The 237,504-nt window shown below is 40.0% G+C and overlaps 1 protein-coding gene across 5 annotated transcripts; it reads right to left on the bottom strand.

The window, feature by feature from the left end:
* Positions 1-10,197: 10,197 nt before the first annotated feature.
* RAPGEF4 (Rap guanine nucleotide exchange factor 4) lies at positions 10,198-192,741 on the bottom strand. Of its 5 annotated transcripts, none has more exons than XM_081313438.1 (30): positions 192,673-192,741; positions 161,275-161,417; positions 156,340-156,428; positions 143,944-144,090; positions 94,613-94,685; positions 90,470-90,534; positions 65,553-65,659; positions 60,697-60,818; positions 59,561-59,747; positions 52,795-52,879; positions 51,557-51,617; positions 49,659-49,735; positions 47,842-47,988; positions 46,502-46,620; positions 40,455-40,543; positions 37,011-37,089; positions 33,361-33,511; positions 32,524-32,612; positions 30,758-30,788; positions 30,279-30,357; positions 29,028-29,174; positions 26,735-26,832; positions 21,647-21,772; positions 20,749-20,927; positions 17,109-17,199; positions 15,006-15,056; positions 14,401-14,488; positions 14,063-14,127; positions 10,694-10,748; positions 10,198-10,495 (listed from the first exon to the last, which is right to left on the bottom strand). In XM_081313438.1, exons 1-30 carry the CDS (start codon positions 192,735-192,737, stop codon positions 10,368-10,370), a joined length of 3,033 nt encoding a protein of 1,010 aa, XP_081169564.1. In that variant the 5' UTR covers positions 192,738-192,741; the 3' UTR covers positions 10,198-10,367. The 5 variants fall into 5 exon arrangements, with proteins under 5 accessions (XP_081169564.1, XP_081169562.1, XP_081169563.1 ...); XM_081313436.1 differs by having other exon boundaries at positions 65,553-65,706; positions 90,475-90,534; XM_081313437.1 differs by having other exon boundaries at positions 65,553-65,691; positions 90,475-90,534.
* Between the last annotated feature and the right edge of the window lie 44,763 nt (positions 192,742-237,504).

Here is a 237,504-nt window from a genome sequence, read left to right as displayed (position 1 = left end):
GGACCGAGTAGCAGCAGAGACGGATAGGCCACCACCACCACCATCATCATCATCATCAACAACACACAGGGTTCTCAACGTGGGGGACCTGGTCTGGGCAAGGAACTACGGGGCAGGGCATCCATGGATTCCGGGGACAGTGGTTGAGAAAACTGGACCCCTCTCTTACATCGTGGGGGTGGAGGGGGACAGACACATAAGGCGACACATCGACCAGCTCAGAGGAAGGGTTCCTGAGTGCACCACACACGCCCAACAGGAGAGCCACACCCCAGGGGAGGTCAGCCCAACCGGAAACAACTCAGAACCGGAACCAGAGGAGGAGGGCCTCCTGCAACCAGCTCTGCTCAACCCAGCACACAGGCTTCACAAGCCGGCTGTCCAAGTCCAGGGCCAAGCCACACCCAGACGGTCCACCAGGCCCCACAGAACACCTGCCTATTTAGTGGACTATGTGCGCAAGTGACCTTTCAGTAGTTGAATGGGTATCGGCACATTGTATATAGTTGTGCATGCATACAGTGGTAATGTGGTTCTTCTTTAAATGGGGGAGGGGTGTTATGTATCCAAGTCATCTGCATAGCAACAGCCACCAGGCCTGGACGGTTGGCCTGGACGGTTTTGGCGGGAAACCTAGTTTCGGCGGGAAACCTAGGGCCAACCCCATTGGCTGGTCGCCTACCGGGCTGGGTATTTAAGGAGGCCAGGTAGCCCTTGTTCTGCCAGTACACTACCCTCCCCCAATAAAGAGCTGAACACGTACTCCGGCTGGCATCTCTTCCTTGTGTTGGACCCACAACATTACAGTCACATTTTCCAGTGCTGTTGTAACTTTGAATGGTCACTAAATGAATTGTTTTTAGTCGAGGATTACCTGTATTACAAACTAGATGGTTTTAGAAAAATTAACAGAGCTGGACAGAATCTCATTGCATCCAGACATATAAAAAGAATAATTAGTTCATCGGGCACTTTCAGTTTGTTGTGCTCTAAGTTACAGTATGATAAAATAATTAGAAGTAATCTTTTGTTACTTATTCTGAGGCTTGTAAATCATATCAGGATTACCAGTTCCCAACATCAAGGACATCATCAGTGATTATGATCACTGCTTGATCCCACTTACAGTAGTTCACTCTTGTGCCTCTTTCCTATGGCCATGTACTTTAGATGAAAAATTATCTCAGCAATGTGTGAAGGCAAAACCCAGTTTGAATTAATTTCACTTGAGATTTGCAGTTTGTTTGGTTTGCATGTCTGAAATCAAATCAGCCAGACTTTGGTATCAATTTTGAAGAAATATTGGTGCATGTATGTAGAGAAGTTGCCCAAATTATTTCAACTTCCGGCGCGGGTTAAAGACCCATTTATTCGAACAAGCTGGCCTGGCCTGATGGGGAGTCAGGGTTTTAATGTTTGTATATTTTGATTGTTTTAATTTGGGCAATAATTTAATACTTTTTTTAACTTTTGCACTTTTGTATTTTTATTCATATGCCCTGTTCACCGCCCTGAGTCCTTCGGGAGAAGGGCGGTATAAAAATTCAATAAACTTAAACTTAACTGATTTGGAGGCAAGCAATGATGTAGCAATTTTTTAAACGGACTTGCCAATTTGATTGGGGGAAAGCTGATTCCAATCCAGATGCAATGGAACTGTCTTCAAATGGAATCTCTGAATTAAATATTTGCACACACCCCATTCAACAATAACTTCTAGGAAAATCCAGAGGGCTACAAACAGGGTGTTTGGGTACCACCTGAAGTTCTAGAAGTTTCAGGATTGCTCTTATGTGTATTTCCCCGGTGACAAAATCTAGAGTTTCCTGTAGAACCTTCTACAGGGAGCCCAGCTAGCAGACAAAGATAATTGCTTGTTATTTGCCATCTCATCTGCTAGAGATGCAATTAGATCATGATAATTAAATTGAAATGAATCAGGATAATCTACTGAGGAGTCCAAGAAAATAAGCATGACCCACAACTTACTTATTTTTTCATTGCAATGTGAAAGGCCTAGCTGGCCAGTTTATCAGTAATGTTACCGTATTTTCCGGCGTATAAGACGACTGGGCGTATAAGACGACCCCCCAACTTTTGAGATGATTTTCAAGATTTTTCGTCTTATACGCCGGAAAATCAGCGAGCCCGGGAAGGCACGCCCTCCCCTCTCACTGTGGAGGAAGCAGGGCAGGCTGACGTCTGGCGGGAGCCCGCAGGGCAGTCCTGCGCATGCGTGCACTCCCCGGCTGCTCCTTAGCAGCTGGGGAGTGTGCGCGTGTGCAGGACTTCCCTGCCGGCTCCCATCCGACGCTCTTCCCTCTTGAGGCAGCATCCCCGAGGACTCCTTAGGAGCTGGGGAGGGATGCTGCCTCAAGAGGGAAGAGCATCGGGCGGGAGCCGGCAGGGCAGTCCTGCACACGCGCGCACTCCCCAGCTGCTAAGGAGCAGCCGGGGAGTGCACGCGTGCGCAGGACTGCCCTGCCGGCTCCTGCCGGCTCCTGCCAGATGCCACCCGCTGATTTTCCGGCGTATAAGACGACTGGGCGTATAAGACGACCCCCCAACTTTTGAGGTAATTTTCATGGGTTAAAAAGTCATCTTATACGCCGGAAAATATGGTATTTTATTTGCTGAAGAACATTTTTAAAAGGATGGCAGCCTTGGAGGTTTTCAATCCTGCACTGGCTAATTAATACCTCATAATTAGACTTTTTGTATGTGTGTATTTGAGTCAGCATGGACTCCTAGTAACTGCCTGGGCCAGCAGTTTTCTTGGCAAGGTCACCTGGTTGGCTTTGTGCCTAAGGCAGGACTAGAACTCACCGTTCTTCTGGGTTCTGCCTGATGCTTTTAACCATTGCACCAAACTGGGTCTCAGCTGGAGAATTAGCAATGAAGTCTTTAGCTAGGAAAGAGTTCTTTAGATGGGAACATACGTTACTTGTGTGCTTTGGAGTCCAGTAAGCCAGGTACGAGTCTAGGAGCCCTCCTTACTCCCATTCCTGAGTGAATCCCTAGATCAGTGGTGGCAAACCTATGGCACGCGTGCCTGAAGTGGCACTCAGAGCCCTCTCTGTTGGCACGTGCACCACTGCCACCAGCAGCAGGCAGTGCCACCCGGAGCAGGAGCCCCGCCCAGCACAAAGGAGATGAAGCGGCTGACTAGCAAGCTTGAGTAGAGGTGGTGGAGCAGAGGTCAATTGGTGGACTGGATGAAAAGGGAGGGGGAAGCATTTTACCTGTGTGCATGCGCGCACAGGGCCGCAAGCATGCACACACTGCAAATGGGGCAGGGCGGGGCGTGTGCCTGCATGATACTCACTAGCCCTGCCCCATTCTTGCATGGTGCAGTGCCTTGTGTCTGCCCCCTGCAGTGCGGTGGTGGCCGTTTTTTGTCTTGCAGCATGGCCCCATTTTGCACGCCCCCAGTTTTTGCATGCCGGAGGCAGCACTCAGAGGTGCCTCCCTGCTCCCCCTGAGGACACCACAATGCTGATGTGTCTCTGGCACTTTGTGATAAATAAGTCTGTTTTGGGTTGCGGTTTGGGCACTTGGTCTCTAAAGGTTTTGCTATCACTGCTCTAGATAGGTGCCCTTACATTGTCTTGTGCTCTGAATGCAGAACCATCTTTGGAGGCATCTCGATATCTGGGAGAAAGAGGCAGAGAAAGAAGAATGAGGCTAAGTTTCCCCCCTCCAGGATAATATTGCTGAAAGAAAAAGGAGAATGCAAAAATACTCAGGAGGTCAGGGTTAGAAGAATGCCCATGTTGTGGGGATCCTATTTAGGTGTGAATGCATGGGAAGGTTATTCTTACATAGAAATGTAAGACACACAGGCAGACGCTAAAGCGGGATTTCCATAGGTGGAGTTCTCTACATCTTTTCACCTCAGCTCCAGAATTTGAAATCTGTTACCTGTAATGTTTACCCACAAAGTTGAATCTGGGTGCTGCTGACAAAGTTTCTGATTTATTTATTTTTTAAATAAATAACGCTTTTTAAATCTGGCTATTATTTCTTTTGATAGCTAAGATGGCGACCTTTGATGACCTCTCCTGCTGCTGCCTGCTGAACCTTAATGCTGATCACAGTACAGACCATGGTGGTTATTTGAAAAGGCAGGGTGTAATGCATTTCAGATTAACAGTAGAAGAAAAGCTATTGAGACAGCCAGAGGTTCACTTTACTATGTCCCACACTCTATGCTGCTTTTCTTATTATCAGTTGGGGGGAAAAATGAAATGAGAAAAGGCACATCTTTTAATTTCCTTCCACGATTACCTCTTGATTTGCATTCCGGTCTCCCAGAAGAAATAAGTCTGAATTCAGAAGAAGGCTATTTAAGCTGCATGGTGTTTAAAGATTGCTGGAAGAGGTTAAGGTACCGTATATTATGCAGTTGACCTTACTAAGAAGCTACGTTAACAATTTAGGCTTATAATTTTCTCCAGTTACTTTTTGTTAAAATATTTCTTTTTTCTTTTTCTTCTTTTTTCCATAGCAAAACTCATTATCTGCTCTAGGTACCCCTGCAGGTTAAATGCTTTGATTTTGCTTAACTTGTTTGGCTAGATTTTTAAGTGGCATTAGAAATTATATTAAAAGTTATTTGAGTTGTACAGAATTGCTCTGGCCTTTCCTCTTCCAGCCAAGGGAATTATTTTGTTTTGTCTTTTTATCTATTTTTATTGCAAGAAGCTAGTAGCAGAGCAAATCCTGTTATAGTGAAAGGTGTTTCCCCATGGCCCCCACCCCACCCCACCCCAGGATTCTTTTAAAAAGTCATCTCCAGGTCTCAACTAAAAATCTTATAACCTTAGAACAATCAAAGGTGGGCCATTCGTCTTGAGGTCGGAACTTTCTTTGAGAAAACAGCAAGGCAACAGATACGACCAAGACAAATTTTACAGCAATTAGTATTTTTTGAAAGTATGTGTAGATTGATAAGGGAAGAGAATGAGTTCTTCTTGTACATCAATTGGCAGTTTTCTCTCTTCATCAGTTACTACTGTGCTACTATTTTGTGGCATCAGTTTAAAAAAAATGCTTTATGGCATTCCTAAACTCTTACTAGACTCCCTTTACTGAACATGCAAATTCCATGAAACATTTAAATAGGTTCCTCTATTCTGCTGATCTATTTGGGAAAGCACCCCGGGGAAACTGGTTCCGTGACCCAGCACATTAAAGCAACTTTTCATAATTTCCTTTTGACAAATGAGCTGTGGTTCTCATTACCATCTGGAAAAGCTTGTTTGGGTTGTGATGGAGAGAGTTGCATTCTAAACTTTAAACTGAAGAAGTAATGGAATCCCCAAACGTGTCTTTTCTTTGACGTTGCAGTTGAATTTTTAACTTGAAAATTTCAAAGGGATTCACGAACCTTTAAGCGCCACTGTAATTCTGTACTGTTAGAGGAGTTCTAGTTATTGGATGTGCTTGGGTTATCATGCCAAGGCTGAATTCTGGGATCAGTACGTATAGTAGGAATGTCCGATTGGCTGGTTCAGGAAGAAAGTAATACTTCTCTATGGTCCTGCCCTTTAGTAATTCTTTATTCTAGTTAAATATTCTGGCCCTGTAATGCTATCCAGGCATTTTTTTGATAGTTTGAACCCACCTTGACTGATTTTTTGAGGTCTTTCAGAAACACGATGATAGGGTAGGGTAACTTTTGGCTCCTAAATGTCATAGCAACATTCAATACCATTTCCTATTGCAAGGAGCAAAAAGTATAGCATAGAGCAGGGGTGTCAAACTCAATTTCATTGAGGGCCGCATCAGCATTGCGGTTGCCCTCAGGGGGCCGGGTGGGTGTGGCCTGCTGGGTGGGCGTGGCTAGAGTGCGTATGGCCTACTGGGTGGGCGTGGCCAGCTCTACATCGTTCGCATCAAGGGTGCCTATGGGGGCCTGGGCAGGAGTGGGACAGATCTGAGGGTCTCTGGCAGGAGGAGGGTCTCTGGGCCAGGGCCAAGGCAGTGGGGGCCGTTCCCTCACTGTTTCCAGGATGGCTTCGCGGGCCGCATGAAAACACTTCGCGGGCCGGATCCGGCCCCCGGGCCTTGTGTTTGACATGTCTGGCATAGAGCCTGCTGCAATCATTTTTGTTAAAGGAAACAAACTTGAGCTTCCACTCCTGCCCACTTTTGGAGGGTGACACTTGATATGCCAACGTCAGTCACTGCCTTCAACCTAATGAACATTCAAACTCTGTTCCTTGATGAGCTGCCTGGACTGACAACTGGTGCAGATTTTATATTAGGTTCCTATTGAAGATGAAGTTTGCACTGAGTCAACAGAAATACAAAGTCCAAAGGTCAAATCCACTGACACCATCAGAAAAAAAAAAGGCATTTAGTTAGATAAGATTGCCAGACAAAGAACTGACACTGGATAATTTTATCCTAACAGCCCCAGGGCTAAAGTCTTGTACTCTTTGAATTCCCATAGCACACCCCTCCCCGGCCCCACCTGGCATGCTCATTGACAAGTAAATGGTAAAGCTTCTCTTCCAAATCTTACAGATAGGTAGATTCAGTGCTTTTTTTGTAAAAGAAAAAGGTGCCGGAACTCACACACGTCATACAACCCGCCTTGCCTACCCTACAAAGTTCCATCCAAAAAAGGTGCCGGAACTCCGTTCTGAGCATTCTGTGACAAAAAAAGCCCTGGGTAGATTCACTTTTGAGCAGAGAGTCTTGGAGATAACAAGGCCTTGAGCTATGCAGGCTCTACGTTGATAGCCGGGACCTTGAATTGCACTTGCAAGTTGAAGCGAGAGTTATGAGGAAAAAACTGGAGATCTCAACACTATCCAGACTGTTTCTTGCCTCATCGGTTTTAGCTTCAAAGCAGCCTCACATACAGTGAATTTCAGTAGCTCTACTTTGAGATTACAAGAACCTGAGTAACTATGCTCAATGCTCCCTAGTCCTGGAAGCACTGTAGTTGGTGTACTAGATGGAGTTGTGTCTTCAGGAGAATCTCCAACTTTTTCAAGGGAAGCACAATCCCAACAGAATAAAAAATAGTGTATCTCTGAAGTCAGATGATGTCTCACCCAGTCTATCTAGCTAGGATTCAGTCTAAAACATCTGGACTGTAACTGCTCTAGGCCCTAAGTCGGTTCTTCAAACTTGGCCCTTTTATGACTTGTTGACTTCAACTCCCAGAATTCCTGAGCCAGCATGGCTGGCTCAGGAATCCTGGGAGTTGAAGTCCACAAGCCATAAAAGGGCCAAGTTTGAAGACCCCTGCCCTAAGTCAATACCTTTGCTATATCACCTGTTCTGCCGAGGGTGGGAATATTTAAAAGGATAAAAATAGAAATCAATGATTCCTCGTCTATGATCTCTCCCCAGAGCTTCATATGGATATAAAGTAAAAAGGAAGAAAGAAGCCTCTTTAGCATCCAATTACTGAATAATCATGGACTTTATTGTCTCTACCACCACCACAGACTGGAAGTTACTGCTGTCATTCTATTTTTCTTGTTTCAACTGATTTGTTTTGGTCAGAGGTGTATTTAGAAAATACAGAAAGTAGTCATGGGAAGATATTGTTTAAACAGGACAATTTTGTCTGGACCGACCCCCAAATTCTGTCTTTAATTGCATCCTTATATTTCTCATGCAGATTTATCATTCCTTACTGCCTTATTTCCAGTTGTTTGCATATTGTTTCATTTGCTCCACCTTCTATTGTTAACCAGAATTTCTTTTAATGTGGAATAAGATCTTGATGTCACTTATTTTTTTAAAAAGCCAAGAAGCACACTTAAAATCTGCTTTAAGAGATGAAAATTGTCCCCATCTTCAATAGCAAATGTTGACATGAAACCTAATGAGGATATCAATTGTCGTAAGTGTTAATTTAAGCTGTTTATTTTATCATCAACATCTACCTCCCTTGAGACAATGGGGGGTAGCTTAAGTAGCATGGAGGAAAATACTCTGCTTCAAAAGCAGTATTAGTTTGATAATGTATAAATTCCTGTACACCAGCTGTGCGCCTAGATTATTCATGCAAAGGCAATTAATACCATTAAGGAGGGAACACAGGCATTCTCGGAGATTGCCGGGAAATGTGAAGTGACATTTTTCTTAACCCACGTTTTTTCCCCCCTCAAAGTAAAATGCAAACTGAGCGTTTATTCTTGCGAAGGGCAGCAACAGATGACCCGGTTCTATTGAGCCACGATTTTAACTTGCCATAGGTGGAAATTGTGCATTACCTGTCTTCTCAACGATTTCCTAAAAACACTGGTTGCTTGGTGAAACCCCAACAGCTACATAAAGTTACTCATTTTATTCCAGCCTGAGGGAGTTGTCTACAAATGTGATCTTAAATCTGTCTGAAAAAAAGAAGAAATTGCCTGCCCTTTTCCTTAAAAAAAACCTATCAATAAAAGAAATCTGGCTTTAAAAAAATCATGCACTGGTTTATCTGAAATCAAACTTTGTTCAATCTTTCAGGAACAGTCTACTATTCTTGCTTATATCATCTGATTTTGTTCAAATTTTTTTTTAAAAAATAACATTCCTTTCTAGTGTTCTACTGAATTGTTTGGTAGATTGTGTGCCATCAAATCAGTGTCAGTTCCTAGCAACCATATAGATCAGAGGTCCCCAACCTTTTGGGCACCAGGGACCAGTTTCATGGAGAGAGGTTTTTCCACAGACCGGAGGATGTGGGGTTTTGTGTGCTGCCTGCATCCCGCGGATGGAGCTTTGCTTGTTTGTGCGGACCAGTTGTTGGCATGCCACGACCCGGTACTGGCCCACGGACCGGGCGATGTGGACCCCTGATATAGAATTTCTCCATTTTGATCTATCTCTAACAGATCCAAAGGTGCATTCATTGTCACTGTAACTGACTCTATCCACCTTGGTACCAATCTTCTCTTTCCTTCTACCGTTCACAGAATCAGAGCCTCCTCCAGAGAGCTGTTGGCCACATTGGATAATGTGTCGAAATTGAATAATTGGAGCTGGTCATTTGTGCCTCAAGTGAGAACGTTGAATCTCCCTTTAGATTTGTATTCTAAGTAAATTGGGCAGCCTAAGATATAAACTAAATCAAATCCAGTTAGTTTCTACAGTAACAGCTCAGGCCTGAATTTTGTGGTCAGTGAAAGTACTTACTACTAATAGCAAAGTCCAATGGCAAAAGATAGTATCCATGACAACAAATCAAAAAGGATTAAGATAAAAGTGGCACGTGTCCCCTTAAATAAAGAAGCGACGTATTTTATTTGGCAATTATATTTAATTAGTGCATTTTATTTACATAAATCATAAACCATCTCCTTTTAGCATGAAATACAGACCAAGTATAAACAGAAACCTGTACTTCAATTACATGCTAAATAAAATAGATAAAATATTTTTATGGGACAATGCCTAACACATAAAGAAATAAATTAACACTTGCATATACTGCCTGTTGAAAAGTGCAAAATGATTCCTGAAAATTAGAAGATATTTTGTAAAGTTTAGTCTAGAAATACCACTTAAAACAGCCAGCTGTACAGCTGATTTTAAAGATTTCCTATATCCAGGAAAATATTAGCTTGAACAATTGTGCAGATTGTGCTCTGTTTGAGTTGGTATCTTCCCACCTGCCTTTAATTCTGTTTTCCAAAACCTCATTACTTTGTTCTGACAATGGGTAAAATCCTGAATGGCAATTAAAAAGAACTAAAACAACAACGACAACAATATAATGAAATCTACATGTTAGATACCAATGTATTAAGGACTCGGCCAGTCTTAGGGCTTCAGAGGTGGCCATAATGCTCTACTGCTGTAAGGCAAGTGTGGTTAGAGTTGACTTTTAAAAAATATACTTCTCTTGCAGGGAAAAAAGGCTTTTAACTATTCTCTGAATATGAAAAACATGGTAGGATGTTACTATATTTTTTTTCTGCTACTGATAATTTTTGCTACTGAAACCATGTAAGCTGAACAGGCAAATCCATTGGGCATTTAATTTTGTAGTGGACATTTAATTTCTTCTATTAGCAAAGGAATCCATCCATACTTTTTTTTCTTAAATACAGTACTCATCTCACCAGCTTTTGGAATTTTCTCCATTTTTAAATAACATTTTATTATGTACAAAACTTTTTACATGAATGTAGAGTGAACAATCTTGGCAACCTCTCAGCTACCGATCATGTTCTCTTCAACAACCAAACATATCTATTGTTTCCTGGGTGGTAGGAACATTGTGCATTAATGGCCAAAGATCTTAGAATTCATTGTTGCTTCTCTCTGCAGTGGCAGTGCAGTACCAAAAAGAGGGTTGTTCTTAGGAAGGACCTTGTGTTGGAGAAAGAGGGAGGTATAATCCCCAACACTTAAGTACGCCGTGGCTCAAGACGGTGTGACATCTGTGATAAAGTCCTCTGGTTATCGATCACATTGAACTGACGGACATAACCCCGGAGATCCTGATGGTTCTTATTTGCTTGAGACGCATCAGGATCTGATGAAACATGAATGAAGAACTATTGGTATGCTTAGTCCAAGTCAAACTTAAACAATTCATTACAAAGAATCTTCAAAAAGCTGATTTCAGTGGCATTTGATTTTACTTCTACTTTCTGTTCATTATTTCCAATCTATGACATTATACACTGATGAACAATTGTCATTATGACAACACAAACATTGCAATACTTACTGAAAGGCAGGCTCCGACAAAATCTCACTTTCTTAATAGTATTTGAAATCATGCGCTGAAAATAGAGGGGGGGAAAAATCACCAAAGAAAGAAAATTTAAGCACCAATTCTATACATCCTGGATTCCTAAACTTGAGCTCTTTGACACCAATATGTCTGTGGACATTTCCACTGTTGTCTATCATACTCTTTGCTTCACTTGATACCTACCCAGAAGAAAAATCCCAAAGATTAAACTAGGGATAAGGGATAAGAAATTTTGGGGGACAATAAGCATGCACAAAGCCATTTCATATTTTGTCTTCCGATATAACAATTTTGAAATTAGTCCAATTTCCCAAGGTAACTATTTTAAAAGCACGTACTACATCTTTTCAAAAGTCCATATACCCATTACCAGCTCCTTTGCTTGATAAGGAAGACATTATTCAGGACAGATATCATTAATCTAAGCTTTCTCTAAATGGTTTAGTTCTTTATGTGCTATTCTCTTAATGTGGGAGTCCATTAATCATGTGGAACCCTTCTTGAATGCATAGATACTGTATGTAATATCCTTTTCTTCCTTGTTCTCTTCATTCTAAATTCAAATTAGCATGCTCTGAATGCTGATAAAAGTCTATTTCTAGGAATATTTTAAAAATCCTTTGGATGGACCAAAGCAAGTTCATTTTATCCAGCATTGATCCTATAATGATAGACAGACCAATGTTTCTGGGAATTCATAGGTATGAAAACAATGGTTTTTGCTCTGGCCAAAACATCTGATGGCTAAGAGAAAAGACAATATAGTGTTCCCTTATATTCCATGAGCTGATCAGGTTGACCTACTTGTAATGAGACAATTCCTTTCAAAGCTCAGGAAGGGACTAATTTAAGAGCACTCCACAAGTCATACAATACTCATACTTTCTTGCTAACAGCCTCTGCCATCCTTGATTTCTGCTAGCCCAATATGCAGTATATCCTATGCCATCAAAGCAAAATGGGATCCTATCTTCCATATCTTCAGTAAAATGCTTTCTTTATGTGGTTTTCAATACTGAATAGGTTTCTTATTCCCATGTTAACCTGAGGCAGTTCTGAAAATGATGCTGAATTCAAGTAAACATAAGAACAAACTTCTTATAGCACCTACTGAGTTAGATCTAGATTTAGTCTTCCTTGGGATAAGTCCATTTAAATCAATGGAATTTAAGTTTATTGTCATTTCACTTGTCTTCCCCCTCAGTTGAGTTACCTTTAATATCAAGGAAGAATTTTGATAATTCCTTCGTCTCAGTAAAGCAACTCAAGCAAATGTTAAGAAAGCCAAATTCACATATCTGTTGCACACCGTAACAAGGATAAGGGAAACCTCTCAGCTCTATTTTAATTATAAGGCTGTTTCTGAAACAGTAATTTGATGATGCAGGGGTAGTTCTTGATATTGATTTGTACTGAAATGATAGTGGGTCTTATTATATGTCATGCATATAAGGGACAAGATAATAATAATGGAGGCGTTTCTGAAAGAGCAGCCAAGTTCTTCAACTGTACAACATTGTATACCCACCTAAAATGAATTTACTTTTTATGCACTGTGTTTTGGAAGTTGTATGAGGGAAAACAAAGTAAAAAGAAGATCTGGATTCCTCCAAAACAGAACAGAACAGATAGATAAAGCCATGGAGACTCTGGCTTTGCTCCTCCTCCAATCATCTCCTACATGTAGTAGTCCCACAACCACAGATCCAATCCAAGTCCTCTACAGCCTAAAATCATGGCAAGAGGCCAACCACATTATCTGCTAATCCGTTCCTGGACCAGGCTTCAATATTGTTATAAATATTCATACACATACAAAAACTACTGTTTAAGTCACACTTTTTGCATAATCTTTATGTTCCAAAAATGAAAGCATGCTTTCCCCTTCTTTTCCCCCTGTAAGGATCACTCTGTGAGTTCCTTTTGTTCAGATCCATAAAGCCTGAAAACTAATATGCACCCATTTGCTAATCCTCATTTCACATCTCACAGGTGAAGGGCCCCAGTTAATAGGAGAAACAGCAGTTGATAGCACCGTTCTGAATTGTCAGTTGGATGAATTTCTGCGGTAAAAACACCTTGGGATGGCTTGTGGCTTTTTTGTGGCTTGTGCATGGAGTATGGCACAGTTTTTGGGGAAGCCCTGAACCTCTAGAGACAAACTGTGTCAGCTGGGGAGCAATTTGGGGCACATTTGTGCCCCTTTTCTGTCCCTCAAGATGTCCACCACTGTTCCAGCCATTTCTAGACGGGTCATCTCTCCTTTCATCTCTGCTGCTGCCTAGGGATATCTGGATTTCCCAGTCCATGGAAGCGGCACAAATTTTAATTGCATTTATTTTCCCACTGGGTCAGAAAGATTTGTTGGTGTGCTTTCACATATCTGTTAAGAATCACAACACCGAGGACTCCTCTTTTCTGCCTTGAAACTGTATATGTAAATGTAGTTCCTCCTGCAGTGTCTGCCCTTGACAGACACGGTCTTAAGTTAAAGAAACCTCACAGTATTTAATCATTTGATCAATGGAAAACAACTTTATGATGTAAGTGGGGTAGAGTCTCCCAATATACAAGCACACGACAGATGCAACACAATGCACAGGGCTTTGATACAAGAAACACTACAATGTAGAGGGCATCAGGTTTTGACATAAGAAATACTACAAGACATTGCATAAAATTCTAACCATAACCATCAACAGCAATGCAGTAAATCTGTGCCTGAATCTTCCCAGACTATAACGGCGAAGATGAAAATTATTTTATGCAATACTTTCTATCCACAGAATTTGCCATATAGGCTATTTTCAAAAATTCTGTTATCAACATTCAGTGAGATCAAGGATGTGTTTTATGTCTTGATTTTTTTTTAAAAATAGTAATAGCTGAGCCACTTCAGCATTATGAAGTGGCACAGCCTTGAAAACCTGCTGCTTTTGAAAAAAGATGGAACCTACAAAACTGGTTAAACCTTGGACCCAAATTGATGACAGAGGAAAATTAAGAGTGATGCATAATCATGTAAGGGAAATTGCCACGGCTTCATTCATTCAATGAACGAAGCTAACCTGCAACAGGAAATGAAATGTCAAAAAGACATTATTCTGGATCCATTGAGCTAAAATTACTGGTTGATTGATAATGAGAAAGTTTTCTTATTAATGGGATCTTTTGCAACTTTGAATTAATTTATCATCTGATGGCTTCCTGCTCCAATGGCTGCCTGCTAAGACTCTTTTTCCACAGCAATAGAAACCCACATTCCAAAATCAAAGCTATTATTTTTCCCTGATAAGGATGTCACTCATCAAAACATTTGCTTTGGGAATGCGCATTACCTACCATTTTTTCAAAGTTCACCAGATTGTCAATAAAGGTCTTGTTGCCTTCATATGTGAATGTCATGTCTGCAACATAAAACAATCCATATAAGCAGTAGAAATTTTATTTAAGGAATATGTATCAGTTTTTGACCCTAATACATTTACCTGAAGTATTTTCTTGTAAAAAAACCAACCGTAATGTTTAATATATTTTGAGAAGCCCTGTTTGCTAAATAAGTTAATATTGAAATGAAATATATTTTAAAGATATTTTCCCATCTTTATTAGACAAGATCACACGTCTAATTTTAAATATCTCATTTTAAAATTTATCTTCCCCCCCCTTTAGCTCATTACCTTTGATGAGTAAAGGCATAAAGGGAATAATAGGCGGTTCCAATTTAGCAACTGTGAGTCTGTAGGCCCTATGGTTTCTTGAAGGGTCCTAAAAAAACGAAAAGAAAAGAAAAAAGAAAGAGGTATTGTCAAATTCAAATATATGTAAATTACAGCCACTTTTATTTTGAAAGGAGGATTAGTATCTGAAGTACATTTTTTTTAAAAGCTAACCATCTATCTGTAACAAAAGTTACCCTGTGGTTTTATAAGGTAACATGCTTAATTTTTTTTTCTTCTTTGTGCATTTGCTGATTCATCTCTATAAGCTATAAAACTAGGATTCTGTAAAATTGGTGCATGAACAAATTTAAAGTTGGGCTAGTTTTTAGATTTCCCAGATCGACTGTAAGTAGGACAGACATTTTCTCAGAACAGTTTCCCTGAGAGTGTAATTTATTAGTCATATATGCTTGTTTTATCAGCACTGTAAGGGGATCATAAATTCTTTAAAGTCACACAAGGACACATAAAATGTAGAAAGCAGAGGGATTTAGAACTGAGTCCGGAAATAAAATGTATCCAGGATGTGCCATGCATAGAATTAAATCACGATTGCTATTTACCATTAAGCTTTCAAACTCTGCATAGATCTTCTTGAACTTGCTTGGAAGTTTCTGCCAAGTAAAAACAAAGAAACACCCGTATGGAATCCTGTATCAAATTTAGATTGCTTGATTTCCTGAAAGCACAAGGACAGTTCAGTTGCTGGTTCATATGGCCTATACCAAAGAGACAGCATGCCGTCCACCAGGCCCTGTTGTAGGTGAGGAGAGTGATTGTGCTCATCTTCACACGAAGGGGCAGAGTGTCTTGTTCCTAGTTCTCTAACACGTCTGAGAAGGCAGAAAATCTTGTTCTTCCACCGCTCATTTACAACAAAGCAGCAGTGAAAAATACAGCAAGTTTCCTAGCAACCAGATTATAAATAGAGAACTATGAAGCTTGGAGCAGATTTAGTTGCAGACCCCAAAATACCCTGGGAAATAGAGAGCTCTTTGCTCCTTGGTTCACAGAAGTTAAGCAGCCGCAAAGGAAACGAAATTCCAATCTGGATTTCCCATCAGTCATCTCAGGAAAGAGCTGGTCCCGTTTTTTAACCACATCCCCACATACAATAATCTTGCAACATCATTCACAGCTCTTTGTAACGTTTAAAGGCCTACTGTTTACCAAGTGCACGGTTCCCAGCGATACTGCATAGTGCAAGTCTATCACATAATACTCAGATTGATGCTACTACATAAATGGTGTCACTTTCCAAGAATGAGTTCTACAGTAATGCGGAGGACCAACTTGCAATCGTGCTTGAAACCACCAGGCTAGAAATCATGAGTGTGTGAATAATAATCCTGCCTTAAATCAGAGAGGTGACTTTGGGCCAGGCACTCTCTTTTAGCCCTAAGAAGGAGGAAGGGCAAAACATTTCTGAAGCAGGAGAATGCTACCACGAAAACTGCAGGGACATGTCCTGACAGTCACCAGGAGTCAAGACTGACTCAAAGGCATTAAAAAAAACAAACCAGCCATATAACACACCCACACTCACGCCCCATACTGACAGAGCAGTCCTGAACAGCTTTCCAGCTACTTCTCTTGTTGGTTGGTTATTTGTGATTAAGAAAACAGGTGGGAAGAAGTCGTAGGAAAATAAGAAAGGTTACCACTAAATGGCACTGTCAGTTCAAATGCTCGTCCGATGTAATCGTTGAGGGAGGATGAACAAGTAAACTCTCACGTGGAAGCATGCAGGTTAAGGAAAGGTAGGTAAAGGAATGCCTGCAGGTTTTACTCCGCTAGCCATAGCCGACTTTAGGGGTCGGTGCTCATCTCTGTTTCTTTAAGCCTTCGAGCCAGCACTGTCCCAAGACATTTCCACGGTCACGGGGCCAGCATGAGATCACACCACAGTGCAATGCATATGGTGAAACACAGAATACTGTTACCTTCCCACCGAAGTGGTACCTATTTATCTACTTGCATTTACATGCTTTTGAACTGCAAGGTTAGAAGGAGCCGGCAAGTTAGCCATGCTATAAATAAATGCCTAAGCTTAATTAAGCTCACTGAGAGGAGTTGGAACTAACTTTTAGCGAGTCATGCAGAGAACAGGAAGAACCCCGCCTAAGGGAAAAAAAAGGGAATTTAGATTTATTTTTATAAGGGGCAGTCCTCTGCCTGGCCTCACGGAAATTTGTTTTTGATACTGAGGGGCGTAGCAAAGGTCGCCAGTGATGTGGGAGAAAAAAAATCCAATGTCCAACATGTAAAAAGTCACTGGATTTGAGATCTGAATAGGCAAGAATGGTTTTGATTTTTCCCTACTGAAACATCAGGACGTATAGTTAGGGTCCTTACACAAAAGGGATCTGTAGGAAAAAAAATCAGTCATGACAAATGGCATTCATTTGGATAGGTGGGAAGAGAAGAAAAGAATCATTTTGTTGCTGCTTACAACTGAAAACTAGATATCTTGAATGATCCACTGAAAATACCCAGAGATCCACAACTAGGCTTAAACGTACTGTATCTTTCTTCTCTCTAACACCATAAGTATATAAGCACCTATTGGGTCCTGTCAGCCTAGTCTCCTTTGCTATTCTAAAGAAACAGCAACACACAAGTCAGATGAAGAAATCAAAATCAAGTCCTGGAAGAACTGCACTCACCTCCCAGGTCATTGTAAGGCGACTCACTGCAACGTTGCTTAGTCCCATAATCAAAGCAAAGAAAGAATTCAAGTTTTTATATTCCTTACAGCTGGAAGAAAGGAAGGCCACAATTTGAGAAAAGGGAAAAAAAATCGGACATGGAAAAAGATAAGAAGAAGCCTTATTTCTGTACTGTAAATGGGTTTGATTTTGAACTGGGTTCTTCTACCCTGAACTTAATAACATACATAAATAAACATACTTGAACTCGGTCTGAGAATATAAAATGTTTTTGTTATTGCAACAATAAATAGCTGCAGTGGCAAGTTTATTAATTTAATTTAATTTAATTTTAATTTAATTTAATAACATTTATATACCGCCCTTCTCCCTGAGGACTCAGGGCGGTTCACAGGGCAGAATAAAATAGCGAATACAAACATTAAAATAAGATTAAACAAATTGCCCTAGTTAAAAACAATATAAATACAACACTAAAAACCCCCAGAAAAGTTAAAAAACGAAAAATAAAATAACCCCAACACTCCCCCTCAGGCTAGGCCGGCTTGTACAAACAGAAATGTCTTGAGATCGCGACGAAAGGAGCGAAGATCGGGCGCCATCCGGAGCTCAACCGGTAGCTGATTCCACAGCTCCGGAGCGCCCACAGAGAAGGATCTCCCCCTGGGGGCCACCAATCGGCATAAATTAGGTTACAATTCCAAGCATATTTACACAGAAGCAAAGGCCATTTGGAATGGCCAAAAAAAACTATTTAAATTAGGCCCTTAAATTTAAATTAAGCAAGTTCCTTCAATTAAATAACCAGCAATCCTGAACTAAGAAAGGTTTAATATGTGCTAGCGATGCAAACACATTTTTTAAATTTGTATTCTAATGATTTAATCATTCTCTTTCAGTCAGTAATGATCGTTCTGTTATATTATCAAAACTCAGTCTAGAACTATAATCACACAGATTATCATTTGGGAAAATATGTTTTCAATTAAGGATATTTAGACAATGCCCTAATATGAACCTTACTTTTTAGGTATGGGGCCCGTTTCCCCTTGCCTTCATCCAAACAGGGATGGGCAATCTGTTGTACACCATGCTTAGCAGCACAATTTTTTTCTACTGTTGCACTTAATAAAGGTGGAAATGGATGCAGGAAGATTTGGGAGTCAAACATTCCTCTTTCTGCCTTAAACCAATCTCCACCCTCCCCAAACATTTGAACATTTGCTGCCAAATCTGGACAAGTTCGGAAAATGTTTATGGGTGGAAATAAAAATAGTTTGCCTCCAGCGGGGTGTGTCCTGCTACTATTTTCATCCTCAAAAATCCAGAGAAGCCCAATAATGGACTTTAAAAAAATAAATAAAAATCACCCCTTGGATGCTGCCCTCCTTCCAGGACCCTCAACCACGTGCAGGCCCATCCTATCATCCCCCTCCAACCTCTTCCAGTTTGTGCCACATGACTCCAAGAAAAACCCCCACACCCCAAGCTCCTCTCGCTCGATGCTTAAGCACCTAGGCAGAGAGCGAATAGGTTTCCACAGTGGGTTGCCTGTTCTCCCTCATCTTCAGCGAAGCCGCCTCAGCACTGTTGGACTGCATTTAGCACAATAGGTCAGAATGACACTTCCCCGGGGCATCTTGTTAGCACATTAGATGCTAGATTCCATTGGCTTTGAGTCTAATCCTGCAGGGCTCTTCTTAACATCCCGAAGTGCCCAATCCTGTATTTTACTTGCTCCTTCTTGCTCATTGGACACTACTGCTTCTCTAAGCTTAAGATATTACATTTATCACACTAAACACGTAATAAAAAAATAACTTTTACGACTTTAATATGAACAATGCAGGCAAAAAAGAAGGGGTTTGCCAGTGTACTTTGTCACCCGCCCTGAGTCCTTCGGGAATAGGGCGGTATATAAATTCAACCAAAAAATAATAAATAAACCTAATGAGCAAATGATGTGGGCCTTGAATATGTTACCGTGCTTTATGAAAGAAGACAATCTTGCAGCGGTGCAATTTACGAAGGTGCAATCTGACCAGGGGTTGGCATCTAGACAAACTAGATTGGGCCAAATCAGCTTGCCTGAGTGGTACAATCTAGTACTGGAGAAGCTGAAATGGAGGTGAAGAAGCTGGGAAGGAGCCTATGGCTATCTCTCCCCACATTTAGGTAGGAGAGGGGCCGAAATGGCAGCCAATCAACTTTGACCTTGGCTTTCTCTTCATTCATCCCCCCCCCCGCAAAAGAACCTAGGACAGGGATAGGCACCCTCGGCTCTTTTATGACTCATGGACTTCAACTCCCAGAATTCCTGAGTCAGCTGACTCAGGAATTCTGGGAGTTGAAGTCCATGAGTCATAAAAGAGACGAGGTTGCCTACTCCTGACCTAGGAGCTGACCCAGAACTCTAGGCATGCATTTGCGAATGGAGGAACCTCTGGGGGCAGAAGAGTATTTGAGCTACACAATTTACCAAGGCAAAACTATTAAAATCATGGAAGCAAACAGAAAGTTGAATTCCAAGACACCAATACCGATAGACTAACTAGCTGATTGTCTCGATAATAATGTATTTTCTATTATATTTTCTTATTAAAAATGCACTGATACATCAGCAGATGGAAGTTGTACAAATGGTTCAGTTGTATAACATTTTCTCCTTTTTTGCAGCTACCGGTAATTATTAAGAAAAGGAATTTGGTTTTTTCTTCTTTTCTGTATACGCTACTGCCCTCTACTGGATATAATATAGAACAAAAAAAGATTAAGATGTATGTAGTAAAAAAAGATTATATATTTTGTTTCTATTGTGCTAACTCCCCAAGCTGAGAAGGACTAAGAACATCCTCTGGCATGTTGGATATGTATTCATTATGTATAGATCTGAACAGAATTGAGTGCCAGCCTGCCGTAGTTGCTATCATTAGCAATACATGAGCCAGTGAAACTAATGTCCAAATGAGAATTTAGAAACTTGCCTTTTGTGATTTACTTAAACCACTGTTAATCTAAATTTAAAAGGACGTGTGCCACTATATACATTCCACACATTCCAGTTATTAGGATAATTAAGGCCAAGCTAATGACTAGTGCAGTGTTTCTCAACCTTTGCAACTTTAAAGGTGTGTGAGCGCCTCAACTCCCAGACTTCCATTTCCATGCCTGATAAATTCTGGGAGCTGAAGTCCACGCATCTTAAAGTTGCAAAGATTGAGAAACACTGTACCAGTTCAACCTTCCTCATTCCAATACCTCCAGATGTGTTCTCCCAGTCATCAATCCAATGAGATCTGTAGCCCAATTCATCTAGAAGGTACAAGGTTGTTCACAGTGTTCTAGAACACTTAGGTATGTAAAATTGAGGCACTGAGTTGTGCAAAACATCTGTGTAATAATTAGTGTTCTGGGCAAATCCATCCTAACCTCAAACCAGTTCACAGGTTAACTTAAACACAGGAAGACATTTTCAGTCCCGTAGATTTAGCTTAATAGCTTTATACAAAAAAATAATAATCCATGCTTGCCAAATTTATAGTGCTCTGATGCGCTTTCTATGGTGAAGGCTCTACTGTCATCAGTGGGAGAGAGTTACCAGGCCCACTGCAATCTACTGGAGTTGGAGTCTACTCACTGGGCTGCTATTTTAATAAATTTCTTCAAGAGTTGAACACGCTTGCTGAGCTGGGAGCAAAGGCAAATCTCTGTCACGACCCAGAACTGGATTTCATTAAATCTTCGTAAAAATAAATCGAGATTGGCAGTTGTCTTTTTAAAATGGTGCCGTCCAAATGTATGGTAAACCAGTTCCAGCTAGAAAACAGAAGGCAAGGGGAAAATGGAAGTCATTAAAAAATAAATAAAAACTCTTTAAACTCTTCCCTCTGGAAGGTTTTGGTTCCTTCCTTCTTGATTTGAAATAAATAGGGTTTACCATTATGAGTGAACTGGACAAACCTTGATTAGCAAAAGCCCAGAACTGTATTCAAACCATGATTTGAAGACATACTTCAAAACCATTGGCAAATTAAGGTGTGGATGGTGTTTTGGTTTACATTAACCACTGATATGGAGGTTAAAAGAAACTATAGTTATTTCATACTGTGCAAAGTGAAGCTTCTGCTCTAAAATACAGGTTTGCTTGTAGTTTTCAGTCTTTATTCCCTCACCTCACATTCTCAATGAAGACAGATATTTTATAAAGAGCAGCACTTGTTCCTCCTCTATAATATAAGGTAATGTGTGACTATTGTTCAAATAAAGTATAATTCCATAAACATGCAGCATAGTATAAGATCTGCTTCTTCCCTATACATGATTTTTATGATTAACAGGGCACGAAGTCAATTAAATTGCATGATAAATGATTTGCATATAGTTCACTTCTGGTTGTTCCCAAAGATTTGTCCCCCCCCCCCTCCCGGCAGTTTAATAATTGGCAGAAAATGTACAGATCTTTATTCTATCTATCGTATCACATTTTGATGTAAATGTAGAAAGTTTAAAAGCTTATAGACATTCATTCTTTTTACCTCATGAACACAGTTGAAAAGTTCCCATTCAAAAATGGTCATTTGGTATGCTAGATCTTTAGAGCTCATGAGTTCAAAAGTTCCCATCGTCCCTGTCGATGGGCCTTCTTGTTCCTGTAGTGGTACCTAGGAGAAGTAAGAATATAATCCTAAGAACTAGAGAATTTTGGTGTTTGTTGGAATTCATGCTCTTTTGAGATTCCCAATTTAGCATGTGGTCAAAACACAGAAGAACTGAAATGCAAGACTTTCTTCAGAGAAAATATTTTTTTTTCCAAACGTGGCAGAAAAAGCAAGATTATACTACAACACAAAAATGCACAGCATTTTCATACATGAGTAAGAAATCTCTTTCTATCTGTTACCTAAGTTTAAAACTATATTTAAAACAAATTACCTAATGGAAGCATTATAGAAAGCATTGCCAGTGCTTATGGGAATAAAATATAAATCAATACCTTCCGCTCAGCTTTTAAACCATTAGACTGAATTAGGAATGCCACTTCAGCCTCAATTCCCTCTTTAATATAGGAAAAATATTGCTCACTGCTATTGCAAGGATTATGGAGCCCCATGTATGAAAAATTAAAAACATGCTAAAATTTGTCTTTCATTTCCTCCCAGATCTTCCTGCTCTGCAAATATGGCTTCTATTTTTCTATGTCATTCTCAGCACTTGTTGAAACATTTTCTTTTGTGGATGTCTTGAAGCAGGAGGTGTTCTCCCCCCACACTTTCTGCCTTTTTTATTTCTCTGTTGCTCCGCTATCTTACTAGCTGCTTTTGATTCTTAATTTGAAAAGATTCCCTTGGGGTTTAACAGAAACATGGGAAGCCAAGGACTGCTGGAGAAAGATGATTATATAGAATGAAAAAAGGAGGCAGATCACATGGATTCTCAGCTCCTTTGTAATTAAGCCAAATGTAAGAATCAACATCTTGCCCTTGAAAATATTTCCAAAATGATCTTACCCATCGGAAAAAGGAAAGAAAAAGCAGTTTCTTGATAAATATTAGCAAAGAGGAAATGCAGATGAAATGTTTGCTGTTGTGGTCTGCAAGCCTTTTTGGTCTATAAAAGACTGCACACATACTAAATATTCCTACTGAGGTGCTCTCTGAGCTTGCTTGTTTTCTTGCAGATGTTTCATTACCCAAACTAGGTAACATCATCAGTGCTAGTAAGGAGTGCAGTTTGCTGTCAGTTTGCATTTTAGTGGCTTGCCCTCTCAGTGTTGGGGGGTGGGGGGAGTCTTAAAGGTTCTTGGGCTGTTTACTGTTGGCTTCTTTGGCAATTTCTTGATTGGGGTCTTGTTTACTTGATTGTTGGTCTGATGGTTAATCTATGCTGATCTCGGTGCTGAATGGTGGTGGTGGAGAGGTGCTTGGGTCTTTTTATTCCCTTTTTTGGCTGGTCGATTGTCTCTCTTGCATAGTCTGTAGATGTTGTTAATGTCTATGTGTCTATTGATATTTATTTATTGAACTTATATACCGCCCTTCTCCAGTAGGAAGAATTGGTCAGAGTTGGCCAGGCTTCTAGAAATTCCCTGGTGTTTTGGGACTTGGCTTGGTCTAGGATTGTCACATTTTCCTAATTGAAACTATGGTTAAGCCTGTCTACATCCTGTGAACATAAGTGAGCCTTGGTGGAGCAGTGGGCTAATGCCTCCTTAAGTAACACCAGCTGCCTGCAATTAGTGCAGGTTCGAGTCCCACCAGGCTCAAGGTTGACTCAGCCTTCCATCCTTCCGAGGTAGGTAAAATGAGGACCCAGATTGTTGGGGGCAATAAGCTGACTTTGTAAAAATGCCGCTTGGGGCCCCCCGAAAGCCCTAATAAGCAGGCATATACATAGAATGAAGGCTATTGCTAAGCACATTGATTTGTGCTTCTTAGATTGTAAGCCGCCCTGAGTCTTCGGAGAAGGGCGGGATATAAATGGGATAAAAAAAAAAGAGTTTTCATCATGTCTTCTGACTGTTGGTGTTCGTGGATGCATTCTGCCACTCCTCTGCCTGTTTGACCTACACAGCAGTTGTTGCAGTCATTATATTGTATACTGTAGATGACTCCTGTTTTTTTCTTCTGAGGTTGCTGGCTCTCTGGGTTTACTTAGGACATTTTGAAGAGCTTTAGTTGGCTTGTGTGTTATGCTGACTCCATGTGGCTGTAGTAGTCGGTTGGTGATTTCTGAAATATTCTTGATGTATGGCAGTGTAATTCTTTTTAGGGTTTATGTTGGTCGTGTTGCATTGGGTTGAGTGTTCAGGGACTTTCTGATAAAGTTGCCTGGGTATCCATTTTGTTGGAATATGTTGTATAGGTTTCCTTTTTTCCTATTGCTTAATATTGCTATTGCTTAACAATAGCAACAGCTGACGAGAAGCAGAATTTCTGATTCTTTTTGGCTTGTGAATTGCATACAGTCACATGACAGCAGTTTACTTATAAGTACAGTCACCATATTTCTTGGAAAAAGAAAGAACAACCTGAAAAAGCGGCAAATCTGAGCAAGCTTCATAAGTAAAAATAAATAAAAATATAAAACAAGGACAGGTTTTTAAAATAAAGGACCTTCTTTTATAATAAAGACATACGGTCGCTATACTTATAAGGGATTTCTGAGGGGAAAGGAAGGAAGATGGAACAGTTGGTATTTTGGAGTTTTTCATGTTTCTGTGATTACCATGAATATAAGATTGAACAAGTCTTAAAAGAGTCATTTATTCCTGACATTTTAGTTACAGTAGTTTCAAAATATGGGGGCTTATAAGAAGTTTTACTTTTCTGGGATTATATTTCTTCCAGATTAACTTTCCTTTTGAAACTGAGTATAAAAATGGTACTGTACTCTTATCATTTTCACTTTTGTTTTAATAGTTTCACTTAATTCCTAGACGCAGTCTACATTTCTAGTTTCTTTTTATTCCACCAGAGGGCAGTGCAATCCATCCACATTTGGTTTCCCCCCACCACCTTCTTCATGTTACCTTAAACTAGTATTGAAAAATGGGCTGTTCCTATGGTGCTGCTCAGCAGAAACAATTTTAGAATATATTTGGAAGAATGCAATCGAACACTAGCCCAGATCTTCTGTGGTTTTCCTTGCTTACAGGCAGAGATGAGGCACTAGAGCTGAAAGCTGCCTTCTCATACAGGTAGTCCTTGTTTAGTGACTGTCTTATTTAGCAACTGTTCGCAGTTATGATGGTGGATGAAAAAGTAACTTTATGAACAATCCTTGCATTTTATAGGTCTGTAAAACAGAGGAGAGCTGAAACAGGATAATAAGCACAGCTGCAGTTTCACTTAGTGGCCTCTTTGTTTAACAACTGATTTGCCAGTTCCAGTTATGGTCACTATGCAGGGATTACCTTTACTATCTTTGCAGTGCCTGCTTTCAGCAGGACTGCTCAAAGCAAATGGTCCAATGAAGGTCCAAAAAAGTCCAATTTAGTCTATGTTTAAAAGAAGGCATTTTTTAGACTATGTCTAAAAGAAGGGACGCGGTGGCTCAGTGGGTTAGGACGCTGAACTTGTCGATCAGAAGGTCAGCAGTTTGGCGGGTCGAATCCCGAGTGCCACATAACAGAATGAGTGCCTGTTATTCGTCCCAGCTTCTGCCAACCTAGCAGTTCGAAAGCACGTAAAAATGCAAGTAGAAAAATAGGGACCACTACGGTGGGAAGGTAACAGCGTTCCGTGCGCCTTTGGCGTCTAGTCATGCCGGCCACATGACCACGGAGACGTCCTCGGACAAGTGCTGGCTCTTCGGCTTTGAAACAGAGATGAGCACCGGCCCCTAGAGTCGGAAACGACTAGCACGCATGTGCAGGGGAACCTTTACCTTTACCTAAAAGTAGGCAGACTTAATCATAGAAAATAAAAACTCTAGTTATTAATACCAATTATTCCTTCTAGACTGAAAAACCTCTATGAATACACTCATGCTTGGTTATCCTTAAACTATAGTCATATCTGCTCAGAAGATTTCTCTTTTTAAAAAAAAAAAACAACCCACAGTACTTAGGTTGTCTTCTGCTCACCCCAAAATCCTTAAATGCTGATGGAAGATAACATACACACCTCAAAACTCTCCTTAGTAATATCAACATCTTTTATTATCATAGGGAGCTGAGGTATTTGCAATGTGCAAATATTTACATTTTTGCTTTTATTTTAAAGTATTTGGATTTAGAAAAACTCATTGCCTTTTAAGCAGTGGCAAAACTTCTATTTTACAGTTACTTATGAAAGACATCAGCTTGTAAGGTGACTCATTAAAAGTAAAAGAAGAACCAGTATTGAAACTTGGACCCATAAAATTTCTGCTGACATAGATTGGCAATGAGAATGAACTTGAAGAACCACAAAATATATTTTAAAAATCTACATCTACAAAAATGGAACCCAGTGGAAGATGGTAGAATTACTTTACTGGGAAGTTCTTGTAAACGTTTTCTCAAATGTGGCCAACTTTGGTAAATATGTCCTGTGGTACTATTTCAAAATATTTATTGTATTCCTAGAGTTTATTAGACTCCAGCCCATACGGTACTGCTCAAGTCATAACGCATATATATTTTTACAGTGCATTTTTTGTAAAAAAAAAAAAAAGGTGCCAGAACTCACACGTCATACCCTACAAGGTTCCATCCAAAAAAGGTGCCGGAACTCCGTTCTGGGCATTGTATGAGGAAAAAAAGCCCTGCATTTTTACAATAATTATATGACCAAAATAATTTTTATATAATAAATATAAAATTATATATCAGTCATATTTTCCGCCCTTATCAAATCAAATCAGTCTTTAGTGTAAGACAATAACTAGCCACATTCTGTTCCCATGTATTCATAGAAAATAGGTTTGGATAGCTAGTATGAGTCAGTAAATATTTATAATCTACTTAATAGTTTTAAATCCGCTCTTCTTTTGCACAGATAGTTTCTTCAGAGGCTGAAATGATATTTTATTGCAAAGCTATAGCAGAATTTGCAGAATAAGAGATCTTATTTAGGGTATAGGTAACTTGAAAGAATTGTCTCTCATCTGAGAAGTGTTTGGAACTGAGCAAAGATACATACCAGTGAGTCAAACTGGTCACGAGGACAAGCAAAGAGGCGTCCATTAACACTGAGTGTCGTAAACACTGAAACATCCTGAGGTTTGAGAACCACCTTCTCTGTAAAAAATGAAAAGCAGAAGAAAATTAAACTAGCAGGTATGTTATTAGGACATTACAGAATGGATTTCTCTCCTCTGAAATCAAGTCTTTGTGTAAACAAGTGTGCAATCTAATATCATGAACAGACTGAATATGGACTGACCGACATGACAAACTATTATACTCTTAGCAAGTTTGGTACATTAAGTATCTCGGATGCAGAGCTGGTTCCCATTCAGGTTTTTTTTTATAAGTCTGTTGTTTATATTCACGATATCAAATTAATAAAAACTCTTTGCTTGGGAAAAGTAGGTAAGCCATTCCAGTTTTGGTTCCATCTGCTCATCACAGTCTAGAACTTCTTCAAGGACAACCCAGAATTGCTTAGTGAACTCTAACATTATTCTGGAAGAACTCTAATCCTCAGACATCCTCCATTTCAAGTATTTATTTTTTATTTTATTTTTTAATTAAGTTATGGGCAAGCCCCCATATGCTTCCATAAAACACCTGAAGCACCATCAAAGCCATCCCTGAACATTTCACATTTTATCCCCCAAGATAAAAGTAGCATCTAACACTTTACAATTTATAATGCAGGAAACTTGGTGTTTAACATTGGCTAAATGATGTAATCGCCACTACGTATAAAAGAAGGTGATTAGGTTATCCTAGAAAGTTGTAAAGTTCTCAAGTCACAGTGTAAGTACGTCAGGGGTTTTGAGCAGGGATGCTCAAAAAAGGTCAAGAGGGTAGCGCCATAACCATGCAGTTGAAGTCATTCCTCTTTTCTATATATGTCACAAGGAACATGAAAATGCCAGGCCTTCAACTCTGTGGTTGTGGCTGAGATTTTTGATGCCCTCTGTCCTGTTACCTTGAGAAAGTACAGGGAGTCTTCGATTTATGACTGTTCATTTAGTGATCTTTCAAAGTTACAACAGCACTGTTTTCTGTCTGATAATGCCCATGTTATTTTACAGACATACCACTGGTGCTTATTATATATAGAAGATCCATTCTAGCCAAAAAGGAAATGTGAATAACAAGTCCCTGAATCAGCATACTTTATGCTTGCACCAAAGAGCCAGTTTGGTGCAGTGCTTAAGGCAGCAGGTTAAAAAACAGGTGATGGGGAGTTCTAGTGCTACCTTCATCATGAAGCCACCTAGCTGATTTTGGGACAGTCCCTCACTATCAACCCTAGAAGGCAGAAGCAAACTACTTCTGAAAATCTTACCAAGAAAACTACAGGGCCTAGCTCAGGCAGTTGTCAAGAGTCAACACTGATTTGAAGGCATAAAACAAAAAGAAAAAAATGCATCAAATTCTGTTAATATGTTGCACATGTGTAGAATACATGCGCGCGCAACACACACACACACAAACTCTCTTCCCAAACTGAACTGATATAAAATCTTTTATCACAGATAACAAGATCTGATGTGCATTTTGCAAATTTAAATTCACAAATCAGGGATAAGAAAACCACAGGTACAAGGGTCATCTGTATCCCTTCGAATCTGGAGAAGAGCTCAAATTATAAAAAGAAACTTAATTGTGTCCTAAATGTAGAGCCTTTAGCAGATTCCCATTTTAAAGACTGTATTACAGCACCATGGATGGAAAGAATTTTAATAGGGAAAGAGAATCACTAATGTAGCAGAAGACTAACGTAATATATAATTGATGGCAGGTGGCATCATCTGCTATCTGACTCTTAACAGAACACAAAAAAGCTAATCAGGGTCAGATTTGGTTAAAACGTGAATGGGAGACATTGGAAATCCTGTGGTTGCAGGCAAATTGGATAGCTGGAAAATCATCATGTGACAATAAAACGGTCAGCCTTTTCTTTAACGCTAAGGAGTCTGCCTGGATGTTGAGGAGTTAGCTCCTCAACAAAGTCTTTATCTTTTATTTAACAGATATCACTTTAAGGTTGCTAAAGATTCTTTCATATTTTCTATACCTATTTCGACAAGAGTAATGCAGCAAATGCAATTCAGGCCTTAAAAAGAACAAATGTATATTTGATATATATATCAAATATATCAGTTTTTAAGGCCAGCCTTTCCCTGGTGCCTTCAGAGATAATGGAGAGCAATTCCTGTTATTTTCAATCTGACAAAATATTGGGGAAATCAATATATTCATTTCACCATAATTTGGCACTTCAGGATATATTCAGGCAAGTTATTCAAATGCCTCACCTCCTGATGAACTCATCTTGACCAATATCAAGCCATCTCCAGAGCCCAGTTTGTCGGCTACTGCGCAGAGAACTTCTTTAACAGATGAGAAAACTGGAATGCGGATGGTGGTGTATGTGTGATCCACACAGCATACCTTGAATAAAACTTGAGACAAAAATAACAACATTATGAAAGAGCCCCTTAAAACCTGCCTTTTCCTGTGGCGCAAGGTACTGTTATGATACAGAATCATTGTATAATAATGGCTCTCTCATTAAGAATAACAGAGTTGGAAGGGACCTTGGAGGTCTTCTAGTCCAACCCCCTGCTGAGGCAGGAAACCTTATATCATTTCAGACAAATTGGTTGTCCAATCTCTTCTTAAAAACCTCCACAACTTCTGGAGGCAAGTCATTCCACCGATTAATTATTCTAACTGTTGGGAAATTTCTCATTAGTTCTAGGACTAATATATAAATTAGAATTCATACCTTAGTTCTAATATCTTTAGGTATTATATCCAAGCTAGCAGCGACAGTTCTTGAGAATAATGGATAGTAGGCCAAAATGCTCGCCTCGGGCTTACGCATATTTCCTCTTCCCCCTTAACATGATTAATTTGTTTCTGTCTTTGTGTGGATAGAAGGATGTCCACAGGAAAGGAGGGTAGTTATTAACTGAGTCATGATACAATCATGCAAGTGACATAAATTACGCAACTGACCTAATTCAAGTCATTAGCATGACTAATGACATCATGTGACATCATTATGGCTTCAACTGTAGGCCTGTCTTAAAGGCCCTAAGTTCTTAAGAGAGTGGGGGAAAAACAACCATTACAGAATTCCAACAGTCACATGATCAAAATTTGGAAGTTGGACAATCAGCATATATTGGCAACCGTTGTTGTTGTTAGGGGGGGGGGTGTCATGTGATTGCCATTTGCAATCTTCCCAGCCGGTTTGTGACAAGCAAAGTCAATGGGGGTGGAGTGGGGGTGGAAGCCAGATTCGCCGAACAACTTGCATGTTTCACTTAACAGCCAGCAAAAAAAGGATGTGAAATCTGGGTGGGACCCCACTTAACAACCACCTCGATTAGCAATGGAAATTCTGCTCCCAATTGTGGTCGTGAGCCAAGGACTACCTTTACATTACAACCAGGCGGAGAAGTTACTGAACCTGTCAAGTAATTATTTCAGTGTGTGGACCAATCCTGCTTTGTTTTCTTTCGGCACTGAAAGTCGTGTGGTCCAGTGCACCGACTTACTTTCATCACTTCCCCTGATGGGCTGACGTTTTTGTGTTCTTTCATCACTCATGTTAAAGTGCTGCAAAAGGACTTTGTGCTAGGGGAGGAAAAAAAACAACCCTTCATAATCACAGATACAAGAGAAAAGCAAATTCTCTAATTTATGATCTACTATTAAGGCAGCAGAATTTAGAAGAGAAAAAAAACCCTGCAAAGTTAATTGTATATTTTGAAAATATTTCATGGTACCCATCTGATATTATGACTTCGGAGACCTAAATCTGTAAATTTTTAACTATATAGCATCTTAACAACTGAATACAAAGCCATTTCTTGACTGCAGGTAAATGTCTTACCTAAAGCTTATATGATACGGATACACGCAGGAGAATTAATCAGAGAAATATGGTAGTAAGTACCATGGAAACATGGTAGTAAGTAACATAAAATATTTGTAAATAACTTATTTTCGTGGCATACATATCCAAAATATTTACCTTTTTCTGAGGTCCTTTAGCTTCTTCTGATCTATCAAATGCAAATGAAACATTATTCAGTGTTTTTTGTTAGGTACTGTATGCTAAACTAATCAACAAAAATACAAATACATACGAAGAGTTTTTTTAAATAAATTTATATTTTAGAGATTTTATACCATAAATATTTTTAGACTCCTAAGCAATACAGAATTGAGCTTTTGATTCTGTAAGCTAATCCTAGATTGGAAATGTCTAGGTAACCATATTTATTAGACTTAAGTTGGTTTTATTATTCCTACACAGCTTGTTCATTCATGAATGTACCAAGTAGTTTCCATAGTTAAAGCAAAAGGTTAACAAATATGGCAAATTAACCCTATTCCTAATATAAATACAATAAGTCCACTAAAAACAAAAGTACATGATATATGCTGTTGCATTGCTTGTAACGGTGAATTTCCAGGAAATTGGCTTTCAGGGAATTGAAGATCATGAACCAGGGGTTTTTTGAAACAAAATGTTTATCACTCAACATTTATAGTACCCGAAACCACTGGGACAGATCATGCTTTGATATTCTGATGATAGTTTACATGACCATCCTGGCTGGGCCTCTTGAATAATAGAATAACAGAGTTGGAAGGGACCTTGGAGGTCTTCTAGTCCAACCCCCTGTGCAGGCAGGAGACCCTGTATCATTCTGGACAAAAGGCTGTACAATCTCTTCTTAAAAGCCTCCAGTGATGGATCACCCACAACTTCTGGAAGAAAGCCATTCCACTGGTTTATTATTCTCACTGTCAGAAAATTTCTCCTTAGTTCTAGGGAACTTGATTAGTTTTCATCCATTGCTTCTTGTCCTGCCTTCAGGTGCTTTGGAGAATAGGCTGACCCAGTGCCTAGAGTCTATGAGGAATCGGACGGGTCAAAACAAGCTCAGGTTAGATCCTTGCACAATGAAGTTGCTTTTTTGCTTGATTCTAATTCCAGCACCGATTTTGGATAGGGTCACGCTCACCTACGCCACAAACAGGTAAGGTCCATGGTTGGAGTGCCTTTTGCACAGCTTCAGCTGATGCATCCATTTTTTGTACCCCCGACAACAGGAACTCTGCCCTCATCAACTCATGGCTAGACTACTGCACTGCACTCTAAATGAAGCTGCCCTTGAAAACAACCAAAAGCTTCAACTGTGGCATATGCATTTTTATAAAAAAAAATACTAGCCAAATTTTTTGCTGAAGACTGGTCTGAAAATGATAATGTTTTAGATCTAACACTAGGTGTGCTGTTACATCAGCCATAAGGCACTATGCAGTGCATATTGTGCTGCCACCATGTGGTTGTTTGGGGTACTACATTATGTAAATTTGGGGAACTACAACATTATGTTAATTTGTTCAGCCAACCCCCTCCCATTTGTGATGTACTTCCTCCTTCTCCTTAAACTCTGTTCTATCACTTCCCACCATTGCATGGGCCAATCTACACCAGGCAGGAACATTACTGTCTTTTGACCTTGAAATACCGTCCATTTCTTCATCTACCACACCTTGTCTGCTGTAATCTTCTCTACATGCAAATAAAGGTCCTTCTGGATGATTAAAAGGTAATTTCATGAGTTCTGCTATCTGGCAAAGGCTGTTAACAGTGATAGTATCCGCTTATACAGGCCAGGCACAGGGGTCTCAGCAAGGGGATAAATCATTAAACAACAGTCAGAGTCAGAATACTAGGCATTGGCAGAGATCAGTTTGGAACAATGAGCTCGATCTGATACTTACATTTGTTTCATAGTTTTCTCTAGCTCTGGGAGTTGTTCTTTGAGTGCTGTAATTACCCTTGCATCATCCGATACAGATACGTAAAACTCCTGTTAAATGATTAAAAACACTCTTCAAATGGCATAAAAAGGCCAGCTGATTTGACAAAATCTGTATCATATCTATGCTGATTTCAAACAAGGAAAAACAGCCAAGAATGTATCTTTATGAGCAGTATCACTAAAAATAGCATGTTATGGATACTTTCTGTACATAATAAATAGTATTATTTATGACAATTTACTGCAAATATTTAGATGTGGATAAACCCTCGATCTTCTCCCCAAGAGTAATATATTTCTCCCACTGCCATACTGAAAATTGTAGTCTGCTTTCGGTTGCATTTTAATTTATTTTAGAATCCTTTCATCTTTTACTATCTATCTCAACTGCTGTTTTTCCTTAAAAGAAATGTAGTACTCCAATCCAGTTTTAATTATCAAATAAAAGAAAAATAATGCATTACCAGCAATAATAGCTTTTCAAATGTTTTCATCATTTGATGCTCAAAAGAAAAATTGAGATGTTTGCCATGCCAAGTGGCACAGTGAGATGACAATCTCAGATATCATATAAAAGTGAATTCCATTATTCTTACAAATTTTAAGCTTAACTAATGAATCATTCCCCCAAAATGATGTGCAAGAAGAGACAGTCACATTTTTCCATCAAAACCTGAAATGTCACCAGGAGTTTTTTTTTGTTATATCCTTGGAAGACTGAAAACAGGCTTTGCCCATGTTACAATAAATACTCTCAGTGTAAAGAGACAACACTTGTTGTAATAATGCGCCTTACCTCCAGAAATGCCACTGCTGCTTCCTCTTCTGGCAGAACATCACCATAAAAAGCAGCCCATAGTAGAACTAAACGAACAACTCGCCTTTTATTATTCAGTGCATAGTCCAGTTTTTCTTGCTCTGTGCCTTGAGAAGGCTGAGCATGGTAAGTGCCAGGATGTCAAGGCAAACAGTCATTTTGCCATTCCCCATCACCCCCACTCACTCTGAATTCCCTATCATTTCCTCAAAACTGTGGGCTTTCTGGAAATTGACTTTCTTGGCCATTAGGCGATACAGCAGCCAGGCCAGCAGGGTTTTCAAGTTCAAAATTGTACTTTGTGTATTTCCAGTTTAAAAGATTTTCGTGACACTTGTTCACTTGACATGAGTAGCAGGAAAAGAAGGCACAAGTGAATCCAAAGGATTTCCCAATAAAACAGGACAGGTCAAGAGTTTGGGTTAAACGTGAACATAGTGGATTTTTTTTTGCACTGTGAAAGAAATGGAGCATATAGTTTTCCTGTACATTAATATAAATTTGGTCATGGTCAAATTCTTGGAAAGTGAAACATCAGGGGATGGGGATAATAGTTGCACTTTTATCTTAAGGCGAAGATGGATATAGACATAACAAGAAAAACATGCTAAGATACTACATTTCCTTAGCTCTGTATTATTATACAACCCTTTTCTAAAATCCCATTCTAACAGTAGTAGTGCTTGTGATTTGCACCATTTGAACCGAACATAAAGTTTCTGAATCAGCAAAGAAAACAGCTAACTTCTGTTGATCCAGCAGAAGTTTTTTTTCTATCACAAATGTCACTCTAATGGACCTTGTTAGATCCATTAGCCAGTTTAGTGAATGGAATACTGCACTACTGAGATTAAGTTCATTGATTCATTGCCAATCCATCCACTTGATCCTAGATGCTTTTACCACAGCAGTTCACTCCAATCCCACTTCTTTTTTAAGAGTTATTCCGTTCGTTTTAGCATTTCTCTTTCATCCTCCCTCATCCTCTTTCTCTCTTCCTAAGATGAACCAATGCTTTATTTAAATTGTGCTTACTTTTTCTTCTTTTGCATTTTACAGTTTCAATTTATCTATTTTTTAAATATAGACAGAATGTGTTGTTGGCAGAGATTATTTTGTGTTTTACTTTGTATTACCATTCTGTATTTTCACAGCAATAAAAGGATTCTGTTTGTGGAGGGCACAGTTTGTTTAACATACCGCACTTTTGTGATTTGCTTCCTGCCATCGCATGAAAGCATGTGAGGGCACTTAAATTTCTGTGGGTAAGGCAAACCAGAACTGTTCTTAGATGGTATGTGGAGTGAAGCAGGCCAAAGGCCTGATCTGGTGGTAGTAGGATGGGATTTTGAATACTGCTGCTTTATTTGCTGCTTTCTCTCAGGGAAGTAAATCTTTCCAAGACAGGCAAGCAGTATTCTTTTCAATTAACATAATATAATCCATTTTGTGCTATGTAGCTCTCTTCCTTGCAGAAAGCCAGCTAGTGCATCTTTCCACAAAGACTTATTCTGCCTCCACCCCCTCTTCATGAAATCGTTATTTCCATTTAATTATCTAACCATCAACCAAGCATCCGGCATAACCAAATGGAAGACTAAGTAATAACCCAGGATTCAATTTTCTTAACTTCTAAAACTCTACATATTCCTACTTTGTTAGGATACATAGGGATAGTTACAGTCGGACAGCTTAGACAGCAACAGATATTTACAGAACAAGACCACAAGGTGAAACTAATAGCCCAGATTATCCTCTTCAAATGACAGTTCTGTCAAGGAAGAGGACGTGATGAAGGCAATTCTTAAAATAAATTGTTCTGAAGGCTTTTATAGTGCAGTCTCTGATATAAGTGAAAAACTTTTAAGTTCCTCACTAGAAAATATTCTATCTTTTCTCCTCAAGATACAGCCATGTGTACATGAAATAATTAAGGGAGTGATTTTTGAAAACACTGAATTCTTCACACAGCCACTATTTCCTTGCAGTTAAAACGAAAGTTTGACAGCTGGGATTTGGAGCATTTAATGTAATCTGAAAAATACTGAATCGAGATCTGAAGCTGACAACTTGTTTTATAGTAGCAGAACCCAGGGAAAAGGTTTGACAATGCAGGCCCTGGTCCCTATAGCCTTTCAAAAATCAAACAACATTTTACTGAGTTTCTCCTGCCTTCCCATGCCGCTTCTTTCCGGGCAAGCCCTGTAATTATTCAATATCCTTTTACCTGCTGATTAAGTGACTCACCACAGGCACTAACCATTTCTTTTCCATTTTTCCATTGCTCATGTACTTATTTTTAATTCTCCTAATAATTCCTCCCATGCAAATTCTATCGTAGGAAAAGGTGGAGCCTTCCCTTCGTAAATTTCATGCTGCATATCTATCAGAATAACAGTGTTATGTATAAATAATATTCTAGAGAGGCTATAATTTCTAAGGTATTAATCAACAATGATGTTGTGACTGAATACTGATTTCATATTTTGAGCTTTAAGAACTGTTACTAACTATGCAGTCTGTTCTGCCCTCTGTATAATTACTGATTTATTTCCTTTTAGATGCTTAAACTCAACCTCAGTGTTCATTTTGGGAGAAGGGAAATACAGAGATTTATGTAAAATATTAATAAGACAGCAGTGATAATAATACTCAGCACTTTCGTGCAAGTATACAAATCTTCACAGCTATCTGAATGCTCTGATCCCTATTAATGACTCTATAAAGAGGGTCAAGATTTCCTGTCATTTTAATTGCAAACTCAGTTGGGGAGAACTAATAGAAATGAAGTTAAAATAACAGATATTTATTTTTTGGCAGAAAAAGGATTTTATTCCTGTGAAATATACTGTATATAATGAGTTGGAATGCACTTAAATAGGATCCTTCATTTTGCTTATGAACATTTATCCATTTTAAAAAAAATATTATTTGCTTATTATTTATGTGTTGGCCTTTGGCTGTAATAATGAATTGAATTCAATTGAATTTGCTTATTATGGTTGCAGAACAGTGCCCAGTACAAGTTCACTTATAAATTATACATGCTGAAATAAAAATTTGATAATATTTAATAATATACCTGTATTATTTTAAATGATAAAAATTTGACTTTCCAGTAGAGAAAACTGATACACTGGATTAGGGTTAAGAGTTGGAGGAGAAGCCAAGAATAACAATAAGATATTCCAAAATGGTTTGAAGAATCCTTGGGATTACAAGATAGTTCCTGATTATGACCATTTGTTTAATAACCATTCAAAATTACAAATGAAGGAAATATACGTGTCCCAAGATAATGTTGTAGGATCCAATCTGGGTCAGTCACTGGGCCCAGGGGTTTAGTCTTCCAAACTATTGAATTCATATTAAAGCCCATTATCAGGGAACTTCTCTGTCACCAGAATGTCTGTCCTGGTGAGAGAACACATTCTCTCCCTCACACATTCTGTTGACAGAGAACTGCCCTGAGAACGGGCTTCAGCATGAATCCAAAAGCTTGGAAGACTAAACCTCTGGTCCCGGTGATCAACCCAGATTGGCTCCCTCATTCAAAGTTAGGATGATGCTGAAAAAAATGACTTAGTGTGCTGGTATGTCTGTGGTGTGTATAACTTAAAAAAGGATATTGAGCCATCAGAGCTGGACAGAGTTGACTATTTGGCATGAATACACAATGCATTGTAACAAAATCATTCACACCGGCATCTGTGAAAATAAAACCAAGAGCAGAAGCAAGATAAATTAGAACAGCACAAAACAACAGACATACTTTCCAGTAATTGGGATATTATATAATATCAAAAACCGAGACACTATAAAGGTAGGACCTTGTGGCCTTCGCTTTTGGCTGGAGATCTTATGTTCAGATGTGTCAGAATGCCTCTGTTGGAATCAAGAAAAGCACAGGAATGGCATTCAAAGCTGCAAAGATGGAAGGAGAACTAGTGGAAACCCAGAAGTGCTTTAATTGCACTTTATAAAGTTTTATCATGCAAGTTGTACATGCAGACTTTAATTATCATTTTCAATTGATATTACACGAAAGCATCTGGATTGCATGACCTTCAATACTCATCCATTAAAAATTACAAAAGCATATACGTTACTTTAAGCATTTTTTTTAAAAAATGAATGCTACCACTGAAATCCTGTTTTCCATGAACAGGGAATAAACCACTCTGAACACACTGAGGCTTCATTCCATGCAAATTAATTTCCATAGCAAGACAAAAATTTGAAATGTGCCACTGCTCACAGTATCACTCCCTTGGGGATTTTAGCCTTCTTCTTATGTTTTTAGAACAATTTTCTAATCTTTTTGATGATTCAGAATTCGCAAATGTGTGGGCAGTGCCAGAATAACAAGTCTGATTATCACAGGTTGGAACCCAACATCCTGCAAAATTTTTATTTATGAGTAGCAGTAAAGGAACAAATTATGAAGAAAATGTAAGCCATGAAAAGATAATTAATTAGCATGATTTATACAGATGTAAGGTAGAACTGGATAACTGCGTATTCTCACTTTCTTAAATGTAGAAGTTATTTCTTATTTAATAGGAGATTAAAATGCTTTCCAGAGAAAACTAGAACCTTAGTTTTTGAACAAATAATGTTAACAAATTTCCTAAAAACGCATGGTTTTAAGGCAAATAAGTCAGGGGTCCCCAACCTGACAGGTTGGCCAGTGCGCGCTTGTGTGCGCATTCACCCCTATTGCCGGCAATGGCAAAACTGCCCCGATATGTTGTGTGATGTCACGTGACGTTACAAGTTTGACGTGTCTGATTTAGACCCTTATCCTGTGATTTATCAGAACAGCAAACATATATCAGGAGCTAACCCTCCTACCATTGGAATTTTTCTCATCTCACGTTTTGCTTATAACAAATCTAGTGGGGCGAGTCTCTAATTCACTTCACCATACTGGACAGGTTTTCCTCATTCCTGAGAAGGCAAATTGATTCTGATGTGGCACCTTGTGCACTCTTGCTAAAATTGCCACCTGGCCCAGATAAAACCTTAATCAAACTTAAACAAAAGGTTTGAAATTTGGACCTACCAAAATGCACACAGACACAGACGCACAGGTGAGAAACCCTGGCTCTTCCTGGTCAAGAAATTACAATCTTTCTTCTGCAAGACCTAAGCTAGACAATCACTATAAAAGTTGCAAAGTTTCTAGCAACAGCTATGGTTTACAGAAACGAGCTGATATTCTTTTCTTGTCATTCCTTGCTTGAGAATTTATTTTTCTGTATTTTAAATTTTTGTACTCATGTTTTATTGGTCTGGGTCGACTATAAATAATAAATCAGAGTATTTTCACTGGATGTGTCTTGCAGCAAATAAATGGCAATGATATTTCCAGTTTTTATTCTGATTTACTAACTTGGATGAAATCCCGCAGAAGTGATATTCTAACCTCCCAAACAATTTACAAGGCCAAAGATATTTAATTAATGCTAAAGATATAGGGTATTTACCTCTATAATCATGAACAGAAAGGCTCTTGAGTGAAGTTCATATATTTTAACTTAAAGTGTTAAAATTATATCAGATGACTCTGTTAAATTTTCCAAATATATTTAATCAGAACTGTTAAACAAATGGGTGGGCAGGCTACGTAAGTTACTGGTTATATTACTACCATATAAAGCCAAAGAATATAAGCAAATATTTTAGAACTGATATCAAGGTTATTTGCTATTTTTCTTTTGCTTTGACATATTTTCAAATCTTACCCTTATGTTTACCAAAGACATATTTTTAAATGACATAGTTATATATTGTATCTTATGAATTTGAATAATTGCTAAGAGTCATGAATGTGGCAGGTACATATTGTATATATAGTGGCAGAAGGATGTGGAATAACTGAATTTATAGGCTAACCATAGGAAGTAGTAATGCAGTCCAAAGCTGAGACTGAAATGTTACATATTTCAACCTAAGAATTAAACCCTGAGTTTCAGATACCTAATTTTATTTAAAAACAATTATTGTACATTTAAAATATTCTCTTTGAATACAATTGACGCAAATAAAAATGCTATGAGATCTTACGCCTTCTCATAAATAACAATGTACAGGTAGTCCTCAACTTACAGCAGTTCATTTAGTGACTGTTCAAAGTTACAACAAATAAAGTTTCATTAAAGTGTCAAAAAGTGACATGTAACTGTTTTTCAGAGTTATGACCTTTATAGCAATCCCCATGATCATGTGATCAAAATTCAGGTGCTTGACTACAGGTTCATATTTAGGATCTTTGCTGTGTCCCAGGGTCATGTGTTCACCTTTTGCGACCTTCTGACAAGCAAAGTCAATGAGGAAGCCAGATTCACTTAACAACCGGGTTACTAACTTATCAACTGCAGTGATTCACTTAACAACTGTGGCAAGAAAAGTCTTGAAGTGGGGCAAAACTCACTTAACAAATGTCTCACTGAACAACATAAATATTGAGTTCAGTTGTGGTCATAAATCAAGGACTACCTGTATAGAATGTATGCCAAATTCAGTGGGTCTTAGACAACGCACCGTTCCCTTTACTGCAATGCATTCTTTTAGATTGTTTTCCTCTCTTTTTTTTAAAGTTACCTTATTACAAAAGGAGGAACTGTTATAACTTACTGGATGTTTGTATCCTTACATAAGAGAAATATTATGATTGATATTTCAAATAACTTTCTCATAAATGAAATACCACTCTGACTTTAGGGGGGATGGGAGATAAGGGACTATGACAAATAATTTCAAAAATAGTTCCATTGGAAAGTTTTTAAAAATATAAAATAAACCCCAAACATATCAAAAAGTTATTTGAACCTTTCTATTAAATAATTCCAAGCAATCCCAGTGCCGAGCTTTTATAGCATAAGTATAAATACAACAATTATATAGGGTATGGATATCAACTTTACTCAAAGGTCTGTACAGAACTTGAATAAAGTGAATTCCACTTGAATACATGCAAGAACTTAATTTAAGTATGTAGGACTGCAGATTTTATTTCTTAGATAAATTTTATATGAAGTTACAAATAAAGTTTTATTAAACTGGCCTACCAATTCCTTCATTTAGCGTTGATTCTAGTCGCATCGTTTCTAGAAAGTGTTCTAAAATCTTTTCTGGAGTTCCCGACATTACAATATATCTGAGCAAGGGAAAAAAAAGAGAAACAAATTTGTCTCTGCATCACCCAAAGAAAAAATGTCGTTGGAACTCTTTATGAACGTAGTAATTAACATGACTACTGTAAGACAATAATGTTAAAAAGCCAGAACTAAAACAATTTAAAGTCACATGCTGGAAAAGAACTTAGCCTGATATTTTCAGATATAGGGTGAACTCACTACATACGTGATGTGCCAAATGCTGGGAAAATCGGGAGATTCATTTCATTTCATTTCATTTTATTAAATTTATATGCCACCCTTCTCCCTGAGGACTCAAGGCGGCTCACAACAATAAAAATTAAAAAACATAGAGTAAAAATTTAAAAGAGAATTAAACAATAATACAAAATAATACAAAACAATTTAACCCAGTAAAAGCCTAATTAAAAATCGTAGTCAGTCCAGGCCCGCTTGTTGGAACAACCAGGTCTTCAGGTCACGGGGGAAGGACCGAAGGTCAGGGGCCGTCCGCAGCTCCGGAGGCAACTCATTCCAGAGGGTCGACGCACCCACAGAGAAGGCTCTCCCCCTGGGGGTCGCCAGCCGGCATTGCCTGGCCGACAGAACCCTGAGAAGGCCGACTCTGTGAGAGAGAACCGGGCGATGGGAGGTTGACAATGGCAGTAGGTGGTCTCAGGCAGTTCAAACGAGTATAAAGATTTATTGCAAGCTTAAGCTCTCTACAAGATTCTGACCTACTAATGGTCTAGTGAAATTAGTGGGAGATAAGAGACGCATTCAAGGTGGGCTAGACTTAGGTCTCTTACAGGTGCACAGAGACTCCTGACTAATGATGCATTTGACCCCTCCCTCAGGTTCAGCCTGTTCATCTACTACAGGTGGCATTTCATAGATGAAGAAGGGGGACAGACTCTAGCAAGAACACATTTTCAGCCACGAGCCACTTCTTGAACAACTACATTGCTTAATTTTATTAGCTCTTTTTCAGATTCAACACAAATATATTCAGAGATAAAAAGCCAATGAATCCAGATTATTACAAAAGAGATAAAGTGAAAGGGAGGAAAAAAGTTAAGCTGTCACAATTTCAGTGTGATGCTGAGGAAGGTAAGATTGATGAGATACAACCAGTGGTGGGATTCAAATATGTGAACAACTGATTGTCTGTATGGATGCTGCTTCCAGAAGTCCATTCTGGGCATGGGCAACAAAAAATTAGCTACCGGTTCTGCCGAAGTGGTACGAACCAGCTGAATCCCACCACTGGATACAACAAATAAGCATCTGTCATCAGAAAGTTCTAAAAAGTTCTATATTAACAACACTACACTAGACAATGTAAGTCATGGGTCAATTGGGATGTGAAACAGTTATTCTTCTAAGCATATTAAATTCAACACTCTTTTGTTCAAGCTTTCAAATGCTCAAGGGCAGCTACATTCAGAGTGTACTGCAGGGAGTCCAAAAGAGAACTGGCTAACGTGTGAGTGACTATGACTAAAGATTAAATTCAAAGTTACTTAGGCTAAGAAGAAATATAGCATTTTCTGTGAACATAACATATTCTTATGACAAGTTGATTCCAATTCGAAGACCCATGTGCAATAGTTTACACACACGCACACAGCCCCACACATGTGAAACTGGAATGCTAATAAACTTTAATCGAAGTATGAATATCAGGAACCATGGACAACATATCATAAATCACCAAATGAGAGCATGCGATTACAAATTCTATCCATATCAGTAAATCCGTCCTAATTTTAAAAACTGTGTAATATCCTTGTAGTTGGCAAATAGAAACCTAATTTAACATATTTCGAAGGAAAATATGTTAGCATACTGTATATTGCAAATTGAAATGAAAATTCAACTTTTAAGATTGTTTCATTATAGAATTATTTTCCATAATTGTTGGGATTTATATTTCTGCCTCGAACTCAAATTTCTTTTGTCCAATTACTTTCTCATTTGCAGTTCATCCTCCTGTTCCTTAAGAATGTTTTTACAGTCGATTTTAGCTTTATTCAGTTTCAGGTTTTTTTTTAATTACCTCTTAAATTTCATCATCAATTATGGTTAAGGTCTTCTTTTTGCTGATCTGTAAATTTTATAAGGAATGTTTTATTCTGATATTCTCCCATTTCTTCCATATGAGATTCTGGTAGACACATAATCTGGAATAATATTTAAGAACTTGCTCCATCAACTGATTCCTTGTAGAAGTGTTTATTTCCACCCCAATCCTGTTCTTTTCACAACTGATAGGTCAATTTACCTGATTTATTGCTTTTTAAATAGTATTTATGTTTAATAAAATTCAACTTCTTGTAAGTCTTGCTTACTTCAATTAAATTTAGTACGTTTCATATTGATTTTATCTTTTCTTCCAAATCCTAAACTGTTTATACCTCGATTCCAGTTGTTTCAGATCACTCAACCATATATCCTTCTGATTTTGCAAGGTTTTATTTCTGTTTGATGCCAGAGAGATAAAACAACCTCTCAGAAATCTTGCAAAGAGATAAAGGTTAAATTGATTTGGCAAAAGCTTTTTAGTTCCAGATAACCCTGCAGTTTAATATCCTCTTGTAATAACAAAAGTTCATTCAATCTCTACCTTTTTGACCAATAGCTTCCTCTATTTAGTTTTATAATTATTGGATTATGTGCTATATAACTAGAAGCTGTGGCTTCATGTCTATAAGCTTGGGTAACAATGAGTCAGAAATCCAGCACATGGGTCACCGCCGCACTGCAAGGCACAAAAATGGCGGCGGCTGCACCACACGGTGCAAAAATGGGCACTGTCGTGCCATGGGGGTGCAAAAACGGGCCGCCACCATGCTGCAAACTGCAAAAACAGCCACTGCCGCACCAGGGGGTGCAGAAACAAGGTACTGTGTCACACAAGAATGGGGCAGGGCTAGTGAGTATCATGCAGATGCTAGCCCCACCCCATTTGCAGTGCACGCATGCTCGTGGCCCTGTGCGCACATGCACGCACGCATGCGGGTACAATGCTTCCCCCTCCCTTTTCCTCCAGTCCACCTACTGAGTGACCTCTGCCTTAAGAGGTCTAAATCCAGTCCCCCCCACTCCCGAACTCCCTTGGCTCAAATCTGGTGTCAATTTGCCTTGATCATTAATAGATCAGATTCTTGCATATATGTAAACTCACAGTGCTTTTGAACTCTATCTTGGTTCCTGATTTCTTATGCCTGATAGTTCCATAATATTATGGATCTTCTTCATCTGTGATTTAATTTTCTAGAATCCACTGTAAAATTACAGGGGTAGCTACTTCACATATAGGCACTTCATTATTTCCTACCTGTCCAAAGACATAACTGTTGACTGAGATTTTCTCACCCCAAATTTTAAAGTAGTTTCCTTTCTTTTTGTTCCAACACTGTGTCTTCAGTTGTTATGCAAATTTTACAAGTATATCTCATGGCAATTTTCCCTTTCATGTTTCCCAAGATTTTATTCTGGAGATTTCCTGAATTTCATCCAGATGCAGATGTCTTTAAGTCTTAAGTAGGTTTTCCATTTCTCTTCATATACTTTTCTCTACTGAAATATTCAAGTATACCTCAAGTTATTTTAATGCAGTTCTGTTTCTGCTAGTTCTAATTTAATTTAACTCTTGTTCAGTTCTTTTTGATGGAAGTTCTGAACTGAAAATAGTTCCAGATGTCCTGTTTGCCATTCTTTTTTTCTCGATGTCTATGGAGATGCTTAGTCAACCAGGTCATGATTGTCTCAAAGGTGCCTGTCCAGTTGCCTTTTGAAAAAGCACCTTTGAGACAATTACAGAGCCTTGGTGGAGCAGTGGGCTAATGCCTCCTTAAGTAACACCAGCTGCCTGCAATTAGTGCAGGTTCGCATCCCACCAGGCTCAAGGTTGACTCAGCCTTCCATCCTTCCGAGGTAGGTAAAATGAGGACCCAGATTGTTGGGGGCAATTAGCTGACTTTGTAATAATGGGGTGTGTGTGTGAAAGCCCTAATAAGCAGGTATATACATAGAATGAAGGCTACTGCTAAGCTTGTAAGCTGCCCTGAGTCTTTGGAGAAGGGCGGGATATAAATGGAATTTAAAAAAAAATTATCTCCTTATTCTAATGCTGTACTTGACTTGTTAATTTGTCAACTCTGTCACTAAATATCAACTTTCATGCTCATTATGTCTCTTGAGTTCAATTTTGCTTCCGTATCTTGTTGTCTTTACTGAGTAATTTAGAATGATGATATTCCATTGTACACAATTCCAATAAAAAATATTTAAACTGAGGAAAAGAAACAGAAGAATCAGCTGGGCTACTTCTAGTTTGGTTTCTTCTCTATTTCTGCTAATTTTTGCTTATTTTGTATTCAGAATTTCAATTCATTAAACTGAACCATGGCAGATTATAACATTAAGACTAAGATATCAAATAAAAGAAAATTCAATAATCGTTGATAACACGATACTGTGTAAAAATGATCGTTACTACCTATGAGAGTGAATTACATAAGTAAGTGACTTAAGTATATTCAGCTGTAATTCATATTGAACACTCAAGTCATATATTAGAAATTTGCTTTCCTGGTTCTATAGAGAAATGGCACAGGAGCTAATGGGGAGATGTCCTAGTTCAGTGTTTTGTCCCCACATGCAGGATCTAATCTAGAGAAGAGTTTTAAGGAAGTGTGAAATCCCAGTCAAAAAGACCAGAAGGGGCAAATTAGAGCATATCTGAAAGATAAGCTATCTTCAAAAGCCTATCTGATATGGCAAGGGAAAGTTAGGAGATGACAGGCTGAGCCTGAGGGAGGGGTCAAATGCATCATCAGTCTCAAATCCCTTCTTAACCACAAGAGATCTAAGTCTAGCCCACCTTGAATTTCACTGACTCTTTATCTACTGCCAATTTGCTTTGACCGTTAGTAGTTAGTAGTTATCAGAGCATGCACAGTCTTATTGTGCTGAGATAATCCAGGAGTAAACACAGTAAACAGTGGTTTGTATTAAATGGTGGTTTATCTTACACTATCTTCAATATCATACATACACGTGCTAATACAGCAGGATCCAACAAACCACAATTACAGTAGGAAACGGAAGAGAGAGAACACATCAGCAGAGCCTTCCCTTTATACAAATGCTCTTAAAGAGACACAAACCCTGCTGAGTCATTCTCATCATTACATTATATCTTACATCTTATTTTACATAAGCTGGCTAACTGTTAAATCAATACCTTGACAGTAATAGTTCAGATTCTTGTAGAGATGTCTATGGAGATTCTCAGTCATCCAGGTCATGGTTGTTCCAAAGATCCTTTTTCAAAAGGCAACTGGATTTTGTTCAGCTTTTGAAAAAGCACCTTTGGGACATTCTTGTAGAGAGCATGAGCTTGCAATAAATCTTTATATTCATTTTAAACTATTTGGACTTCCTACACTTGACAGGAAACTGGGTAAGAGAGAAGCTGACCAAAGGGAAAATAAAGCAGCAGTTGAATGGTATCACACATATAAGTCACGATGAAAAGAATGTAGGACATAGAGCAAGAGAGAGCAAGTTTGTGGCCCAAGTAGACGTACCAAGCACAAACAAGAATAATAATGACCTAACAACTTGGCTAGAGATAGGGACATATAAAGTAACATTAGAAATAAAAATTCAATAGCTAAAATCGTTATAATAACTTTCCTTATGGTTTGTGAAGTGTTGGTTTTTTTAAAAAAAAAAGCTGCAATGTTTGAGAACTGCATAGAATGCCTGTGGAAAATTAAGGCCCTCAACTAGCACGCTTGGGCAACGACAAATCACGCCTTCTATATGGCAAGGGAACAGCTGATTATTTCTTTTGAAATGTGGCACAGTTCCTTTCTTCACAGAGAGCGGGCATGATGCAAATTGAGTAAAATCATTTGGAATTATTAAACATAATGTGATGTTGACAATCAAGAATGAAAACATACTTGTGCTGAAGAGGCTGTGCGTTTCCTTGATTAAAAGGCCTGTTTCCTGCTGGGACCTTCTCTAACACCAGGACATCTTGGTCATGTTCCTTCAATCTTACTGTGTTTGCTTCAACATCCTGAAAAAGGATTTAAACTGTCAACATGGTAGGAGTTAAAGAGTACATTTGGATTGGATCCTAATACTAATTCTCTAAAGGCTAGATCCAGCAGATTTTATAGGAAGAAGAGAAACATTTACCCCTTCCCCTTCAGCCCTCTCCACCATTCTATTATTTGCTGACAGTTTGGAGATGGGCAGTCCCTAAATTAAACTAAATAAAATAAATGAATAAATACATCAACTCCACTTTCCACAGTGGAAAACCCAGATTTTGACACTGGAATAGAGCTGTAAAGGGAAAGATGAACTGATGAAAAATCCTATGCCTGAAATGTTCCTAATAACTATTTTAAAATCAGCTTCACTTAGCCTATAAGTAGTAACACCTCTAGCTGACCTGGCTGATTTCTGAAGCTAAGCAGGAGTAAGTAGCTACATGAGGATTCACTTGGGAATTCCAAGTGAACTTAAAACTGGGAAACTGAAAAACCATTCTGGGGGAAGAAAATTGAAACCTATTGCTAAAAAAACCCAACCTGTGTGGCTAAAGTTCATCTTAAGGTTATTTTTATCTTTTATGTTAGTTGCAATACAGGTAGTCCTCGTCGTACGACCCACAATTGAACCCAAAATTTCTGCTGCTAAGTGAGACAGCCGTTAAGTGAATTTTGCTCCATTTTAGGACTTTCCTACCACGGTTGTTAAGTGAAGCACTACAGTTTTTAAGTTAGTAAAATGGTTGTTAAGTGAATCTGGTTTCCTCATTGGCTTTGCTTGTCAGAAGGTCGTAAAAGGTGACCGCATGACCTCGGGACATTACAACGGTCATAAATATGAGTCAGTTGCCAAGCGTCTAAATTTTGATCGGGTGACCATGGGGATACTGCAACGGTCATGTGAAAAATGGTATAATCACTTTTTTCAAGGCTCTTGTAACTTTGAACTGTCACTAAACGAACTGTTGTAAGTGGAGGACTACCTGTAGTAGTTTGCTCTCAGGATCAATTCACTCGTGATCAAACATAAACATGATGTCATTGCAACATTCAGTAGAGCTCCACACTGAGAGAGATGACACCAAAAGCTTCTAGACCACATGGTTTCTGCCATGCGTAAATAAATGCAAGAAACCTCAACATGCAAAGAATTGGGAAAAATGGTACTTAATATTTTTAGCATTCAAAAGCAATCCCTTTTGGGGGTATAAATGAAAGAAGGTTATTTTCTGCACACTTACCCGGAGTATCCTATTAAAGTCTTCTTTATCTACTCTCAAGAAGTGGCAGTTTTCTTCCCGTAAAACAATGGAAGCTGCTCTGGGAGCATCATTCACTAATGCTAATTTGCCAAAATCATCACCTTCATGTAGAGTACACACCACACCCTAAATTTGACAACAGAAATAACAAAAATACATTTGCAAGGAAAAAAAAGCCCGTAATTTTCAGCTTACTCTATTGACACTTCATATACACACAATGGATTTCTACCCCAAATACTGTAACAAATTCATCTGGCATAAAATTATCAGTCAATATAGTGGCAGGGAACAAAGCACAGCAGCTGGGCATTATGAATGCTGGAGAGGAAAGGGCAAAGAAAAAATGGAGTTTGTCCTCTGAAACTGGGTTCAGAAATGGACAGGTTTCTAGCTCTATGAATGAAGCCAAGTTTGCGTTTTTCTTTCTTTCTTTGTAAAGTTTGTCTCTCTTGTCCTTATCTTCAAGCTTCAGTGAGTCCCAATTCATAGATCATGTCTTTCAGAAAATATATTTTACTTCAGTTCTTCTGATCCATTTTAAAAGACTTGCAATCAGGAGGGTTTATAATGGACAAGTAATAACATACAATTGTATTATATGATTACAAAATATATTTTTCTTCTAAATGGAAGCCAAAAACGTTGTCCATTTATCATATGAAGTAACAGGCCATTTAGATGGGATGGGATCTGAACCTGAAAAGACACCCGTCTGCCCTTCCCTGGCCAAAATTCAGTGCTCTTTCTTCTGGCTAGCATGGACTCTCAAGGGGTCATTTACATAATCTGATACTCATTATTTTAGCTGGAGATGCCAGAACGTGATTCAAGCTACCGCATGCAAAGCATGTGCTCTACCAATTCAAGTAAAATTTCTCATGTCTATATCCAGGGGCCATTTGTGGACAGACTATGGGAGACTATGTGAGCAGGGTCTACTTGTGCAAAAATGGAAGAATCACGGCTATTGTGGAAGAGGCAGCAGCTGCAAACCCAGGCTTTGTTTTCATACCACATTAAAGGTAAAAGTAAAGGTTCCCCCGCACATGCGTGCTAGTCGTTTCCGACTCTAGGGGCCGGTGCTCATCTCCGTTTCAAAGCCGAAGAGCCAGCGCTTGTCCAAGGATGTCTCCGTGGTCATGTGGCTGGCATGACTAGACGCCAAAGGCGCACAGAACGCTGTTACCTTCCCACCGTAGTGGTCTCTATTTTTCTACTGGCATTTTTACGTGCTTTCGAACTGCTAGGTTGGCAGAAGCTGGGACGAGTAACAGGTGCTCACTCTGTTATGCAGCACTCAGGATTCAACCCACCAAACTGCCGACCTTCTGATCGACAAGCTCAGCGTCCTAACCCACTGAGCCACCGCGTCCCTGTTCATACCACATTAGATATTAGTTAATCTATTTGTATTTAGGTATGGTTTAAATGGCAATTTTCAATAAAAGTTAGAAACTCCCCCTTTTTTTCTTGAATCAGGATCTATAAAGACGCCATAGGTTGCACCCAATGGTAGTGAAGTCACGTGACACTAGAAGTTCACTTTAGAACGCAATTTTCACTGGCTTCCTCGTATCACTGTAGCCTTGCAGGATTCACAAGAACAATATAGTACATTGAGGGAGGAATTGGTGAAAACCCCGTGACTTGTACAAGTCAAATTGTTTTTCACTAGTACAAACCCACCAATGGAGTCTTAGCCTATTGCTTCCACACAACTGAAAGGAGACAGCTCCTAGGGAAAACACATGTAGGAAATAAAAAAACTTTTAAGAAATTGTACAGGACAGTACCTTTCCATAAATTACTACATTGACTGAACCCTTCAGAATAATATACCAAGATGTCCCTTCTTCTCCCTGATTAAATACTGAGAAAGAAAGAAAAAGTAGTTAGAGCAGGGCAACTTTTAACTGTACAAGATCTTGCAAACTCCAATTATTGGATAATTGTCATTACTGTGGCTGGATGTTTAGGCACCTGAAGCAATCTGTATCTCATTGTTCCTCCAGGAAAGATATATGGTGCCTAAGGATAGTCATGCTATTTTGTTATTGGTAGTAAAACCACAGCTACCTTTTTTTTACTCATTAGTAAAAATGCAATGGAAATAAATCAAATAACTGACAATTTCCTGCCTCTCCATGACATCCGGAATCAGTTGGCTTGAAGGGAGGATGTCTCTCTGCCGAACACTGACTTGGCTTTGGCCTTTTCAATTCAACTATCTTGCAAGAGACAACCATTTCATTCAAAAATTTAGAATCAAAAGTCCGGTGTGAACTATATGAAAGGAACTTTCTGTTGTTGCTTTTAACAATTATGGTAGAACTAATATCTCATCTAAAGCTCAACTTAATAAGTAGCAACATGAGATTGCAGAGTTCTGAGACTGAAAACAGACAAATCTATTTGACTGTGAGTAAAATCACATTTTAATGTTTTTACACATGACAAAATTTATTGCAAGAAAGCCAGCAGTGTTTCTTTAGCAACCTTATAACTATAGCAATTAGCTTTTTTTTTGTCTTATAAGAAATGATTATTCTTTTTCATTAACACTTGTCAGAGCTAATGTTGGCTGCCTTTCTTCTTCATGATTCAAGGCCTACCAAAGGCCTTGGAAATCTGAATGCCTAATTATGCATGGTGGGCCCAGCAGTGCTGTTGTTTGTAGCTGAACGGATGTGTTCCAAGTTTAGGCAATCTGAGTTCTAAGTCCTTGTGCAACGGCACTTAAAGCTCAAATTAATGACTGGTATCCCTTTGACTTCTTCCAGGTATTTGCAACCTCTATTTGTAAATCACAGTATTTTGCAATCTTTTCTAATTCATCTTCTACATTACTATCTCTTGGAATGGCTACAAAATGAACCAAACATGATTCTTTGCAATGGCGGTAATGTCTGGTGGGCACTGAGCAGTCAGAATTTCAGAATCCCATTAAAGTTTTGCTTTGTCATTTTTCAACGATTTTATCCGCGGTTTTGTATTGCCACTCATTCTTTTTTTACAATGAACCTGTATTTTTTTTCATCCATCCCAATGCAATATGGGATGAAGATGGGCAGTTCTTAAATATGACAACATAAATAAATAAAAATATCTTTGATCATGCCTTTCTATGCTAATCTGTCTATGGGATTTTATTATACGGTCAACAGTCTCATTCTCCCTTCCAGGACAATTGGCATTCTTTAGCCAAAATGGTTGTGTTGTGTTTTCTATTTTTGCCTTGTTGGCTTTGTATGTGGTGCATGTTTTATGAGGCAGCACAAAGCATCCCTTCTGCTATATTCTGACATCATCATCACCATTGTCATCAACACCAATCAAGTTCAGTTTCACATGATAATCAAGTCAACTGTCTCCAGATTCCACAACTATATTCTGCTGTAAGTGTAACCTTAAACAAATTTATTTCGCTCAATTATCTGTCAAATTTATTTGAGAGATCATTGCAGCTTACTGCCAAATAAGTAGAATTACAAAATGCATAAAGTTATGAAAATTAGATGTTATACTCCAATCCCCTTAGGGCTAATCATTGCCCAGACTAAAATCCAAGTTTCAGATTCTCCAATTTCCTCCTAATAGAAATAGCCCAGTACGTTTTGTGCACTTATGTTCTTAATATAATTTGCTCAATTGCAGATAAGTCTAAAACAACCATAAAAAAAGATTTACTTACAAACTGTCCCTGCTTTGGGATGTGATTCAAACACCAGAACACCTGCTAGTTCTCGTTTTACCTTGAAGAAATGCACATAAGCATTACATATAAATTTTGATATTCTTGAACAGCATGGGGACGGGGGTGGGAAGAGAGGAAAGAAAGGGAAGAAGCACCAAAAAATTTCAAAAGATGATAGGCAAAAATCTCATGTCTCCTGAAATCAGCAAAAATCTTAAAAGAGTCCTCAAGACATAAATTCATAATGTAAAGCTCCTCCCACAGACAAGGCTAGAATTCCATGAAAAGGAAATACATTCATTCATATAATCCATAATATATGCCACCTTATTCACATGCTAGACAATCTTTCTTTATTGTTTAGAGACTATGGCAGCCATACCACACAGTTGACAAGCTTTGAGCAGGTGCGGGAGAGAGAGAGAGAACAAAATCTATATCCAGTTATATTTCAAATAATTCATGTTCTTTTGCAATGCTGCCTCCTAAGAAGACTAGTCTTGAGCTATCATTTCTCACTCTTCCTGAAGAAAGCTGTATGTTTTACATTCTTTGCATTCCTGCTATCTTGTGTAATGTTTCCCACAAGTCAGACTGGAGTCTACCTGCCACCAACAGGACTCTGACTCTTCACTATATTTATTGTGGACTGTAAAGAGAAAATTATACAGAATGCACAAGAGTCTGAAAAAAAAATCCTAGATTGACTAATGTTTGATGGTAGTAATCTATGGTAAAGCATTGGTACCATCATATATCTGAACAGCAGACATAATCACTTGTATAAATGAATAATATAAGGGCACAAAATACTCATATTCAATGAGTATCATGAACGTCTGTGTTCTAGCATCTCTAACATGTGAGAAAGAGCAGTGAATAGATTGAGCCTGTTCACTGTTTCTTCCCTGTCCAAAACAGCCATGGAACATCTGCATGTATTGGCTGATAATACTGGGCAGAATAGGACAAACATGTATGTATCTTGCTTTAGGGAGGAAAGTTCCCGCCCCCCAGATTTCAATATAACAAACAATAACCCTTTCCAAATTGTCATCTCTATTTATCTGTATGGAGTTTACACTTTTATAGCCATCTTACAGAAGCAGAAGGCAGAGGAGAGATTGGGGTGTTACTGTACGCAGCCTGTATTTATAAATAGCTAGGCACTAATCAGCCTTAGACTGACTGCCCGTCTGTTTGCCTTAAGGTAATAAAATATTTTAAAAACTTACTGTTGTTGAAAGATGAGATAAAGCTTTAATGTGCAAAAGTTCTTCATAAATAATTTCGAGATCATCCACAGTCCTCTGACCAGGTCTATTATAGAAGATAAATACACATCCATTATGTTACATCACAAATGGTCTGATTTTCAAGCATATTGTTGGTTCAAGAAATTACATAAAGGATCTCAACTCAAAGAGCTACCATCTACAATATTCTGCAGTCTACTGTAGTACCAACAGGGGAGCTTGCTTTGGGCCTTGTCAATTAACAGAGACCCAGGAGGTCTCTGTCACTGCCCTATCCCTTTGGAACAGCCTCCCCAACTCTCCACCCCCCCAGTGCTATAGGTCTCCAAGTGCCCAGCTTCAAACAACTTCAAAAAAACCTTATTTTTCCCTAGTCCTTGGGATAGGACAGGGCTTTTCAAACCTGACCCTTTTATGATTTCTGGACTTCAACTCCCAGAAGGTGGAGGTGGAGTTGCTTTCTCTATAAGAAATAACTACATCTCTACAGAAATAGAGCACAACGATGATGAAAACTGTAAACTTGAATGCATTTGGGTCAATATAAAAGGGAGAAAAAATGACATTGCCATAGGTATATACTGTAGGCCACCCAACCAAACAGAGGAAATAGATGAACTTTTTTGCTAGTCAGCTAACTAAGGTATGTAGGAAGCACATCACAATAGTAATGGGAGACTTTAACTATCCTGACATAAACTGGGAGACAAACTCTGCACCAAGTGGAAAATCAAACAGATTCCTGACAAACCTAGCAGACAACTTTGTCACCCAAAAAGTAGAGAAGGGAACTAGGGGATTAGCCATTTTGGATCTAATTCTCACTAACAGAGATGAAATGATAGAAGGAGTTGAAGCCACAGGAACCTTGGGCGGAAGTGATCATGCAATATTGGAATTCAACATTATGGAACATTATTCAACATTATGGAAGCACAAGCAATAGAATACAGTCAAACTAGAGTCTTGGACTTTAAGAGAGCTAATTTCAATAAACGTAGAGAGAGCTTGGGAAGGATTCCATGGATGAGAATTCTCAAGGGGAAAATAACTCAAGAAGCTTGGGAAATTTTGAAAAGTGAGATAATAAAAGCCCAGTCTAGCACAATACCAACAAAGAGGAAAAATAACAACTCTCAAAAGAAACCAGCCTGACTGCATAAAGAACTCTCTGATAAATTGAAAGATAAAAAGGGCAAGTATAAAAAGTGGAAAGAAGGGCACATAACTAAGTCAGAATATCAGCAAATAGCCCGAGCCTGCAAAGACGAAGTGAGGAAAGCTAGGGCTCAAAATGAACTAAGGCTTGCGACCAAAGTCAAAAATAACAAAAAAAGCTTCTTTCAACATGTAAAAAACAAGAAAAAAGTGAAGGAAATGATTGGTCCATTAGTGGGGGAAAGTGGCAAGAAGGTGACAAGCAACAGGGAGAAAGCAGAACTCCTTAACTCATTTTTTCCATCTGTCTTTACACAAAGGGAAAAAACAGACCAACCTATCAAAAATAGTGCCATAAAAAACAGAATAAAAACACAAGTTAAGATAGGCAAGAAAATGGTAAGTGAGCACCTGTCCAGCCTAGACGAGTTCAAATCACCAGGCCCAGATGGATTACACCCCAAGGTTCTCAAGGAATTGGCAGATGTGATCTCAGAACCACTGAACTATATCTTTCAAAGATCCTGGAGCACTGGGGAACTACCAGAGGACTGGAAAAGAGCTGATGTAGTTCCCATCTTCAAAAAAGGGGAAAAAATGGATCCAGGAAATTACAGACCTATCAGCCTGACCTCAATACCTGGGAAGATTCTGGAAAATATATCAAACAACGAGTCAGCGAGCATCTAGAGGCAAATAAAATCATTACTAAAAGCCAACATGGGTTTGTCAAAAACAGATCATGCCAGACAAATCTTATTGCATTCTTTGACCAAGTGACAAAATTAGTGGACCAGAGGAATGCTGTGGATGTAATTTACTTGGACTTCAGTTAGGCATTTGATAAAGTAGATCACAACCTACTACTTGATAAGATAGAAAAATGTGGGTTAGACAGCATCACCACCAGATGGATTCGTAGCTGGCTGACCAGCCATACTTAGCGTGTGGTCCTCAATGGAACTGCATCAACATGGAGGGAAGTGTGTAGTGGGATGCCCCAGGGCTCTGTTCTGGGCCCAGTGCTCTTCAACATCTTCATCAACGATTTGGATGAGGGGATAGATGGGGAACTCATCAAATCTGCAGACGACACCAAGCTGGCAGGAATAGCCAACACTCCAGAAGACAGGCTTAAGATACAGGAGGATCTGGACAGACTTGAACACTGGGCGCTATCTAACAAAATGAAATTCAATGGTGAAAAAAGTAAGGTTCTACATTTAGGCAAAAAAACCCCAAATGTACAGGTATAGTATAGGGGGTACCTTGCTCAATAGTAGTAACTATGAGAGGGATCTCGGAGTCCTAGTGGACAATCACTTAAATATGAGCCAGCAGTGTGCTGCAGCTGCCAAAAAAGCCAACACAGTGTTATGGTGCATTAACAGAGGGATAGAATCAAGATCACGTGAAGTATTAATACCACTTTACAATGCCTTTGGTAAGGCCACACTTGTAATACTGCATCCAGTTTTGGTCACCACGATGTAAAAAAGATGTTCAGACTCTGGAAAGAGTACGGAGAAGAGTAACAAAGATGATTAGGGGACTGGAGGCTAAAACATATAAGGAACGGCTGCTGGAATTGGGTATGTGTAGTTTAACGAAGAGAAGAGTGAGGGGTGACATGATAGCAGTGTTCCAATATCTCAGGGGCTGCCACAAAGAAGAGGGAGTCAAGCTATTCTCCAAAGCGCCCCAAGGCAGGACAAGAAGCAACGGATGGAAACTAATCAAGGAGAGAAGCAACCTAGAACTAAGGAGAAACTTCCTGACAGTTAGAACAATTAACCAGTGGAACAACCTGCCACCAGATGCTGTGAATGCTCCAACACTGGAAGTTTTGAAGAAGAGACTGGACAGCCATTTGTCTGAAATGGTATAGGGTTTCCTGCCTGAGGAGGGGGTTGGACTAGATGACCTCCAAGGTCCCTTCCAACTTTACTTAATCAAATTATGATTATGAATTCCTCAGCCAGGCATGCTTGGCTGAGGAATTCTGGGAGCTGAAGTCCACAAGTCATAAAAGGACCAAGTTTGAAGACCCCTGGGATAGGATGTTTCAGATTACCCCCTTTTAATTGGGCCCAAGCATGTTGAATGTTGTTCCCTCAGATGACTGTTCCTTTGAACTTTGTGAAGCTGCACAGAGTCATTTTGCAGCTGGGCTGCCTAGGAATTTGATAAATAAAAACATTCAGTCTGAAAATTCAGGGTTTCACAGCACAGCTGATTTCTATTGCTGTCTCATGTCGACGCTGCTTCATTTACTATGAGGACTGACACACAGTCATCTGGTAAACAGTAGAAACAGGTACAAACAGTAGAACATGTGGTTTCCCTCCTTTGTTCTTCCCTGCAGTTTCCTATCCTTCTAACTGGATCTGAGAGTTCCCTAATTTTTCAAAGTAAATTCCAGGAGTACATGGAAGCAATTCTCGTAGCAGAAAAGCTAAATGGATTCCCAGTTAGTATTTATCTATTTGTATCTTTAACGTCCAGAAAATAGTAAAATAACCAGTTAATGTGTTTTGTTACCATTCCCTCCCCCTTTTCTATAGGACATTTTTCCGACATCTGTCGTGAATAATTGCTTTTAATTAAATTGAATGTATTTCAAATTCATTACTGATCAATTATACTTCATCTGATTGGGTAGCAACCCTAACAATAAGTAAAGCATTATTTTCGTGACCCTGCTAGTAGCAGACTGAGCATCTATCAGACGTGAGTTAGCCAAGAAAGATTAGTTCCCATTCTCACTGAAGTTGAGAATAAAATAGTCTTAACATCTTCCAGTTTTGAAAGAGATGCAGGAGTCCATTCATCCTATGGACATAGGAAAAGAAAGTCTTTTCTAGAGTAAAAAAAATCTAGAAAAAAATTAATATGAACCAGACCCAATCCCGCTTCACTTTCACATCCAAATAAGACCATCCAGGCCCAGCAACCTGCTAAGATAGAAAAGATCTCCAAAGAATGCCAAGACTGTATGCCAAACTAGAAAATTAAAAAACAAAAAAATCTGAGAAGAAGGCAGGGACAAACTTTGTCCAGGGAATTGATAACAAAGCCATGATAACAAAGGTCATCATGGAAGAGAGCAAAGATTGCAGGAAACTAAAGATGTTCATCTGCTAAACGCTCAGCCAGGCAGAAAGGAAGCATCAAGCAGGGAATTAGCCTTGAACTGTTATGCAGCTACAAAGAGATCCAGGACTGATCCCCTCACCCCAAGCTCCACGGAACCCTTATCTATCTTTCCCAAGGAAAGGCTACCTGTCCTGGGGAGATTCCTGTATTATAAGCAGAATATAATAAAGTACTTAGCTTGAACTCCACACATGTGTATCTGGTTGTTTGCCCCCTGACAATCTTAGGAAGAAGGCCATGGCCAAACCATTTCTGAAAAATGATGCCAGGAAATAGCACAGACCTGTGTATGTAGTCACTAGGAATCAGGGTTGACTCAAAGGATGTAACACGCCCATTCACAATCAGACTTCACACCAGACACAACTTACAGTTATGGTGACACTGTGTTTCAGAATAGAATCCTCTCTGCTGAGCAGCTTTTCAGGGTCACAGAATTTAAAAAGCTCCTTCCTTCATATGCTGCTTGGCAGATTATCTGTCTGTCTGTCTATCTATCTATCTATCTATCTATCTATCTATCTATCTATCTATCTCTATCCATCAATCAATCAATCAATCAATCAATCAATCAATCATAGATGATCAGGTTAACAGGGATAAGCAACCTTGGCTCTTTTATGACTCGTGGACTTCAACTCCCAGAATTCCTGAGCCAGCCATGCTGAGGGGAAAGGGAGAATTTCCAAGCTGAGCCATGCTGGCTCAGGAATTCTGGGAGTTGAAGTCCATGAGTCATAAAAGAGCCAAGGTTGCCTACCCCTGGATTAGGAGAAAGTAGTGCTGCTCTCTAAAATCTAGGAGTGACTTGTTGCATGTCCTCTATCCTTTCACACAGTTCTCTTGAGGTAGCCATCTTGTCATTCATACAATGGACACTCCTTCCGCCAAAATAATCTGAATCAGATCCATAACTCCCACCTAAGTGTGTGCCAATGGGAAGGGGAGGTGAAGACATGATGTCAAGATATCATCATGCAAAAGCCATGAGTTATGTATTTGTTATCAGGCATTGGGATGTAAGTACGAAATGGCAAGATTTGTGTGATGACATCAACATGCGCGTGTTGTTATTTTGGCATACTGTGGTTTGGCATGAATGCCACTGCTAGAGAATGACTATTCGTAATTTAAGAACAAACAAACTGCTACAGGTACCGTTACATTCTAGCTTGGCTTAGAAAATAATATGGGTAGCAATCAAGGTAGAAGCCACCATCATACAACAACTGCCTATTTCAATAACAATTTCCAATAAATGCCTTATTTGATTTATATTTCTAACACGTTCCAGTGAACCAACATTTTTGCTAAACAACTAAATCAAATGCTAAAAATCAAATATTAAAAAATTAGTATTGGTTGTCACTTTTGAATCACACAATAATTTTTAAAATAGAAGTCACATATTTCAAATAGTTTTTCAGTGCATGTAACAGATTTATATTTCTTAACACATACATCATTAGAAACAAGCAGCTTTGTAGCACCTTTTTTTTTAAAAAAAAAGCTAATTTTATATTTAGAGCAATGTATGTATTTTGATAAAAAGGAGGGGGCACCCCTACCAATAGCAACTACGGTCTGCCAATTTTCTCCTTGCCGTTTTATTCTGGTTTTTTTTTAACACCACAGACATTCTTTCATCATTTGACAGTTAAAATGTTGCAATGAAATAAATAAAGAATTTTTAAAGTTCCCTGTCAAAACAAGTGACACATTTTGCAAGTGAGTTTCAAGTTCGAAACAATAGGAAGCACCTTTTAAAGCAGCAGTGCCATTATACGCTCAAATGCTCAAAATAATCTTTTCAGCATTTTTTTAAAAAAAAATTAAAAAAAACATTATTTCTTTCTTGGTAATTATATGAATTTTGCAACCTCTTGAAGAACTGTAAGCCAAAGGCAGCAGCTGTGGTAATTTACAAGCAGAGGATATTTTTCAAATCAACCCAGAGCCAATATCCTACACTTCCTGTGAACTTTAATAATAGGATCGTGATAAGTGGGATAAGTATCTGGACTACTCCATAGACTGAAAATCAGTGCTAACTTGGTGGAAAACTTTTTGCACCTGGAAAGTTATTAGTCAATGAAGATTAGCCTAGACTCTTTCTGCCTAAAAATAATTTTTCACCCAGAGAATGCTTTGAATAGCAGAAATTTTCACCCCTTGACTATAGGGCATGTTAAGAGGTAGAGCATAATTATAGGTTCTGGGTAATCAAGCCCATCAAAATACCGGATGCAGTTTAGGTCTTTTGCTTTATTCTATCAAAAAATAAAACATATCTGAGTTATCATTTCAATTAGGTTTTTGTGCACTGGTTCCTATAGCTAAATACTGAAACTGCACATGCCCTGCCAAGTATATATACGGGTGAAAGATTTAAACCAGGGTCTCAAAAACAATAATTTATTAACCATCTTACGGCTTCCTAAGAATCATCCTCATGTGAGCATCGGGTCCAATCTGAGCAAGCAGGAGGATGGTGTCTTGTAACTCTTCATCACATTCCTTCTTTTCTTCCTCAGTTGGCATCACCGGGGCATCTTCATGCTCATCATCCAAAAATCGATAAAATAAATATTTATCCTGGAAGTATTGCTCTTGGTCCACTGAAAGCAGCCATAGGATATATAAAAAAAATGATGGTAGAAGGCTTTACATCAGCAACACAGAATCATACAGAGCTGCAGTTCTCAGCAGGCAAAGGCAGGGCTCTCCATGGAAGTCCAGCCAGTTGCCAGAAGACTGCTGGACTTCTCATAGATCTCTGCCAAATATGGCTTGCCTGTGCCAGAAGAGAATGTCAGTGCTGGTGATTCAATACATTAACAGACAACGTGCTCGCTACTTTTGTGTTGGATACATCCGTCATGAAATATCTATGACTCTTCCTTGTATCTGACTCCACCACACCTCCACTATGTGAGCTTTAAGTATCTCTCTTCTAGTGCAATATTTTTCGGTTAAATGACTAGATTGCTGACATGCTATTTGGATGAAAGAACTTTTTTTGTTTGTTTGTTTAATCTTAATTTTAAATTCAGTATCCACACCAACCAAATTTCTACAGAAAAGTTTTCACGTTTCAAATAGGATTTACAAACAAGCGTGTGGCCTCTTCGCAGAAGTTTTAGAAGAGCCATTATTATTTTTTTTGCAATCTGGCACTGTTCAGTACTTTTTAAAAATCCAGTTTGGGTGTCTGAAGGCTCTCTGAGAATTTGATCTGAGGTAGAAGTGGCTCTGCGGTGGAACCACCAGGTGAAGGGGAGGAGGCCCTGCTAGGAGGAGTAAAAAGACACTCCATCTTAGGGTCCATTTAGAGGAGGAAGCATCTTAGATCTCACTATTGGTCCCACCTTTAACGTGCTTGTCCTTTACTGACAGCGATTCCCCTAGGAACAAACTGCATCTCTGTACACTGAAATAATTATATCTCTCAAGCATCATAATTTAAAGTATAGCTTATGAACTTCAATAGATTTCCATTGCCTCCTTTTAGAATTACTCTACTAAGGAACGTACGTTCTGGATTTCCCATTTCTAAGTTCCTCTTACCATGATTGAGAACACCTTCCTCCAGCAATACTTGCCACATGCCCACAGCCTGGGTCCGTAAATGAACACAGGAACTCTGCTGCATTATCCAGTCTACGAGTTCTGTTCCTACACAGCATTGTCTAAAAGATGAGAACAATATCAGTAGTTTTAGGCACAAAATATTTAGTTAACTTTGTTGTTGTTGTTGCTGCTGTTGTTGATAGATTTATACACTGACTTTCCTTCAAGAGTGCCAGGCAGAAATGGATGAAACCTACTACAGGTAGTCCCCAACTTAATGAATGTTCAAAAGTTACAATAGAGCCCCCCCAAAAAAAAAATTCTGACAGCTGCCCCCTTCATGGTCACGTGACCACATTTGGGGCACTCAGCAATCAGCCCACATTTACGGCTGTTTGCAGCATCCCCTTGCCACATGATTGCAATTTATGAGCTGTAGTAGCCCAGTGGTTAGAAGGCAGTACTGCAGGCTACTTCTGCTGACTGCTGGCTGCCAGCAGTTCAGTAGTTTGATTCTCACCAGCTCAAGGTTGACTCAGCCTTCCATCCTTCCGCGGTCAGTAAAATGAGGACCCAGATTGTTGAGGGCAATATGCTGGTGCTGTAAACCACTCAGAGAGTGCACTGCGAAGTGGTATATAAGTCTAAATGCTATTGCTAATGCTGTTATGACATTTTTGCCAAAACCCAGAATTTACTTTTTGTTTTGGGCAAAAACAACCCATAGCGAACAACGGGTTTGCTTTATGACCATTGTGTTCACTTAAAAACCGCTGCAAAAAAAGTAATAAAATTGGGTTGGTCACATGATAATCCATTTTACAACCACCACAATTTATGATTTAATGTGCAGATTCTATTATGGTCATCGATTGGGGATTACCTGTATGAATTGAGTTCATCCTATGCTTACAGATTTCTATTTTCCCAGAAGAGTGACTACCTGCCACTCAGTTTTTCTTCTTAGCTCCTAGTAAGGTTTTCACATAGCCCTGTTTAATAGAATAAGACTGTGATTTATTTCCTATCTGGGAAAAGGCTTTGGTGCTGTTTTGCTGAAATGTTCCCTTTGCAGGGTTCATTGAACAGTTCATATAGCTTGCAACACATACCACAGTCTTATCCTATTAAACCCTGATAGGGTTTCTTCTGCTATGCAGATTTCGCATCATAATAAACAAAATGTATTTAGATTTCTGAACCTGTTTGCTACAAATTTTAAACATTAATCTTCCATGCAGTCACCCCACAGCAGTCTGAGGAGGAGACTGTCTTTCAAACTATTGAACAAATATACATAAATACATGCAGATAAATGCATGGACAATAGATATATGAAGATGCTAGAAACTAATTTGCCTCTCATTTTTATGAAAGGATAGGTGGAATGATGTTTGCTAAGAGTATCCAGTTTCATACTAGACACAGCAATACGTATAGGGTCCTGCAGTACGCTAAAATCAAAATCTCAACATAGGTGTGTAGTCTTGGGTTTAACTTCTTGACCTTCTCTTGACATTTTTTTCAAATGAACGGAAATTTGGGCAATTAGATTATGGCCTTGAGATCGGAAGGCACCTGCACAAAGACGAACTAATGGTTCTGACTGGGCTTAAAACTGTTGGTTTCAATCTTATCAACTTCATTCCTTGCACAAGAAGCACTAGAAACACTTAAGACAGTGCATTCAGTGACTGGATAGCTTGAAGCCAAAAAGATGACCAGTGATTGGCTGGCATTCTCTGCCTTTTGCCGTGAGAATACTAGATTGAACAATGATTGCTCAATGATCTCTATAAGTTCCAGACTCGGAAACATACAGTTAGTTCTTGCTTAACATCTGGACTGGGAACTCTGTCCCTAAGCGATAAACTACCAGTATATCCTCTTTTCTCCCCATTTTGTTCTCCTTTTCAATTGTCCTTGTCTTCTTTGGCCAGTTTAGAACATTTAAAATTGGCAGACAATGATCATGTGAAGAAATTGTAAGCTGTTATAAAAGCACACTGTGAATAACAAAGCAATAGAAAGTTTTGTATAGGTCTCAGTGTATTCCTGGCTGCAGGAATCCACGATGCCATGGCCTGACCTCAAAAGCCCTCCTGAGGATTAAGAAAGAGGATTGGAAAAGCCCGAAACAGATCCTGTGCTGATAGGTAGCAGCAATCTAAGATCAATATCTGTCTCACCACTTCTGCCCTGGGCCCAACAGATCCTGCCTAGATTAGGAGCCTTCTGAGAACACTATATATCTGTCAAGAAGAATATTTTTTTTATAATTTTAAACAATAGCAGTTATTCCTTCAGGATGAGGGCTACAGCTGATTTTTGAATGATGTGCCAAAGATGGGAGCCTAAACAGTGGAGGCACCAGCATCCAGGAGTGAGGATAAAAAAGGGCACGTCCTGGCAGTGTAATTAAAGCCCACCCCTTTGTGAATGCAGCTTCAATGCAGATAAAAAGGCGGGGGGGGGGGAGCTTCAATTATGCCACCAGAATCACTGTCTTGCCTTTTTTTGACCACTACCACCTACATCCCCTGGATACCAGTGAGTGGATTTGTCCAAGGGTGGGGGGGAAATACATTTGTTTTTATTTTAACTTAAAAGTTTTTAAAAGTCATTGAGAAGTTTAAGGAGATGCATTAATAACTTGGGCGAGGGGAACTTCACTTGGCCTTGGTTGGGCAGTGAAGTTTGGATTTAAAACATAAATGACAACCATGACATATGTTACAGATAGATTAGAATATCTTGTTAATGTTCTAAACTCTTTTCAGAAAAATGTAACACAAAAATTTGGTTAATATAGCTTTTAAGGAATAACACGTTTTCTATTTATAAACTTCCGTTGTTCCAGGAAACTAGAGGTTTTGTTTACTTAAACCAAACCTGACACAGTTTCAAAAGGATTGTGATTCATTGCTACGTATAGGGAAAGCAACCTTATTTAACAATGCAAATATAATCATCTTGTTTCTCAGACAATAGCCTCATCACATGCAATCTACCATTTCAGTGAGAGAGACAAAGAAAAAAGGAATATGTTGACATTGCTGAAATGACATGGAAGCTGAAGCCCTGTACTTCAATTTGTGCAAACATACCTCCAAGAATTAAAAATAAGACTGAATGCTTCCTACAAGCTTTGCTACAGCTGGTCCTTGACTTCTGACCGCACTGGGATTGGAACTTCCATGACTAATCAATGCAACTGTTAAGTGAATCACTGTGGCCTTGCCTGATTTAATGATCATTTTTGCCGTGGCTGTTAAGGAAATAATGTCCTCATTAAGCAAGCCTGGCTTCTTCCATTAGCTTTATTTGTTGAAACCCTCCTGGGAAGATTGTAAATCATAAGCATATGACTGCAGAATCCCTGTGAGAACCAGTCTTTTTTTTCCCCCCAGTACTATCGTAACTTTGAACAGTCACTAAACAAATAATTGTAAATAAAGAATTATCTGTAACCTCCTGGAGGAACATTGAAAGACATTTGTCCAGCAGCTTATGTTACAGCCATTAATTGGGAAATAAAGGTGATGGTTATTTATTTTTAAATTTGGACAACGTTTTAGAGAGAGAATGTGACAGATATATTGCATGAGCTTATAAAAACGAAGAACAGGCATACAACATCCAATGCTTGAGGACCAGTCGTTTCCAGTCTGCTACTCTGATGATAGTTCACATGTTGAATTAAATGTTGGTTAAACAAAATCCAGACTCTGTACCTTGATTCTAATTTAAAAAAAAACCTCTGACAATTAATAACTCCTAAAATATATACTTAAAATAAAAATATAAAATAAAGGGAACACTTAACAACACAATGTACTGTATTTAATAGTAGGATGTCTTATTTTGTGTTCCCTTTATTTTTTTGAGCAGTATATTTACTCTCCAAAGTAGAAAAAGGAACCCAAATAATATTTAATTCAGTTTTTCAGTGCTCTGAGGAAGTCACTAGTCTTAGTAGAAGAAAGGATAGAAATCTGTGTTTAATTCTTATTCTGCCAAAAATAAACTTGTTTTAGCAAGGCACTGCTGCCACCAGCAGGATCCATAAAAGAATGATGTTAAATATGCATAGTTGCTCAAATACACAACAGACAGTAGAAATATTGCCTGTTGCACATTTAATATGTACAATACACGTATTTTACATTGCAGGGGAACAGAAGAAGGGGACGACAGAGAATGAGGTGGCTGGACCGAGTCACTGAAGCAGTAGGCGTGAGCTTAAATGGACTCCAGAAGATGGTAGAGGACAGGAAGGCCTGGAGGAACGTTGTCCACGGGGTCACGATGGGTCGGACATGACTTTGCAACTAACAACAACAACAACTATATGGAAATATATACAAAATACTGACAATGCAATTCTACATTATGTCTATTCAGAAGTAAGCCCACAAATGTTAAAATGACTCTCAATAACAACTGGGGAACTGGTATCCTTCCATATATTGTTAGACATTAGATCCTATTATCCCCAGCCATTAGCAATTCTGGCTAATTAGGATTATAGTTTGAGACTAAGTTTGAAGAGAAAGGCCCAATTTAACAATTGTCTGCTCAGTTTAAGGAAAGTAGACACAGGCGGCATTTTAGACAACCACAGTCTTCTTTGACTCAAGTTGCCTGAATGATGTTTGTACCATTAAATCTTCAAATAGTCCAGAATTCAATGTGCTGTTAAGCCACAGGTTTCAAATGGCTAAAACATGCCTGAGATCTACAATACTGCCAATAATTCCAATATTTGCAAACTTGAAATGACCCAAAATTAATATTAAAAATCACAAGATGATACTCAAGCAAATATGAATATCGTATTTCACTCAAGATACCTGTAGGTCTTCAGGTGGTATTTCCGGTCTCTTATCATGTGAGGAGCACGGGAGAGGATAGTATTCCGTAATACCTTTCCAGCTCGGAGGATTTTTTCTGATGGTACCTGAAGGATGAGGAAGATAGAAGGCAGTAAAGCTATTTCACATTCTCCTGAAAAACATTAACAACTCTTTCACTCTTACATAGGAGAAACCTAGCACTTGACAAAACCAAGAAACATATGAAATATAAACTTCATTACCATAAAAGTATACGTTTTAATAAGGAACAACTAAATCCACACCTAGAAATTTCCATGCACCTGGAGTGTAGATCTCTATACTGTACTACAGGGGTCCCCACCTGTGGCCTGTGGCCCACTACCAGGCCGTGGCCTGCTGGCCACTGGGCTGTCGGACAGGCTGGCCAGTGTGCGCACGTGTGCATGCACACACCCCACTCATGCTAGCACCGCAGCTGCGGAGCGTGAAAATGGGACACCGCACTGTGAGGTGCAAATACAGGCCATTGCCACACCTCAGGGTGTGAAAATGGGCCACCGCCATGCCTTGGGCCATGAAAACGGGATGCCGTTGTGCTGCGGGGTGCAGAAACGGGACGACACACCATGGGGCATGAAAACGGGATGCCGCACCATGCAAAAATAGGGGAGGGCTAGCTAGTATCACAGGGGCGTAAAATGCTGCCCCCTCCCTTTCCCGGCAGTCCGCCAACCGAGAAAGGTTGGTGACCTCTGCTGTACTAGATATTCATCTGCAGGCTGGCATTTCCATAAAATGATTACACTTCCCAGTTTCCATCAAGAGCATAAATATTTAAATGAATGAAGCCACTCTGGGTGGCAGTTCTGAGAATTGCCATGCCTGGAATAAAATGCTGGAACAGAGACTTTTTCCCACCCACTTTCACCAACTATGTTGTTGCTTTAGAGCAACTTCCACCAAAGCCACTCAGATGTAACTTCAGTCCAACACATGCCGAATGACATGAAGTTTTGGAAGTCTGTTTTAAACACAGTTTGAAGTTTCTCCTCCACTACTCATATTAGAAATTTAACCTGACTCTAAGCATGCTGGGATGTGCTACAGCAAAGTTCCAGGGCATTATTTTCTGTCTACGCAGTAGCTGTCCAATTATATAAATGCAAACTATAAAGTGTCCTTTAAGTCAGGTTTGTCTTCTGATGAGTTCATTGGCTTGTTCATGAATTTTGCTTGGTAGCAATACATGAATGAATTGCCATTACTTTCTTCTGTGATGTTTTTTGGCTTCCCAATCTAGACTACAGCTTTGGAATTTCCTATTGTCTCCCATCCAAGTATTTACCAGCACAGACCCTGCTTAACTTTCCAAGATCAGCCGAAGCCATCTAGGTTAGTCTAACTTTCAATCAAAACATTTTCATTTTTAATGTCGTCTCCCATTCTTAAAAGTATCAAGTCCTATCTGACAAATGCATGGGGCTCTATAACTATGAAGAAAACAAGGCTGAATAAATCTGGCTTTCCCAAGGAATGTAACAGACAGAAAAGAACCACCACAGTTCTCTATTTGCAACTTATGGTAATTTCAAATGACTTTGAAAATATAGCTGTTAATGCAAGTAGCATGATATCTACATATTCTGCCAAATAATTAATAGGCAATACGGGGGGGGGGGGAATACATACATATATGTCCTAGGTGCATATGCAATCTGTATCAGCATTTATATACTGCAATGGCATTATTTTTGGTAAAACCAATGATAAAACAACATAATGATCAATTTAAACAATGCAATAATTTCTAAATTATTTAGAAATCTTACAGTAAACATCTTTGTTACGTTAGCACTGATAATATCTGCTGATTAGAGAATCACATTACAAATTATCTCAATTTTTCAAGGCTTTTTGCATAAGCAATTCCTTATTGTCCCTGAAATGGATTTAGATGGCCAAAGGGAGATACGCTGGTCAGCAGAAAATCAAAGAAACAAAAGCACCACTGATGGAAGAGCGCAAACATGCATGTGACATTTTAAAGAACATAGTATTCTAAAAGCAAACAAGTTGGAATCTTAAATGTTATAAAGCAAATTCTTAACTGTGGTAAGACATATATATGACAATCCAGAATAATTAGGCACTATGTTGAGATAAAATCAGGAAGAAATATATATGACTGTGTTAAGGTTAAAGGTAAAGGTAAAGGTTCCCCCGCACATGCGTGCTAGTCGTTTCCGACTCTAGGGGCCGGTGCTCATCTCCGTTTCAAAGCTAAAGAGCCAGCGCTTGTCCGAGGACATCTCCGTGGTCATGTGGCCGGCATGACTAGACGCCAAAGGCGCATGGAACGCTGTTACCTTCCCACCGTAGTGGTCCCTATTTTTCTACTTGCATTTTTACGTGCTTTCGAACTGCTACGTTTGACTGTGTTAAAATGAGATAATAAGATGCTCACACACCAAAACCAAAACTGTGCTAATAGCAAATCCTTCTGTAACTGGACATTCACCTCCTGCAAATCATGAGTTGAAAATAATGTCTTCTTGGGTCAATTTTGCACATCTTGTACAACAGTCCTATAAAACTGTTTGTGAATAATTCTCTTCTCACTACATAAATAGTCCATCTTTTTTTTTAATTATTTCCATAGCCAACTCCCTTTCTGACAGATTCAATCAATTTCAAAAGGTCTTAGAAAAAAAATCAGAGTTCATTGGTCTGATTTCTGGTGCCATACCAAAATAATTACTCTGATTATGAAACCTAGAATCATCACGCTGGGTATAAAAATAAAAAAAATCCAGAGGCTAGGGTTTTACACATAATACAATTAAAAAAACAGATGCAAGAGTTATATCAATAATTTGGAATTTCTGTTTCTGATTATATAGTACAGCGTCCGTTTTCATGATTTCTTTGGTTGGTTTTAATTTGACTTGTTTTTCATCTATTTTTAGGTAGTTTGGGTAGTTTGAGGCATTAATAAGCTAGAACAGAAATTGTTTCACATTTCAGTAGAATAATTTTGAAAAGTAGAAAGACATGACTAGTTGTACAAATTATTTAATATTTGTTTAGCCTTCAATTTCAGACTTTTTTAAAAAAAACAAAAAACAGAAATATCTCAGTATTTAGAATTGGCAAAAAACGTATTTGCAGTCAACTGAGAGCATAATGTCAATTCACACAAATAATAAGCATAGCAATATAAGGTGCACATGTTAGAATACCTTCTCACATTCCCTTCCCATCTTTTCAAAGGTACCTGATTTTAGGTATTCACTTTCAAAGAAGCAGTGGGTACATATATTCATTCAGATTCCACCGTTTCTCAGAGAGTTCAAGGAGCTTACTAGGTGCCTTCCCTTCCCCAATTTCAACTGATATAGTGAGGGAAGTTGGACTGAGAATGAATGAATGGCCTAAACGAGCTCTGCGCTCTGTGCTCGAGGGGACTAACTAAGTCACTACACTATTATACATTGCTTCTGATTTTTTTAAGAGGACAAGTTCAGAAAATGGTACAAGAGATTTATTTGCCACAGTGGCTGCTGGCCTGTGGTTTCCTTTAGAGTTCCATCTTGCTTTTAAGCCTCATGATCTTAACCCCGTGGTGGTGAACCTATGGCACGCGTGCCACAGGTGGCACGCAGAGCCCTCTCTGTGGGCACGGGCACCATCACCCCTTCAAGCTGGGTTTTATAAAACCTTTTCGCTTTAGGCCTCCACCACCGTGTGCAAAAAAAAGGTTCAATCAATCAATCAATTCCAACTTCTTGCGGGAAAAAAAAGATCTCGCAAAGTTGGAATTGATTGATTGAACTTTTTAGTCCCACCTAGTCTGCCGTTACCACCACAGCCATGCCCACCCAATGGGCCACGCCCACCCAATGGGCCACACCCACCCAACGGGCCACGCCCACCAGGCACCCGACGATATATAAGTGGGTTTTGGGTTGCAGTTTGGGCACTCAGTCTCTAAAAGGTTTACCATCACTGTCTTAATCTGTACATGGAGAGTTTTCTGCTGTCTTCAGGATTGATTACAGCCATGGAATAGATGTGGGCAAAGAGTCCTCAGAATTGAAGCATAATTCAAAGAGGGCAGAGATGCTCCTAGTTAACTAAATCATGGAACAAGGACTTAACCAATAATAATAATAATAATAATAATAATAATAATAATAATAATAATAATAATAATAATAATAATAATAATAATAATAAAAAAGTTGGAAGGGACCTTGGAGGTCATCTAGTCCAACCCCCTGCTCAGGCAGGAAACCTTATACCATTTCAGGCAAATGGCTGTCCAGTCTCTTCTTAAAAACCTCCAGTGTTGGAGCATTCACCACCTCTGGAGGCAGGTTGTTCCACTGGTTAATTGTTCTAACTGTCAGGAAGTTTCTCCTTAGTTCTATGTTGCTTCTCTCCTTGACTAGTTTCCATCCGTTGCTCACTATGTTAGGTGAGATTACACAACCTTTGAAGACTCAGGTTTAGAGAGAGGATACCCTCCAGGATCCAACCCTGAACCTGTATCCTAAGGCTTCAACATTACTCAGGAATGAATCCGTGTAGCAAAGGCTACTCCAGCTGCCATTCCTATGCCAGGAGATACCAAACCTGGTCACGGGGATATATACCTTATCTTCATTCCATTTAATTTAATACAATGTGCTCTATGGAGATCTCTATTCCAGAAATATTGGGAAATTTAAGGTAGTGTCTATGGAGATTCTCAGTCATCCAGGTCATGGTTGTCCCCAAGGTTGTTTTTTCCAAGAGGCAGCTAGACTTTCTTGTTTTTCTTTGAAGACGTTTCACTTCTCATCCAAGAAGCTTCATCCAAGCTCTGACTGGATGGTGAAGAATGGGAGGATTTATATTCCTTGCAGACAGCTGGTCATTTGCATTCTTTCGGAGAGTCGTTGAGGCCACTTGGGGGTTTCTCTGTGTCCTCAGGGTCACCTGAGTAGTGCAAATAAGGACTGTGCTGTGGAGCTGTGCTTTCTGCAGGATGGTTTCTGCCCTGTGTCCCTTCACTGTTGAACACAGGCACAGGCTGTTGGGGATGAGTCTGTGTTGTCTGCATCTCAAACTGAAGCGCAAACGGTTTCTGTAGTCTGCAATTTTTCTGGAAATCCATTCATACAGTCTGCGCCCGTGTTCCAAGAAATTCCAAGAAGGCTGGGAATAAACAGAACTGACCAGGGTTCACAATCTTTTTTAATAAGCCATCAAAGCACTCTGATGGATGGCAATACAACAAGTTTAATAAAAACAACTATGATTTCATGAATGAGATGGGGGCACTTGAATGATAAAATCTTCCCATGAAAGCACTCCTAATAATTTTATCTGTATTTTATTGTTACGTGTCCAGCATATGATGCTTAGCAAAATTACAGAATGTAAAAAAAAACCCCACTGATGACAATTTAATCCAATATCCAGGAGTTCCTTAGGAACTCAGGCAAAAATAGCACACTGCATTAATTTAAGAAGAGCAAATTAAATATTATTTCTATTTTAGTGACCTCAGTTAATTCAGGTTGCTATTGAAAAAAAAGTCTTTTTAACATTTCATAGTGCAATAGTTAAAGCCAATGTAACTCAAAGCACAATGTCAGAAGCACATTATTTAGCATTTTGCAGTGGGCTGCTTCAAACTATAAGTGTCTTTCCAGAAACACACACATCGCCCTGCCACAAAATGACCAAGCCATTACCAAAATGATACATTACTGCCGATGTCAGTAGTAATTCTTTGCCAAGAAAAAGAAAAGGAATGTGAACCAGAATAGGGTCTGCACACAAACACACGCTGAACAACCGGAACGCAACTAATGATGCCTCATTTTCTTGTCATTTTTGTGCTCTTCCAACTAGCGCCAAACAGGTGCTTTAACTGCTTTGCATGAATCGAATAAATTGCTTCAAAAGGCAAAACTAGCATGCGTATAGTATAGTTCAATCTAAGGCTGCCATTGCCATGGTCATTCTCAGTCGGAAGAAAGAAATTGCTTGCCATAAATGTTTTAATCTAAGTAAAAGAGGTGAATTGGCAACCTCTTTAGCTGGAATAAAGCATTCCTATTTAAATAATTTTGATGTAAGAAAATCAAGAAGGGAGGGGAAACTGAAGGGAAAATATCTTTGCCATAGTCAGACACAAAATAATGTGCTTGGCTCAGAGTGCTATTTCTGATGTCTTGCTCATTCTGTGCAACAGATTTCTTGAAGTGACTCAGCAGGCTCTCTCTCTCTCTCTCTCTCTCTCTCTCACACACACACACACACACACACACACACACACACACACACACACACTCCCTCTCATTCTCTCTCTCTCTCTCTCACACACACACACACACACTCCCTCCCTCATTCTCTCTCTCTCTCTCTCTCTCTCTCACACACACACACACACACACACACTCCCTCCCTCTCATTCTCTCTCTCTCTCTCTCTCTCTCACACACACACACACACACACATACACACTCCCTCCCTCCCTCCCTCTCATTCTCTCTCTCTCTCAGAGAAATAAAGGTGTTTGGAGATTGCATTTGATTTTCAGGTTGTTATTCCATTGACCTTTGTAGGAAAGAAAGAAAGCTTGGTGGGTCTTTCTTAATTTATTCCTCGAGAGACCATCATGCGACAGAGGCAGTTAAAAAATAGTTAAAAGGATATTTGGGAGAATTTTAGAGAATACTTACACTGCACAGGCTGCTTGCTAAAGTCATAACTGGCTTTCCATCAAAATTGTTAAGCTGTAAATCTTTACACGGATAAATAGAGCAAGTGGCAAGAACCTTGTCTTAAGAAGGTTATCTATCTATCCTTTCTTTATATTTAAATTAACTTGATAATATAATGACCCAGCCCTAAACCATCTCCAAGGGCTTTAGAGGCAAACAACTTGCTTAACAGCAGCTTAAATGTGTAATAAATCATGTGTTTTTATATAACTGTTCAATATTTTTATACTACAGTGCAAACAATGGGATAATTCTCTGCAGGAGGCTTGGAAATGTAATTTTTACAGCTCAGGATTACCAATTCTAAATTGTTCCTGACTGGAAAATCTTTCTAAAGTGGAGAATGAGTAAACTAAATTACAAAGATATTAAACATCCGCTCCGAACAGATACAATATCAGTATCATTTTTTCTTTATCAATTCCTTTCTCTTTAAATTCCGACCACATTGGCACCATCATTCTCTTTCCTAAATAAAGAAAGGCTTCCAGAGTATACTTTTACCAATTATTCCATTAGCTTCATGTTATATTTTCATACTATAACACCAATGTTTAGAATTATTTGAAAGACAGGTATTCACAATGCCTGTAATACACATTTACATTTTAAAAGAAGTCTTTCAAAACTGAATCATTGTAAGATTCATAGGCATGTTTCAAATATAGATGCCAAATGCATCAATTGCATGAAGAACTGAACATTGAAAAAAGCAATATTCCATTTTACTGTCATTATTTTTCTACCCTGAAAATATCCAATTGCAAAAACTAAGAGAACACGCACCTACTGATTATAATATATGAGAACAAGAGGATAATATCCTTTTTTATTACACTTTTTGTGATCCATCTGATGGGATCTTTTTTGTGGTTTTGCATTCTGTCTCTTGTATATTAGTATACAAGTCACCACTTAATAACCACCCTAGTCATCTCAAAAGAAAATCATATGTACAATTCATCCTAAATTGCCATTTCCGTTTTGATATCTCTTGTTCTGCAAATCAGATTTCTTAAAACATGGCATGTCACACTTAAAAGTAAATAATAGAGCCTTCTGGGGCAAGTATGGAGAACTGATGACTATGGCAAAGACTAAGGAACCAATGAGTAGATCACTTCCTTGGAACCTCTTCAGTAGGGATTGAATAGGACAGGGGTAGGCAACCTTGGCTCTTTTATGACTCGTGGACTTCAAATCCCAGAATTCCTGAGCCAGCACAGCTCAGGAATTCTGGGAGTTGAAGTTCACGAGTCATAAAAGAGCCAAAGTTGCCTACCCCTGGAATAGGAGGTCTCTCACTTGTGCTTTGAATGGCTGCTCCTCATGAGGAGACTACAGGTATCACTTTTCAATGGGTTTGAGATGCAGGAGATGATGACAGATTTGCAAAACTCATTTTCTAATTACTTTCAGACATATTCTAAACCTGTTAGAAACTTTAGGATAGGTTTGAAAAGTCTTCATTGAGTGAATTTATGTGCAACTTGAATAAAAAAAACCAATAATTACGAGCTTAAGAACTTATAGAACTTGAAATAAGCAGCAAGAAAACTAAATAGGTTTTTGTCTAAGAAAGATATAAATAAAGAGTCCAGATAAATTTGGAATATTGACTTTTAGCCTAAGGTTTTGGAATTAACTATAAAAAACAACCTTGTGGGGAAAAAGACTAGTCTGGTTATCCTGATAATTGCAAATTAAAACAAAAGATGACTTTAGCCTGATAAAAAAATAATCTAAAAACATTGTTACAACAAATAAACTCCTGAATCTACACCAGCTTTCTCTATTTCTCTAGCCTTTCCTGGAATAAAATAACTTGCCAATTGTCTAGAGGTAAGAGCAGAGCTGGCCTGTAGAGAATCTATGGCAATAGATATTTTGCTGGGCAAAAACTTAAGAACAAATCATCAAAGTTATTTTGCTAGCATGTTCAGCTCTCCCTTGTTTTCAACATCCCTAAGCAGAATCTGAACAAATTCTTGAGATGCTGTACAAATAATCAATTTTTTTTTAATCCCATTTATATCCCGCCCTTCTCCGAAGACTCAGGGCGGCTTACAATCTAAGAAGCACAAATCAATGTGCTTAGCGATAGCCTTCATTCTATGTATATGCCTGCTTATTAGGGCTTTCGGGGGCCCCCCCAAGCGGCATTTTTACAAAGTCAGCTTAATTGCCCCCAACAATCTGGGTCCTCATTTTACCTACCTCGGAAGGATGGAAGGCTGAGTCAACCTTGAGCCTGGTGGGACTCGAACCTGCACTAATTGCAGGCAGCTGGTGTTACTTAGGGAGGCATTAGCCCACTGCTCCACCAAGCTTCCTGCCTCCTTTGGATAAGTGGACATAACATTCCAGCAAATTTCAGTCAGATTCACAACTAAAGTTCCCATATTCGAAAGCAGGTAAAGCTTTTTTATACCAGAGACAGACATTAATAGCTGGAGAGCCAAAGAAACACAGAGAAGAAGTAGAAGCAGAAAAAAAACAACACCTGGATTTCTAGTTTTTACAATGCTGTCCAGCCACCTGGTTTCTTGTTCAGCATTCTGTGGATAAAATCATCCCAGGCTCAGAGGACTACATATAGAAAACATAATACACCCCTAGAGCAGTATAAACTCATATTTTCCAATGTTTAAGACAGCAATCAAGTCTACAACGTCTCTAATCAGAAAGTAGTAATTCAAAAAAACATGTGTCTTGAAAGAGAACTTTATTTCTGAAAGATCTGAAAATGCTTTACGAACAATCTTACTTCTTTTAGTATGTAAGATATTGATTCTGCCCAGGTGGTCTAATGCGTTTGGTAGGTTTTTGGAATGCTACAAAACTTGTTTCTAAAGCTAAAATTGGGGAAACATCCATACTATGTACAATATTTAAGGGAAAAGACAGCACCCAGCATTTTGGGGTAGCCACTAGCTTCCAGGCCATCATTTTCTGGTGTTAAGGATTTTTCTCCAATATATCACAGCAATTCTGCACTGGATACTACTGCTACTGCATAAGTTTATAATTGACAGATGGAATACAGCCTCATCAATCAAGACCAATTCAAACTCCAGAATTAGATCAGTTTCTGATTCTTCTTGTAAACTAATTGTAATTCTCAAATGAAGATACTGAGAACTACCTTCACTCCTAAACCACAGGGTACCATGTTTACTTATTTATTAGTTGCTTAATAAATTTATATGGCTGTCCATCCGTTATATATGACTCTGGGTAGTTAACATTTAGAACAAAATAAAATCTGAATAAAAGCACAACCAATGATTAAAAACAAAAACATTACACAGCATAAAATAGTAACCAAGAATAATTGAACACCTCACAGTCAATATAACCAAATGAAATGGGCTGACTCACACTATCACGGCTCCATGCTTGATTGCAAAGTGAAGTTTTAATATTTTGTGAAAGGTCATCAAGGTTGGGGCAAGTCTGATCTCCGAGGGGACAATATTCCAAGGAGCAGGGACCACAGTAGAAAAGATCCTCCTCCTAGTTCTCTTTAGATGGTACTCTTTTGCCAATGGGAACTGGAGGATGCATTTCCTACCTGATTTCATAGGACAGGTGGATATCACTAAGTCTTACTAATTTTGAATCAAAGCCTATTGTTCCCTGACCAGATCACTACGGCCTCCAGACACCGAGATAGAACATCCAGTGCATCACTCAGACAGCCCATATTGTATTGGAATATATGAATGACCTTGGTGAAAGAGAGGAGGAGATGCTCCAGGAGATCAAACTTGGAAAAGACCTGCACGAATGGATCAAATAGTTAAAAGTGGAGGCAGGAGCACCACAGAACTGCAGGCTGCCAGAAAGTGATCTGACCATGACAGAGGAGAAACAGAGACACCCCACCCGTAATTCTAGATCATGCTACCACTGCTGTGACACAAAAACCTGGCCAGGCAAGTGACCACTATTACGCACTATGCACTATTATGCACCATGACCTGGGGCAAGCCCATGGCTGTCATAATGGCCGTGAACTATCTCAGACCCCACACCGAGAAGGTAACTTAAGACCTTTCCCAAGACCTCTGCCAGCTCAGCCTTGCAGTCCAGGATCTTGAATAGGGATGTTCCTATACAGCAGAGGGGCTGATACAGTAGCTATAATCCCAACTGATTCCTAGAGCCCAAATAGGAACTTGCACCCAGCAGTCCCAGCAGTCTGTGGAGCAGGACCTATGAAGGCAACCCAAGTATCTCAGATGGCAATCGCTACACTTCCACCCCAGGCCTTGGCTCATGACACACCTGAAATCTGTCTGGGCATATCTCCATAATGGACATACCCTTCCAAGCCAGACAGATCTCAATAATATTATAGCCCTCTCATCCATGGTCAGATATAGATGAGGATGGATTTATTACAAACTGGCCTGGCATTCAATAGGAACAATTCAAAACCTGGGTCCTTGAAGTTCTGCTGACCAGGACACAGAGATGAGATCAGTGAGCTGGGAGAGATCACAGGCACCATATACCAAGAAACAACATAGAAAATCATGTTGCTGAGATTTTTTCCAATCGTAACTGTATTTTATCTGTTATTGTATCTTAACACTTTTTAAAAATTATTTTAATAGCTACTGTTGTTAATGTAATGCTATGAATCAACCACAGGATTCTGCTAACTAATTAAAAAAATCCCCATAATTTAAAAATCACAGCACCCAAGAGTCCCCCCCCCAATTTTTTTTTGAGGGGGGGAGGTTGTTAGCTAAATATTCTGAAGGAAGAAAAGTATTGTAAAAATGAAAAAAGATTCAGTGACAAACGTAGCACTCCAAAAGATCAACAATCGTATTTCTAATGCAAGCAGAATTCAGAACTTACTTACCAATTGTAGCCTAATTGGATTTTGGGTGCTATTTTGGCTTTCAGATGAGAGTAATTTCAGTACAGTATTTTCATATGTGTTATGTATTGCTGGAGGAAATAAGAATATCTTGAATCTTCTCAATATCCCAGCTAATATAGGTTTTTAAAAAATTCAGTTGCTTTAGTTTACACCAGTGTGTCCTAACGTTGAAACTCTGCATTAAACTATAAATCTGAATTACCTTAAGTCACCACACGTACTGGATATGTTCATGAAAGAATGATACAAATGGCAATGCAAAGTGTTCCACAAACTCAGGTTGCATAACAGCTTGAATACAACCAACATGTTTCAGTACTTCAACTTATATAAGAGAACTGACAAAGTGATGATCTGAACATAATGTCAAGACAAAGCAATCACACAAAGCTGTCTGGCACATACTTTTCCACTCACTGCTCCTCAGAGTGACATACTCTTTTATTCTTCCTTATACAATGTGATTCAGTCCCAGGCACTCAAGATATTTCTAATATATTTTAGTGATAATAGGTAGTTTTTGATTTACAGTCACAATTGGGACCAGAACTTCTGTTATTAAGTGAGGCAGTTGTTAAGTGAATTGCATCCAATTTTACAACTTTTTGTTGCTGTTGTTAAGCATATCACCATAGTTGTTCAGTGAATCACATGTTATTAAGTGAATTTGCCTTCCTCCATCCATTGACTTTCTTGTCAGAAGCTGGTTAGGAAAGTCAGAAATGGTGATCATATGGCCCCAAGACACGCAACCATCATAAATACATGTCAGTTACCAAGTGTCCAAATTGTGATTATGTGTCCATAAGGAGGCTGTGACAGTCCTAAGTGCAAGGACCAATTATAAGTCATTTTTCAGTGCCTCTGTAACTTTGGGCAGTCACTAAATGAATGGCTGCCACCAATGCATACTCAATCTGATGGCAGCAAAAGACACATAAAACAATGAATCCCATGAAATTAAAACTAGATCAAACCAAGTTATATATGAAATATATGTAATCAACACCTACATAAATGAAATGTAAAAAATCATAAAGATAAAACTGGAAAACATTTAAAAAAATTCACAGGGAGGGATGCAAAACATCTATTTGATATGGGTAGAGATATGCAGAGAAAAAGCAGAACGCAATTCCTGTTCACTCACAGTTCAGTGACCTCCATGGGAAACAAGGGATAGAATGAAGAAAACAACATTGCAACACATGGCCCACCTTTTCTGTACTTGTGTCATGATATCACACCCACCTACAGGAAGGGTGGAACTTGCAATAGGTTCTTGTCTATCAAGACAAGAATGTTCAGGTCTTTCATGCAGCCACAAGAGCAGTGGTGGGATTCAGCAGGTTTGTACCGGTTCAGTAGAACCGATAGCTAATTTTTTATAGACTTCAGCGAACCAGCTGAAGCCTTAGCCCTTTTTCACAAGGCCCAGAACAGACCACCAGAAGTGTGTGGACACCATTCCGGAAGTCCATTCTGGGCCTCGGAGGCCCAGACCCAGAACAGACTTCCGGAAGCGGCATCCGTGCAGAGAACCAGTTGTTCAGGTATATAAATCCTACCGCTGCGCAAGAGATCATCAAAGCATATGATATAACTCCTCCAGACCCTTAAGAGTCAAATAATGCTCCCTTGAAACAGTAAGCTAGGATCTGGTGAACCTTGGCTCAGTGAAGCACACAATCTTTTCTCTCTTGCTTGACTTCTTTGACTAAGCAAAACAGAAATTGTTTTGCTAAGCATATCATCTGAATCCTGCCCTTTGGCTGTTAAACTCTTGAGCAAGTTAATAAGCTGTAACCCAAGATCAACCTCTGGTTTCCAAAATTTGGTTTGTTGGAAAGGAACAAGTCAGAGTTCAAGATTCGGAAGACTCTCTATACAATTTCTGGTTTGTTTAGCCAAATGGAAGAGCTAAATGGAAGCCAAAGAAAAATGCACAATAGCAGAGTTCTTCTCTATGAAAACACAGCTACAAAGTGATATAATCTGAGAATTACTCATCTCTTTCCATTTCTCTTCCTCGAAAGGCTGACAAAGAATATGCTATTAATATTACTTATGCATCATATCTGGATGGTATCAGGACGTAGAGTATTGTTAGTTTCCTTACATTCAGTTGGAAGATCTCTTAAGTCATTGGAAAAATCCAGAACTGAAATTTGGCCCGATCTTTCTATTTAGTGGCCTACCAATAATCAAAATAGAAATCAGTAAGCCATTGTGGGCTTTTAAAAACCATTGTATGCTTTCCTCTGAAAACACTGGAATTAAGGAAGAGACCATCCAAAAATAGTTTCTTCTGATAAACAAGAAAAAAATTGCTGGCTCAAACATGTAATGCAGTCTAATTAAAAATATTTGTAACATCCTGTTTCATGCATTCCTGAGAGTTGGTATGCTGGACCTTTTCTCCACCCTATTTTTCAAATACTGATCTGCAAGTGCATCCTGACACAAAATGAAAACATCAATTTTGAAAAATAATAAAATGTTTTTTGATGCTGATCAAAATGATATGTGTGAGTTCCGGCACCTTTTTCTTTTACAAAAAAAGCACTGAATAAAGTGCTAGCATTACATCCTTTTCTCACTGCTGTGGTTATGCTGTATATTATAAATTAAACAATTCCAGATTTTCACAATTCCAGATGTGCTACATCACAATTTTGATCAATTTATCTAGCTTTGCTAGCTGCTGTTGATGGTAGTTGTAACTCCCCCCCCCATATACACCTATAATATATACATTATACACAAAATTTCACACATATGCACGTCCACAAACACACACACACACACACACACACTCTGCTGGACCAGGGTGGAATGGGCTAAAAATAATGATTATTTTGGCTGAAAATGATATGGTCACCTTCCAGGTAATTCCTAAACATACTTCTTCAAAAGGCAATTGGTCTTGCTTTGTTTTTCCTTGCAGACATTTTGCTTCTCATCCAAGAAGCTTCTTCAGTTCAGACTGAATGGTCGAAAATGAAAAGAGAGCAGTCAGTGATTGGTATCCAACTGATATGAGCTCTTAGACTAGGTTTGTTAGGCAGCATAGCGCTCATAAGATTGTCCACATATCCCCCTCCCTGAAAAGGTGATGTTCGATCGCTAATGATAGATGAACCATATATGATCTAGTACTAAACATAATGGCTGTGTCTATCTGAGATATCTTAACAAGGATAACACTGGTTGCACACTGCTTCCTGATAGTCAAGTAGTATCTAAAACTACAGAAAGAGAAATATCTTTGATATAATTTTTACTATTTTTATTATTATTATTATTATTATTATTATTATTATTATTATTATTATTATTATTATTATTATTATCATCATCATCATCACTATTATTATTTTTATTTTTATTCAGAAGTGACTTTAGGAGTTCTTAAACAATTTCAATTACTACTTCAATTGTTTGACAACCACTTTGTCAACCATTTTTCTAAAAACCCATCATTATGGTTAGTTCTATGTTTAGTCCCACTTAAAATACATCAATAGAATTCATTGAATTACTGTTTCACTGAGTTAACTTTGAATGAAGTCTTCTAGATTAGACCCACCATAGTGTGGACAAATACCTAAAAGCTGGTTAACAATGGGAAGGAAAACTTGATGCGGATGCAGTGGGATCCAACTGTTTCACACCTTACAGTTTAATCTTCATGCTGAGTGGACTAGATCAGTGGTATGGGTACCACCTGTGGTACAATGGCACCTGGCAGGTGGTACGCGACCATCCTAGAAAAGTGGTAGCGGGGGGGGGGAATGAGCTGAACCAGTGGCAGCACCGTACAAGCCTGAGCGAGAGACAGCTGGAGCTGCAGGGCTGTCAGGGCTCAGCAGAAGCGCCAGGATCAACACCACTTTTCAGCTGATCGGCGCTTCTTCAGGGCTCAGCGGAAGCACCAGGATCAGCGCCAGGCTCCAGCTGGAACTCGGCGCTGATCCTGGCACTTCTGCTGAGCCCAGAAGAAGCGCTGATCAACTGGAATATTGCAGCATCCCCAGGGTCTTGTGATTTACATTCAGATGCTTGGCAACTGATTCATATTTATGATGGTCACAGTGTCCCAGGGTCATGTGAAGTGACCAAAACCTGCTGCAACCACCCAGCAGACGGGGGAAAATAAAAACCAAACACCCCCATCCCACCCCCGCTGCCAATCCTCAACAGAAATGCTCGCAAGGAAAACCTCAGACAGGAGGAAGAGCGCTGCCGGGCGGGCAGGCAGGTGACTTACTCGGCTGTGGCTTGGGGGCCACTTTTTTCAGTGCCATTGTAACTTTGAACTATCACTAAGCAAACTGTTGTAAGTCAAGGACTACCTGTACTTCATCACAGTCAGCCAGATGTTCAGACTGGATTTGGCATTTTTGTCTACCTATCGAGTCCTTACCAACGACCTGGGATAGGCAGATGTGGATGTTTGATGGTATTACAGATATCGTTGCAGGATGGAAGCAGTTCCTAGTAAGGCCGCCTTTTGCAACTGACTAATGCCGAATTTCTCAATGCCAATGGTGTTCAAGTGATGCTCCAGTTGTTTTGGGATTGCACCCAAGGTGCCTATTACTATTGGTACTACCCTTGCTTGCCTGTGCCACAGTCTTTCTATTATTATTATTATTATTATTATTATTATTATTATTATTATTATTATTATTATTATTATTATTATTATTATTATTATTATTATTATTATTTGGTCCAGCTTGAAAAGCGAAACCTTATATCATATATTTTGTGAGCCATAAACTGGAGAATATATTTAGTATATTTCATCTGTTTTACTAGTGACACAAACTCTAACTATTTGTTATCCTTTCCCAGAAAACAGAGAATCTAAAAACTGAAAAGAAAATTATTTTGGCTTTCCAATATGCCATTGTATCTCTAATCAGCATTGAAGCACAGTCAGTGATAGCTAAATACCCCCAATGTTAACCTTGGCATGGAAGAATATGGCCTGGGATGTACTCCAATTCCATTCAGTCAGCACAGCAAAGCTCCCTCTACAATGCATTCAGCATTTTGAGAAAGGAAGATATTCTCCAGCAATAAAATTTGAAAGCTGACCAATTGACTGTAAGGGAGAGAAGGCTGCATGTGATCTTTTATTACCAAATCTCACTGGGGTTTTGTATGCTTTAAAGAAAGTAAATCTCCCGGAAATTCCCTACTTTCAATTTATGGCTAAGAAAGGTAAGAAGGGACATATTTGGCTGGCTAGCTATTTATTTATTATTTACCTACAGTTGCAAGAAAAGTATGTGAACCCTTTGGGATTACGTGGAGTTTTGCATGAATTGGCCATAAAATGCGCTCTAAACGTCATGTAAGTCCCAACAATAGAAAAACACAGTCTGCTTAAAATAATACTACACAAACATTAGCTGTTGTCATGTTTTAATTGAACGTAAGATGGAAACATTCACAGTGCAGGGTGGAAAAAGTATGTGAACCTTTGGACTTAATAACTGGTTGACCCTCCTTTGGCAAAAATAACCTCAACCAAACGTTTCCTGTAGTTGCAGATCAGACCTGCACAACGATCTGGAGTAATTTTGGACTCCTCTGCACAAAACTGTTTCAGTGTGGCAATATTCTTGGGATGTCTGGTGTGAATCGCTTTCTTAAGGTCATGCCACAGCATTTCAATCGGGTTGAGGTCAGGACTCAGACTGGGCCACTCCAGAAGGCGTATTCTGTTCTGTTGAAGCCATTGTTTTGTTGAATTACTTGTATGCTTTGGGTCATTGTCCTGTTGCATCACCCATCCTCTGCGGAGCTTCAGTTGGCGGACAGATGGTCGTACGTTTTCCTGCAAAATGTCCTGATAAACTCTGGAATTCATTTTCCCATCAATGACAACAATCCGTCCAGGCCCTGAGGCAGCAAAGCAGCCCCAAACCATGATGCTCCCTCTGCCATGTTTTACAGTGGGAATGAGTTTTTGATGTTGGTGTGCTGTGCCTTTTTTTCTCCACACATAGTGTTGTGTGTTTTTCCCAAACAACTCAATTTTGGTTTCATCTGTCCACAGTATATTTTGCCAGTAGTGCTGTGGAACATCCAGGTGCTCTTTTGCAAACTTCAAACGTGCTGCAATATTTTTTTTGGACAGCAATGGCTTCCTCCGTGGTGTCCTCCCATGTACTCCATTCTTGTTTAATGTTTTCCTTATTGTAGATGTGTCAACAAAAATGTTAGCATGTGCCAGAGATTTCTGTAGGTCTTTAGCTGACACTCTAGGATTCTTCTTTACCTCATTAAGCATTATGCGCTGTGCTCTTGCAGTCATTTTTACAGGACGACCACGCCTAGGGAGAGTAGCAACAGTGCTAAACTTTCTCCATTTGTAGACAGTCTGTCTTACCGTGGACACATGAACATCAAGGCTTTTGGAGATACTTTTGTAACCCTTTCCAGCTTCATGCAAGTCAACAATTCTTGATCGTAGGTCTTTTCTGCGAGGCATGGTTCACATCAGACAGTGCTTCTTGAGACCAGTAAACGCAAAACAGGTGTGTGTTTTTAAAGGGCAGGACAGCTGTCAGCAACACATCCAATATCATCATACTGATTGGAGTCAAGGTTGGCTCACTCCTGGCTCCACTTAGCTCTTGGAGAAGTCATTAGGCTAGGGGTTCACATGCTTTTTCCACCCTGCACTGTGAATGTTTCCATCTTATGTTTAATTAAAACATGACAAACATGACTCCAGATCGTTGTGCAGGTCTGATCTGCAACTACAGGAAACGTTTGGTTGAGGTTATTGCTGCCAAAGGAGGGTCAACCAGTTATTAAGTCCAAAGGTTCACATACTTTTTCCACCCTGCACTGTGAATGTTTCCATCTTACGTTCAATTAAAACATGACAACAGCTAATGTTTGTGTAGTATTATTTTAAGCAGACTGTGTTTTTCTATTGTTGTGACTTACATGACGTTTAGAGCGCATTTTATGGCCAATTCATGCAAAACTCCACGTAATCCCAAAGGGTTCACATACTTTTTCTTGCAACTGTACTTACTTACTTACTTATAGCCGTGGTGGCGCAGTGGTTATAATGCGGTATTGCAGGCTAATTCTGCTGACTGCCAACTGCCAGCAGTTTGGCAGTTCGGTCCTAACCAGCTGAAGGTTGACTCAGCCTTCCATCTTTCCGAGGTGGGCAAAATGAGGACCCGGATTGTTGGGGGAAATAGGCTGACTCTGTAAACTGCTTAGAGGGGGCTGTAAAGCACTGTGAAGCGGTATATAAGGCTAAGTGCTATTGCTATTATTTGTTTATTTATTTGTTTATTTTCAGTTTTTAAATTAGTTTATCAAAATATAAAATACAAAAATATAAGGAAAAATGAAAATAAAGATAAATAGGGGAAGAAAAAGGGAAAGAGAAAAATGTAGGGTGGTGGGGGGAAATCATTGATTTCTGATTCCTCTTGCAGCAGTACAAAAAGGTAACCTCTCTTTTTTTTCTTTCGTATAATATATACCGTATTTTCCGGCGTATAAGACGACTGGGCGTATAAGATGACCCCCTACATTTCCTGTTAAATTATAGGGTTTGGGCTATACTCGCCGTATAAGACTACCCCTCTTCCAACGCACACCAAATAAAAATTAAAAAACATCAGATTTGATTTTAATATGGTAATTTTAATTCAAATGCTTATGACATGCAGGTACTTAGTAGGAAAACTGTCGTTTATAAACATAAGGCTGTTTGTCATCAAACATGTAAACATAAAACAGTGCAAGTGGATTAAACTATAATAATAATAATAATAATAATAATAATAATAATAATAATAATAATAATAAGTTGGAAGGGACCTTGGAGGTCATCTAGTCCAATCCCCTGCTAAGGCAGGAAACCCTATACCATTTCAGACAAATGGCTGTCCAGTCTCTTCTTAAAAACTTCCAGTGTTGGAGCATTCACCACTTCTGGAGGCAGGTTGTTCCAGTGGTTAATTGTTCTAACTGTCAGGAAGTTTCTCCTTAGTTCTAGGTTGGTTCTCTCCTTGACTAGTTTCCATCCATTGCTTCTTGTCCTGCTTTCAGGTGCTTTGGAGAATAGCTTGGCTCCCTCTTCTTTGTGGCAGCCCCTGAGATATTGGATCACTGCTATCATGTCACCCCTCACCCTTCTCTTCGTTAAAGTACACATACCCAATTCCAGCAACCATTTCCTATTTTCCTAATTCACTTTTTTACTTTTCCTAATTCACTCTAAAGCTTTCCCTGCGCAGAGCCTTAAGTAACACCAGCTGCCTGCAATTAGTGCAGGTTCTCATCCCACCAGGCTCAAGGTTGAGTCAGCCTTCCATCCTTCCGAGGTAGGTAAAATGAGGACTCAGATTGTTGGGAGCAATAAGCTGACTTCGTAATAATGCTGCTTGTGGGGGGGGGGTGAAAGCTCTAATAAGCAGGCATATACATAGAATGAAGGCTATTGCTAAGCACATTGATTTGTGCTTTAAATTGTAAGCCGCCCTGAGTCTTCGGAGAAGGGCGGGATATAAATGGGATTAAAAAAAAAAGACCAAATGGGAGATCCGCTCCAGGTTTTCCAGCTAGCCCGCCCAGTTCCTGAGTCAAATGTGTCCTTAGAGCTAAGCAGCTGCTCTGGCTACAGCATTCCCCACCTGCCTTTCAAGTTGCTCTTGCATTCCCCACCTGCCTACAGCTGCTCTTCAACTTTAGAAGGAAAGACGCCCAGACCCCAGCCTGTAAAAAATCACAGACTGCAGCTTCTACTCCAATTGGTCCCGCTTTCCCTGCGCAGACTAAATGGAAGATCCGCTCCAGGTTTTCCAGCCAGCCCTGTCCCTAAAGTTTCAGCACCCAGCGTATAAGACGACCCCTGACTTTTGAGAAGATTTTCATGGGTTAAAAAGTTGTCTTATACGCCGGAAACTACGGTACTAGCTATTTCTATAATACCAAACCTATCTAATCAGCAAAACCTAAAATCAAAGTATCATTTTTTCCACCCGAAGCACAAAGTCCAAACATGGTTTCCAAGTAGAAACAAGTGATTTATTTGTTTTATTTATTTTATTTACTTACTTATTAACTTATTTATTTAATTATTTTATGTGGCACTATTACTCAGCTTTCTGCCTCCAGTGCATTCATAGCTTCATCACCTTTCATCCTTTCAATAGCCCCACCTAAGGTCATCTTATCTAAATTTTTTATTGTCACTATCTTATGTATGATATCCTATATTCTATTGATTTTTTTAAAAGAATTATTCAATAACACTTCACAAACTTCCCTGTTTATGCTAGAAAAGCATTGGCTTCTTTTTATGTTGAAGAGTAATTCAATGTAAAATAAATCCATACAGTGAACAGGAGTTCGCTGTTGTCTTTTTCTAAAAGGATGTAATAAAAATATACTTGCAATGCAATTCCAAGGGAAAAAAGTCACAATTTCAATAGAATTTATTCTGAAGTAAGTTTAGTTTCCCCCCCCTCCCCGCTCTTGATCTATACTGTAATCAAATTTAGGATGCTACAATTTTCCTAAGGAACCTCACATCCTGGATTTAAAGAAATATTTGGGGGCCCTGATCTTTTTTCCTGTGTTATAACAATGGAAATTGCTAACAAAGTGTCACATGTTAATCCCACCCAGGAGTGTTTATTTTCATGCAGGATGAGCGTAGGGCGGGAAGTACATTCTAAGACAGAAGGAAAAGCAAGGAGATGCAACAACGCTAGCAAAGATATTAAAGATTTAAAAGATGTTTTAAAACGATCAGTCTGTCTAGGCTGGGAAACAGAAGAGACAGGAAACAGTGGATTTGAATATGAAGGAAAAAGTTTGTGTGTGTATTTATATTTAATGGAACAGTTATTGTCCCTTGATTATCTTGTGCCTAAACCATTCCTTCTTGAGATTTGTTAATTCTTTAATCCTAGGAAATAAAAATAGATGCACTAAGAAAAAGCTCTTTACGTATAAATAAAAATAAATCCAGTTTTATTGGGCTGTTTTCTAATTTCAGTTTTAATAAGAAGTCATGTCTTTCTACAGGAAAGAGCAGATTTAATAATCAAGTAATATCCCAAGGGGATAAAATATTTTGGATCTTTGTTTACAACTTTTGAGGAAGGGAAGGGAAGGATCTAAATAGATGTGTTTTGCCAGGGAAAGGCTTAACAGGGGTAGGCAACCTTGGCTCCTTTTTGACTCGTGGACTTCAACTCCCAGAATTCCTGAGCCAGGCATGCTGAGGAATTCTGGGAGTTGAAGTCCGTGAGTCATAAAAGAGCCAAGGTTGCCTACCCCTGGCTTAACACATAAATTTCCACCTAGAGCGGCAAAACATTATGCTACCAAAAATTCATCACTTTATCTTTAAATTCTGAAGGCTAGAAATTAGGGTCCATGTGATGAAGACATTTATTTATTTATTCATTCATTCATTTATTCATACAGACAGACAATTTAGCAGCTGCCTGGCTCAAAAAGATTCTGGGTAGCTTACAGTACAATAAAAGAAAGCAAAATAATTAGTGCCTCAGAGAGAAATATATTAACCCTCCCCTTCAAAAAAATATCCATCCAGCAGAAGCTCGGTGTTTATTCTAACCAGAACCTGGGATAATAGCTAGATCTTTAATAGCATCCTAAAAAATCATCAGGGTGGAAAGCTCTCTGGATCTTTTGAAAAATATTATTCTAGAGGCAGGGACTCCACTGAAGAACAAAACATATAGACCTAATACTGGCTCAGTTACACATGTCTTTCAATCAAAAACCAAAAGTGAAACATTGTTCTCAGGATGGATACCATACAGATTTCCATGTTCACTGCACTTCAGTACTGGTTATTGATTAATTTAGAATTCCATGATTTATTTTTTTTTAAAAAAGATGAAATTACTCCAGAAAATGTTTGCAAATGTTTGGTTATGTTTTTTGGATTTTTTTTTTCTCCCCTTAAATCCCGTGTAGATATTTTCTGGAATGGCCTCGCTGTTTATTACCGTCCTTACATCAGGGTTTTTCAAATGGTGTTCAATGGAAAACTAGGATTCCATTATTAGAACATGGGAGAGAGGAAATGTGAAAGAGAAGCTTCACTTAAACCGAGCCATTTTTCTATCACTAGAGCCTGGCCAGATGATCAGAGTTTCCGGGATTTTTTTTAAAAAACAAAAAGTTCCACAGTTGAAACAGGTTTTAAACCCCCAGCTCGGCTCGGCTTCCACCAACATTTCCAATTTCTATCCAGTACCCAGTGTGGCATTCTGTTTATTTGACCGTTTGATGAAGGTCTAAGCTCACAAAGATTCTGAACAATGTGGATACATTATCACTGGAGTGGTATGGAACGAGCCTCACCAGCCGAGCTGGTCCAAGGAATATAAACCGAATCTTAAAAGTGCAAACCTAATTTGAAATATTGGGCTGCCTGAGCTGAAAGGCATGTTGGCCTCTTGCCCCTGTTCTACACATAAAAGACATCAATTGATTTAAGAAGCACGATGGCTCGTTAGGACACTGGATAGGAGGTTAGCAAGCCTGTGTTCGAAACCTGAGTGCTGCGATGGGGCAGGGTTGAGCTCCTGTCCCACCGAGGACATGAAAGGAGCCCCCAAATGGGCATCCCCTGGGCAATGGTGATGTCACCGGCTAATCCTGTCAACCTGGAACCACCTTGTTGCTTCTGACACGAGTGCTATGCTGTCAACTGAGTTTTACTTTAATATTGGTACAAGAAAAGTACCCACAACTGTAATGTATTGGGCTTTGTCTTGTTAAGGGAACACCACGTGGGTTAACTGCTGGAAGGTTGTTTAAGCAGGGAAGCTGGCTAACGGCTCCCAGCTCCTCAGACAATCCATCTCCAGCGCCGCCATTGGCTGCCTCTAAGACGGCAATAGGCTGCTTTAAACCTATTGGCCACCGCCTAGACGCCAGGGTATAAATTGCTGCATTCGCAGCCCTGTTTCTCAGTTCAGATCCTGCAAGCAATAAACAATGATCTTTGCTGAACCCACTCGCCTCGTCTCGCCATTGAAGCAACGAACCCAGTACACAACAACAACCATACCGGAGGACAAAGATCAGTTTAATGAAGCAGCACAATTTTTCTTCCAGTATCAATTTTTCTTCCTTGCCATCGATTGTCTGATGTGATCATTATCTTAGGTAAAGGTAAAGGTTCCCCCGCACATGCGTGCTAGTCGTTTCCAACTCTAGGGGCTGGTGCTCATCTCCGTTTCGATCATTATCTTACTCTGTCTCTAATAAGAGGGCTGGATCTCTATAGATATGCGTTGTGCAGAGCTCTGTTGCTGTTGTTTTTAATACAAGAGGGATTACCGGTAGGTATTGAGGCATGCAGAATGTATGCTCATTAGTTTCTGAAACTTTGAATTTAACTAAACATGAATCAATTTATATTTTCTATCTGCAGTATCTTATTACCACAGAGTAAGGAAGTGGCTTATCCTGTCAAAATTAATCATCACTGGTTTAGTTGTATTTTTCCAATCAATGGTATACAAACAGAATGCTTCTACAAGTTCAATCTCAGAAATGAGTATTTTCCTCTTAGGTCTATTTTTATTCTCCACATTAATCATAGTGACACTGGTATTTCCTGTGTTTTGATGTATTTATTCTGCCATGGGTGAAAATGTGTAGACCTTTGCCTTACTAAAATATACACATTTTTTACAAATATCAGTGTATGCATTTCTATGCTTTGACTGCAGGTAGTCCTCAACTTACGATCAGAACTGAGCCCAACATTTCTGGTGCTAAGTGAGACATTTGTTAAGTGAATTTTGCCCCAATTTTATGACCTTTCTTGCCACATTTGTTTTTGAATCACTTCAGCTGTTAATTTAGTAACAGTTGTTAAGTGAATCCGGCTTCCCCATTGACTTTACTTGTCAGAAGGTCGCAAAAGATGATCACTTGACCCAGGACACTGCAGTTGTCACAACTATGAGTCAGTTGCCAAGCAGCTGAATTTTGATTTCACAACCATGGGAATGCCGCAATGACATAAGTGTGGAAAATGGTCATAAGTCACTCTTTTCGGTGTTGTTGTAACTTCAAACAGTCGCTAAACAATGTGTTGTAAGTCGAGGACTACCTGTATTGCTTTCTCAAGAAATTAATTTAGTTATATGCATGGTGATGCCTGGTGCTTCTTCTCCTCCCCCCAAAACAAAATGAACAAAATTATTTACCTTACTGCTGTTCTTAGAGATTGAACAGAGGCTACTATTAGACATATTCTCCTTGTCAGGCATCCCTGTGAAAATAGGGAATATATTAAGATTTATTGCTTATGGATTAACAATGGACAATGTGAAATTTGAGCGGGCCACGAACAAGAAGTATATATCGGAGGTGGTGACCCTTTGAGAGCTGTATGCAACGAAATTTCATTTTGATGTATGCCGATTGGTATACATTCAAAGTGACAATAAAGTTATCATCATCAATTCCTACTCTGTTTGAGAGTATCTTTTCACTAATACCGTGAACCTTAATTAAGCATAACATTGTCATCATAGTATAAATTGTTTACTGAGGCTAAGGATCCTGTCCAACTGCTCCAGAAGTTGAAATACACAGGGGTGTCAAACTCAATTTCATTGAGGGCCGCATCAGCACTGCGGTTGCCCTCAGGGGGCCGGGTGGGTGTGGCCAGGGTGGGCGTGGCCTACTGGGTGGGTGTGGCTAGAGTGCGTATGGCCTACTGGGTGGGCGTGGCCAGCTCTACATCGTTCGCATCAAAGGTGCCTATGGGGGCCTGGGCAGGAGTGGGGCAGATCTGAGGGTCTCTGGCAGACGGAGGGTCTCTGGGCCAGGGCCAAGGCAGTGGGGGCCGTTCCCTCACTGTTTCCAGGATGGCTTCGCGGGCCACATGAAACCACTTTGCGGGCCGCATCCGGCCCTCGGGCCTTGTGTTTGACATGTCTGAAATACAGCATATCCTTCAGCTTTTTACTTTTTCAAGGGGAAAAAAACAGGAAATGTTTCAAATAAACTTTATTAAATCATTTAAAATCCCCATGGCCACTGAACAAATGGTTGAGGAACACAGTGATTGATATCTGATGCTGGCTTTTTTAAAAAAAGCAACGGAACAAGATTGATACAGACTTCAGGAAAAAAACAACAACAAATTAACGGGAGTGGTTGGGACTAGATTAAATATTTTTAAAACAAAGAGAAAGCTTGTAAAAGCAGCTTGCTTCTTTCTTAAGCCTATGGAAAGATATTTCTTAAGCCTATACAAACATCTTATTCTTGAACGATAAAAGTAAATATGAAGTCTCCTTTGAGCTAATCTTTCTTTGAGTCACTTCATATCCATTTCTGTGTATTTTCTTGGCAACAGGACGGGTAATTTGGAACTGTCTTCCTGTGAGATGCTTTTTCAATTTGCCAATTTAGATTACAATTCTGGTATTTCCCAGAAGTCTCCCATTCAACTAGATGCAGGAATTCTTTTATTAAATTTAAAAAATTGATCACGTCTGGCAGCAGGATAATATTTCCCCAATAATATTCAGTAGGTGCTTGTAGCAATTGTAAAAAAGAATACTGTAATGAGTCACAATGGACGTTCTATCTGATATCCCACACAATACTGAAGAAAGCCCACTGAATCCTTCTGAGGTAACAAATGATACCTTTTTGTGGTCGTAGGCTCTTCAATGGTGCCAACCTGCCCAAGATTATTTATTTCAATGAGAGGCAAGAAAAGCCTGATGTTTTGCCTAACCTTTTATATCCTGGAACTCTACCAGATGCTTGTCTGAATACTGCCTACAAGGCTACTGATTTGGCTGAAGTGATGATCAGGCTCCTTATTCCTTTTAACCGTACACATTTATACACATAAATAAGAATTAGATTCTTATTTTTCTCTGGGTGAGAAAAATAAAGAAATAAAGGAAGAAAGTGTGAGGAACTCAATCTTAAGTCTCTTAAGTCTCCACATGGAGGCGTCTTTATTCCTGTGTAAAGACTGGATGAGGCATTTGCAGTACGTTACATATGCTGTATATGTTGCAACATAAGACATACTTGCAATTTAAGACCTTTAGCCAAGTACCGTAAGTTATCACTGTGATGTTTTGGGGTGAGAGAGTAAACCCTGAAGAATTTCCTTCTTCCCATTCACCAACTTTTGAATCCTTGCAAAGGGATGATTTTCCTTAAGCACCAGTGGAGAAACACAAAATATAAGTTGACTGACCATGGCTATATGTTCAGGTCTGAACCTACCCTAGGAGGATAATGGACAGAAAGAATCATTACTTCTCTTTTACTATATTGGAAAGGGTGTTATCTGGTAACCCTGTTTAGGGTAGCCTATTCACTTTTAAGGAAAGGGCCACAAGTAGATCCCATGTCTGGTTACTTTGACTAGTTAGTCTAATATTTTGTTATTCAACTTCACCAAAGTCTTGGGTATTCCTGACTAGGGTCCATGTGGTAAAGCCTGGGGGTCACAATGTTATGGTGGTTCTACTCTTTCCTTAGAGGGGGTAGGGAAGAGACATCAGTCAAGCAGTTGCTCATTTGTAGGGTGCTACAGAGTTTAGTGCTTTCTCCCCCTGCTGTTTAACACTTAAACAAAAATGCTGGGGGGAGGATAACCATTGGTTCAGGATGTGGTATCATACGTATTGATGGTGTCCAACTATATATCATTATCCCAAGCCACTTGGGAGATGCTGTCAAGAGGCTGTGAGGGATGGGACAAAACAAATTGAAGACGAATTCAAGCAAGTTAGAGCTATGATTTGATTGCTGAGGTACACAGACAACGTTGTCTTTGGAATGGGATGGCACTACTCTGAGGGAGGAGGCCTGTGATTTGAGACTCTCTTGGACTCATGAGGTGGAGGCCCGGGGGACACTTTGCTCCATTCTAGCTGAAGCAATAGATAGAGCATCAGGGTCAGTTCTGAAGACCCTTAATTGATCCAGAACACATGGCCTTGTTGTTGTCAATGCAACAACCTGCCAACATAAGCATGTAACATCTGTACTTCAGGCCATGCATTGTTTCTCTATGAGCTTCCAATTGAAATTTAAAGTGCTACGTTGACCTTTAAAGCCCTCCATGGTTTGGCACCAGAGTACATGCAGGAATGTCTTTTTGTCCCATGGGCCAACTGAGACACTCTGGATGAACTCGCTCATGGTTCCCCAATTTTGTGAGGTAGAGAGATAGAGGGTTATAAAGGTACATTTTCTGTGGGTATACCCATACCTTGGAACAATCTCTCTTAGAAATTTGGTTTGCTCCTGTTCTATTGCTTTCAAGGTATCAGGTTTCAATTTCAAGGTAGTAGAAACTAAGTTATTTGTACAGTCCTGGGGGTAATACCTAACTGGACTGGATGGAATAATTGTGAGATTATGTAGTGAATATAATGAATTATTTTGATATGATTACTATTATTATTATTATTGATATGTTCTGTTAAAAATAGTTTTAGGTCTGATCTATCTGATAGGGCTAACATCAAGCTTGCATATCTAAATGTGCTTCTCTTCCTCTCTCTCTTTTTCTTCATGTTAATTAGAAAGTAGGAGGAACTAAGTTGCTTTTGTGAATCATTTTTTTTGATCCAAGATTAAGCCTTATTTATCTGATCATTGCCTTGGCAACTGATCTTCTGTCTGTCCTTCAAGGCCATTCTCTACACTCACTATAGATTGTTTTAAATTATTTTTATATTCTTTTACCATGAATGTTTTATTACATTATTGATGCATATGAACCATTGAGAGACTTTTTGATGGCAGTGAAGTACAAATAAAATCAATAAATAAACAAAGAAAATATCAAGGCTTTGTACTGCTGAAATGAAGTAGTAAATACTGTTTACTCCTAATAACTGGTATCCAAGATATATTCAATATCCAGTTAGCCAACTTCTTTCTACAAAAACCTACAAACATTCCTCTCCCTCCCTGACAAGAACAATTATTATTAATTTTTAATTGTTATTGATTAAATTAAGTAATTTGTTGCCTTTTCATGACACCTCAGAAGAGCTGCCTTATGGTAGGATTGCCTTGATCAATGATCCTCTTCATAAAAATGGTTATCATGGGTATGACTGATTTTCAAAGCTTTTGGCATGAATGATGATAATTTATTATGAATGGAACTGATTATCTATCTATCAATCTATCCATCCATCCATCTATTATCTACCCAGTTTCACCATAATTAACAGAGCTTATTATATATAAGACTAGCTGAGTAAAATCCTTTTCCTTTACCTTTATTGTCAAATATTGTCACTGGAATGGATGACACAAATAGATTTTTATGTTTGCGTTTCTTGTGTACTTACTATCATTGTTGGAGCCAGTTTCCATAGCACCATAAGGAGGAGCCAGAAGTCCAGACATATACTGTCGATATTTCTGGGGGAGAAAATACATGATAATATCATTTTGATTGAAATATTTACAGCCATATGTTAATTTTTTTTAAAAAAACTAATTTCTAGAGTTACACAATATGTTCATGTGCTCTTTCCCTTTTTCACTCTAAGTTCATTGGGGAAAAAAACCACAGATATTAAACCCTCAGGTAAAATAACAGTGTATATAAAGATGTTCACAAAAGATCACTTAAAATTAATCATAAGTTTGGTGATATCCAGATTATTAAGATTTGATGAAGTTATCTAGAACATTGTAGCTATCTCACCTACTAGATGTTGGTTCTTATGTTGGCCTAGTTGAGGGGTAGGCAACCTCGGCTCTTTTATGACTCATGGACTTCCAGAATTCCTGAGTCAGCATAGCCCAGTTGAATGACCTGCCATTTATGCTATTCTGCAGAGAGTTTAAAGCACTTTTTCCTTCTCTCTCTTGAAATCAACCCAGTTAACTACAATGCATCTAGTCCAGGTTTGCACTAGTCTGTATATTAAGTACGGCATATCTAACAGAATGATTTTTTAAAAAATATCTGTATTAACCTAGACTTTATCATACCACAAATATCCATGGCACCCCAATTCAGATCATATCTTTCTAACTCTAGAAGTATTATATTACTCAGCAGTATCCACTCTTTCATCTAAATCAAACAGCAAGCTGCAAAATTCCATCTCAAATCCAACTCTCCACTTTCATTTGCATTTTGTTAACATCTTTTATTTAACTTGTGGTTTTTTTTAATTCTGCCACACAAATCTAGATGTATCCTTTCGCCCCCCCCCGCCTTTAAAAGATGCATCAGTTTTCATCCAAAACAAAAACATTATTTTAGACAACATATTTTTTCATGAAAATCCTCCCTACCTTATCAGTTTAAACCATTGCTTTATTAAGCCTTATACCATGGCTTCGGAAATTTCTGATGTTATGATTTCATGCCTACAAACCATGATGAATTAGTGGTATAGAAATGAAATAAATAATAATGATTAATCAGTTAAGAGAATCAGGGCCAGACATTCTTCACTTTCTGCCTTTGTACCCCTCCAAAGCTACCACCACCATTTTAAATCACTGAAAATAATATCGATTTCATTCAATTTATTTTAAATGCAAATAAAATGAATTTAAATTAAATTACTCTCATGGCTCCAACTATCTGTTGGAGTGCAGTCCCCAAGAGGTCTCTCCAAGGCTAAATCTAGACTTCTTTTTTTGGGGGGGGGGGAAGTAGATCACTGATTTAAATGATAGATGTCGTAACCATTTCCTTCAAAGATTCTGCCAATCTTTATTCCCCTTTGATATAGTGCTGAAGAAGTAGGACTAGTGGAGAAAGACCAAGAATGTGAGATGTACACTAGTCAAAAATCCGGAATCTGATAGCATCTTTTCAAACTAACAAACTAATATCAAAGGCCCAAGCTCTCATGAACTGAAATAAGGAAAACTGTTTTAGTTTGAGAAGATGCTGTTAGATTCCTTATGACAGGGGTCTTCAAACTTGGCCCTTTTATGACTTGTTGGTTTCAAATCCCTGAATTCCTCAGCCAGGCTGAGGAATTCTGGGAGTTGCCCAAGTCCACAAGTCATAAAAGGGCCAAGTTTGAAGACCCCTGCCTTATGATTTCAATTCAAATAAGAACAAACTATAGTTTAATTGTTAAGCCAGACTGTAGTAAGGAATGGTTAAAATGGCTGCAGCATACTTCATTGGTTGATTTGATGTGCAATAGCCACCCACTCCAAAAGACTCTTCTAAATTTCAGTCAATATTTAATACATTTAATACTTAATACATTTAATACATATATTTAATGATTAGTTTCTGCCTTTAATGCTCATGAGTAAGGAATTAGGGAACTCCCCAAAGCAGGAGTGTGAGGCAGCTTTGGGAAAGAATGAGAATATTCCATTGACACAGGCAGTTGATCAGCTGGCTTGCACTGGCTTCCAACAACGTTAATGTTATTATTGTTACCTACAATCCATAATTCCCAAATGATTTTTAAAAGGTACCACTTCAAAAGATCACATTGTTTGAAAAGAATTACAGTTTGTTTCCAATGAAAATATTATTTTTTAACAATTCTTTCAATTTTATTCTAATACGCCAACCTGAGTTTGATCTGATAATATTTATGCATGCTCTGTTATCTCTTGCTATAACGCTAATGTATAATAGAAAAGAACCCTCCACGCTGAGATATTGAAACAGTCCTGCTGATTAACACTTTGCATATTTATAAAGGTGATTTTCAAACACGGCACTTATGCCAAACTGTCGATCACCAAGAACACATGCATTATACTCAGCCCCTAAAAAGGTGTAAATCTGGCATGGCGGCAGGTATTAAAGCCACAGCCAAGAACCCGTCACTTTCATTTCAAATATAAATATAAACCCCACTTACAGCCTGAATAATAGAGAACATCACTGAATTGTTTTAAAAAGAGCTCTAACTGTTTATTTATTTTTTAAAACGCAGCATGTATATTTCTTTATTACCTTTAGACTCCGCCTTTTCTCTGAAGCTTTTTTTAGTTGCAGTCCCTGCCCTTTGGAATGACCTCTCTCTGCTCCTGGACCCTGTTAGCTTTTGGGAAAGCTTTAAAAATTTGGCTTTTCCCTGGGCATTGGGCTGGGAAAATAGATGAGCCAGTCTTCTGGAAGGTCAATAGTCATCTCTACCATTGGTGGGCCCTGCTTGCCTCTTGCTGCTTTGTTAGCTTATGGATTTCATTTTTTGTTGCTGATATTGTATGATTTTTATTTGTAATATTGCTTGTTGGGTTTATGTAATGTATGCCACCCAGAGTCTGGCTATAAATCTTCCAAATAAATCAATAAACTTCGCTGATGATGACGATGATGATTTAAGAAACTTGTATGCTACCCAAGTCCCACAACTCTGGCAGATACCACAGTCTGTTCTCATTTTATCCCAACAATTGGAACTGGACTAAGAGAGAGAGAGACACACACACACATACAGAGACACAGAGAATGATCCTCAGAGCTCTACAGTGGAATAGCCATTAAGCTAACCTGAGAAAGGAAAACAATGGTGAGATATTTTTTTTCACAACTCAATACACCACCAACTAAAAATAATAATAATGATGATAGTAATGTTAAATGTGTATTCACCAACCTGCATTGTTGTTATGTGTGCTGCTAATGTCAAATTGGTATGACATAAGCACAGGGTGAAGAAATCATGATGGCCATCCTTTCTGTTCTTTTGTTAAACATGAGCATTCTTCTGACTAGCCCAAATTTAATGAACCATTTTGGAATTTTGAATAAGCTGAACAACAATGCTGCTCCTAGTTAAAAACTGTCCTTCAATCTCTGGGCAAAATGGACTTAAACCTAGGTACTTTGGTCCTAGCCTAACATCTTAACTCTGAGCCACAATGACCCTCTAACCAAAGATGTAAATCTCCTATTCAGTTTTTCTGTTGAAAAAGCTGCCTGGCTCCATGCATCAGCTTCCAGATCGTGCCCTGGGCTGGCTCACTTTCTGCAACATCAACTAATGCTTTTGCAGAGTTCCAGCCTGGAAGAAAGGTTACTGAAGGATTTTTATCAATACATTTATTGCTTACTGCAACTTTCAGAAGAAGCAACTTATAGTATATCTGCATTAATAAAATATTATGTTCCAAGATCTGTAAAAGACTTACTGATACTATTCTAATTTAAAATACTGTCTGCTCAGTATGTCAAGAGTAATTAGTAAGCACTTCTCCAAGGCTTGTTCAGATAGGATGTGGGATGGGGGCTGAAAGGAATAGACACAATAAACGCACCATCCATGTATGGGGAGATGATTGTCAACTGAATGTGATAAAAAGATCTGCCTTCTGGACTGAATCGATGGTAAAGCCTAAACTGGCGTTGCAACACAAACACTGTTGTACTGTAGAAACTACTCACTTAATTTTTTTTCAAAAGGTAGCAAATTTGATTTGTCAACTCTCCATTAAAAAAAATCCTCTATAATAAGCAGCTTAGTGGATATTTATTAATACCAATTTTAATGCAAAATAAATTCCATATCTTATTTTCTGAAGCTTTCATGTGGAGGATAATAGCAAAAATATTAAGCTACTAAATCTTAAAAGTAATGAAATGAATATGAATTAGGGCAAACGTAATGATGGAGGAGGAGGAGGAGGAAGAAAAATAGCTGCCGTCACGCAGTACTGAAAATCCAGTTGTTAAATTCTGTTTTTTTATCTTATTTCACTGTATTTTGTTGTTCATTTTGTTGTTATAATGTTTATATTAATGCATCTTCCCATAATAATAGAAGCAGGCATAAATGATTAGCAGATTATATATAGAGAAGGGGGAGGTCTCTAGATAAATTACATCTTGTCTTTTAGGAAGACATTAAAAGCCTTTGCTTCTGCTTCTGATTATAACTTCCCTGAGTCAAAGTTAATCTTAACTATGATAACTTTTACTGACATCAAATTCAAGTTGCAGTCATTAAATTTGACTAATTTAAACTTTCAACAAACCACATAGTTTAAACAACCAGATAAATTGCTATTTTGGGTTGATACGATTCAGCAAAAGCCAGTTTGGAGTAGCAGTTAAGGCATCATAGTAGAAATCATAAGTCCTAGTCTAGCAATGTGGAAGATAAGGAGATTGTTGAGGACAATATGCAAAAGAATGTTTCTACATTGTGAGAGTGCTGTAAAGATGTATGGGGCAGTATATAAGCCTAAATGCTAATGCTATACATTCAAGAAAATGCTACTCTTTACACAAAGCATAATATCAGTTCTTCCTTAAGGTCTTTTTTTTAAATCATCCTTTATGCTGTACAAGGGACGCGGTGGCTCAGTGGGTTAGGACGCTGAGCTTGTCGATCAGAAGGTCGGCAGTTTGGCGGGTCGAATCCCGAGTGCCGTGTAACAGAGTGAGCACCTGTTACTCGTCCCAGCTTCTGCCAACCTAGCAGTTCGAAAGCACGTAAAAATGCAAGTAGAAAAATAGGAACCACTACGGTAGGAAGGTAACAGCGTTCCGTGCGCCTTTGGCGTCTAGTCATGCCGGCCACATGACCAGGGAGACGTCCTCTGACAAGCGCTGGCTCTTCGGCTTTGAAACGGAGATGAGCACCGGCCCCTAGAGTCGGAAACGACTAGCACACATGTGCAGGGGAACCTTTACCTTTACCTTATGCTGTAGACTATTTTCCTAATGACCAGGTTCCTCTTTCTGAAATTATTATGTCCTCATAATTTGCAATGAACAGTATCTACAGCAGGGGTCCCCAAACCCTGGTCCGTGGACCGGCACCTGTCCATGGCATGCCAAAAACCAGTCCGCGCAAACAAGCAAAGCCCAATCCGCAGAATGCAGGCAGCACATGAACTCACGCCCCCTCCGGTCTACGAACAAACCTCTCTCCATGGAACCAGTCCCTGGTGCCCAAAAGGTTAGGGGCCTCTGATCTACAGTGCTTCTTACGACGCTCAGCTGCCAAAAGAGATTTGCTATGAGTATTGGTGAATACATTTACAGATACTATCCAGCTAGCTGGGGGCGGTTTTGAGACAAAAAACAAAAAAGAGTTCCAAAAATTATTTTCTTACTATCTGTACAAGTTTATTTTTTAATACATATAAAGATTAGAGGTTCCCTGATCATTTCCTGATGTGTATGCAGGTTTCTTTTAGGAGTTTCCTTCAGTCAGAGTTATGATCACAGACCAGAAAGTTTGATACAGCCTTACACAAATGAGAGTTGCACCAAGAACTATATAGCAGTCAGATAATACAGGTAGTCCTCAACTTGCAAACACAATTGAGCCCAAAATTTATGTTATGTGAGAAATTTGTGAAGTGAGATTTGCCCCCATTTTACGAATTTTCTTGCCACATTTGTTAAGTGAATCACTGCAGTTGTTAAATTAGTAACAAGGTCGTTAAGTGAATCTGGTTTCTCCATTGGCTTTGCTTGTCAGAAAGTTGCAAAAGGTGATCAAATGACTCTGGGACACTACAACTGTCATAAATGCGAGCCAGTTGTCAAGCATCCGAATGTAAATCACGTGACCCTGGGGAAGCTGCAACGGTTGCACGTGTGAAAAACGCTCATAGTTACTTTTTTCAATGCTGTTGTAATTTTGAATGGTCATTAAGCGAACTGTTGTAAGTCGATGACTAATTCATAGAGAAAACCTATCTATTTGGTTGCTAAGGGTCACTTGATGGCACATAATCAATCAATCATCCTATCACTTGAACACCTACAGCTATGTGCTATCTTGTGCAAAATAAACAACAGCATCCACCGAGGGGTGGGGAATACCACCAGTTTCCAAGACCACAAAAAACAATGGTGGATCTTCACTCAGCTACCCATTTTTGTGGCCCCTGAAACTCTCCCAAAATGTGCCACTGAAATTCAATAGCATATTTCTGATAAGGAGCTTTTCCTTACCTTGAAAGACTTCCACGAGTCTGTATGAAAAAATACTACAAAGAACAAAATGCAATAGAATAACAAGAGATAACAAGAAGAATACATAATGTGAATACTTCCTGAAATGAGCCATCATCTTTGTATATATAGACAATGGGCTATATCCGTGGTGGTGAACCTATGGCACGGGTGCCACAGGTGGCACACAGAGCCCTCTCTGTGGGCACACGCGCCGTCGCCCGAGTCCTAGGCCTTCAGCTGGGTTTTATAAAACCTTTTCGCTTTAGGCCTCCGTCACCATGTGCAAAAAAAAAAAGGTTCAATCAATCAATTTCAACTTCTCGCGGGGAAAGAAAAGATCTCACAAAGTTGGAATTGATTGATTGAACTTTTTAGTCCCACCCAGTTTGCTGTTACCACCGCAGCCATGCCCACCTAATGGGCCACGCCCACCCAATTGGCCACACCCACCCGGCACCCAATGATACATAAGTGGGTTTTGGGTCACAGTTTGGGCACTCAGTCTCTAAAAGGTTTGCCATCACTGGGCTATATATACTTTGGGCTATATATACTTTGCTCAACTCGGTGCTACGAAAAACGTGAAATATGTTACAACAACTTTTCCAATAGTTTTTTCCAGGTTAAATCTTTGTTTTTTTTCTCAACCCCACTATGTCTTTTCATAGAATCTTTTCCTTACTCCAGTGCTATGTGGATTAAAGAACCCAAATGTGAAATCAAGACAGTGTTAGCTACAGATTAGGAAGTCCAAGGAACTGTTTTTCTAGCTTGTTGTGAATGCCTAATCATCATATTGGAAGAAATGATGCTATCATTTATTGAAATCATAGTCCCAATTATGTCATAAACAGCTCATCTTGGAACAAGCTTCTCCAGGCTTTAGAAACTCAGATGAGACCTATGAATAGACATTTGAGAGAATTTTGATGGGAGAGGTTTAATCCAGTGCAAAACAGTGATAAATTTGATAAGATTTTATCAAAGGTAAATGTACTCCCATTTCCCATGGTAATCACTATGGGAAAATCCAAATACAAGTGACCAATATTTAGCTTGACTTTTCTATGTTGTTTTTAGTGTACTTGGGGAGGGGGAATCATTCACCGAGTACAGAACCTCAACTGGCACCCAACTACCAATCACAAAAAAACCCCACAATAATTCATGCTTTGTTCAATGAAATTATGCCAAATAAGAGAGTCTTTCCCAAGGAGATACATTTGCTAACAGAACAGTGCAGGTTTTATAAAAGCATCTCCAAGGGAATTAATGAACGAATAATAAGAAAACAACAAATTCTTTTGTATAGTTCTGCTTCATTTACTTTATGGCTGAAATCAGTCGTGTAGTCCTCTAGCTCAAAATTCAGGAAGAATTTCACTCAGTTTCCTAGAGGTGTCTACTCAGGAGCTGCATTTAATAGCTGGGCAAAATTAATACTCAGAGGAGAATAAAACAAGAGAGAAATGGTAGATATTGGGAAAAGAGAGCCATCTGTATTATTTGAATTTTTTTTTTCATTTCTATGTTAAGACTGATTCATTCCAATTCAAATTGATTGTAAAATCCAAGCCTTATTCTTTAGGATCTGAATTTTTATATGCAAGTAAAGTTAGAAAAATGTACTATTAAAACCACATTGGGAAGTTGTTGTCCTTTGTTTTATCATATGAATTATGATAAACGATCTAAGCGACTATCCTGAAAACTAGCTCAAAATCTCAGAAGTCAAGCTGAGCTCTTTCTGCTTCTCCATTATCTCGGTTGTAGAGATTCTGCAATCATAAAATAGCAGGAAATTGTGGGGATAATATATAAACAGCAGGACAATATTCCTCTGATGCTTCTTCAAGTTGTAACAGTTGCAAAACTGTTTGGCATGTTGTTGACATATACAGAGAGCCGAGTCGCCCGGTTAGACCCTCTGTTTAGGCATGCACAAGTATAAATATGTGTGAGGGTTGCTTATAGGTTGCTCGGACCTTGCATTAAATAATGAAAATATTACAAGAGGCAGCATTTTTGCACACAGAGAGTATTTCATAGCATTTTCTTTGCATAATAAAGGATATAGCCTTAATCAGAATTAAGAGAATCACCAATGACAAAAGTGCTCCTTTCGATAGCCCCTTTTTTGGTTTACTCAGTATCTCAACCATTAACTAATCAACACTAATATGTTGTAGCATTAACTTATATCTGGATTTTTTTTATGAACAGACTACAGAAAAATAATAAATTGAACAAAACTGTAAAGAAGTATCAAGAATTCTTGCTGCCATTATGTTTGACCTGTATTGTTTTAAGTCTGTGGAAAGAAGCTGATCGACTTGAAAGAAGATGATGAAGGAGATTATCTATCATAAGACTCAATGTTATAAAAAAATAGCTTGTCGCCCTTTCAGACAGTTAAAAATGAGAGATACACCACATGTAGTGGAATCATGAGTATTACCTAGTGTAGCAGCCCCCCCCCCAACCTTTTGGGCACCAGGGACTGGTTCCGTGGAGAGATGCTTTCCCACAGACCAGAGGGGGCGTGGTTTTGCATGCTGCCTGTATCCCACGTATGGGACATAGTTTGTTTGCGTGGTCTGGTTTCTGGCAATGCTGTAGCCTGGTGCCGGTCCATGGACCGGGGGTTGGGGACCCCTGATCTAGTGGATCCACCAGGTTTGTGCAAATGGATTGTTAATTTTTTGCAAGTCTTCTTTGGCTTCTTCCTGAGGAACATCACAAAGGATCCTGGAGCTGCATATGCCCACCTACAAGTTAAGCAATGTGCCTCCTACGCTGTTTTTTACAGAAGGATAATTCATGGCAAGCCAGTGCTCTGTATTACTTGGAGTAATTGTGCTTTATCAGCTTGTTAGGGAGGTTGCAGTTCGATTAGATATTGTGGGGAAAACTAAGCACTATTGCCGGTCTTCTCTGCTTGAGGTTGCGAAGAATGAGAAGGGGAGTGGACTGACTTTGTTTAATGATGCATGCAAGTGCAAATTTCAGCAAAACATGAGAGAGGGGGAGAAGAGAGTAGCAACCAGTTGTTGCCTAGTTTATATAATACTTCTGTATTAGGCAGAAGCAGACTGAGGCCAGTTGCTTTACCAAAAATCGTTGCACTCCTCCAGATGAGAACATCAGACAACCCCCTAAATTTGTTAATTTATATTCTGCCATTCCCTCTTTCAATTTTCCCCTAATGAAACAGATTGGAGAAAAAAAGATAAGTGGCTCAAAGTCACCCAGTGCAGGAGGATGGACTTGATTTTAGGTCTTCCTTACCATTTCATCACATTGCTCTCGCTCTCTGCCGAAGTGCTAATTAATACATAAAGACTGTGAGCACAGGTGTAGAGGATCCAGTATTTTACTACTAGACATACATTATTGTTTGTTATAAAATATTGTTATGGGATTGCAAATACATTCATTATAATTCCATTATACCATTAAAGAGGAAGAATGTTTGCGGAGCCTTGCCAAAAGGTCTCTACACATAGGTCTACTTTAATGTACCGGTAGTTTAACATGACTTACCCCCATAGCTCCTACCCCCATACATGGGTAAAATATTATAATTTGAATCATTTAAATCCTTAAAACATTGGTCTTAAAGGTAAAGGTAAAGGTTCCCCCGCACATGCGTGCTAGTCGTTTCCAACTCTAGGGGCCGGTGCTCATCTCCGTTTCAAAGCCGAAGAGCCAGCGCTTGTCCGAGGACGACTCCGTGGTCATGTGGCCGGCATGACTAGACGCCAAAGGCTCACGGAGCACTGTTACCTTCCCACCGTAGTGGTCCCTATTTTTCTACTTGCATTTTTACGTGCTTTCGAACTGCTAGGTTGGCAGAAGCTAGGACGAGTAACAGGCGCTCACTCTGCTACGCGCTACGCGGCACTCAGGATTCGACCCGCCAAACTGCCGATCTTCTGATCGACAAGCTCAGCGTCCTAACCCACTGAGTCACCGCGTCCCTAAAACATTGCTCTTACTAGGACTCAAATCATGCTAAATTTCTTTTAAAAGTAGAGTACTTGCCTTCAGATTATTACTTATTAAACAAACGTAAAGAACTCTAGCCTGCAACTCCTATTCCCATAATTTAAATTAAATTTATCTGGAAGAAAACTGAATCTCTAACCCATTCTCTTTGAAACCGCTGACAAATCCTGAATTCATCAGGCCTTGTGTTGTTCTCACATGATACTTCTCAAAAAAAGCTGTTTGCCAAAAGAACCCGGGATGCCTTTTTAATATTTTATCAGTTCTTTTGATTGCTAATCCCTCAAAGAGAACCCAGTTTCCGTTATGATTAAATTCAAGACAAAGACCCTTCCTTTTGTTAACTTTCTGTCAAAAGAATAATTTCATTCTATTCCAGAATCTTAAAAGCAACTGGTAAACACGAATAGAAATTGTAGATTTTGAAACAGATGAAGTATCAATCATCTAAGTATTAAACATGCTCAAATTCCAGTCATTTTGAGAAAGTCTGGAAGTTTACCCTTCTGCGTGCTACTTTTTTTTAACAGCAAATTGACTCAAATGGCTGAAAACAAATGGTAATTTTTCCAAGTCAGTCTCCCCAATGGACCACAGGCAGAATTTTACACTACCTGACAAAGCCTCTGTTACAGCAATAACACAACCAGTGCTGGCAGGAAATGGAATTTATCCTGGCACTGCATCCCATCCATGTGTCAACTGCCTCATTCTGGGAGGCCATTCTGTCTTAAAAATCCATTTTTTTCCTGCCTGCTTTCAAGACAGTTCTTTAGGGCAATTTTGGCTTCCTTTCCCGAGTACAATATGTTTCAGTGTGGCAGCCCTATCGGTTTGATTTATGACATTAGGAAGGGAAAGTGCATGATATTTAGAGAAGCAGAGGAAAAAGATTGAGCGGGATGATCTTTCTAGTCTTATCTGGAAGCAGCAAAGCATGAAGAAGAAGATGGAGGAGGAGGAGATTATTTTATAGACCCAAAGTTAATAAGCAACTAGGTTGCATACTGACAAAAAGGAAGACGTACTGAAATGAATGGGGCTTAAATTAGTGAAATTTGGATTATTTCAATGAGTCTGAAATCTGACAGGATTTTGATTCAATCCATTATCTCTTTTTAGCCTTGTTATTTCCAAACACATTTAGAAGTCATCTGCAAATGAAGTATCTGATGCAATAGGGCAGAAAATGAGAATAGTTTTCTTTCATGGTATATTATGTAACTCCTCATATGGATCACCCTTCCATCACCTTCTGATAAGGCAATCTTGTTACTCATGACAATCTGTTAAGATATTTTCAGATAAGCAGGTGGTCCACAGCAGTAAGGGAAGCTGTAAATATGTTAAGGAAAATGTGAAAAGTATATTTAAAACCGAATAGTGTGACAGTTCAACAAATTATATTTTAAATGTTGTGAAGAGGAAAATGAACAATAACTAACAGAATGGCAACATTAGTTTTGATTAATCCAGCTGCATGTGTTGAGGACATAATATTTTGTTCTACAGAGAGATTATGATGGTCTTCAACTTAGTAAGTATAAAATAATCAATTTCTTAAATTTTTGCCATCTCCATACAGATGAAAAACAATAGATTAAAAATGATAGAATTAGAACTTTGTTCTCATAAAGGTAAAGTAAAGGTAAAGGTTCCCCCGCACATGCGTGCTAGTCATTTCCAACTCTAGGGGCCGGGGCTGATCTCCGTTTCGAAGCCAAAGAGCCAGCGCTTGTCCGAGGACGTCTCCGTGGTCATGTGGCCGGCATGACTAGACGCCAAAGGCGCACGGAGCACTGTTACCATCCCACCGTAGTGGTCCCTATTTTTCTACTTGCATTTTTACGTGCTTTCGAACTGCTAGGTTGGCAGAAGCTGGGACGAGTAACAGGCGCTCACTCTGTTATGCGGCACTTGGGATTCGACCCGCTAAACTGCCGACCTTCTGATCGACAAGCTCAGCGTCCTAACCCACTGAGCCACCGCGTCCCTTCTTTGTTCTCATACTATACATCAAAAGAAGACGGCAAACATAAAAAAAAACCTTAGGGAGATATCCAAACATCCCTGTCTCTGCCACTTTTCTTTCCTAAAGTTTAGTCTGAACATGCTCCTCTATACATTTCCTTGAGTGCAAAGAGGAAGATAAAGATTCTAGTTGTTTGTGTTTTCAGCTTGTGATCAATGAATCATATATAGAAGTCCCAATAAAGGAGAATATTTGTAGCTCAGGGTTGAAATGAGAGGGTACAGTATTTGGTGCTCTATGAGCTTTGTTCTTTTCCTGCAGATGTTTCATTACCCAAACTAGGTAGCATCACCAGACTAGTAAGGAACAGGGTTTGCTCTCGTATAGATGAGCACAGATTAACTCCAAGGTTTAACATCTGACCAACAATGAAGAAGTAAACAAGACAAGAAACTGCCAAACAAACCAACAGTTAACAGCCCAACCAAAAAATCTCTAAGACTACCCTCACCAACACCGACAGGGCAAGCCACTAGCACTGATAATGTTACCTAGGTTGGGTAATAAAATGTCTGTAAGAAAACAACCAAGCATAGAGAGCACCAAGGACCTCTTGTAGAAGCACCTGTGAGAACTTCCAATGTTACACGCAGAAGTCAGAGAGACTGGTTAGGGATGTGGATAATGCCTGCAAAAGGCTAGAAAGATAAGATATAAATGATATTAAGAATGCTAATTCAAATGCAAATCCCTTGTTAAGATTGCCAACTTTATAATAATTAAGAACTGGACACATGCTGGCACTCTTTGACACAAAAATAATTTATAACCTGGCCCTATTCCAAAGAACTCTGGCTATATACAACAACAAAAAATATGAAGTGCTTTGTCGGCGCTGACATTTCTCAATAAAGTTGCACCACTTTAAAAAGGTCCTGCTTCTAACAATCTGTAACCCAAGTTAAGCATGAAGTATTTTGTACCCGAAGGTGAATCTCTTTTATTTTCTTTGAGTTATATTTTTGAGAGGTGACCTTGTGCTCTCTGCAGGTGTTCAGGCTACAGCTTCCCACTTTTCCTAACCAGCAATATCCACAATGTTTAGTGGAGATTTAGGGAGTTGTCAACTCGATGCGGCTGGAGAATGCCACATGTAAATTAGAAACAAAAAGGAACCTCACAGACACACATTATTCAGTTTGTTGTTATTTCGCTATACTCGGCGATGTAAGGCACACATAAGAATGAACCCTGACCATTTATTAAAGGAGTGCCCTAATATAAATTGTGCTTCTTTGAAATAAATGCTTTTCTTTTCGGTGCAAAGATGTATTCTTAAACTTTCACTCCCTTCAGCTCTACTCAGCACGGCCAAAGGTTGTGGGAAACAGCAAACCCAAAATATCTGGAGAGGTATCAGTTACTCTTATTAGAGTAGACATTAATAAAATTTTGAGAATTTTGAGAAGAACTGCAAAAAGTCCATTTTTAAAGAGAGGTTGAAGTAAAATTCACAACAAAAGGATTCATATTTGAAGAGTATTGCCTTTGTTCTTATAGCAAAGGGAAATCAAATGAGCTACATGTGACAAGATGCATCAGAGTCTTAGAGCAGAGATTCCAAGATAGCCTTTAATGAATGCTTGATCAAGAGACCTTAGTTTTAAAATACTGTATTGCACACTGTGTAGTATTTTCTTTTGATTCCATAAGATTTGAGAGAAGGGTTGAGACTGAGAAATAATTTTCACTTTTTTTTTCTTCCAAATTAGGGACTTTTTCCAGCTCATTTGCCACATCATCAGATCCCTTGTTTGCATTAAGACAATCTTCAGGCATTGTCATTTGTCTGGATCGTCACAAGACACTATTTTCAAAATTCTGCATAAGTACATTTTATAATGCAGTTGAAAAGTTTTTAAAATTTGAATGCTTTGTTTTTAAATGCCTTTTTAATTTCCTGAATTAAAAATAAAAAAGTCAGAGTGGGGAAAGAAATGAGTAAAATATAAATTAAAAAAAATTGGAAGTTCTGCACATAAAAACATTTAATGTAGATGATATTAAGGAGAAATAAAAACATTTCAAATATGCTTATTAAATATTATATCCAGAATATTTGAACAAAGATGATTATTTATTTATTTTATTTATTTAATTAGATTTCTATACCGCCCTATTCCCGACGGACTCAGGGCGGTTTACAGGGCAGCATAAAATACAATATAAAAGATAACATAACATTAAAATAAATTAAATTAATTAAGCCCAACAATTAAAACAAGATTTAAAAAGCTAAAACCCCTTCAGTCCAGGCCTGATAAATCAAAAAGGCAGGTTTTCAGGTCCCGGCGAAATGAACGCAGATCGGGGGCAGTCCGGAGTTCCACAGGTAAATCATTCCAAAGGGCAGGCGCGCCCACAGAGAATGCCCTCCCTCTGGGGATCACCCGCCGGCACTCCCTAACCAGCGGCACCCTAAGGAGGGCCTCTCTATGGGAGCGCACAGGATGATGGGAAGTTGATGCTGGCAGCAGGTGCTCCCTAGGATAATCCGGACCCATGCCATGTAGGGCTTAATTAGGAAAACAATACTAACATAATTAATAAATTGTAACTAAATTAGAATAAAAATGTACCTTTCAATTGTAATAGTTTTTCAAAGCTTTTGGGTTGTTGTTTTTTCAGCTGGAGCAATTTTCCACTTTTAAATGCTATTGATTCAGTGAAACATGTCTCTTCATTTTCTTGCATTTTGCAAAAAACATATTTCACTGCTCATGGCAGAAATTTAAGTGATTTCTTATATTTCACCAATTTATATGTTTCAGAAAATATGGACAACAAAACCGTATCAGCATTCCTTGTGAGAAACTGATAACAATTTCTCAAGAAGCTTAAACCAAAATGACTCATTGACTTTTACATCCGAAGTTGGTATTTATAAGTCAATTTGCATACAACCCTGCCAATACAATCCAGAAAGGCTACAGTTTACACTGTGCAATTTTAGTGGAGTGCCACCAACAGACTGTCTTCACAGTCATTTTTTGCTGACTTAATATTATGCCACAAAGAGTTCCAATTAATTAAAAATCTAATCAGATCCCAAATCATTCTCTCAGGGTTAGCAGTACTAATATTTTTGGCCACATATCTATATAAGCTGAAAATAACTAACTGTCCAGCCAATCCTTTTCAAAACGATTGAGTAGAAACCTGAGAAGGGGGAATTGTATCAATGTACAATATCAGCTCCAAAAGAACCATAGCTACAGTATAATAAATGGCGCACGTCACAAATTTCCAAGTGAAGCACGTTTTTGTTGGAAAACACTAAACTAAGAATTGATTAGCTCTACCTTTTCTTGGTTACCTCTTAGAATTTTGCCATCTTCATTAAACAACTAGCATACTCAGTCTTTACTTTTGCTTTTCTATTTAATATACCTAAATAAGGACTCAATGAAAGGAATGCGGGAAAGTTACACAGAAGTTGCAGCCTAGATTAAAATACTGTAGAAGAGGCAAAATGATTCATTAAGAAGAGCCTCGTCCAAAGTATTCTTAGGCTTTAGGAGATAAAACTGACAATTAACATTTATTGGCCTCAAAAGAGCACCAAGAATACTAAAACCGTATTGCAAGGAAGATCAGCTAGAACTCAATTATAAGAAAATCAAAATCATGACATTTGCCAAAAGGCCAAAAACTACTTCTGGAGGATAGATTGAGCAGGACTTGTTTCAAATATCTGAGAGGAGTCCTACAGTAGAAAACCCCATTGGGACTAGGTCACTAAAAATACACAAAAGAACTCATCTGCTATCTTAAATTCCTCAGGGCAAGATGTGGCTACTACATTCATGCAGTAGTCTAATTATTTGAAGCCAAGCCAGTTTATGGTGCCAACTATGTGAGTAAGTCCTTTAGTTTATCTGAGAAAGTTCTTATAACTCCAAAATTCAAAACAAAGGGAAGACAAGACACTTTAAAGTTTATACAGATTTAACTAAAGACAAAATTCTTTCTAATGGATAAGGTAAAGGTAAAGGTTCCCCCGCACATGCGTGCTAGTTGTTTCCAACTCATGTCCGTTTCAAAGCCGAAGAGCCAGCGCTTGTCCGAGGACGTCTCCGTGGTCATGTGGCTGGCATGACTAGATGCCAAAGGCGCACGGAACGCTGTTACCTTCCCACCGTAGTGGTCCCTATTTTTCTACTTGCATTTTTACGTGCTTTCGAACTGCTAGGTTGGCAGAAATCAATATATTAATTAATCTATATGTACTATAAAACTTTAGCATTTCAGCAGTATATTGTTTTTTAATCCAAGCTCAAGCATTCATATTCATTTAGAACAAAGCCAAGACAGGACAGGAAGCCCCAGCAGCACAGGTTAAGTATATCCCTCAAACTGGAATAAACTGAACTAGGAGACCCAGAGAGAGCTCAATCATACACAAAGACATAGGGGGGGAAACCCTATCCATCTTGTTGTTAAAGATTTTGATCTTTTAGTACCCACAGAGAGTTAAGGGAAAGGAATGGAATACTACATTCCAGGCCAAAATATTTCTCCTGCACGTTTCCACTATTTAATAAAGGGATCTGAGAGGTCAATTAAGCTTAGAAAACATAAGGGTTCATCTGGGTTCAGAGAGATACACAAACGTGTTGACACTTCTTGGGATCTGTCCAGGGTGCTGAATAAACCAGTCTTTATTCTAGTTATCCAGTTCATTATTCTCAACATTTGACTGTATATAACAGCTATTAAAATACTTTTGAAGATGTGTTCCCTGTGAGACATGTATGATATACTCCCTATAAGCCAGCTATGTCTTTTACCAGGCTTGCACAGCTGCTTCCTAAGTTTCTCATGACAATCTCCACATGTGCATATCCAGGCACTTTTGTTGCACAATGCTACTGTTATGCAATCCTTCCCATTTATTTTCTGTTCTTACCAGCTTCAAAATAACCTTCCTCAACTATACATATTAATATGTTCAAATTCTAATGTAATGAAATTAAATGTAGTCTGTTTTGGTGTCATAAAGTCAGACATAAATGTACATAGGAGTCAGTGAACCCATATTCTGCTGCTAAGTCACATAAACGTACATAAAGCTATTTATTTATTTATTATTATTATTAATTAAATTTATATACCGCCCTATTCCCATAGGACTCAGGGCGGTTTACAGGGAAAATTAAAATACATAGTATACAAAATTAAAATCAATTAAAACTATTAATTAAATTACAGTCCCTGAAGTTAAACTAAAACCCAATTAAGTTAAATTAAATTAAAACCCCTCAGTCTGGGCCAAACAGCTCGAAGAACCAGGTTTTCAAGTCCCGGCGAAATGAGCGAAGGTCGGGTGCAGTCCTGAGTTCCGTGGGAAGTTGGTTCCATAGGGCCGGCGCGCCCACAGAGAATGCCCTTCCCTTGGGAATAACCCGCCGGCATTCCTTGACCGGCGGTACCCTGAGAAGGCCCTCCCTGTGGGAGCGCACAGGACGATGGGAAGTTGATGCCGGCAGCAGGTGTTCCCTTAGATAATCCTTAGATAAAGCTATGACTATGTCATGACATGGAAGATCACTTTCCTATTTGTAGTGCTGACACACACTGACAACATGAGTTAAATGTAGAATAGAATCATTGCTGACCCATGTCTTCAGGCATAGGAACTGCAAAAGTCTACATAATGATTTAAAACTTCCTTTCAAAATTTCCCAGTGTAAATGTGGCACTAAAGTTCCTTCAGCCATGTATGGATTGAACCTTACACCAAAAAAGAAAAGGAAGGATGATAAGTTTCCAGGAGGTGAAATTACAGTAGTAATAAAGCACTGGGCTCAAATAGCTTTCCAGAGCTATTAATGTTTCTGTTCCAGACAATATCTGTTTTGACAACTTATTTGGCAGCATTTAAACAGTGGCAGGAGGATATATGCGGTGAGGTAAAAAAAACAAACCACTATGTCTTAAATATAAAATTTTACAAGATGCAAAGGAAAGGGAAGATTGGGTTTGCCTAACTTGAAATTGTTATTTTGAAGCTTTTTGTTTGGTTTGGGTGAAAGAATGGAGCTTGCTGAGAAACGGAAAGCTTTTGGAGTTAGAAGGACACAACCTGAGATGAAGTGCCATGAATATTTCTGGTATGATATAGTCAAGGTTAATGTGGATTTTTAAAAACATTACGTTAGACATGACATATTGAAAATACAGAATTGATTCAAACCCAGGTTGTGCCCAAAATCACATTTGTGGATCTCAGCCTAAGAAGCATTTTATAGACAAGAAACAATAGACAAACAAAAATGGTTAACGTATCATGAAATCCTAAAATTTTGTCAAGGAGGTAAAAATAAAATCAAGATAGGACTAGTGGCAGAGGGATACAGCTGTCTATGGTTCTCTTATTTACAATCATTAGAAAGATTTAAGGTAGAAAAAAGAATGCATGGTTTTTAACACTGCAAGACTGCATTTGAAATAGAATTGTGTATAAATGATAAACATGTAATTGCTACAATGTACAAACTTTTATTGAAATTTGAACCAGTAGAATAGCAAGTAGGAGAATGTATGACAAATTTTCATTTATAATATATATATGGGACAAAATATGTGGTTGAAAGGATTGATTTAAGTTATAATTTTAAACTTTTATAAAATGATGTACCATTGGTACATGTCTCTAGAGAAATTGTCTAGAATATATATAAAGGCACTTCAAATTTATGTTGGAAATGTGAAAAACAACAAGGGACATTTTATCATCTTTGGTGAATGTGTAAAAAAGTTAGAATATTCTGAATTCAAATACATATACCGAGTCAGAAGATTTTAAAGATTAATGTACAATTGAAATCAGAGATGTTTCTTTTGGGGATTGATTGAAAAATGGTTGAAAAAAAGTCACAGAACTTTGTTTTTATACATGATAACTGCAGCAGGTTAATTGTATGCACAAAGATGGAAAGATTTGACACTATCCACAATAGAGGAATGACAAGTGAGGTTGATGGAACTTGTTGATCACAGAAAAGGCAAAAATCTACATTTATTATTAGCGGGAAAACCCTTTATAGACTTTTTGTGTGGAACAAAAAAAATGAGCTTATGGTTTATGGTTTTGATCAAATAGATTACAGAAAGAAGAGAGCTATATTGTAATCCCTGAGTAAGAGGTAAATTTATGATTGTATTTATAACTGTTGTAAAGAAGACTAGAAGACTACTTCTTTGTACCTGAAAGGGCAGCAGGGCAGGACTAAGGCAGGACTTCCCTCAGACCCTCCCTCTCCTTCCTTCCTTCCTTCCTTCCTTCCTTCCTTCCTTCCTTCCTTCCTTCCTAAGAACAGAGTGGTGGGAAAATATTTGAGATGAGGGAGGGAGAAAAACAGGCAAGAAATGCAACTGGGGAAGTGTCATCCTTCATGAGGAATGAAGACATGCACCATCATCTGGAAGTGGTGAACACATGGCCCTCGCCTACTTCACATATCCGGCTTGGTGGGCTCTGGGGGAGGGGATGCCATGAGCAGTGTGAGAGTCGATGTTACCTGCACAACGCTGCCCAGCCCCTAGCCTGCCCGAAGTAGGCAGGGCCATGTGCTGGCCACTTCCAGGCGATGGTGCATTTCTTCATTCCTCACAAAGGGTGATATCTTCCCAGAGTGCACCCAGGGGGCAGTACCTCACTGTTTCCAGATGGCCTTGTGGAGCTAAGACTGAATGTATTTCCGCATAGATGACCACCACAAAATTGTACTTTGGCTCCTGGCCGGCCTGGGCCGGGGCCAAGGCAGCGGGGGCCATTCCCTCACTGTTTCCAGGATGCCTTCGCGGGCCACATGAAACCACTTTGCGGGCTGGATCTGGCCCCTGGGCCTTGTGTTTGCCATGTCTGTTCTCTAACATTGTTGAAGCTCCAAAATTTGGGAAAGCTATAGTTCTGCAAATGAGATGTAAAATCAATCAGTTCTAGTTCGTCCCTATGTCCTCTTTTTCCACAAAAGATTTTTCTGAAAATGTTGGATGGCCTAACCATAGCACTGTCAACCATTACATTTTCTTTACATTTTTAAAAATATAGCCAACATTTAGGCCCAAATAGGCAATACTGAGAATACCTTCTAACAGATTCATAGGTCAGAAAAGGAATAGTGATGAAAAGGGGAAAGATCTGTAGGCCACTGTAATTCAAGGGTAAAGATATTTACATATTAAAGAGACAGCAAGAGACATGCCAGGTGACTCCATTCCTAATATGTGGATGCTATAGGTTCAGAAACTTCCACTGATAAATGAAAGCTTCCTTACACATTGCATTCCTGACATAAAATATATCCTTCCTCTCTAGAGAAGCTCATTTGTAAGCATGAAGTCCGTGGAGAAAACCTACTCGGCATGCACTACATTAAGGATACAGGTATTTGGTACATATCTACATGTATGGTGCAGTTTGTCTTAATGACTAGGGAGGAAAATTGGCAAAAATAATGGGAATTCTAAAGTATATATATGAATTCCCTGGACAGTTTCTTTCTGCAGCCCTGGGAGCCCTCATCTCCAACCAGATTACCAAAATCTAGCTAAAAAGATGAACAACAATGGCATAAGAAAACCAAATGGCGAATGGATCAAGCCCAAATTCCCTCTCCTTCAGATGACATTATATTGTCAGATGTAATTCAAGTACTACTCCCAGAAGTATCAGTCAGCACGGCCATCAACAATATTTGGAGATTCCAAAGGTTTCTTATTCCTGAAGCACTGCTTGTTTATACATCAAGGAATTTAAGAGTAAGTTAAAACTATTTCATGTTAACTATCAGTTCTGTGTTTAGATTCACTAAAACAAGCGCTTACAAAACTATGCATAGCATCCATTTGAACATTACCACCAGTTTTAATCAGACACAGACTTAAAAAAAGAGAGACTCAATTTTGACAAAATCATTAGTAATTTTGATTTTAATGTGTTGTGACATTCTGAATAAATAAAAAGCAAGGCAGAGTGGACTCCAGTAGGTTTGGAGACAAATTTTATGAAATGAGCAAACTTCAAAATATACAGAGTTTATGCAGCACAGAATCAAAAGTACAATATTGTCAAATTTAGGCATAATTAGCAAAGAAAAGCAGGCTTTCTTTTTTTTTCTTTTCTGGCACAATCACCTTCAGGCCAGAGAATGCCAAAGTTCAATGCCTCCTTGCACCAGAAGTCCCATACGAAATTGTACTTTGTTCTAATTTTGGAATCTGTAAAAAACAAACACGAGGAAGGAAACTTTATATATATGTATATTTCTGAAACAGAAAATCCTTTTTAAGGAAACTCACCATGAAATAAAATGCTACAAATTATTTATCAAAAATACTAAAGCAATTGTGTACTTTAATATAAATATGATTAATAGTTATCTGTTATGTATTTATTTAGCTTATATCACTGCCAAACTAGATATGATTTGCTAGACACACATAACTGATATCAGTTGCATACTTCTCCAATCTTCATGTTTGTCTGTGGTGTCAGATAATGAAATGTATGTCTGTTCCTAATGTATACCTAAACATAAGCGAAAAGGGAGGGATAAATTCAACGATACTGACTATTTAATGAGTCTTACCTTTAGTTGTCTACTATTTCTGGAATTTTAGGAAAGCCTCGTTTATATATTCTACCATCGCTGTAGGACACTGCTTGAAGAATTCGTTCATAGGTCAGTGCATATGATCAATGGCTACAAATGTAGATTAGGAGGATCACTGTAGGCTTTAGCAGATGATGAAAATGGTGCACAAGCTATGTTACTGCAGAGCAAAAGCATGATACAAAAACTACATAAACTTGCTCCCAATTTCCAACTTGCAAACATAGTTGCTGGAATCATTCCTCATTCGCTAAGAGACCTGCAGCTAGTGGTGGAACAGAGTAGGAATAAAATATTAAAATGTTATTTAGTTTGGATCCTGAGGGATATGAGCAAACCATGAAGCTGTCAAGACGAACGAGAAAATACTGGTATAAGTTTAGTAAGTAAAAAAAAAAATCTGCAGTAACTGGAGAATTGAATGGAGAGGCGCATCCAAAACAGAATAAGTTGCAATCACAGAAAATGTTTTTTTTCCGCTGAACAAACTAGGAATTGGTTTAAGTGTTCATTGAAGCCAAAAAGATTGCCAAACTGATTAAGTGAAAAATCAAAGGAAACTAAAAATAATAAAATAATTTTAATGGCCCGAATAGTGTAAGAATACCAAAGTGTGCAAGATTTTAATGAAGCTGCATATGATCTTGTGAAATTTGGGAATCACGTGAATTCATGCAGGCCTGAAAATATTGCTGACCTTCAGGTTAAATTTTATTGTTTTGTTAAATTTGTGTCAAATATTGTGACTTTATTTCTGCCTGAAACATAAAGAATGACAAAAAAAAACCTCAATGTACAAATCTCTTTTTCTTGTTATTTCATATTTCAGACACACATGTTGGGAATAATGACAGATACCGATCCTCAAAATAAGTATCTTCTCAGCACCCCTCAGCAAAATTCAAGAAATTGCTTTCACATTCCTGCAGTGGCTTTCAGTTCAGTAATAATCTAAATATGACCTGCTTGTCAAATCTCCTACCTGTACTGTGAGAAGAAATAAAAAACAAAATAACTTATTTGCTCAGCAAGAGCACCAAGATTTTAATCCCAGAAAATGTCAAGTACCAAAATCAATTTTGCCTAGGGAACTGTGGAAATTATAGTCCAAAACATTTGGAATGTGCCTGGTATTGGAGGTGGAAGCCATGCCAGTTTTCCTGACAGCAGGAAACTCACCTGAGCAATGATTAGTAAAACAGGTTTATAACTACAACCACAAAGGAGATCTATTTCAGGAATCACATCAGAGGGACAGGCAAAGCCTAGCACTTTGCTAGCTACAACCTAGCAGAAGAAGAATCAAAGAACACGGGTTCTGTGCAATCACGCCTGGGAAGAAAAGCAGAAGAAAGTGACCACAGGTTACCAACCTTTTAGACAAAGAGAAGCCAAATGTCAAAGAGGGAATACAAACTCCTTAATTCTCTACCTGCACTCTCAAAACTCAGTGCATTGAAGAAGCCTGCACTAGAGCGCCAACAAACTATTTGGCCCTGAAGGCAAACATTAGGAATCCTAGCCACAAGCATACCAAAGAGTAAATCCCACTGAATTCAGTGTTTTTTCTCCTAGTAAATATTCCTGGGAGGGCTTCTTCAACTTGCAGCTAATATATTACTTTAACTTCAGATTGATGTATTTTATTTATCTTGATTATGCTGCAAGCATAAGGGGAAGTTAATGTTTTTGACTGATGTTTGCACATCTTATTATTTTTTAAAAAATATTCAGTTATCTCTTTTAAACGTAAGGGAAATAGATATACTATATATGGCACGCGTGACAGAGGAGGCACCCAGAGCCCTCTCTGTGGGCATGTGTGCCGTCGCCGTCACCCCAGCCCTGCCTCCCCTCGCAGCCCCCTCCTCACCAGCAGCCCCCTGGAGGGCAGTCACCCCCAGGCGCAGCCCATGCAGAGCAGCGTAGTCAAGGACATGGCAGCTGAGCAGTGAGGACAAGACTCTGCCCTTGCGCCCCATTGCTCGCAGATGATGTTGTGGGGTGCAGGAGGAGGGCATGGTTGTCATGGTGCTGCTGGGCTGCCTGGGCGATCAGCTGTGGCAGGTCGTGGAGGCGGTGGGTGGCCATGTGGGCAGACGGGGGGTGAGGCAGGGGCAGTTTTGGGGCACTCAGTCTCTAAAAGGTTCACCATCACTGCTATATAGAAGAGTTTCTAAATGCACCTCATGTTTCTATGTTAGGTTTCTGCATAAATTTCAAATTAAGCCCAGAGGATTAGAGAACAAAAGTACTCATTTCATTTCATTTCATTCATTTCATTTATTGGATTTCTATACCGCCCTTCTCCCTAGGGACTCAGGGCGGTTCACAGGGCATATATAAATAACTGTACAAAAATTAAAAGAGAATTAAACCATGCCCAATTAAAATACAGCAATAGTAAAATAATAAAACCAATTAAAAACCCATATTCCCCTTCAGGCCAGACCAGCTAACTCAAACAAGTGGGTCTTCAACCCGCGACGGAAGGATCGGAGGTCCAATGCCATCCGGAGCTCAACCGGCAGTTGGTTCCATAGTGCCGGGGCACCCACAGAGAAGGCCCTCCCCCTGGGGGCCACCAGTCAACATTCCCTGACCGGAGGCACCCTGAGGAGGCCCTCTCTGTGGGCACGCACAGGGCGGAGGGGAGTTGACGCCGGCAGCAGGTGGTCCTCGAGGTATCCCGGACCCATGCCATGTAAGGACTTAAAGATCATAACCAAGACCTTGAACCTCACCCGGAAGACAACTGGTAACCAATGCAGCTCGCGGAGCAAAGGTGTAACATGGGAGTACCGGGAAACTCCCGAGACAACTCTCGCAGCCGCATTCTGTACCAGTTGGAGCCTCCGAGTGGTCTTCAAGGGAAGGAACATTGCAATATTCTTTATATCAGAATATTCAAGGGTCATGTATTCTGACTGACATAAAGAACAGCAAGTCAGCAGTATAAAGTACTAAGGAGATTGACTCTGCTGTAAGCATTGAGTCAACCCAAGATTGAAACCACACCTCTCTCTATATTATAGGTCTGATCCAATTCAGAGTGTTGTGGTGTTATGCCATCATTCTTCAGTCCTCCTAAGTGGCTTTGCCACTTCCCTTACACAGTGGCTAATTAAAGGTTGATTCTGGTTATTTTTTCTCATCCAAAAATTTAAAAAATGCTGAGGGAAGAAAAACAGCTGATGGGGTGTTGTTCCTATGGCCAATTCAGTGGGAAGATGGAGGACAGGAGACTTGAGCAGCGATGTTAAAGTAGATGCAGAATTTATGAGGGGAAAAACTCTAGTAATGCAAAAAAATAATCCTGCATCTTTGATATAAAAACGTTATCGGTATAAAATATACTCCAAGAAATACAGGTGATCCTTATTTAGTGTCTACAATTGTGATCAGCAACTCAATAATTAAGCAAAGTGCTTATAATCTTAATTCAGTGTTCCTTTGTTTTAAAGACCTGCGAAGATTGTAAATGCAAGTTTACTATCATAAATGCAAATATTATGTTATGTGAAGTATCGGTATAGTATATGTGTGGATCCAAGCATTGTGGTCTTTTGTAAATGACAGGTGGAAATTTCATCAATAGACATATTTTCTAAGTATTAGCCAAGATTTTTTAGTATGGTACCCAATGAGCTGATAACCACTGGGACCATATTATTATGTGTGGGTAATTCGATTCACAGTCTAAGACTGGTGGAAACTTAAGTCCTTTAGGTACCACTCCAAGGGCTCCAATCACAATAGGTATAACAACAGATTTCTTTTTCATAAGTGTTCAAGTTTTATCTGAAAGTCCCTGTGTTCTATAGTTTTTTCCCTCAATCCTAGTATTACTCAGAATAACAACATCAATGAACCAGATTTTCTTTATTTCATAACTGTTATATCAGATGTGTCATGAATGAGATGCCTGTCTGTTTGGATCTTAAACTCATAAGATCTTAACCCACTCATTCTCCAAAATCTTCTCAACTAGATGGTCCCAGTAATTTTTGCTACATTTAAATTCAAACCTCTGGGAAAAATTTTTAATGAATAATTCTGACACCTCGGCAACACAGTTTATAGACAGGTTATGAAATTTTGCTGCAGCCATTGATCAAATGGTTAATTGCTTCATTCTTTTCACAACAATGGCAACATTTACTGTTGTCTGTTACATGTTGAATTTTTGCCTTCATGCAATTACTTGGCAAAGCTTGTTCTCGAGCTGCTAAAATAAAGCCTTCAGTTTCTTTCTTTTTCTAACACTGCTCCATGTCAGCTTATCAGTATAAGTATCAATAGTAATTTAGCTTTCTAAAAAATCTCAGTATGGTTGGGTGATGTACAACTGAAGGAAAGAATAACTGTATTGAGAGACAAAGTTCAATAGGAATATACAATCTCAAGATTAAGAGAGGTCATGAGCCTTTGAAATGCAAACAGTACTTTTATGTAAGACAGCTCAGCTCAGCTCACTCTCATGCTTAGCAGACCTATTCAGCTATTTCATCTTGACTGTCACAACACAGCTAAAATAATAGGCAATGCTCAGCAGGCCTCCTTTTGTTTGTAATGACCCACCACACAGGATTATTCCTTCCTTCCCCAAAAGAAGTAAATTATAGGAAAACGGCAGCCTGCATGTGCATCTTTCTATACTAAAAGCCTGTGTCATACGTAATTCCCATCACTCAAATGAGTGATTTTCTTATTCAAAGAGACCTTGAATAACCTACCAGAGCTTCATCTTGATGTTATTAGCACAAATTCTACTAGCTGTCCTTAGCTAAGTATTAGTGCATTTTCAGCCAGGTTCTGAAAAACAGCCAGCTTTCAAATGGCAAAATATTCAATATCCTGTGAAGGCTTAATTTGCATACTTTTGCCTTAATAAAAATATATAATCTATTTTTTTAACTGAATTTGAAATATTTTCAGGAATCCTATTTTTAGACAGACTTGCTGGCTCAACTATTGAGCTTCTCTCTGCCTTCTTTCCTCCAGACATCAAATATATAATATAAAATTGTAATGAGAAATGAGCACAATGAAATATAACTTATTCACAATTTAATCAGGGGTCAAAGATTATAATATTGGGGGCTTTTCAACTCAGAAAAAAGTTCCATTTATTATGCCAAAGGGTTGGATAACCTAACTCAGCATGTTTATTATTTATCAAATTTCAAAACCTCTTTTGACAATTCTGGGTGGCTTACAAAACATGTGAATAGGATTATGCAGTTCCTTTTCCCCAAATTATTGGTTCTATTGTCAATTTTTAATATTATTTTAATTTTTCATTTTATTTTAATTCCATTTATATCCCGCCCTTCTCCGAAGACTCAGGGCGGCTTACAAACTTAGCAGTAGCCTTCATTCTATGTATATGCCTGCTTATTAGGGCTTTCACACACACCCCAAGCGGCATTATTACAAAGTCAGCTTAATTGCCCCCAACAATCTGGGTCCTCATTTTACCTACCTCGGAAGGATGGAAGGCTGAGTCAACCTTGAGCCTGGTGGGATGCGAACCTGCACTAATTGCAGGCAGCTGGTGTTACTTAAGGAGGCATTAGCCCACTGCTCCACCAAGGCAATATTCTATATACTAGTGTAGGAATTTAAATGTTTAAATATAAGTACTTATGAATGAAGGTGAATATATGTGTCTCAGGAGAATGCTGCAGGATCCAATCTGGGTCGGTCACCGGGACCAGAGGTTTTTGTCTTCCGAGCTTTGGGACTCATGTTGGGCTAAAGAGAAGTTCTCTGAAGATGGCCTCTGGTCCCGGTGACCAACCCACATTGGATCCTACATAAGTACTTATTCCTAATATAATCCCTACAAATATTATCCTATACTTATTTGGGAGCAAATATCATTGCTGCCAACTTTGATGATGTCATCTTTGTTGATGTAATCTACTTTGCATGACTAGTTTCATATGGAAAGCACGCTCACTTGGTGAAAGCTGATATTTGCTCTCCCCATATCAGACATCATTCTTAGATCTTTAAGGACCACAGAATTTCAGTATGGAAGATATGTTATGGTATATGGAAGCCACTATGACTGATATACAGACCTTCAGATCTAGTTCGGAAGTATCACTTTGGAAGAACTTTGTAACATCTCATCTCTGATGATACTACCATCACATTAATTTCAAACAGGAAGTCAATTTTCAATTCTGATTCCAGAACCAGGAGGTGATGATGGTGATGAAGATGACCATCGTTATTACCATCATTTGTTTAAGATGAGTTGAAAAATGTATACAGCCTGTAGGATCTTTTAGGCAAGACAAACTTGTCAGCAGAATAACTGGCTATATACGTTATTAATACCAAGAATTGGTGGGTATTATTAATACCTATCAGTCTTAAAAAGGCTAGAAGGTATTGAATCCATGAATGCAACCCTGCTAATACCCTGCTATTGGCCTGAGAAGACCTCCTCAATCTGAAAGACAAGAGAAATATAATTTATTTATCTATCAGATTTTGATTTATCTATTTCTAATCTGGTATCTCTCCTACTTGTAACTACTCCAGACATTTATTTAGTCTATTCAATCCTGCTCTCCAGAAATCCTGTTCTCAGTACACTAGAGATTTTCTCTTGATTGCTGATCCTATCCTGAACTTTCATGGTATCTGATTTCACTCTTTTCATTGATTTATTAGCTGCAACTAATGTTCCTTAATCTTCACATGCGAAGGGGAAAGACATTCTTCTTAAAAGGAAAAATAAAAAAATAAAATATACAATAGTTCAATTGACTGATCTAGCTGTGAAGAAAGACAAGAAGATTCTCACATTCTCTAATGCAGGGTGTCAAACTCAATTTCATTGAGGGCTGCATCAGCATTGCGGTTGCCCTTGGAGGGCCGGGTGGGTGTGGCCAGGGTGGGTGTGGCCTACTTTGTGGGCATGGTTGGAGTGCGTGTGGCCTACTGGGTGGGCATGGCCAGCTCTACATCGTTCGGGTCAAGGGTGCCAATGGGGGCCTGGGCAGGAGGCAAGATCTGAGGGTCTCTGGCAGAAGGAGATGGGACTGGGACAAGTGCTAAGGCATGGTCCACTGGAGGAGCCTCACTGTTCCTCTCAGGCCATGTGGGGGGGCTGGACGGTGGCACAGAGGTCAAATGCCCAGGCCAGCCCTCAAGCACCCACAGCACTAAGCCGAGCTCCACTTCCCCAAGGGGGCGCACAGCTGCACTTACCTCCTCCTCAAGGCTGCTGCTGCTGTGCTTGCTCTCCTTAGCCAGGTTGCTAATGATGGGTACGAGGGCAAAGTCAAGAGGGAGGCCCAGTCCCTTTCCATGTGAGGAGACCTGGCTTTGTATCCAAAGCTTCCTTAGCAATAGGATGGAGACTCCCAAGATAGGCCAGGAGGAGGGGGGAAAGGGGATGATGAAAGGGCAGCAGGGAAGGACCAAGGCAGGACTTCCCTCAGATTCTCCCTCTCCTTCCTTCCTTCCTTCCTTCCTTCCTTCCTTCCTTCCTTCCTTCCTTCCTTCCTTCCTTCCTTCCTTCCTTCCTTAGAACAAAATGGTGGGAAAATATTTGAGATGAGGGAGGGAGAAAAACATCCAAGAAACGCAGCTGGGGAAGTGTCATCCTTCATGAGGAATGAAGAAATGCACCATTGCCTGGAAGTGGCCAGCACATGGCCCTCGCCTACTTCACATATCCAGCTTGGTGGGCTCTGGGGGAGGGGATGCCATGAGTAGCGTGAGAGTCGATGTTACCTGCACAATGCTGCCCAGCCCCCAGCCTGCCCGGTTTTGGCAGGCAACAAGGCGCTCTCCTCACAGTGCCGAGAGGCTGAGCCGGGTGGCATGAATCTGAAGAGAAGCGCAACGCTGCCCAGCCCCTAGCCTGCCCGAAGTAGGCAGGGCCATGTGCTGACCACTTCCAGGCAATGGTGCATTTTTTCATTCCTCACAAAGGGTGATACCTCCCCAGCGCGTGCCCAGGGGGCAGGGCCGACACGGCAGGGGCTGGTCCCTCACTGTTTCCAGATGGCCTTGTGGAGCTAAGGCTGAATGCGTTTCAGCATAGATGGCCACCACAAAATTGTACATTGGCTCCTGGCTGGCCTGCGCCGGGGCCAAGGCAGCGGGGGCTGTTCCCTCACTGTTTCCAGGATGGCTTCGCAGGCCACATGAAACCACTTTGCGGGCCGGATCCAGCCCCCAGGCCTTGTGTTTGACATATCTGCTCTAATGCAAGTAAACATTGATTTGGTCAATTTAATGACCTAATTTCAATGTCCACATTAGAAGACGAAATTAGTTGAACCTAAGGACAATTGTGAAGTCACACTCGCTACCGAAGAAATCCTCCAACTCCTCTAAATTTTAAAAAGGGGGTTTATTGCTAAAATTCCCTTTGCTACACAATTATTAATGATGTTGGAGCTCTATTCTTTTTTCATTTAGCTATCCTAATAAAATTATAGACTGGGCATTGTTTGTTTTCATTCAGATTGATCAAACCTTTTGTTGTTAGTCGTAACTATTCCATAGACCTATATTACACTTGAAAAACTGGTCTCTACCTTTTACTCCTCTTGCAAAAAAAAAAATGGCATGAGGGACAAGGAAGCCTGCCCTGTTTAATATTCAATTGTTCTTTAAGTATATTATGTAATAATTCCCTTGTTGTTCAGAAAGCCACCACTTGAAATACCAAGAGGAATTTAGCAGAGAAAATGAATCTCTTCAGTCTTTTTGCTATAGATCATCACTATAGGGAAGGGAAGAATAAATGTTGAATGTAGAACTGCCTTGGATGAACTTGAGGTCTCAAATATTTCCTCATGAAAATATAAGAAATCTCAGAGACAGTAAAATATTCATGCCTATGAGAACAGGAAGTTAGGAAGCGTACTTAGTCTAACTTTTTGAGAAAGGTATGGCTAATTATGCAGACACAGAAGTAAATCATATTTAATTAAGACTGATAGTTTAACTAGATTTTATGGGAAACTTTATGATTTGAAAGTTCCAGCAGGAGACTTGGGTTCTAGTCCACCTTAACCATGCAAGCTCACAAAGTGATTTTGGCCCATTCATTGTCAGGCCAACCTACCTTACAGAACTGTAGTTGTAGGGATGAAATGTAAAGAGGGAATGCATGCATACTGTCTTGAGCTCCTGGATGAAAAATAAGATACCATATAAATAAATCTGAATCATACTTCCTGATAAGTATTGTATTTGATATGGGAATTTCCATTATAAAGCAGTCTAAAGACCAAGGTGACAAAGATATGTACTTTTCACAGCTAGCCATCTTTGCAACACATCATTTTGACCTATCAGCCTTACCAGGTAGACCAGACAGGAAACATGACCAGATAAGCTAATTCTAGTTTATTGTAAAGCAGACATGTCAAACTCGCGACGTCACATGATGTCGCGCAACGTATCGGAGCTTTTTCCCCATTGCCGGCAATGGGGTGGGCGCGGTTTCGTCACGACGCGTCCGGCCCGCGGGCCGGCAGTTTGACACCCCTGTTGTAAAGCTACATTAACCAAAATTTGCAAGTCTGAAAGTACAAATCTCTCACCATCTCCTTTACAATCTAAGAAATTAGGGAGGGTCCTTTCTGAGCTCGGTTTTCAGGAGAGCAGCAAAGAAGGGATCAGGGACTGTTACGGGCCAACGCTGCTTATCTACAGGAGACTCATTTATTGAAACAGGATGAATCTTTATTAATAAAGGAGTAGGTAGGATAGGTTTGCCTCACAGATATTTTGATGAAAGCTATTGGGGTGGCCATTTTGGTTCAAAAAGAATTCCCAGTTCATTTATATCAGTTATTACTGACGTAAATGAGCGTTATTTCATTTTATGTAGTAAAAATAGTAGGAACTGCAATAGCTATTGGTTAATGTTTATGGACCTGATTAAAGAACTCTAGCAAGCTCCCACGGGAACACAGGAGCTTTGGCTAAGCAATTTGTTGTGCGGCTGCAGATTGTGGCAAATTCTGCCCCAGTTGTTGCATTAGCTGTATCATGGCATTCTGCAAATTGATCATCTCTGCATCCGCTTGCTGCTTGTGTTGCAGCAAAGCTGCTGCCAGGTGCTCAGCAGGCGGCAGGGTGCCTGGAGGATGAGAGGCCAGTCCTGAAATTCCTCTCCTTGGAAGCGGGCATGAGAGCTACTAGACCAGGGGTAGGCAACCTCGGCTCTTTGAAGTCCATGAGTCATAAAAGAGCCGAGGTTGCCTACCCCTGTACTAGACTGATATCAGCTTTACCAGGTAGACCAGACAGGAAACACAACCAGATAAGCTAATTCTACTTTACTGTAAAGTTACATTAACAGTATGTTGCAAGTTTGAAAGTACAAGTCTCCTCCCCATCTCCTTTGCAGCCCAAGAAAATAGGGCAGGTCTCTTCAGAGCTTTTTGCCCCCTCCACTATTCGGCCGCAGGCTATGCTCTCTCTTATCTGACCATTCCCTAAGTCGGCATTTCTTCACCCCAAATCCTGAGGTCTTTCCCAATACCATTACACTAACAGACAGAAAACTGAACTCTGAGATAATCCATGCCCAGACTCATCGTGAGTTACAACTGTCTGCATTTCTTTGTTGCTATCATGCGTTTGTCCGGATTTTTGTTAGTCAAATTTGATAGCCCTAGCTATGGGGAAATTGGTACTTTTTTTCTACATGGACAGCTTTTTTTTACCTCTTTCCTATTTCCACAAAAGACACGTTCTCTTTTGAATTCCAGTCTCTAAAGTTCAACATTTAATCTGGAACCTAAAGTGGAATAGCAAAACATTGTATGCTGCCTTTCGCAACTGTGCATATGTTGGTAAAGCATTTTGTTCTGAGCAACTATATTAGGCTTTTGAAGCAAGCAATAAAGCAGCATTGCACTATTATTCAGGAAAACAGCTTTGAGGGATTTAAAATATACTTATTTCCCCTACACTATTGAGTGATTGAGACTGTAATTCTAAGCACAATTACTTTAAGGATAAGTTCCACTGAATTAAATAGAATTTGCTTCTGAGTAGATCTGCACAGAAATTGCGTGTGGGTGCAGGTGTTAATCTTACTTGGTGCTGGGCTGCCAAATTATATGCTGTTTTTTCTAAGTCCTTTCTTTGGGAGATGCCGAAGCAATACTAAATTCAACAACTGCTCAATTTTTCTAATGTCAGGAAAATTACCATCCCTATTCAATTCCCTTAACCTAAACTATTAAAACATATTTTTATTCTTTGTGTTTTCTAACTCAGAATAAAATAATTACCATCTTTGCCGAGTCAAATAGTACACAGAGATATGTTTTTGATCTTCAACGATGTTTTTCCTCATTTGAAGCATAACAAACTAAGGGAGCTAATGTAAAACACCCTGACTCTTACACTAAAGTACACACAAATGTTAAAAAGGAGAATTACCATTAATTAGTGGTATAATTATAATCATAAAGGGTACGAGTTCACGCATATCTCCTGCTTCCACCCCCACCCCACCTGCTGAAAAGTAAAAGTAATAAGATGCATTGAAAAGAAGAAGCATCATCTCCAGGCATGCAAGAGCACATTTTGAAAGCTTTTAAAACTTACATTGCTGGGTTCTCACCAGTCTAAGCCAGCCAACAGCCACGCGAGTCTGTTTTACATTTTTTATCCATACTGCATTCTTCTTAGCAATGTGACCATTCAGGCACATGGTCAAGTTGTACTCAGCTTCTCCTTACTGATGTAGGAAAGAGGCGAGCTCTGCTGATTTATCTGTGCTTTAGGCAGCAGCATAGGACTAATGTTTCTGCATCTGCATCCTAACCGAATAGCCTCTGCCTTATTGCTGGCAATCCAAATTAACAGGGAAAACAGGACCAATAATCTCTCCACCTGCACGCACGTACAGACACACACACACACACAAATAAATAAAGCAACTGCTAGGCAGCTTGCTGCCCGTACAAGAAATAACATTGTTTACATATATCGACTCTCTCCTCTAATTTCTCTGCTGGGAAGAATAGCTAAGTAACGGTCAGCAAAATAAAACTGCTGTTCAAAGGTCTGTTTGCCATTCCTTCTCTTGAAATTTATTTTGCCAGGACAAACAACCTGCGCACCGAAAATCAGAAATTTCTCCTACCTGTAGCCCACAACAAGTATGTGTACGTTAACTTATTACTATATTTCCTTGGCATAATAATGTTTTGAGAAACTAAATACAAAGCAAGTAGGCTGTAATGCATTTAAGATCCATTAGCGACCATAAACCCCTTTCTGGTAAATAAGCTTTATTTAATTACATTATTACGTACACATAGGTTACACCCTAGCTCCCTTATTCCTTTACCCTTTTCTGCTGTTAGGAATGCTTTATATCTGCAAGCTTTTGTAAATCACTCCTCTTAGGAGCTGCTTTCAGATTAACATTTTGCACTTCGAAAACATCAAAAACTTTGTCCTATTAATTTGGAAAGATTAAAAACTGTAGGCCCTTCAATCTACTATTTCAGGCTTTTCAATAAACTAAGAGTACCTTAGTAATAAGAAACCATATTTTATTCATTATGTTTTCAGGCGAAGACACCATGAGATCTTTTTAAAAAAAACTTTAAATTTTCATAAGCACTCAAGAAAATGGAATATGCCCTGGAGCATTAATTCATTAAAAATGAGAAGAGCCTGACAAGTTTACCCAGTGTCTAAGTCATTTCATGTCATGCTTCTGCCAATGTGACGCCCTCAACCCCCCCTCCCCGACTGACAACAGTTATTAGCTTTAATCTTAGGAAATAAACCTCTTCTTTGAATACAGTAAATGTCCGGGTGACATAATATTTAAGCTCTCATAAGTATTGGAAACGGATTTGTAGATGTTGTACAACTGACAATAATTTATTACAAATAGAAAGTGATATAAAATAGCTTTTATGTGCAGATTTACTAACCGAAAGCATTTGCAGGCTTATTTATATTTTCTTATATTCAACTGTGTCCAATTCTCAGAGACTGCCTGAACAAGTCCCTGCAGTTTACTTGGCAAGGTTTTTCAGAAGTTCTTTGCAATTGCCTACTTCCTAGGGCTGAGAAAAAATGACTGGCCCAAGGTCACCCAGAGGGCTTTGTGTCTTAGGAGGGACTAGAACTCACCGTCTCAGAGTTTCTGGCCTGATGTCTTAACCCAGACATGTCAAACACAAGGCCCGGGGGCCGGATCTGGCCCGGGAAGTGGTTTCATGTGGCCCGCGAAGCCATCCTGGAAACAGTGAGGGAACGGCCCCCACTGCCTTGGCCCTGGCCCAGAGACCCTCCTTGTGCCAGAGACCCTCAGATCTGTCCCACTCCTGCCCAGGTCCCCATAGGCACCCTTGATGTGAACGATGTAGAGCTGGCCACGCCCACCCAGTAGGCCAAATGCACTCTAGCCACGCCCAACCAGTAGGCCACGCCCACCCTGGCCATACCCACCCAGCCCCCTGAGGGCAACCGCAATGCTGATGCGGCCCTCAATGAAATTGAGTTTGACACCCCTGCCTTAACCATTACCCCAAATTGCTTCTCAAATATAATTTACTTTGGGAAAATTACTTAACTTCTCCAAATTAGAATAATAAAAAAAACTCTTTTATCCTAAAACTGGAAGCCGCTAGTAAATACAGAGAATGAATTCTTTGTTTTCCCTTAAATTCTAGCATCTTTATTTAACCACTGATTGGGACAAACAACAGCACATGATCCTATTGCGAAATATTGTAATTAGCTGAAACTGCAGGGACCATATTAGTTGAGGGACAGTTGTCAGGCACAAGCAACCACATTCAGGCATCAAAGGTTCAAGTTAACTACTGCATCCTAACTATAATACAGGAATCTTCCCCAGACTGCTTGCCTTCTCTTAGAAATAAACAGGTAAGGCTACATGGAACTTCGGGGTGGTGGGGGTGGGGGGTGGGTAGTCAGTCTTAGGTCATTTGTGGCTGTACAACAACTCAAGGCTAACTCCCCACTTGATCCCTCTTCCATGCCTGGCTGATAGTTTCCCAATAATAGTCCTGTTATCTAAGTTGCCAACAAATGGAGGGGGGGACAATCATTTCTACTCTTGGACCTGAAGTGTCAAAGGATCTGAATGTCTACAAGTGAATAAGAAGATATTATTGTGTCACAGTCCATCTGAAGACCTGTTTTAGTAGAGATGTTTGGGTACAGCATATACCCAATGACGCACTTTCCTGTGTCTTGTTGTTCAGATGCCTGGCTTCCTTGCTAAAGGTGGAACAGTTCGGTTTACCTGGTTGTTTTAATTGATATATCCATCAATACTGAAATAAAGTGAAGTATACAAGTCTAAATTAGGCTGAACATTAGTGATGCCAGGTAGACACTAACATTTTAGCCAGCAGAAATAAAACATTAATGCTCACTACTTAGGAAGAGACATCATAATATTATCAAGTGAGAAACCAAGGACAGCTTTGTGTATGAATACAGTATAAATGGATTTGGCTAAATTATTTTCCTATACCCAATAATGGCATTATTACTTCTGAGAGAAAGAAAAATATGCTTCAACTTCCATTACTTGAATATCAAATGCTATCACATGTAGACATAACTGAAGTGCATACAAAGGTTGATGGTAAAAAAAAAATCAAGAGGGTGATAGAAGAATTGGGAAGACCTGGCTACACATCCAGGCCTTTGGCAAGGTAGAATGAGACCTTTCATTTTACTGCACCTGCCATCTTTACCTTCATTTTTAATGTTATTTGTTTTATTGTAATTTCTTTATTTGATTGTTATGAGCCACCCAGGGTAACTGAGAAACATGCGGCATAAAAGTTTAAGAAATTATGATCAGAACCTCACCACTTTGTATGCAGCCATGATTTTGATGCATGTACAAAAGGAATGGGGCTTCAGTCACATGATTGAAATCACCATCTTAATTTTTTTGACTGTTCTTACAGATGTCCCTGAATCAGATATCAAGATCTATTTGCTTAAAAAATAAAGACTCACATAATTGCACTTCTGGAAACTCTTATGTACGTGAAGCTCTCTTATTATAGTATTGATGTTTGCAAACTCGCTATTATTAATTCTGCCTATATAAGTGACCTAAGTGTAATGGATCAATTGGGGGAAAAAGGGATTCTGTTATCTTCAGATGTGCACTAAACTGTAAATTATACTATTCATGGCAATTTGTGTCACAAAATGGTATTATTATGAACACTCCCATAAATGGTATGAAATTTAAGTAAATTTAACTATCTCACATATAATAGGCTTGTCCAATGTTTTGTTGGGATGTACAACACAGGTTTTGCCAAATTAACTGATTTTACAAAACATGGCAGTATTAAATCAAGGAGTGTGTGTGTGTGTGTGTGTGTGTGTGTACGTGTGTGTGTACACATACATACATACACACAGAAAGAGACCAAGACAGAGAAAGACAGATAGAATTTGGAGTCTGCCCATCTCTGTCACAGAGAAACTTTGAAATTGATTATTAAAAATTCAAAAGGATCCACAAACTTTCAGGCACTACTGCATAGTACCTGAATAATATGCCACTGTTAAATACCCTATCATTTCAGGACTAGAGCACCTGTGGTTTCAACTGCCCCCAGGGCCTTCTCAGTACTGCCACTGTCCATACTGCATAAAATTATGAGGTGATTTTCTTTCCTAAATACTAGATAACCCAGATTCAGGAGACAGGTTGTCCTCGGCTTGCAACAGTTCATTTAGTGACCATTCAAAGTTTTGGCACAGAAAAAAAATGACTTATACGTTTTTCATACTTATGACCATTGCAGTAGTCTCATAGTCATGTGATCAAAATTCAGATGCCTGGCAACTGGTTCATATTTATGACGGTTGCAATGTCCAGGGATCATGTGATCACCTTTAGCGACCTTCTGACAAGCAAAATCAATGTAGAAACCAGATTCACTTAACAACTGTATTACTGACTTACCAACTGCAGTGATTCACTTAACTTTCTGACAGTGAGAACAATCAACCAATGGAACAGCTTGTCTTCAGAAGTTGTGGGAGCTTCATCCCTGGAAGCTTTTAAGAAGACACTGGGCTGCCACCTGTCAGAAATGATGTAGGGTCTCCTACTTGGGCAGGGGGTTGGACTAGATGACCTACAAGGTCCCTTCCTCTGTTAATAACTCTGTTATTCTATTCTATTCTATTCTATTCTATTCTATTCTATTCTATTCTATTCTATTCTATTCTATTCTATTCTATTCTATTCTATTCTATTCTATTCTAACTGTGGCAATAAAAGTCATAAAATGCGGCAAAACTCACTTAATGAAATTTTCACTCAGAAATGTTGGGCTCAATTGTGATCATAAGTCAAGGGTTACCTGCAGTCTTTGAACACTATATTTATTCTAGGAATAAATGAAGCAGGAATTTGTTTTTATCATCTTGTTGGGTATCCTGAACATTTAATCAACATGCACTAATTTAATTATCCTCTTCTGCAGCACTCTCCAAGGAGACCAGCAACTTGATGCATGGAGCAAGGCAACAATTACACTAGCAGGATTTACTGGCTGAGCATGTTCCATCTCGGCACTGTTGCCATTATCTAGAGATATACAAACAGCTAAACAATGGGGGAAATTGTTGACGTTTGCTGTGTGATGATAACGTCCTTCTGCCATGGATCAACTTGTTTTAACCTTTTAGAAACAAAGAATTGTAGTCTGTAGAATCATCAAATAGGTTTCATACTTTGAAATTTTGAAAGCAGTTTTATACTTTAACAAGGCAGTGAATGAATGTCCAACAGGAAGGTGAATAATAACTCAATCAATCACTGAGGTCCTTGAGTATAAACTTTATTTTTGAACATCCGCTTCTAGCCTTGAATTATTTTGGCTACTCCTAATATTTCAAACTTAGTCACTTGGCTAAGATGGGAGGTGTAGAAATTTAATAAATAAATAATATATGGTTGCTCTCAAAATGTTAATCACGACTCAGGCCAGGCTAGTACCTTGAATAGGAGACCATCTACGGCTATAGGCTAGACTGGGAAATTGAAAGGAAAAAAATCCCAGAGATTGAAAGAATTCACTCAAACTACTTCCACTCTATTGTTCAGAAAATGTCTCCCCAAAGAATTATCACTGACAAGTCAATTCAATCACCCAGAATGAGCTCAAAGGAAAGGAGATTCTGTATATTTATACTATAGAGATAGTTACAAATTTGGAAGTCAGTGTTTGCCAAATGCCACAGTCACGAAGCTTATTGGGTGATTGTGTGTCTTCTGCTCCCTTTCATCCCAGGCTCACAAGCACAGTTCTGTGGGGATAAAGAAAGGGGCAACCTCCACGTACATCACCTTGAGATATAAGGCAGGCAATTGAAAAGGTAAGGGCAGGGTTAGTGTACACAAGGACATCTGAAGCCCCGGTAAATTTATTGGACCACAGATGGCAAAGAAAGGGAGCATAACCTACTATAAAAATTATTATCTTGATTGAGAACAGTAAGGATATAAACAGTTTCACTTCCAGATAAGACAGAGAGAAGAAAAGACAAATAGGAAACACCATAGTCACATTATACCCTCTTGTAACCATGTTTTGGATCATGCATTCAAAACAGATGTAATAAATAGTTAAGTAATTAGATTTAGATCAAGTTATTTATTAACTTGAATTAACCTTCCAAATGCTCTAAATTTGTTACTGGACTGCAAACCATAAAAACCAGCAATTTATTATTATTATTATTTTTAAAAAAAGACATTTTCACATAGTTCCAAAAAGGGCTTATGGAGTTCAGAACTTATGTCATGATAAATAAGGACTTTGGATTCTGTGGTTAATTTATTAGGGGCAAACCTTTTCTCACTAGGTTTCAAACCTTCAAAGCAACCAAGTTTCTTCAAAGAAAAGAAACAGCTTACTCTTTCCCCATAAAAGAGAACTGGGCACAAGAGTGAAATCAATATACTGTTGCTAAATAAGTACAAAGAATGATTTAGAAGGCCAAGTTAATGTTAATGCAACGCTAAAATGTATGAATGTGCTCAAGTAGAATGAGAAGATACAACAGTGGGACTAGAAGTTAGTTGAGCTGGCACAAAAAGTACATCACATTACACAGTTTCGACACACCACAATGAGGCGTAAGAAAGAAACCATTCACATGATCCCTTGGAATGAAATGAAAGCTCAGAGAGGTTTCTGGTTGCTTGACAGAATTAAAACTGATTTCCTGGAAGTTAAATAACTATGGAAATGCAAAGCATGAGCTGTCACAAGGAATTATCTATATATAATCTGAGAAACTGATCTGTCTGGGAAGGAGAAGCATTTCAGATTTGCACAATTTTCTCACCCAGACTCTGAGGTAGCTCAGTATGGTGCCCCCTTGAGTTAGATCAGGGGGGGGTCTTCAAACTTGGCCCTTTTATGACTTGTGGACTTCAACTCCCAGAATTCCTCAGCCAGCATGCCTGGCTGAGGAATTCTGGAGTTGAAGTCCACAAGTCATAAAAGGGCCAAGTTTGAAGACCCCTGATTAGATGAATAGATGTTTCAAGACAGAATCTGCATTAGCAAGACTTCCCCAAAAGCAACATCCTTTAGCAATGGAGTATATGATATGATATAGGGACGCGGTGGCTCAGTGGGTTAGGACACTGAGCTTGTCGATCAGAAGGTCGGCAGTTTGGTGGATCAAATCCCGAGTGCCGCGTAACAGAGTGAGCGCCTGTTACTCGTCCCAGCTTCTGCCCACCTAGCAGTTCGAAAGCACGTAAAAATGCAAGTAGAAAAATAGGGACCACTACGGTGGGAAGGTAACAGTGTTCCGTGCGCCTTTGGCGTCTAGTCATGCCGGCCACATGACCACGGAGACGTCCTCGGACAAACGCTGGCTCTTCGGCTTTGAAACGGAGATGAGCACCGCCCCCTAGAGTCGGAAACGACTAGCACACATGTGCGGGGGAACCTTTACCTTTACCTTTATATGATATTTAATTTTTATTTAATCAATGAAGAACATAATTAGACTCTGGCTCTAATTCTTCAGGACATTGCTTTCGTTAGCTGTCTGCAGAATAAAATGAATTACTGACGCAATTCAAAAGACAATATAATGCACAGAACCTGAGCATATTTTAGCTCCGATATTACAGGTAACCCTCACTTAGAAACCACAATTGGAATTGGCAACTTTTTGCTAAGTGTTGCAGTCGCTAAGCAGAAAATCATGTGACTGTGATGGGTGTACAATATCATTTCCCACTTCATCATTAAGTAAGTCACTCTGGGGTGGTTAAGCAAAACCTCATGTGACTGTGACTTGTGAGTTCACTTCCATGTACTCCCTTAACTCTGCTTGTCACAATCCAGTTAGAAACATGGAAAAGGTGATGATGTGACTGCAATAGTTGTAAATCTCAGGATTGGTTGCAAAGCTTTTTTTTAACATCATTGTATCTTTGAACTATCATTTATCAAGGCAATAAGCAAGGAATAACTGCACAAAAAGAGGATATGTACCGTTAGTTTCTTGCTATATTGTTAAGGACCTGATAGTATCTTTAAAAAAATCAACATGTCAAACATTTACAATACTGAGCAATGTAACCTGCTGGTCAACACACCTAGGTCATGAATATTTGAAGAGGTAAATATTTTGTGATGAGGCATTATTAGAAGAATTTCTATGCGACTGACTTATATCATCCTTTCTCTCCTGTACTCTGCACTGCAGCCTTGGCTCATGCTAAAAAATAAGACAATAAAAGATATACAGTATACATCAACATTGCTAATGGAATGAGAAGAGATGAGGAAAGCAACAATAAGGAAAGAGAATTTGAAGTGCACAATTCCAGAAATGTCTTAGCTAGAAAATGCACACTTGTACACTCCCAAGGACGCTGTCATTGTTGGGGCCTGCAGCTATTCTTATAGTTCCCCAATAATGGCCTTCACATGCTACCGAAGTGCCACTATCACTGTTTTTAATTATTATGATCAACTGTCAAGAATATCAAACGTGGACAATAGTGTGCAGCATTTTTGCAGATTCCGGTACATCAGTATTGAGCACGTGTACCATGCCTGATCACTCCTACTTGCTCTTCTGCTGAGTGGAGCAGCTAACAAACCAGAGATCCCGATTCTGTGATTCACTTAACATTAAATCTCAGCTTAGATCCTTTGGCTTATGGCTGTCTAATAAGCCAAAATAAGAAGCCAAGGACAAACATTAGTGTTTGATTCTAATTTGCCAGGAGGGGTAGGAGGGAGTCTAACTCAGATCTAATGTTAGGTAACTCCATCTTTTATTTTAAAATAAAAATCTTCCCCATCTTTGTTAAAATAAACACACACACACACACACACACACACACACACACTTTTATTTTTAGCTATTCCTACTGACATGAGAACCAAGTAAAGGGGTATGGGGTGAGGAATCAGACAGCACTGATATATACCTGGTTAAAAGGTCTGGACGACGAATATATTTTAGACAACAAAAGGACAAGGAATTTCCAGTAAAATTATAAGGGTTTTGAATTATTTTTATATAAAATTCTAACTTGTTTGCTAGCCTTAGTCTTTTTGAAAATAATTAATGTTTGTTTGGGATCATCTGAGCAATCCCCACCCCAAAAGTTTTAACATTCTACAATCTGACAGACAGCGACTCTGTCACTGGTTGCTTGAACAATCTTGTATATCATGATCTATTTATTTAAGAGAGTTTTAAAAGAGACGTGTGCTATTGGAGTTAATTCTATTTCACCCGAAGTTAGGTGTGCAGAGACTCTTCTATCTAGACGGAGAGGTGAGGCATTGACTAGTGAATAACAATTGCAAAAAATGAACTCTCCAAAGAAGTAGAAAACCTGGTGAAGCTTATTCTCCTCAATTTCTGGAGAGTTCAGAGAGAGATTGACAATAAAAACAGATTACTTGGGAGCTCAACAATCCAAACCAAGAAGTCAAATTAACTCTCAAAGTATCTAACTGAGGAAATAAATGGATCTGGAAACAGCAGTTTGAGGCTTGTTCTCTTGCTGTCTCGCTATACTTGGCTGCGAGCATATAGAAACTCCTTACTTAAGTAATCCCTGGCATCTTTCATTTTCTCTTAGTAAGGCTTTCCAGTGTGAGGAGCCACCTTTTTTCTCTCTGTCAGAGCAGTGGCCTGAGTCCCAGCCAAGCAGCAGAGAAGGGTGGGAGTTTGTGTACATAGGCCTGATAGAAGTAATCCAGCAGATGCTTTCTCTGCAGCAAGGGTCTTCAAACTTGGCCCTTTTATGACTTGTGGACTTCAACTCCCAGAATTCCTCAGCCAGGGTGCCTCACCCAGACTCTGAGGTAGCTCAGTATGGTGCCCCCTTGAGTTAGATCAGGGGGGTCTTCAAACTTGGCCCTTTTATGACTTGTGGAATTCTGGGAGTTGAAGTCCACAAGTCATAAAAAGGCCAAGTCTGAAGACCCCTGCTCTGCAAGCTTCGCTTTGTTGTCCTCTGTCTTTCTTCTCCAAACCCCAACTCATTCTCCTTTTTTCTTCAGAGCAGTCTTTATGCTTAGCAACCTCTGAGTCTGCAGGTACTCATAGTCTGGAGCAGTGTTTCTCAATCTTGGGCATTTCAAAATCTGCAGAATTCTGAGAATTGAAGTTCATTCATCTTGGCCAAAGTTGAGAAACTCTGGTCTGGGACCATGGCTTACTCACAAGGAGTCAGGTGTTTTCCATGCATCACATTAAGACTATAAACAGGTTTTCATTTTTCATTAATATTGCTTAATCATTGTTCGCAATATTTACATTTATAAAATTTATAGGCAAGGCCAACAACAACGTTCATAAATGCGATTGTTTTACCTTTGTGAAATACATCCTGGCATATATTTCATGTAGCCTGACTTGAGGAATCGCTTAAGAAGGATGGACATGACGTATCTGCAGAATCAGAACTTACATAAGGCTGAGCAAGCTCCCCTTTCAAGGAAGTAAATGCTTCCTCTGGAGCAGAAAATACCTTTCTTTTATATGTGTGTATGTGCATAAATAGTACATTTTTGTAAACATTACATTATATAAACAGAAATAAGAGAGAGTAGAAGGGGATAAAAAGTGCAAAAGAAAAAGGAAAAAAGAAAGAGAAAAATAAGAATGCAATGAAGAGAAACGGAATGGGCAAAAGAAATTATTTTTGTGGTCCGTCGACTGCCAGCAGAGCTAGCAGCAGAGTCAGACCCGGAGTGTGTGTGTGGGGGGGGGGAGCCTTGATCAACTTCAGAGCCTTTGGAAAGCTCTGAGGAGGAAGCAGAATAAGAGGCAGAGCTGGGGCCATCTGTCTGTGCCCAGGCGGAGAGGTAGCTGTTTTTGGGGCATGAGCTGAGTGAGGAGGAGAAACAGATGAGGCCCATCCCAGATGTGCGTTTGCTCAGAGAGGAAAGGAGAGGAGAGCAACGGAAGGGAATAAGCTGGCTCTCAGGGAAAAGAAGACGTAGATGCTAGCCAGCCCCTCCCTGGCTGGGAAACAAATACCATGTTTTCCCGAAAATAAATCCCACCCGAAGAAAAAGACCTACCCTGATTTCTGGGGGTAGGCCTAATATAAGCCCTACTCCCAAACTAAGCCCTAATTAGGGCCCCGCCCACTCCGTCCCTCCTGGCTGCCGCAATGGGGCAGGAGGCCGTGCAGCACATTGTGCCATTGCTGCCACAAGGCGAGGCCGGTGGGGGAGGGGTGGGGCTGCCCCACACACCTTGCACCCACTTCCTTCAGCCCCCCTCCAGCCCGGCCATTCTTTGCTCCCTTTCACTCCCCTCCTGAGACCGACTGCCACGCTACCATATGGAGGATGGGCGGGGTAGACTTGGTCCCCCACCGCCGTTTTGGAGCCAGGGGGAAGTGATGGCGAAAGGCTCCGCTGCTGCTGTGCGCCGCTGGAGGGGCTTTCTTCCAGGTCTACCCCACCCATCCTCCGTACGGTAGCATGGCAGTCCGGCTCGGGAGGGGAGTGAAAGGGAGCAAGGAATGGCCTGGCTGGGGGGGGTGTGAAGGAAGCGGGTGCAGTGTGCATGGGGCAGCTCCACCCCCTCCCCCACCTGCCTTGCCTCGTTGTGGTGGCAGTGGCGCGATGTGCCGCGCGGCCTCCTGCCACGAGCGGCTGTAGCAGAAGTGGGCCAGCAGCTATGCAGGCTCCTGCTGGATGGGGTTGTTGGTGCCACCACCACGAGGCGAGACAGGCGTGATGAAAAATATAAGACACCGCCCGAAAGTAAGACCTAATGCCTCTTTTGGAGGCAAAAATAATATAAGACCGGGTCTTACTTTAGGGAAACATGGTAGTAGGGGTTTGGGAGTGGACTGTTGTTGCAGATAACTGTTTTCCAGGATATATCAATCAAGTTGAACTCCTTTGTCAGAACCAGGTTTGTCAGGACTACTTGCTTTGTATTTGAGGTGCCAACTGATTCTCCCCGCTGGGAACTAATAGGGAGTGAATTTGCCTCAACCAGTGTGAACAGGGACTGTTTCTGCTTGGCTTAATGCTTGAAAGACTTTCTCTGTAGAGTTCTCAAGTGAACAGAGACTGTTCTTGCCCTGTGTCAGAAGGGGAAAAGTCTTTCCTTTGTGACTACTTCTTTTTGGTTTTGTCTAGACAACGTGAACAAAGATTGTTCCTGCCCTGTTTTAATAAAAGGGGTTTGTTTTACTCACGAGTAAGTGGTTTCTCTTTACTTGCGAAGGCTGGGTCACACCAGTGACTTCCAACCTTCATCACAACCAGTATCAATAAATTTAGTGACTCCTCACTCCAAGGTTACAAACATTTATCATTTTATCCCATATTATATCTACAAATAAATCCATGAATCATCTTTTTTAGTCTTGGTCTCAGAAGAAAGTCCATAAAGGGTTGCCAGAGATAATGAACATATCTTGTTTTAATTTTGATCAAATAAATCAACTTCTTCTACTTCTAACAATCTTAATCTTTAGTTCATCTTAAACTTATATCATATGAACAGCAATTCCATCATTAACCACCCTCATGAAATCTTTATATCTATTTTTCTCAAGCCCAAAGAACCATAAATGACACATGGAATTACTTCTGAGAACTTTATTGTTGTTCATTTACAGACAGAATCTTGCCAGACTAAAGCAACTATCTGCATAACTATAGACATCCTCCGGGAACTACTAAGGATGGTCTGTCCTCTTCTTGACATTCCACGGTTTGCTTTCTCTTTGTCCTCTGGGAAGGAGCCCCTCCCTCCTGTGAATCCAGACTACATTCCACCACAATTTCATTACAAAGCAGTGTAAATGCCTAATGACATAATATTCGTAAAGTGTAATACTTTGGTTAGCATTGGTATATATATATATATATATGTATGTATGTATGTATGTATGTGCATGTATATATGTATGTGTATGTATGTATATGTATGTGTATGTATATATGTATGTATGTATGTGTGTGTGTGTGTGTATATATATATATATATATATATATATATATATATATATATATATATATATATAAAATTTATATAGCAGCCCATCTCATGCTTGTGTGAAAGTATGTGCTTTTATCAGTGCAAAATTGTCATTAGTACATACCTTCCCACAAGTGTTGCATGGGTTAAATTTATACATTTGAATTTAGTCTTTTAAATTTGGTTTGGTTTTTAAAAAATCATTTTGATCCTTTCAAATAATTCATGTGATAACTTATGCAACATTTCTTACCTTTATTTATCTAATTGTTTTTTTCTTAAATAGATTTTAATAATCTGGCATTTTTTTAAGGCAGTAGCTCAGAAATTAGATTTTTGCTCAATACAAGTCATACGCTCAGAAGAACATGAGACAAGGCCTTATGGTTATTGAATCACTCCTTGTTGTTAATTCTTATATCTTCTCCTTGCCATCTCTGCTCAAATTAAGAAAAGCCTTTAGGCATTTTATTTGGAAAAGACTGTGCTTCTGTGTTATATTTGCAAATCGCCTTCTTGTCAAGCTATATATCGCGGTAGGATAATGCTCAAAAAATAAGTGAAATCTCCTCAAAATTAATTCCCTTACTATCAGAATCTCAGCAGCCAAATTGAAGATAAACACCTGAAGGCGTAATAAGTACTGCATTTTATAATATCTATAAGTAAATTAATTTTCTCATTATATCTTGACTTATACACCAAAGGACATTGATAAAAGAAAAAAAAAGAACTGTAATATTCCATACTATATGCTGCTGAGGTTTCTCACGCACATAAATCAATATCAAAATTCGTAGATTAGCCCTTGAGAGCAATTTGAGGATTTGGAGTTTTCCTATTTCAAGAATAAAATCTTAAAAGCTCAAGGGAAGTTATTGCTTTTTACAGATAAGAGATCGGACATCTTAATCCTCCAGAACTTTTATCTCATGCAAGCTGCTACCACAGCTGCCAGCGTAAAGCTAGATGTCTCTACGGATGAACATGATACGCAGAAGAGCAGATGTTCATGGACAGGATGTTATTTAAACAGTAGCCATCAGAGGGAAAGGAAATAGCCCATTTTGGAAGGGCTGGCAGAAGAAGGGTAGTATTTGTTCTTTTCACTGAACAATTACCGAGACAGTGAGGGTGGTTTGGGGAAAAAAACACAGTTTACTTCTCTAGGCTTGTCAAAAGAACAACTGTTCTATGGAAAGAAGGAGGAAAAGGAGGATCAGGGATCTGATGAAAATCTAGACTCGGGCCAAAGCATCTTCCTATCTCCCAGAAAGCCACCTCCCAAAACCACCTACATGAACTGGTCACATGGCAACTGAATCTTCCTCCAAACCTGGAAAGAGTACAAAGGTTTGAATTATAAAGCTACTTTGGAGATGGAGGGCAACTGTCACCTCTAAGTTTGTTGCTCAACTTCCCATAGCCCTGCAGCATCAATAATCAGAAGCGACTGCCTTACTCTGTCTTTGCCTGCCATCTGATAATGCACAAGTGGCAAAGGGAATGACAGTACCGTATAGTCAAGTAATTTAATGATTTTTTTTTCTGGAAGGGTCCATATATTCTTGAAGCCAATCCCCCTGTCTATGATCTAGCCAGGAAACATTTTTTCAGGGGGTTAATATTACTTCTAATATTGTATGTGAAGGATGTCTCCAGCTCCATACATGTTCAATTACTGTCCAAAAGCTTGGCAACCACAGGGAAACATTCCCCAGATCAGGAAAACATAATATTTTTATAGTCTATCAATTAAAGGCCCATGTCCCACAAAATATTAGTTCTGTAGATTAAAATAAGTAAATTCTTGAGGCCAATGCTCTAAATGCCCTAAAGAACATCTAGCTCAGGAGGCATCGGTTCACTTTATTGGCGTGAGTTAATACTTCCTAAGTCATCTTTTTGAGTTTTAAAATATTACTCTCCAAATTCTAGTAGATTAGTATGTTAAGCATGAACTATGCTTACTAAGCATGAAGATACAACTAATTAAAAAGTAAGAGCTTCATCAGTCCATCTCCCATTCGCCAATTAATGAGGTTATTTTTCAAAGTTATCCTCATTTTGCCACTAATTCTAAAATTCCCCAAACACCACAAATCTCCAACAGCATCCTCCCTTTCACGCTGTACAGCTGAATAACATTTAAGAGATTATCAGTCAAATCATGTCAATATAATAAATATTTAATAGAGTATTTAATAGAAGAAATGGTAAGATAAAAAGTATGTCAGATTACAGATTGCATAGGTAAATTAATTTTTAAAAAGAAAGAGGGAACGGAGAGCCTTTTTAAAAAACAAAAGTATTTATGCGCACCTCAAAAATAACGATCTGCCAATTTGTTGAACATGTTTTTGCTTCTCTTCACTCTCATTCTGAAAAATATTTCACAGAAGCAAGATCCACAGAGATACTGTAGCTTATGGAGAACTGCAAGCTGCCCCACTGAATGTACATATAACCTATCCATGCAATATGCTGTATGATTTAGACCGCTTGACCTTTGTTCCGTCTCCCTATTTTAACTTGGATCAATCAGTCTTTTGAGCTTACCTCCCAAAGTGCCTTGAAATCTTTCTGCTCAATGCGCAGGAGTTCACTGTTTTCCCTTGTAACAATAGTAGCATGACGAGGGGTGTTATCCAAGACCGACTCTCCAAACGCTGTCCCTATTCCCAAGGTGCATATTGTCACAGCATCCTGTGAAGCAGAGTTAAAGAGACAGGCACTCAGCCTTTGGATGTCAAAGGGTGTAGGAACTACTGTCTTGCCAAAGATCTAACGATGCTTAGGAAATGACAACTCATTTCCTACAAGTAGTGTATTTGTCCTTTAAGAAAGCCTTGTCCTGGTTCAAACTAATGCTTATCCTCTGAATGTTTAGTCTACATCAAGTATTGATAAAAAAAACAAAAAGAATGGCATCTATTCTCTAAAGAGTGGCTTTCTAGTGTCAAAATCTAGTCCTCACATTAGGTAGTTACTATATTTCTGCTGTAAAAAATCTGAACATCTACTACATTGCAGCAAAATTGGGCCACGTACCCCCCTGGTGGCTAGCGGTCTGATTTGCATATGCACAAACAGGCTGCACACACCAGCCCGTTGCTAGTGGCTCCATTTGCGCCCGCTCGCTAGCCCATGCATGCATGCACTGGCCAGCCATTTCTGTGGCCCGCTGGCCATGAGCCCGCAGCCCGGTCCTGGGCCCCAGCCCATATGTTGGGGACCCTGATCTAATGGTTAACTGAAGTTCTGCAAGAGAAGTACAGACAACTTTATGTTAGGATAATGGGCAAACCAATGTTCAGGCTTTAATACAAATTGAACAGTCCAATACACAAATATTTCTTCACATTGCCAATTCAATTCCTTTGATCCTGATAGGGCTCAAGGTTGACTCAGCCTTCCATCCTTCCAAAGTCAGTAAAATGAGGACCCAGATTGTTGGGGGGCAATATGCTGACTCCGTAAACTGCTTAGAGAGGGCTGTAAAAGCAATGTGAAACGCTATATAAATCTAAGTGCTATTGCTACTGCTATCTAGTGGTCTTATCACCTCAGTTACTTCAAAATGCAGAAAGCCAATCCAGTGTGAAAGGGACTGCCACTCTCGAATTGGCCTTTTTAGCCACATCAGATGCTGCTTTAGGACCTCTTTCCAGATCACAATACCATAGTCTCTTCGAGACTGAAGGATGCCAATGAAATGAATGAATCCACTGTGTTTTGGGAACCTGCCTGATTATACCCCAAGTTTTTCAACATCCTGCTTTGCAGCCATTAACAACAGGACCAAGAATTACGCATCTTGTTTAGTCCTAGTAGTTCCCAATATTCAAGGAATTACATTTAAAATGTTCTTTTTACTCTTCTTTTAATATTATTCATATGCTACAGGACATCACCTAATTATTTCATCTTTGATTCATACTTTTTCCTTAAGTCTATTAACAGCACCATGATGACTCGCTGTCTTTGACATTTTAGAAACATAGAAAACAGCCTAATACCAAGTCTACTGTCTTCCCAGCATAACATCCCCAATATTGAAAGACTATTGATTCTACCTTTGTTTTAGAAAGAAGCCTTGTCTACTGATGCCAATGATTTTGGCTCACAAAAGAAAACCCAAAACGTGTGATCTTTGTTCATAACAAAACATATTGATGTCAAAATGACACATCATGCGTAATGTTGTGTAGCCGGTTCTTTGGCGCAGGAATGAAGATGAGGCAAGTGAGTATAGGAAAACTCATGGTTTATTGCTTGCAAGATCTTAACAGAAAATTGGGCTGTAACCAGCCGCAATATATAGTCTAGCCCCTAGGCGGCAGCAAATAGGTTTGAAACAACCATTTGCCGCCTAGGGACAGCCAATAGCAACATTGGAGACTTGTAGTCTGGGTTGCTGGAGAGCCGTTAGCTGCTCCAGCAACCCACATGGTATTACCATTGAGCCCAATACATAACATGTAACATCATGCAAATGTCACAATTATGTAATGATGGTATGACATTTGATGCTTCTACATACATTGTATCACTCAAGTGATGGTTTCATGAGCTACTTGTCACTTGTCACCTCTCCCCCTTGAATGGGTGTGAGGGAGGAAGGGTCCTTTTTCATCTTGAGAAATAGAACATTTGTAAAAACAGTATATATACAGGACAGGATTATCACAGGCAAGATCACATGGAGCACATAGACAATGGTGGTGCTGGCATTACAATATAATCTCTTAAATATTCAGGTTTGTTCAATGAATAGACCATAATTCTGCTTCTTTTGTCTGAAGAGATGAATTCATAAAATGGAAATAAAAATAATTAATTGCAGAGGATTCATTCTGAAAGGGAGAATTCCAACCCCTGTTGACTTGAATTCAGTATCTGAATACTACATACTACACTACACTAAGCCATGGTTTACTAAGTGCAATGGCTTGACTAACCACAGGATTTCCATTTTCACAATCACTTGGCCTTAGCCAGTGGTGGGATTCAGCCAGTTCACACCACTTTGGCAGAACTGGTAGCTATTTTTTTATTGACCAGGTCCATAATGGACTTCCGGAAGCGGCATCCACACAGAGAACCGGTTGTTCACATATTTGAATCCCACCACTGGCCTTAGCACAACATGGGAAGCAGGACAGTTAAGAGTTGCGATACTGCTACTTTTTGTTCCATTTTCCTTTTCCGCGAAAATCAAACCTCTCTCTAGTCCTTTTTCAAGAAAGAAGAAAGACCTTGTTCAGAAAGTAAACATTTTAGATAACTTGAGGCATTTCCTATGCCCTAGAAGTATGATTAATCTGATTACATTTAGAAAACATAATTCAGAAAAGGCAATACTGCATAATTGGACAAGGAACAAAAAGGAAATCAAGTTCATATACACATCTGTAGATTTAGGGTGACTAAAAAAACTCATCAAAAGTGAGGGTGTTTTTCCTGGAAAGACAGCAAGTTCTTTTGATAGCTTAGTGGCCAAAGGCTCAATCTCTTTTTGGTGACCATTTTTTAATGGAAAAGTCACGACACGAGCCCATTAAATGGTTTAACACTGCTCTCAAGGAACTCCTTCTGTTCTCATGATCAGAGTTCAAGAATGTGATAAACCTGAGTTATTCCCCATGGAAACTGAGAACCAGCTGATATCCTACTGCTAGCTGCCAGCTGATGGGTCAGCCACTGAGTTTTCTATAGAGAAGATGAGTCAGAAACTTAAAATATGTGATTTGTTTTTGACATAAAAGATCTGATTTATATATTGGTATGTACAAAGTTCATATAACAATCTCATACAAGGAGGCAGTAAACTAATTCTTATTTATCAAGCTTGTATACCACTCCTCTCTCCAAAAGAGACTCTAGGCAGCTTACAGACATTGAATAAAATGCACTATAAAGCATGAAAACAAATAAGGATCTTACATTTAAAATTCAATTAAAATGAAATTGAACAGAAAGGAGAGGGAGGGAGCAAAATGTGCACATGGAGGAGATGGAGGCATTATCCATGTGCCACCTCCAAAGTGCCACAGCCCCACTGGGGCTCCATGCTACGGTAATTTACACAGCCATGTCTTCAAGGCCTTTCAGAAGGCCAAAAGGGTCTGACCTGGAAAGGCAAAATGCTCATTAGAAACATCAGAAAGTAATGCTTCAAGTCAAATTCTTCAGTCATCTATAACAAGCAAAACGGTGGTTTAAAAAGTCAGTGGTCATGGAGAAACCTGAGTATGAAATAAATAATGGGAATACTTTGTGTCCCAAACTGAGGTGTGGAAAGTGGGAAGTTTTTTTTTCTCTCTCTCATGCATCTGGATCTAAACATTCTGAATCTTTCACTCACATCTTGAAGTTCTCCACTGAAGCTAACTATGGAGCATACATCTTTATACAACACATGCCTAACCTAATAACATTAGTAATGGTTACTGATCTAGATGATTTTAAAAGGGGTATAGACAAATTCATGGGACATTAGAATATTAAGTTAACAGATTTCGTAGGTAATTTCTATTTCCTGAATTACAAGCAACACCTAAAATACTACCTTGTGGGAGTATTGATGGAGGAGGCTGTCATCCTCATAGCAGGGTATAAATTTAAATTAGATCTGTTTCCAAACTGAATAGGCCTTAGTTCTGATCCAAAATAATTCTTCTGAATTTTCTCCCAAACAAATTATTTGTTGCAATAGGAAAATGAGGCTATTGATAGTCATAAAATTAATTTTTCACTGCTATTTGAGTCATCAAAATTAGCACAACCACTATATTATGTAGGCATATTTGCTAAATATGATCTTACAGCACATTCTAAATATGATGTGAGTTAATTAATAAAAGGAGAACCTGTTTGGTATATAGTTAAGGAATCAGCATAGGAACCCAGCTTAGGACAAAGCCAACTTGGTGACTTGAGCCAGTCCCGCTACCTCAAACAAGGGCAAACCTATACTGAAATCTTTCCAAGAAAACCACAGACACTAGTCCAGGAGTCAACACTGATTCAAAGGTACAAAAGGAAAAAAAATAGTAAAAGGGTCTCTGGAATTGTAGTATATCTGCACCTATTTGTGATTGGTTTTGGACTATAAATAAATTTTGAGTAGAACCTAATTGAGTATGTGCCTATTTCCAGTTTATACAGTATAACCCAGGTTAAATTAAACGTAGGTGCCTTTAAGCCTGTAAGAATTTGAAGTTTCCAATTTTACAACCAACTTTTCCAGGAACAGAAAGCCTTTGTCAAGAGAGAGTTGACAGTTGCACTGGGCTTTGCATAGCATGCCCAAATACCTTCAGAAGTGGGACATTTTTGCCCCTATTTATTTTTTAATTCTTTTTGATTTTACTGTATCTTGTACTTGTATGTTTACTTTTATTTTGTTTATCTTTACCTTTATATATTTTGTTCTTTTATATCTATGTATTTATTTTTCCTTATTTTTGTATTTCATTTTCTTCTGGGAATTTGGCTCTTAGCCAATCCATCTCTACCCTTCCAAGGTGATAGGTCTCATTAGGCAGGTACAATGAAATGAGCTGCAATTCATGAAAGCTTATGTCTTTTAATAAAAATTGCTTGCTGAAAAAGGTGACATCAGACTTCCGATTTTTTGTTACCAAACAGTGACGTAGCTCTCCTCCTACAATGGTTGCCTATGTAGAGGGTACAACATCACTAAGATTTTTTCCCCCCTCTGTACTACAGAGCCCTCTGCTGATTGATAAAACTCTGCAGTCTATTCCATTTTTTTCCAGACTGAAAAGCAAATGGAAGAGGGAATTTCAGCAATGCAAGCGAGTTTGGGGAGTTCAAATCCATCTTTTTGATGAGGACTGAATTGTTGGTTTTTTACATAGTCCATGCTTTAAATTTCTGCAAAGTTCAGGAAATATTTCTGCAACTTAATCCTCCTTAAACCCACTAAGAATTAAAAAAAATAAAGTCAGCAAATGGTAGTCCTGATCAGAGGTTCCCAACTGGGGGTGTGAGACAATATTCCAGGAGGTGCAAAACCTTGGGTTTTCAAAATTATAGTGTATATGCATCATTCTTTGCTGTTATTTCGAACTTTTGTAAGGGGTACAAGAATATATCAGAAGTGTTCTAGGGGTGTGGGGGCATATATATTATATTATTATATTGGGCATAATTATTTAATCCTTTTTAACTTTTGTACTTTGCATTTTGATATTTATTGCCCTGTACACCGCCCTGAGTCCTTCGGGAGAAGGGCGGTATAAAAATATATAATATAAATATAGAAAAGGTTGTGAGCCACTGATCTACTGGGCTCTGGGGATTACAAAACTATGAACTGCACTTTTCCCACACCTGGTCTATTGTCACTATGCATTCAATAACAGCTTCCAGCATTATCACAAAAAAGCATAGGTAGTCCTTGACTTACAACAATTCACTTAATGTCCATTCAAAATTACAATGGCACTGAAAAAAGTGACTTATGACCATTTTTCACACTTATGACCATTGTAGAGGACTACCTATGATCAAAATTCAGATGCTTGGCAAGTGGTTCCTATTTATGACAGTTAACTTGCTCTCTATTTCCAAAAGATGGAATTAGAACAAAAACATTTTTTGTCACTTTTTAAATGGAAAACAGATCTTTGAAAAAAAAAGAATGAAGAAATTGGTTTAAAAAAAGGACAATGAGGAAACAGACTAGCAATACTTGTCTCCCTGAGATTACTAGAGGTATTTCTTCATTCTCAAAAATACATAAAAATGCTTTTATGATTCAAACAGCAGTTCACAGAGAAGAAGCATGAAAAATATATTCAGAAGTACTTTTGTTCTACTATGTATGAATAGATGCAGTAATGGAATGGAACAGATTTACCAATTAAACCATCAAAAGAAATGTGTTTGCAAATAAACTGTTCTCTCCATCCTATTTTCTCTGTCAAATACAAAAAGGCAGCTAAGAAGGCACATGAAAGACCTGCCTTTAAAATAAAAGATAGAAAAGACATGAATTTCCCCCCAATTTTTGAGAAAACTCTATTGATTGAAAGTCTTTTCCCCCCCAAAAAATAATGCTTGTAGCTTGAAGTTTTCTTCCAGGCTACTTAAATATTAAAAATCAATTCACAGAATTGCCACTGTGGATGTTGCTGTGTTGTGTTTCTATTTATTTTATTTTTCCCCGGTGAGCAAATGCAGGATCCATCACTGTCCCTTAAGAAAGGCAAATCCCATCTTGCTAACTTTAAATCTTGGCTGCCTTCTAGCAGTCATCCATATTTTATAGCTCAGTTATGGTAGCAGTAATGTAACTCAAGGAAAAATCAGAAATGCTGTCAAATAGTTCTTTCGTGATTCTTTGAAATTTGGTTAAATAAAGGCCACTGAAGTCAGACTCTAGAGTTAGGTTTTCACATACAGACAAACTACTTTCATTGTAACACCCGTAAATAAGTAACTAAGAATAGTGAATTGCCATATTCAATTGCAGGAGTTACTCTCAAACCCACACTCAAAGAACCTAGGTTTCTATTTCTGCACTGTTTTCGAGTGGTTTCAGTAGCCAAATCAACCCATCCAATGATGAAAAAAAGATAACTCTTAATACTGCAAGAGCTCTAAGTCTGCTTAGTTTAATGTAGAAAAAAATTTAAAACTTTATTCATTCTACCACTGCCCTCTTGTGGTATAGAATTCTGCAAATATTAACACAACCCAGCATAAAACAGCTGGACTGTGTTTAATCTGCTAATTTTCCTACGTTTATTACTCACATGAAATACAAGTGTCAGTAGCACCTGAATTGACCAGTTACTTCAATGGTTACTGCTTCCATACAAATAAATCAAATGACTTTGAAGAGACAACAAAATGAATCTGGGTTTTCACATTTTAAATTTGAATAGTTTGTCTCTTTTATTGTTTGACTGCTTGTTTAGCAATATTAATGAAGACCATATTTTGTAGAATTATAAAAATATAGGCATATTTTATAGGAAAAGGCTTTAATTTAATGTAATGTAATTTAATTCATTTAGGCACCACCCAACTTTTAGGAGGCAAGCAACCTAACAAACAGAAAAAAATACAATATGAGTAAGGAAAGAAAAAAACAACAACTAGATAGGTACAAGTGAAAAATAGAGAAGAAAATTGCAAATCTGGCTAAATGACAGAAAACATAAAGAATCCTGCATGCCCAAGAGGCTCAAAACACCCCAACCCAAGGCCTGGGAGGCTAGTCAGGTCTTTAAGTCCCTTCAGAACACAATCCAGATGGAGCTGTCTGGATCTCAGTGGGTGCTTGAAACACCTTCTAGTAAGCTAGTTCATTTGTCCATTTATCCCAGGGTAATTTAGACTGATCGAGGTTGATTTTCCAATATTTCACAGGGAATTTTCATCTGGAGATCCTAGAACCTGTATTTGGAATTTTATATATACAAAACAATTATTGAGTTATGTCAGAATTAGATACCTACCATCAGATGGGTCACAGGTCTTATATTCTAGATTTTTCAGTGTGGAAAAAGTAAAAGGGGGAAAAAACAATATATATAACCCTAAAGGAAATTTACAAGTAACGGAAGTGAACCTGGTCAATATAGCCTTTGTTTGGTCTAATTCAAGGGATCCAGACTAAGCATTTTACGGCAGGCTTCACTGAAAAATGGAATCATTATAAATGTTGGTGTTTAGAGAGTTCAAAGCATAATGTGTAGGAAGTAGAGAATAACAAAGTAGTTTTGGAAAACATATGACTTTCCAGAAGCTCAGAGACAATAATCCTAAGGCAAAAAAAATAGCACTTATTTTGGTGGGAAGGTGGAAGGGACGTCTGTGCCCACTTTCCTAGAAATTTTGATTCATCCTTGACATTTCCTTCAACTGTTCCATAAGTCTCCTCATGCTTAAGAGGTGTTTGGACAGCCTACACAGCTATTCACAATTCCTTGACGTTTGGTCAGGGAAGGGACTGGTAGGTACTGTAAGGAGCAACAGTTTACTGTTATATCTGGCATAAATATAAATGTAAACATGGGACTCCGTATGATCCAGTTCCTTAACTTTCTGCGACTGCTCATAGGTTAGTCATATTCAAGACAGAGCAGGTCTGTTTGGAAATTACTCATCAAAAGACATTTAAACTAGGAAGAGCAGTGGAAATCCTAATATAAGGTTATGGTATATGCCAGGGGTCGGCAACCTGAAAAAGCAAAAGAGCCACTGGGAACCGGTTCCATCACACATAAAAAAAGTGGGAGCCGCGTGCGTGCATCCACGCACGCGCATGCGCATAAAACAAAATGTTTTGCGCATGTGCAAAACGTTTTGTTTTTTGCGCATGCGTGTGCATGGATACACGCGCGCAGTTCCACTTTTTTTATGTGGACGCACCTGCACGCCAGCGGCAACGGGTCTCTGTGGTGATGGGTGCTGGGTTGCGGCGCCGCCTTCAGCCCGGGCGCCGCCGGAGCCACCCCGGGGACCTCCAAACTGCCGCCCGAACACCCGTTTGGAGACCTGCTGGTGCCGGTTTAGAAAGCTGCCGGAGCCACCCCCGGGACCTCCAAACTGCCGCCCGAACTCAAACGGGTGTTCGAGCGGCAGTTTGGAGGTCCCGGGGGTGGCTCCGGCAGCTTTCTAAACCGGCAACAGCAGGTCTCCAAACCGCACCTCCGCCCGAACACCAGCAGGTCTCCAAACAGGTGTTCGGGTGGAGGTGCGCGCGCACCTCCGCCCGAACACCCGTTTGGAGACCTGCTGGTGCTGCACCAGCAGGTCTCCAAACGGGTGTTCGGGCGGCAGCTTGGAGGTCCCGGGGGTGGCTCCGGCAGCTTTCTAAACCGGCACCAGCAGGTCTCCAAACCGCACCTCCGCCCGAACACCAGCAGGTCTCCAAACGGGTGTTCGGGCAGCAGTTTGGAGGTCCCGGGGGTGGCTCCGGCAGCTTTCTAAACTGGCACCAGCAGGTCTCCAAACTGCACCTCCGCCCGAACACCAGCAGGTCTCCAAACGGGTGTTCGGGCGGCAGTTTGGAGGTCCCGGGGGTGGCTCCGGCAGCTTTCTAAACCGGCACCAGCAGGTCTCCAAACCGCACCTCCGCCCGAACACCAGCAGGTCTCCAAACGGGTGTTCGGGCGGCAGTTTGGAGGTCCCGGGGGTGGCTCCGGCAGCTTTCTAAACCGGCACCAGCTGGTCTCCAAACCGCACCTCCGCCCGAACACCAGCAGGTCTCCAAACGGGTGTTCGGGCAGCAGTTTGGAGGTCCCGGGGGTGGCTCCGGCAGCTTTCTAAACCGGCACCAGCAGGTCTCCAAACCGCACCTCCGTCCGAACACCAGCAGGTCTCCAAACGGGTGTTCGGGCAGCAGTTTGGAGGTCCCGGGGGTGGCTCCGGCAGCTTTCTAAACCGGCACCAGCAGGTCTCCAAACCGCACCTCCACCCGAACACCAGCAGGTCTCCAAACGGGTGTTCGGGCGGAGGTGCGCGCGCAGCTCTCCAAACCTTTGGAGAGGTGCGCCCGCACCTCCGCCTGAACACCCGTTTGGAGACCTGCTGGTGCTGCACCAGCAGGTCTCCAAACGGGTGTTCGGGCGGCAGTTTGGAGGTGCCGGGGGTGGCTCCAGCAGCTTTCTAAACCGGCAACAGCAGGTCTCCAAACCGCACCTCCGCCCGAACACCAGCAGGTCTCCAAACAGGTGTTCGGGTGGAGGTGCGCGCGCACCTCCGCCCGAACACCCGTTTGGAGACCTGCTGGTGCTGCACCAGCAGGTCTCCAAACGGGTGTTCGGGCGGCAGCTTGGAGGTCCCGGGGGTGGCTCCGGCAGCTTTCTAAACCGGCACCAGCAGGTCTCCAAACCGCACCTCCGCCCGAACACCAGCAGGTCTCCAAACGGGTGTTCGGGCAGCAGTTTGGAGGTCCCGGGGGTGGCTCCGGCAGCTTTCTAAACTGGCACCAGCAGGTCTCCAAACTGCACCTCCGCCCGAACACCAGCAGGTCTCCAAACGGGTGTTCGGGCGGCAGTTTGGAGGTCCCGGGGGTGGCTCCGGCAGCTTTCTAAACCGGCACCAGCAGGTCTCCAAACCGCACCTCCGCCCGAACACCAGCAGGTCTCCAAACGGGTGTTCGGGCGGCAGTTTGGAGGTCCCGGGGGTGGCTCCGGCAGCTTTCTAAACCGGCACCAGCTGGTCTCCAAACCGCACCTCCGCCCGAACACCAGCAGGTCTCCAAACGGGTGTTCGGGCAGCAGTTTGGAGGTCCCGGGGGTGGCTCCGGCAGCTTTCTAAACCGGCACCAGCAGGTCTCCAAACCGCACCTCCGTCCGAACACCAGCAGGTCTCCAAACGGGTGTTCGGGCAGCAGTTTGGAGGTCCCGGGGGTGGCTCCGGCAGCTTTCTAAACCGGCACCAGCAGGTCTCCAAACCGCACCTCCACCCGAACACCAGCAGGTCTCCAAACGGGTGTTCGGGCGGAGGTGCGCGCGCAGCTCTCCAAACCTTTGGAGAGGTGCGCCCGCACCTCCGCCTGAACACCCGTTTGGAGACCTGCTGGTGCTGCACCAGCAGGTCTCCAAACGGGTGTTCGGGCGGCAGTTTGGAGGTGCCGGGGGTGGCTCCAGCAGCTTTCTAAACCGGCACCAGCAGGTCTCCAAACGGGTACTGCCGCTGCCCGTTCCGAGAGGTGCGGGCGCAGCTCTCCAAACCTTTGGAGTGGTGCGCGCGCACCTCCTCCCGTTCAGAGTGGTGCGCGCGCACCGGGCGACTGGGAGCCACAGGAGACAGCTCAAAGAGCCGCATGCGGCTCCGGAGCTGCGGGTTGCCGACCCGTGGTATATGCAAAGTCCTAACTAACTAGTTGCAAAAGAAAAGGCCCAGCTGAACAAAAAGACTTAGCTCCTTTCCTCTAAACCAGACATGTCAAACACAAGGCCACATCCGGCCCACGAAGTGGTTTCATGTGGCCTGCGAAGCCATCCTGGAAACAGTGAGGGAACAGCCCCCACTGCCTTGGCTCTGGTTCAGAGACCCTCCTTCTGCCAGAGACCCTCAGATCTGTCCCACTCCTGCCCAGGCCCCCATAGGCACCCTTGATGCGAACGATGTAGAACTGGCCATGCCCACCCAGTAGACCATATGCTCTAGCCACGCCCACCCAATAGGCCACGCCCACCTTGGCCATACCCACCCGACCCCTTGAGGGCAACCGCAATGCTGATGTGGCCCTCAATGAAATTGAGTTTGACACCCCTGCTCTAAACAGAAAAAGTGCTTCCATTCAGTGGCATTATAGTTGTGTGTACACACACAAACTCAAATGACCCAGAAAGCCCTTTGAAGGGGCCATTTACACAGTGCCTCTATGCTTCAAGCAATGGATTCACTTTTCAAATTTGACCGTATACTTGACCGAGTTCTTCTTCATAGGTGTCACACAGCCCTCATGACACTAAAATTCCAACAAGGACTTGTTAGAAAAGTAGTTTATAATAAAGGCAGAAAAATGGAAAAGAAAGTAGAGTTGCATCCTGAAAGCATGTCTGTGAATGGTGCTTGCAGAATCAGTCTCCAACTGAGTGGGTGATGAAGCTATGGGATGAAGACTTAGCCTCTTTCCTATGTGTGTCCGATGTCACAACTCATGTTCCAAAGCAGCAGACCATATACAATACCACTTTCTTCATACGTCTGCCCTGTGGACACTGCCGGTTCCTCGTTAGTAATTATGGAATAAAAGCCATGCTACATAAACAGACTTTTTGGAGTCAGGCCTGGAAAAGGAAGAGGCTAGTATTGTTCAGTCCTCTAGTTCAGTAAAACTGTTTCTCAATGTTGTACCATATTGCCGAATTAAAGGTTACAGGAACAAAATGTTTAGTAGTCTATAGGTAGGCAATATTTTCCTGAGAAAACTATAGTTCATTAGAGATGCAATTTTACCTGATGGTTGCTCGTATCAGAAACTTTAACATCCAAGGATCCTGTCAATACAGCATACCAATTTGTTCCAATATCACCTTGACGAAATACTGCCAAAAGAGAGAGGGAGATAATCAAATTCAAAGATACATTGTATTTATAGTAACTATATGATTAATATCTTAGTTATAATAACTTTTGATTAAATAAGCATATTTGCAGTAGCAGCGATTACATTTTCAAAGAGAATTTCGACATCTGCAGTTTTCAGACTGAACTATAATTCCTAATATTCTTTGGAATTTGCTAATTACATTGGTTAAAATGGGTTGGTTTATTTTTGTATTTACCTCCCATCCATGTTCAGTAAGAAACTTGATGTCATGTTTGTCAAAATGTCATCATTTTGTAAATCATATAAATTATGACAACTACATGTAGTCCTTGACTTACGACTGCAACTGAGCTCAAAATTTCCATTGTTAAGCAAGAGAGTTGTTAACAGACTTTTCCCCAATGTACAACTTTTTTTATTACAACTGTTAACTGAATCACGCGGTTGTTAAGCGAATTTGGCTTCCCCCATTGACTTTGCTTGTCAGAAGCCAGCTGGTTAGGTTACAAATGGTAGATCACATGAACCTGGCACAGTGCATCCCTTATAAATACATGCCAGTTACCGAGCAACCAAATGTTGACCACATGACCATGGAGATGATACAATGGTCATAAGTGTAAAAAACGGTAATAAGTCACTTTTCCCAGTGTTGTTATAACTTTAACAGTCATTAAATGAATGGCTGTAAGACGAGGACTACTTGTATGACAAAATTACAAAATATGCATTAGTTGCACAAAGGACATAAAATAAATAATTCCATCATTGGAGCAATGACATCATGACGTTTGACATCACTGCACCCCTGTAGATGCCCATGGATCTGCCTTTATTGCTTTCTACCCACATCATATCGTAATTAATTCCTTCATCTTGACACCCTTAAACTACTAATACTATTATGCTGCAAAATATTTTAATATAAAGAAACCCTCAGAAATGCTCCTTAGGTCTACATCATACATGATCAAAATATGGCAAGCCAGAACCTGTGGTAAAAACATTTATATTTGTAAGTCTACTTTTCATAACTGTCTTGTTTCTTCTATTCTAAAATTCATTCTGTTTCCCCAAAACCAATCAGTCCTTTGTGGACAGTACTGAGTACTCATGGGGCACTTTTTTAAATGTTTTTTCCCCCATTTGCGTGGCAATCTCTCTGCATTTCTGAAATGCATTACCCATTTCTACGACAAAAATAGATATTCGCATGAGGGCAAGGGAAGCAAAGTACGGTTTATTCCTGTCATTGCTATGGTGATTGTGAGAAGTTAAGTGAAAACTTCACACAAGCAGATTGGCAAATTGTCTTTTGTTTGTGCAGAAGCAGCTATAAAACATGAAGCTGTGCTTGGGTGGATGGAAAACATACAAGTTAATTGTGTACATCATGACTGATTACAACCTGGCATTTAAAACAGGACTTTGCAAGGCTGTTTTTAAAAAAAACAAAACAAATAAACAAAAACAAATGGTTTTTATTAAAAGATTTTACATACATAATAAGAAAAACATTCAAAGAAAAAAAAATTATTAAATGTGGGGGGGGGAAAGAAAGCAAAGAAAAAAGAGACTAAGAAAAATGAAATAGAAAAAATGAAAACAATGAAAGAGAACATACAAATAAAAGGAAATACCGAGCTTTAATATTCCTTTCAGCAGTTATACATACAATTATAATCAAAACTGTCTCTGTAAGATTACATCATAATTCCTTTCTTACTATAACCTATTCTTTCCAATCATCAAAAACATAAGTCACAAAATAGTTTTTACACAAAAAATCCCTAAGGGGTTTCCAGTCATTACTGGATGTCAATAATGACCTTTCTCTAATCAAAGAAGTCAGTTTTGCCATCTCAGAAAGTTCTGTCAGAGCTGAAGAAGCTTCTTGGATGAGAAGCAAAACATCTTCAAAGAAAAACAAGGAAGCCCAGTTGCCTCATGAAAAAAGCATCTTTAGAATAACTATGAACTGGAGGACTGAGAATCTCCATAGACATTCTGTCAATTCTGTCAACCATTCTTCTGTGGTGGGTAGTACCAAAATCTGTCCATTTTAGGTATTAGTACTCTACCAAACTCTTTTCAGCTGTCAGGAATCTTCTATTTATGTAAATAATATACATCACTTGTTGTAAAGGTTACAAACATTCATCCTCAAAATATTTATAGTAAGAGGCCAGCAGACTGTCTGGACCAGGTGCCTTTCCTGTTTTAGACTTTTTAAGAACTTCACTAACTTCCTCTATTATTATAGGTATATTCATAATGTTATCCCTGATTCTCTATAGTCTTTGGTAAATTCTATTTATATAAATACTCATCCATTTTCCAAAGAAATTTCTTGGATAATTATATAAAGTAGAATATACTATAATGAAATCCTATAGATTCTTCAATCTTCTTAATTTCTTCTCTCATGTGCTTTTTTATCTGTGCAAATCCTTCCTCCATTTCTTTTTTTAAAGCGGCCAAACTATTGGCAATTGTTTCAGATATTCTCTTGCTAAATTCCTCAAAGATTTTCTGCAAGAAACCTGAAGTAATGCCATTGTCTGCAAGATGTCCTAGTGACTGTTTCCTTCCCTTCTCCTATTTTTGCTGTTTTTCTTGTTGGTGCCATTATATTATGGCTCCAAAATAAAGTACATCAATTAACTAGGTTGAAAGTAAGAAGTCAAGCTTCTCCTTTTTTTTTTGCTGCTTTGCTTTTCTCTTTCCTTAACACTTTAGTCCCAATAAGCTTGCCATACAATAGATACAGTCACTGTTTCTGGGCCATTTATTTATTTATTTTATTTGTATCCCACCTTTATTATTTTTACAAATAATAACTCAAGGTGTCAAACATATCCAATACATCTTCCTTCTACCACTGTCCCCACAACAACCCTGTGAGGTGAATTGGGCTGAAAGAGATTGACTGGCACAAGGTCACCCAACTGGTTTTCATGGGTAAGGCGGGACTCGAACGCATGGTCTCCCACTTTCTGATCCCTTAACCACCAGACTAAACCACCAGACCAAACTCTCAAGTTAACCTTACCTTCTTATTTTGTAAAATTCATCAATTATCTACTTTCCTTAATAAAAAATAATTAACATTCCCACAAAAGTCCTGTTTGTCTACTTAATTTTATTATTTTCAAAGGTATTTTCATCAAGGTAATATTCTTTTCCTAGACTTACTGTCCCCCTTATCTATTTAAAACTTTCTTAAATCACAATCTTATTAAGCTTTTCGTGTTTAAGTCAAAATCCTTTAAGATAGGATTTTTCCCCTCTCCTTAATTCCAAAAAGAAAGCAACTCACTAAGTGTCTTATTCTTTCCTGTCAGTCAGAAGAAATAAGTTGTAAATGTATAGTTAAGTTATAAATATCCAAAAGAGTTTAAGGAAATGAACCTTGTACAAATCAAGTCTCCATAAAGGCTGCATAGCAGTTTTGAGCAAGATGGTAATCCTTCAGCTCCCCAAGCCACTCACCCTATCAGACTGCAAGCAACTTAAGGAGAACTAAGGAGAAATTTTCTGACAGTTAGAACAATTAACCAGTGCAACAACCTGCCTCCAGGAGCTGTGAATGCTCCAAAACTGGAAGTTTTTAAGAAGAGACTGGACAGCCATTTGTCTGAAATGGTATAGGGTTTCCTGCCTGAGCAGGGGGTTGGACTAGATGACCTCCAAGGTCCCTTCCAACTATTGTTGTTGTTATTATTTAGATTATATCTTCACTGGGTGCTTTAATATCTACTTTGCTTGTTAATACTATTTTTCCCCCAAAAAGTCAGATTATACATCTTTGGACAGAAAATGTAGACCCAAAACTATTTCTTCTGCAAATAAACTATAGCATTTCTGCAGTTATTCTGATCTTCTTACTGTTGTGATTTAAAATTGTGCCATAAAGGTAATGGGGGGTGGGAATGGAACGGCCACAAAAATGTACAGAGAAAAGAATTAGCACAAAAGTCTTTCCCCCGTAATGAATTTTATAAAGCCAAGATGCTTCTCCACACGAACCACTAGTTACCAGAACATCCTGAAGAAGGCATCCTATCCTGCCTCATTAGTAACTTCCAAATTGTGAGTTTTTTAGTTTTGCAGAAGTTGCAGTCATGACATTTCCCACCTGTCTTCTCTCCCTTCACTTACTCTCTCTTCCTGTCTTACACAGTAAAAATATAAAAATAAAAAGCTTGTTCTAACTGGCAAGATGAAAAAGGGGCAAATTGGAGGAGAAATAGAGATCGGAGACCCAATGACAACAATAAGAGTCAGCTGTATCTGTTTCATGATAAGACAAGTTGTTAACTTCCATCCTAGAAGCTTGCATGAAAATTCATCTAGGATAGGTAGGTAATTAACACACCAGTAATTTGATCCATTTAAATAATAAACCAACTAATATTTAAGCTCTTTTCATACTACAATCTAGCAGTGTTAAGGTTATAACTTTTTTGGTCTCAGATTAATAAACAAATATAATTACAGTATCATAGTAATTATAAATAATTATTTGAAATATTTATACATACTATAACTTATAACTAATAACAGAAATAATAAATGGCTAATGGATTACATATAGAAATGAGTACATGAACTAATTTCATAAGAAAGATAATTTTATCCCTGCTCTAAAGAACATTTCCCATTAAAAACATTAAAATTAAGATATTTCACATTAAAAATATTGATATTCAAAAGTTAAACATTAAAACATAAAAAGGATTTCACATTATAAACACTGAACATTGAAAAAAGAAGAAACTTTGATTTGATTCCTGGTTTACTCTCCTACATTATTTTAATCTTTAAAAAAAAAACCTTACATGTAACACCCTTTTCCAAGTTTTCATAATAGCCACAGAGACATATTTGCTGGAGAAGATTGGGATGAAATTTCTCAAAAGCTTTTACTTCTTTTAGGCGAGTAAATATAATATCCACATCTTCACTCGAACGCTCCAAAGGTCTGCAAAATAGGAATGACATTGGTTTATCCTCTTTCACTTTTTGAGTCACAATATATTCAAAGATGATGATACTGTACTTTAGGATTAAAACCAAACTGTGAGCTAAACAAAGGTAAAATACAGAAGTCAAAATTGCAAGCAGCTAAAGCCAGCCAAAATCCTAAATATAATCAACCGCCGTAACAGCAACAAACAGCCTAACCTTGATTGTAAATCTTTCTCTTAGAAAATTAGGATCATCTTTAAAAAATATTTTGTCTCACTGGAATTAGAACATTAGAATTCTGTAATAGCTCAGTGACTCCCCAAAGCATATTTTTAGGTGTCTCTTGTGAAAAGATGATAAATGATACAGTGGCAATTCCCAGTATTACATATTTTAATATACATTGCTGTGAGACAGCCTGCATGATTTCATGGTTAGAAAGGATTAGGACTGTCAATTAGGATTTCAAATCCAACTCATGGAAGCTCACTGGATAATTTTGTGCCAATACCCTTGTCTCAGCTCAATCTATTTGACCGAAATACTGTGGGCACAGAACTGGAGGAAGGGCCTACTGTGTATATTATCTAGAGCTCCTGGAGGAAGCAGCTAATAAATAAACTGTGCAGGTTAAATGAAATAAAGAACTAAGTATTCAATGACTGTGAGCCCTTGAGCTACTCTTTTGAAATCAGGCTTAAATTACTGTAGTATTTTTCTATTCAGATAGAAAAAAAATACTACTTAGTACAATAAGGACAAGGAAACCAAGTCAGCCATGAAACAAGTATCATAAAGATGACTGACATTATAGCTGACAAGAAGGGGAAACATGGAAATGGAAATCTTCCATTTTCTGCGGCTTTAGTGGCTTGGAAGAACTTTGTGCTGTCTCTTTCTCCTTTTCCCCATTCTTGGTAATCCTGGCTTGTAGAGTTGTTAAAATGTAGGTAAAACAATGGTATCCTCTCCAGTATATATATCCTTTATAAAAAGTCTTTGACTAATATAAAAAGTCAAACGAGGGTTAAAACAGATTTAAAAATGGGTTAAAAATAGGTTAAAAATGGGTTAAAAGTAGGTTAAAATGCAGTGCTAAAAAGGGTTAAAAAGTTAAAAGAAAAAAAAGAAAGCTTTTACTTTTGGAGGAGCTCTTTACAGCGTTTGCTGCCTGTCCACATCACCAAATTTTAATTAATGACTCCAAAATTGTGAGTTAAGCACTGGGTTCATATGTGTCTCTCTCTCCTCACAGCTAATCAATTTTTTTTAGTCAGTGGGTCAATCAGTCAATTTATTTTGGTCACTAACAATTATTTTTATTTGTTTAAATTTAGAGCATTGACAATAGCTAAAATTCAAAAATTAACCAAATATAACAAAAGTAGTTAAAACCACTGTTAAAACTAACTCAAAGAGAAAAGGCCTGGCTGAAGAGGAAGGTCATATAGACCAGGGCTTTTGAACCAGTGGCACGGGTACCACCTGTGGTACATTGGCACCTGGCAGTTGGTACGCGGCTATCCTAGAAAAGTGGTAGTGGGGGAGGGGAAGGAGCTGAACTGGTGGCAGCACCGCACAAGCCTGAGCGAGAGACGGCTGGAGCTGCAGGGCTGTCAGGGCTCAGAAGAAACGCCGATCAGCTGGAATGTTGCAGCATCTCCAGGGTCTTATGATTTACATTCAGATGCTTGGCAATTGATTCATATTTATGACAGTCACAGTGTCCCAGGGTCATGTGAAGTGACCAGAACCTGCTGCACTCACCCAGCAGACGGGGGGGAAAAAAATAAAAACCAAACACCCCCCACCCCACCCCCGCTGCCAATCCTCAACAGAAATGCTCACAACAATGAAAACCTCGGACAGGAGGAAGAGCGCCGCTGAGTGGGCAGGCAGGTGTCTTGCTCAGCTGTGGCTTGGGGGGTACTTTTTTCAGTGCCATTGTAACTTTGAACAGTCACTAAGCGAACTATTGTAAGTCGAGGACTACCTGTACTTCATCACTTTTTCCCCTTTTTTTTGGTCATCAAGGTTTTGACACCTTGCTAGGCGACTGGTGGTACTCGGATGTTGCCATATCCTAAAAGTGGTACAATGGGTGAAAAGGTTGAAAAGCCCTGGTATAGTAGGTTTTTTCCCCCAAAAAGTGAAATTCCTAGGAAGTGAATTCTACAACATGGGAACAACCTAGGAGAAAACTACATTCCATACATCTGGGAAAGAGAGATAGGAAAATAAGAAGGCCTGCTGATCAGACAGATTCACCCTAAAATAGTCTGATCGTCTCCTAAATGTAATGCCGTTTGTCAAGAATACACACACACACACACACACACACACACACACACATTGCAGTAAAAAAGCAGAACGGAATATGAGATCTAAGAAAAGCCAATTGTCAGTGAAAGTATGAAAGCAAGCCAGCATATTCGAAGAAGCACAAAGAAAAAAAAGAGAAAACTCTTTCTGTTGCTACACTTCATTTGCTCACAAGTATCTGTCTGTTCCTGAACTTGATTCCAATAAAATGTTCCATAAATACTATATATACCACTCTGATTAATTTTTACTTGTTTTGCCAGTAATCGTTGCCATTTTTTCCCCTAATCTTCATTAAAATAATGTAAGAAATTAATCAAAACCCTCAATTTTTTAAAAAATTTGGGATTCAGAAAACCAAATGTATTTTCCTTTAGGTCAGCGGCTCCCAACCTTTTTTTTTTTTTTTTAATTCCATTTATATCCCGCCCTTCTCCGAAGACTCAGGGCGGCTTCCAAGCTTAGCAGTAGCCTTCATTCTATGTATATGCCTGCTTCCCTAGAGCCCTTCTGATATATTCTCGCACCCTTTAGAAAAGTTCGAAATAACGGCAACTAATTATGCACATACACTATAATTTTGAAAACCCAAGTTTTTACACCCCCTGGAATATCGTCTCGCACCCCCGGTTGGGAACCCCTGCTTTAGGTCAAGTAAAATCTAGAATTTCAAGTTCTGCCTAATTTGGAGAAGATTCTGATTTATTTATTTATATTTAGATTTATTTCTAAATCAAACTTTTTATCCATCCGTCTGTTATTCCCAATCTCTGATGATGGTGGTGATGGTGAAGCCTCCCAAACTGGTTTAAAAGCCCTGCAGAACCCAAATGATGGCATATACGTCGAACAGAACAGAATAGAATAGAATAGAATAGAATAGAATAGAATAGAATAGAATAGAATAGAATAGAATAGAATAGAATAGAATAGAATAGAATAGAATATCTTTATTGTCACTGTGTATCTCACAACAAAATTAAGTGCTGTCCACAGTGCACACTACACACAAGTAAAAGCCACAAGTATAAACATACATTATATACACGCATCCTTCACATTCTATTCACCATTGTGCTACCCCTAATGTTGCACTCCAATGTTGCACTATACAGTGGTATTTAATATGGTTACAGCTCTGGGATAAAAACGATTTTTCAGCCTATTTGTCTTTGTTTTTATTATCCTGTACTGTCTGCCAGTTGATAATAGTTCAAAAAAAGAATGTCCGGGATGAGATGAGTCTTTGAGAATCTTTTGAGCTTTCCTAAAACCGCGGGAACTGTACAGTTCGTCCACAGGGGGGAGGAGAGGGCAGCCAGTAATCCTCTGGGTGATGGTAATTACCCTCTGGAGCGCTTTCCTATCTGCTGCTGTGGAATTGGCAAATCACACACAAAGGATCCTTATAAAAGCATTTTTTTATTGTGGATAATCTTGTCATAAATCAATCTAGCTATTTTTTTCAGCATCTAAAATTCAATTATAAGATAACTATCTATGCAGAAAGAACTAACAGAATCAGAGGAGAAAAGACCGTGCAAATAGTCCTGAACTGATAACTATTTGTTTAGCGACTGTTCAAAGTTACAACGGCACTGAAAAAAGTGCCTTACAACTGTTCCTAGTGCTTAAGACCATCATTGCAGCATCCTCATGGCCACATGATCAAAATTTTGTTGCATGGCAACCATCATGTATTTACCATGCAGCGTCCCAGAGTCATGTGACTGCCATTTGTGACCTTCCCAGACAGTTTCCGACAAGCAAAGTGAATGGAGAAAGCCAGATTCACTTAACAACCATAGCATTACCTTAACATCTGCAGTAATTCATTTAACAACCATGGCAAAAATATCATAAAATCAGCACAACTTACTTAACAATGGCCTTGCTTAGCAATAGAAAATCTTATTCTTGGGGTGATAAGTTAAGGCCTACTTGTAAGTCAAACCTATCCGTGATCAGAAAGATAAGGAGAGCTTCTGGCCTTAAAATTCTATCCCTCCCTTGACGTTTATTCTAATATAACATTTCGATATCACCTGATCATCTTTTCTATGTCAAAACTTTGATGTTTGAAAAAAACAACTCCACCCTATTTCTTTCATCAGTTTGAGGTTCCATACCAGAAGTTCTGAGAAGTTCTTGGTACTCGTAAATCGTGAGTGGTAGTCATCAGTGCCAGCTGCATGGGAACTTTTTTTTTAAAGTTATTCACAAAGAGTATTATTTGGCAGATGAGTATACTCCCCCCACCTTTGCAGTAATTATGCAGGAATTTGTATCATTTGATCCAACCTCCGGAATGTTCCCATCGCAAGGATCGCAGAAGCGAAATTCCTTTCCTTTTCAAATGAAATGTGCAAAAAGCAGTAGAGTAAGCCATAAAGAAATCTACAAATCTGTCTCTGCACCCCAGTTTTAGCTAAAGTATTGATATCAACAGGTTTCTACAAACAGTGTCTGCAAAAGGAGAACAGGTTGGGCCACGTTAATTCCACCCAATTCAAACACTGTATATGAAAAACACATGGCCCAAATTTTCAAAGTGCCCTGCAAACGTCTTGAGCGTGCAGTACAAGTAGTCCTCGACTTACAACAGTTTATTTAGTGACTATTCAAAATTACAACGGCACTGATGAAAGTAACCGTTATGACCAATTTTCACACGAGCACTGCAGCATCCCTGCGGTCACATGATCCAAATTCAAAAGCTTGGCAACTGGCTCATATTTATGACGACTGCAGTATCCCAGGGTCATGTGAACAGCTTTTGCGATCTTCTGACAAGCAAAGTCCATGGGGAAGCCAAATTCACTTAACAACCATGTTACTAAGTGAGCACTTGCAATGATTCACTTAACAACTGTGGCAAGAAATGTCGTAAAATGGGGCAAAGCTCACTTAAGAAATACCTCACTTAGCAACATAAATTTTGGCCCAACTATGGTCATAAGTCAAGGACCACCTGTATTGAGGTTGAGATAGCAATTGGTCCAAAAGGAACCAGTGAGCTGCATGAGAGAGTAGGAATATGAACTTAGGTCTCCCGAAGTCCAACATCATCATCATCATCCCTTAGCCCGCGAGAGATCACCGTCCCTCAGATGGTCGGGTGTGAGTCTCTCCTACTGAGATACGGCCCGGGGGCGCAGTTGGGCCTGCTGCTGGCATACCTACCACCTAATCGTGCAGCGGCAGCCCTGCCCGAGCTACTCGATGTCCTCTCAGGGTTGGTGGTTGAATTCCCAAGACTCATGGTCTTGGGCGACTTTAACCTACCGTCCTTGGGAGGATCGTCCGATCTGGCTCGGGAGTTCATGGCTTCCATGGCGGCCATGGACCTGTCGCAAATAATTTCTGGACCGACTCATGAGAGAGGCCACACCCCAGACTTGGTGTTCTTATCTGGACGGTGGCGCGATGATATCGGTGGGGGTGCCACGACTATTATGCCCCTGTCATGGACCGATCATCACCTCGTGCGGCTAGACTTCCCCTTTGCCACCCCCCGCCGTGGGTGCGCGGTGCCAACCAGATGGTACCGCCCTAGGCGCCTAATGGACCCTGATAGGTTCCAGGCAGCGCTTGGGGACGCACATGCACTCCCTGCTCACAGCTCGACGGATGCCTTAGTGGAAGCCTGGGAGAAGGCAGCCACGGAGGCTCTGGACCGAGTTGTACCCTTGCGGCCTCTGACCCGGTGCAGATCCCAGCGAGCCCCATGGTTCACCGCGGAGCTCCAGGAAATGAAGCGTCGGAGACGGGGCCTAGAGAGCCGTTGGAGATCCAGTCGATCCGAATCCGACCGATTGCGATTAAGAATCCTCACCAGGTCTTATCTCGCTGCGATAAGGGTGGCAAAATCCAACTACTTTTCCACCCTCATCGCGTCCGCAGATAATCGCCCGGCTGCCTTGTTCAGGGTGACTCGCTCCCTACTGAACCAAGAGGTGAGGGAGGAACCCTTGCAGGGTCGAGCCGAGGAATTCGGTCAGTATCTGCTGGATAAAATTGCTCGGATCCGAAACGGCCTGGACTCCAACTGGGCTGAGTTGGAAGAACAAGGCATGGACAGTCTTGTCGATGTCATCTGGGAGGAATTTGATCCTGTGACTCCTAAGGAAGTAGACAGGATTATGAGGAGGTTGAGCTCCTCCACATGCTTACTGGACCCGTGCCCTTCCTGGCTGGCATATGCAGCTCGAGAGGGGACACGAGGCTGGTTCCTGGCGGTCATCTCCGCTTCTCTGAGGGAGGGTCACTTCCCCACCGCCTTGAAGGAGGCGGTGGTGAGGCCTCTCCTCAAGAAGCCCACCTTGGACCCATCCTCATTGAATAACTTTCGTCCAGTCTCCAATCTTCGCTTCCTTGCGAAGGTTGTTGAGAGCGTGGTGGCGCACCAACTACCTCAGATCCTGGATGAAGCGGTTTATCTAGACCCGTACCAATCGGGCTTCAGGCCGGGCTACAGCACGGAGACGGCATTGGTCGCTCTGATAAATGATCTCTGGAGAGCCCGGGACAGGGGCCATTCCTCTGTCCTAGTCTTATTAGACCTCTCGGCGGCTTTCGATACCATCGACCATGGTATCTTGCTGCGACGCCTCAGGGGACTGGGAGTGGGAGGCACGGTTCTGCGTTGGTTCTCCTCCTTTCTCCAGGGTCGCTCGCAGTCGGTGTTGGCAGGGGGACAGAGGTCGACCCCGAGGCCTCTCGCTTGCGGAGTCCCTCAGGGGTCGGTCCTCTCGCCTCTCCTGTTCAACATCTACATGAAACCGCTGGGCGAGATCATTCGCAGCTTTGGAGTAGGGTACCATCAGTATGCTGATGACACCCAGCTTTTCATCTCAACTCCAAACAACATCAGTGATGCCCTCGACGTGATGTCTCGCTGCCTGAAAGCGGTCCGGGAATGGATGGGGAGGAACAGGCTTCAACTGAACCCGGACAAGACTGAATGGCTGTACGTACCGGCAAGCCAGGATACTCAGAACATCCCATCCCTTAACATCGGGGACAAGTTACTACCCCCTGTTGATAGGGCCCGCAACCTGGGTGTCCTCCTTGACTCGCAGCTCTCCCTGGAAGATCACATAGGAGCTGTGACCAAGGGGGCCTTCTCCCGGGTTCGACTAGTTCGCCAATTACGGCCTTATCTGGACCTGGATGCCTTACGTACAGTCACCCATGCTCTTGTGACCTCTCGGCTAGACTACTGTAACGCTCTCTACTTGGGGCTGCCCTTGAGATCCACTCGGAAGCTTCAACTGGTGCAAAGTGCAGCGGCACGGACACTCTTGGGAGCCTCCCGATACTCCCATATCACACCTCTCCTCCGTGCACTGCACTGGCTTCCAGTTGCCTTCCGTGTGAAGTTCAAGGTGCTAACAATGACTTACAAAGCCCTACATGGCATGGGTCCGGACTACCTACGGGAGCACCTTCTGCCAATGTCAGCACCCCACCGTCCTGTGCGCTCCCACAGAGAGGGCCTCCTCAGGGTGCCACCGCTCAAGGAATGTCGGCTGGTGGCCCCCAGGGGGAGGGCATTCTCAGTGGGTGCGCCAGCCCTCTGGAACAGCTTACCAACCGAAATCCGGATGGCCCCCGACCTCCGCACCTTCCGGCGCGAATTAAAAACTTATCTGTTCCAGCAGTCTGGCCTGGCCTGATAACTCTAATCTGGGGTCCCAGCTTGTATTTTACTATTGTTTGATTTCACTATTGTTCATTCTGTATGCCTACCTTATTCTGTACACCGCCCCGAGTCCCTCGGGAGAAGGGCGGTTTATAAAAACAAATAAATAAATAAATAATAAAATCATCATCATCATCATCATCATCATCATTAAATGTTGGAAGGGACCTTATGAAAGATATCTTTTTTTCAGTAATATCTATTTCTCCTCATGTTCTTAGCTCAATGGAATGAATATCAAGGACTTAGATGTCCCCAAACTATATTAGACGATAAGCTTGAAAAGAATAGTTTTTCAGGGAATTATTTCCTTATACTAAAATGTATAACGGTTTCTCTTTTTCTGCAACATCCCTTTCTAAACAATGCACAATAGGGAACCCTAAAGACTGCCTCACAGCAATTTTTTTGTGATGTAGAAATCTCTTCTATAAATACAGCAAAATGGTATGTAACTGCGGATTTGTTTAAGTTACTTTGATTCTGCCAACAGGGAATAAGAAAAGATGTCTTCATTGCATTAAAACTCCACTGCTAGTAACTAGAAACTCACTTCAGCCCCATTCAGGATGCTGCTCATAAACCACTGGCTCATCCGAATGATTGTTGTCCATAACGATAACCAATCCTGTAGAGCAGGCATGTCAAACTCACAACATCACTTTTTCCCCTACTGCCAATGGGGTGGGCGCAGTTTTGGTGTGACGCATCCAGCCCACGGGGCCGGCTGTTCGACATACCTGCTCTAGAGAATTAAAAAAAAAACACCCTAAAAAACTTTTTTAGGTTCTAAATGTAGAAGCTGGGATTAAACCCAAGACTTTTCATATGGAGTTTATCATTAAGCTGTGCCCCTCATATCTTAAAGACCATCGGCTCCCTCCTGACTGGGCTTTACCATTACAATCATTTCTAGATGTTTCCATTTGCAAAGATTAAGCCTAAAACAACCAAAAATAGGGCCTTTCCTATTGTAGAGTTCTGGAAGTTATTCTTGAAGTGTCCAACAGACAATCCTTTAATGTCTTCCCTTGCCACTAAATTTGCTTTTGCTTTTAATCAGTAGAGATTCTGACCTTATTAATGCTACTGTGATTTATGTTGCTTATTCTATAACAAGGACTTGATCTCATTCATTATATGCACTGATTTTATAATGTTTATAAATGTTTTAGAATGTCACTTTTATCTTGAAACTGCCTTTAGATTGTTGTTACGGTATAGTAAAATGACAAGGTAGGGGAGCTTTCAAGATCCTAAAAACAAAAATTGTTTATTAAGGATAATTTTTAAATAACATTAACCTTTTTAACATTAACTGTACTTCTGGAGTATGAGCTAAGAATGAAGCTAGTATGTACCCTCAAAACATTACAGAGCACTGTAATAAGTAGCCCCTGTATAGATAGCCCTAGACTTGCACCACAATTGAGCTCATATTTCTGTTGCTAAGCGAGACATCTATTAAGTGAATTTTTCCCCATTTTACGTCCTTTCTTGCCACAGCTGTTAAGTGAATCTGGCTTCCCCATTGACTTTGCTCATTAGAAGGTCACAAAAGGTGGTCAAATGACCCCGGAACATTGTAACCATTATTAATATGAATCAGTCGACAAGCACCTGAATTTTAATCATGTGACCAAGGGGGATGCTGCAATAGTTGTAAATGTGAAAAACGGTTGTTAAGTCATATTTTTCAGTGTAAACCTTGAATGGTCACTAAATGAATTGTTGTAAGTCAAGGACTACCTGTACTGTAGTATCAGCTCTTTACATTAGAAAAGGGTTGGGTTGGGTTGTTGTTTTTTATAAAAAAAACACTAAAATATTTGGGTTTCAATCATAGTGAGGGGAGGTTTATTCCACAGCACAAAAAGGGCAGTCCTGCACATAACTACCATGAGTAGCCTGTAAACCACAGTATTAATCTATAAACCCTGAAAATCACAAGTTCCTGTTCTTTAACACAGGCTGGGCCCAAAGTGCTGGGGAGTATATATTAAATACTTACTAGGGAATGTATCCTAAGATCTATATAGGTAGTCCTAGAGGAGCAGTAAAGAGAGTTTAGGCAACATAAGAGCTTTCCCAAAGACAAGCCCAGAGGAAGAGACTGCACAACCACAGCTGGATAGGGAAGGGGAGAAGAGATTTAGAGTACCTACATCCAAGAACCTCTCAGGATATATCTTATAGGTTAGTAGGTGATAGCTTTAGTTTTACAAAATTCTTTTAGTTAGGCATAAGCAATTAAAGGGTTGAACTCAGCTGAATTTGGCTGTGTCATCTCTGGACGTAGGCCTGATATTATTTGATGAAGCTCTTTTTGCTTAATTGTTTTTGAATTGCAACTCTTGAATTAAATGTAAAAGGAACAGCTAGAAGCTATAATGCTTGACGGCTAATGAATTATACACTTAATTAGTTCGTCAAAGACCAGAAATGCAAGTTCCACCAGATTTTGCCAGCACATATTTTGCATATTAACCCTCAATGCATTCTATGTAACTAAAATTCATTTAAATTTTAGATATTGTTGTTGTTGTTAGCTGCGAAGTCGTGTCCGACCCATCGCGACCCTATGGACAACATTCCTCCAGGCCTTCCTGTCCTCTACCATCTTCTGGAGTCCATTTAAGCTCACGCCTACTGCTTCAGTGACTCCATCCAGCCACCTCATTCTCTGTCGTCCCATTCTTCTATTGCCCTCGATCTTTCCCAGCATTAGGCTCTTCTCCAGTGAGTCCTTCCTTCTCATTAGATGGCCAAAGTATTTGAGTTTTAGCTTCAGGATCTGGCCTTCTAAAGAGCAGTCAGGATTGATCTCCTCTAGGACTGACCGGTTTGATCGCCTTGCAGTCCAAGGGACTCGCAGGAGTCTTCTCCAGCACCATAGTTCAAAGGCCTCAATTCTTTGGCGCTCAGCCTTTCTTATGGTCCAACTTTCACAGCCATACATTGCAACTGGGAAGACCATAGCCTTGACTATACGCACTTTTGTTGACAGGGTGATGTCTCTGCTTTTTAGTGTGCTGTCTAGATTTGCCATGGCTTTCCTCCCAAGGAGCAAGCGTCTTTTAATTTCTTGGCTACAGTCCCCATCTGCAGTGATCTTGGAGCCCAGGAAAATAAAATCTGTCACTACCTCCATTTCTTCCCCATCTATTTGCCAGGAATTGAGAGGGCCAGATGCCATGATCTTGGTTTTCTTAATGTTAAGTTTCAACCCAAGTTTTGCACTCTCCTTCTTCACCCGCAACAAGAGGCTCTTTAGTTCTTCTTCACTTTCTGCCATTAGAGTGGTATCATCTGCGTATCTTAGGTTGTTGATATTTCTTCCGGCAATCTTAATTCCAACTTTTGATTCATCTAGCCCTGCCTTTCTCATGATGTGCTCTGCATATAAGTTAAATAGGCAGGGCGACAGTATACAGCCTTGCCGGACTCCTTTCCCAATTTTGAACCAATCAGTGGTTCCCTGTCCAGTTCTCACTGTTGCTTCTTGACCCGCATATAGGTTTCTCAAGAGACAAATAAGATGGTCTGGTACTCCCATCTCTTTAAGAACTTGCCACAGTTTGTTATGATCCACACAATCAAAGGCTTTAGCATAGTCAATGAAGCAGAAGTAGATGTTTTTCTGGAACTCTCTAGCTTTCTCCATGATCCAGCGTATGTTGGCAATTTGATCTCTAGTTCCTCTGCCTCTTCGAAATCCTGCCTGTACTTCTGGTAGTTCTCGATCCACATACTGCTGAAGTCTAGCTTGTAGGATTTTAAGCATGACTTTACTAGCATGAGAAATGAGTGCAATGGTGCGATAGTTTGAACATTCTTTGGCATTGCCTTTTTTTGGAATTGGAATGTAAACTGATCTTTTCCAATCCTGTGGCCACTGTTGAGTTTTCCAAATTTGCTGGCAAATTGAGTGTAGCACTTTTACTGCATTGTCTTTTAAGATTTTGAATAGCTCAGCTGGAATACTGTCACCTCCACTAGCTTTGTTGTTGCTCAGCTTTTCTAAGGCCCACTTCACTTCACATTCTAGGATGTCTGGCTCGAGGTCAGTGACCACCTCATTGTGATTATCAGGGACGTTAAGCTCATTCTTTTTTTTTTTTTAATTGAAAAGTTTTAAAATACAGTTTTCCTTTAAAAAACCCCCCTTCCCCCTCCCTGCTCCCCCCACCTCCCCCCCACCTCCCCCCCTCCCCCCCTCCCTCCTCCCCTCCCCCCCTCCCCCCCGACTTCCCAGAGCTAAATACAAGGTATATATATATAAAAAAGCAATCATAAACAACCATATACTAACAACTATAAATTCTAAAATCCATCACTCTCTAGCTTATATAGGATAAAACAAACCTTAGCAATATTAAATATATATAAAAAACTAGAATAAAAAAAGAAAAAAAACGAAAGAAGACTTATTCGAATGCTACATAAAACTTCTTAACCCTATACTTGTTCTGGATAAACTCAATCCATTTTCTCCATTCCATAATATAACGTTCTTGCGAATGATCTTTCAAATAGGCCGAAATCTTCGCCATCTCTGCCAGGTCGGAAACCTTTAAAGTCCATTCTTCTATAGTCGGCAGTTCCTCTTTCTTCCAATATTGACCTATCAAAAGTCTTGCTGCCGTAACTAAGTTCAACATCAACTTAGAGTCCACAACTGTAGCGTCAACAATTATTCCCAACAAAAAAAATTGCGGACAAAACTTTATCCTCTGTTTAAAAATCTTCTGCATGTTCCACCAGACTTTTATCCAAAAAGCCTTAACCTTTTTACAAGTCCACCATATGTGAAAATATGTTGCGTCTTCATCACCACACCTCCAACATTTAGGCTGGTAATTCGGATACATACTTGCAAGCTTTTTAGGATCTAAATGCCATCTATAAAACATTTTGTAAAAGTTCTCTCTTAGATTTTGAGCTTGAGTAAATTTCACGTTCCTCACCCAGATCTTTTCCCACGTGTCCATTGTGATAACTTCCTGGATGTTTTGGGCCCATTTTATCATACAATCCTTAACAAGCTCTGTTTCTGAGTCAATCTCTATCAATGCAAGATATATCCGTTTGATATGTGCTGGTCCCTGATTTCTAATTTGCTTTATCAAATTTTCATCAGTCATTGTAAATCCATTTTTCTGGTCTTCTTTCCACCTGGCCCGTAACTGAGTATATTGAAACCAATTTTGAACAACCTTCTCTTCTCGCAAGAGGCTATATGATTTCAAACACCAAACATTTCTTTCCAAGCTGAGGATCTCCTTGTACGTAGTCACATCATGTTTAAAGCCAGCATGTATATTTTCTATTGCGTGTTTTGGAATTGCCCACAATGGTATCTTGCAACTTAACTTATGTCTATACTTCTTCCAAACTCTCAGCAATGCCTGCCTTAAAATATGCACCCTAAACACTGTATCTACCTTCTTATCATACAACAAATATGCATGCCAGCCAAACAACAAATCATGGCCCTCAAGATTTAATAACCTCGGTTGCGTCAAATTGATCCAATCGCTTATTCCTACTAATGCAGCAGCTTCATAATATAATTTAAAATTAGGCAATTTAAGGCCACCTCTCTCACGAGTATCCTGCATAATCTTAAGTTTAACTCGTGGCTTTTTCCCTGCCCACACAAATTTATTGATACCACGCTGCCATTCCTCCAGGTTAGAATCTTTCTTAAGAATCGGTATCATTTGAAATAAAAATAAAAATTTGGGCAGGACATTCATTTCCACTGCTGCAATCCGTCCCAACAAAGACAATTGCAATTTTTCCCAACTCTCCAATTCTTTTTGAATTTTCCCCCATAGTTTTTCATAATTATTTTTATATAGCTTTGTATTAGAGGGCGACAAAATCACCCCCAAATATTTAACCCTTTTAACAATCTCAAATCCAGTTAATCCTTCTAAGAGAGCCTTCTGTGAAACTGTCATATTTCTAGCCAAAATTTTAGTTTTCTGTGTATTTACTTTAAATCCAGAAACCTTCCCATATTGTGTTATTATCTCCATCAGGTCCACAACAGAGTTCTCTGGCTGGGTCACTGTAACAACCAGATCATCTGCAAATGCTCTCAATCTATAGTCCTGATCTCCAACTTGTATCCCCTTAATCTTTTCCGAATTCCGAATCTTAACCAATAATATCTCTAATGTTAACACAAATAACAAGGGCAATAACGGACACCCTTGCCTTGTGCCCTTCTCAATATTACATGCTGCTGTCAGGCTATTGTTAACTATGATTCGGGCAGTTTGTTTTTGATATAATGCCCTAATCGGTTGTAAAAATTTTTCCCCAAAATCCATTTTATCTAAAACTTTCAACAAAAATTGCCAATTCAATTGATCAAAGGCCTTTTCAGCATCTAAAAAGATTAGCGCTGCAGAGATCTGGTTGTGCCTTTCCAAAAACTCTAACACATCAACTATATGTCTCACATTATTTTTCATTTGTCTACCACTAATAAACCCCGTTTGATCCCCATGAATCACCTGTTGCAGAACCCTCATCAGTCTATTAGCCAAAACCTTAGCAAATATCTTATAATCTGTGTTTAAAAGCGATATCGGTCTGTAATTTTTAACTTGAGTAGCATCCTGGTCTTCCTTCGGAATCAAAGAGATAAAAGCTGTTCTCCAAGACGGTGGCACCTTTCCCCCCCTCTGGATTGTCTGAAACAGTTCCTTTAACGGCTTTATCATCTCTAATTGTAAATTTTTATAATAGGCCGCAGTCAAGCCATCCGTGCCTGGCGCTTTATCCACCTTCAGTTCCTTAATTGCTGTAAAAATTTCTTCTTCTGTAATCAGTTGATTAATCCCCTCTTTTTGTACTTGCGTAAGAACCGGGATGCTAGCATTCTCCAAGTATATATCAATATCTTTTATATTAATTTCCTCTTTAGTATATAATTTCGAATAAAAATCCACAAAAGCATCCTTAATAAGATTCTGTTGAAACACAACCCTTCCTTTATACTCAATCTTATCTATATTAGAGGCCCTTTGTTTTTTCCTCAGTCTATAAGCTAACCATCTGCCTGGTTTATTAGCGTTGCAAAAAGTATTGTGCCTAGCAAACCGCAGATTGGTCACCACTTGATCTGCCATTAATTTATCAAATTGTCCTCTTAGCAGTCTAATAGCCTCCTTGATCTTCACATCCTCTGGGTTCAAAATCAAAGCCTTTTCTTTTTCCTTTATTTCATTCTCCAATTCTTTCCTTCTAGTTTCCACTGCACGTCTATGTCTATTATTCATATATATCAACACCCCTCTCATATAGGCCTTGCTAGCATCCCAAACCATATCCATAGAGGTACCCTTATTCATATTAATCTCAAAAAAATCCTTCATCCGCTGTTTGCATTCTTCCACATTTCTCTGATTTCTAAACAAATTCTCATTTACGCGCCACGAACGCCTATCTCTTTTCTCCTTATCAATCTCCAACCAAACTGGACTGTGGTCAGAAATAGTTCTTGCACAAATCTTCACCTTTTTAGTTCTCCGAAAAAAATCATTAGTCAACAAAATAAAATCAATCCTCGAAAAAGATTGGTGTCTGTCAGAATAAAAAGTATAATCCTTCTCCTGCAAGTGTCTCTCACGCCAAATATCTCGCAATTCCAGGTCATCCTTCATTTCAAAAAAAGATTTGGGCAGTCTAGCATGACTTGGAATGCGCTTAAAAGCTCCAGCCTTATCCAACTGTACATCCAAAACACCATTCCAGTCCCCCATAAAAATAAAAGATTTATAATCCAACTGGGTAAGCTTTGTGTGAAGTAAGCTAAAAAAGTCAGCTTGTTGTTGGTTAGGTGCATATAATCCAACTAAAAGCGTCTTTTTACCTTCTAACAACAGCTCAATCATATCTTCCATGCTTATCTGCTTCAATTAAGTCTGCTGTTAAGGCACTTTTAACATAAACAACCACTCCATTTTTCTTATTCTCTGCAGAAGCAACAAATTGCGTACCCAGTCTCGAGTTCAGTAAGTGCTTTTGATCCAAGACTCTAATATGCGTTTCTTGCAGACATATAACATCTATCTTAAATTGTTTTAAATATTGAAAAACTTTCTTCCTCTTCTGCGGTGAATTTAGTCCATTAACATTCCAGGTTAGAAATTTAGTTGCCATGCATATCCTCCAAAAGCTCTTGGACCACAGCTTTGATAGGACTAACTTTAGGCCGTGCTCCTCCCACAGCTTGGCTATATGTACGTTGTGAAGAATCTGAAGACTTTTGCTGATCTTGTTCTTTTATTTTCTTTGCTCGTTTTAAAGCAGCACGCGTTACTCTTTGCTCTCTAGGATCATCCAAAGAAATTGTAGCTTGATCTCCTCCAGCACCATTTTCCTCTGTTTCATCCTCTTGATGTTCTCCTTCTCCAGATCCCTTTCCAGCTTCCAGAAGTGTTAATGGGGTTGCTTTTAAGACGTTATTGTAGAAATCACGCGCTTGCTTCACAGTAATCAGCCGATACCTTTTACCTTCATGCATCACCATCAGCCCATCTGGAATCTCCCATCTGAACCTTATATCTCTTTGCTTAAGCTCATGCACGAGAAATGTATAGTCCTTCCTTCCCCTTAAAATCCTTGGAGGGATTTCTTTTAAAACCAAAACTTCTTGTTCAGCAATCACCACTTTAGCATCATAGGCAGCTTGTATAACTTGGTCTCTAATTTCTCTTTTTGCAAAATAAACCACCACATCTCTAGGCAACTTTCTCTGTCTGGCAATCCATGAATTCACCCGAAACACTTTATCCATAGCTGCTCTTATTTCAGATGCTGGCTGGTTCAATACCACTTCGAGAGCCTCAGAGATCAGCTGCTTTAAATCTTCTTTAATATTCTCTTTTAAACCTCTGATTCTGACAGCAAACTGCATCTGGTAATATTGGGCAAGGCTTAACTCCCTTTCCACTTTGTCTCTTGCATTTTCATTCTCCCGTGCTTTTACTTCTAATATAGCATTCCTTTGAGCCAGATCATCCATTTTTTCATCTAATTCTTCCACACATTCCGCCACTTTATGCACTGAAGACAAAATGTCTACCTTCATCACGCTGAACTTCTGTTCCATCCTCTCTTCCATTCTCTCCTCCAATTTCTCCAATTTCACCTCCATCTGTGCAAATTTATCAGCAATTGATTGATTAATTGATTCCAAAAGTACCTGGGCATGTTTATCCAAAGCATCTCGCAAATCCTTCGATGTCAGCGCTTCAGGAGGGTGCAACGCCTGTAATGATGATTGTTGCACCGGCGAGGATCCACCACTCCGAAGAGTTTTAGGGGGAGGTTTCGCCGCCATCTTTTAGTCCTCAATTATGACGCACTTTCACTTAAAGTTTAAAAAGTCCCACAAGCTCGAGAGTATAGTAAAATAATCCTCTTCACCTTTTCCTCTTGTACCGCTCTGCCTGCTCCTTTAAACCATAGTCCTTTCTTCAGGCAGGGATGGTTCGCAGACGCCTGGCTCTGCTCCAAGAAGTTCGGAGCAGAGACGCCGGCCAGCTGGGAGCAACCCAGGCTTCGGGGGAGTTCAATCCTTCAGCCGCCCAAGCTCCAAGCTCAGGCGGCCCCGGAGAACTCTACCCCTACCTGGGGCCTCACCCCCTCCTCTTCTCCCGAGGAGGGGGCTTCAATTTCGCCCGAACAGCTGATCGGCGCTGTTTCGGGCGAAAAAACAAACAGCTGAGCCGCGGGCAGCCCGAGAAGGCTGTCTTCGGCGCCGCACCGCCACCGGAAGTCCCACGTTAAGCTCATTCTTGTATAGTTCTTCTGTGTAATTTTGCCACCTCTTCTTAATCTCTTCTGCCTCTGTTAGGTCCCTGCCATTTTGGTCCTTTATCATGCCCATTTTTGCATTAAACGTTCCCTTCATCTCTCCAATTTTCTTGAAAAGATCTCTGGTCCTCCCTATTCTATTGTTTTCTTCTATTTCTTTGCACTGTTCATTTAAGAAGGCATTCTTATCTCTTCTAGCTATTCTCTGGAATTCTGCATTCAATTGGGCGTATCTTTCTTTTTCTCCCTTGCCTTTCGCTTCCCTCCTTTTCTCAGCTATTCGCAAAGCTTCCTCAGACAGCCATTTTGCTTTCTTGCATTTCTTTTTCTTTGGGATGGTTTTGGTTGCTACCTGTTGTACAATGTCGCGAACCTCTGTCCATAGTTCTTCAGGCACTCTGTCTATCAGATCTAATTCCTTAAATCTATTTGTCACCTCTACTGTATATTCAACAGGGATATGATTTAATTCATACCTGAGTGGCCTAGTGCTTTTCCCTACTTTCTTCAGTTTAAGCCTAAACTTTGCAAGGAGAAGCTCATGGTCTGAGCCACAGTCAGCTCCTGGTCTTGTTTTTACTGACTGTATACAGCTTCTCCATCTTTGGCTGCAGAGCATATAGTCAATCTGATTTCTGTGTTGACCGTCTGGTGATGTCCATGTGTAGAGCCGTCTCTTGGGTTGTTGGAAAAGAGTGTTTGCTATGACCATCGTATTCTCTTGACAAAATTCTATCAGCCTGTGCCCTGCTTCATTTTGTACTCCAAGGCCAAACTTGCCTGTTATTCCAGTTATCTTTTGGCTTCCTACTTTAGCATTCCAATCCCCCATGATGATAAGGACATCGTTTTTTGGTGTTAGTTCTATAAGGTGCTGTAGGGCTTCATAGAACCGGTCAATTTCATCCTCTTCAGCACTGGTGGTTGGGGCATAGACTTGGACTACTGTGATATTGAATGGTTTGCCTTGGATTCGAACTGAGATCATTCTGTCATTTTGAGGATTGTATCCCAGTATTGCTTTTCCTACTCTTTTATTGACTATGAAGGCTACTCCATTTCTTCTGAGGGATTCTTGCCCGCAGTAGTATACCTGATGGTCATCTGAATTAAATTCACCCATTCCTGTCCATTTTAGTTCACTGATGCCTAAGATGTCGATGTTCAGTCTTGTCATCTCTTGTTTGACCACGTCCAGCTTTCCTTGATTCATGGATCTTACATTCCAGGTTCCTATGGAGAAAAAATCTTTACAGCATCGGACTTTCCTTTCACCACCAGACACATCCACAGCTGAGCGTCCTTTCGGCTTTGGCCCAGTCGCTTCATTCTTTCTGGCGCTACTAGTACTAGCCCTCTGCTCTTCCCCAGTAGCATATTGGACGCCTTCCGACCTGAGGGGCTCATCTTCCAGCGTCATATCGTTTTGCCTTTTGGTACTGTCCATAGGGTTTTCATGGCAAAGATACTGGAGTGGGTTGCCATTTCCTTCTCCAGTGGATCACGTTTTGTCAGAACTCTCTGCTATGACCTTTCCGTCTTGGGTGGCCCTGCACGGCATAGCTCATAGCTTCATTGAATTACGCAAGCCCCTTCGCCACGACAAGGCAGTAATCCATGAAGGGGTTTAGATATTATTTTGTTGTAATTTTAGATGTCATATTCAATTTAATTTTAATGTTTAGATTATAATATATGCTGAATGTATATATAAATGTACATACATATATTCATTTATTTATTCATTCACCAACCACTCTGCTTGTACTGATCTATGACCGCAATAAACTGAACTCAACAGAACATAATCCTTATCCTTGTGCAGATAATAGTGCTATATTCTCAAAATGCACTCTCACAGCATACAATAAAAAACCAATTCTTTCTTGCATCATGAGCATAGACAACATGAGCATAGACATGTGACTTTTACTTTATCAATATTCATGCATATATCATTCAATAGTTCTGTCAGTCCCCTAATACAAAAACACACGCAAGGAAGCCGGAGTCAAGACAGGTATTAGAGAAGATGTGTCTTCTTTCATACAATGGAAATCTTGCCCAAATGAGAACAAAAAAAGGGAAGACATGCTTGAATTCAGGAAATGAAAACAGATAATTTAAGTTTCACAGGCTAGAACATAACTGCAGATTATGATTCAAATAGGCTGCAATAATATAGTTGTAATGAGGAAAAAACTATAATGTTGAAAAGATGTAAACAATAAATCCATATTGCAAAGGCAAGACGGGGTGGGGGGGTGTCAAATTCAGTATTTAGATCAAATAAAGGGACTCCACATAACTAAAAAGATAAGCCCATTTGTAACATATCTCAAATCAGATTATGTATGTATCCAGCAATGAATCATTAAGTACCTTATAAAATCATTGTATTTATTAAAACAATAATAACTGTACATTTCATTATGATTAGAGGTTTCAGGCTGGAAAGCTTGCTTGAGAGAAAGTATACTTTTATCCTGTTATCCACATTTTCATGGAAAGCAGCTCATTGCCAAGAGTAGTCTTAGTTCTCCCCTTGCTCTTGGAAATAAAAAAGGATAATGAGGATTGTTGCTCAATCCCAAACACAATGTTGGTACCTAGCCTCAAAGTCCTCAGCAATTCAGCATAAAGCAAGCAAAGAACTTTCTTCTTTGTTCCACACAAGTGATCTCAGGCTTCCCTTTTTAGCACCAAGCTGCTCATAACTACTGAGGGAAACTTAGCTGCCCATTGCCAGAACAAAAGACAGGTTATCTTTCCAGCATAAGATAAAAGGAAGATTTTCCTCTCAGTTTTGCTGGGCTGTAAGGGTCCACCTGGCACCTATAAATCCCAAAATTATTTTAGGAGTAATATACTTTAATTGAGGGAAAGCAGGATACAATACGTCCTCTTGCATATAGGAACAACATGAAGTTAGCTAAATTTTTGAGTTCACTGAAAATCAGATACTCTTGTTATCTAGCATAGCAGTCCCAACCTTTTTGTCACTATGGACCTTTTTGCAGAAGACAATTTTTCCACAAAGTGGGGGGTGGGGTGGGGGGCTTCAGTTTCACTCATTTGCCCGCCACTTACCGTACTTTGATATTATATGCCAGCTGTGCGGCCCAGTTCCTAACAGTACTGGCCCACAGTCTGGAGGTTGTGGGCCCCTGATCTAGCAGATATTAAATACTAGCATTCAGATCAAAATTAGCTATACATAAATCCACTGAAATCAATAGGCTTAAGATGTTTAAACATATCCAGTTCTGTGTTGTATAATAGCTATTAACATGAAGATATTCCGTTATATCTTATATATGCCCAGTTTTAGGCAATCAGATAATGGTGTCTGGACTATATTCAGAATATTAAAAGGAACCTGACTGCTGGCATATAATATCAAAAAGGTACCCAAGAAGCCTTTGTATTAATTCCTGGGGGAAAGCCAACAGGTGCTGGACAGCATCCCATTCTGAAGAGAGCTGATGTTCCCAAAATAATTATATGGGATAAGGCCAACTTTGGAAATGCAGCATTGCGTAGACATAATCAGGAAGTGAAACAGGAAAAAAAATGGTTCATGTTATGGTATACAGCAGACATGTCAAATCACGACGTCACGTGACGTCGCGCAACATATTGAAGCTTTTTCGCCATTGCTGACAATGGGGTGGGCATGGCTTCCCGATGATGCGTCCGGCCCGCGGGCTGGCAGTTTGACACCCCTGGTATACAGTATAGATACGGCTACCCCAGTATTAGAAGCTCCTGAACAAACATGGAAGAAATTATGAGCTTGAAACATGAATACAATGGATGTAATAGTAACCTATGAAAAGAAATACATTGGGGTATGATTATTTCTTATTAGAAATGTAAATCATATTTAGGTATATGCTTTCTCTCGCGGAAGAAAAACCTGAAGATGATCTTGAGATGGTGAAAGAAATCAAGGAAGCATGCTAAGGAGAAGTGGTAATGAATTAATTGCCCTCATATAAACTGAGTACATTCATGCTCAGGCTACAACAAACTAAATTTCTAAATATTGTAAACAAGTGCCTCTTACCACAATTGGTCCTGTATCTAGTCAGAGGAGACACAACTCTATATTTAATTGTAACAGGTGGAAATAATCTATTACAAATTAAGAGGAAATAGTGAAATGAAAAAAAAGGTGAAAAGTCCTTTAAAGGAAAATCAAGAGAGCCAAATTGATTCATAAATCTAATTAAATTTTGGAATGTATTCTACAGTGTAAGAAAACACATCTTTAGTAACATCTGGGAAGCTGTAAAAAAAGTTTAGAAGGTTCAGAATTGGGACTCCTGTCTTAATAGGAAAACAAAAAAGAACACAAATTCCAGCAGAAAAAAATGAAAGGAGATGAGGAATACAAAGGAAAGGGAAAGGAAAGGACTGCTTTAAATGCACTTGAAGCAGAAAATCAGCTAGAAAATGGTTACCACTATTGAGCAAGTCACTTAAATATGAGCCAGCAGTGTGCTAGGCTGCATTAACAAAGAGATAGAATCAAGATCACATGAAGTGTTAATACCACTTTATAAAGCTTTGGTAAGGCCACACTTGGAATACTGCATCCAGTTTTGGTCACCACGATGTAAAAAAGATGTTCAGACTCTGGAAAGAGTACAGAGAAGAGCAACAAAGATGATCAGGGGACTGGAGGCTAAAACATATAAAGAACGGTTGCACATGATAGCAGTGTTCCAATATCTCAGGGGCTGCCACAAAGAAGAGGGACTCAAGCTATTCTCCAAAGCGCCCCAAGGCAGGACAAGAAGCAATGGATGCAAACTAATCAAAGAGAAAAGCCCTAGAACCAAGGAGAAATTTCCTGACAGTTAGAACAATTAATCAGTGGAACAACCTGCCTCCAGAAGTTGCGAATGCTCCAACACTGGAAGTTTTTAAGAAGGGACTGGGCAACCATTTGTCTGAAATGGTATAGGGTTTCCTGGCTGAGGAGGGCTGGACTAGAAGACCTCAAATGTCCCTTCCAACTCATTGTTATTGTTATTGATATCTCCAAATCAGGGGCATTTTTTCAAATACCAGTTTTAGTGAAGCAAATGTTGTAAGCATTTGAGAGGCATCTCTTCCAACACTATGAGCAACAAAATGGTGGACTAAGATTGGTTTTAACCTGATAAAGCAGCACTGTTCCTATGTTCTTTTTACAATCCAATATAGCATAATCTAAGAGATAGTTGTATTTATCAAAATTCCTATAGAAACCATTACCAAGTTTCCTTGAATGACTATATCATATAAGCATTTTGCTTTCATAATAGCTTTTTTTATTATTAATTCATATATTCATATTTAAAAATATGCCAAAATAGTCATATAATTAATGTAGATCAAGCTGTAAAAGAACAGCAGAAAAAAGTGTAAAAGAACTATGACTTCAAAACAACCCTTCCTTTGTAAATAATTCATCAAGATCTCATCAAAGATCATACCATTCCTGACACACCAGGACAGTGACATGACATGTTTTGTTCTGTGCTCAACTCCTGCAGCCAAGGACAACTGTCAAGTAGGACACCATAGGCTCTGTCTTATGTAAAAATTAATGTACACTTCATGCATAAAATTCTAATCCTCAGGCTCTCAATTTGGTGCAGTACTTGGACAATTATTGACATATGTGACAACCCCTTTAATGACAAATGAAGCAATCGGGCCACTCTGAAAATGGCCCAACAAGCTAGAAAGAAATGCTAATGTTTTCACCCCTCTCTTTATTTTTTATCATCTCCTATACGTAGCTGCAAGCTTAGTGGGAGATGCATTCCATGGGAACAAACAGAAAATAAAATTGCCATCTGGTATTTAATTATTTATCAGATTTAGAAACTACCCATCTCCTTCACAGAGGAACTCTGGGCAGCGTACAGGTAAAATATTAAAAATATGTTGTTGTTAGTTGCGAAGTCGTGTCCGACCCATCGCGACCCTATGGACAATGTTCCTCCAGGCTTTCCTGTCCTCTGCCATCTTCTGGAGTCCATTTAAGCTCACGCCTACTGCTTCAGTGACTCCATCCAGCCACCTCATTCTCTGTCGTCCCCTTCTTCTATTGCCCTCAATCTTTCCCAGCATTAGGCTCTTCTCCAGTGAGTCCTTCCTCCTCATTAGGTGGCCAAAGTATTTGAGTTTTAGCTTCAGGATCTGGCCTTCTAAAGAGCAGTCAGGGTTGATCTCCTCTAGGACTGACCGGTTTGATCGCCTTGCAGTCCAAGGGACTCGCAGGAGTCTTCTCCAGCACCAGAGTTCAAAGGCCTCAATTCTTTTGCACTCAGCCTTTCTTATGGTCCAACTTTCACTGCCATACATTGCAACTGGGAAGACCATAGCCTTGACTATACGCACTTTTGTTGACAGGGTGATGTCTCTGCTTTTTAGTGTGCTGTCTAGATTTGCCATGGCTTTCCTCCCAAGGAGCAAGCGTCTTTTAATTTCTTGGCTACAGTCCCCATCTGCAGTGATCTTGGAGCCCAGGAAAATAAAATCTGTCACTACCTCCATTTCTTCCCCATCTATTTGCCAGGAATTGAGAGGGCCGGATGCCATGATCTTGGTTTTCTTAATGTTTAGTTTCAACCCAACTTTTGCACTCTCCTTCTTCACTCGCAACAAGAGACTCTTCAGTTCCTCTTCACTTTCTGCCATTAGAGTGGTATCATCTGCATATCTTAGGTTGTTGATATTTCTTCCAGCAATCTTAATTCCAACTTTTGATTCATCTAGCCCTGCCTTTCTCATGATGTGCTCTGCATATAAGTTAAATAGGCAAGGTGACAGTATACAGCCTTGCCGGACTCCTTTCCCAATTTGGAACCAATCAGTGGTTCCGTGTCCAGTTCTCACTGTTGCTTCTTGGCCCGCATATAGGTTTCTCAAGAGACAAATAAGATGTTCTGGTACTCCCACCTCTTTAAGAACTTGCCACAGTTTGTTGTGATCCACACAATCAAAGGCTTTAGCATAGTCAATGAAGCAGAAGTAGATGTTTTTCTGGAACTCTCTAGCTTTCTCCATGATCCAGCGTATGTTGGCTATTTGATCTCTAGTTCCTCTGCCTCTTCGAAATCCTGCCTGTACTTCTGGTAGTTCTCTATCCACATACTGCTGGAGTCTAGCTTGTAGGATTTTAAGCATAACTTTACTAGCATGAGAAATGAGTGCAATGGTGCGATAGTTTGAACATTCTTTGGCACTGCCTTTCTTTGGAATTGGAATGTAAACTGACCTTTTCCAATCCTGTGGCCACTGTTGGGTTTTCCAAATTTGCTGGCAAATTGAGTGTAGCACTTTTACTGCATCGTCTTTTAAGATTTTGAATAGCTCAGCTGGAATACTGTCACCTCCACTAGCTTTGTTGTTGCTCAGCTTTTCTAAGGCCCACTTCACTTCACATTCTAGGATGTCTGGCTCGAGGTCAGTGACCACCTCATTGTGATTATCAGGGACGTTAAGCTCATTCTTGTATAGTTCTTCTGTGTAATTTTGCCATCTCTTCTTAATCTCTTCTGCCTCTGTTAGGTCCCTGCCATTTTGGTCCTTTATCATGCCCATTTTTGCATTGAACGTTCCCTTCATCTCTCCAATTTTCTTGAAAAGATCTCTGGTCCTCCCTATTCTATTGTTTTCTTCTATTTCTTTGCACTGTTCATTTAGGAAGGCATTCTTATCTCTTCTAGCTATTCTCTGGAATTCTGCATTCAATTGGGCGTATCTTTCTTTTTCTCCCTTGCCTTTTGCTTCCCTCCTTTCCTCAGCTATTTGCAAAGCTTCCTCAGACAGCCATTTTGCTTTCTTGCATTTCTTTTTCTTTGGGATGGTTTTGGTTGCTACCTCTTGTACAATGTTGCGAACCTCTGTCCATAGTTCTTCAGGCACCCTGTCTATCAGATCTAGTTCCTTAAATCTATTTGTCACCTCTACTGTATATTCAACGGGGATATGATTTAATTCATACCTGACTGGCCTGGTGCTTTTCCCTACTTTCTTCAGTTTAAGCCTAAACTTTGCAACAAGAAGCTCATGGTCTGAGCCACAGTCAGCTCCTGGTCTTGTTTTTACTGACTGTATAGAGCTTCTCCATCTTTGGCTGCAGAGCATATAGTCAATCTGATTTCTGTGTTGACCGTCTGGTGATGTCCATGTGTAGAGCCGTCTCTTGGGTTGTTGGAAAAGAGTGTTTGCTATGACCATCGTATTCTCTTGACAAAATTCTATCAGCCTGTGCCCTGCTTCATTTTGTACTCCAAGGCCAAACTTGCCTGTTATTCCGGTTATCTTTTGGCTTCCTACTTTAGCATTCCAATCCCCCATGATGATAAGGACATCATTTTTTGGTGTTAGTTCTATAAGGTGCTGTAGGGCTTCATAAAACCGGTCAATTTCATCCTCTTCAGCACCGGTGGTTGGGGCATAGACTTGGACTACTGTGATATTGAATGGTTTGCCTTGGATTCGAACTGAGATCATTCTGTCATTTTGAGGATTGTATCCCAGTATTGCTTTTCCTACTCTTTTATTGACTATGAAGGCTACTCCATTTCTTCTGAGGGATTCTTGCCCGCAGTAGTATACCTGATGGTCATCTGAATTAAATTCACCCATTCCTGTCCATTTTAGTTCGCTGATACCTAAGATGTCGATGTTCAGTCTTGTCATCTCTTGTTTGACCACGTCCAGCTTGCCTTGATTCATGGATCTTACATTCCAAGTTCCTATGGAGAAAAAATCTTTACAGCATCGGACTTTCCTTTCACCACCAGACATATCCACAGCTGAGCGTCCTTTCGGCTTTGGCCCAGTCGCTTCATTCTTTCTGGCGCTACTAGTACTAGCCCTCTGCTCTTCCCCAGTAGCATATTGGACGCCTTCCGACCTGAGGGGCTCATCTTCCAGCGTCATATCGTTTTGCCTTTTGGTACTGTCCATAGGGTAAAAATATAAAAACTGAATATAAAAGGATAGTTAAACTTCAACATTAGAAATTAATTAAATGGTGAGGGGGAGGGCTTTCAGGTATCCTAATGCTAGATGGGCCATGGTGATAATTACTTCAGTTAGTCACATTATATTAATTTCTTGATATTATAATGGCATAAGATTCATACAGTTTCAAAATGAAGTTTAAATAATGAGAAAGAGGATTAGTATTATTTTTAAATCTTTAAAAATGAAGGGCAGCAGAAGCTGGGCAATGATGTTTGAAATGATGGGGATTTCAATAGAAAGAGTAAAATAAGACACAAAAGCAATTATGCAAAACCATACCAGCAAAATTTGTTGAGGATTTTTTTTCCAGATTGCTGTTTATCCTGTCCCATTTCATTAAGCCACCCTTTCTCAACTACATACAGCAGCACTCTTGTGACATATATACATCCTCTGGGTCTTTTTCCCAGCAGGCCAATGCATGAGGTTTAAATCTTACTTTAAAGAAATCAAACTGAAAATAGCTTTGTTGCCCTCTCAACTGAATGTTAACTGCTACATGGACCTAACCAATGAGAGTTGAGACATCACTGGCATCACTTTGGATTATGTGCATTTATTTATCATTTTAGGAATTAGATCCAGATTAATTCATGCTATTGCTAATTTACCCCAATGGGAAGGGGAATTGATCAACCAATGGTATAATCATATATATTGTTGCTCAGTTATAAAGTCCCCAAGTTACCATTTGTGCATTCACCCATTTACTTCTCAATGAGTAATGTGCGAACAGTTTATTTAAATACTACATCTCAATCTAAAAGACTTCCAGGGAAGCAATAATTACAATATCACACTCTCACAATGAGGATTTTTTTAAAAAATTAATACAAAGCTAAACATTGAAACCAGCTTAAATAAGAAAGCAAACCAGGTCAATAATAAGAAAATCACTTTGTAAAGCATGCTGAAGTCCAAGATCTCACCTAGCACTTGATTTAGTATTGATTGGGCTCCTTAGGAAAGGTAATCCCAAAAAGAGCTTTCAGCAAGGCCATACTGAGGTGTCCTTTAGATATAAAGATAAATGCTTCCCACCTAAAACAGTCCTGAGTGAGGACGGGAAGAGATACCATACCAGAAAGTCACTGAGAATTCTCCGTTGATCCTTCTGCCTTACTGTAATAGCAAGTTTTTTTTCCAAACTGTTACCTGACACCTACAATCTATCCCACTCTTTATCATTGCAAAACTCGACCTCCTCGTTTCTACTTTATTCTGATGCATGTTCGCAGGGTGCAAGTGCACAGCTCCAGCCTGAACAGGTGTGTGAAACAGATCCTATGTGGTGGCTTTCCCGTGTGAAAGGAACAACATCTAGTCTTTTTATCAAGTGGTGCTCTGGCTTTTTATATTGAACAACCATATGAATGTGCCTCACATTTTTAGTAGCAATCTGTAGTACCTAGTTTCTCCTGTATATCCTATAAACATAAGCCACATAGCAATTACTATTGTTTTACTGCACTCGTATTGAACACATCAGTCTCCAAGTACTGGTAAATAGTTTTGGTGGTTGGCAAGGATTGTAGCAATCGCAGGGATAGATTAGTTTTACACAAGCTGGCAAGCCCAGAAACTCTCCTCTCTTGCCATTGGGATTTCTACGTATGACTGCTACTATCAACATTCAAAGTTAGGGGAAAAGGTTAAGAGGGTTTTGCTGACATTAACCACAAAAAGCAATGACAGTATAGATGTAACAAGCCTAACAAGTGATGATTGCTGCTGACCGACTGAATCCATAGCTGTCCCTTTTCTCATATGCAACTTTAGAAATAATTGTTCTTTTTTTTTAAAAAAAAGTCTTTTTTACTACTCTTTTTACTTTTCAATATTCAGGAACAAAAATGACTTAACAGCTGGTGAACGAAAATGACTAATATCCATACTTGGAGATTGTTCATTAGTAGGTTTATAAACTGCTTCATGAATTTTACTGTCAGCATCCAAAGGCAACTACAATTATGATGAATGGTTGTAAAGATATCGTTAAACAGCCTTTAGGCTAGGGGAAAGTATAGGGATTATTTTGCCATATTACAGTGGTACCTTGATATTCATCGTTAATTAGTTCTGGAAGGTGTGATGAGTACCAAAAACAATGATTACCAAATACGTTTTTCCCATAAGGAATAATGTAGTGAGTCATAACTTGACATTTTCTGACAAACAAGGAATACCGGGACAAATTTCCGCCTCAAAATGCATTGAGTACTAAGTCAAGAAATTAAAAGACGCTTGCTCCTCGGGAGGAAAGCCATGGCAAATCTAGACAACACACTAAAAAGCAGAGACATCACCCTGTCAACAAAAGTGCGTATAGTCAAGGCTATGGTCTTCCCAGTTGCAATGTATGGCAGTGAAAGTTGGACCATAAGAAAGGCTGAGCGCCAAAGAATTGAAGCCTTTGAACTATGGTGCTGGAGAAGACTCCTGCGAGTCCCTTGGACTGCAAGGCAATCAAACCGGTCAGTCCTAGAGGAGATCAACCCTGACTGCTCTTTAGAAGGCCAGATCCTGAAGCTAAAACTCAAATACTTTGTCCACCTAATGAGAAGGAAGGACTCACTGGAGAAGAGCCTAATGCTGGGAAAGGTTGAGGGCAATAGAAGAAGGGGACGACAGAGAATGAGGTGGCTGGATGGAGTCACTGAAGCAGTAGGCGTGAGCTTAAATGGACTACAGAAGATGGTAGAGGACAGGAAAGCCTGGAGGAACATTGTCCATAGGGTCGCGATGGGTCGGACACGACTTCGCAATTAACAACATACTAAGTTCGATGAGTTTCAAAGCAGTTGAGTACCAAGGTACCACTGCAGTTTATGTATAGTTATCAATTTCCTAAATAAATATTAGCTTATACTAGTCTTCTCCAAATTGATGCCTTCCATATGTACCATAACACATCCTAATTCCCATGTCAACTGGGAATTAGCAGAAGTAAAATTCAATGGAAGCCACTCAGTTTGGGAAGTCTTCTTTATACTGTCACATCTATGTACATGAATAAGGGTAAGACACCAAATATAAGATTTGGAACCAAAACAGGAACTGGAAGACAGGTTATTCACACATGGCACACATCCTTCTATTGTACAGTGAGAAGCCTGTAGTCTTCCTTATATGGTTAGATTCCAATTCACCAATTCTGAGATTCATAGTTCAACCATATTTCACAGGCCGCAGGTCATCCACTCCTCCTGGGCATTTCCAAACCAAATGAACTGTTAGTGTTTGTTTCCATTTAAGACTGTCCAAGAAACAAAGCTTCTCCAGAGCCTCAACTGTAATGGGGGAAGAGTGTTTTGTACCTGAGATCCTGGAGATCTACTGCCGATTAAATTAGTGCCCAACTAGGCAGATGTATATGTTTGTAACATTTACTCCCTAATAATATAATAAGGGACGCGGTGGCTCAGCGGGTTAGGACACTGAGCTTGTCGATCAGAAGGTAGGCAGTTTGGCGGGTCGAATCCCTAGTGCTGAAACCCACGCATGTGTGGGGTAACCTTTACCTTTTAATATAATAAGGCAGGCATGCCAACACTGTGGGTTTTTCACAAACATGACATCCAAGCTGACTTTATGGCTTCATATCAGCCTCCGGATGAGGCTGTAAGGTGCTTCAAGTCATTGAGGAAATAGCATAAGAGATGTTCCAGTTTCTTAGCCTAGTATTTATTTAACTTTCCTGATCTCAATGCCCGGCCTCACCTTCCTCTCATTAATTTCCAGAGGGCAAGTCTACCTATTGCTGTATTGCTTTGGGGGGAGATGTTCGGCCTTGGGGAGATCTTAATGACCCGCCCGTTTCTTCTACCATGGGTGCAGGAGGCCTCCCCGCGCAGCCCTGGAGGAATACCTGCAGCAGGGAAGGGCGGGCCTGTGCAAAAGCAGGAACGGCTCCTTCGACTCTCTTTAAAGGTGCATTGTTTTATAGGCACCAGACGTCCGTGGGATTTTTTTTTATTATACTCAAGAGGGCAGTAAAAGCAACTCTCCTCTGGACACCGAAAGAAAAAGCCCTTGTCCTCGCCGCCGTCTTCTCACGCGCCAAGCGCTCCACCCTATCTCTTTCTCTCTCTCTCTCTCTCTCTCTCTCTCTCACACACACACACACACACACACACACACACCCCGCCACAGCTTCCATTGCAAGACGATTCGAATTCCCAGTTCGTGAGCGGCGTGTGATAAGATGAAATAATTGTAGAGGCAATTTCTTTCGATGGGTGATGTGTGTATGTGGGGAGGGGGGGAGGATGCGAGCACATGCTGCTGTACTGCCAGCCCCTCCCTCCAGCTTCCCACCCACCCACCCACCCACACAACCCAGCTGCATCAGCAGAGGTGCCGGTACCTTTTATCCAAGCAAGCGATCCACTCGGTGGAGGAGGAAGGATGAGAAGTGTGAACGGCCACCATATTTGCCCAGATTCCCCCCGGACGGCTACCGATGCCGCTGCGCTGCTGCAATGAGTGGCGGGTCTCTTCTTCCCCTCCTCCTTCTTTCTGCCTGCCTCCTTCTCTCCCCGCGACACCTGCCGTCCCCTCTTCTGAACTCGCGCTCTGCCTGCCTGCCTGCCCTAAAAGAGGATGGGTAGGTAGATTCTGCTAGCAGGCTGGCTGCGGGCTCTTGCTGCGGCCTCCCCGGGTCCCGTGGCAGTGCGGTAGGCAGAGCCTCCGAGCCCATCAATCTCGGCCACCACCCCCTCCCACTGCCCCTTCCCTTCTGGCTTCCTTTTCCCGCCGCTTTATGGGCCCCTGTGCCAGATCGGCTCCTGGAGAAGCAGCGCCGTCTTCCCTTGACCACGATTGGCTAAACATAACCCCTGATGCCGCGAGCCCATTGAAGTCAGCGCCGATATTGGCTTCTCTACAGAAAAGGAAATGGGAGATGGGTGTCTTGACTTAGTTTACACCCTTCTGGCCTCTTTCTTCTCTAACGGCTGGGATGGTCCAAGGACACAAGCCAGCAGTCACACAACTAATAGTAAAAAAAAAAACAAAAGCTCAGCAAGGAGAGGATATCATTTCCCGCTAGAATGTTCTTTTAAAAAAAAATCAAAAAAAATCTGACACTCCTTAGTTACTGCCTTTATTTTAAGGAAAGTGCTGGTGGTAGAACACATGCTTTGATATGCTAAAGGCAGGGCTTTTTTTCTCATAGAACGCTCAGAATGGAGTTCCAGCACCTTTTTTGGATGGAACCTTGTAGGGTAGGCAAAGCGGGTTGTATGACATGTGTGAGTTCCGGCACCTTTTTCTTTTACAAAAAAAGCACTGGCTAAAGGTCCCTCCTGAGCATGATGGGGGAATGAAAGTTTATTTGATATAAACTTTACCACTGATCTTTATTTCCACCCAGAAACAAGGCCTGGTTGTTGCTGCTCTCACACAATTTGTTGCAGAGTAACTTCCAAGCAGTGGTTTGTGGTTTTATCAGTCAGCTTTTTGTGTCTTACCTGGTGTCACCAGCAGTGGGGCAAAAACAGCCTCCAGTCTCATGTGTGACAGAGTGAGGTTAAGGGTTCAAGCCTTAATATTTATGCGTTCTTTTATTTATGTGCCTTTACAAGGATACCAGAGAGTTAGTTTGGTGTAGTGGTTAAAGCACTATACTGGAAACTGAGAGACTAGGAGTCATGCTTTAGGCACAAGGCCAGGTGGTAACCTTGAGTCAGTCACCCTCAAACCTGAGAAGGAAGCAACAACAAATCATTTCTAAAAAAAACCTTGCCAAGAAAACTGCAGGGATTTACCCAGGCAGTCACAGGTGTCAACAGTAACTTGAAGAGAAGAAAGAGGAGGAGGAGAAGGTTGACCATGATTTGACTAAAATAACTGAATAGGAGACAAGATGCCCAAACTGCATGAAGAAACCTATCTATATATTCACATGCTGATACAATCTAGTAACAATGTCACAGAGAGTCATCAAGAAGGTCTATATAACTTGCTCTTACTTTATTCAGGCCCTTGGAATGTGCATAAACAAATCCAGGTTTAGAATTTTTATTCTGAATTAAAAGCTTCACTTATTCACACATACTTGTACATCCCCCATGAGACACAAAGTATAACTGAGCAGCTGGATCTCAGTACCAGGACTCTCTAGAAATGGAATCTCCTCTTATGTAGTTCTAAAACTCTCTCTAGAAATGGAATCTCCTCTTATGTAGTTCTAAAACTCTGTGTGTGTGTGTGTGTGTGTGTGTGTGTATGTGTATATATATATATATATATATATATATATATATATATATATATATATATATATATATATATATATATATATGTTTTCTGAGGTTTTCGCGGGTGTTTGTATGTGGATCTTTGGTCATTCGTTTTTTTCCCCGCGTAGAGTTGAAGGTGTGGGAGCAACGTTTCGACGGAATCCCATCCGTCATCCTCAGGCTGGTGGCTTCAGCTTCCTTCTTCTACCACATGCTTCTCCCAGAAGAAGGAAGCTGAAGCCACCAGCCTGAGGATGACGGATGGGATTCCGTCAAAACGTTGCTCCCACACCTTCAACTCTACGCGGGGAAAAACCCGAATGACCAAACATCCATATATATATATATATATATATGAATTAAGGGAATTAATTAATTAATTAATTAAGAATTAAGGGAGACTGATATGCATTTCAAACTTATTAGTTTTCATCAGTCAGCCATACCCTTCCGAGATTCGAACCTGGGCTGATATATATATATATGGATCTTTCGTCATTCGGGGTTTTTTCCCGCGTAGAATTGAAGGTGTAGGAGCAACGTTTCGACGGAATCCCATCCGTCATCCTCAGGCTGGTGGCTTCAGCTTCACCCATGGGATCACCCCTTTCACCTGTCATCGCAAACCTCTACATGGAACACTTTGAAACCCTCGCTCTAGAAAAATCCAACCACAAACCCAAACTCTGGCTCAGATACGTAATCTTGCCACATGGCAAAGAAAAACTGGATGACTTCCTCACACACCTCAATAGCCTACACCCCAAAATTCACCATGGAAACAGAAGCTAACAATCAACTTCCCTTCCTTGATGTCTTAGTCTACAAGAAATCCAACAGCTCCCTAGGACACACTATCTACCATAAAAAAACACACACAAACCGCTATCTGAACGCACTCTCACACCACCACCCAGCACAGATCAACTCCGTAGCCAAGGCACTCATCTTCAGAACAAAACACCTAGCTGACGAACAACACCTAAAAACTGAACTACACACTCTCACTAATGTACTAACAGCCAATGGATTCCAAAGAAACACGATTACCAACTTAATCCGAAGAGAGACACCCACAAAAACCCAAGACAGAGAACAAGAAAATGGCAAAGCCCTCCTCCCATACTTAAAAGGGACCACAGACAGAATCAGCAAGATCCTCCAAAAACACAACATCAAAACAGCATTCTACACAGACAGAAAAATATCCACCATCCTAAGAAACCCCAAAGACATAATTGGGTTAAAAAACCAAGGAGTATACGAAATCCCATGCACCACCTGCCCCACCACATACATCGGACAGACCAACAGAAGAATAAGTGCACGCATTGAAGAGCACAAAAACTCACTCAGAAAGGGAGAACAAACTTCATCCCTGGTCCAACACTTTGAAGCCACGGGACATGAAATTGATTTTAAAAAAACCAAAACTATCGCCAAAATTGAACATTTTAACAACAGAATAATCAGAGAAGCCATTGAGATAGAAAAACGCCCCCACAGCATGAACAAACGAGATGATACCTCTCGCCTACCAGCCATTTGGAAACCCACCTTGATTGACAGACGAGTCCCAACCACCAAGAATGATACCAGACCCAAACTCATAATAACATCACATGACATCACCACCACACAACCATTCAAAAAGCAAATCCGAACCCACAATGATAACGACGCACAACCACAAAACAGAAACCTAACTACAGCTGCAACATCAGCCACTTTAAACCCCTCCAAACCACACAATAAGCAAACTGACACCCACTATAAAAACATGGCACCACCACAAACACGAAGCCGAACAAAAGCAGCACAACTCACCAGCTCAGGTCTAAGGCTGGCAGCTGAGACCAGCCCATCCACTCAAAACACACCCCCACCCAATCAGAACACACCCACCATTCAAAACACACTCCCACCCAGTCAGAACACACCTCCACCCACAGAACACACCCCCTCTGGCAGTTTAAGAAAGAGGAACAAACAGCCACTACCACATGCTTCTCCCAGAAGAAGGAAGCTGAAGCCACCAGCCTGACGATGACGGATGGGATTCCGTCGAAACGTTGCTCCTACACCTTCAATTCTACGCGGGGAAAAACCCGAATGACCAAAAATCCACATACAAACACCTGCGAAAACCTCAGAAAACATATATATATATATATATACACACACACACATACATACATACATACATACATATATGATGCAAAGTGCCTAAGGCAATCATGGCAAACCATTCAGAGACTGAGTGCCCAAACTGCGACCTAAAACCCACTTATGTATCGTCGGGTGCCAAGTGGGCGTGGCCAACTGGACGAAAATTCCACTTAGGGTTAGGGTTAGGTCACCATGAACTCATACAGGAAAATGGATATCGCCAACAGAGTGCTTTGGTATGGTTAGATGGGCACTTACCTTTCTAGGCTGCCTTATATATGTTTCCTGGTAAAATACATGGGAAAATCCCATTGGAAGAAAATTCAATTTAGGGTTAGGATTACCTCACCATGAACTCATAGAGCAAAATGGACATTGCCATTTTTTTTCACAGTGGCCTGTGACATGTGTCACAGTGACGTGTGTGCCAAGAGAGAGGGCTCTGCGTGCCACCTGTGGCACGCGTGCCATAGGTTCACCACCATGGGCCTAATACCAAACAGGTCCCTTATAATAAGAAAACACACAATCAGCTACCACCTTCACTTAGAAACCACTGGATCTCAGTCCTTCCTGCTTAGACAGGAAAAAAAAGTAAGGCATGAACTTTGCTATATACCACAGGTCGGCAACCTGCGGCTCCGGAGCCGCATGCGGCTCTTTGAGCCGTCTCTTGCGGCTCCCAGCCGCCCGGTGCGCGCGCACCTCTTCCAACGGGCAGTGGTGCGCGCGCACCTCTCCAAATGGAGAGTGGCACCGCCCGTTTGGAGAGGTGCACGCGCACCTCCCCGAATGGGCGGAGGTGCGCGCGCACCTCCCCAAACCTTTGGAGAGGTGCGCGCGTACCTCCGCGCGAATGGGCAGCGGTGCCGCTCTTTCAGGAAGCCCGCCGCGGCCCGTCTGTGAAGCTGCCGAAAGCGGCAGCTTAGCAGACGGGCCGCGGCAGCTTCCGCAAAGAGCGGCGCCCCTGCCCATTCCGAGAGGTGCGCGCGCACCTCTCCGAACGACCGGAGGTGCGCGCGCACCTCCCCAAACCTTTGGGGAGGTGCGCGCGTACCTCCGTGCGAACGGGCAGCGGTGCCGCTCTTTCAGGAAGCCCGCCGCGGCCCGTCTGTGAAGCTGCCGAAAGCGGCAGCTTAGCAGACGGGCCGCGGCAGCTTCCGCAAAGATCGGCGCCCCTGCCCATTCCGAGAGGTGCGCGCGCACCTCTCCGAACGACCGGAGGTGCGCGCGCACCTCCCCAAACCTTTGGGGAGGTGCGCGCGTACCTCCGCGCGAACGGGCAGCGGTGCCGCTCTTTCAGGAAGCTGCCGCTTTCGCAAAGATCGGCAGCTTCCTGAAAGAGCGGCGCCGCTGCCCCTTCGCACGGAGGTACGCGCGCACCTCCCCAAAGGTTTGGGGAGGTGCGCGCGCACCTCCGGTCGTTTGGAGAGGTGCGCGCGCACCTCTCGGAATGGGCAGGGGCGCCGATCTTTGCGGAAGCTGCCGCGGCCCGTCTGCTAAGCTGCCGCTTTCGGCAGCTTCACAGACGGGCCGCGGCGGGCTTCCTGAAAGAGCGGCACCGCTGCCCATTCGCGCGGAGGTACGCGCGCACCTCCGGTCGTTCGGAGAGGTGCGCGCGCACCTCTCGGAATGGGCAGGGGCGCCGCTCTTTCAGGAAGCTGCCACGGCCCGTCTGCAAAGCTGCCGAAAGCGGCAGCTTTGCAGACGGGCCGTCGCCATCGGGCAACCGGGAACCGGTTCCATCTCATTTTTTAAAAAATGGCAGCCGCGTGCGTCCGCGCATGCGCAAAAAACCTTTTTGCGCATGCGCGTGCATGGACACACGCACGCGGCTCCCTCTTTTTTTAATTTGTGATGGAACCGGTTCCCAGTGGCTCTTTTTCTTTTTTAGGTTGCCGACCCCTGCTATATACTGTATGGCTTTAAGCAATGACAAGTTTTCTGCTCTATTACAGCTTTTCTAGTATCTATAATACAGTAAGCTAAAACAGCTGCTTATGGACTCCATTGTGTTAATTAAAATTCAACTGAGATTTTAATTAGAATGGGTGTAAAATATCCTCAATTGTTTTAATCATTTAATTGCAAATTAGAATATATTGACCTTAGGATATTTAAGGTTTGTTACACACCTTTTATTGCTTATATTGTTTTTTATTATCAGTATGCAATAATGACCTGAGTGAAGGTTGACATATATGATGGTACCAAAGTGCAAGTGATCCTATCCATTTTCCTAACTTAAACAAGACTTGGCTAGTCCAAGCTTAGTATTCTTATCAAATCTTCTATTTGTTTTTTTGTTATTAGTTGCGAAGTCGTGTCCGACCCATCGCGACCCTATGGACAATGTTCTTCCAGGCCTTCCTGGAATCTACCATCTTCTGGAGTCCATCTAAGCTCATGCCTACTGCTTCAGTGACTCCATCCAGCCACCTCATTCTCTGTCGTCCCCTTCTTCTATTGCCCTCAATCTTTCCCAGCATTAGGCTCTTCTCCAGTGAGTCCTTCCTTCTCATTAGATGGCCAAAGTATTTGAGTTTTAGCTTCAGGATCTGGCCTTCTAAAGAGCAGTCAGGGTTGATCTCCTCTAGGACTGACCGGTTTGATCGCCTTGCAGTCCAAGGAACTCGCAGGAGTGTTCTCCAGCACCATAGTTCAAAGGCTTCAATTCTTTGGTGCTCAGCCTTTCTTATGGTCCAGCTTTCACTGCCATACATTGCAACTGGGAAGACCATAGCCTTGACTATACGCACTTTTGTTGACAGGGTGATGTCTCTGCTTTTTAGTATGCTGTCTAGATTTGCTATGGCTTTCCTCCCAAGGAGCAAGCGTCTTTTAATTTCTTGGCTACAGTCCCCATCTGCAGTGATCTTGGAGCCCAGGAAAATAAAATATGTCACTACCTCCATTTCTTCCCCATCTATTTGCCAGGAATTGAGAGGGCCAGATGCCATGATCTTGGTTTTCTTAATGTTTAGTTTCAACCCAGGTTTTGCACTCTCCTTCTTCACCCGCAACAAGAGGCTCTTTAGTTCTTCTTCACTTTCTGCCATTTTTTACCTGATTGCTAATGCCTCATTCAGGTCACATTCATTTCTTGCTTTGAAAATGAATTTATGTTTTAGGGATGATCTTTTGTTGTATCTTTTGTGAAGTCTTCATTTTTTTGTATTTTTCAATGTACTTTATAAGGTGAAATCTTCCAGAAAAAAACTATTTACAGTACCTCTATAGTTTGTTAGAAAGAGTCTCCTATACCAGGGCTTTTCAACCTTTTCACCCATTGTACCACTTTTAGGGTATGGCAACATCCGAGTACCACCGGTCGCCTAGCAAGCTGTCAAAAACTTGATGACCAAAAAAAAAAACACCCACAGGAAAAAAGTGATGAAGTACAGGTAGTACTTGACTTACAACAGCTTGCTCAGTGACTGTTTGAAGTTACAATGGCACTGAAAAAATGAATCAGTTGCCAAGCATCTGAATGTAAATCACAAGACCCTGGAGATGCTGCAACATTCCAGCTGATCGGCGCTTCTTCTGGGCTCAGCAGAAGCGCCAGGATCAGTGCCGAGCTCCAGCTGAAGCCTGGCGCTGATCCTGGCGCTTCCACTGAACCCTGACAGCCCCGAATAAGCGCTGATCCTGGCGCTTCCGCTGAGCCCTGACAGCCCTGCAGCTCCAGCCATCTCTCATGGTGCTGCCACCAGTTCAGCTCATTCCCCTCCCCTGCTACCACTTTTCTAGGATGGTCACGTACCACCTGCCAGGTGCCAATGTACCACAGGTAGTACCTGTACCACTGGTTGAAAAGCCCTGTCCTATACACTCTCTTGTATACATTTCCGTGTGTATTTTTACACAGGCACCTGCTCAAGGAATATATGACTTGGTATAAAACTAAGTTTTTTCAAATCACTACAGTGTGCATAATAACTGCATTGTAACACTAAAAATAAGGTGGTGACTAATTTCCCATTTGTCCACACACAGAGAGACAAACATGCATACATACAAACACATGCCATATATAAACAAATATTATCTGTACGGTATATATGATAGTATTATATATGATAGATATATTACTTGTTAATATTTTCTGTACAGAGAAAAAAAGACCAAAGGGGGGGACATTATTCAGCATTTCTATTGATAAGTCTGGGAATGCATGAGTATTTGAGCGTCTGTCTGTGTCTAAGATTTTGTTATCACTTTTTAAAATATATGTACCTAATAAGGTAGTCCTCGACCTACGACCACAACGGAGCCCAAAAATTCTGTTGCTAAGTGAGACAGTTGTTAAGTGAATTTTGCCCCATTTTATTTTCTTGCCACAGTTGTTAAGTGAATTGTCACCTCCTCGTCTTCGCCGGGGAAACAAGCACACAGGAAAAACCACGACGAAGTACGGATGACTGAAAAGAGTACCTTTAATAGCAGGATCTCTAAACATTAACAAAGTCAGCGTTGGGAACCACTCGTCCCAACGCTTCTTTTAAACGTAACTACCAATTGAGTAATAGCCCCACCCGTCAGCCCCACCCGTTAGCCCCACCCTCCCCTACACAGACCAGCATTTGCCTGAACTACGTAAAACCCCGCCCCTCTATCCTGACGCCCCACGCCCTGCTGCCGCCCCTGACGCCGAAGTCCACACAGCGCGAAGGAAGGTGTAAGTCCAACATCCCCCTCTCTCACCCCCTGGAATCCCTAACGTGCTCCCCTCCACCAACCCAGTGCTTCGTGTCACACCCGTTCCAGGCCGCCGTACAGCTGTTAAGGCTGGCGCGGCTCCCCCATGCGGGACAAGACCCGTTCGTGCAGGGGCAGGTCCTTTGCCACGCGCTCCCGGCCGCCAATCAGTTGTGCGAGCAGGCGCGGCCGTGGTGTTGACGCCCGGGGCCTCTGTCAGCCGCCGAGCAGCAAGTCGAAAAGCCTCGGCTCCAGCGCGGGCGCCCGGGGCTTCCATCGGCCGCGGACCAGCTGATAGGCACGGCTGCGGCTGCAGGCCGCCCGGGGTCTCCGTCGGCCGCCGAGCAGCTGGTGGAAAGGCAATGGCTCCAGCGCGGGCGCCCGGGGTTTTCTTCGGCCGCGGACCAGCTGATAGGCGCGGCTGCGGCTGCAGGCCGCCCGGGGTCTCCGTCGGCCGCCGAGCAGCTGGTCGAAGCGTTACGGGCCCAGCGTGGGCGCCCGGGATCTCCATCGGCCGCTGAGCAGCTGTCGGGCGTGGCTGTGAGCTGCGGGCGGCGACTGGATCCCTCTCCCGGTGAGTATGTCGAGCCCGAGGGGCTCGACATGAATCACTGCAGTTGTTAGTAACCTGGCTGTTAAGTGAATCTGGCTTCCCCATTGACTTTGCTTGCCAGAAGGTCACAAAAAGTGATCACACGATTCCGGGACACTGCAACCGTCATAAATATGAACCAGTTGCCAAGCATCCAGATTTTCATCACGTGCCATGGAGAAGGTGCAACAGTTATAAATCTGAGAAAATGGTCATCTTTTTGTTCCCTTTCCCTCCACCTCCCCAACATTATAGACTTCTTTAGAGAGCTACTGTAGATCTTTGCACACTGTATCTAAATAGGAACATTTGAGCCTGGTCATTTGTGCCTCAAATGAGAACTCTGGGTTGATTTGTTTGATGATCCATTCATTTTCTTGGCTGATTATGGTATTCTCAGCATTCTTCTCCAACATCAAAATTCTTTTTACCTTGCTTCTTCAAAGTCCAGCTTTCACTTCCATAGAGTGATATGGGGGGAACCATTGCCTGCACAATTCTAAACTTCATAGATGCAGACACACCTTACCATCTGAATATATTTCCAATGTCCTCCATTTTTTCTCTACCAATGCTAGTCTGTACTATAGCACACATCTAAAGCAGTTTTTTCAAAGATGTGTGTTTAGTAAACAGCATTGTACATGAGCGCCTGTTACTCGTCTCAGCTTCTGCCAACCTAGCAGTTCGAAAGCACGTAAAAATGCAAGTAGAAAAATAGGGACCACTATGGTGGGAAGGTAACAGCGTTCCGTGCGCCTTTGGCGTCTAGTCATGCCGGCCACATGACCACGGAGACTTCCTCAGACAAGCGCTGGCTCTTCGGCTTTGAAACAGAGATGAGCACCAGCCCCTAGAGTCGGAAACGACTAGCACACATGTGCGGGGGAACCTTTACCTTTACCTATTGTATATGGAAGGTATTTAAGCCTGCTTTATGCATTTGGTAATTATGTTTACTAATAGGACCATGCAGGTTTCCAGATTAAGAACTAAAAAATTGTGATCTACAAGTAGTCACGTAGCACCTGTCTATTGCTCCTTAAACCAGACGTACTGTATATTTTCCTTGGATTACACTGCAGCTTCAAAGCGCAGCCATGCAATTTGAGGAAAAGATTTAGCTATTTTAAGGAACTGCTGGCAGTTGCTATGTGAATGTCCTTTGCATTCTCTAAAAGTACCTTTTCTGCCTTTAACTCTAAAGTGTCCCATAGCTTTACTAGATAATAAACCAGGATTTTGTTCCATATTTATTTAACAAATTAATCCCCCTCTTGTTTGATTTAAGCCACTGAGAAGTTTTTAATCCATTGTGCACATGTGAAATCCATTCTGTAAATGGAAAGAATGCATTGAAAACCATTTCTCTAATGCTGCACATTAGAAACAAACACACAAAATACACGCACAAAACCAGAAGTTGATCTCACTCATATTAGTCTTCATCTAACTCTAGGAGGCAGCTAGAAAAACAAAGAAATTTTCTCAAGCTAAAAAAAACTTGAGTTGAATATTCTGTAAGCTAGACACCAAAAAGCCACCTTATGCATGAATCTAGCCATTCTCAAACAAGACCTACGGAATCTAAAGTGCATTGATTAGATATAAAGGTCAATATAGTTTGTCTAAGGTGAACTACACGAGTCTAGAACAAGAATATATATAGTAAACTGGTAGAATTTCAAGCAAGAGGATGGAAATTGAGGACAACTAGAAAGAGAGTAAATAATCTGGCTGGGTTTAAACACTGTGATAACCTATGATTTGTTTAACAGATGATAATCAGCTGGATTTACAAAACACACTAAGCCATAAACTTTGGTTTATAGATCATAATGGTTAGGTTCACCCAGTGCTTTTTTTGTAAAAGAAAAAGGTGCCGGAACTCATACATGTCATACAACCCGCCTTGCCTACCCTACAAGGTTCCATCCAAAAAAGGTGCCGGAACTCTGTTCTGAGCGTTCTATGAGGAAAAAAAGCCCTGGGTTCACCCAAAACGTTAAGCCAAAATCAATATACAGGGAGTGCAGAATTATTAGGCAAGTTGTATTGTTGAGGATTAATTTTATTATTGAACAACAACCATGTTCTCAATGAACCCAAAAAACTCATTAATATCAAAGCTGAATATTTTTGGAAGTAGTTTTTAGTTTGTTTTTAGTTATAGCTATTTTAGGGGGATATCTGTGTGTGCAGGTGACTATTACTGTGCATAATTATTAGGCAACTTAACAAAAACAAATATATACCCATTTCAATTATTTATTTTTACCAGTGAAACCAATATAACATCTCAACATTCACAAATATACATTTCTGTCATTCAAAAACATAACAAAAACAAATCAGTGACCAATATAGCCACCTTTCTTTGCAAGGACACTCAAAAGCCTGCCATCCATGGATTCTGTCAGTGTTTTGATCTGTTCACCATCAACATTATCGCGTCCGCAGATAATCGCCCGGCCGCCCTGTTTAGGGTGACTCGCTCCCTCCTAAATCAGGAGGTGAGGGAGGATCCCTTGCAGGGTCGTGCCGAGGAGTTTAACCAACATCTGTCGGACAAAATCGCTCGGATTCGGACCGGTCTGGACTCTGACTGGGCAGAGTCTGACGATCAGGACACGGGCGGTCTTGTCGATATCACCTGGGAGGAGTTTGATTCTGTGACTCCGGAGGAAGTGGACAGGATCATGGGGAGGCTGAGCACCACCACATGTTTATTGGACCCGTGCCCTTCCTGGCTGGTCTATGCAGCCCGGGAGAGGACACGCAGCTGGTTCCAGGCAGTTATATCGGCTTCTCTGAGTGAGGGTAGCTTCCCCGCCGTCTTGAAAGAGGCGGTGGTGAGGCCTCTCCTCAAGAAGCCTGCCTTGGACCCAGCTGTATTAAACAACTTTCGTCCTGTCTCCAACCTTCGCTTTCTTGCGAAGGTTGTTGAGAGTGTGGTGGCGCATCAGCTCCCTCTGGTCCTGGATGAAGCGGATTATCTAGACCCATACCAATCGGGTTTCAGGCCCGGGCACAGCACGGAGACGGCATTGGTCGCGCTGGTGAATGATCTCTGGAGGGCTCGGGACAGGGGATATTCCTCTGTTCTAGTCCTATTAGACCTCTCGGCGGCTTTCGATACCATCGACCATGGTATCTTGCTGCGGCGTCTCAGGGGACTGGGAGTGGGAGGCACAGTTTTACAGTGGTTCTCCTCCTATCTCCAGGGACGTTCGCAGTCGGTGTTGGCAGGAGGGCAGAGGTCGACCGCGAGGTCTCTCATTTGTGGAGTTCCTCAGGGGTCGGTCCTCTCGCCTCTCCTGTTCAACATCTACATGAAGCCGCTGGGTGAGATCATTCGTGGCTTTGGAGTTGGGTATCATCAGTACGCTGATGATACCCAACTTTTCCTTTCGACCCCAAACCACCCCAGTGATGCCCTCAACGTGATGTCCCGGTGCCTGGAGGCGGTTCGGGTCTGGATGGGGAGGAACAGACTTCAACTCAACCCCGACAAGACTGAGTGGCTTTGCATACCTTCATCCCGGGTTTATTCGGATATTCCACCTCTGGCTATGGGGGGTGAACTATTACCCCCCGTAGATAGGGCTCGCAACTTGGGAGTCCTCCTAGATTCACGGCTCACCTTGGAAGACCATGTAGGAGCTGTGACTAGGGGGGCCTTCGCCCAGGTTCGCCTGGTGCGCCAGTTGCGGCCCTATCTTAGCCGGGATGATTTGTGCACGGTCACTCATGCGCTCGTGTCCTCTCGTCTGGACTACTGCAACGCTCTCTACATGGGGCTGCCCTTGAGGACCACCCGGAAGCTCCAACTGGTACAGAATGCAGCCGCGAGAGTTGTGTTGGGAGTCTCCCGATACTCCCACGTTACACCGCTGCTCCGTGAGCTGCATTGGTTGCCAGTTGTCTTCCGGGTGAGATTCAAGGTACTGGTAACGGTGTTCAAAGCACTCCATGGCATGGGGCCGGAGTACCTTAGGGAACATCTGCTGCCGGCATCAAGCTCCCTGCGCCCTGTGCGTTCCCACAGAGAGGGCCTCCTCAGGGTGCCACCGATCAGAGAATGTCGATTGGTGGCCCCCAGGGGGAGATCCTTCTCTGTGGGCGCTCCGGAGCTGTGGAACCAGCTACCGGTAGAGCTCCGGATGGCGCCCGATCTTCGCTCCTTTCGTCGCGATCTCAAGACCTTTCTGTTTGTACAAGCCGGCCTAGCCTGATGGGGATTGGTGGGGTTTTTTATTTTTGGTGGTTTAGTTTTTAACTTGGTGTTTTAGAATTCTATTTTAACTGTTTTAATATGGGCAACTATTTAATCTCTTTTTAACGTTTGTATTTAGTATTTTATTCTGCCCTGTGAACCGCCCTGAGTCCTCAGGGAGAAGGGCGGTATACAAATATTATTAAATTAAATTAAATTAAACATTGCGTGCAGCAGCAACCACAGCCTCCCAGACACTGTTCAGAGAGGTGTACTGTTTTCCCTCCTTGTAAATCTCACATTTGATGATGGACCACAGGTTCTCAATGGGGTTCAGATCAGGTGAACAAGGAGGCCATGTCATTAGATTTCCTTCTTTTATACCCTTTCTTGCCAGCCACGCTGTGGAGTACTTGGACGCGTGTGATGGAGCATTGTCCTGCATGAAAATCATGTTTTTCTTGAAGGATGCAGACTTCTTCCTGTACCACTGCTTGAAGAAGGTGTCTTCCAGAAACTGGCAGTAGGACTGGGAGTTGAGCTTGACTCCATCCTCAACCCGAAAAGGCCCCACAAGCTCATCTTTGATGATACCAGCCCAAACCAGTACTCCACCTCCACCTTGCTGGCGTCTGAGTCGGACTGGAGCTCTCTGCCCTTTACCAATCCAGCCACGGGCCCATCCATCTGGCCCATCAAGACTCACTCTCATTTCATCAGTCCATAAAACCTTACAAAAATCAGTCTTGAGATATTTCTTGGCCCAGTCTTGACGTTTCAGCTTGTGTGTCTTGTTCAGTGGTGGTCGTCTTTCAGCCTTTCTTACCTTGGCCATGTCTCTGAGTATTGCACACCTTGTGCTTTTGGGCACTCCAGTGATGTTGCAGCTCTGACATATGGCCAAACTGGTGGCAAGTGGCATCTTGGCAGCTGCACGCTTGACTTTTCTCAGTTCATGGGCAGTTATTTTGCGCCTTGGTTTCTCCACACGCTTCTTGCGACCCTGTTGACTATTTTGAATGAAACGCTTGATTGTTCGATGATCACGCTTCAGAAGCTTTGCAATTTTAAGAGTGCTGCATCCCTCTGCAAGATATCTCACTATTTTTGACTTTTCTGAGCCTGTCAAGTCCTTCTTTTGACCCATTTTGCCAAAGGAAAGGAAGTTGCCTAATAATTATGCACACCTGATACAGGGTGTTGATGTCATTAGACCACACCCCTTCTCATTACAGAGATGCACATCACCTAATATGCTTACTTGGTAGTAGGCTTTCGAGCCTATACAGCTTGGAGTAAGACAACATGCATAAAGAGGATGATGTGGTCAAAATACTCATTTGCCTAATAATTCTGCACTCCCTGTAGTGTGTGGAATGAAGTCAGATTAAATGAAGCAAAGCAACCAGTGCCAAAACAACAACAAAACACTGATAGACCCCAGACCCAAATCCAGGGACTGTATAACCAGGGAATAAATCAGAGGGAGTCAATGAGTTTGGGGGGACTTGGCTTTCCTGCACCTTCCTCACTCTGTATTGTATCTCTTCATCACAAGAAATATCAATTTATATCCTAAGAGGGTCTCAGCTTGAATCCCAGTTGATCAAAATAGATATCCACAATATTTTCAGATGCAGGTTGTTGCTCTATGAACTATCAAAATACAGAAATACTGTTAAGCTTGTTTGTGCTCCTATTTTCATAGGAGTTTTCATATTCATCTAATGTAACTGTATAACACAGTGCAGAAAAATATAGCTTAATTTTTGTTTTCCTGGATTGCCTTTTTTCTTATCTCCTCTTCGAATATTCTGTTTCGCTAAGCTCGTGGTGAGGGCACTAGCATACATCCTTACAATAAAATACTGTAACCGAGCAAAGGGAACTCTAGAAGCAGACATAGCTTGTTTAATAGCTGATTTGCTGGCACAACGTACAGAAACTCTATAACTTTACACCCCAATAGTCACAGTATCCTATTTATAATTTGAACCTGGGTACTATTGCCTGGGACACGGTGGCTCAGTGGGTTAGGACGCTGAGCTTGTCGATCTGAAGGTCGGCAGTTTGGCGGGTTGAATCCCGAGTGCCGTGTAACAGAGTGAGCGCCTGTTACTCGTCCCAGCTTCTGCCAACCTAGCAGTTCGAAAGCATGTAAAAATGCAAGTAGAAAAATAGGGACCACTACTGTGGGAAGGTAACAGCGTTCCGTGCGCCTTTGGCGTCTAGTCATGCCGGCCACATGACCACGGAGACGTCCTCGGACAAGCGCTGGCTCTTCGGCTTTGAAACGGAGATGAGCACCGGCCCCTAGAGTCGGAAACGACTAGCACACATGTGCGGGGGAACCTTTACCTTTACCTTTACTATTGCTATAATCTAGCTACTGTATGTGGTTGTGAATGACTACCTTTTCATTTTATGACCAGAATAAATTACCAAAGAATAAACAACTTACATAAAGTCAAGAAGGATGTGACCTTGTAGGAAAGCATTCTAGAAAGTGAAGAACAAAAATAAAGAACTGGATAAAAGTTTTGTGCCCTCCCCCTAAAAATCCCCTAAGTAAGGGGTGTTTTTGCTTCTTGAAATAGATGATATGTAAACAATCCATAATCTCCTGTTGTGCCATAGAATCCACAAAAGTAATAGCAGTGTAATAAACTATGATGTTCAGAAGCTGCCTGCTGGCAAAAAAAAGAGAAAGGGATTCTGACTTGAATTTAAAACAAAAGAAAAGGAATTCGGTTATTGGATTCCATGTTGGTACACAAAGGTAATATCTGCACATATTCAATTTTTCTGGTTACATTTAAATTTACATGTATTGCTGCTATCTGCTGATATATATCTGCCGGCATCAACTTCCCTCCGCCCTGTGCGTTCCCACAGAGAGGGCCTCCTCAGGGTGCCACCGGTCAGAGAATGTCGTCTGGTGGCCCCCAGGGGGAGGTCCTTCTCTGTGGGTGCCCCGGATTTATGGAATCGTTTGCCGGTTGAGCTCCGGATGGCGCCCGACCTTCACTCCTTCCGACGCGATCTGAAGACTTATTTGTTCGAACAAGCCGGCCTGGCCTGATGGGGGATGGGTTTGGATTTTATTGTTGTTTTAAATGTATTTTAACCTATTGTTGTAACTTGGGCATCTCGTTTAATTCTTTCTTAATTTTTGTATTTTTATACCTTTATATGTTTGCCCTGTTCACCGCCCTGAGTCCTTCGGGAGAAGGGCGGTATACAAATAAAATTATATATATATATATATATATATATATATATATATATATATATATATATATATATATATATATATATATATATATATATATATATATATATATATATCAGCAGATAGCAGCAATACATGTAAATTTAAATGTATATATATATATATATATATATATATATATATATATATATATATATATATATATATATATATATATATATATATATATATTCCCCTTTTCTTTCAAAATCTGCTTCACTCAATGTATGATAACCTTATCAAAACCAATGATTAGATACACTCAGTATTGATGACAATCCTCTAGGCAATTTGTCCTTTTTACTTGAACCAAGGCAAAATATATTACAAGGAACAAACTTGGATTTTCCTAGTTTGTTCCTATCCACCACTCTTATGGATGCCTGAAATCAGAAAACAACAATGTTATACAGTATGCACTTTATTTGACGATCAGGACAACTCGCTCTTTACTCAGTAAATATATTTTTGGAATGAAATAGTGTGTGTTTCACTTACAGACGTGATGGGTCATTGAAGTTTCCGATTTATAGTTATGCTCTTTTGACATATGAGCTTTTTCCAGCAGTAAAATGCATTTGTGTAGAAGAACGAGGTCAAATATTTGAACACAACAACATCTACTAAAAGATGACCTCAGAGCATTCCCTAGTCAGAACTGGCTGCTCAAAGGGACTTGGCTCCTCCAAACTTGAGGTCACAAGGGCTCATATTTCCCTTCCATTCTGGGCCACAACAGCTACATAAATTCTTTGTAGTACATCTTCCTCATGGGTGCTTTTCTTGCCAATGTCACTAATTAATAAATTAGATGTGAAGTTGGAGAATTGTAAGGCAGGATCAGATTACCTCTGGAGCTCTGGAAAGCAGGAATGACACATACTGGTTTGAAAAATGGACAGAAGAGAGATGCTGAATAACATCCTCCGTTAATTTTGTAACTAATTCTCAACACAGCCTGGTGGGGTGTTCTCCTACTAAACACTGATAGAACGAAACTTGCACCAGGAGAGGAAAATGAGAAAACAGTTCCAAAACTGAAATGTTTTGGGAAGAGAAAGCCGGTTCCAATAAACTGAGCTCAGGCATTCTTGTTATAGTTTAAGCCACATCTATCCCTCTTGATAGAAAGTCAGCACAAGACCATTCTTTATCTACAAAACAATCCTCCTTGCAGCAGAAAAATGAAATGCTTTCCAGGTTACTTCAGCATTTATTTATTTATTTATTTATTTTAATTCCATTTATATCCCGCCCTTCTCCGAAGACTCAGGGCGGCTTACAAGCTTAGCAGTAGCCTTCATTCTATGTATATGCCTGCTTATTAGGGCTTTCACACACACCCCCAAGCGGCATTATTACAAAGTCAGCTTATTGCCCCCAACAATCTGGATCCTCGTTTTACCTACCTGGGAAGGATGGAAGGCTGAGTCAACCTTGAGCCTGGTGGGATGCGAACCTGCACTAATTGCAGGCAGCTGGTGTTACTTAAGGAGGCATTAGCCCACTGCTCCACCAAGGCTAAATAAATAAATAAATAAATATCACCCATTGGTTGCCAATGAAATAAAAATGGAAGAAATTGCAAAGCATTACTTTTGACTATTATATTGTCAATGTGTTCAAAGCATATATTTTTTGATCTCCCTAAACTCCTTTTTTTTTAGTAGAATATCTCAAACTGGCTTACCACGTTCTTTTTTCTATACATAGAACTAATAAGAACTGACTGATCGCTCCACCTATGATTTGACAATATCCAAGTCCATCAGTGTCAATTAGTCATAACTACTAAATATATTTTGGCTCTGAGTAATGATCTTAAAGAGAAGAGGCTGTTTAGAAAAATATGCATATTATTCACTTCAAAAAGCCTGGAGCAGACTGGATTAAATAATCCTTCCTATGTTGGTTTATAGTGCCTATTATCCCCCAGTAAGTTGTCAATACATCTGAAGGACATAAGATTGAGAAAGTTGAGACACTTAAACTTTCTGACTATAATTTCATAACAACAAAAATCAATGGCTTTGTTTCACCCTATGCTTCAGCACTACCCTTTAAGGCACTGTGGCTGATCAAGCTGAATTTACCTTTGCATGACTTCTGAGTGCCCTATCAGCAATAAGAAGAACCATATGACTGAGTTCTCCATCATTAAGCTTGGAGACAACAGCCAGAAGGAAAGATATTATTAGAATACAGGTCAGGACAGAAGAATTTAAATTCAGATACCTTGTCCTATAAAGAAAAGATTTTAAGAATGTCCAGGGACTGAAGCCCTGCAGAAGGTAATAATTTAAGAACATCTACCTATGATTAAAAGGGACGCGGTTGCTCAGTGGGTTAGGATCCTGAGCTTGCCGATCAGATGGTCGGCAGTTTGGTGGGTCGAATCCCGAGTGCTGCATAACAGAGTGAGCGCCTGTTACTCGTCCCAGCTTCTGCCAACCTAGCAGTTCGAAAGCATGTAAAAATGCAAGTAGAAAAATAGGGACCACTAAGGTGGGAAGGTAATAGCGTTCCATGCGCCTTTGGTGTCTAGTCATGCCAGCCACATGACCACGGAGACGTCCTCGGACAAACGCTGGCTCTTCGGCTTTGAAACGGAGATAAGCACCATCCCCTAGAGTTGGAAACGACTAACACGCATGTGCGGGGGAACCTTTACCTTTACGTTACCTATGATTATCAAAATGTAGATTTCCCGCATATGGCTTTGTTGTTTAACAGAAATGGTGTAGTAGTATTCTTGGTCATTAAAGCCACAGAGCAATAGGGTGATAACTAGCTTTGGATTCATTTGGTGATTAAGATTAAAGAAAATCTTATGACACCCTAACAACAAGCATCATTACTGTGGCATCTGCTTATCTGAATGAGACTTAGATCCAGTTTGTCAGATGCACAGTCTAATCTGGTCTTTATAGCTATTTAGATCCATGGTGTGTGATTACTTATGTATTGCATACATAAAGGTCTGTCAAACTGAAAATTTTTACTCTGATGGCAAGGCATATAATTTAGAACTCTCAGTTGAAAACATGAACACTTTCTGCAGACTTTTTAACAAAGTTGTGGAAAGTCTGATCAATATGACTCCATGTGGTTAAAGTCTAATTGGTTATTTAACTTGAGTTTCCATTGTGCACACATTTATTTCAACATGCATTTTCCCATCTTTAACTTTTTTTTCATTCTCTATTTTTCCTTTTTCTCCATTTTTGAGGATGTTTTTTGTTCTTTGTAAAAAAAATTACCTTTTGTATTTGGCTAGTTTTCCCCCCATTCTGTTTCTTAATTAAAGCAATAAAAGTATTATAAAAAATAATGTATTGAATATAGCTTCTGTCAAAGGAATTCTAAGTGTGGAGAGGTTCACAATAGCTACTATTCTCCTTTAAAATTTAAAAGTAAATTGGTGGGTTATCAAATTATGATGCATTTACAAATAGACCTTATCAAATCAAAATTACTTTAACAGCAAAGCTGCAGAGCAAAAGGACCTTTAGCCAGTGCTTTTTTTGTAAAAGAAAAAGGTGCCGGAACTCACACATGTCATACAACCCACCTTGCCTACCCTACAAGGTTCCATCCAAAAAAGGTGCCGGAACTCTGTTCTGAGTGTTCTATGAGAAAAAAAGCCCTGCCTTTAGCAAGGACCAGTAGAACAGCAGGCGTATCAAACTCACGACGTCATGTGATGTCGCGCGACGTATCCGACTTTTTGCCCATTGCCGGCAATGGGGTGGGCGCGGTTTTAGTATGATGCATCCGGCCCATGGGCCGGCAGTTTGACATGCCTGAACTAAAGGCATTGCGTGACAACTTTAAATATCTAGGGATCCTTAGGGCTAAGAATTTAAAGGAGCTTGACAGAATTTTAATCTGTTGGTAAGAAACATAATGTGGAAGCTTGATTCCTGGAAATATTTAAATGTTTTGTTGTTAGAAAAAAAATGCTACTTTGAAATGCTATTTTCCGGGAATTGAAACTTTCTGTATACTCCTCATAAGAATTCCAATCAACTACATAATAGTAAATGGTGAAAAGAGAAATCCAAATGAAATTAATAAAGAATAAAGAAACAAATAAGTGAGGGAGAAACTATTATATCTAGTGATTCATTCCAATTAAAAAATATACTTACCAGTAGGAACAATCAAGAATTATGTAATTTTTCAATTGTTTTTGTATCTTTAAGTCAATCTTGACTCCTGGAGGTTGCCTGGACTAATCCCTGCAGGGTTTTTTTGGCAAGAATTTGGAATGGATTGCCATTGCCTTCTCCACAGGGCTAAGAAAGATTGACTGGCCCAAGGGCACCTACCTGACTCAAAACTGAAACTCCCAGTTTCCCGGTTTCAAGCTTGATGCCTTAACCGCTACACCAGACTGGCTCTCTTTTATGCAATCAGGACATTAAAAAACATAATTTATGCTGACCTGAAAGGGCATTAAACTTAAAATTTTCCCCATTCTAATCAGAGCAGAATGCAAGAGGAATTATAGTTTTCCTGTACCAGGGTCCCAATAAATTTTGCAACTGACTATGCTATATGTATGCTTTGAAGAATCCATGGAGGTTTTTTCTATTCTAAATAGAATGGGGGGGGAGAAGTTGAAAGAAAGGGGATCTATTCCCCCTTCCATTTCTTCTGGTACTAATCAATCAGAATAGAGCTGGAAGGGACCTTGGAGATCTTCTAGTCCAGCCCTCTGCTCAAGCAGGAGACCCTACACCATTTCAGACGATTGTCCAGTCCCTTCTTAAAAACATCCAGTGATGAACCACCCACAAATTCAAAAGGCAATCTGTTCCACTGATTAATTGATCTCACTGTTAGGAAGTTTCTCCTTAATTCCAGGTTGTTTCTCTCCTTGATTACTTTCCATCCATTCTTTCTTGTCTTGCCTTCTGTTGCTTTGGAAAATAAGTTGACACACCCCCCTCTTTTTTGTGGCAGCCCTTCTAATACTGGAATACTGCTATCATGTCACTTTCTTTTCTCTAGACTGGCCATACCCAATTTCTGCAACCGTTCTTCATATGTTTTAGTCTCCAGGCCTTTAATCATCTTAGTTCTCTTCTCTGCCCTTTTCTCAAAGTGGAAATCCTTCTCTTATGCCACTGCACACTCCTCTGCATTTTCAAAATGCGCCTACTAAAGACATTTAACATCCACCTTATTTAAGCACCCACACGGTAGCCCTAGGCAGTTTTGAAGAGGTAACTATGCTGCTAAACCCAGATTGATTTCTCTTTGGCAGCATGCCCAGAACATGCCACCTAGGTTGATTGCTCGGTTTCCTGCTTTTGTGAAATGTGGACTCTACATTTTTTTGGGGAAAATATCTTGAAAGAACATGGGTCAGCAAGCCAAGTGTTCCTGTTGTTGTTTTTGCAACTGATAGGAGATCTATTGGTCATTTTCTGCCTCCGATAAACTGCACCATCCCACCTCTTGCACTTGGCATAGAAGTTACCGGTTGTCTCACAGCTGCACAGCATGAAAGGGTTTGTTTGCTTAGAAATGTGAAATCTGTGTTCCGCAGCTTTCAAAAGGGCTGCTAATTATATGATACTGTATACAGCACAAAAGGCAAGGCAAAGCACATTGTTAGGTGAGATCACAATCTACATTTTTGAACGTATAGAGAAGAGTTCAGATGACATAATATTCACTGATTTCATCATCGTTAAATGATCAATGCAGCAAAAGCAAGTGAAATAGGAGTGGTCTTAACTGAATCAAAGCTTTTTATTTCAAAAATAATGTTTTCTTATGGACAGTGCCTGTAAGGACAAAAACCATAATGACGCTGAACACTATGTCAATACCAATTTTGTCCCCTGTAGTTATTAGTAACTGACCAATAGTCCCCAGCTAGAATAGATTGGTGAATGCACATTTTTCCCAGACCTATATTTTTCTGAACAACAATATAAGAAATACTTTGCATGCAGTGTACTTTGCCCACCAATTCTTTCTGTAATCACTTTTCTAGTCTTAAAGGGGTTTTTTTCTTTTCTTTTAAATGACAGGAGATGAACCAAGTGAGGGACGAAATGCGGTGGATGTTAGCCCTTCAATGTAATACAGACAGGAAGCACCAACCATGTATTTTAACAGGGGTCTTCAAACTGGGTCCTTTTATGACTCATGGACTTCAACTCCCAGAATTCCTCAGTTGAAGTCCATGAGTCATAAAAGGGCCAAGTTTGAAGACCCCTGTATTATAAGGTTACAGGATCTTGCACATCTCTCCTTCCTCACCTATACAGTCTAAAAAAATAGGGAGGGTCCCTTCTGAGATGTTTGCTAGGCCCCCCATCGTTGGCCTCATCTCATCTGCATCAGCGTCACCTGCTTCTTCTCCTTTTTCTGCCTCTGAAGGATATTCTCATAGATCATTACAGTGTGTCTCTCTCTGTGTGTGAGTGTGGTGGTGGTGGGAATGTTGAGGCACCATAAGCTGACTGTGGCCCTTCATCAATCATACAGCCTGCCCCCATACCTTAGCAATTTGCAAGTTAAAGATAAAGGAAAAAATAGAAAAGAAAGAAAGAAGATATAAGGAAGGGGCTTCCAATCTTTTTTTACAGCAGTGATAAGTACAGTTGTAAATTTACCTCTTTAAAGTTACATTGTGACTCCCTTCTTTCTATAATCTTATTTAATTATCAATTAGATAATTAGATAAACTGGTTTTTTCTGTTTTGTGCAAAAAGGGTAAAGTAAGGGGTTTCCAGTCAACAGTAAACTTAGGGTTTGTCTTTTCTCTAATCAAACAGGTCAATTTGGCTAGCTCAGCAAGTTCTATCATCTTCACCAGCCATTCCTCCATTGCAGGTATTGGCAAATCTTTCCGTCTTTGTGAATACAGTAATCTCATTGCAGTTACCATAGTATATAAAAACAAAGTCCTGCATTTCCCCCCGTAATTCTGCTTTTCATCTTCTATCTTATCTTGTTTGCTTTGTTTATTTTATGACATTTATATATTTAATATATATGATTTGAGCCCTACTCAAATCTCTGAAAAGCTGCTTTCCAAGAGAAAAAAAGAGATACAATTGTGCTATGCTACCAAAAAATTGGTATTGTCTAACTGTGGTGATACAGTAGTTAGAAAACAGTATTTCAGGCTAACTCTGCTCACTGCCAGGAGTTCAATCCTGACTGGCTCAAGGTTGACTCAGCCTTCCATCCTTCCAATGTTGGTAAAATGAGGACCCAGATCGTTGAGGGCAATATGCTGACATTGTAAACCGTTCAGAGAATGATGTAAAGCTTTATGGAGCAGTATATAAGTCTAACTGCTATTGCTCTTGTTTGAATTTGGGGAGAAATATCTTAATGGCAAAAACAATTTAGCAACGGAACCATATATCTAGCTAATCAGGAAGCAGAAAAAGTCCTTCATCTGTCTGTCATTCCATCTATTGTTTGGACTGTTTGTGAGTTGAGGTAAAATCCTTCTGTCTCAGGTGAAGGGAAAATTGATGCAATGGTGGAACAAAAATTACAGTGAAAATATGAAAAAGAGTGTACTTAGGCCAACATATATTGCACATGACCTTTTTTCAGCATCAGAAAGTTTTTCAGTTGCAGTATTTTCCCAACAAACCTTTATTTTCAAGAACACACCCTAGCAATAATATAGAACAACAACAACATGCTTTCCAAATTTCACCCTAGAAATGAATGCTGAGTCTACTACAGACTATCTAGATTTGAAGGGGCTAGATTGAAGCCAATGGCTATAATCAGGAAATAAATAATGTGCTATAAATCTAGACTAGTGAGTCTGTCAACCAATAAGGAAAAGAAACTAGCAGAAAATTAACAAAATAATTTTGCACAAAAGTTGCATAGTTGGCTGAGGAATTTTGGGAATTGGAGTCCACAAGTCTTAAAGTTGCCAAATCTGGAGATCCCTGCTTTATAACAATAACTATAAACCCTTAGCTGTCCCTTAGGATGAAACAGTGACTTTGATCCAGATTGGTTCATTATGTACATGTATTTAAAAAGAAAGTTCTACTAAATCAGGGGTCTTCAAACTGGCTGAGGAATTCTGGGATTTGAATTCCACAAGTCATAAAAGGGCCAAGTTTGAAGAACCCTGTACTAAATAGTCACAAGCTAGGTCATCAGGACAGGAGCAGGAGGACCAGAAAAACACAGGCAGCAGCAGATTACCCTATCCTCTGGTCCAGAATCTGACCATACCTTAAGTTTCTAAAGAAAAAACAGGACTAGCAACTCTACTGTGTTTGTTCCTGATAAAGGTTTTCCCTTTGCAAAAGTTCCCCTTTCAGTGATGTGTGTTTAAAAAAAATATAGCCCAGGATGACTTCCGATTCCAGATTTGTGTTTTAAAAATAGTAATCTGTTTGTAAAATGCACTAGGATTTGTCCAATCCAACTGGAACAACTTATGACCTACTTTTAGAACACAAACCATGAAATAAATAACATAGTGGAAGAAACAAGATTACACTGCCATGAAATTTTGATTGCTTTGTTAATGCCTGACTACATCAGAATGTGATGGCTGAGATCCAAGATTGCACAAGGAAGGCCTTCGGTGTTCACATGAAACCCTGCACAAAATATATAGAACTGTTTTTTCCTTTCTGATGGACTGGAAACATTTACCCTGCAGCAGCATATCTGACTGTGAAAACTACAGAGATTAGTACAAATTAATTTGTGATTTTGCATTACAAAAAAAAAAACTTTTTCCAAATGGTATATATTACTTTCAGATAAAGAATAGGCTCATTCTGAATAACTCACAGTTTTGGTTACCCTGGTGATCTGTGCTGAGATGGGCAGGGGGGAGGCAAGGAGACTTGTGCTTACTGACTTCCTGGAAGTTTTTAGGAACTTCTCCTAGTTTCAGAATTGTTTTTAAATTGACTTCCCACGTCTCATTTCCTCTAAAGTTGGAAGAAAGCATCTGATGGGTCATTCATTCATTCAATTTTTTTATGGCTGCCCAACTCTAATGGAATCTAGGCAGGTTACAAAACCAAAAAAAAAAAAACCCCACCGTATTCTCTTTAAATGCAAGGTCAAATAACTTTTCCTTACCACTTGGGAAAAAAACTGTTAAAACATAAAATTCCAATAAAATGCTCTCAGGTTTCCTAAGGGACAAACTAGCCCCAAAGGTTTGGGGATTACCATTCCAGGGAATGATACAAGTACTCATGGTGAAGCCACATTACTAAGGCCTAACTCAAGTCAGTGATTGGTTGGAAGACTATTTGGAAAACTTATGAGCTGTGTCTTGAATCTTTTTAAATATTATTTTAAATCATGTCATTATCTACTGAGCTGAGGATTGGCTGTATTTATACATAATGTAAAGCTGGGTTTCTTCTGCCAACCTAGCAGTTCGAAAGCACGTAAAAATGCAAGTAGAAAAATAGGGACCACTCCAGTGGGAAGGTAACAGCGTTCCGTGCACCTCTGGCGTCTAGTCATGCCGGCCTCACGACCACGGAGACGTCCTCGGACAAGCGCTGGCTCTTCGGCTTTGAAACGGAGATGAGCACCGGCCCCTAGAGTCGGAAACGACTAGCACGCATGTGCGGGGGAACCTTTACCTTTACCTTTAAAGCTGGGTTTGATTTAACTGTGCTTTTATTAATATGTCCTAACAGCCTGATTCATACATACTATAAGTCTGTATCATTAACCATAATTTACAAAACACAATAGAATGTATTTATATAGTACCATGAAAATAGCACACAATATACTGTAAAAATTACAACCCTTTCAGCAATAACAATTTATTCTGCATCGTACAAAGATTAATTAACTGGAGTTGATATTTACACAAAACTGTATAAAAGAGGGTGATACAAGAGTTAATAAAAATGAAAAATAAGGAACTAAAAGGCTGTAGCCAGTCCATGAATAAAAACAACCTAGGCTATTAAATATGGCAGAAGATTAAGAATTAGCATTACTAACACAAAACTATAAAATATTATGGCTCTAAACACCTAATACATTCTGTAAACCTATCTAACAAGAATGCTACCAATAATAACATCAGTCACCAGCTATTTATGTATAGTGTGTCAACACAGCATTACTTTAGAACCTATCAAACTATAGAAGGAAGCATTACAGCATAATATATAAGATCAAAGAGACATACCGACTAATAGAAATTGAGCAAGAATAATACAATTCTAGAGTTGATTTTTCTCTGTTGTACTTGATTCTATTTTCAATAGATTCTTGGCAATTTCTATTTAATGCACTTTATTTTAGCAGAGCAACATGGTCACCTGGACAGTATAGAGGTGTATTTAAAATATTTTGAATACAATATCCTTATGAAGTGAGCACTGGAAGAGGACCTGCTCAGTGGACGCCAACTTTTCCAAGCCTACAACAATGCATATGTTCCAAAAATGGGGACTTCTTATATCTTCTCTACAATACTGAAGAAGGGAGAGCATCAAAACACATTAATGTGAAGGCCCTTGTGTCTTTTGGAAGCTCTATCTGAAGTATGCCACAGTGCTACTACATAACTTTGATTATCAGGAAACAAAAGATTGGTCAGTCTATAGTAGCCTGAACTGAGTCCTTATCTTTCACAATTTCAATCAGGCATGAAAGGCTGTGTTTCATGGCTGCATGGTCCTTTTTCTTACAGTGCTTCTTCTTACCTTCAAATCACATTATGGATATTTAATGTGAGAAAACAACCAAACTCCATAACTGTATCTCCAATATAATTCCCTTGCACTTTACTATGTTGTGGAAGCCTCCTCTGGCTTCCCACCAGATTCTCTGCTTCACAGGATTCCTTAGATATATGTAGTGTCAGCCTCTTGCATAATCCTTATTTACTAGATGTGGAAAATTCAGAAGAAAAAAAGCACACCATTGAGGAGAAATATTTATTTTGACTGATCATGTGCCATTAAGTCAATGTTAACTCTTAGCAACCACAATGTTTTTCTCCATGACAATCTGTTCCTAACTTAGTATTTCAAGTCTTCCATCTACACATCACTACCCACCTTGCTACTGGTCATCCTCTTCTCCTTTCTTTCATCTTTCCCAGCAGAAGAGCCTTCTCCAGAGAGTTGGGTCTTCCCACAATGTCCTGAAATAGGATAATTTGAGCCTCAATTTTGGGGAGAAATAACCCAATGATTGTTGGAACCCAACCTTACAAGAAAGATGATTGCTAAAGAATGAGAAGGCAATGTTTCAAGATGTTGAGGGCTATAGGACAGGAAATTCTAGATATGTGATTTCTTGGCTATTTTTGAGAAAGCTAGGCTGTCCTTTGTGTACTTATGGTTGTTTGTATTGTTAGGTAAAACAGCTCTTTCAGGAGCAACAGTGGAGCTGGGGAAGTCCTATTAAAGAGATGGAACTTTGGGTTGGGTCTTAGTGGAATAGGCAGGGCTTTTTTGTCATAGAACGCTCAGAATGGAGTTCTGGCACCTTTTTTGGATGGAACCTTGTAGGGTAGGCAAGGCAAGTTGTATGACGTTTGAGTTCCGGCACCTTTTTCTTTTACAAAAAAAGCACTGGGAATAAGCAAAGAGAAGAGCTGGGTTTGACCCACATCACACCCAAAGGACAGGGAGGAAGGATGTGCAGTCTCCATTTTGTTTGTTACATCTATTTTTCTCTAGCACACTAAACTGTCTCTCGGCCCCTCACACAACCTTTCCTAGAAAACGAAATTAAGCAATTAAGCATACTGTATGAGCATTGGCTTGAAGACATATTTCTACGTAAAGGTTGGTGATCCATTCTCCTGAATGAAAAAAAGTAAAGAACATAATTCAGGATACGGGACTGAAGCTGGTAAAGTCAGAAACAAAGAATGAGAGACCAGAAGTACGATCTTCTTTTTTCTTTTAGTTTTTTAATTGCCAGAAATCTCTCAGACACAATTGGAGCTGAAGAGTTTGGCATATAAAGTGCACTCTGGGAGACGGACTGGCAATGGAAACTGGTAAATTACTAAGCCAAGGCAAGAGGCAGAGTGTGAAGATACACAGGGCTTCTGAGACCAAAGGTTTGCGACCTCTATCTCTCCATTTTACAGGCTAGAGATCTTGCTAAAAGCATTTTTTAATTATTTTCTCCTGTCATATTAAAAAAGACATCCCAGTCCTTGGGGCAGATGGACATTTCACTGGATAGCATGCACTAGGACTTTAAAAAGGGAATACATTCCAATTGATTCTGTAACTTGGCATCTTCTGGGACGTTGGTCCATAGAAATTTGGAGGTACTGTTCCAGTCTTATTTCTTGAATTTGATGTTAGATGACTAATTGGGATTCTTCAGTGCTTTAATTTATTCCCTTTTTCTATGAATAAGGTTCTGGAGAAAATGTAAATGAATGATATTGAACTATCTTTCAGTCTAATGTCAGAGAAGTTGTTGCAAAGAGAAAAAAAGGAAAGCCCTGTGTTTATTACTGTGAGGAATGAAAATCAGTTAATGAAAATGTACCAGAAGTCACTTGGAAATTGAGTTATTCCTGGAAATGTATTCACTCACGGAATAGCCAGAACAACTAGCCTCTAGCAGTAATTATTGTGGCTTAGAATATTTATGATTTGGAAGAGATATTTTGGAATACATGGGCAAACAAACATGGCACATTTTATGTGTGTCTTTTGGGGGGGGTGTGTCATGTGAAAGCCTGAAGAAAACACATTACATTAAAGAGGTGCCATGCTGACTCATGAAAGCAGGTATGTCTTTAACACAACCTATTAAAATAGCCACATCTTGTGCCATAAACTTGAAAAAATGTGCACTTACTTAAAAAGCGTCCGGAATGTATGCATTCCAAGCACCCATTCTGAATATTTTTTGAAGCATGTACAGCCCAAGTAATTATATGTTTACATGAAACACATTCGCTTTAAATGCAAGGTCAAATAATTTTTCCTTACTACGTCTACAGAAGCATAGCATTTGTTTTCAGCTATGTTACACTATGGCATGATGCTATGTCATGCTTCTGTCTGCTTACGAAGGATGCATTTTCATAAAGCCTTGCCCACTTTTTGTTAATGTTTGGCCCTTTTTTTAGAGGCCATAAAGTTGAGTCAGAAAGACACGCTGAAACACTGAACTTTGGAATTGCCATACCTGATGAGACATGCTGGCTACAGAGTCCAGTAACCTATTTCAAGATTATCTGGGAAGACTGAAAGTCGGTGCATTGACTCACCTGATTGTCTTATTGCAGTTTCAGTATTAAAAATCTCACCTACACAGGACAAAGTTATAAGTTAGATCCAAAAGGATGTTAGCTGTTTGCTTACAATCCTATCATCCTTATGTCCCTTTGATTACTGTGAAACTTCTAAGAAGGTAACTGTTAAGTCGTGGGCTCTGGTGAGCAGGAATGATGACACAAGACTGAGTACAGGGAAACCCATTCTTTTATTCTTGCTGGAACTGTACTGGAGCTTGGGCCACACCCAGCCACAATATATAGCCTAGCCCCTAGGTGGCAGCCAATAGGTTTGAACCCACGCTTGCCGCCTGGGGCTGACCAATTGCAGGACCGGAGACGGCCTGTCTGGGTTGCTGGAGAGCCGTTAGCTCCTCCAGCAATGCACGTGGTGTAATACCACAAGCCCAATACATAACAGTAAACATAGGCTTCTACCTTAATGTTCTACTACTATAATATTTTAAAATCTTTCTCTTCAAATCTCTTCTCCTCCTGCAAATAATCAATAGCAGTAATAACAATAGAGAAATACAGAAAGAATGAATTTTTAAATGGAGAGAATTGAGAACCGTTTGAATTAGAGTCACATGCTACAACTTATTTAACCATGGCTTGTTCAGCATAGCTGTTTGGGTTCATAAAGGGCATTTAGCCACAAGCCAGGGTTTACAAACTCACAAAACAAACCATATTATGATATGATGATGAGCAAATTGATGGAATCAGGGCTTTTTTTCTCATAGAACGCTCAGAACGGAGTTCCGGCACCTTTTTTGGATGGAACCTTGTATGGTAGGCAAGGCGGGTTGTATGACATGTGTGAGTTCCGGCACCTTTTTCTTTTACAAAAAAAGCACTGGATGGAATTAATACATATTCTGAACGACAAGGATCTGAAACATAATCTTCAGCATCTCCAAGCAGGGCTGGAAAACACTCCTGTCTAAAACCCACTAAAGAATTGCTACCTGCCCATCTGAATTCCTGTGGAGTCTGGTGGGTTTTCTGTGAAACATCCTGTTCTGGTCTTGCATTGGAAAGTTGGCCGGCACACTCTCAAATCAGGTCAATGGGTCAATTTTAAACCCTTCAAACTGCAGGTAGATAAACTACTAAGGATTGCATTAACATATCAGCAAAACAAACAATGTAACCTGCTTAATCTTAAGTTTCTACCAGAGGCCAAGTATACGCCAGGGACTTCATCTTACAGGTAGTTAATAAAGTTACAACGGCGCTGAATAAAGTGACTTATGACCGTTTTTCACAGTTATGACCTTTATAGCAATCCCCATGATCATGTGATCAAAATTCAGGTGCTTGGCAACTGGTTCACATTTATGACGTGGCAGGGTCCCAAGGTCATGTGATCCCCTTTTGCAACCTTCTGACAAGCAAAGGGGAGGAAACCAGATTCAGTTAACCATCGGGTTACTAACTTATCAACTGCAGTGACTCACTTAAGGACTGAGGCAGGAAAGGTCTTAACATGGGGGAAAACAAATGTCACTTAACAGCAGAACTTTTGAGCTCAATTGTGGTTGTAAGTTGAGGACTACCTGTATTTCTGAAAAAAACAGATTCACAGATCAAGACAAAGATACTGTGTTAAGCCACGGTATAGTTCCTTTATGGGTAACTTAATGAAAGCCAAGAAACTATGGTTAAACCATTCATGTCTTAGTATGGTGTGAAACAGCCTGAATACATAACATTAAGGTACATGTAACAATAGCTTGACTTTACAGTAGAGGTCTCCAACCTTTTTGGTTTGGCGGCCTGGAAAGGGAGGCAGGCACCACTATGTACGTGAGTGTAAATTGGCTGCGCGCATGGGCACATGCGCATGCGCATGGATGCATGCGCGCACACACAGACATGGGCCACTTGTGAGCACATGTGCACACGCAAATGGCCGCACGCAAACAGGGCTGCATGGGCACAAGCGCTGGAAATGTGGCGGCACTAGCACTGGCGGGATGCTATGGGTGGCACTAGTGCCAGTAGGACGCTTGGGGGCGGACTGGTGCTAGTGCCAGCGGGATGCTCGGGGCAGTGCTAGAGCGAGTGTGTGGGGAGATGAGTGCACGCCATCCCTTCACACAGTGCGGTGGCCAAGAGGCCACGGCCCGGTAGTAGGCTGCAGCCCACAGGCTGGGGACCCCTGCTTTACAGTTGATAAAAACAGTAGCTATCTTTTGAGGTTACATTTGTTCATTATTCCATTAATTGAATATAAAAAGTGCTGGACCATATGGTGGGCCATCTGAATAGAATAGTAGTTAATTGGGCTTAGGGCCTGTGTTTAGCCTGTTATGTTTAGCTAGTTTCTGTCTCTGGCTCTACACAAAAAATGGAACACATCAGACCTCCCACAGATATACGCTCCTTCCCTTTTTTGGTTTGGCACTGTACATGTGTTTGCTACAACCCCTTCAGTAGTGCACAGTGTTACATATCAGTTAACACATCTTGAAATACATTTGATTCAGAAATGTTATAATACATTTATAATGCAATATAAATTGTATTATAAGAATTGCTATAATACAATATAAATTTCTCCAAGATTTTGTTGAAAGGCAGAATTTCACTACCATCCTCCTTTCAGCTGGTCTTCCAATCTTAGTTATGCACCCCCATCTATCTAATTCAGGGGTAGGCAACCTCTGCTCTTTTATGACTCATGGACTTCAACTCCCAGAATTCCTGAGTCAGCTGGGAGTTGAAGTCCATGAGTCACAAAAGAGCAGAGGTTGCCTACCTGTGATCTAATCCCTTCCTATTCGAAACGGCTTTCTTCTGGCTACAGCTGATCTGGTCAGCCACAGCAGCAGCTGTCGGAACAGCAAATGCCAGACTGTAATTCATGTTTCAGGAATGTCTCCTATGGGGGTTGAGCAACAACTATCTAGTGCAGTGTTTTTCAGAGTAACTCAAATAACCAGTAATAGAAAAAAGGTGCGGTCAACAGGTTTTCTTTCTTTCCATGTCTTTGAAACAATGCCTGTGGGTTCAGTCAGGAGTTTTATAAGAAGCATAGGCTAAAAGATTAACTCCAGAAAGCCAGCTCATGAGATGTAGAAGGTTGGGACTGAGTGAACTAATGAAATGTAATATAAGGGTAATTGCATCCACTCAGTAATATAGTTCTTTCCTATACAAAAAGACACTAATCACACATGTCAAAATACATCTATCATTTTAAAAACACAAGTTAATACATTTGCAGTTTTAAATATTTTATTGCACTCAGAAAAATATCTATTATATCTTTTGACTAATGAGGAATGAATGTCTAAAGTACGAGGGCAATTCAGAAATAAACCTCCATTTGGTTATCAGTGACAGACACAGATACAGAACTTTTATCATACACATTAGAAAACTACAACATTACATTACTTTTTGTCATAATCGCCATTCAAATTGAGGCACTTGTCATAACATCTTACAAGGTTTGAAATTCCTTAGTAGTAGTCACTTGGCACCAAATCTGGGCTATGGGGGTGGGGTTGATCAAAAAAGATCCCAATGGAACTGCTTCAAAAGTTCTTAGGTGCGTCTAGCTATGTGCGGGCAAGCATTATCATGAACCAACACCACACCGGAAGTGGGGCCATAGAAAATCCCACCAAATGTGAAGATACCAAAGGAGTACTGCTAGCGAAGTTCATGGAGTGTGGTTGGACCATCAGTTCAGAAGCCTACTGTGAAACATTATGAAAAGTCAGACGAGCCATCCATAACAAGCGTCAGGGCATGCTGACTTCCGGTGTGGTGTTGGTTCATGATAATGCTCTCCCGCACACCGCTAGACGCACCCAAGAACTTTTGAAACAGTTCAAATCAGTGGCGTAGCATGGGGGGTGCAGGGGGGGGCCAGCCGCACCAGGCGCAACATCTGGGGGGGCGCTCGCACTCACAGCTCTCTGCCCCTGCCTGGCTCACTCACTCTCTCTCACTGCAGTGCTGGCTGTGCGAATCCGATCCGAGCCGCCGGGTCGCCGCCCACTGTAGAGGGGGGGGTGCCAGGCATGCGGTGCGGTGCAGAGAGAGAGCGAGGGACTATCTGGGGGAGGGACAGAAGGCTAAAGGGAAAAGTTCATTTGGAACTTAGGGGCGCAAATTTCTTGCCTTGCCCCGGGTGCTGACAACCCACGCTACGCCACTGGTTCCAATGAGATGTTTTTGATAAACCCCACTACCACCATAGCCCAGATTTGGTGCCGAGCAACTACTACTAAGGAATTTCAAACCTTGTAAGACATTATGACAAGTGCCTCAATTTAAATGGTGATTATGTCAAAAAGTAATGTAATGTTGTAGTTTTCGAATGCGTATAATAAAAGTTCTATATCTGCGATTGTCTGTCATTGATAACCAAATGGAGGTTTATTTTTGAATTGACTTCATATAGTAAGGAAATGAAAAATGTAGTATGACTCATATGATTTTGAGAAAATGACTTAGTACTAAGACAAGGCCATGAATTCATACATACACTGGGTAAGAGTGATTTGTGAAGTCCTAAACCTTATTGGAGATGGTGGGATTTCCCCAAGAATGAAATTAATGTCCCTTTCCTCTAAGCTAAAAAACTTCTTTTCTGAAAATGTTTTGGCAGAACTTGAGACTTCCTGCCCATGTTGTGTAGATATTTCACTGCTGCTCACAAGGGGAAACTAGAGTGAATTGCACCTGTGGAATCAGGAATTGCTAATTCCATTCTTTTTAGACTAAATAAAATTCCCCATCTTGTTTCCTGACTGAGGTGACCTTTAAATCTACCCTGAGATATGCACTTTTAATGCAGAGTTCTAACTCCTCCTATTATGCACAATATCTCAATAATTTTGTTACTCGTCTCTTTCTCTGCCTCCACAGTGCCATTCGGAAGCTGTGCAAACAATGTTTTCTATGTGGTAAAGCCACTGTAGTTGAGGAAAGATAGGTTGCAAATCTGTTGTGAGAGGTTAGCAAGGCATTTGGGAAAGAAAGCTGCAAAAGATGTATTGTGATCTAGATGTCACTTTTGGTATAATTCTGTAGGAGGTATCCAGAATAGCTATTACGCAGATTCTAACGACTCCATTCCAATGGTTGTAATGTGAGGATGGGGCCATGCTGGTAGGATAGTGAAAGGTTCCATTGGCCCAAAGCTCTTTAATATCTATTTCAAATTGTTGGCCATATGAGTTCAATTTCTCTGTATTATCTGAACTGCGCTATAGAGGAGCTGAGCTATTGTCTTGAATCCTTAATGAGTCAGATGTGGGCCTATAAATAATCTTGGTAGGGTACAGGAATGTTGTGATGTGGAGCCAGGAATAAGTATTCAACAAGCCACGGTTGGAACAACATTTTGTGAAAGAGCAGACATCTCTGTCGATATAGACATTTACTGTATGTGGCTTCAGTGAATTGGAACACTTCTGATCTGATCAAACTGCAGCCATTCCTGGACAGGGATAGCCTGATCATATTAATCTGTTACCCTGGTGTGGCCATATTGTATCATTCTGCAGGAATTATGTAGAGGGGCATCCTCATATACTGTCAAGCCCACTTCAGGATGCTGATGCCTGGCTTTAAATCTCACAGAAGATTTAAGATCCAAATATCTGGAGGAGTACCTCTTCCTCTTGTATTTTAAGCCCTTCAAAGTAAGTCCTTGTTCCTTGTTAAGTTTACATAAGATGTAAAGAACTACAACTAGGATCAATTCAATGTTCTTTTTGATGCTGAATTTAAAAAAAAACAACTTGTTTGCCTTGGCATTTTAACAGGGTTCCTCCCTGTTCAATAGCCATGCCTCTTAATTTTATTGTATCATTTTTTTTGGTATTTATGTACAGTGGGTGGAAAATTATTTGATCTCCTGCTGATTTTGTACGTTTGCCCACTGACAAAAAAATGATCAGTCTATAATTTTAACAGTGAGAGACAGAATAACAAAAAATCCGGCCAAGGCAACAAAGGAAGGGCTCAAGAAGAAGCACATTAAGGTCCTGGAGTGGCCTAGCCAGCCTCCAGACCTTAATGCCATAGAAAATCTGTGGAGCGAGCTGAAGGTTCGAGCTGCCAAATGTCAGCCTCGAAACCCTAATGACTTGGAGAGGATCTGCAAAGAGATGTAGGACAAAATCCCTCCTGAGATGTGTCCAAACCTGGTGGCCATCTACAAGAAATGTCTGATCTCTGTGATTGCCAACAAGGGTTTTGTCACCAAGTACTAAGTCATGTTTTTGTGAAGGGGTCAAATACTTATTTCACTCATTAAAATGCAAATCAATTTATAACTTTTCTGAAATGCGTTTTTCTGGATTTTTTGTTGCTATTCTGTCTCTCACAGTTAAAATAAACTTACAATTAAAATTATAGACTGATTATTTCTTTGTCAGTGGGCAAACTTACAAAATCAGCAGGGGATTAAATACTTCCCCCCCCCCACTGTATACATGTACACACACACACACACACACACACACACACACACACACACACCTCATTGGGTCATCCATATTTCCTTACCTAAACGGAGAAACAGAATGACCACAGGCAGATTGCTATGGTTTGAGTTTTAAAATTAAAGTAGAAAATATCATTTTTTTAAAAAGAAGAAAGATGTATAGCAAGATACATGTAGATGCTTTTTGTTTAACAAAGGATGCTTTTGATGACAACATTTCTGGTGGATCTGCCATTCTTTTTACCACAGTGCTTGCTGTACATTGCCATTCTTACCTCAGAACAGTTTAAAACCCCTGCCAGCTTCTCCAGTGAGTTGCAAGAAGCTGTCAAAGACAGATTAAAAATAGGATCATGTGAGTTTCTGAGGACTAGGGCAGGACTGATCTTCCATGATTTCTGGAAGCTGAAGAAGGAGCCAGTCTATTCTCAGTTGGAAGGAAGCAATTGAAAAATGAAACAGATGGGCAAGGACAAAGCTATAGTAGCTAATGCATTTGACTGACTCCAGAGAGGTCCAGTTTCTACTCCATCTGCAGTCTTACCATCCCTCTTGGTGACTTTCAGCCCAACATACCTCACAGGGTTGTTGAGAAGTAATGTAAACAGATGGAGCACTATATATGTGCCTTGAGTTCCTGAACAAAGATGGGGTGTAGATAGATGATGCAGATACAACAGAAGGAACACATAAAGCAATAAAAATATCCAGGCCTTTCTTCATGTACCTTAAAGTTGTTGGTTCTTTAAGAGCCACATGATGAATGAATTCTTTGCTGCTGGGTGGGGGAGGGAGCAAGGGATTATGAGACTGGCTGGGAAACTGTCACAGAACATTGAAAATGAAAATCGCATTACCATAGCAGCAGCCCAGCAGTCACAACTTCTCCAAATTTTATTATTTCAGGAGTCATGGGTCCTGGATTTTGAATACATTCAGTAAGTTAACCCACTTGAGGTACCATGATTCAAAAATTGTTGTTCTATTTTACACCATTTTGCCCAGTTCTAGGTCATGACAATGAGAGGATGGATGGATGGATGGATGGATGGATGGATGGATGGATGGATGGATGGATGGATAAAATAATTTGTATATTCCTCTGGGATTCTTAGAGGACCTATGTATTCATTTCAATGAATTTTTATTTGCCATTCCTTCATTATTTGCCATTCCTTTATTTGCCATTCCTTCATTATGATCGCGACAAATTATAAGTATGGCACTTACAAAGAATAGCTTTTCTTTTCTTTAAACAACAGTTCACAAAATTATATTTTATGTGTTTCCTTAATGTTTGCTAGAAACAAGCTTATTATCCAAACATGCAGTCTCCTGTACCCTGTTTTGAGGACTTGTGGTTAATGTTTAAAAACATTATAAAATCCATAATGTTGGGTTAATGTTTTTTTTAAACAACAACAAAATAATAAATATCTATAGTGATTCTCAGTCATCCAGGTAAAGTTGTCCCAAAGGTACTTTTTTTTCCAGAGGCAACTGGACTTTCTTGTGCTTCTTTTGAAGATGTTTTGCTTCTCATCCAAGAAGCTTCTTCAGCTCTGACTAGATGGTGGCAAGTCTTTTAAAGAAACACAAGAAAATCCAGCTGCCTCCTGAAAAAAACACCTTTGAGACAAAATAATAAGTAAATTAATGTGTAGTATTTAGTATGTAAAAGGGTTTTGAGGGGGGGAGGTTTCTCCTTTGTGAATTACATATCAAAGACCCATTTTGGGGTTATATAATAATATAATTTGTTCATATTTGATTAAATATATGCAAGATAGTATTGGTTTAAGATCCTATTGAACCTTACAAAGATCGAACAAGGATGCTTTAAGAAAAGATTTGCTGCTTACAGTACAGTACCTTCCTTAATGAATTGTAATTTCATTAGTATGCTATTGTTTTGTTCAGACTGCAACTCTGAGACACCTGAAAAATAGAAAATATAGTTCTACTGCAAAACATTAGTGAATAGATACTAATTAATCAAGGTTTCTGTTGTCTCTTAATCTATACTATTTTTGCTTGTCATTCTGTAGGGTACAAACCATTTTTTAAAAATTCCATCTGCCAACTCTCAGACAATTATTCACACCAGACCCTGCAATTTTTGCTTATGAGGTTTTTCCCCCCCAAAAGAAGAATTTGTAATGAGAAGATTGTGCATTTTCTCAGAACTAAGCTGCAGTACGGCATTTTATTCTTAAGAAAATGCAAATATGTTCCTAATGTGCCCAGTTAGTTCATTAGAAGACAATGGCCATATAATCTTTTGGCACAAGTCCCAGTTTTCACAGCCAATTTGGCCAATGGTGAAGGATGCTTGTTATTCAGTAGCATCTGTAGAAACATAGGTTATCTACCCTGATTTAGCACAGAGCTCTTACTGCCTCTCTGACCCACCCATTACCACTTTGCAGCTGCATTGCACATCTGGTCTATTCAAGCAGCTGAATAAAATCCAGGGGTTACAGAATAGCCAGCAACATCTCATCGCTTCATCATACATTTTGATGTGTTAAAAGCTTCCATTTTAGAAGAAAAAGAGCAGTGGTGGGATTCAAATATGTGAACAACCGGTTCTCTGTGTGGATGTGGTGTCCGGAAGTCCCTTCTGGGCCTGGGCAACAAAAAATTAGCTACCGGTTCTGCTGAAGTGGTGCGAACCGGCTGAATCCCACCACTGAAAAAGAGTCCACCGCTCTTCCTGTCAAGTTAGTTTCTATTTGCAGAAGGCTGGATTCTTTTATTTTCTTTCCAGATGGGAAGCATTTAGATGTGATATTCCTCTGATCTAAAATAATAAACCTACCCTGCATATCAAAACTGTGCCATCTTATTCCCATCTCATTCCAATGTGCTACTGAGACAAACCTGAGGCAGATTTTTTTTTTCAATAAGAGCATTGTTAATGAATAATTGAATTTTACACCTTCACCTCAGCAGCTCAAGCAGTATATGTTTCAAGAGTCAATCATGGAACTGTCTATATTTTCCTGGTATTTTATCTGGTTGTGTCATTTAATGGTCTATATCTTTCTTCACAACTCCTAGATTCTAACACTTAATATTTGACCAATTAAATTACCATTATGGGGTGGAACTGTCAAAGCATTGAAATAATACAAGGTCTGGAAAATAGAAAGAAGAGGAGGAAGAGGGGTGGATATATGAATCTTTCTTTCTTTTTTTTTAATTAAAGAGTTTTACAAAAAAGAATTTTACAATACATATCCCCAAAACCCACCCGCCCCAAACCACCCCCCTCCCCCCCACTTCCCAGAGCTGAATACAGGGTCATAGATATAATAATCATATTCTAACTAAAATTATCCATTATAAAATTAACCAAATTCATAATGTGCTTTAACTCCCCTTTAACATTGATACATTCAAATTATTAAAAACATAATAATAATAACTTAAACAAAAATATAATCAATACTAATACTAAAATTAATAACAATCTAAAATCTACGATATATGAATCTTTCAAGGAGTAACATGAGGGGGAAAATGAAATAAAATGTCTGATACAGAATTTGTATACCGAAGACAAAGTCAGAGATAGTAGCTTCTATAGAATCTTCTTTGGAGAATCTCCATTACACTAGATAATGTCCCATAAAAGTTAATTGGCTGTGTACCATGGAATAAAATTTAGAAAGTAGTAGATGATGGGTAATGCTGAAGGAAGAGTAATGTGCATAGTGCCAGAGATTTTAACATGCTGTTTTCCTAGAAGTTGGCATAGAGCTGAATCCAGCTATCACTGAAGTCTCCTAAATCATACTGTTTTTAATGAAACATTTCCTCCCAATTTAAATAAATGGGGCTTTTAAAATAATTAATTCTATCTGGTTTGTGCTCCTATTGCCTAAGGAGCCATGAAAACATTTGACTCAAAATAGGTAACACACAAAGAATCAAAAGTTGGAGAAGAAAATCACATGGTAATAAGTTAGCCTTTCAACTTTTAATGATATAATCCAATTAGAGAAAATTTTAAGAATTTAAGAACTAGAGTTTATTATCTATTTTTCTAAAGATCTATCAATGAGTTTTAATTAAATAAGAAGTTCTGGTTCTGATCCTATGTATCTTTAGAGTAGGCCCAGTCAGTAAGCCTAACTAACTTTTGAATCAGTGTGCCCAACAATGGAATAAAAACCAGAGCAATAGGTATTTCCAATGGATTCAAACTTACTTGAATCTGTTAAAAGTACATGAAGAAGATCAGTCAGCATTAATTACAAAACCAACCAGACTAACATAAATCTCTTGATACATATTCCATGCCATCTGGAGAAAATATATTTGAGTTTATTGCACGCTTATAAAATATTATAAAATACTGTTATCTATCATTGTCCAGCCAACTTTCTAGTGATTCCCATGGTATAAAAATATTTCTTTTATAGCAATCCTTCAATGATAAATAGAGATACTTGCAGATTGGGGAAAAAACTAAAATGAAGAATCCAGTAAAGCAAAACCAATTATTAATTTGTCTTCATAGTGGGACAATAATATCATTTTTCAGTAGCAGTCCTCAACATGTTGCCCTATAAATATCTTAAACTTCAATGTACTCTCCAACCATCATGGAAGGACAAGATAGCTCCTTTGTACTAGTCTTCTTCTATTCCTACACTGCTGTATTTCACCTGACAATGTTCATGTTTTGATTGAATAGTATATATGCAATAAATGTTGTGTAAAATTAGCTTCTTCTTTGGTTTTCAGTCTTTGTAAAAACAGAAGGTGTACTAGCACAATTTTCTTGGCTTGCTGGTCAACAGCTTTTAAATTATATTTGGTCTTCATTGAACTATGTTCAATTTTTAATTGAAAAGCATAAAATGGAATTCTGAACACACTAAAAGAGCCTAGTAATAGATACATGGGCCAAATACAAGGAAAAAACTAGAAAGTGAGTAGGAGGAGTTGGACAAATATGAAAAGCTCCAGGAAAATAAGAAGGGAGTGAGCTGAAGATCACCAAATAATTGTCGGAAAACTTAGTATATTAATCTATTTCAGGTTAAATACTATAACTAGTCCTTCTTAGCAATAATTGGATTGGGGAAAGTCTATTTCATTAGATTTTCCTAGCTTCCATTTGGAGAAAAAGAATTATATTAACTCACTAATTTTTCATGGGTATTTCTCAACAAAAAAAAATGTAACATTTTAGGTGGAAATACAAGGAAACTTTTATTCACATGGAAACATCCAAATTATCTGATCCTGCTTCTAGCCGTTTTTAGTTGGTAGGTTGACCTGGCCTGGCTTTGTCAATCTTCTTGGTGCATTGAAAAGAAAGTCAAGAAATGAAAGTGCCTGTTTCAGATACCGAGAAAACTGAGAAAGTAAGAAAAGTTGAAGTTCTAAAAAGACCCTTTTTCACCGAGCTTGGTAATAAAGACGATCCATCTCTTCATTACCATGCTACACATCCACCTCAGTTAGACTTCACAAAAGGGGGGAAAAGCGGTCTTTATAGTTGTACATGATTATATTTTCCTTTTGTATTGAGTTCAAAGTCTTTTCTTTAAAAAAGCATGGGTAGATTGCTCACAATGTAATGGGCCATTCCCAGGAAATGAGGGGGAAATGGCCTTTGCGGTTTTATATGAATACAATAGGTTATGTGTAAAAAACAGCTTTAAAAAACTAATGCATATTAGCTTCGAACAGCCATTTTCTAACACCGTGTGGCTCTTCCAGTAGAGCAGATGAATGGAGGTATAGAAGAAGAAACCTTCAGTGACAAAGAGATAAAGGCTTAGCTAAAAGGACCTGGATCTCTGTTTCAGGCAGCTCTATAGGTTCCATCAGGAAATGAGTTATTAAGAGTAATGAAATCAGAGATCGACGATACAAAAACTTTTCAGATCCTTCAGAACAAGGCAATGATACCAGCCTTTTACTTCTCCACTTTGTAATGATTTCCTTTGAATGGCGGTTCTGAAAAAGCTGCGAGACGTCTTCCTGTTAGTGCTTTTTCATCTGTTCCAAACATGGGCCAATAATAACCCCAAACCTATTCTTCCCTTTCTTTTTTTTTAAACATATATTGCCTATAATGACTATCAATTATCTAGTTAATGCCTCCGATTTGAGAAAGAGTTAGAGCTCCTCTGTGCTGCCGCCAGATGCCAATGTAGAAGTTTGATAAGATAGAGTTTTACACAATTATTACTTTCCCAAGTCTATCATCCATTGTGGAAAGAAAAGCATATCAACACTGCGAAATGTTAGCAAAAATCGTGGTCAATTGTTCCCAGTGCTTTTTTTGTAAAAGAAAAAGGTGCCGGAACTCACACGTCATACAACCCGCCTTGCCTACCCTACAAGGTTCCATCCAAAAAAGGTGCCGGAACTCCGTTCTGAGCGTTCTATGAGAAAAAAAGCCCTGATTGTTCCTAACAGCTTTAGAAACAACTCTTCCATTGAAAGAAGTGGTTCCTTTTAAGTCTGGCATTTGCAAAAAAAAAAGCAGGAAAACATGCTAAATGGCTTTCAGAAGAACTCTTCTGCTTTAATGACCTCACCAGCTAAGCTTAAAGTTAATAGGTTGAATTAATAACTCAGACTGTTTATTTATTTTATTAATTTTTTTATGCTACTCATCTTCTCTATAAAGTGACTCTTGGTCAAAAGTCCCCTACAAATTTTTGGCCTTTTGGCTGCCTTTATCTATTTGCTTATTACAATTAAGGCTGTCCAATAACTAAAGAACTATAGAATATGTAAGGAATGGATAAATTAACATTAAAAAATAATAATAAATAGGCAATCTTTCTCAATACGATGAACTATTGGAGAGATATTAGAGGCATTGGTCCAACATATCTGATGGCACCAAATTGACATAAAATGTGTTATACAATCTTACTATATTGATATTTTTGGAGTTTTCTTCCATAGTCCAAATTCACAAAATGTCCCCAGTTTTTCTCAGATTTTGCCCTGCGAAAATCAGCAAGCTGTTTAAGAACGGATCTTTAAGATCTTTTTAGTTCTTTGCTTCTGTCCCATTGATTTGCCAAAGACTCACACGATTGGCACTAACGGAGTTCAAGGAATGTTTTGAAATTTTGAGTCTCAAAATTGTATCAGTACAGCTGTGCAGCCAGTTGAAATGGCTGCCTACAATTACACTGAATAAAATGGAAATAAAATAAGCCTGGAAAGCTCTGCCTTTATGGAAACTTGGCAGATGTTGACATTTTAAATTAGAAGTTTGTTGGACGGATGTAGTGTGTTTATTTATTTATTTATTTTATTTTTGGAGCAATGCACATGGTCATATTTATATAGCAGATGCAATTTGTGTCATAGAAGATAAGACGGAAGAGGTCATGGTTGCAATAGCCCTTGGCAGCTCCACTTGGCAGCATTTACATATAATTAAGACGAAACAATGATTATCTGACGAAACTAATGTAATGTCATTATCTGGGCTTACAAACGTACAATTTAAATGCACAGTTTGACTCACAAAGATCTAGGAAGGAGGAAAATTTGGCTGGGGAAAATCTCAAGATATACTTAAAAAGTCCAAAATTAGTATTTTCCACTATTAGTTTCTAATGGAACGGCATATTTTACTGTAAGTATGTAGAGCTAAGATTCCTTCAAGCATGTAAGTAATTGCCTTTTTCCAAGTCAGTACTGATCAATTAAAAAGATGATCACAGAACTGGAAGAAATTTTAAAGGTTATTTAGCCCAAAATCCTACTCTGTGCAGAATCCATTACAGCGTCTCTGAAAGATGAGCAGCATCTGCTTAAAGACCTCTAAAATCAGAGAATTTACCTTTTCAGATGGTAGACTCTCCCACCAGTTGACAGCTCTATCAGAAAGAAAATATAGTGTTGGGTTGTTTTTTTTAAAAAAAATATTCTTTGCCTGACAACATTGCTATAAAACCAATCAGTTATGTCATTATATTGTAAGAAATGGCTAAAATGTAGAAGCATATATCAACTGGTGCTTTTATCTTAATTACATTAATGTACATTCCTCCAATCTCTGGGTTTGCAGAAGAGTTAGCCAGCATGATAGACAGATGCAGGATTCACTGTTTTCATCAAATGCATTCTTTTCATATGTGCATGTGATATCATAACATGAGCTCAAAAGATGGAACTTGCATTGCATTGGTAAGTGACTATTTTCATCATTCCTCTTGCCCTTTGGTGGCATCAGAACTCTCTCTCTCTCTCTCTCTCTCTCTCTCTCTCTCTCTCTCTCTC

The sequence above is a fragment of the Vipera berus genome, assembly GCF_964194415.1.
Source record: "Vipera berus genome assembly, chromosome: 1".
Taxonomy (NCBI): Eukaryota; Metazoa; Chordata; class Lepidosauria; order Squamata; family Viperidae; genus Vipera; species Vipera berus.
This window is presented reverse-complemented; position numbering and strand designations above follow the sequence as displayed.

Excerpts from the sequence above, each read along its gene's own strand:
- RAPGEF4 (XM_081313436.1), bottom strand. The coding sequence starts at position 192,737 with ATGGTGGCCGTTCACACTTCTCATCCTTCCTCCTCCACCGAGTGGATC. Across the intron at positions 144,091-156,339 it reads CTGATACGAGCAACCATCAG|GATGCTGTGACAATATGCAC; the intron begins GTAAAATTGCAT and ends TCTGCTTCACAG. Across the intron at positions 17,200-20,748 it reads TTTATTAAAATAGCAGCCCA|CTGTAAGGAATATAAAAACT; the intron begins GTGAGTAGACTC and ends CCTTTCTTCCAG.